Source organism: Microtus oregoni, unplaced genomic scaffold (assembly GCF_018167655.1).
Source record: "Microtus oregoni isolate MIOR12 unplaced genomic scaffold, Mior012 000062F_ref0000492, whole genome shotgun sequence".
In the NCBI taxonomy this organism is placed as follows: Eukaryota; Metazoa; Chordata; class Mammalia; order Rodentia; family Cricetidae; genus Microtus; species Microtus oregoni.
The window spans coordinates 132,842-376,634 of NW_024543872.1; the positions used below are offsets into that span (position 1 = coordinate 132,842).

A 243,793-nucleotide genomic window follows, 5' to 3' on the forward strand; every position below is an offset into this window, starting at 1 on the left:
AGCATCCTTCCTGTTCCCCATTCCTACCATGGTAGGGTTGTCCACGGCCGTGTGGTCACAGCATGGCTGCCACAGCTTCAAGCATTAGAGCCTGGTTTTTCAATGTTCAAAGACTAGAAGAATGAGTGCCCCCTCTACTCCCTATTTTGTGGCTCTGTGGAAGAGGAAGAAAACTTTCCAGAAGTCTCCCTGTCCGCCCTACTCTAAAATTTTCCCTCGCATGGCTCATTGACTAGAACCATGTAGTGTGTCTACTCTAAATCCTACGACTGGCAAGGGGCATGGAAGTACATACTTGGCTTGGAGCCGAGGGAGGCTTGACTGCCTTTGAAACCTAAGCCTTGCCACATTCCAAAGCAGATGTGAGTTCGATGGAGATGGGGAATTTTCGCTGTGTCGGCTGCCAGTGGAATCTGCTGTCCTCATTAAGGAAATGCTTTTAGAGTTTTCTTTACATAGCATATGGGGAAAGTTTCAATATTCGCATGGTATCCTGGGTAGATTGCAGAAGGTTGAGCAACTTCAATAAGGAACCCAGTATATTTTGTGTACTTCTGAGAAGTCCTTTTGTTGTCCTATGGCTCTAGCTAGGACCTCAAGAACTATGTTGAATAGATATGGAGAGAGTAGACAACCTTGTCTTGTTCCTGATTTCAGTAGGATTGCTGGGAGTTTCTCTCCATTTAGTTTGATGTTGGCTATTGGCTTGCTGTATATTGCCTTTATTATGCTTAGGTATGTTCCTTGTATCCCTGCTCTCTCCAAGACCTTTATCATGAAGGGATGTTGTATTTTGTTGAAAGCTTTTTCAGCATCTAATGAAATGATCATGTGGTTTTTATTTTTCAGTTTGTTTATATAGTTGATTATGTTGACAGATTTTCATATGTTGAACCATCCCTGCATCTCTGGAATGAAGCTGACTTGATCATGGTGGATGATGGTTCTGATGTGTTCTTGGATTGGATTTGCCAGTATTTTATTTAGTATTTTTGCATCAATGTTCCTGAGTGAGATTGGTCTGTAATTCTCTTTCTTAGTAATGTCTTTATGTGGTTTAGGTATCAGGGTAATTATATCCTCATAAAAAGAGATTGTCAATGTTCCTTCTATTTCTATTGTGTGGAACAATTTGAGGAGTATTGGTATTAGTTCTTCTTTGAAAACCTTGTAGAATTCTGAGCTGAAACCATCTGGTCTTGGGATTTTTTTGGTTGGGAAACTTTTGATGACTGTTTCTATTTCTTCAGCAGTCATAGGTCTGTTTAATTTGCTTATCTGGCCTTGATTAATTTTGGTAACTGATATTTATCCAGAAAGTTGTTCATTTCCTTTAAGTTTTCTAATTTTGTGGAGTACAGGTTTTCAAAATATGACCTGAGGATTCTCTTTATTTCCTCTGTGTCTGTTGTTATGTCCCCCTTTTCATTTCTGATTTTGTTAATTTGGATATTCTCTCTCTGCCTTTTGGTTAGTTTGTATAAAGGTTTGTCTATTTTCTTAGTTTTTACAAAGAACCAACTCTATGTCTCATTGATTCTTTGTATTGTTTTCTTTGTTTCTATTTTGTTGATTTCAACTCTCAATTTGATTTTTTCCTGCCATCTAGTTCTTTTGGGTGAATTTTCTTCTTTTTGTTCTAAAGTTTTCAAATGTTCTGTTAATTCACTAGTGTGGGATTTTCCAGCTTCTTTATGTAGGCATTTAGTGCTATGAACTTTCCTCTTTTTTTTTTTTTTTTTTTTTTTTTTTGGTTTTTCGAGACAGGGTTTCTCTGTGGTTTTGGAGCCTGTCCTGGAACTAGCTCTTGTAGACCAGGCTGGTCTCGAACTCACAGAGATCCGCCTGCCTCTGCCTCCCGAGTGCTGGGATTAAAGGCGTGCGCCACCACCGCCCGGCCCTGAACTTTCCTCTTAACACTGCTTTCAATGTGTCCTATAAATTTGAGTATGTTGTGTGGTCATTTTCATTGAATTTTAGGAAGTCTTTAATTTCTCCCTTTATTTCTTCCTTGACCCATTGATGATTCAGGTGAGCATTGTTTAATTTCCATGTGTTTGTGGGCTTTCTGGAATTAGTATTGCTGTTGAATTCTAGTTTTAAGTCATGGTGATCTGATAAAATTCATAGGGTTATTACAATTTTTTTGTATCCGTTGAGGTTTATTTTGTTACCAAGTATGTGGCCAATTTTTTATATTTATTTATTTATTATGTATATAGCATTCCTTCCACGTGTGCCTGCAAGCCAGAAGGGGGTGCCAGGTCTCATTACAGATGGCTGTAAGCCACCATGTGGTTGCTGGGAATTGAACTCAGGACCTCTGGAAGAGCAGTCAGTGCTCTTAACCTCTGAGCCATCTCTCCAGCCCATGTGGCCAATTTTTGAGAAGGTTTCGTGAGGTGCTGAGAAGAAGGTATATTCTTTTATGTTTGAATGGAATATTCTATAGATGTCTGTTAAGTCCATTTAGGTCATAACATCTGATAGTTCTCTTATTTTTCTGTTCATTTTTTGTCTGACTGACCTATCCAGTGGTGAGAGTGGAATGTTGAAGTCTCCTACTATTAGTGTGCAGGGTTTAAGTATGATTTAAGCTTCAGAAATATTTCTTTTATATATATGAGAGTGCCCTTGTATTTAGGGCATAAATGTTCAGTATTGAGATTTCCTCTTGATGGATTTTTTCCTGTGACTAATATGAAATGTCCTTCTTTGTCTGTTTTGATGGATTTTAGTTTGAAGTCTATTTTGTTAGATATTAGGATAGCTACACAAGCTTGTTTCTTAGGTTCATTTGATTGGAAATTTTTCCCAATCCTTACACTGAGGTGATGTCTGTTTTTGAGGTTGAGATGTGTTTCTTGTATGCAGAAGAAGAATGGATTCTGTTTTCATATCCAATCTGTTAGCCTGTTCTTTCTATAGGTGAGTTGAGTCCATTTATTTATTAAGGGATATTAATGAACAGTGATTATTATCTCCTGTTAATTTAGATTTTGTTGTTGGTGATGTTAATTTGTGTGTTATTTCCTTCTTTGGGATTTGCTGGTGTGAGATCATCAATTGTGTTTTTATTGATGTGACCATCTTCCTTGGGTTGGAGTTTTCCTTCTAGTACTTTGTGTAGGGCTGAATTTGTGGTTAGGTATTGGTTAAATCTGGTTTTGTCGTGGAATATCTTGTTTTGTCTTTCTTTGATGATTCAAAGTCTTGCTGGGTATTACTAGTAGTCTGGACTGGCATCTGTGGTCTCTTAATGTCTGCATAATGCTTAACCATGACCTTTTAGCTTTCATTTTCTCCAATGAGAAGTCAGATGTAATTTTGATAGGTCTGCCTTTATATGTTACTTGGCCTTTTTCCTTTGCAGTTCTTAATATTCTTTCTTTATTCTGTATGTTTAATATTTTGATTATTATGTGGCAAGGGGACTTTTATTTTTATTTATTTTTTTTTGATCCTGTCTATTTGGTGTTCTATACACTTCTTGTATCTTCATAGGCATATCTTTCTTTAGGTTGGGAAAGGTTTCTTCTATGATTTTGTTAAATATATTTTCTATACTTTTGAGTTGAACTTCTCCTTCTTCTACCCCTATTATTTCTAGGTTTTATCTTTTCATTGTGTCCCATAGTTTCTGAATATTTTGTATTAAGCTTTTGTTAGATTTAATGTTTTCTTTGACTGATGAGTCTGTTTTTTCTATTGTATCTTCAAGCACTTGACATTCTTTCTTGCATTCTGCTGTTTATATTTGCATTTGTGTTTCCTGGTTGTTTTCTTATGATTTCTGTTTCTATAATTCCCTCGGCTTGTGTTTTTCTTTATTGTCTCTATTTCAGTTTTCAAGTCTTAAATAGTTTCTTTTATATGTTTGATTGTTATTTCTTGGTTTTGTTTAAAGGATTTGCTGATGTCTTCTTCTTCTTCTTCTTCTTTTTTTTTTTTTTGTCTTTTCCTCCATTTCTTTGAGGGAACTTCTCATTTCCTCTTTAAGGGCCTCAAACATTCTCCTGAAGTTGTTTTTTTAGGTCATTTTTTTCCTGCTTCATCTATATTTTGTTGTTCAAGTCTTGCTGTTGTAGGATCTCTAGATTTTACTGGTGTTGTGTTGCTCTTTGTGGTGTTGCGTGTGTTTTTACCTTATCTACTCATCTTTTCCTCTAATTGCTGTGGTGTAATTTGGGCTGTCTGTGACTCTAGTGATTACTCTTCTAGGAGCCAGTGGATCCAAGGCTCAGATGGTTGTTCCTTGTGGTACAGTCAGTGTCACGGGTCTAGTTATCCCATTGGTCACTCAGTGTTCCTGGGGGTTGCTCAGCTCTCCTGGGTTTTGCTCCCCTCCCATGGAGTTTACTGTCTCAGACCTGCTCTGGTCTAGGTTTCCGACTCAGATCTGTTTTTATAAATGTCCCTGGTCTAGATTTGCTCTTGTAGAGGTCTTTGGCTTGGTGTTGGTCCTGCAAAAGTCTGGCACTGATCTTCTCCCTTGGAGGTCCCAGACTCATGCCTGGACCATCAGCAGTCTCTGACTCTGACTCACTCGCTCAGCAGTTGCTCCCTTGTACCTGCTCCTATGGAGTTTGCTGCCTTAGGTCTGTTCCAGCCCAGGTCACTGGCTCAGTCCTGCCTCTGCAAATGTCCCTGGTCTGTATCCACTTCTGCTCCTGTGGAGCTGGCTGTCTCAGGCCTGCTCCAGCCTAGATTGCTGACTCAGTCTCGCTCCTATGAAGTTCTCTGCCTCAGGCCTGTTCTGGCCTAGGTCGCTGGCCCTTGTCCTGCTTCTGCAAATGTCCCTGGTCTTGATCTGCTCCTGCTCCACGGAATTCACCATCCCAGGCCCACTCTGGCTCAGTTTGCAACATATTTTTTAAGTCTAATACTCACCCCAGCTATATGAGGTAAGAACTATATTGTCCCATCTTACAGATAAGGAAAACTGAGGCAGGAGTATTAAATAATTAGTCTAAGATAAAGTAATCAGTGAGTAGTTAAGTCACAGTTTGAAATCAGGTGGTTTGGTTCTAGACAGGAGGTCCCCATAACTTCCCCTCCCAGTCTCTTTTGTCTTGATGTTGTTTCATCTCTCTCCAAGTATGTCTGCCTAAAGCCAGGATGCTGTTTAGTTCCCTGATCTCACCAACAATCTGTTTTTCTTGTTCTTGGTCAAGGATACACATCCAAGTGTGTCTTTGTTCTTTTACTCCTAAGTGTTGATTTGCACAGATTCACTGATGTAAAAGGGTCATTTCAAAGTTTGGGGTCATTCTCCCTCAGGGTGTTTTTCCAGGTCTTCTCCAAGACCAGCAGGAACCCCCCCTTCCTACTCCCTCCAGGCAACACATTTTTACCAGAAAGTTCTTCTTAGGTTAAAAACTCATGCATCCTGCTCTAAAATTTCACAGTGTAACCAGCAGGCAAAACTTTGCTAATGGCTTTGTCTCTTTTCTGGGTTAATTTGCATGGACTACTCAAAATAAAATAAGTCAAACAAAAATCTACACAGTCAATGGAACTGGTCATAAAAGCTCGGTCTTCAAAGGCCCTGAGAGCATTGAGGTGATCCAACTAAGAAAAACATGCCCTTGCTGCTCTGCTAAAGACCCAGAGCAATTTGGGGCCTAAGACTGGGAAACAGAGACAGGAAGTCCCCACCAGACAGGACAACTGCCATCATTTCATCTCTTTTTGCTCAGAATGCTCCTATAGCCTACTTAGATGTCAACTCTGACATTTCTCCCTTTCCGGGAAGTGATGAATACCTGAGAGAAATAAGTTTGAAGGAATTAAATTTGTTTTGGCTCATGGTTTGAGAGGTTTCACCTTAAGCTTGGCTAGGTTCATTGCCTTTCTCATTGAGGGAGGCAGAACAGCATGACTGGAGCTGTAGACAGGAAGAAGAGAAAGTAACAGGAAAGAAAGAACCAGAGGAGGACCGCGACCCACGTCCAAAGCTTCCAGCATCCATCCAGTGTCTGGATCCATCAGTGGGTTAGATCACTGAATCAGAGCTCTTTGAGGCTAGCCCATCAGGAAAACCCCTCACAGACACATGCAGAAATGTTCTCGACTTGTCTGCTAGATTCTCAATGCAAGATAGAATCAATTGTCATGGATACCTTCTCTCTCTTCCACAGAGGTGTTCCGCCCTGGAGCTGTCCCAGAACTTCCTGCATTGCTCCCCTGGCTTGTTCTTCATTCTCTCCACGTCTGCAGACCTCATCCTCCTCTGGCTCCTAGTCCTCCCTCTCAAAAAATCCGGCTCATAGATATCTGATAAATATTTATTTAGTAAATGAGTGAATGGGGTCCTATGAGCGTAGACATCCCTCCACCCCCCTCCCCCCATTTGTGTACATCTTCATCTCAATAAAAGAGATGGCCTGGTTTCCCTTATTGATGAACCTAATTGGAACGTTTCCCTCTGCCTTCTCTCCCTTAATTAAGGGAATCCTGTGAAATCAGGAAGCCTTTTTAAAGAGAGCCCAGGGTACCCCTCCCAGTTCTTAGCAGCTCTGAGGATTCTGTGGGCATAACACCCCCACCCCCTTCCTCGTTGATGTTTCCAGAGCCTTCTGGCTAGGAAAGAGCTGAGGAGGAGAAGAGGTTGTGCTGCTCAGCCCACTTTCCCTACCAGGTTCCTGCCAGGCCTTTTTCTTCTACAATTTCCCAGAGATCAAGCCAGTGGCTGCTTCCTGCCCCCTGCTAAGCTGGGCCTGGGGGTTGATGGTTTTACTGTTCTCCAGTAAGCATGTAGATTAACAGCTGCCTGCTCGGTAGCTGGAGGCCTCCTTTAAATTGAGAGGGCTAGGGTAGCACATTCCTCAAGCGGTTGGAAATGTCTCTGCCCTTGCTTCGTTATTATGAGGTTACTGTGGCTCTGGGCTAGACAAGGAATATAGCAATGGTTTGGATGTCTTTTGTTTCATGCAGCCCATAAAAACGCAGCCTGGCCTCTCTGGCCACACTTGCTTTGTGCAGATGGACAGAGCTGCCGCTCTGACAACCCAACTCTACGCTCTCATTAAGTTACCTACCAGAGGAAATCTTGCCTGTCCTGTTTCATTTTATAGCCCACCACACCCTCAGGATGTGCTTCCCACCCACCGGCTTGGAGACTGTCCCTGGAAGCCCAAGTACGGGGTTTCCAGGGCAGCTCCCTGCAGCTCCCGGACCTGCTATGTGGCTCCCCTCCATAACAGCTGCAGTTGAACTGGGTGGCAGCCTTTCCTGTCTTCAAGATGATTTTTATGGAACAAGTGGGCATCTAAATCTTCCGCAAAAGCTGCGTACCAGAGGCTGAGCAGTTGATGGTGCCATGGAGTCTTTTTCATTCTGATTAAGTCCCTGGGGACTCAGCCCAAACTTGAAAGATTGTAAATGAGCTCTTAGGATCCTAGAACTCTGGCTGTACAAAGAGGCTGCTGGTCTCGGAGGCGTTTTCCGCTCGTGTCTGTTTTGCTGCAATGAGTCTTAATGAGAGCTCAGGACCAGGGATGCTCGAGAACTACTTGCAAATAGCAAAATGCTCAGGACTGCTTTGACTGTTCTCAACCAGTGAACAATTTGCCAAGGGGAGGGAGGGGTACACAGGCGAGGCCACTTCAGCCTGTGAAAGCGGCTGGGAAAAGTACCCAAGCCATCAGGGCAAGGGTCGTGCCTTCGTCCTCTCTGTTGTGTGGACCGCCCAGCAGGCCTGGCTCTGTTACTAGAAAACATTTCTGTTACTAGAAAACATTTTTTTTCTTATCTGTATATGATAACTGTGGTGGTTTGAAAAAAAAAAAAATGGCCCCCAAAGGCAGTGCCGCTGTTAGAAGATGTGATGGTGTTGGAGTACGTATGGTTGGGGGAAGTGCATAACTGTGGAGGTGGGCTTCCAAGGCTCATATATGCTCAATTCACACCCAGTGAGACAGTTCACTTCTGGTTGCTGGCAAGATGTAGAACTCTCAGCTCCTTCTCCAGTACCACGTCTGCCTGCATGCTAAGGTGTCCCACCATGTTGATAATGGATTAAACCTCTAAAAACGTAAGGCACCCAATTAAAAGTTTTCCTTTTTAAGAGTTGCTGTGGACGGGGCGGAGAGAGTGGTTAAGATCACTGATTGCTCTTTCAGAGGGCCTGGGTTCAATCCCAGGACCCACATGGTAGATCACAACTGTCTGTATTTCTAGTTCCAGGGGACCCAAGAAAAAAAGAGTTGCAGTGGTCATGGTGTCTCTTCACAGCACTAGAAACCCTAACTAAGACAAAAACCTATATCTGTTCCCCAAGTCATCAGGAGGCTAAGGCAGGAGGGTGTAGTGTTCAAGGCTAACCTGGACTACATAGCAAAGACTCTAAAAATAATTTTTAAAAAATTCTCCACTTGGAAATTATTAAGTGAGCAAAACATCTTTTTTGTAGATCTTTGTTTTATACACACTTTTCCATTCTGAATGAAACAAAGAAATAAAAGATGCATGACTGGGCCTGGTTTTTGGTACCAGGTGAACGAAAGAAAGAAAAAAAGGAAGACATAACTAAACCTGGGGAAGGTGGAGGGGAAGGAAGGTTCATTGCAGCCGGAGGCAGAGACATCTGAGAAGAGTCCAGAGTGAACATGGTCGACTGAGCTGAGCCATGTGAGGAGATTCGGGGAGGAAGACAGGAAAGGAGCCGCTGACCAAGATGGGTCACCTGGGCTAAGAGACTTGCCAAGAAACCAGGAGGGTAAAGTGTAGACAAAAAGAAATGACTAGGTTGATGGGGGAGTATCATATATCAATCTGTTGATTTCATTGGTTAAGCAATAAAGAAACTGCTAGGCCCATTTGATAGGCCCACCCTTAGGTGGGTGGAGTAAACAGAACGGAAGGCTGGAAGAAAGAAGCTGAGTCAGGGAGTCGCCATGATTCTCCCACTCCAGACAGACACAGGTTAAGATCATTCCTGGTAAGCCAGCTCATGGGCTACACAGATTATAAGAAATGGGCTAGTCCAGGTGCGAGAGCTAGCCTAGAAGAGGGTAGATAGAAATGGGCCAAGCGGTGTTTAAAAGAATACAGTTTCCGTGTAATTATTTCGGATAAAGCTAGCCGTGCGGAGCTGGGTGGGAACGCAGCCCACCGCAGCTCCTTCAACACTAGGTAACCAAAATTGATGGATTGTATGAAGAAAGGCATCTGGAGGAAGAGCATCCTGCCCGTGGGCTGGACAAGTTTGGGGAAGCAGGCAGGTACATCAGACAGAAGAAGCCTATAACAGGTAGGGACTGAGGGTTGCTGGGAGAACCTGATAGCCATGTCTGCTTTGGTAAGCTAAATAGGCACCTCAGTCATTTGTCTTAGGTTTGAGACCTAATACATTCAATATTCCAAATAATGGACAGTCAGACATAAACCAGCCTGAACTAACCATGTACATAAGGTAGGCACAGCTTCCCTAACGAGCAGGAAAGAGAGAGAAAGAGAGAGAGAGAGAGAGAGAGAGAGAGAGAGAGAGAGAACTTAGATAAAGAAGACAGATGACGACAGCAGAAGTTCTAATGTCTTTCGACTTGGATATTAGAACCAGTCCCTCAGCTCAAATGGGAGTTTGCACGCATCGCCGCCACAGGTATTTTCAGATTACAGAAGCAATTCTTCAAGAGCCTGGACGGAGTCTGCTGCGATCATCTGCCTTGGATGGCTCCTCTCACTGCCACAGGATTGCTGAGGGTGCATTGCTCGTGTTCGTGGCTGGGTGCTAGAAGGGCAGTGTGCTCCTATTTCTCCGGTGGGAGCAGAGCTGTTTGATGAGCTACCATAACCCCAAAGAAAGAGCCTATTTGGTTCCTCTGCACAAGGCACTTGGCATTTCCGTGGAGAGAGTCCTCTGCTTGGGCTGGGAACGGGAAGTGGTTTTTCCATTTCACGAAAGCTCAGGTAGCTGCTGTCCTGTTGCCGTCTTTCTCTGAGCTGTGGGCACAGCAGTGGACAAGAACCCTTTAGCTGGTGAAGGTTTTGGAGCAACACAGACTGAGGATTGTGTGGAAACACTTACCACGAAGCAGTGAGGTGTCTCCCGGTGTGGAGGATGAGGAGGAAGGGCTTCGATGGGGACATAAGGTACATTCTTCAAAGAAGCGTGTCCCTCAAGTCCCTGGGTGCTGCGGAGACTAGGAAGGTACATTTTGTTTTGTCTTACTTATTTAGATTTTTCAAGGCAGGGTTTCTCTGTGTAGCCTTGGCTGTCCTGGAACTCTTTCTGTAGACCAGGCTGGCCTTGAACTCAGAGATTTGCCTGCCTCTGCCTCCAAGGCGTACGCCACCATCACCCAGTTGATAGACTGATACCTTTAAATAGAAACACTTTTAAAGAGACAAGTAAGAAACATTATTTTTCATAGATATTTTGCCTTAGTGCTAAAAGCACATTGTATTTTTTATATTATCATTTTATTTTTCTATAATAATTGTTGACTCCCTCGTTGCTTTTTTTTTTCTTGTATTGTTTCTGGTCTTCTCAACTGGCTAACTTTAGAACTGTGGTACAAGCACGTTTGCCTGGGGCAAGTCCCACTCAGTTTGGGCTGCTGCCTTTCCTCTCTGCCTCCCACTCCCTGAGTCCAGGAAGCAACCTCAGTGACTTGCTTCCAGTGGCCTAGGGAGAACCTACACTTGGGCTTCTGTCATTTTTTACAAAATGACCAGATGCCTCAGCGTCTTCACATATGGAAGTGAGATAATCCTCACTTCATCAGTAGGGCGTTTTGATGGTACACACCATGGTCAAGTTGATCTAAACCATAAGGACTGATGCCCAGATCAGAAGTCCTGAGTTGGGTGGGTCCAGCCTTTCTTGGGCTCTGAAACCCTCTTCTGTCCTTTCTGATCCAGACACATCCCTGGGTTGGTAGGGGGATGGAGGGAACAGTTTGCAAACTGGCAAGGCGGGGGGCTTTACTTTCCAGGATTTTGTTTAAGGTAGAATTCCTCCTAACAGGAGGGTTTCCACCCAGAAAGTTCTAGTCTTCAGCTGTGAGCTTCAGTGCCCTACATATACTGGCACATGGAGTGGCAGGAATACTTCCAGTACCCAGATAGAGTGTGTGATCCTGGGTAGGGTAGCTGGGCAATGAACCTTCAGAGAGAGGACAAATATTATCAGGTTATGGCTCTTTGAGAAGAGGCAGGCTTTAGCAGGCAGAGCTGGGGTCACCCAGAGGCTGAGTAGCAGCATGCCCACAGATGTCTAATCACGCCATCTTGGGTTCTCTTTGAAGGCAGATTGCAGACACCAGTCAATATTTGCTCCTTTTTTGGTGACCATCTTCTGTAAATCTAAAGCAAAGGTTCTTAAACTCAAACATCTTGGAATGCCTTTCAGAGCATTCCTAGTCCACACCCCATGCTGCAGTGGGACCTGATCTCTCTCTCTCTCTCTCTCTCTCTCTCTCTCTCTCTCTCTCTCTCTGAATTTATTTTATTTTATGCATGTGAGTGTTCTGCTTACATGCACCGCATGCAAGCCTGGTACATTTGGAGGTCAGGATGGTTTAAACCAGAAGTTATGGATGGTTGTGAGTTGTCATGTGGGTGCTGAAAACCATACCTGAGTCCTCAGCAAGAACAAGTATTTTTTAACACTGACCCATTCCTTTGTTTCTAACCCCAGAACGTGCTCTCTTTGCATTGCTAATGAAATTCCAGGTGATGCTGGTGTTCCTGGCCCAGGGACCACACTCTGAGAAGCACTGACCTTGAGTTGAGTGATGGAGGCTGCTTTGCAGCAGAGGGAAGAGTAGTGATACAGACTCTGAAGCCTTGTTGCCTTCACTTGTTTACTTTCAATATGCTTCCCCAGAACTCAGTGTCCTGCGTCTCTCATCCATGGAAGGCATCCTACTCTATAGGATTTTTTTACTCTGTAGGTAGAGCATTGTATGAGAGAGTTATCAACTTTCAAGAACTCAAGACTTTGTTCATGTGCTTGTTTAAATTAATATTTTTCTTTTATTCTTTTTTCTTTTTCTTTTTGCTTTTCCTCTTTCTTTCTTTCTTTCTTTCTTTCTTTCTTTCTTTCTTTCTGAATCAGGGTCTCATGTCTCATGTACCTGAGGCTGGTCTCAAACTTACGATGCAGTTGAAGCTAGCCAAGTGTTGGATTTACAGGCATGCACTATCATACACAGCATTCATGTGGCTGTTTATTATGTACCGGGGAAGATGCAAAGTCCTGTAGGTTCCCCCTTGTCCTAAATATTCAACAGCAGAGCATAAGGAAGTTTCAAGGAGACATCATAGGGTCAAGGGTACAGCAGCTCTGAAGAACTTATAACAAATGGGCACTTACAAATTTAGCAGAATTTCCTACTGGCATGAATGCTTGGGTTAAATGCTGTTTCCTTTAGAAAAGATCTCTTTCATGGAAACTGAGGATGGCTAGTCCCTTTCCAGGAAGGATGCTAGCCACTGTCCAGGAAGGATGCTAGCCACTGTCCAGGAAGGATGCTAGCCACTCTCCAAGAAGGATGCTAGCCACTCTCCAAGAAGGATGCTAGCCACTCTCCAAGAAGGATGCTAGCCACTCTCCAAGAAGGATGCTAGCCACTGCCCAGGAAGAATGCTAGCCACTGTCCAGGAAACATGGCTAGCCACTGTCCAGGAAGGATGACTAACCACTGTTTGGTGAGGACAGATCTTCACACACTTTATCTCCTAGAGGAAAATTCCTCTTCATTTCAACATTTAAAAAATAACATGTAAAGTCAGGCATGAAGGCACATGCCTGGAATTCCAGCATTCTGAGGATGAGGCAAGAGGATCAATGTGAGTGACCTGGCCAATCAGTGACATATAGTAAGACCTTGTCACTCAAAAAAAAAAAAAAATACCATTTAAGGAGCTAGGATGTTGGTCAGTGGTGAACCTAGCATGTGGGTGCTGCCCCTAGCACCATATAACAAATAGAAAATGAATTTTAAAAATTTAGTAATCTTGAGATAATACTTGGAGCAAATATAGTAAAATACACATAGAGCACACACAGACAACCACACACATAAAACACACATATACACAGAGCACACAACAAAAAGAGAAAAACAAGTTTCTCTGGCATGAGAAGGCGCTGGGCTTCTCTCTTGTTATTAACCCAACAATGATGTTTATGTGTTTCTGGGAGATTTCCAAACATACTTGTATAGCACATATACTACACATGTGTCTGCTCATATACACACTTTAAAAAATAATTTTAGGGGCTGGAAAAATGATTCATTGGTTAAGAGCACTGGCTGCTCTTCTGAAAGACCTGGATTCAATTCCCAGCACCTACATGGCAGCTTATAACTGTCTGTAATCCAGCTCCAAGGTGGAAAGACCGGTCCATGGCCTGAAAAGATTTACAGAACTACAGGGGAAAGTTCAACCCCTAGCAGAGAAATGGTTTTTAAAGAATATAAACAAAACTTGGGAGCCCCTGAGACTACCTCTCGGCTTTGTAGATTCTCTCTCTCTCTCTCTCTCTCTCTCTCTCTCTCTCTCTCTCTCTCTCTCTGTGTGTGTGTGTGTGTGTGTTTCCTCATTCTTTTTTTTTAATAGTTAGTTATTTATTATGTATACAATATTCCGTCTGTGTGTATGCCTGCAGGCCAGAAGAGGGCACCAGACCTCATTACAGATAGTTGTGAGCCACCATGTGGTTGCTGGGAATTGAACTCAGGACCTTTGGAAGAGCAGGCAATGCTCTTAACCTCTGAGCCATCTCTCCAGCCCCGTGTTTTCTCATTCTTAATAAAAGCCTTTCTTCGGGGTAGGGAGATAATAAAAATGTTTCACAGAAATGCGAATGGTATTACACTGTTTAATGACACCCCTTAAGACAGAAGGATGAAGTATAGATCAAAAATTTGCAATGTTTTTCAGGTATTAGGCAAAGATTCAAAAGGCTGGCCACATGCTAAGGATGATGCACTGGGAAACATTGACACTCTGGGTTTTGTGTGGTTTGGGGTTGGGGCTAAGACAAGTTCTTACACAGTAACCCATAATGGTCTCAACCTCACGATCTTGTCACCTCAGCCACCTCCCAGGCTAGGATGGCAGGCATGGGCCACCAAACCCTGTTTAGCATTGGCATTCTTTTTTTTTTAATTTATTTATTATGTATACAATATTCTGTCTGTGTGTATGTCTGCAGGCCAGAAGAGGGCACCAGACCTCATTACAGATCGTTGTGAGCCACCATGTGGTTGCTGGGAATTGAACTCAGGACCTTTGGAAGAGCAGGCAATGCTCTTAACCACTGAGCCATCTCTCCAGCCCAGCATTGGCATTCTTGCACATTGCTGAATGCCTGAAAACTAGTTCCATCTCTATAACGCAATTTGCCAAAAACAATAGTACTCAAAATTTTGGCCCAGAAATTCCAATTTTATAAAATCTTAAGAAATTGCCAACATAATCAAGACACCGCCAATACTGTCTAGAAGTGCACAGCTCTCCAGTCAAGAGACTCCAGAGGCTTGGTGCAGCAATCTGTGGTATGTCCTGCCATCCATGTTGTAAAAGCTTTAAATAGTTTCTTATTTCATCACTTTTGTTTTTATTCAAAGTGTCTTATGCCATGACCATTTTTTTAGTTTAATTGCATTTATGTGTGTATGTATGCATGCTTGTATGTATATATGTATGTGTAATGTATGTGTATGGTGTGTGTGTGTGTGTGTGTGTGTGTGTGTGTGTGTGTGCATGTGTGCATATTCCACATGCTGTGACAGTCAGGAGACACATTAGGGGAGTTTGTTGCCACCTTTCACCTGTTCAAGCAGTGTCTCTTGTTTCTTCTGAGCAGTGTATTCCAGGCTAACTGGCCATGAATCTGTATTGTTCTCCTTTCCCCACCTCCCACCTTGAAGGGGGAGTATTGGGGTAGACAAGCTACTGCTCATCAGGTTTTGAGCTTTTTGTGTGGGTTCCAGATAGCCAACTTTGGCCATCAGACTTAGGTAGCAAACGCTTACTAATTGAGTCATTTCTCCGGTCCCCTCTTGGTGTCTTATGAGTATTTTTGCTTTGTTTTCCAACTTCTATCTATTTTTTTAAGTTTTATTTCCACACCCATTGATTTTCTGCATTGTCTCACTGACTCTAATAATTCTGTTATCGATTACCTTTTTGTACAATCTGCAAATAATTTTGCTCACTCTTCGTGTTTTCATGTCCTTTTCCTATTCTTTTGTAACTGTTAGAAATTCTAGAACATTACCAAAATGATTGGGAAGGTAGTGAACATTCGGTCTTGCTTCTGACTGAATAAGAGGTCTTCCACAGTTTCCTTCTTTTTGTATGATTCAGACTTGGCTTTATGATATTATTTTATTAGGTTTCTAGAATAACACTTTGTTAAAAGTTGTATAAAAATTTAAAGATAGTTGTTGAGTAATAAAGTGATTTCTCAGCATTTATGTGCAGTGCACGTGAGCACAGAAATGCACAGACACGACCGCACAGACACGACCCCACAGACACGACCCCACAGACACGACCGCACAGACACGACCCCACAGACACGACCGCACAGACACGACCCCACAGACACGACCCCACAGACACGACCCCACAGACACGACCCCACAGACACGACCGCACAGACACGACCCCACAGACACGACCCCACAGACACGACCCCACAGACACGACCCCACAGACACGACCGCACAGACACGACCCCACAGACACGACCCCACAGACACGACCGCACAGACACACCCGCACAGACACTACCGCACAGACACACCCGCACAGACACTACCGCACAGACACGACCCCACAGACACACCCGCACAGACACGACCGCACAGACACGACCGCACAGACACACCCGCACAGACACTACCGCACAGACACGACCCCACAGACACACCCGCACAGACACGACCGCACAGACACGACCCCACAGACACAACCCCACAGACACGACCGCACAGACACGACCCCACAGACACACCCGCACAGACACACCCGCACAGACACGACCGCACAGACACGACCCCACAGACACGACCCCACAGACACGACCCCACAGACACGACCGCACAGACACACCCGCACAGACACTACCGCACAGACACACCCGCACAGACACTACCGCACAGACACGACCCCACAGACACACCCGCACAGACACGACCGCACAGACACGACCCCACAGACACGACCGCACAGACACGACCCCACAGACACGACCCCACAGACACAACCCCACAGACACGACCGCACAGACACGACCCCACAGACACACCCGCACAGACACACCCGCACAGACACGACCGCACAGACACGACCCCACAGACACGACCCCACAGACACGACCCCACAGACACGACCCCACAGACACGACCGCACAGACACGACCCCACAGACACGACCGCACAGACACGACCCCACAGACACGACCGCACAGACACTATCATCTGAACTGGAGGACTGGCTCTGTCTGTGCTTGATCTGTCAAAGGCTGGAGGAAGTGATTGCAAATGTCTCACAACTGTCCTTTTGTCCATTTATCTTTGTAGTTTACTGTGTTTTAGAATGCATTTTGAAGCAAAGCATTTGCCAAATGAAAAGACACTAAATTGAATAGGTCATGGTGGTACACATTCAGCCAGTGAACACGCAGGAAGCTGAGGCAAGAAGATCTTGAGATGTAGGCTAGCCTGGACTACGTAGCCAGATTGTTTCAAAGAAGCAAACAAGCCAACCAGCAAGCAAAGTGGGTGGCATATGCATTGAATCCCTGCACTGAGGAGGCAGACCTCTGGACGCTAAGCTAGGCTGGTGTACATAGAGTTTTCTAGGCTATCTAGGCCTACTAGTGGGAATCAACCTAAAAAACCAAACAAACAAAAACCTTAACCAACCAACCAAAGATAAGAACAATAAACTTACTAAATCATGTATTTATTTTTAGTTAAATATTCATCATTGTTTTAGGTAATTTTAAGTTTTGACTTTTCTTCAACTAATATATGCATATCATTCAGATAGATAGATAGATAGATAGATAGATAGATAGATAGATAGATAGATAGATACAAGGTTTCTCTGTGTAGCCCAGGCTGTCTGGAGCTCGCTCTGTAGACCATGATGGCCTCTCTCTACTCCCCGAGTGCTGGGATCAAAGGCAGGCACTACCACACCCAGCCTGCATTTATGATTGATTACTTTTAGCCAACTGAATATTTTTCTTTGAAATAAAGAGTTTTCTCATTTGCATCTACTAATGAACTATTTTTCATCTTTGTTCTGATATCTCAGTTTATGTTATATATTTGATCCTTCGATTGTTTTATCTTTTGCTACACAGCTCAGCCTTTTCTTTCTTTACAGTTTGTGCTGAGGGAATACACTTTGATCCTGGTTTTTAAGATTGACATTCTGGTTTTTATTATTATAATGACACTCCCAATAACTTTTAATAATGTATTGAGTGTTCTTCTTGATTTGCCAACTTTAAACGATAAATTTTGACACCTTGCTGTTAAAAAAATCAAATTAACAGAACATCTTGCTTCCATAGTTTCCTGCTGTTTAGTATCCCCAACAACCCCCACCCTCCTTTCACCCTGCTCACACACCAACACAAACACCCTATCCGAATACTGCAATGCCACCAGTAGTTTGGCTCTTCAAGGCCCCTAGTGCCGCGCGTGAACCTGCTGTTTCTTTATTAGTGAACTTGCTCTCCAGTTTTTTTTGCTGGACTATTTGTAGGCTTTGGATAACCAGAAAGAAGTGACAATTACATTGTAAGAGCAAGAGTTGCAAAGACCTTTGAGATCTTCTCGGTAAGATTCCTACTTTGCTAGCTGGATAGATGGCTCAGAGGTTAAGAACATTGACTCCTCTTCCAGAGATCATGAGTTCAATTCCCAGCAACCACATAGTGGCTCACAACCATGTATAATGAGATCTGGTACTCTCTTCTGGTGTCCAAGCATACATGCAAACAGAACACCATACTTAATAAATAAAGATTTATTTTTAAAAAAAGATTCCTACTTTGCAAGCAAAGAAATTGATGTCAAGAGCACGTTGGCTCTCCATCACAGAACTAGCGCCCAAGCCTGTATCACTTCCTCCGAGCTTGTTTCCAGACTCCAGACCCCCCGGAAACACATCATAACAAGTTTCCTTCTAACACCAAGCGAGGGTTCACACAGAGAAGTACGAACAACGCTTCTTTAGGGAATTCACTTGCCATCGTTCAATACTTTCTGTATGATGTGATGATTCAATAGCTTTATTAAAATATGCAATGTAAAAGAATCACCACTTCATGTGCCCTCCACGCTCTACAGATGTATCCTGAATTTCTGGGCCTTAATTGAGGAAGAAGCCAGAGTGGGAGAACCCGTGTCACTGTTAAGTCAAGAACCATGATTCTAATAAAGTGACAAACTCGCTTAGGATGGCAAAGAATTGATTCCAGAAAGAAATCTGTTTCCTGGCAACCAGCTCAGTTCTCCCTGAAGGGCACTTTGAAGGAAAATTCAATCAATGGAAGGGTCAAATGTTTTCTTTTTCCAGCGTCCATTTTGCATGTACTGACTGTGTGGACACTGCCGGGTATTCTTCAATCGCTCATAAAATCTAAGGTTCCTCGGGACAAATGCATGTGCGGTGGGTGAGAAATTACTTCAACTGAGTTTATTGGCATTTCTTAGAGCATATGAGTTCAAAGAAAATTATTACAGGTAAGAGCTCTGTCCATTAAACAGCACTGTATGGATTACATAGTGATGTATATGTTTAGAGAGAAATCCGGGAAACCTCTGTGCAGATCGCATTGGCTCCAAGGACTGGCCGCCATCGGGGTCGGTAAATCTTTCTCCCGGCCCGACAGCCACCTGCTTGGCCCTGATTATCTTTTTCAACCTGACTGCATTGTCTCTAGTATAAATATGTGGGGCTGCGAGAGGCTGCTGAAGTGAGGGAGAGTCTGACTTTGAACCTGGACTTCATAGGCTGAGAAAGCGACTTAACACAGACAAACATCGCTTCGTTCCGAGTGTGGGTCCTGCGGTGTCAGAAAGTTGGTGCGGTACTTCTGTAGTATTGATTGCAGGGCTCTCTGTCAGTCCCCGCGGTCAGAGCACGTTACTGGTTACCAAAGAGTGGCCTGGGAGTCTGGAGCAAACTTAATGCGATTGTGTACAGTTGGAGACGTAGGTCAAGTTTGTGTCGCTCTCAAACTCTATGTTAAAAATAACCCACTAGGTCTCCAGAAACATGGGTGTCCAGTTGCCAGAAGCAAAAATGGGCCGTCAATATGCAAAGTGAAACCTCAAGGTATGTGGTGCGCTGGCCAGCTGTGTGGCTGAGCAGCTCCAATGAGCGGTACCTTGACTCTTGGTTCCACAACTTCCCACGCGGCTATCTTCTTTCTCTGTTCTTGCTGGTCCCTCCACCGCCTGAGTTACCTCAGTTTTATTTGAGCCTTGTGCTGCTCATCATGTTTTCATGTGTCCGTTAGCATATCATTGCTTCAGCAAGGGCTCCATGGCCAAACTTTCTGTACTGCGCTACTGCCCTTCCTTCCCCTCCTCACGGGATGCTAGCCGCCAGTGGGGACTCTAGCCTCCAGTGGGGACGCTAGCCTCCAGTGGGGACGCTAGCCGCCAGTGGGACGCTAGACACCAGTGGGTGGTATTAGCACTACAGGTTTCTTCATCCACCTCCTTCACCAAAACCAAATTCGACTTCCAGAACTGAACACGGTGACGGTGGATCAAAAACTGTCCTGCAAGGTTAAAAGGAGCAAGCAAGCAAATAAGCAAACCAGAGAGCTTGACTCGTGGGAAAAAAAAAAAAGGAGCCGAGACAAGAATATCATCCGTGTGACGAACGTTGTAAGTCCTTAACTAAGATACTTTTAAACGTTATTTTACAGAAAATGAGCAAATAGGATTAAAAATCGTAAGATTTGAAGTTTCTTTTTTTGTTGAGAATTTAACAAACATTGTGATGTCACGCAGTGACATCCTGAGGCAGGATGGCAGCCTGAGATTTGTTGTAATCAGCAGAAGAAATAAAGATTAAAAAGCCCAACCAAGAGGAAGGTACAATTGAAAATCTGTTCAAGTATTAATCCTAAATATTTCAATTTAAAATGTCAGTCTTTTTTTTATTAAAAGGGCAAGCACCCTGATGGAGGAAGGTCATTGGCCAATAAAGAAACTGCTTGGCCCTGTGGGTGGAGTAAACAGAACAAAATGCCGGGAGGAAGAGGAAGTGAGGTCAGACTCCACAGCTCTGCTCTCCTGAGCAGATGCCTCAGCAGAGACGCCATGCCACGCTCCCGGGCAGACGCACACGATGAAGCAAGCCGCCAGGTTAGACATGCTGAACCTTTCCCGGTAAGACCGGTGTTCACCGATTATTAGAGATGGGTTGATCGGGATAACAGAATTAGCCAGTAAGGGCTAGGGCTAAAGGGCCAAGCAGTGTTTAAAAGAATACAGTGTCCGTGTAATTATTTCGGGGCATAAGCTAGCCGAGCAGGCAGCCAGGGTGCTGGGCAGGCGGCCAGGGTGCTGGGAACACAGCCCCGCTGCCCTTATTACTACAGCACCCGAAATCAGAAATGGGATAAAAAAAAGAAAAAAAAAGATATTTCAGAACACTCAATTTAAGTTTATTAGCAAATATCTTCAAGTTTATTCAAAATCGTTTCCAGTCATTTGTAGATCTGCTGGTTCAATGACTGGACATTGGAGGGGCACAAAACCCCACAACATAGTAAGTAAATAAATGAACTCAGGAGGTTCAAACTGTGCCAAGTACCATGGTCAGTGGCGGTGAGTGGGGGATGGTGGGAAATGACTGGGAACACTGGTATATGGAAGCCTGGAAAGAAATCAAATGCCAGAGCTAATCTCATAGATAACTGAACAATGAACAAAAGAATACAGATAGTCTTTAAGCAGAAAGAGAACTCTGGGCACAGGAGCTTGCGATTGGCTGTTTAGAGAGCTTCATGAAGATGAGAAGACACCTTCTCTAGCTGCCTACTAAAATGTGAACACCTTGCTCACAATACGGATTTGCTTTTCTCCTACCAATGCTTTACTTGACGTTTGTGTTTTAGTTATCATTGTATTTATTGTGCGTCTTTCCCAACTCCAAGCATAAAAAGTGCTGTCATTTCTGACTAGTGTTTTTGGGACTAGTCCCGGACAATGAATGAAGCTGGTATAGTGTAGGTATTCTCATATATAATATACATTTATATATTTGTTATCTAAACAGAAGAATAACTAGTTGGGTTTCTTTACTAGACTAAATCCTGTATAAAAGAAACTTATACTTCAAACTAGAAACAGTCAACAGAATGTGTGTGTTTGTCTGTGTTCCCTTCAGAAATAATTTCTGAAAAGCTTGTTAGAGGACACCATGGCGTCCTCACCAAGACAAAGAGTCCAACACCGACATCCTGAAGCCGCAGCAATGGGCACACATTTTGGTGCATTTGAAATTGCTGGAAGGAGATCCTGTAGTTCTATCAGATGGTTTGAGTTCAACTAAATAAAACAAAGAGAAAACAAAGCCATTATTAACTCCAGGGAGTTAGGCCTGGTGAGACAGCCTGTAATCCCAGATCACAAGTTCAAAACCTGCTTGGGCTACAGAGTGAATTTGAGGTCATCCTGGCCAACTTAGTGAGACCTTGTCTCAAACAAACTAAAGTGAAGACCAGAGAGATAGATCAGTGGAAGAGTACTCACCTAACATGTGTGAGCCTCTAGATTAGTGCTTCTCAATCTCCACAGGATCACCTAAGACCATTGGAAAACTTGGGTATTTACACATGATTCATAACAGCAGCAAAATTATGAAGTAACAAAGGAAATAATTTTATGGTTGGGGGTCACCACCAACTACATGAGGAACTGTATTCAAGGGTCACAGCATTGGAAAGGTTGAGAACCACTGATCTAGGTCCAATCTCTATTAGTGTAGGTGGGGGAGCAGAAACATGTTTGCAATCATGGATGTAAAGACAAAAAGAAATGGCTAAAAGCTGACACTGAGGGCCTTTGGAAAGCAGAGCTAAAGGTGGGGAGTAGTCAGTGTGAAGGTTCCCATTGTAAGCTGTAACCTTGACTTTCTAATTTAAGTGTGAATGTTATATTTTGATATAATAAAGATGCAATGTGATGGTTTTATTTATGATAAAATTTTTTCAAATAATAATGTTTTTTTAAAAAAAGAAATTTTCGGGGGGAATTTATGCTTTCCTCATTAACCCCGAAGGAAGGCTCCAGGATCAGACACACTCATGTTTCTGTCTCTGTGCACAGGGTGTGCTGATAAATGATTGAATGTGTGAGCGAGTGAGGTGCATCACAGAGATGTATTTAGAGCTCAGAATGGATCGCTGGCATGCTGAGGGGACCTCTGCCCTGCACCAGAAAACAGTTATAGGAGCCCCCGAGAAGATGTGAGATTGTGTACCACACTACAATAGAAGACTGGGGTTTCTGCACAGTTGAGCCTATTACATAGTGTGAGGCTGGCAAAAATGGCTCATTTCCATAGCGCTGACTCCACGGATTTCAACAGTCCTGAATGGGGAATAAATGCGCTGCTCTTAATAAATGTCTAGTTAAGGTATAGTTAATACAGTTAAATGTGAAAGTGTATAAATGATATATTTTAATAGCATTCAGAGCACATTTTCAGGACTGAGATAAATGCAAGCTTGAAAAAAAAAAACCCAGCCTCTAAACACATTGCCTTAACATAGTAAATGATAAATTATGGGAGAAAACTGTTATTCCGCAGTGTTTTGAAGATTAAGTAGAATATGAGTGAAATTAACACTGTGTGTAAGTGAAGCTGTGACTGCCTCGTGTCAGGGTGGCAATAAAATCGCAAAGGAGGAGGGTGCGAGTTCTTTATGCTAGAGAAATGGAAGCCGTTTTCACTTTAATTGTTTTCCTTTAAATGGATTGCGTCTGTAATATACTATATTCTTTCCAGTTCACAGATGTTCAGGAGCGATGAACGAGTGATAAAATATTCTAATGTGAGCTTTTAGAACAGGACGAGAACGGCCCTTGGAATTCAGAATTTTTAGAGTACAATAAAGCATTCCCATTGCAATTGTAGTGACTCACATTTGGCGAGATGGAAAAACAAATGGCCTCCTAACAGTTACGCCGTGCTTGGCCTTTTAGCCAAATAAATCAGTTTCATTTATGATTCTCAGTTCCTGCTTTTCAGGTGAAGTATCTTTACCACTTCCTTCTCTCTTCCTCGTCTTCTCTCCCACGGGCAGCTCTTCATTCCTGGCACTAGGATCCCACCTTTCCTGAAACTATCGTCTAAGCCTGACTTTGGACTCTGTCTGAGCTGCCCTGGATGGATTTGCTGTGCCAAAGGATGGGGTTCCCACGGGTCCCTCTGATGCTGGTCAGCGTTCAGGGTCCTCTACCTGATCCGGTCCAGGGGCTCTGCAGAAGCTCAGCTTCAACACAGAACCAAGGATGCCGTGTTTCTCATCCATTCTGCAGCTGGTATTTTTTGTATCCTCCCCTTCATAGTTTTTCTCCCCCAAGCCGTTATCCTGTCCTTTCTAAAACTATTGGGTCCCCTGAAATATGCACTGTTGTTCCTATGAATCCTCACAACACTGTGCTCAGCTGTTGATGGTGGTGGTAGTGGCTTTTGTTGGTGGTGATGTGTTTCTTGTCTGTCGCATCTAAGGACAAGATGTCAGGGCCTAATAGAGGGCTGAGGGAGAGCAACTGCTGCTCCATGTGAGATGGAATTCCACTGAAGGGTGGCACTGATTAAATGCCATTTTATTCACCTGTTCCTTCAGTAACAATCGAACCATATTTACTGAGTACCTGCTACCTAATGCGCTAGGTTTACGTTGTTGGACCAGAGACTGGAATGTGTATGAACCTTACAACCTGGTGAGCAAAACATTCATGAAGCGAGTCACTGGGATGAATTCAACCATGTGATTAAAGTATCATAAACACCAAGAGAAAGAAGGTTAAGACAATGTGTGTGCACAGGATGGAGAGGTTTAATAGGATGTGTGTGCACAGAATGGAGAGGTTTAAGAGGGTGTGTGTGCAGAAGACGGAGAGGTTTAACATGATGTGTGTGCACATGACGGAGAGGTTTAACATGATGTGTGTGCACAGGATGGAGAGGTTTAATAGGATGTGTGTGCACAGAATGGAGAGGTTTAAGAGGGTGTGTGTGCAGAAGACGGAGAGGTTTAACATGATGTGTCAAGACGGAGAGGTTTAACATGATGTGTGTGCACAGGATGGAGAGGTTTAACATGATGTGTGTGCACAGGATGGAGAGGTTTAACATGATGTGTGTGCACAGGATGGAGAGGTTTAATAGGATGTGTGTGCACAGAATGGAGAGGTTTAAGAGGGTGTGTGTGCAGAAGACGGAGAGGTTTAATAGGATGTGTGTGCACAGGATGGAGAGGTTTAACATGATGTGTGTGCACAGGATGGAGAGATTTAACATGATGTGTGTGCACAGGATGGAGAGGTTTAACATGATGTGTGTGCACAGGACGGAGAGGTTTAACATGATGTGTGTGCACAGGATGGAGAGGTTTAACATGATGTGTGTGCACACGACGGAGAGGTTTAACATGATGTGTGTGCACACGACGGAGAGGTTTAACATGATGTGTCAAGACGGAGAGGTTTAACATGATGTGTGTGCACAGGATGGAGAGGTTTAACATGCACAGAACTGAGACGTCTGTGTTCCAGATTTCTTACTGCTGTGAAAAGTACCTGAGCAGCTTCAAGGAAGAAAGATTGATTTTGCTTTACCATTTCAGGTATTTCATGGTTGTTGGTCCCATTGCTTTTGACATGAAACTGAACTTCATAACGGGGGTCTTGGAAGAGACAGCTTACCTCACAGCAGCTAGGAAGCAAAGAGAAGGGACAGAAAGAGGCCGGAGAACAACAAACCATTCAAACCCCACTCTCCAGCCAGCCAGGCCCAATTTCCTGGTATTTCACTCAGCATGTGCTCATGAGTGGATCGATGAGGCTAACACCCTCATGTTTGATTCCTGCCTCAATGATTACACCCATCAGTGGGGACCAAAGCTTTAATATGTGTGCATTTACATCATAGATAAACCATGGCAGCAGTGGGCCCAACCTGGAGAATTAGGAGTTTTCTTGATGAAGTGATGTAGACACCAAGAGGAACAATAAGCTAGCCGTCCGAAGGAGGATTCTTTATAGGAGCCTTAGGAGGAGGCCTGAGAAAGGAGAGCAGAGTATCTAGGAAACGTCAGGGGCTGGAGAGAGGGCTCAGGGAAGAGTGTGTACTGTCTCATAACTGCCTGAGTTCGGTTCTCAGCACCCACTCTGGGTCTCTTACAACCTGTGGTTCCAATGCCAGGGGATCGAATACCTCTGTCCTCTGAGGACATGCATATTCACACATGCGCACACACACATACACACACATGTGCATGCATGCACACACACACGTAAAACTAAGTAAATCTTGAGGTGGGAAGGATGGAGGAAGGAAGAGAGACAGCAGGGTGGGGGTGGGTGGGATGGGTGGGGAACGGGAACACAGGAAAGAAGACAGACAGTTCAAGGACAAGACTGAATTGAGAGAGAGAGAGAGAGAGAGAGAGAGAGAGAGAGAGAGAGAGATAGTTTATGTAGGACTGGTACACAAAGACAGGGGACCTAAGTGGAAACATGATGGCCTGAGATTTGTATGTTGACAAGATTGCCATTTCAGAGTGGATTGGAGAAATCTATGCGCATGATAGAAGATGTCCCCCCAGTCATGTGTCTCCCCCCCTCCCCCCGTCCCTATCCCCTCTCCCCCGGTGAAGCTGGTTCTCCAGAGGGTTCTGCTCTATCCTGTGGTCCCACATTCCATTTTGTTGAGGGTCTCCTCTAAAATAAACACAGATGTTTAGAAAGCCCTCTCGATTTTTCTTTGGTTGTATCTTTTATTCCTCGGTACCCACTCACACTGTGTCCACCCGCTTTCCCGAAGATGCCGACCCTCCGGCCCCTCCACGGATGAGGAAGAAACCCTGAGAGCTGAGTCTTGTTTAGTGTGAAGAGGTCAAAGCCACATCTGAGGTTTGAAAATGTGTATATTTTTGAATGGAAAAAGAGCCGCTTATCAAGTGCATTTAAAAATGATCGCTGAGCCCGAGACCAGTGATAGAGCGTGGAACCGAGGGAAACGCAAGCCCAGGCTATGTTTTCCACACAGGAAAGTTGTCTTGTCTTTGCTTTGGAAATTCCATCAGCCAAGCCAGAAGGTTAGGATGACCCTGCCCCTCCTTCCCTCCCTTCCACAGCCCAATAAAAGCAGATTCTTTGTGGGGAAAAACATCGTTTGGTGATATTTTATTTTATACCAGCTATTCAGAGGAAAAAATAGACTTCTCATCATCCCATGCCGTTTTCAGCTTCAGAGAATTTTATAATTTTTTTCTTGCAATTTAGCACATGGTTTCACTGGGCAAAAATGAATGCTATGAGCCAGAGAAGTTTCCTCCCTCTCTTCTTCCTTCCCGTCTTTACTTTTCTAATCTCTTCCTTCTTTCCCTCCTTCTCAGAAACAGGTTTTGTTGCTGGTATTCGCAGTACTAACGCTACTTCAGTGTTAAATTTGTGTAAAATCAACAGTTGCTTACAATCCCAGCCCTGCCCTACAGTGGCTACTGACTGCTGACCCAGCTCTGCCTTGTAAGCCAGAAGACATCTTGGTCACACAGACCTTTATGGCCACAAATCCTATTCAGCCTATATGAATTCACCTAGGTCTTCCCAAATGTGCACCTTCTTTGACACTGTGTAAGGACAGATCAAATGTCACTTTGATTTCAAACTAAAACGAGAATCTCTTGCTTGGCCAGGTGACAAAATTATGAAATACGAAGCATGTAAGGTGTTGAACAACCATGTCAAACAGGTCTAATATATGAAGTTTTCATCTCAGAAAAACTGGGACTGCTAGGGGGATGGCTCAGGGGGTGAGATGTTTGCCCGTGCAAGCGTGAGAACGGAGAGCGGATCCCCAGGGGCCATGTTAAAGTTAGAGCATGTCTATAACCCCAGTGCTGGGGTGAAGTCAGTGGAGCAAGGCAGATCCTCTGAGCTCTTTAGCCAGGCAATCTATCCAATCAGTGAGTTCCCAATCTAGCGCAAGATCCTGTCTCGAAAAATAAGGTGGAGGACCAGTGTGGGGATGGCTTAGCAGGTAAAGGCAATTGCTACCAAGCCCAACAACCTGAGTTAGGGTCCCGGCTCCTACATGGAAAAAGGAGAAACCAACTCTGACCTCTGACCTCCACACACACACACCATGGCACGCCCACACGCACACATACATATACACAGAAAATACGTAAATGTAACAAAAAACAAAGTGGAAAACTATAGAGGAAGACACCTGCAGAACTCTGGACTACGTCTGTGGACACAGGTGCATGTGCACCTGACACTTTCATGCGTGCGTACTAACACAAACACACGTAAAACACCCACAAAAGAAAACTAGACAGGATTGTCACATTGCCTAAGTGCCTTGTCTGGTTACAGCGCTGCATACCTATAACCCCACCTGCTGGGGAGACAGAGACAGGACTGCAACTGTGAGGCCACCGTGGACAACGAAGCTAGAGACTTTCTCCAGATAAAACCTGAAAAAAGAGCTGGGGCGTCAGCTCACTCACAAAGCCCTGATTAGTGCAGCATGTGCAGGGCCCCAGGTTCAAAACTCAGATGTGCAACAAACAAGCAGGTGCTACCCAGAAAAGGTCTTCAAGTGGGTCTTATCCTAATGGGGCCTTAAAATGTCAATGGAGAGAGAATGCAGAAATTAATTTCCCCATGAGGAAATATGATTTAAGCAAGCTGCGAGTGTGTCACCGTATATTACCTTTCAAAACTCTTTCTTCTGCATAAACCAGACTGCCCCTGCCATTATGATCATGAATGCAAACCTGTCATTTGAATGTATCCAGCACACCGAAAACAGGTACATGAGCAGGAAGTGGAGCATGCATCCAACGGCCAAGAGGTACCCACTGCAGGCACTTGGCAAAAGGCCCTTGGCATGAGTTCACACTAAGTTCTTTCTCTTGTATGGCTTCCCATTACAATCAAATGGGGACTTTTAAGAAGCCCCAGCATCCAGGTCATCCCCCCTGAACCCCTAGGAATAAGACTCAAGCACTAGCATTTTTAAAGCTCGCTTGCTAGGTTTTTCCGACGTGAGACCAAGGTTGGACATCACCCTTCTGTCACAATGCTTCTCTAACTTTAGTGCACAGGGGCTCACTTGAGGGTCTACTTAAGCACAGTTTCTGATGTTCTAGGTCGATCCCAGGACTCTGCATTTCCTTCTTTTTTAAGATTTTGTTTCTAATTTTTAATTATGAGGATGCATGTGTCTGCATGTGGTGGGTATACATGAGCGCAGTTGCACGCTGAGGCCAGAGGAGGGTGTCGAACCCCTGAAATTGAAGTTACAGGTGGTTGTGAATCACTCTATGTGAGTGCTAGGAACTGAACCCAGGTCCTCTGGAAGAGCAGCAAACTCTCTTCACTGCTGAGCCATCTCTCCAGGCCCATAGACGGAGTTTCTACTAGGTTCCAGATGGTACTTGACGCAGGCGACCCATGGATTAAAGGCTGAGAATGACACCTGGGGAAGTTTTGGGCTTGGCAGATTGGGCTTGTGTCATGCAGTAGAAATGGAGTTATGTAATAATGACAGGCCGAGTGACACTGTTTCTTATTTAAGTAAATTCTCAGTTTCCACCCATGAGAAAAGATTCCCGTACATTGTACCATGTGTAAAAGGGACTTTGCTCAGTGGCCTTGGTAGTTCTTAGGGCATCTTACATGCAGCACTCAAAAAGTATATTTAGTTGATGCATGGCCACTTATCTCTCATTTGGGGGCTAGCTTTTTTGGTTTATAATGAGACCCACCATCTTCCCAGCCACAGGGCTCAGAGATTCCAATGGGAGCTCCATCTAGGAGACAATTCTAGGTAAAAGACACCTGTCTCCGAGGCACTGGGAAGTTGGGTGTTGTCTTCCTAGTGGGAGGGCCCTTCAGGCCATAGCAAAAAGGCATCCACGGATCACGGAGTGACAGTCCTGTCTGGGTTCCGACTCATTTTCAAGCAGGAACCACAGCCTAAAAGAACAGAAACAGTCTGAGAACATAAGGAGTGCATGGAATCAGGGAGAGTTGTAAGGAGGACCAGGCATGGCTCCCACGGCAGTGGGAGCACTCCAACAGTCTCTGACTCTGCTAGCCAGGGCTGGGATCCCGGGCTGCATGTGAGCTCAGAGACTGAGATCTTTGGTGGGCTCCCAGACTTAGTGGCCATCCTCCAGTGGCTCTCATGTCCAGGAAGCGTGGAGTAGAGATGGGTTTCTCATCAGCAGGACCCTATGTGTAGAAGTGCCTCATCCAGTACAAAATCTCTCCCTGACCCTTTCCCGTGTTTTTCCAGGCTCATTCTTTCTCCATTCACCCCCTTTATACATATGTGTGTATAATATATTTACCATGACATGCATGTATACACCCTGCTACTGTTAAATACAGTTATCCTTGCTTTGCCAAGATGCGTATTTATCGCTGTTATTTGAGGTGCTACCCGGCAATGATTTTAATATTTTTCAAGAAATACTGCCCAGGGTGTTCCAACTTACGGACAATAAAAAGTAAATAAGTTCTGGAAAAATTTAAATGAGGTCAGGATTTCCCGAGCACAATGCATACATACATACATACATGTATCACTCTTTGGGGTGTGCTTCTATTCTTGAACAAACATCATCTGCTTTCTAAGTTGGATGGGATACCACATTGTCCATATTCTCTGGAGTTTGGTCTGTGGGCCCAAACAGTGAACTAGAACTCTCAATTATGTAGTGATGTTTGGTCACAGAAAAGCAATGACATGCCTTACTGGGAATCACTGTGAATATATGGCAAACACTACTGATGTGGAATTCTCCTCTGTATGCTGTGAATATATTTTATTGGTAATAAATAAGCTGCATTTAGCTTATTTATTAGCAGAGTAAATCCAGGTGGAAAATCCAGATAGATAGATAGATAGATAGATAGATAGATAGATAAGGCAGAGTCAAAGAGACGCCACATAGCTGCCAAAAGATAAAGTTGCCACTGAAGCCTTTCCGGTAAGATTAATAGAAATGGGCTGATTTAAGATGTAAGAGCTAGCTAGGAATATGCCTAAGCTATTGGTCAAACAGTGTTGTAATTAATATAGTTTTGTGTGATTATTTGGGTCTGGGCAGCTGGGAAATGAGAAAGCAGTCTCTGTTTACACACTCCTAAACATACAAGCTAAATTAATTCTGGAATCTTTCATTAATAAGATTTCCATGAAATAATGAATTCCCATAATGTGTTCAGACAAGGGTAGCTCTTCCGAAGCTAAACTTTGTACAACGTGAAGCCCCTCATTCTGCAACCATTTTAAACCAGAAAATCTAAATTGAACTGCTATTTAAGACGTATTTTATCTTTATTTATGCATATGAATGGACTGTCTAGAGTATGCAAAGCAGCTCCCGATATGACAGCAGTCCTGGCTTCTGTTCAGGTCCAGCTGGGGCAGATTGACGACATAGACTCTGCTGCTGTCACTGAGTTCCCTATAGGATAAAGGTCCCCAGTCGAGGAGCCCAGTTACTCCCCTTGTGTGCAGACATCACTAGGCAGAGGTTCTCGGGTCACCGGACGCTATCTCCAGAACTCTTGGAGTTATCTAGCTGGCCTAGCTGGATTATTGACACAGCATTTCACTAAAGGTACCTTGAAAACACATTAACTGGCTCCTTCATTTATTACAAATAAAAAGGCAAATACGTGTGCCGAAGCCTTACACAAAGATAGGGTAGAGTTGAGACTTGGATGGCTCTCCGCTTGCCATCCAAGACTCAGCACCGACCCTCTTCAGCCCTCCCAAAATAGAGAAGAGTGCGTGCGTGCGTGTGTGCGTGCAACTTCGCGAATCTCTCTGGCAACCTATTAATTGCTAAAGGGTTACCCTTGTCCGCTCCAAGCACCGAGCTTTACTCCACCAGCAAGCTGGCATACAGGCTGTTAGGGTTTGAATCTGAACCGTCCCCATGCAGGTTCATGTTTTAGGTACTTATTCCCTGGCTTGCAGTACTGTTTTAAAGATCATGGAGGCTTAGGAGGTAGGGGCTGGCTGGTGAAATAGGTCTCCCTGGGTGAGTGTGGAGGTTATACTTATCTCGGGTTCTGGGCGCTGCTCCCTGTCACGTGACCGGGTCTCTGCACCTGAATGCTTCTGTTTCTTCCTGGCTGCATTGATGGGGGCTATCTGAAACCAGGAACCAAAATAAACCCTTTCTCCTCTAGGTTGTTTCTGACAGGTATTTTGACCACCACCATCACCACCACCACCACCACCACCACAACAACAACAACAATAATAATAAATAATAATAATATAACTAAAGCTCCCACCCACACCGCTACTTACTTTCTCATCTGCTCCTGCCCAGCTCGCGCTCAGCAGCTTCACTCTCCACAGCTCTTTCCAATCTATGTGGTAGAAAGTTCTCACGCAAGCATCGGGCACTTGCCGTACCTTGATTTCCTCCAGAAATTGCCTATTGAACATTTTCTATCAGCTCCACATGGCTCCAAATTACGGTCACGGCTACAGGAACTGCCAGCTCCCTCAACAAAGCTGGGGACTCTGTGGAACCCGTGAGAGGCCTTATTTATTACCTCTCCCAGAGAAAGCAGACCGGGGAAATAATCTTCACAGTAATATTTACCCCTTAATAACTGCCTATTTTTACACCAATGTTAGAGGTTAATAGGAGCGTTATTTACTCCTCTGCCAGAAGAACTGAAGGATGTGAAATGCTGAGCAGTCAGATAAATAACATATTCGTATTATTTCCTGACAAATCCTTCTGCAACCCCAGGATATAAATAAGCCCAAGAAGGCGGTTCCTGAATTACAAATTTACTGATGTGTAAAATGTAATTTTTAAAAGGACTTCAAGGCCCATAAGCATTGGATTCTATAAACACTGGCAGACTTGTGTATACAGATATACATATGGCATGATGCATACATGATGATATACATGTACATGTGATGCCGATGTGGAGGTACCACCCCTCATTCCCTCTCTACCTGTGCCATGACACCTCTCAGCTCCCCTCTTCTCCGATGACTCTTTCCCAATCGCCTCTCATATGCTTGTCTCAGAGCCTAGGAAGCCTCCCTCCCAAGCCAGCATTCCTGCCCTGGTACCTTTTTCTGTGACCCCACTTGTTCCCATGACTGACTTACAAACAAATTTCTCCCATCTCCCCTGAACTGAACCGTCTATTAACGGTCTCTTTGGCCTCTCTTTGACATCCTGTCTGGGTTTATGATGGCCACCTCAAGCGTGGTCTAGCTATGACATAGCTCTCAATTCCACCCCCTTCCTGCTTTCCACCCACTCACCCCTGCCTTCATCTCCAACCAGCAAATGGTGCCACCTTCCATACAGTTATTTAGTAAAACTAATCGTCTCCATGCCCGCAACATTCACTAGCCCCTGCTGCATATAAGCCACGAGCTTAGCAGCAAATGTCTCCTCAAAAACCTGATGCTCAGGACTGTCCCTATCCTCCTCCTTTCTGTGCCCGCCCCACTGAGCCCAGTTCAAGCTCATCGTCTTTCAGCCCATTCAGCTTGCCCTTCAGCCTCCTCAGTCTTCTCCAAAGAGAGTGACTACCACTCCAAATGACTTGGCACAGTTACCCGGCCTCCTCTCCTGTTCCTTTTCTCCTTCCTTCTTCTAGGGACAATCGCCCTCTCTCAGTCCCTTAATCACAATAAGACGTTCTTCTGAGCAGCACACAGAGGTGGTTACAACTACAGACTTCTTCTGCTCTCAAGACACCAGAGAAGCAGGAAGTCTAAAATCTTTTTATTAAGAAGAAAGCGCACTGGTTCCTCAAAGAAAAGCCTGGTCCCAGAACTAAGTTCTAAACACAGGTTAACACGAAGTGACAAAAGACAGTGTTCTGGGCAGTGACTCTTGTCAGACTCAGGAAAAGAGAAGCTGAGGGAAGCCAGACAGTGGGGGCACACACACGCTTTTTAATCCCAGCACTTGGGAAGCAGAGACAGGTGAATCCCTGTGAGTTTGAGGCAAGCCTGGTCTACAGAGCGAGTGCCAGCCAAAACAGGCTTCAAAGCTACAGAGAAACCTTGTCTTGGAAAACAAGAGGGGGAGGGGAGAGAGAGAGAGAGAGAGAGAGAGAGAGAGAGAGAGAGAGAGAGAGAGGGGAGAGGGAGAGGGAGAGGGAGAAAGAAAGAAAGAAAGAAAGCTGAAGCATCCTGAAAGGACCCCAAATCTTTTCTTTCCCCTTTCCCACTTGTCTCTGATGTTCTGGGGCTCTGCCCACTCTTGGTTTAGTCCATGCTGGGTCTGGTTCAGCAATCACACAGTGTCCTGGCTGAAACCCCATTTTCCTACCTATTAGGTGGAAGAGCTTGGCTGTTTCTCTCTGTCTCTGTGTTCATTGTTCCAGCAGAAAGCCACAGGGACCATTTACCCTGGTGCTAAAATGCTAACTACTATTTAAGATTCCCACATTTGTAAGAGGGAGGCTGGATGTGTGCAAGGGGCCATTTCATCCAGGTTTTTTTTTTTCTCTCATTAAAAAAAAAATGTTTATGGTAATGGGGAGTTTGGGAGCCCAGGATGACTAGTTCTCTTTAAAATAAAAACCACACAACTCAACAAGTAGCCCAGACCTTGGCATAGGGCCTGGAGGATGGTGGCACCCCACAGGGTCTGAAAAATGGTAACATTCAGACCTCTGCACAGAGCCTAGAGGATGGTGGCACTTAGGAAGTAGACTGAGAGAAGTGTTCTTTCCCTGTGGGGAGCTCTCATAAGGTCCCATGCTATCCCTCGGATTTTTATTTACTTTATTTTCTTTACTATTATTATTACTACTATTGTACATGTGTATGGGTACAGTGCACATGTAGTCAGAGGATAACTTTGCCCAACACGCATCCTCACCCACTAAGCCATCGTGCTGGTACTCCCCGGGAATTCTTAACAGTTTGGACCCAGAATAAGTGTTTGCTGAATTGTAGAAATTCTGTAAAAAAGATACATTAAAAAAAATATTTCCAGAAGACAAAAACGTAATTTATGTGAATAGACCAATGATAATAAGTCCAAGCATCGATGGGTTCCTTCTGAGGTAAAATGAGAAAGGCGCCCCAAAATGATGAAGAGTGTTGACTGCAGGATGATATCTAATAAAACAAGGGATGTTAAGCAGAGGTTGAATATAGGCAAGGATGCATTAACGATCAAAAAACTCTGAATAATTGAAATATTCATTGTTTGGTGAATTATGTTGATTGGTTGATTTAATCTGCCTCACTCGATTTCCATAGCATCATCTATAGATCTACTATATTCTCTTTCATTGCCGTACTTTCATCTTGAGATCTTTCCAAGAAACGGAAAAACGCAAGGGGTCGCACAGCAAGTGCAGTACGTTCACCTTTATTTCAGCACTGAACACGTTGTTTGTATATGGGCTGGAGCCAGTCCCTTTAAGGACATCTATTTACTCTTCTTTTAGTCATTGGTTTCCTACACGGGATCACTAATTGCCCTTTGTACAGACATGGTTACATGTATACAAATAGATACACACTATAAATTCTTGGAACTGCTGGGTCCAGCCATGTATTCATTCTAGAAGTTGCTGGCAGGAGTTTACCAAAACGAGTACAGCCAGAGGCCAGGAGAACCCTTACTCACATCTGCCAACCTTGAGGGTCATCAAACATTTTAAACAACTCTCAGTGTCACGCGTGAACATGCTGCGTTAGTGTGCTCTGGCTATCATAAAAAATACCACAGACGCGTCGGTTTAAGAACAAGAATGCATATTCCCACAGTTCTGGAGGCTGAAGGCTCAGGTCTAGGCTCCAGCATAGCCAGGTTCTGGTGGGAGCCTCTTCCTGGAATGCAGATGGGTCCTCCCCAGTGCACCCACTCATGGTTTCAGGGAGCGGTGGAAAGCAAGCTCTCTCTGCTGTCTCTTGTTGAAAGGATACGAATTGTGTTATAGGCCCCACCCTTACGACCTTATCTAACCCCAATCACCTCCCCAAAGCCCCAGGTCTAAATGACTTCACATGGGTGTGGGGTGGAACAGGAGCATGCAGCTCATCAACCCCAGGATTGCTTCCATACAGGGCTGGTCTCTTGCCACTGTTTACTGTTCCATCAACACCCCGGTTAGCTGCTGTCTGTTTTCCTACTCTGTTGATCAGCAGGGCTTTTCAGATTTTGGAGACATTAGCCCTTTGTCATGTACAGCTATACATACCTGTTCTGGGTTGTTCTCTTCTGATTGGGTTCGCATCGCTTTTTGTGTTGAACTTTAACTGCATATAATTAAACTCTTTTCATGACTTCCTCTCATATATAATACACTTTTCATATAATTATGTCTTTTTTTATGACTTCTTGTCTTACTAGAAAGGGCTTTGTTTCACCAACATTTACAAGTTGGGGAATCGTTTCTTTCTCTAATCTTGAGATAGGAGTTGCTACTTAAGCAATTGGTCATGGGGGCCCTTCTTTCCAGGGTGACTTTGCCAGTGTTGGTTTTTTGCTTGATTGCTTGCTTGTTTGTTTTTTAAACCAGAAAACTGGCGCTTTTGGTCTTGTCTGTGACAGCGATCGTGGAGACCTGAAAGACTGCCATGTCCAAACCTCTTTCTCAGGTTCCCCTGGACACTTACAAATGATATGAAACATTTGTATAAATCAAAGTCCCCAAATCCTTTCTTGGTGACAGTTTGTGTATGGTGAGGATCCAAGCCAGGACTCCACAAATGCTAGGCAAGCACCCTTCCACAGAGCTACACTCTGAGTCTTAACAGCTACTTCTGAGTTCTCAGAAGTCTTTAGAAAAGACAAAGGTAGGAGTGAGTGTGTGTGTGAGAGAGAGAGTTAGAGAGAGACAGAGAGAGACAGAGACAGAGAGACAGACAGGAGTTAGGGCACGTATCCAGGAGCATATGACTGCTCCCCTCTCCACTTGGAGTCCCTAAAAGTCATAGAAAAAGCTTTGTAGTGAACTAGTTTGGGAAAGAGAGGGACGAAAATAGAAAACCGCTTCAAGAAAATGATGTGACCTGGATGACTTGGAGGTTGACCTAGTAAAACTTGGAGCTCTGGTGTTTATAAATACCGGACTTTAAAGCCCCACATACTGCCAACATCATCTTGATATCGCGTGTGAGCAGGACCCTGCGGGCCATGCCAGGTTGTGTCATGTGCCAAACTATGCCTCTTCTGTGACGTTCTTCATGCATTCATGTATGGTGTGTGTGTGTGGTATGTGTGTGGTATGTGTGTATGGTGTGTGTGGGGGTGCAAGCGCATGGAGGTCAGAGGACAATTCCTTCTCCTCCACCGTGTGGATTATGGGACTAATCTCAAGTCATCAGGCTTGGTGGCAAGCACCATCACTTGCTCAGCCATCTCAGGCATCCTCTTCAGTGGATTTTTGAGAATAAGAAAAACTGGTAGAAAAAAAAAGTCACCAGCTTCCCCACCAGTTTGTAATCAGGGAACCCAGTACGAATGAAGAGTTGGTGGCTGTGGGCAGAGAACACTATTTTATACATCTTATGGGAGAGTTGAGAGGACCCTAGTTTAAAAGGCTGCCCCAATAAATGATTTACCAGGGCAACCAAAGATCAAAGAAATTGCATCTCGGGGCACCTGAAAGTCAATGTTTATGGAAGGCTCCAGAACCCCAAACCTTTTATGACTTTTATATTAGCTAACCACTAAATTTTCAAAGCAACCAGGCTGCCAAGGGGTTTTAATAAGAGCTGCATGGCCCAAACTCTCCTCTTAATAAACATAAGGGCGATGGCGCTGAGAGGCACCTTGAAATATGTCATATGTCATGGAAGATGCAGGCTTGGCTGCATGGTAGGAGTGCTAAACTCCAGCGATGAAACAATTGACACAGAACAAATTCCTAGTGCACTATAACAACACGAGAGGAACCGTGCATTGGAGAAGGTGCCCTAGCTGTCTTCCACACACAGGAGCTCTGGGGAAAGACTCACTAGCTGGAACTCAGAGTCCTCTTCAGGAGACAGGGTGCAGGCTTGCGCCTGATTTCCCAACAGTGATAAATGTTCTCTGGCAACTTCTCAGCTCTAGAGCTGTCCTAGAATCGTCTGGTGTCTCTGAGTCAGCCTGAAAATGTTCTCCAAGTATGTCCCAGAATACTTTGAGTGTGCACTGGTTGCAAAGCTCCTTTTGTAAGGTTCAGTCTATCTGTGTGAGCTGGGGTCTAGCTCAGTGATGGAACACTTTCCTAGACAGTTTAAGGCCCTGGAGCCCGTCTCTAGCGCACATGCACACACACCAAAAATCAAAACAAATAAAACTCCCCATTATCATACTACCAAGACATGCTTTCTTTTTTAAAAAATTCACTTGTGTGTGTGCAGGTGCGTGTGCGTGCGTGTGCATGGGTGTTTTTGCTTCTATGTTTTCTGTGCGCCACGTTCATACAGTGCCCAAGGAAGAGGGCATCAGGTATTCTAAGACTGAAGTTACAGATGGTTCTGAGTTACCCTGTGGGTTCTGAGAATTGAACTCTGGTTCTGAGCCACCTCTCCATCCCCAACACACACTTTTGTCCTCATGGTGACATGGAGCAATCACCACAGGGTGTCCCAGCTGAACACAACTCCAGCTCAAACGGCTGTTGTCATCTACTCCTGGGACTGGGTCGTTTGTTTGGCAGCAGAGATCCCTGGACTCAGTGAACTGATGCTCTGCTGATCTTCAGCCGTCTGGGCCCTTGAGCGCACAAGTGCTAAGTCTCTATCTCCGGTTCCCCTCATATTCAGAGGCGAAGATGGTCACTGCTCCTTGTAGATTTCTACAGCTGAGCTGAGCCAGCACTGGGAAGGTTTTCCTGTTGTTGGAATTTGTGGATGACTGAGGGAGGTTGCTTCATGTTTTTTGTCTGGGAGCCTGTAGGACATAATTGATGAGGGAAGGCTGTTCTAGTTCTTGACAAAGCAGGGACTGCTTGGCTTATGGCCTGGGGCAGTCCCCAGGTTTTTGTCTGTTGGTTGCAAGTAGTGAACTGGTGACAGGAATATTTTAACAACAATGATCGCGGCTGTGAAGACTTGTAGAAATAGAAAAATACCACACGACTAAGTAATCAGGGCAGGATATGTGACCTCACAGCCTCTGCTGCTGGAAGATCCCAGTGGACCGCCTCATGGACCACCTCACTCGTCTTCCTGTGTTGAGGTACCTTTTTATTTGCTTTTCTCTTCCTTTTTTTTTTTCAGTTCCAGGAATCAAATCCAGGGTCTTACACTGGCTGGGCAGAGGTTCTACCACTGAGACATGTCCTCAGCCTTCTTTTTGACATTTTTATTTTGAGAGGAGCTTGCCTAGGTGAGACCCCTTAAGTAGCTGGGATTATAGGCCACACTTCCAAGCTTGTCCCCCTCCCCGTGCCTCCTATGTGTGTAGGAAGATGGTGGTGAGGGGCCAAGTCTCGCTATGTGAGACTAGGGACTGGAACTCCATGCTCAGCACTGGGCCTTTCCAGAAGGATGTACCAACATGGCTGAAATCCAGTGGATGATCTGATAACTATCTTGAATTTCTCTCTCATTCTTACATTTCCTCCTAATGTTCTGCTGGCCCAACACTTAAACAGGAAGTCTAGAGTATAAAAACACTTAGTGTTTGTCTATCTCTTTGTAGCTTATCAAGTGGTTTCTCTTTTGTCCTTTTATCTTATCTTTGAACTTCCCACAGAATAATTGCTGTTGCTATTGTGATGACTATTGTTTTCATTTCTCAGAGGAGTAAACTGAGGCTCAGGTGCTAGGATCAAGACAATATTGGTCATTAGATAAGAAGCCTGTCATTGTCATCAAACCCCCAGTAACTTAATGGAAAAAGTCAACAATGCGCATTATGTCACTGCATCCTGTGTCTGAGGATGACCTTAATCTCTGACCTTCTGCCTCTGCATCCCAGGATTGCAGGTGTGTTCCACCAATCCTGTTTTATATGGTGCCGGGAACTAACCCCAGAGTTGCGTGTATGCTTGACACATGCTCTATCCACAGGGCACAGGGCTACACTCCCGGCCCTTAATAGCATCCACTTTTCTCCCCTTTCCTGTGCCTACTCGAACTCTTTCCTGGATGTTTTGTGTTCATACCCAGCTTTGGTCCCCTTCCCCCAAGCAGCCTGCTTGAGAGATTGAGAGAGAACCAAACTGCAGCAGGAACTGAAGCTTTTCTTCAGTTCCCCCCAACTTGAGCAACGACACCGAGATGGCTTCTGAGAATAAGAAGGTTGGGATTCTGTGTCAGAAACTGGATATGTTTTCAGGGTATACATTCCTGCCCTGTAACAACAGAGCGGCTGCTGAACGCCTCGGTACCGAATGAAAGAGCACATGCCCTAGCCTCCTCTGGATGTGCTCTTATGGTTAAGTTCTGGGCAGTGGGGCGTAAGCAGAAGTGAGAGGAGAAAGAGAACAGTCCCTGCTCTTTCCACTTCTGGTGGGATGGAACATGGGTGCAGTGACAGTCGTTACAACAATCATCTCATACTCCAAGACAGAAGCCGCATGCGGAGCCCAGCGCCCTGACCTGTCCAACTGTCCTGCTCTCCTATAAAACAGCAAAATGAATTCCTGCATTTTTTTTCTCCTTAGATTTGTGGGTCTCTTGTGCTAACAGCCCAGCGTTGTTCATAGTGGCAGCCACAAAGAGGAATTCTATGAGGTCTGTAGTGTGATACTCTCGGAGCTAGGGAAAGGCCACGTCCTCCTTAGATATTGATCCGAAATAACAAAAATTTCAGGTGTTTCTCTGTGCCTTTGTATGTGTGCAACCATTGCTACTGCTGCTAATAAGTCACAGGCTCTAAGGAAGGCAACGAGAGGACCAGGAGGGAAGTTGAGGTGCATCAGTGTTTAAAGTCACCGGTCTTCAAAGGATACATTATCAAGGAAGCAAAAAGAGAGTATCAGGAAAATTTGGACTCCCACTTCGGATAAGTGCCCAATGTCCAGAATAGACGTAAAAGACTCTCACAACTCAGCAAGAAGAGCCAAGTTAAAAAGTGGGCATCTGGGCATGGTGATACATATCACACTTGGGAGGTTGAGGTCAGGGTGTCACTGTGAGTTTAAGGGCAACCTGGGCTACATGATGACCAGCTGGCAGATGTGGCAAAATGCTACCTCAAACACAGCAGTAACAGCAGCAGGCAAGAGGACAGAGATGAGGCATGTGGCCTGTGTTTGTTTAGAGGGGATACACTAATGGCCAACAGACAGTGGAAGATGCCCAAAAGCTTAGACGTTAGTTAAACACAGACCAAAGCAAAGCAACACCTTATTTCATACCTGCTAAAGTAACCATAAGGGAGACAGGGTGTTTAAGAAAAAAATAGTGCGGGTGTGGAGGATGGTAAGCATTAGAGGATGTGGGGAAACTGAGATCTGAATACGTGGCTGGAATATAAATGCATTGTTTGTGGTGAACAGTTTGCCAGTTTCCCCAAAAGAGGTGACATATAGAGAAAGAAACCTCATATAAAGGGAAAACCTCAGTAATTCCACGGCTCTGTAGAGTCAAAAGAATCTAAAACAGGAATTTTGTTTTAGACAGGTGCACACACCTGCTCAAGGTGGCATTGCTCCTGATATGCAAGAGTTGGAGAGATTAAAATGTCCACTATACATGAATAAACATATCCAACAGAATATTATTTAGCAATGAAAAGAAACAAAGTATTGACACATGTTCCAACACACAGGACACTTGAAATCACTGTGCTAAGTAGAAGTCATCTTTGAAAAGGTCACATGTATGATTTTACTGATATGAAATGTCCAGAGTAGATCAATCCAGAGAGTAGCTTAGTTTTTGTCAAGAGATGGAGAGAGAGGAAAATGGAGAAGGCTTGTGATATATATGGGGTTTCCTTTTCAAACTGATGGAAATGTTTGAGAAACGCTTTGATTGTAGTAAATGTCATAGTATGATTAATTTTAAAATAAAAATGGTTGGCTTTATATTATATGAATTTTACCTCGGCTGAACATACCCCAACACATGTGCATGCATGTGCGTGTACACACACACACACACACACACACGAGAGAGAGAGAGAGAGAGAGAGAGAGAGAGAGAGAGAGAGAGAGAGAGAGAGATATCCCGGAGAAACAATAAGATGCGGTTTTGCTGGAGGGATGCTGTGAGCCATCTAAGCAGCAAGGCCACTAATGAGCTCCCTCCTCCCTGGAAGCCCACGTTCCTCCTCTCTGCTATTCATTAGGCTCCAACCTGCTACTTGTCAGGTAGCATTAGTTGTCAGGGCATCCAGGGGACTTGTATGCCCTTGTTCTTCCTGATGCCTTATTTATTATGCTAATGAGAACATGATCAAGTCTCCGAGCAGAAGTTCCAAGGTGGCTCCTGGGGCTGTGGTCCGTGGCAATTGTCCGCACGGTACTGTAGTGGTGCACCCGCTAAGAGGTTTGGTTTCAAACTCAACTTGGGCTGCACTTACTCGGGGTTCTTGAGAAAGCCAGTTATTCTGAGTTCTCTCCTCTTAAAATAGGACCGATAATTTTCTTCGTTACATTTAAATGTCCCCAAGCCAACAGCTGTGCGACCCCTCACTCGTCCCCCTTACCCATCATCTTTCCTCCTCAAAGGTGTCCCTGCCACTGCTTTTGTTCTCTGCCCAGCCCACTGACACACTGTCACACCGAATCACAAGGAGTCCCATCCTCCTCCGAGCTCACAGCTCAGTCAGGAGGAAAGTCAGGTCCTCCCAAACCTTGAGGAGTCTCTTCTTTCCGCGGCCCCCTCGCTGTCTCTCTCCACTTCCCTTCAGTGTTCTTTGTTCCTGCTGATGGCCTGCTTGTTTCCTGGCCTTTCCCTCTGAGTGGCTGTTCCTAACTTTTGCCCCCTTTTTACACAAACCCATCTTAGCAGCAAGACATTTTCACCCTGGCATCCTCTGCTTCCCTTTGAGGCAAGTTCCATGAGCTGTTTTTGGCTTGTTTGTTTGTTTGTTTTTGTTTTGCTTTCTCTCACAGACTAATCTTATCCGGAATAGTACCTGGCACACAGGACATGGTCCGTAAACCCTCCGTGATGAGCTATTTTGAGGATTAGGGCCAACGGATATGGAAGCAGGAGGAAAAAGACACAATGTTTAATTATTCCTGTCAAAGTCAAGTGTCTTACACCAGTAGAAAAGATGACATTTACAGAAAACAGTAACAAAAATTATTTCTTTTTCCACCGCACAGAAACTGCCAGGAGCACCATGAGGCGGAAGTGACAGACTGGCTTTCAACCCTCCAAAGGCAGCTGTGCAATCCTTGTCCCGGAACTGCCCCATCCTGAGCGCAGACTTCAGATGAGCAGACTGAGGGCGACCGGTGGGAGTCAAAGCAGCTTCATAGTTGGAGTGGGATTTTATGGATGTATCAAATTCGGATTTTATTTGCTACCAGAAGATTAATTTAGAAGATAATTTATTTCAACGAAAACATAAAGAACCTGAACTCAAAATGCGTGCATGTGCACGTGTGTGTGAGTGCACTGAGCAAATGTGTGTATTTGTGTGCGTGTGTTTGTGTGTGTATTGTGTGTGCATGTGAGTATTGTGTGTGTGTTGTGAGTATGCATGGATGTGCAAATGTATGTGTGCATGCGTGCACTCTGTGTGTGTGTGTGTGTGTGTCCATGTGTGTGTGTCTTGGGAGGAGATGGCGGAGGGAGACAAATCACACAGAGGTCAGGCTTGCCAGGAAGGTTCCTTCTTAAAGTCTTATAAATAGAAGGTAATTTCTAAAATGTCAAGGGTTTCTTGGCTCAATTAAAATTATTTGTAGCACAAATGGTTGAGATCAGGGAGTGCTTTAAGTCGGGGAAATGCAGTAACAAGAGTAATAAGAGCTGAGGGTTAGTGTTGTCCTGGAGAATTATTATTTAAATTCCGAGGACTTCTCATCATGTCAGATGCCAGTGACAAAGGAAGCGGAGCTGACTGCAGGTCCCTTTCTTCCTGCCTCTGCTCAGAAATAAGAAACAACCACCAGCCATTTTGCAATCAAAACAACTTCATTTCCCACGTCCATTTGGGAAGAAAGAGCCGTAACTCAGTGCATCCACACTCTGGGAGGCTGCGGAGGGCTCCATCGCTTCAGGCCTGAGCGAAACATCTAGCCTTTCTAAATATGGTTCGGACTCTGTGCCTGTCAACTACTAAAGGATGAATTTTGCAAATACTATGAACTTATCCATTCGGGAAACCAAAAAACAAATATCCTCTAGCCCCAGCTTTTGTCATAGACAAATAGTTCTTTACACAGCAAGCTCAGGAGTGTTCAGGCGCAGCCTCTCTAAGTCCAATGAAGTGTCAATTCAAGCCAGAGGCATTATTATTTATTGTCAACGCAGACTGTCATCACTTAAGGCCATAGTCAGAAAAATTGCTGATGATTGATACTGACGGCAATGATGATCACTCTTGCAATAAGCTTAATTAAAATAATGAACTGCTATTGTGTGTCGGTTTACTTGTGACGCTGGTGGAATAACATATATGTGCCACAAGGAAGTCACCAGCTAGCGCGACATTCTTACTTCAATCCTGACACACTGGGGAGCCTTGGAGGCTGCGAGTGTGACTCCAGTATTCCTTCTCTCTGTCGCTGGCCCGTGGTTCATTCCTCTCACAGACACAGCAGCTAGGATGAGGATAATCGCAGAGGATGCTGGTTACTGGGCCTGTTGCAAATGCAACCCAGCAGAGAGTCCCTGAATCAAAGCCACTATGTGATCGTATGGGTGTGAAATGTCCTTCAGATCATGTGTTTGGAAATACATTTGTTCCCCAGCTGGTGGCGCTGTTTGGAGAGGTTGTAGAACCTTCTAGACATGGGTTCTGGCTAGCAGACAGGCCATAGAGGGAGAACTTACAGAAGGGGCAGCTTCCAGTTTCAGCCCCAAATCTCTGCTTCCTGGCTCACATGTTGCAAGCTTCAACTTCCCACGTCAGGATGGTGTGTGCCCTCGAGAGCCGAAATCAAATCTTCCTGGATAGAGAGATGGCTCAGTAGTTAAGAGCATGTACTTCTCCTCCAGAGAACCCAAACTCAATCCCCAGCACCCATGTCGGGTGACCCACAACTGCATGTAACTCTAGCTCCAGGCCTAGAAGCTCTGTGGGCTCCTGCATTCGTGTGTCCACACAAACTTACATATAACTAAACATAATAGAAGATAGATTATTTTCAAAAATCAATTCTTCCTCCTTTAAGGTTCCTATCCTAGGTATTGTTTGTTTGTTTTTCACTCTGAGGAGAAAAGTGACTGAAGCATTGTAGGATGTCAAACTCTGTTGTTCCCCACACCTCCCTACAGGTGAAGCAATAAGTCCCCCAACAGAAAAATCTTCTACTCCCTCGGCACACTGATCTGAAGCTGGCCTAATACAACATCCCATCGTTTTTCCCCCATAGCATTTTCTTCTAGCTTTTCCTCTGTCCCTTCAGCACCTGGGGTGTAGACAGTAGGGAGGAGAAAGCATAAAAACCTCGGAGGTACTTTAGAACCACCCAGAAGGCCGGCTTCAGACAAGGCCCTGCATCCAGCTCACATAATTGGTAAGGGCCTTAAAAACACAAACAGCCCTTATCCACCGCGGGAAGATCAAAAGAACATTTACTCACTCAAACTCAGAAAGAATAAAACACCCACTGCAAATTGCGGGCTTTTAACTATCTTGTGGGACCAAAAACCTAATCAGAGTGCAGCGGACTATAAACATCTAGGAAGGGAAGCAGACAGTCATTAAAATTTGATTATGAGCCTAGCAGCTCTGATAGGGCTTTATGGGCTCATAGAAGCAAAACCTGGGACTAACCAGCCACCTTCCCTGCAGAGGGGTCCCAGGGAGAGAACAGAGAGCGGGCTAAATCCGCTGGGCGGATCTTGCCTTCTCATATGTGAGAATGTGGAGGGATACAGGCCACCTTGGCGTGCCTCCTGTGCAAATAGCCTCAACAGAGTGGGGGTTCCTTTCTCTCTTCTTCTTCTTCTCCCACTGTCAGCTAGCCATAGCAAAAAATGCCCATGTTCCGGTAGTATGCCACAGTAACTCCTTCTGGTTCCTGAGAACTGGGGTTTATCTCAGCCAATTAGTCACTCACTGGGCAAAACGTTTATTGAGCATCTGCTTTGCACCAGGGTCTCTTCCCAGCACGGAGGGTGTGGCAATGAACAGAACAGACAAAGCTGTCTGGATGGAGAGCGGCTGGCAAACTGCATGCCTGCTGAGGGCAGACAAACAATAGGAGAGGAGGAAGTAGGTGAGATGGGCCTCAATTTCAGATAGGAAGCTACCTCATTGCAAAGCAGCTGTTGAAGGAAGACCTGAGGAAATGCTTCTTAGAAAAACAACAGGACTGGAAAAAATAACAGGAAAAGTTAATAAAAGGACAGACCGACAGGAATGCCGCCCGGTGACTAGCCCAACGTGCCCACTTTTCCTGTGTCCCCTCCTTAATGTAATAGCTGAGAACTATCCTGTTGACAATCATTTGTTCGCAAACAAGATCACATTTACCCAGGTCAGTACATTAAGGTATCTGTCACTCCAAGTCCTCACTGAATCTAAATATGTAAAGGACTCAATGAAGTCACCTTTTTATTATAATGACTTCTTTTTTTTTTTTTTTTTTTTTTGGTTTTCTGAGACAGGGTTTCTCTGTGGCTTTGGAGCCTGTCCTGGAACTAGCTCTTGAAGACTAGGCTGGCCTTGAACTCACAGAGATCTGCCTGCCTCTGCCTCCCAAGTGCTGGGATTAAAGGCGTGCGCCACCACCGCCTGGCAATGATGACTTGTTTTTTATTTATTTATTTGGTGTTTGGAGTTAAACCTGGGGCTTTAGACATACTAAGTAAATGCTTAGTGAGATCCCTAGCTCTTATATTTTTCATTTTAAGACAATGAATGCATTGCTAAAGGACCCAGGCCAGCCTTGAACTTGCAACCCTGGTTACACATGTATAGCACTGTGTGTAGCTAAAGCCTTGCCATGAGCAAAGCAGAAACACATTTCTTGTGCGCATCCCCAGACTGATAGTCATTCTCTTAAAGACACTACTCTTGGCGTGGTTAGCACTTTGGGTTGAGTATTTCCCAGGGGTGGGGTTGCTTTTCTGTGCACATCCCTGGCCTGTACTCATAGACGTCTGGAGCATCTCCTCAGTGTGATGCCCAGAGATGAGACCTGTCTCCTACCACCTGGTCCATAGCAGGATTCTCATTTTCGTCCTCTTTGCTGCTAGTTGGTACCCTGCTGCCGTCTATGCATCCTCCACGGGTTCTCTGGGAGCGATCTTGATGCTCTATTCCTTAAAAGTCTTATAAGAGAATCCTAGCAACCATCACAGGATCTCAGACCCTTTGCCTTGCTTTAAGCCACCTGCCCAAACTCATTTCCCATGGTGCAGTCTCTAGTGAGACTGCCCCTTCCCTGTTCGTTGTGTTTTTCGCAGGCACGGCCCCACCCTCTTGCCCTGACCATCTGTCTCCCTCAGGCTCAGCTTCTTCACTGAGTTATCCTTGAGGGCCCAGCTTCAACTCCTCCTCTTCACTTCAGTCCCTGCCAGCAGCCTTCCCAACCCCTTCTAAATCAATGGCAATTGGAATGACATTCTCCCAGATCACTCTTCCTCTAGTGCCCAGTGACTCAACCTACTCATCCGTACATTCCCAACAAATGTCTGTGAAGTTCCTTCTGGGGGCCAGGTGCTCTTCTGGATTCTGGGGAGGGGGCTGAACTAACGGTGCCAGGTTGTGCACTGGCATTGGGGATAGAAATGAGCTTGACTCACTCTGCCCCTGTTCTCAAGGAGATTTTGGTTCTCTGGGGTCAGAGGCCATATAATAAGAGGGTACGAAGGTAAGGAAGAGCCGTTATACTGTGCCCAGTGTGCAGTTTCCATGCTCACAGAGAGGTCATCCAGTGTTGCTCAGGATGAGTTTTGGAGAAGGATGAGATTTTGGAAATTCTGAACTGAGTTTCAGAAGAACCCTCTAAGAGAGCTGGGACTTTTTCTGGGTACAAAGCAGTAGGGAGGCCTGGTCTCCGAAGGAAGAGAAGGATTGTTTGTGCAACACTAAGACAGAACCCTGTGCTAACTTACCTCAGGCCAGAAAAGCCCCTTTTACTTCAATGCCACGCTTGACACGCACAGCGATGATTGATGCCCTGCTGCTTCCTGAATCCCTGTGCTCCTCAAGTGGGACTTCCTGTTGGAGATGATGCCAAGGAAATGGGAAACGCTCCCGATTCTTCCTAGGATACAACTCAGCTGCCCCGGTAGGTCAGCCACACGCCCATCATTTCACCACTAATGACTGGATGTTTATGTTCCCACAAAATTTATGTTCCCCAAACTACCCTTATGTAATGGAGTTGAGGCTTTGGGGGTCATGAAGGTGGAGCTCCAACAAAGGAATCCTTGCCCTTAGAAGGGACTAAAGAGTTGGGCATTTTCTCCTTATAACAAGATGGGAGCCAGAAGGGGCCCCTGATGATCTATTATCAAGCCCTTACTGACCAAAAATCTTTTATTTTTTTTTAATTTCTTCCCTTTTATTGGAAATAGATTTTTTTCCTTCACATATATAACCTGATCACAGTCATCCCCCACCCCGGCCCTAGTTTTTCCTCCCTTCCCCTCCCATTCAGATCAATCCCTTTTCTGTCTCGCATTAGAAAACAAATAGGCTCCTAAGGGATAATCATAAAGTAAAATAAAACAAAAACTAAAGCAATGGAATTCGACAAGACAAACAAACAGAAGGAAAAGAGCCCAAGGGAAGGTACAAGAAACAGAGACACCCCCCCCCCCTTGTTTGCACACTCAGGAATCCTTTATGAAAACTAAACTGGGAGCCATAATATACACACAAAGTACCTGTAGAGTAAGAAGGAGAAGAAAAATATATAAATAAAATAAAAAATGTAGAAATTGATCATTTTTTAATGGAAAAAGTCATAGCGTGACGTCATGTAACAAGGACCCTCCAAAGATATCGCTAAATTCGTTTTCTGTTAGCGGTCTACTGCTAAGCATGCAGCCTGCCCTTATCCGCAGCTGAGGACCAATCTCTGACACTGGCTATTCCTCCCCTCCGGGCTTGAGAAATACACTCCCTCCTATTGTGAGCAGCCTGATTTGCAACAGTGTTTCCCAAGGGCTCTGTCTCTAACCTCGAGGGAGTATCCAGAGGTCACAAAGCTTGTCTCTCAGGCTTCCCCCAAGCAGCAGGTAGAGTAGAATATATAAAATAGACACCAAAGGCTCATTCTAGGAAATCAATGTCAAATCCACATAGCAACCCTATAGGTTCTCCCTGCCCATTGGTTTCCTGTGATCTGTCTGAGTTTTCATTCCTTTTCCCATACTGTGGAGATGTGTTGACTTTCATTTCCTAGGAATAGTTAATCTTTGCAAAACAAGGTTCCAAATGGGAGGTTTCAACTGGGGATCGGCTCAGCCCGTGTGCAGGTCATTTAAGAGCCAGGGATCAGCTTTGAAATATGGATTAACCAGAAGAGTATGGGTTCAGCATTTCTATGTAATGTTGTTTCATTGATCCTGCTGGCCAACTGGATGTGGCTTCAGACGGATACCTAAAAATTAGTTTTAAAACTTTCCCATCTTTTATTATTTTATAACCTGTCAGAAAAATCAATGCGGGACTCCAGCCCCCTTTCTACGGCCAGTCTCATAGGAGCCTCTGTTTCTTCTCTCCTTTTCAAGGGGCAGTGGTCAAGTTCAGAGTGAAGAATGCCATGCTGGAGAGCCTGGGCTTTGTAATGAGTTAGAGATGTGGCAACTCACTCTGACCTGCCACGGTACACCTTGGGTTTCTTTCTTCTCTGCACCAGCCAGAGAATGACGTCCTTAAAGCGCGGGGGAGATCAGGAATGGCAGGTGAGCAATGAAGGATTGCAGCCATCATTAGAATTTGTCAGCTATCTTGACGTAATCCCCCAGGTCCTCCCAGATCACACCCTTCTTCTGCACACACGTATGCACGTGTGGGGTGCATTCTTTCAGGCAAAAACAAACAAACAAAAAAAAAGCCTTTTTTTTTTCTGCTACTAGTTTTTTTAAGTAGACAAGTATTTAAAGAGAAGAAGAAATGATCAGGAAATACACCAAAGTGGTTTTTATTTTCTTCCTTGTCTTTATTTTGTAAAATTTCTTCTATGGACAGGTATTGAATATGAAAAAATAATTTTAAAAAACCAAGAACTTATACACCACTAGCATAGCACTGAGCACCCATGGTGAAAGAAAATAGAAACTTTAACTGCAGTAGCAGGTTAACAAGAAAAAGACCAACTTCCACAGTGTGAGCGACTCAGTTACCTTAGAAGGCCAGCTTCAGCCTTGACCTATACTTTGTCCCACGGGGAAGTAGCTTATTCATATTCAAGAAGCAGGAGAGGAGAAGTAAAGGAAGGTGGGAGAGAGAAAACAAGGGGAGTTCCTGGGTCAAGAACAAGGGAGATAAGGGGAGAGGAAGTGTCAGGAAAAGGAAAGTGGACAGAGCCAGTTGGCTGTTGAGCCTGGGCTCTATAGGGAAATTCCAGCTCAGCTCACGCCCAGGTTTATAGCAGTCAGCAGCAGCCCAGCCCAGCACCTTTCACCCCTAATACCTGTACCTTATTCTCTAAATGGAAGTAAAACACTTGTTATCTTTATTATGCTGCCCTTTAAGAATACCAGGAGGCCCGGAAAGACACCTACAAGTCCCTACCTTTGGCGTGTTAGCTGTGGCTCACAGGGCGGGGTAGCAATTGCTTGTCTGTCTTTCCACTTTCTGGTGAACTGTCGCCTGAGAACCACAGCTCTGTTGTCTTTACCTGCTAGGTTCCCTGACCTTCCAGAAGCCAAAAAGCCCAGGAGGGTCTTCCGGAAGAGGTGGTGTGTTTAGCCTGGGGCACAAGCAAAGTAAACTACTCTCCTGTGGCGGGGAGATCCATTAATGAGCCCTTGAACTTGAGTTTACCTGACAGATTAACAAAGAATACATTGACACTGAGTTTCTACTTCCCATCTGCCCCGTTGGGTCTGGAAAACCAGGTTAACTCTTCTTTATAGCAGTCCCCAGACTTGCCTCTACCCTGAAATGCGTCTCTAGGAGAACTCAACCTAGTTCTTTGTTTTTGTTTTCTTTTGTTTAGTTCTCTGAAAGGACGGAAGGTTTCTCTGTCTTTTTGTATTCCCATTGGCAAGGACATTCTCCTTCTGCTGGTTTTGTCTAGTTCTCCCTGCAGCTAGTTACAAAGGCAGCATAGTAGAGCCCAGAGTCACCTCTACTGTGGGATTGTGGGCAAGATAGTTCGCCTCCAGGTACTTAGGTCCCCTATCTTGAGAACGTAGAACACTGTGATCTTAGTCTGTCATAGAGGCCCCACAAGGATCCCCTACAGCGTGCCAGCAATGCCCAATGTGAATTTAGCACCCCGTGCACACTCTGATTATTTACACTCATCTATACTTTTCTCCTTTCTTACCACAGTATCTCACTACGTAGCTCTGACTAGCCTGGAACTCTCTATGTAGACCAGGCTGGCCTCGAACTCACAGAGATGTTTCTGCCTCTGCCTTTGAGTGACAGGATTAAAGACGGGCACCACCACACTCAGCTTATCTATACAGATATCTGAGTCTCTGTTTTGTATTGCACACCACACTGGACACCAGGAATAGGAAGGGAAGATGTCTTTGGAGCTTACGTTTCAGTAGGAAAATAATATCGTAACAATGCTAACGGCAGCTACCATTTATTGGGAATACGATCGGCATTGTCTTAACTGATGCTCACAATAATCCTAAGAGGTAAGGAAGACCATTATTTTCTAAGAGAGGGATCTGTAGTTGAAAGGGGCTAAAGAACTCGCTCACACAACACAGCAGCTGAAATGAGCCAACGGCCCCCAACTTCTCAGACCACGCCTTTACTTCAATGGAAAGTGAGCTGTCTTCAAATCACAACCGCGGTTCTAAAGGACCACTTACCTCTTCACACTATTGTTAAAAAGATTTATTTATTTATTTTTATTTCATGTGTACGAGTGTTTTCCCTGTATGTATGCAGGCGCATCAGGTGTGTCTGCTTGGTGTCCGGGGAGGTCAGAAATGGGCATCAGGCCACCCGGAGCTGGGGTGGTAAGATAGTCACGAGCCACCATGTGGCTGCCGGAAATCAAATCTTGGGCCTCTGAAGGAGCAACAGGTGCTTTTAACCACTGAACCATCTCTCCAGCCTCTTCCTCATTGTTAAAGGACCGCCTCGCTGTCTCTCGCTTCTTTTAAGCCAGGCACTAAGCTCTGTAGCCACTCCTTGAACTCGATGAACTTCACCCCCCCCCCCCCCATGAAAACCTTTTACCTGGTGGTCAGACAACCAAGTCAGCACAGAAAAGAGCACTCAGCATCATACAGGGTTAGCTGTCGTGCTGGGAGAAATGTGCGCATCTACCTACCAAGAGCCAGTTACTGGAGAACAGTTAATTGGTTAATCATATAAATTACAATCACTTAATCATTTTAAGCACCAACAGCCAATTAGCTCAGACTTCTGAGTTCTGGGGTAACAGTTATGCAAATGTTTGTCCCCCTACATGCTATTAAAAGCTGTATTTTCTCTATCAAGATGACAGAGACTGATTGGTGGGGGACGGAGAGGAAAGCGAGCATTTGTTTAGCTGAAACTTTTTTCCTGTTGGCTTATAATGAAGCGTTCAGCGGGAGAAGCACCAAGCATTGTGGCTTCTTTATCTTCCTCAGTGTGAGGAGCTCAGAGAGGTCCCAAGAAGAAGCCACTAAGAAAGTTAAGAAACGACTGAATCGTGACCACGAGATCTGAGTAGGAGTCGCTGGCTTTGCCGAGTGCCCCGTGTACTTCTCAGCTGTGTTACAGGTAAGGAAATGGAAAGCCAGGATGGAGATGTGACCTTTGCTGCCGCCTTCCTCTGCTAGGGCAGCTGAGTGTCCCCCAGGAATGCCGGAAGAATGGATGAGCAAGAACAATAGCTTTGTAATAGCAGTGAAGACCTTAGAGCTGCTCTGGAAAGTAGGGTGTGTCTCATCATCAGAGGAGATCACGTGCACAGTGGCAACCAAAGAGATGTATTCTGGATGCTCCATCTCTCCAATGCCCAGTGTAGGGCCTGGCATGGAACACATGATTGAAGGGATGATGAATGGCTAAGCGAGCATCTAAGAACCAGGGGTTTGGGAATTCTAACTCTGTTTATGCACCTGGGCCCTCGAAACACACATGCACAAGTGTGCATAGGACACTTGTCCCTGAAGTGCAGCCTTCCCCTTGCTGTGCCTCTCGTGGCCCGTGCTGTCATAGAGCTTTCTGAAGCTACTCAACAGCTTGCCTGGCTCACTCACTAATGCTGATTGTCGTATCAGCAAGGGCTGTGATGCTGAGCCCCAAGCAGGATCTCAGAGACAGAGCTGATGTTGTCAGCAGCGTGCAGGAAGGGACACAGCTTGGCGGGTCTCAGTCACTTTGTTACTATGGCCCTCTAGTATTTCTTCTAGGTATACTTTAACTCTTCCTGGACTTCATCTGCTTTGGCTGCTTAGTCAAACGCCCAGTTGAGGTTGAAGGTCATCCCTCTGTTTCCCAAGCAGAAGCCTGAAAATGTCACAAAATTTTGTTCATTTGTTAAATGCTACACATGGTCCTTTGTGCATGCTAGAGGTCAAGTACAGACGTAGGCACACAGCACTGGCCGGCACGGTACTGCAGAATGCAGCAAGGAGGAGGAGACTGTGGCAGGCTGGCACAGTCGTGGCAACTTCCTGATGGAAGAGGAGGTTGGTCTAAGGAGGAAATGGACAGACCCAGAGAAAAAGGGAGGGGTTCTGGAGGAGAAAACTGATTAAGCATTGTAACGTCTTAATAAGCTACGCTGTTAGTACATTTTTTATACATAAAGGATTTATTTTTTACAGCTCGGTAGGTTTAATTGCCTATAGGAAGCAACTGGCCCTGTGCTCTCTTGTGCAGTACACACGGCTCAGAGGTGCCTTGCCCACAGGCTGGAGGCAGTAAAGTACCCGCCCTCCCTGTGGGACCGGAGCCAATAGCATTGCCTATCCCTCTTTCCACCCTAACACTTCCTCAAACAAGGACAATGATATTGATCCAGCCTACTAGTGTTGTGAAGAAAGCTGTATCTAAAAAGGAAAGAAAAGAAATCCATGAGAACAGCTCAGAGAATGAGGGGCTGCTGGAAACCAGCCACTAAACGCCTGGCAATGGTAGGCTGAACTGCAGAGAACAATGGGCGGAAATAGAAAACCATGTGACCAGGTCTTAAAGATTTTCTCCCTCTGCGTTTACAATACTCTGTTATTGACTTCAGATTTTTCTCCCTTGCACTCAATTAGTCAAAAGCCAGCCTACACTCTTAACTTAGTTCACAGGCCAGATGCTAACCAGAGTCCGTATTCCTAAGGCAAGAGTTGCAGGCCAGTTCCCCCCTCCCCCCACACACACACATACACACCTCTTGGTTGCTTCTTCCAGCTTTTCCCAACTTGCCCAGCCTCTGCTACATTCATTTGCCTTCCCTAGGTGGAAGACATTTGTCTCTGGGGATCCTCCTACCTTCATCTCTCTTCCTGGGACCTTGCTTCTTCTTTTTTTATTTTTTTTCTTTCAGTTTTTCGAAGGGCCTTGCTTATTGGGAGACTCTTTGTTGACCAAGTTTTCTGCCCTGTGGCGAACCTCTCGACCGGCGAGAAAGAACAACCACCACATCAGGATTCCACTCAGATCATGCTTTACTGGAGTACCCTTGATTGATGGGGAGCATGAAACGAGAGGGGCAGGAAACGAGGGGCAGGAAGGGAAGGGTAGGGAGAGCAGGGGCAGGGAGCGAAGGGGCAGGGAGCTAAGGGGAGAGACAACATGAAGCGAAGGGGGGAAGGGCACTGAGGCAGCTGCTTAAATAGGGAATTGGCACACGGGTCGCCCGTGATTGGCTGCCACCAACAGCTGACACCAGACCGCATCGGGATAGGCTCAAGGATCCTCATCCACCGTGCATGCGGGAAGCGGGGACGCGCAGCTCTCAAAGGCATAGCCAAATATGGAGTTGTTTATTTCCAACAAGACAGGATGTTGGCGCCATCTTGTAATGGCTATCCTGTCCGGCTCACTACACTGCCCCACCTGGTCCTGTAGTTATTCAGTCCCAAAGAAACACACAGAGGTCTACATTAATTATAAATGGATTGGCCTATTAGCTCAGGCTTCTTATTAACTCTTATAACTTATGTTAGCCCATAATACTTGTCTAATGTGGGCGTGTCATATATCAATCTGTTGATTTCATTGGTTAATCAATAAAGAAACTGCTTGGCCTGATAGGTTAGAACATAGGTGGGTGGAGTAAACAGAACAGAATGCTGGGAGGAAGAGGAAGTGAGCGCAGATGCCATGCTGCTCCTCTTCAGGGCAGATGTGATGGAGCCAGCCGCCAGGTCAGACATGCTGAATCTTTCCCGGTAAGACACAGCTTATTAGAAATGGGTTAAAAGCAAGATATGAGAGTTATCCAGTAAGAGACTAGAGCTAATGGGCCAAGCAGTGTTTAAAAGAATACAGTTTCCGTGTAATTATTTCGGGGCATAAGCTAGCCAGGCGGCCAGGAGCCAGGTGGCAGGAAAGCAGCCCACAACTCCTTCAACATTTGTCTGTGTTAGCCACATGGCTTGGTACCTTTTTTGGTGAGGCCATCTCTTCTTGCTTCCTCTGCATCTGGATGATGACTGTAGACTGATCCTTTCCTCTTCCCAGAATTCACCTGTTCTGGTTGCCCTACCTCTACTTCCTGCCTGGTTGCCCTGCCTATGCTTCCTGCCTGGCTGCTGGCCAATCCGCATTTTATTAAAGTACAAATGACAGGATAAAAGATCATTGTCCCACGGCAACTCTTTTTTGAGATTATTTGGTGTCAAAATACCCAAGTCAGACCCTGAGCTCAGCCACCCCTGTGAGAGCCAGTCACAGGCTGACTGGTGCTCACCTTCCTCCTTCAGGGTTCAGAATGGCCTAGAGACTTGGCCTGACTTCTGTAAGTCTCTTTTGATTTATATAACATAGACTATTCTGTGTTCAGTTTGAGTTTCCCTAGAAGCAGGTGTGGTGGAAACAGTTCAGCTAGGGATAATTTCCTTGGGGGGAAGCAGGGAACACCAGCAGGGGAGAAGGGAATGGGGCAGGGAAGACAACCAGAGAAGGTATGAGTCACCAGCTGCCACAGAGCCACCAAGGCCAAGTCTGGAACCTGGTACAGGATGAGGGTCTGCACTTGTTTTGCTAAAAGGCTTTGGCTCCTCTCTCTCGAGCTCCTGGGTGACTAAGGACGAAAGCCTGATGTCTCCACTTTTGTTTGCTTACCTCCTTTGCCTGGGGTCAGACGCCTGCTTGGCTCTGTAGGCATCTAAATCAGCCCTTCAAGGAGTGCCCACCTAACATCTCATCCCACCAGGGATGGAAGTATACGGCTGTAGTTTTTGCAACCGTGTTGAACCCCCTTATTCCAGGAGTTTGTCTTATCACAGTTCTGAAGTCCGCAAGTTCTGGATCAAGGTGCCAGCAGGGTTGGTTTCTAGTGAGGCCTACCTTCGTGACCTCCCTTTGTCCTTGAATGGCCTTCCCAGGGTGCACACACTCCTGGCAAAGACAAGCGCTTGTGTGACTAAAGAGAGTGGCGACACTATCCTTTAATATTATACAAGAGAATGTTAAATGTATGTTTTCCAAATTGTCACTGCATGGCGTTTCAAAATCACGGGTGGGCACATGATCTAATCAGGGCAAGAGACACTTAGACATTTTAATATATGAGTACAAAAAGTTCATTGATAATTTTTGTCATGGTTTCCCACCCATTGCTGTGATAAAGACCATGACCAAAAGCAACTTGGGAGGTCTCAGGTCACACTCTATCACTGAGGGAAGTTGGAGCAGGAGCTCCAGCCAGAAAGAGAAGCAGATGTGATGGAGGGATGCTACTCACTGACTTGCTCACCGGCCTATGCTTAGCTAACATTTTTATACAGCTCAGACACATCTGCCTAAGGATGGTACCACCCACAGTGGGCTGGGTCCTCCCACACCAACTAGCAATCCACACATGTTCCACAGATGTGCTCAGAGGTCAGGGTGACCAATTAAGGGTTCCTCTTCCCAGGTGACTCTAGCTTGTGCCAAGGTGACGATAAACATTAACCAGTGCAATAAATAATAGTCATGGATTTCACATTGAAGTGAACATTTTAAAATGACTACTTTTCAATTAGTATATTAATCAAGGAAGACTATAATTATCTTTACAGCTATGAATACCGCTAAAAGACCAGATTATCTTTATATACCCAAACAAATTATTTCAATAGAGTAAATGACATAGAAGGTAGAAAAATTGAAGTGACTTGCATTTATTCTGATATTAGAGACATATAAAAATAAAAATTAATGTAATTCTCAACTTTTCATTGTAGAAACTAGCAATTTCTGTAAAATAGTTATGTCTGATGTGAAACTATGAATGAATACTTTTCAACTCTAAGCTATAATGTAGCAAATATTAAAGTCACCTGTAAACCAACTGAAGAGGGAGGATTGCCATGTGTTTGATTGAGGCCAGCTTCTGTAATATAACCAGTACTGGCCAGGAAGACCCTGTGATTATTGATCATTGATACACAAAACTTTGATGGTTCTCACAAATTTTTAGGCAGATTTTTAAAAAAAAAAAAAAAACCTTGAAATAAAAATGTTTGAGAATTACTAGCAGAAAGTCTTCCAAGCCGTCTGAGTAGATAGGCATAGGGGCCTGTGCCAGGGCTCTGCAAACGCCGGACACCTCTCTGGAAGGAGAGGGGGATTGCCCTTAAGGCTGGAGGCAGCTCTGAAGCCCGCCATCTTCCACAGCATCCTGTGAAAAGTGGTCCCTTCCTCTGACTGTGAAGTATACCACATCAGAGCCCACAGGGTGGGGAGGGAGTGCCTCTCGTGGGTGCAGAGGACACACTTGGAGCTCATAGCTACAACTTGGGTAAGATGAAAAACGGAAACATGATAGATACCTTGGGAGATGGGGTTCAGTGTTCCCACTCAGGGTGCTGGGCAAGCGAGTACTATAGACTGCCCTCGAGGCTCCTGACTGATCATTCTAGAAACTGGGGCTTTCTGAGACTTTAAGGTAGCCGGGAAGTTTGTGAAAGTGCAGATGCTGCCTTAGCAGGTCTGGAAGAGACAAGAGCCTGCATTTCTAGTGAGCTTCTGAGTGTGCAGAAACCGCAGGCCCGAAGCACACAGAAGAACAAAAAATTCTACTACATGTGATTGTAGCATGGCTACCAGGAAGACGTCATGGGACGATGGCAGAGGTCAACAAAATGTTTCATAACCTGACCCTCTTACCATGCAGAAACAGCTCTGATGCTACCCTCGCCAGAAGTGTCTGAGGCCCAAAGGGCCTAACTCCTGCGGCCAGTGACCTGTGACAGGCAGGAGGACTTACAGCTCCACCAAAGTGACCTGAGACATGGTAATGATGGGGTTGGTCAGGATGCTGAGAGGAGGCGGGGCATTTACACACCTTGACCAACTGCAGTCTTGGGACCCTTCTCTTTCTCCCTCCGGAAGACAATAGAACACGTTTTTGTTTTTGTTTTTTAATTGCCACATCCAGTTGAGATATTTCATAAACCTGCAGGGTAAATCATGTAAAATTAAAATTTTCCACTAAAAAAACTGTTCATGAAGGATGTGAAAGTTAACAAAATGCAGGGAATTTTTTTTTTTTTGCATCACAAATGTGCTTCCTCAGCAACTAACAACTTGAAAATGATCTGTCAGCCTTTGCATAATTGCGTCTCAGTCTCAACCACAGCAAATCATTGCAGAAACATTTAGACAGCACCAGCAGAGAGTCACGGAACACGAAGGGATGAACTTCTTCCTGTGAGGCCAGAGACTCCCCACAGAGCACCTGAAGGTGGGCGGGGATAAACTCTAAATTTGGCTCCACCGAAGGAACCTTTAACAGGCTCCAGCTGGGGTGCTTCCTGCCCACCAGGAGCTTACACTTTAATGAAGACTAAAAGGTCAAACAACGGATACAGCACTTACCAGTGTATTTCCAGAAAGTCATCCAGATAACCGTGCAGTCCTTGCCTCTTGGCTATGATAAAAGAATTGCATGGAGTCACGTTAAAGGAGAATTTTCAAAACTCTTGTTTTAATGTAGTCGTGGGATCAAATCTAGGGCCTTGTGCACACAAGTCAATGTTCTACCCTTTAACTACACCCCAATACATTCATCAGGTCCTTCTTAGCATTCATTTCAGTCCACCCATCAAAATGAACTCGTGTGTGTGTGTGTGTGTGTGTGTGTGTGTGTGTGTGTGTGTGTGTGGTACCTGTGGCCATGTGTTTCTCCTGAGATCAGAGAACATTGTGTGTTCTGTTCTGTCACTCTCTGCCTTATTCCCTTGAGACAGGATTTCTTAGCAAACCTGGAGCTAAGCTATGACTCAGCAGACCTCAGGACTCCTCTTTTCTCTGCTTCCATGACACTGGTGTTATGCACATGTGCATGACTATATCTGGCATTATACATAGAAACCAGGGATTTGAACTCTGGTCCTCGCGGTTAAGCAGGAAGTGTTTTTATCCACCATTGATTGTTATTCTTTAGAGCCATTGTCCAAGTTTTGAAGCTCAAATATAGTTGCCCATCCTATCTCTATACCAACATCCCATTCCCATTAAGCACCACCAGTGCCTATGACCTCTTCAACTAATGTGACAATTCAGAAGACATAGACCCAGACTCAGAAGCCTGGCTAGGTTCGTGTGACCTTGAACAAATCACCAATTCAGTTTCTTCATCTGAAAAAAATGAAGATCGTAACGATTTTGGCCCATGAGGCTGTTGCGTGAAATAAACACACTTGGTTCTGAAGGCAGAACGCTCAGATCAGCAAGTGGCTGCGTCAAAGCCCCGTGCTGGTGTTGGCCTTGGTGATAATCCTGCTCGTTCTCATGGCTCATCTTCGCAGATGGGTTCCTTGACCTCCTGACCAAGAGTCAGACTCAGTTCAGCCTTGCTTCCCTTCACAATGCACAGCCCTCAAGTTCCCAGGCACTGGCCTTCTCCACTCCCGCCGCCAGGATGTCAAGTGTTGTTAGAGACAGACACACCTGCTTGATGTGCTGGCCAGGCTTACAGGATCCCTGTTCTAGCACACAGAGACGAGCTATCAACATCTGGGAAACCTTTTCTTCTAGTTGCTCCTGATCATGTAGGAACACAGGCACTTGGTCCATTCTAGTCCCCATTCTCTCTCCTAGGAATTTGGCTCGTGCAATTGAGGGCTTGAAGTGAGCCTTGTTAGAGGGAGGGCTTTAGATATAGGCTCCCTGTCCTTCTGCTCTGAGCCCTCGAGCACTTCCCTGCTTCTCTGTCTTCTTTTGTCTTCTGCTGAGATATCCCATGCCTTTCCATCAAGTTTTCCCTTTCTCATATGCTGGCTGGACACAACCAACGGAACCACACCAGAAGTGGCAAAGAAAATGGCCACAATGAGGTCTTCCACCAAGCATTTCATTGCAAATGGTTCATCACTGTAACTAGACACCCTCAGTACACACTGGAGACGCCCCAGGAGCCCACACACTGACACCTGGGTCTTTATGTGTTGATGGGTCGGAAAGCAGCCAGGTTAAGGATTGTAACTGGTGAGGCCAACTCTGTTCTGACCAAGTTCCTTCAGGCTGCTTCCTGCCTCACTTCATTCTAGACCTTTTATTCCTTCCCTACAGGGGCCCTAGAGATGGCGTGTACCTGCCATTTGGTAAGGTTCAGGCCTCCACTGGTGTAGGAAGCCCGTCTCAACCCTACCACTAATGACCTCTCTCCTCCCTCCTACAGCCAGGTCTCACTGTCTTACCCCCCACCCAGTGTTCCTCCCACCACACTCTTCAGAGGGCCAATCTGCAGCCTGCAGCCTAAACATTCCCTCACGTACTAGGAGGCACCAATGGTTGTATTTAGCCTCCTGAGTTTCATATGGTCCAATTACCACAACTAAGAGTTTTTAATGAGTGAAAAACATATCATATTAGTAGCACACATATACTTGAATGCTTACTACAGGCCAGGCCCTGTCTTACGGTCATCTATAGCTTATCTGAGTCCCATAATCCCTTTCTGCCATAGGATCTACCATTGCCACCGTGTAGATGAAGAAAGCAAGCAATGGCAAAGCTGAAGAACCTGCCTGAAAACATACCACCAGGGCAGTTCTGTCCAGTCCCAGCTCTACCATGCCCTAGCAGTGTGCCACCAGGCAATGTCTTCAGGAGATCCACAGTGAGCACTTTGCAACGGGGCACTGGATTGTGATTAAGCAGCATGCAATTGTGTCCCATCTTAAATAGCTCTTTTTACACATGCTAGCTATGAGTTTGGTTTTTTTTAAATGTCAGTGTGATCAGAATTTTTAAATTAGAACAGCTGCTGCCCCTTAGCTTATAATCGCAGGCTTCTGGAGTAATAGCCTTTCCTTTTCATAAAAGAGAGAATGAGGGAGGGCAATTGGCAACATTTTACAGTCTGTGCGAGGGCCAGTGGCTGTCTAATCTAACCTAACCATGTCACATGCTAAAATTGATTAAATTTAATGCTCGGTTATTTTTCAGCAAATGAACAAACCTCAACCTTTTCATATCATCCTAAGAGGGAGCCTTCACGGCATATTGTGGGTAGAGCAGACGCTGTAACACAGCCAACCCTGTTCAGTGATGTTTTGCTTTCTTTGATAAATTGCAGGTTAAAGTTGTGCACCTAAGAGCTCCCGGAGTCCGCATGGGCAGAGAGCCGCATCACCAGGTAAGCAAAGCGACTGTAGGGATGTTGTATCACAGCATCATAACCACCAAGGCTACCAAAAAGAGTTGACTGCTGCTCAGTTCTGCGGAAATGAGACTGTCACTCACAGGGTAGGGACTGAGGGTTGCCTTATCTAGTTCTCAGTAGTAAGCTGGCGCAGGAAGTTATTTTACAGTTGTAAGTACAAGGGCAAATGAAGTCTGCTTTTGCAGTGCTATCCTGTGCTCATCTTCCACTATAACGGTGATGGCTCGTCCCCCAGAGCAAACACACAATTTAATTGAGACAACCTCTTAAGAATCTCAAGAGGTGGCTATCTTTCCCCTTGTTCCCAGGCAAACCTTTCGGCAAATAGTATAAAGTACTTTTATTAAGTCAACAAAATCCTTCTAAGCAAAGACTCATCCTTCTGATCTAGACTTCCTGTTCTAAAAATTAGATTTAGAGAACTAGAATCAGCATATTACTGCCAACTGATCTGCTCTGTTGACAAGTGTCTGAGTCACTGTTCTACTGCTGGGGAGCATTTCATTGGGGCCTTGCTTGCTGTTTCAGAGGTTGAGGTTTAGTCTATTATAATCATGGCATGGAGCATGGCGACACCCGTGGTGCCAGCACAGTAGCTGAGAGCTACATCCTGATCTGAAGGTTAAGAGAGACTGTGAACTGGGCCTCGCGTGGGTTTTTTGAAACCTTAAAGCCCATGGCCAGTGGCGCACTTACTCCACCAAGGTCACACCTACTCCAACAAGGCCACACCTCCTAATTATTCTCACTCCCTGATTCGACAAATATATGAGCCTATGGGAACCTTTCTTCTTCAGACCACCGCAAGTGTCACCAAATGTCAAGTTCCAGGTCCCAAGATGGTAAGGGGAGAACAGACCATTCCCCAGGCTCTGACTCTGGTCTAGGGACTATTGAGAGAGTTGACATAGAAAACCAGAGAGAATTCCAGGACAGTCAGGGCTACACAGTGAAACTGTGTCTCCAAAAACCAAATCAATCAATCAAACAACAACAACAAAAAGAAAAACAGAAAGGAAAGAAAGAGAGAGAAGGGAAGGAGAGAGGGGGGAAGAAGGGAGGGAGGAAGGAAGGAAGAAAGGAAGGAAAAAAGAAAGGAAGGAAGGAAAGAAGAAAAAGAAAACCAAAAATGAACAATAGATTCTCGGAAAGGTGGATAGGATTGTCCAGTCCCCCCTTTGATGATGGCAGAAGGATATAAAAACTAAAGATACAGGATGAGGATTCCAGGCCACAGAGTCACCTTGATGTATGGTCAGAGGAAGAAGCAGCTCTCTGTGCAGTCTTTTCAGGACATTCTTAAAGCTAGGCAAAATAAATATAAGCCCCATGACTCTCTCCTCAGCTGTGACACACAGAGAGCTCTGTGGCACTCAGCCTCTTTCCCAGGGGAACATTAACTACAGTAGATGGCTAGGGACATTTGCTTTTGAAATGGGCACTATCGCCTTATCTATGCTAAGTAGGACTCTAGGTCCACCTGAACACAGACCACCTGCTAGGCACCGCTCCCATCAGCAAGCTTACAAAGGGGATTCCCATTCCCTCCAGGTCAACCAAAAGAGTGGAATCTTTTCATTCTCTCCACCTGAAGCATTTCCTCTAAAGCTCAGACCGGGTGATGAAGTTAGCCAATGGACCTCCAGCTCCCACGTGTTTCAGCCCCTCGGCGTCTCTGGTGGCCCCCATTGGAACGCACTTGCAGAGAGTTGGCTTAGCATGCTGAAAGCTAACCTCCTGACCCTTACCATAAACAAACAGTAAAGTTGTCTGTGGCTAGTCAATATAAAACTCCCCTTTGCTGCTCTAAAAACCATTTGGAACTGGTCCAACTTACATATCTGTGGGTTGTTTAAGAAACGGATGAAGGGGTCAGCAGAGAAAATGAGGTTTCTCCGGATGGTTGTCTAAGTGGACAAAGGTATGAAGAAAGGCGTGGGTAGGAAAGCCAGTCAAGGTGAAACAAAAGGTGACAGAATCAAGACCATCACCAGAGTCACCAGAGGAGGGAGTCTGGGATAACCAGGATTTGTTTGATTGATGAAGAGGCACAGAAAACCCAAAATCCATGAGATTAAACAACAGTGGGTGGTGCTTCTTAATTTTCTGGGGACCTTGCTCAAATACACATTCGAGTTCTGTAAGTCTAGGCTGGCATCTGAGAGTTTGCTTTTCTGGTGAGTGCTCAGTAGTATTGCTAGAGTTTACGGTTGAGTTTGTCCCTGAGAGCACCTGTGTTGGGAGCTTGATCTTCAGTGTGGCGGCACTGGCAAGTGGTGGGTTCTTTAAGAGGTTGGGTTAAGTAAGGTCAGGAGATCACTCTGGACACTATCCTTGGAGGGAATTCATGCTGAGTGTGCACAGCCAGTTGGTTCTCAAGAGAGTGTCAAAGAGGAAGGCTCGTCCCTGATTTTCCAGCTCCCTGTCTTGCTGTGTAATTTCATCCATGTGCTCAACCATTTGATGCCATCCTCTCTGATAGCCCTATCAGACGCCATCTCCCTGCTCCTAAACTCCAAACCTTTCTAAGTACTCAGATTCAAGTTTTTTGTTATAGTAATGGAAACCAGATGAATCAAGGTATTTAAACAGTTCATTTCACTGACCAACTGTTGGGGAAGGAAGGCCTTAAGATTTTGGACCCAGTTTCTCAGCCTCCTCTGTAGAACTGGTGATGGTGTTGACCCCAGCAGGACAAACTTATTTAACAGCTTCTAGACACAGTGAGTATAACTTATATCTTCCTTCTCACCCAGTACACGGCAACATTCCAAGCAAAGCTCTGCAGACTTGCTCTGATCAGACCAGCAGAGGTCCCAAGCCCACCCGTGAGACCATGATTAGAGCTCATCAAGTTCCACCCTTGAGCAGGATTTCCTCAAGTAAAGGGCAAAAGTGTCCCCAGATTAAAGCGAGCAGTGTGTTCTTTAGAGGATATTATACCAGAACAAACAGTGGAGATAATCCTGGAATCTGCTACACGGCCATCAGATTTTCTTTCACGAATTCCTGTCTTTAATCTAGACCTTTGCTTGGTGCTTAGGAAATCATGGCAGCTCTGAAAGGTTCACAGACAAGAAAAAAAAAAAGCTGGGCTTGGACAGAACCGCTCTGAAGAGCTGGCAGTCTTTGCCGAGGTTGGCTTCATTTCTTTTCTTAGGCCTCCAGTCCCACCTCCTTCTGCTTCCAGATACCACATCCTATCAAGGCTTTCTTACCCCGACATGGAGGTCCTGGAATTGCTTCCTTCCTTGAACAGGGTGAGTAAAACATCAGCCGGCAATGTATAGACACCTTCTCATGTTACCCCAAAGCCATTTATCCTCACTCTCCACTAAGATTCTGAGTTTTATCTTTTACATCACTGTCGGAGCCCGTGAGGACACATCACTAAACCTGTGTTTCATCTCCATCAGCTCCTCCTCTTCCTCCACCTCCTCCTCCTTCTTTTTCATCAGCTTCAGAAAGGGTTTCAAAACTGGAGACTGCACCCCAACAACTGGAAGGAGGTTCTTCAGCCCTAGCCACCTGCTATTAGGGAAAGACTTGATCTCAAAACAGCTTATAACCACCACAACAGAAACAATCCACGTCGAACTATGGTTGGTCTGGTAAGTTGAAAGCTCTGCCCCACACTGACAGTTCCCACAATTCCCTTTGGTGAGGGTTCAAAATGAAAATTTTCTTCCTTTTCCATGGTGAACACGCAGACTTAACTTTTCTTATAGCGTAATGTAAAGGCAGCGAGAAATTAATAAACTCGATCCAGATGAAGGCCAACATCTTGCAAAAGCTGACCCTTCATAAAATTAACTCTTTGGTTTGGTTTTATTTTTCTTGTTTTTACGAAAGCAATATATGATTACAACAAATTATGAACTGTTAGAAAGGGTAAAAATGAAAAGCAACATTTCTTTTTCATTTAGGTGGTGTAAGAGGACCTTCAATTTTTGTGTTGCTTTCATTGATTAATAAAGGAACTGCTTTGGGCCTGTTGATAGGGCAGAACTTAGGTAGGTGGGGAGATGGAACAGAATTCTGGGAGAAAGAAAGGCAGAGTTGAGAGATATGCCATGGATCCACCAGAGACAGACACTGGGAATTTTACCCAGTAAGCCACTGCCACATGGCGATACACAGATTAATAGAAATGGGTTAAATATAGATGTAAGAATTAGCCAATAAAAAACTAAAGCTAATGGGCCAAGCAGTAATTTAATTAATACAGTTTCTATGTGGATATTTCAGGGCTAAGCTAGCTGGGCAGCTGGGACAAACAATCGGGCCCTTCTTGCAACATTTAGGTTTATTCCTCTGGTGTACAAGACAAGGTTTCTGCATGTTTTTCTAGAAGTGTCCTATTGAACCATACCCCAAGTGTCCCATTCCATCAAGGTCAAAAGACATTCACTTGTAGCCTCCCTTGCTAGAATGAAAATGACTTAGCATTTTAGTTACCTTGGAACACAATTCCACGGTGCCGGGGCCTTGTGACAACAAAGGCCACACACCATGGCATGATCTGGAGGACCAGAAAAATCAGTGAAACTCTCGGTGGCTGGAACTGTAAAAGAACTCGATTATTTCATTAGAAGAACAGAAGTGTGCCTTCGGTCCACACCAGAATGTCAGCTCATTCCTTGGAAGCAATGGTGTCTGCTTTTTATCCTTTTGAATCTGAGGAACTGTGTAAGTTGTTCACAAAGCATTGGATATTGATTTTTCTTTAAAAATTAGAAACAGCGATTTTAATAGCTTTATTGAAATGACATTCACACACAATATAAGTTATCCTTTCAAAGCGTGCTATTCAATATTTTCATACATTCACAGAGATGTGTACCCATCACCACCATCAACTTGAGAACATTTTATTATCCCCCAAAGAATCCCCACAATCCTTAGTTACAGTGTATAGGTAGGTGTTTGACTTACGACCTGAAGGTATATATCATGAGATATCCAGTTTTTAAAATAACCAAATATCTAGTAAATATTTTGACCTAACACATCCCTATTTTCTCTCTCTGGATTTGCCTGTACTCATCTTTCAGATAAGTGGAATCATATTGTAGTGGTTTGAATAGGAATGACCTGTTTGGATGCTTGGTTATCAGGGAGTGGGACTATTTTACAGAGATTAGGAGGTGTGGCCTTGTTGGAGGAATGTGTCATTGGGGGTGAACTTTGGGGTTTCAAATTCCCAAGCCAGGCCGAGTATCTCTCTCTCTTCCTGCTGTCTACTGATGTAGATGTAGAACTCTCAGCTCCTTCTCCAGCATCTTGTCTGCCTGTGTGCTGTTATGTTTCCTACCATGCTGATAATGGATTAAACACTGGAAACTGTGATTAAATGCTTTCCTTTCTAAAGAGTTGGCCATGCTGTCTCTTCACAGCAATAGACAACCTGACTAGACACATATGATACGTGTTTTTTGTGGCTTGCGTCTTTCCCATGATGTGCCTTGCAGGTTTATTCACCTGATGACCATGTATAGGTGCCGCTCTTACATTTGATAGCCGATGGTAGCTAATGATGCTGAGCATCTTTTCATGTGTCTGACGGTCATTTTGAGCATCCTCCTAGGAAGAATCTATAATCAATCCCATCACTTCCCAATTGGGTTGTCTGTTAACTTTGGACCTTTACATATTCTAGCTAGAAATTCCCTATCAGATATATGAGTTGCCAAATTCCCTGCCCCCTGTAGGTTGCCCATTTCGGCCTTTCTGTGGTCTTCTAAGCACAAAGGCCTTAAATCATGATAATGTCCTGTTTATTTTCCTCCTGTCACTTTGTGCTTTGATATCACTTGTGAGACTCCAGAATTAAGCCAAGCTTCCAAAGAATAAGATTTATGTCCACATTTTCTTCTATGAGTTTTATAGTTCTTTTGCTTTGATATTTATGTCTCTGACCCTTTTAGAGTTGATTTTGTATATGCTGAGAAGTAGGGGGTTCAAGTTCATTTTTGTGTGTGGTTGTCCCGGCACTATTTGCTTGATGGGGCTGTTCTGTACCCCAGGAATATGCTTTGTCACCCTTCTCAAAAGTCCACAGAAGCAAGAGAGCGTTCCTGGTTTCCCAGTTTCCATCCCAGGCGCACTTATCTACCCCTATGAGGATGCCCCCCTCTTCTGAGTTATCTGCCACGGTGAGTTCTAAAGTCAGGACGCATGAGCTTTCCAGCGTTTTGTTTTTCATTTTCAAAACTGTCACAGCTATTCTGGATCCTTCGCACTTTAGGATTCAAAACTTGAATCAGCTTTTCAATTTCTGCAAAGCAGTCAACCGAGACTGTAAAAAGGATTGTTTAGAATCTGTGGATCAATCTGGGGAATATTGTCTTCTTAACAATATTGTATCTTCTAATCTGTGAGCATGCGGTGTCCTTCCCTTTATGAAGGTCTCTGTAATTGTCTTCAAACATTTTGCTGTTTTCAGAGTATGAGCGTTGTGCCCCTCTTGTTACATACACTATTAACTTATTATTTTTTACTTTTATAATTGGGAATTTTTATCCTAAGACTATTTCTGTTTGTTCATTTATACTGTAAAGAACATAAATTGATATCTGTGCATTGACTTATATCTTGTAAATTTGTTGAATTCATTGATTACTTCTAATAGTTTTCCTAGTAGAATTTTCATATACAAGATTCAGTTATCTACAAATATAGATAAATTTGCTTCTTCATATCCTATCTTCATACTTTTTTCATTTTCTTGTCAAATTGCTGGTGTAGATAGTCCTGCATGCAGTGTTGCATGCAAGTAGTCTTATCTTTCTTCTGATTTTAGGGAAGCAGTATTCAATCTTTTACTATTAAGTATGATAATATCTGTGGGTTTCTCTAACTGGGTTCAGAATGTTATCATCTATTCCTAATTTACTGAGGATGTTTTGTACTGAGGCAGTATTGGATTTTGTCAAATGCCTTTTATTGTATATATTGAGATGATCCTGTGCCTTTTGTCAATATTCTAATGCATGTGCCACACTGTGCTGATTGATTCTCAAATGTTAAACCAGTCTGGCACACTCAAGAATAAACCCCACTTGACCATAGTACATAATCATTTTTCTATATTGCTAGTATTTTTTGTCAAAGACTTTCATGTCCATGTTTAAAGAGATAGCTTTGATTTTATTAACAGAATTGGTTGAAAAATTAGAATACAAATGTAATGGCATTTCATTTGCATTTTAATAAATAAAGCTTGCCTGAGGATCAGAAAAGGAAAACAGCCACACGGGCCAGCCTTACAGACCAGGCAGCAATGACCCACACCTTTAATCCCAATAGCCATACTAGTTTGCCATAGAAACCAGGCGGTAGTAGTGCACACCCTTAATCCCAGAACTAGAGAGGATTATAAAATGGGAGGGGACAGCTCTCAGTCTCATTCTGAAGTCTCCTGGAGGCAGGATCACCATTTTCAGACTGAGGTCAAAGTAAGAGCCATTGGCTGGCTCGTTTGCTTTTCTTACCTTCAGGTTGAACCCCAATATCTGTCTCTGAGCTTTTATTAACTAGTACATTATATAATATAGACTACTGCAATCTGCCAATAAACTATCTGCACACAATTATGTGGATAAATTCATGGGCATAAGGTTGAACAAAAGAATCCAACATAAATCGGGCCGTGGTGGCACATGCCTTTTATCCCGGCACTCAGGAGGAAGAGGCAGGTGGATCTCTGTGAGTTTGAGGCCAGCCTGGTCTACAGAGTGAGTTCCAGGACAACCAGGGTTACACAGTAAAACCCTGTCTTGGAAAAGCAAATCAACCAAACAAACAAATAAACAAACAATCCCCCCAACAACATAAAACAATACTGTAATTTTGTTTGCATCAAGTTCAAAGACCAGCAAAACGTATTTACTGTATAAGCCAAGAGAGTGGCTGTCTTCAGTATATTGAATAAAGTAGGAGAGATCTATGGGAACTGGGAGGATCTTGGTAACACTTTATTTTCCCAGATGTTCGTGAGTTATACAGATGGGTTGAATGCGTGTATTCACTGTACGGGTACATGTAGGGCCCAGGGGTCTAACCCTGTTCCTGGGGTTCATCTTGAGGACAGTTTCTAGCCATCCAGCTAAAACATCCTATTTGTTCCTGTGCTCCCTCTGCCCCACCTGGTGATTCATTGTTTACTTTACTTTGGGCATGGTAATTTCCCACCTGCCTGGGGGTATTCTATTGTGCAGCAGCTAGGTATTTAAGGTTTTACCTAAATTTGAATAAACGGCATTTGGAATTCGGCTGATCTCCTTTCGAATGACCCAGGACTCTTGTGGGTTCTTTCGATCTCCAGGCCCTTGCCTGGCTTGTTATGGTACTGTGGCACACGAATTGTACCGAGAGGGTAATGAAGGAGTTACAGGAACAGTGCAGTTTCATGTATTTTTCTTTTATGAACGATTCCGAAGAAGGAATGTTGAGCTTTTGAGGTGTTTTCTATGTAAGGTGTACCTCATCTTGCTCGCTGTGTTAAGGCGGTGCACTCCTTGGTACATGTGTATGCATTTCTGTGCGTGCGCATGCTGTATGAGTGTGGCGTATGAGCTAGAGAAGGGTGTCAAGTCTTACTCTCTCACTCTCTACCTTATTCCCTTGCAACAAGTCTCTCTCTGAAACTCGAGCTAGGCTGGCAGCCAGCAAGCTCAAGTGGCCCTTCTGTCTCCACCCCCACATAGCCCTGGGGCCACAGGCAAGCATACATTCCATGCCCCATCTCTTACTAGGTTCTGGGATTTGAACTCAGGCACTCATGCCTGTGTTGCCAGCACTCCTACCCAAAAGCCGTCTCCTCAAGCCTTGCATGGTTTTTTTTTTTTTTTACATCACAAGATTAGCAAAGTTTCTCTAGGATCATGAATTATAGGCTCAATGTCCTTTATTTATGGCTAGAAACCAAATATGAGTGAGTACATCCCATGTTCCTCTTTTGGGGTCTGGCTTACCTCACTCAGGATAGTATTTTCTATTTCCATCCATTTGCATGCAAAATTCAAGAAGTCCTTGTTTTTTACTGCTGAGTAATACTCTAATATGTATATATTCCATACGTTCTTCATCCATTTTTCCATTGAAGGGCATCTAGGTTGTTTCCAGGTTCTGGCTATTACAAACAATGCTGCTATGAACATGAATGTTCTATCAGGAACTCACCAAGGCCAGCTGGCCTGGGTCTGAAAAAGCCTGGGATAAAACAGGACTCGCTGAACATAGCAGACAATGAGGACTACTGAGAGCTCAAGAACAATGGCAATGGGTTTCTGATCCTACTGCACATACTGGCTTTGTGGGAGCCTAGGCAGTTTGGATGCTCACCTTACTAGACCTGGATGGAGGTGGGTGGTCCTTAGACTTCCCACAGGGCAGGGAACCCTGATCGCTCTGTGGGCTGATGAGGGAGGGGGACTTGATTGGGGGAGGGGGAGGGAAATGGGAGGTGGTGGTGGGGAAGAGACAGAAATCTTTAATAAATAAATAAATTTAAAAAAACAAATGCATCACACTGCTGGGGCTGGGGGGGGGGAACTGCTCTTGTAGCCTTATTTTTCTTTTTGTGATAAAAAAAAACTAAGTGAAAAAAAGAAAAGATTAGCAAAGTTTAACTTTTTCTTTGCTCCAAGCCATAGACATCTTGGCAGATAACACCTCCTGAGTTCCCAGGGGCTATCAGCTTTTACCGTCCAATCCTTCCCGCCAGTCCCATAACTTCCACAGCTTCCACTGCTGAAGCCGTCCCCTCAGGAATTCATTGTAAAAGGGCCTCACTGTACTTTGAAAGGCAATTTGAAATTCTTCATGACAAAAGGTTCTATATAAAGGAGGCTATATAATGGACTTGGCTTTCAACTTCTTTCATTTAAGCCTTAGCAGAAACATGAATCTACTATATTAGCATCATAAACCAATAGGTGCTGTATAAGTGCTGAATAGAAATAGTCTGGGTGAATTAAATTGCAAATATAGCCATGTATCAGCTAAGTGCTTTAGCGAGTATTATGCAAACATTGATTAATAAGGTAATTATGCTCAATTAAAATAATAATGCTATTTCTTCCATATTCTTCCAATTCTCCAGATACCCATTTTCTCTATTATGTGATATGACTCAACCATCTAAATTCCAAGCCTGAATGCAAATTTCCAGGAGATATGCTTTTGGAAGAGCACCATCTTTCTTTTAGTGTGGCACCAAACAAAATCCTTAGTATGTATGGGGTGTGTTTGGTGAAGTCCTCTAATGCATGGGAGTGATGGTTTTCAGGATGTATAACACACAAAAAAGTCCTCCAGACTCCTGTGCAGTACTTCCCAGGGCTACTTTTATGCTTCTTTGGGTTTTCTTGGAGACCAGATTCCCTTAGCTCTTCCCAGCATTATGATTGCCAGGTGCTGTCCACATCATAAGTGGTTGCTTCATTTTACCAAACGACAGTGATGACCTGGAACACCTAGAGTGATCCCTACACATGCTCTAAAAAGTTATAAGCATGCTCTCAGTGGAAAGAATGCGAATTTTAAACCTTGGCATTTCTTTCAAATAGCATCGTTGGGGGCTGAAGTGATTCCCACTTGAATAGGAGCTGCAAATGAAACAATTTTTGTGATTTTGAGATTTATAAAGAAAAGCACATTATAAAACATATTTAACATATGTAAAGTATATTTAAACTATGACTCTTTGATTTGCATGTCTGTCAGATAATGAACCTTGATGAGTGAGAAGGGCTTTTTGTTTGAACCCCTCACTGCTGTGCCCTGTGAACCCTCATTGTGATGACCCAGAGTGTGGTGAAGTTCTTCATGGAAGTCAGTGTTCCTGTAGCGCTAGTCCTCTGCACAAGACAACATCTAACCCTGCTGCTCAAAGTTGTAGAGCTCACATTGGATGGTGTCTTGGTTAGGATTACTATTGCTATGATGAAAGACCATGGCCAAAAGCAAGCTGGAAAGGAAAGGGTTCTGTGCTTTGGCTTGTACCTTCATACCATAGTCCAGTACTGGAGGAAGTCAGGACAGGAACTCAAACAAGACAGGAACCTGGAGGCAGGAGCTGATGCAGAGGCCATGGAGGAGTGCTGCTCACTGCCTTACTCATCATGGCTCCCTCAGCCTGCCTTCTTACAGAAGCCAGGACCATCTGTCCAGTGCTAACACCACCCATGGTGGGTGGGCCTTCCCATATCATTCATTCATCAAGAAAATAAGCTTGCCTACAGCCCAATTTTCTGAGGCATTTTCTCAGTTGCAATTCCCTCCTTTCCATTGACTTCAGCTTGTTTCAAGTTGACATAAAACTAGCCAGTACAGATACATACACAGCTTTCAAAGAAGGAAGGGAGGGTCTGCTAGCCTGGGAAAGATGGTAACAGCTGCCTGGCTGCTTTACAGAGCATGGGGCTGGGTCTATCTGAAACAGGAAGAATGTAGATTTTTGCTCTTGAGTGGATCCACAGGAAATATGCTGGATCCTGAAGGGTGTCTTACCACTCTTCCTTTTGGTTGTGAAATCATAGATCTCTCTCTCTCTCTCTCTCTCTCTCTCTCTCTCTCTCTCTCATTTCCTGGGGCTGGGAGATGGCTCAGTAGTTAAGAGTACTGATTGCTCTTGCAGAGGACTCAATTCCCAGCACCCACATAAGCTGTCATGTAGCTGACTGTAACTCCAGTTCCAGGGTATCTGACACCTTCTTCTCGCCTTTGTGGGCACCCTGGTGCACAGACATGCATGCAAACAAAACACTCATACACATAAAATTGAAATTAAAATAAAAGCTAGCATTTCCCACATAAAAAGACTCAAGTCTTAAGAGAAGCCCATTGGGATATGAAGCTCTTGCATCTTTAGAACCGTTCGAGGAGATGTTAGCGTGAGACCTTAAAAAGAAAAGAAATAAAGCCCCCAGGGCCCTCCCTGAGCAGCCTCTCCTTCTCTAACCTTCCACATTGGTCCTTTCCCACTCTCGCCACTGTTCTGCTCTAACAGAAGGAAGAAGCATGAGTGATGTCATTGTTAGATCTACAGACTCTTCAGAAAAGGTTCACTCTGTGTAGGGGGTGTATTTCCCAGGATGTTGTGGAGAGGGGAGGGCAAAGATACACTAGTTACTTTTCTCTTTGATGTGACAAAATGCCTGACAAAAGAATTTAAGGCGAGAAGGGTTTACTTTGGATCACTATTTAAGAAGAGCCACAGTTCAACAGGGTTGAGAAGGTAACAAGAAAGAGGCAGCTGGTTACATTGCACCTGCAGCCAGGAAGCAGAGAGAGATTATCCCTTGTGGTAGTTTGAAAGAAAGTGACTCAGAGAGTTATACTATTAGGAGTTTTTGGTCTTGCTGAAAGCTTTGAGGTCTCCTATGCTCAAGCTACACCCAATGTCACAGTTTACTTCCTGTTGACTGCAGGTCTAGATGTAGATATCTCAGTCCCTTCTCCAGCACTCTGTCTGCCTGCGTGCTGCCATGTGCCACCATGATGATAATGGACTAAACCTCTGAAATGAATTAAATGCTTTCCTTTATAAGAGTTGTCATGGTCATGTTGTCTCTTCACAGCAATAGTACACTGACTAAGATGGATGTTAATACGCAGTTTGTGATCTCTTCTTACTCAGTCTGGAACGCCAGGCCACAGTTATGGTGGGTCTTCACATCTCAATTCCTTGGTCTAGGAACTCCTCCACACATACACTCAGGGTCTTGTTTCTTAGGTGATTCTATCTATTCTATCTATTCATCAAGTTGGCAGTCATTATAAACCTTCACAGAAAGGAACTGCTTCAAGCACGCCAAACAGAAAAGGACACAGGCAGCCAGTCATTGGAAAGGCTGAAGGAATGTCAGCAGGGTCTCTAGGTTGGATGATTGTCTTTAAGGTCACATTACTAGCTGTGATACAGAGTTCAGGAAGTCACCAGAGGCTAGATTGCTACCATGCTAGTTATGCCCACACTCACCAAGCCAATGGAAAGCAGGTCTTGCAGGTAGCCACAATAGCAGTACCTGCTGGCCAGGCAGTGCCACTGCAGGAGGATAGCCTTTGCCTTTCTGTCCTCCCTAATCTCACTGCATGACCTAAATGGTATCCAAAACCACAGCCTCAAGGGGGTCAAAGACCACAGCTTTCAGCCTTGTAGCTGTGCAGCCAAGGAAGGAGCTAGGGTAGCCTGGCATGGTCAGCATAGCTGTGAAACCAGCACTTTGAGACTTCTACATTCCAGGGCACCCTGAGATACAGTGTGTGTGTGTGTGTGTGTGTGTGTGTGTGTGTGTGTACACTATGGTATCATTTTGAACTATTTTATTTAGAACAGCTTTTCACATTTGAAACATGCCCTTCCAATAACATTATCACAGCCCATAGTCATTGATAGAAGTCTATGGTAGAGATTTTTTCATGCTTTATTTAAATAACTCTTTATTCAAGGCTCTCCTTCATTGCACAAGCCAATGTTTTAGATGAACTTTTTTCCAGAGGAGATCTAAGTTGAGAGTTATTTAAAGCAGAAGTGGCAATGAGATAAGATGCTCTAGCAAACTTGACGTTAAGGCCTGAGGAACTCCGAGGTCTTCCTTGCTCTCCTCCCTCATTTAACAGATGAGGGCACCCAAGGCCAGCTTTCTAGTCTGTCATTCTTTATGCGGTCCTAAACCACATGTGTAATCCTTACTAAGACTCCGCTCTAGGTAGCTACTCATGGAGGGACAGTAAAAACCAGAGCCCAGCCCATCTCACCTCACTCTGTCCCTCCCTCCCCCACCCCACTGTACCTACCCCACTCCACTCCACTCAACTCCTCTCCACCCCATCCCACCCTATTCCCCCAGTATTTGCTGATAGGCTGTTCTAAGGCTTCCCATGGCTACAGGAAGGATTCAAATAGCCTAACAGAGATATTGCCCATACTCTGAGGTACCAGCTTGTCCTATATGTGGAGGATAGTCCTGGGTCCCAGACACTTTCTCCTACAATTTCTCACCTCCTGGGTTCTGTTGGAGGGAAAGAAGCAGGAAAAGATAAAAAAACAAAAAACAAAAAACAAAAAAAAAACCCTGTATACTTTAATATCTTGTAGCACAGTAACTTTGAAGACATGATCACCGATATTTATCTTGTCGTGATTTTCCATCTTTTAATTTTGTAATAAAACAAAGGAAAAGTTAGTTATACTTTGTGTTTTGTAAGAACGAATTCATCCTCCAAAGCACAGAAGTCCCCATCTCTTGTCACTTCCTAGTTAAGATTACCTCTTCCCTGTCCTCTCTCCCCGCATCTCACATTGTAAATAGTTGTATCCAATATGCCACAGGTTTCTCGTTAGTCTTCCTCTGCTTTATAATTATACTGGAAGAGCAAGTCCGCCGATAAAGAAACCAGCCAGGCTCCCCCCACCCCCCCAAAAAATGCGCAAATTCTTCTAAAATGAGCCAAACTGTAAGCCCGGAAGTGGCAGAAGCAGTGCCCCTTGTTGTCTGGGATCCTGGAGCCAGATATCAACAGAGTCAACTTGAAGGCAAACATAAACTCCGTCCACATCCCTCCATACTTGCCCCAGGCCTTCTGAGACTCCAGCTATCCCAGCCCAAAGCTGGTGCTCATAAGCCTTAAACATGGTTTAATGTCTGGTGATTGCGCTCTGCCATTCTTGTGGTCCTTGTGTGAACCAGTTGCATTTTAGTTGGTAGGGGAGAGGGGACAGCAAAGAATAACAGCTCTTAGCAGATGGTTGCAATTGAGCCCCAGGGACCAGCCTGGGAGAGGGTGAATGAGTCTAAGCAACATTCTAGGGTACTGTGACTCACCCAGCTTGTCTCCAGGCCAAGAACAAGAAGGCCTACCGCTTCCAACCTGTCCTTTGGTAAGTAATAAATGTCAGGTGATTTTCCCTCATATGGTAGGGACGGTTTCTATGGAAGAGAAGAGAAAAAATAGTATGTGCTGGAAATGTGTTCACAGCAGCCGGGCTTGTGCGTGCTTGGAGTGAAGCTGCGGCTTCCAGTCCATTTGTCATTTTTAGTGTTCAAGTTTTAGTAACAGGATGTTTTCAAATAGTTTACATTTCTCTTGGGACATCTTCCCTGACCAAATGTCATAGCGGCATTAGCCGGGAGTTATTTAGACTCCTTGTTTCCAACAACAAGAGCGAGGCCATTTCTGCAGGCTGAGTCCAGGATTGAAGACAATGGGCTTTTCTTGTCCATCCCTGAGGAGAGACATTATGACATCAGTGAGACTTTTAGAGAGTCCACTGTTAAATCCTTGGATGCTCAACCTTTCAGTTACTGGGAAAGCATGCTTGTTAGAAGCACAGTGCAAACTGACATTTAAATGCCGACTTGATGAAAACGTTAATGCTGATATTTATTTTCATGTTAATTTCATTTTATGTAATGCCCAATATTCTCTAATGTAATTATATTTTAAGGCACGTCATTCTCTAAATTCTTCTCTTGTGCTCAAAAAAAAAATTTTTTTTTCTTTTCTGGTTACAGAGCAACAGATTTTCATTGCAAAAAAAAATTTGGAAGATGTACAAATTTAAAAAAATTAAATTTTTCTAATGTCTTTAAACTCCAGGTCTTTTTGTAAGTAGTCAATAGTGAAGATTATTTGAAATCTCATAAAATTTTATATTATTTTTTTAAATCAATATCTCTATCTCCCCCATTTCAAGCTGACTCATTTTTCTGGCAGGGCTCTTACTCCAGCTCCCAGAGCCTGATGCCACGCTTCAAATGGAGCTTTGTATTCAAACGACTCAGATTCAGATAAGTGGATGAGAATCTATGGGAGAAGGATGGCTTAGTCTGATTTATCTCAGTGGGGCCACAGTTAAAGCACTATTTCCTCAGTAATGTAATGGTCTGTGTATAAAATGAAGATTAGAGCCATGTGTGTAGTTGAGGGGATTACCAGCAGCCATAAAAGGATGTATCCCACAAGTTAGGGCATGAAGTATCAGCCCCAGCTGCAAGGGAATTTGGGGGGCGGGGAAGATTTGAGTTGCACACTTTGCTACTCCGGGTAAAATGTTATTTCTGAAATAAACATCTAGAAGGGTGTGAATATACAGGCAGGCAGCTAAGGGAATTTTCCAGGGAAGTGTCCCTGAGTCTCCTCCCTCCCACCTCTGAGCAGATCTGGGATACCTCCTCCCTTGGATCTTGGGACTCTGGTGCCATGTCCCACAAGCTGTGATCTCCAGATCTGGTAAGGCCACATTATTTCACATAAACCTGGGAGGCAGAGGACGGTTCTGTTTTGTACTTCTTCAGCACAAGTACTGAAAGAAGAAGTGATTCTCTAAGAAGCCTCATGGAGTTTTCACGGACCAAGTCACCAAGATGTATTGATAGCGAATTCACCTCCTGTTTCCAGCAGACATGTCAGAGTCAAGTCTTTGGGAAGTAAAATCATTCCAGATGCACTAACCCTAAGCTCCAAGAAAAGTTTGCTCTGGAAGAGCAGATTTGCACACAGGGCAATGGCTAAACTGGAAATAGTCTTCCCAGTCCAACAACACTGGGCACAAAACAAAAGAAACGTATTGTTTTTACTTGAGTAGGAACCATCCCCCCTTCCAGGCTCCGGTTCTGAATTCTGGTTCTTCTATTATGGCGCTATTTGGAGAGGCTGGGGAGGTGTGGCCTCGCTGGTGGATCTTTGGAGGTTGTATCTGCACTCTGAATCCTCTCTTCTGCTTCTGGGTCTACCATGATGGAAGGGTCCTATGCCACATGTTCTTATTACTGTAACTTCAAGAGATGGAATCTGAAACTGTGAGCCCGGATAATTCCTTCTACAGTGTCTCTGTCAGATCTCATGGGCACCGTGGTGTTAAATTAGCCCGTATGCCCATGGACTAAGTGCAATATGTTTTTGTACTGGTGTCGCTTGGTTCCATATGCTTTTGTGCAGATTTGACTCTTCCAGGCCACCATTCATTTCATATGCTTCAAGTCTACTTTGATATTAAAAATCTTTTGAATGATAAATTTCAAACTTTTCCTTAGGGTTACACAAACCCATCAGCTAACATCAATAACCTCGAAGCAACTCTAAGATAAAAATCTGCTAATTCTTCATTACTTCCTTAGTCTTCACTTTCTCATATCCATCTTCTGCAGTCCCTTGCTCTAGTCGGTAGATTGAGTTTAAAGTGTGAAGGGAATATTATTTAGAACAACAGCTGTCACACAAGATTTTGCTTTGCGGCAGCCTGGCTCTTCCTTGCTCATTTCTGCAAGAGAGTGGCTAATTGCCCAGATTCTCTAAGATCTGGGTTTCAAACCCTGCTGTCTCTGGGCTGTGCCTATTATTGGATGAGATAACTACACTTGGCAGAGGTGGAGAGAGCTGTTGTGATGGCCGGGCCCATTAATTTGCAGCCGCTGCTGCACAGAACGAAAGAATTGCAACTGCTGCTCTCCTGGGAGATGCCACTTAGGCAAGAAAATAAATAAGGGGATTTTGATTACATTCAGAACTCTTAAGCTTGTGCCCGGGGATGTTCCGTCTTTAAACGCTTGTCATTTTATGTTTACACAAAAATTATACTGGAAGTGAAAAAGCTTGAGGCTCTTCATACAAGCCTTTCCCCTTTACGAAATGCATCATGTTCTTTTGGAGAAACGTAAGTCAAATTTTGTGCCCGTTCTTTATTACATCTTACTTAATGAGATAACAAATATCAAAGGCCACCACTGCACCTGGCACATAGTGGGTCACCTTGAAATGTCCCTCTCCTCCCCTTCTCCCTCCTTCACTTGTAGGGAATTGCCACTGATTCGTGCTCAAGGTTGTCATGCAGAGCATCAGAATCCCAGTGTGTCTGCACTAGAGTCCATAGGGCCAAGTGAATTCTCATCCCCGCCATTTTCATGAGATGGTGTCTCTCAGCGGGGTGCAAAGAATCTGTGTTCAAGCCATTGGTCTTTCCTCTTCTACCTGAATTAATTCAGAACACAGTGTTGGTTTAGCTGAGGAAAAGCCATGCACATGATTAACTTTTAATTTGTACCAGGGACTGGGTGGGAATACCAGATATAATAATATTAATAACCACTGTTGGCAGAGCTAATAGTTATGGAACACTTAAAATACATACTGTTAACTGTTTTTACATACTGTGTGTAACTATTTCATGAATGAATCCAGTGAAGTCACTACTGCTCCTGCTTTCTCTCCCTCTTCCCCCTTATCCTCTTCCCCTTCTCTGCCTCCTGCCCCTTCCTCTTCTTTTTCTTCTTCTTGTGTTTATGTTTACCTATATGGTATGCATACTTGTATACATATTCACATGTGTGCATTTATGGATGTTTGTGGAGGCCCAAAGTTGATACAGGGAATCTTATTACATGTCTCTTCTATCTCTTTTCTTTTGAGGTAATGTCTCTTAATTTAACCCAGAGCTCACCAACAGGCCTAGTCCTCATTGTCAGTTTGCTCCAGGAATCCCATGACTGCTGTGGAAAGTCCTTCTGTCTATGTGTTGCTTTTATTGGTTAATGAATAAAGCTGTTTCAGCCAGTAGCTTGGCAGAATAGAGCTATGCAGGAAAACTAAACTGAATGCTGGGAGAAAGAAGGCGGAGTCAGTAAGAAGCCATGTAGCTGCTGCTGGAGACAGATGTGCAGGAACCTTGCCAGTAGACTACAAGTCTCATGGTAAAATATAAAATAATGGAAATGGGTTAATTTAAGATATAAGAGCTAGCTAGCAATACTCTTAAGCTATTGGTCAAGAAGTGTTTTAAATAATATAGCTTCTGCATGATTATTTCAAGTCAGGGTGGTCGGGGAAACAAACTAGAAGCCTCCCCCAACACATGCCCATTTTCAAGGCTAGAATTGGGGACAGGTGCCACATTTGCATGGGTTTGGGGAGATGAACTCTTGTTTACAGAGAAAGCTCTCTAACCACTGAGTCATCCTCGGCTCTGAAGTCAGCTTCAATCTAGAAATGTCTTATTGCTTTCAAGTAGTCTGTCAGAAACTGGGGAAAAAATCAGATACCCATTTCTCTAGATCACTTTCAATCATTCAAACAGCCTACACAATAAAAAACTAACCCAGAATTTCAGGCTAAAGTCCAGCTTCAATCTGCCTGAATCAGTGGCTTCCCAGCTGCCATCTGCAGATCCCATGAAGACCAGCTGTGCCTAACTTCCAAGAGACATCCCTGGATTTGGTCAGTAGTCTCCTCTTTTTATTTGAGCAAGCTGGCAGCCTTACAGCCAACCTCCCCTGCCTGGAAGAAGGCAGGCAGTAAATCCTCAGCAGAGCTTTTGAGAAACAAGACACTTTGGCTGCTTCATCCTCCGCATTGGCCACCACCCAACTCTTCTGGCAATCATTAGCTGCCTTTATCTACCTTTCTGCACTGAAGGGCTCATATGGTGTGCTTTCGTGATTTTTAACATCTTCACTGGGATAAAGGATGCTAAGGCTGAAGCTCGACTAGACACCACGAGAGCAGAAGGGTACATTTGTGCAGGAGAGTGTTTGAGGGGTGCCCCCATTCCTCATTGAGGAAGTTCCTACCTTCTCATATCCAGGAGTGACCTTAGGGTTACTTGACAAATTTAAGGTGTAATTAAGGGAAATGCGTGCAAAAGTGGTGGGGAGCGAGGACCCTGCCAGAGGTAATAAGGAGGCTTTCAAGTTCTGTGCAGGGGGCTCGTTCTCTTGTGTCTCTGCTTCAGTGTATCCAGTTTGTAGTCTGGACCTGTGTGGAGCCAGAGGCCCACCTGGGCAGCCAGGCAGGGCTGTGGGGCTGGGGTAAAGGGGGTCTAGGGGTACCCCCTGGCTCTGCACACACCCATGAAACAGAAAACAAGCATGAGTACAGACAGCATGGTGCTGTCCATGGTGACCTAGGGAAGAGCAGGTCTAAGAAGTCACCAAGCCTGGCTGGCACAGGAGGATCGTGTGTCAGCGGTCCTTTTCCTGTCCCACCAGCCAGCTCCCAAACAATGACACGGAGACTTCTTATTAATTACAAAAACTCAACTTTTAGCTTCACCTTGTTCCTAACTAGCTCTTATAACTTAAATTAACCTACTTATATTAATCTATGTTCTATCATGTGACATAACCTCTTTTCCATTTTACACCGCCAGTTTCCTCTCTGTGTCTTCCTGGCATCTCTTGCATGCCTAGATTCCCCCTCCTCTTCCCTTCTCCCCCCAGAAATTCTGCCTAGGCTCCCCGCCTAGCTGTTGGCTGTTCAGCTTTTTATTACAGCAATCACCACAACAACACATCTTCACACAGTACACAAACATCCCACAACCACCATGGGCAGTACTGCACTCTGCAAAGGCAAGTTAAGTGCTCAGCAAAATTCATTCCTGCAGTCCTAGACAATGATCCTAGACACATGTTTTTAATGGATCCTCAGGCTGCTAACTGCTAATGTTATTAATGACCTGTGGAGAGTTCAGATCCCTGGATAAGGGCTACCTGTTAATCTTGGTTATTACTTTTAACTTTGCAAAGCAAGACTGGGCTGATTCCTTGTTTTTATTCTTTTTTTAAATTTATGTTTTCTACAGTTGAGAGAGAGAGAGAGAGAATGTTGTGTGTGTGTGTGATGTGTGTTGTGTGTTCATACCTATATCATTTCTATATCACTACTCTGACCTTCCTAAAGCCAGGGAACACTTTCGTCAAGCATGGCAGTTTTCATTCTAAATCAGATTTTGCTTAGTTCCATTAATCAATACCACTTAATCAGGAGCCTGTTTCAGCTGAAATGGGATGGCATGATATGCAAGGACCTGACAGGCTTCCAGACAAAGTCTCCCTTTTTATCCTCTTGAAGCCCTTCACTACCACCCTCTTCTTTGGCGTACAAACTTATTTTTGACCATTCAGGAACTCCTGAATTTGACGTTCACCAGACAGGCTTTGTTCTACCTCCAGTCACTAGCCGTTCTGTTCTTTCTGCTTGGAATAACCCTCAAGTGCAGCCCCTGGCACTTCCCTTCCCAAGCCCACCCCAGCGGGCCTGTGATGCTCTATACAGGTGATACTGAACACAGACGATGCCCCGCACAGCTGATGCCATGTGCAGCCGATGCCGGGCACAGGTGATGCCCTACATGGACGATGTCCCTCCCAGGTGATGCTGCCTCCAGAGAGCTCTCCCTTACCTGCTGCTGTCTTTATCCTGCACAACCCTTAGTCACAACCCTTTTCACGGTGCATTTCCTCCAGATTATGTAAATCAGTCAAACTTGGGAGAGAATTTGAAAAAGCCGTAAGGTCTTTAAAATGTGCACGAATAACTTGGGGTTCAAAGCAGTTTTAACATCCATCCCAGTAGTATCTTTTCTCTGTCTATATTTATATACTTTGATATGCTCTGAAAATCAAAATAACAAAATGTCATAAAAGAGGAGAAAATTGATAGAAATTTTTTTTTATCACATTTGTGTTATTAAGTGACTGGTAACTTTTAAAAATGTAGCTTAGAATATTTAAAAATCAAATAGCAGGGGAGTACTTTGGTGTTAGTTTAACAGAGAGATGTGCTAGAAAATGAAGGTTTAAATAAACATGTTTAAACAGTGTGGATTCTGTCTTTAATGGGCATTTATCATGTCCTAAAACACTTTTTTTGTTTGTTTGTTTTTGAGACAAGGTTTTTCTGTGTAGTCCTGGCTGTCCTGGAACTAGCTCTGTAGACCAGGCTGGCCTCGAACTCACAGAGCTCCGCCTGCCTCTGCCTTCCAAGTGCTGGATTAAAGGCGTGCGCCACCACTGCCCTGCTGCCGTACAACTTCTTTAAACATGCATTTTTACTCTATAATTCTGTTTATGATTTCCATTCTATTGCAGCATCTGCTAACTTTTTTGGTAATCCCATCAGACAAAACTTGCTTCAGACAAGCCTATGATTTTATTTTATATCCAATTTAACACAGTCTGAGCCCGAGGTAAGCAAGTAATAAACCGAATAAATGAAAGATCATTTTACTCTCTCTGGATTCACTGCTTCCTCTTTACTTAGTCAACCAGTAACTGAAGCTTTGTCATCTACTGTTATGGTCCAGAATTATTGTCAGCATCCACAGGTCTAGGATGCTGACTGCAGTACCCACAGGCCCACAGTGGTAAAGGCTTTTAATCCTCCAACTCTGGGGACCACTACTGACAGGTAGCCCTGAGGAACTGACTCACCTAAAGAGAGCTGCTTCAGCCAAACTCACCTTCTTTCCTTGGGTGACCTATAGTGGCTGAGTGGTCCATGAAAACCTGGTCTGATAGCCAACTGGGGAACAACTCTGAAACCTTGCTTCCCACTCTCTTTAGCATCTCTCAAGGTTGCCACAGAGACAGCATCCCACTAGAGCTCCTCTCTCTGAGGACCTGCTTCCATTTCCTGGCTTTCTGAGGTGGAAATTCATGTCTGTCTAATTCTTGAGGATCCTCAGACACAGTCCCAACTTGAGGTGACAAAATCCAGCTGTCTGGTATGCTTCCAGACAGCAGATTGTGAGCACTGTGAACATTGATGGTGTTATATATGCTTCATAACTTGCCCTATGACAGTCTCTACAGCATAATTATCTCGTGGAAGTCCCTCGATGAGAAGACAATATGAATGAGAAGGAACAATCAGAACATTTCCAACAGTTCTGACAGCAAGAATAGCAACAGGTGACTCCCAAGTTCTAAGTCTAAGAGAATGAGGCAGGGGAATGCTGCCTAGAGAAGAAATTGGCATTGTGATGGTTGGGTGGCAGAGAGGGGACATTTGAAGTGTCACAATCTACCCAGAGGCAGTGGTTGCAGTAGACCCAGATTTTATGTATGGAACAGTTTGGAAATGCTGAGCCATTATGGACCCAGACAGCAGTAATACCAGGAGCTTCAGACTTTTTTTCTTCTTAAAGACCAGGTCTGGTGTATCCCAAGCTTTGAACTCGTTATGTAGTTGAAAATGGACTTCTGAACCCCCTGTCCTCACCTGCTGAGTGCTGGATGTGCACTGACACACTCAGTTTATGCAATGCTGGGATCTCGTTCATGCTAAGCAAGCACTCTACCCACTGAGTCACATTTTCAACTGATTTTTTTTGTCTTGTAAAATTAAACACAGACGAGCCATCCAGTGTTGGCCATCCGACCTGAAGAACAGCATCAACTCTTCTGTGGTCTCCAGGTGGCCGGCTTTATTGGCAAAGTAGAGGCTTGCCAACTTTCATAAGCAAGTTATTTAAGATCTCTTGAGAGGTAAAAAGGTGACTGATTGGCTGCTGTCTCTCTGTCTCTCCAGCTATGTTTATAATACTCCAAAAGCAAGTCCATTGCATACTATGTTGACTAATACCCATTTTTATTAAAATATGACCAACACAAATACATAATTAAGGAAAGAAGACAAAAATAATTGAAGGGAAGAAGTCTGGGCTGGAGAGAGGACTCAGCTGTTAATAGGTAGGCTCACAACCAAAAGAGAAGAAGTCAAATGGACTGTGCAAAGAGTCCGTGTGATGTGGCCTCTCCCAAGCTCAACAGAAGAAAGTTTCAACGGCAATTTCCTGCTCAGGCTATGCATGGGATTCTTGTTTCCATGATGCAAATCTTCGCAGAAGACACAGAAACAATGCATGAAGCAGGACAAAACCTCAAGGAATAGAAATTGATACACTCAGGGAGTTAAGAACAATAAAATAGAAGAAAGAAAGAACATCCAGAGAACAAGAAGACAAAGTAAGTGAAACACAGAGCAACAGGTATTTTGAATGCAACAGATTAATTAGACAGTAATTGTCTCACATGATGTAAAACAGGCACACAAAAAAAAAAAACAGAGGAAAGAAAATTACTGAATCAATTCAGGGGTGGATACTGAAAGTAAAACAGACAAAATTAACCAGAGAATTTCAAAGAAATTATACAAAATGAGTTTTTTGCTTGAAAAGGTTTTCCTGTTGAATGGGATTAATGTTTATTATAATTAATAAAATTGGTCATTAATAAAGAACAGCATCATTATAACTCAAAGTTGTAGGGACAGGAAAAGATCAAAAAGGAAAGGGGAGGGGACAGAAGGAGAGGGGGGACAGGAGAGAGGAGGGGACAGGAGAGGGGAGGAGACAGAAGAGAGAAGGGGACAGGAGAGGGGAGGCAACAGGAGAGGGGAGGGGGCAGAGGAGGGGAGGGGGCAGGAGAGGGGAAGGGACAGAAGGAGAGAGGGGACAGGGGAGGGGAGGGGACAGGAGAGTGGAGGGGGCAGGGGAGGGGAGGGGGCAGGAGAGGGGAGGGGACAGGAGAGGGGGGGAAAGAAGGAGAGAGGGGACAGGAGAGGGGAAGGGACAGGAGAAGGGAGGGGACAGGAGAGGGGAGGAGGCAGGAGAGGGGGAGAGGGGAAGAGGTAGGAAGGGGAGAGAGGAGAGGTGAGGTAAAGAGACAGAAGGGGAGAGGAGAGAGGGAGAGGGAAATGAGGAGGGAAGAGGAGAGGGGAAGAGAAGAGAAGAGAAGAGAAGAGAAGAGAAGAGAAGAGAAGAGAAAGAAAGGCAGAGAATGAATTAGTATGACATAAAGCCTTCCTATAGACAAGTCCTTTGAAATCGTATGGGGAAAATAAGTTCCAAAGTAGAATCTTTTCCTGTATGATGGATAGGCAACAAATTTTCAGCTATCATTATTCAAGAAGTTACTAGAGAATATGGTCCACCATAGCAAGCTTTTTAATTTAACAAACAACAACAAAAAGAATCTTGAGAATCTTATAAAGAAGAGAGGACAAAGAATTCCAAAGTCGATGGTGCAAAAATCTTGTCTTCCACAGCAGGAAGTCTGGTCTTCCACATCTGTAACTGAAAACTCAACTAACAAAGCAGTGTAGCATTGTTAGAAAAGGGGATTAAATTACAGGGGGGGAGAGTGTGATGGACGAAGTTCCTGAGGGGAGAAGGAAGGGGTAGGGGGACTTAGAGGGAAGGAGGGAGGACTAAGGGGGAAGGAGGGGGGACTAAAGGGGAAGGAGGGAGGACTAAGGGGGAAGGAGGGAGGACTAAGGGGGAAGGAGGGAGGACTAAGGGGAAAGGAGGGAGGACTAAGGGGGAAGGAGGGAGGACTAAGGGAGAAAAGGGAGGACTAATGGAGAAGGAGGGAGTACTAAGGGGAAAGGAGGGAGGACTAAGGGGGAAGGAGGGAGCATCAAGGAGGAAGGAGGGAGGACTAAGGGGGATGGAGGGAGGGACTGAGGGGAAAGATTGCTGGTTTTCTTTACAAGTCTTTTGAAAGTACTTGACTTTTAAGTTAAGCACATTTATTGCCTTTTTACAAACTAAATCTAAGTAGGCAAAAAGTCTATTAATATGCCAGAAATAATTTGCAAATTGTAGATAAATGCAGTCCCTTTCCCTCCGCTATTAGAATTGGCCTTTCTGGAGAACAAGCTGCCCCTCTGGTTTTCCCTGTTCCCTCTGCGAACCGTTTTAAGCAAATTCTTTGGAGCCCATCAATCTGTCAATTAGAAGAAAATGCAAAGGGAACAGCAGGAATCATGACTGCAAGGAAACTGTTGCCATCCCATGAAATTATTGCCTTGACCAAATTAGAATAAACCTGTCAAGACGTTGTTTTACCATCTTTATGTAAAAATCAAAATGGTCTGACTTCAGCTGTCAGCCAGGCTCTTCTAATCTGTCTGTAGCTTAGTCCTGGAGTCTACTGCCAGTGGTACTTAGAGTCTGGGGAGATATCCTCTCTAGATGGTGAGAACAGAGCCCCTGCCTTTCCTCTGGTGGCCTCCAGAACTCTGGCTGCCTCATTCTTAAGCAAAATATCCCAGGCGACAATAAAGTGAGCGGGCAGGCTTGACTGAGGGAGTCTGGAAGTGGAGGCAGGCTGACTCTCCAGCAAGCCACACTTGCTGTTCTGCTCCCATCCTCTCACAAAGAGAGAACTGAGCAAGGATCACACCTCCCACCTTTGCAATTAGTCCATCAGGATCTGGAAATAGGGGAGCACTCACGTGCGGATGTGCTCTAGACCTCTTCACTGGGAATTTCTGTCTTACAACAGCTATGTTGAGAGATCATCAGATACTATACAATTTACTCCCTTGCAATGCAAAAACCAAAGGTTTTTGCTATATTTTCAGAGTTTTACAGTCACTACCGCAATCTCTTTTGGATTTTCATTCCTCCCAAATCCTACACCCCTTAGAAGGCACCTCCCTTCTCTCTTCCAAACAATTTGCTAAACACATGTAAACCTTCCCTCAACAGAGATAGAGACATAGAAAAACACAGAGACAGAGAGACAGTGACAGAGAAAGGGACAGACAGAGACTACAGAAGAGAGAGACAGAGAAAGGGAGAGACACAGAGATGTGGGCAGGCAACCATTATTCTTCCTTTTGTCTCTAAAGATTTGCTTTCTCTGAACAGTTCATAGAGATAAAAATCAAGCAATCTATTGTCTCCATGACTAGTTTCTTTCATGCAGAGTAATGTTTTCTATGTTTATCACACCGAGTGTGTCAGTATGTGTTTATGGTAGAATAATGTTCCAGTATCTGGACATTCTGTATTTTGTTAATGTATTTCTCAGTTGATGGACATTTGAGTTATTTCCACTTTTAGGCTATTATCAAAGTAGTTTTTGTTTTCGTGTGTGTGGGTGTATGTGTGTCTTTTGAATCCTGAGCCTCTCACATGTTAAGCAAGTAAGTGCTTTACCACGGGACTATTTTCCCAAACAAGTTCCCAGCTTCAATGCCTGATTTTATTCTCTTGTCCATGGTTAACGGAACTGTTTGGGAAGGATTAGGAAGTATGATCTTGTTGGAGTAGATGTATCATTGTTGAAGGAAGTGTGTCACTGGGAGTGGGCTTTGAGATTTCCAAAGCCCACACCAGGCTCAGTCTCTCTCTTTCTCTGCTGCCTGTAGATCAGAATGTAAAGCTCTCAGCTGCTGCTCCTGTACCATGCCTGCCTGCTTCCTGCCATGATGAGCATGTACTAACTCTTTAAACTGCATACAAGTCCCCAGTAAGATTCTTTTCCTTTCTAGTTGCCTTGGTCCTGGTGTTTCTCCCCAGCGCTAGCACAGTGACTATGGCACTTGCCTATACACCCAGGAAAGGAATTACAAAGTGCTATGGTAATGCTATTCTAATATTTTAAATTTTTATTTTTATTCATCTTTATAGGTGTGAGTGTACATCCAATGTGTGCAGTGCCTAGAAAGGCAGAAGAGAAGGTGACATTGGATCCCCTGGAACTGGAATTACATGTATCTGGGAACCAAACTTGGATCCTGCAGAAAAAAACATAAAGGACCCCGAGCCATCTCTCAGGCTGCTCCTAACCTTCTGAGCATTGGCTGGCTGTTTGCTGAAAGTGTTTCTCGTTCTAAGTTTCCAGCAACAGATTAGCGTTTTTACTTTGCTGCACCCCTGGTCAGCGCTTGCTGGCAAGTGTCTTTTCCGTTATCCTAACTGCTATGGCCTTATTTCCCATCCTTTCAATAAGGTCTCATCTTTGATTTTACCTCTGTGTTTCATAACACATAGGCTTAAAATAGAAACTGTTTTATTAAAATTCCAAAATAGGATACAAAAGGCCAACAAAGACCACTTGAACTTCTGTGGTCCATTTAGAGGACCGTCTTGTACTTGGAAGAAAAGTGATGCGGGAATTAACACAGATATGAAAAACCAAGCCTTTTTGCTAGTCTGTGGCAGCTGCCGAGGACACACTCCACCTAACATCTGTTTCAAGCTCCCTTACAGGAGATTAAGACCATTTGGGTTGGAGCAGTGAGAGGCTGCAGGGAAAGGGGTTTGCTGCCAGCCTTGATGACCTGGGTTCGCTCCTAGGACCCTATATGGCAGAAGGATGGAACTGACTCCTGAAAGTCATCCTCTGACCTCAGCACACACACAGCAAAGTGGAATAAAAAGAAATTAAAAGCACTCTTCCTTCATCTTTGTGTCAACAGTTCCAGAGTGAGTGACCCAAATCAACATGACCATAGGGCAATAAGTAAATTATTTCCACCAGTTAGTGGCAAACACAATGGCAAACATACATGGGCAACTAAGGCAGGAAGATTACGGGTTCCAGACACCTGCTGATAAGACCGGCAGAGAGAAGAAACTCAGAACATACGGCTTTGGTCAAAGAGGCTTCTGTTTGTAGGAAGTGATTTAATAGAGAGACTCACAACTGATCAAAGTAGCAACGAGTAAGTGACTGTTGTATGCTTAGCCCGAAATAGGACATTAATATCACTCTCTCTGAGGATCAGGGAACATCAACAAGAGGAGGAGGAAGAATATAAGAGCTGGGAGAATGTATGGAGGATGGAGAGGAGTGCCATGAAATGCTGTCTCCTGGACACGTTACGGCCACTGCACTCATGAACTAACTAACTACCTATGCAAGACTGGGTCCTTTGGCGTCCATCGTGGAAGCAGAAAGGGCTCCTGGTGCTCTACCTCTCTTGCAGAACCGTTTAACCACTAATGATCACAGAGGAGGGGGACTCAGTGTTGTCCGTGGTGCAGCCTTTGGTAACTTGCCCCTGCTTACCCTTCAAGCAACCTCAGTTAAACTCAATGGGTCACCAAAAGAGCATCAAGAAGACATGAAAGTAGTTGGAGGACATTATGGGAAGAAGGGGTGTAGCACTAGCGAGAGAAAGATGAGGAAGGGCGATGTGGAAGAGAAAGTGATCAAGATAGACATGTATGAAAATATCAAATAATAAACAGAAAAGATAGTCTTGGGTAAGTGTCCTGGTTAATATATACATATACATATATGTGCATTTATGTGTATATATATAAGTGATAAAAAGCCTTCCCAGGATGTATATGGTCCTGGGTTCAATCCCAGCATCACAAAAATAAATAAACTGATAAATAAAATAGATTCTCAGATTTTAAAGGCAATCTCAACATCAGATAAGAATAACTAGCATATCATTTTTATACTCAGGCCTTGCTCTCAAAAATAAACTGTTTAAATATGTGATCCTTCCTTAGAGTTCATTTTCAAAATTAGAGTATACAGGGATATAGTACTGTTCTGCCCCAAATGACCAAACAGAAGTGCAAGCTGAACACTTTCACCTACCAATCCTCATCACACCGAGGCGCAGTTCCTGAGCCTAATTGCTCTCTGTCGGCATGAGAGCCATGAAGGGGAGGGGCAGGTCTGTGAGGCACTGAGACACTCAGGGAGCTAGGACACCTGTGAAATAATTAGGCCATGTCAGAGATACGCCTTGTGGCACGTATGTCCTCAGAAAGGACATAGATATACACACATATACATATGTATGTACAACGGAAAACGTCCCTAGTGAACAAAGGGTGGCGGAATTCTTTGCCATTCCTTTTCTCTTGTCTGGGCTGGCCCTGTAGCTTGTTTCATCTAATAAAATATAGCAGAGGTGACACTGTATGACTTCTGAGGCTGAGCCTTAAGAATCCGTAGTTTCTAATTCCATGCTCTGGGAACACTTAGTCTTAGAGTCTGGACCCTGTACTGTGACAACCTGGGTGCTGGAGACAGCCAGCGCCAGCTGCTAGCAATGCTTCCAAGTCTCCTAGAGACTGTAGTCCAGAGGGGTCTCCAGGTGCTACAGCCCTAGCCAACACCACCCGGAACAGAGGAACCCCTCCGCTGAGCCACCCAACCCACAGAATGGCCAGATGGGAAAAATGGCTGTAATCTTAAGCCACTGTGTTTGGGCTCAGTTCATTATGTAACAATAAATAATTGAAATAATTCCTGATTTGTATTTATTGGGAAGTGACACCAGTTCACGATTCTACGCATGTTCAGTGAAGCCGAGTGGGGCAGTAATAAGGCTTTCTGCCTCTCAGGCGGGTCCCGGGAGAAACGGCTTCGTTGGCGGTGGTAGAATTAATAAGAACAATGCAGCAAAGTGAGACAGACTGTGCTAAGTCAGCAGCATCGGTGGCAGAGTGCAGGAGCCTTATTGTCCCGTTAAGGTAAGCAATTCAATTACCGCAGGATGTACAAAGTGAAACAGCAAAACCTTGGTGTGGTGAGAAGGCACATAACGTGGTGGCTATGAGGAGCCTGGTGGAATCAATAAAGTTTATGAAAATGAAATTAGTTGTGCATGAACGTGGGGAACAAATATAGAACATGTTCTGCATTTAGGAAATGAGCATAGGGCCTTTTACGGTTGGCAGGCTTGTCTGGAGTTTAAAAAGGGCTAACTATACCCACGTGTGGCTGGGTGTGTAGCTCTGGGGTGGAGTACATGGCTAGCATACATGAAAACGGCCCTGGCTTGGTCCTCGGCACCACAAAATAAATAAGCAACAAGAAGCCACATGCTTCCTAAGTTGTTTTTATTATGCCCAGAACTGTTTGGTCTATTGTGAAGGCTCTATTTTTGTCCGTGTGTCTGTTACCTGTCCCTCTGCCTCCTAATGGGTCCCATTAACACCACCTAGGAAGCTTTCTGTTATAGCTTCATCAGTAATTAATTGATTTCCTCGTTGCATTCTGATGACAATTTTCGTGTTCTCAGAACAGCGGCTCACCCTTTCATAGGTCATGTGATATACAATTAGGCAGCAACTACATCTTTTTTCTATTTGCTGTGCTCTCTGAGGGGTAAAACACTATTTTAGATAAGAAGAAAAAGTTACACAGTGGGTACTTGGTACTTAAATGGACAGAAAACTCAATAGATGGGTGGGTGCTCCTTAAACTCAAAATCAATAGAATACACAAGACAGGAGGGGAAGAGTTAAAACAGGAAGGGTCAGAGCATGGCAGTACTGTTGAAAACCTGCCCTCCAGCAACATTTTTTTAGATTCCATGTTTGTCTGGGGGTAGATTTACTATTCTAGATTATGAAAAAGATGCTGCTGCCCCTTGGTATAGTCAATGGAAAGGTTACAACATTAAGTTTTTCTGATTCTTCAAAGCCCTCTACCTGATATGTTCAAAAGAGGCAAACGTAACTGGGACCATGATGCTGGTTTGAAAACTCTACCACCGGGCAACAGCAGGAAAGCATCGTGGCGTCACATGGCACTAGACAGAGATGTCTAAATTTCTCCACATTCTTGGACTCCGTTCCTTGTAGACAGATTTGACGGGTTTGAAGGCAGACGCTCCTGCCGCTCTGAAATCTCCCTAGGCATTTCTAATGGGCAGTCAGGGCTAGCCTCCAATCAGTGCCCTAGAAGCTTGTGCTCTGATCCAGACACAATGATAAGGACCACAGTGTATACAGGACACTGGCAACAGAACACAAACACTGTCTGCCTATGAAGAGAGTCATGTTGTATAGGCATTAAACCCACTGACGTTTACGGGGTGCCTATGATGTGCTAGGCCCATGCCTGCAGGGTCTGGGCCAGAGGGATAGGCAGTTCTCACCGAACTTATAAGTGTACGCAGGATCTCAGGCATTAAATAATAAACATATGTATAATTACAAATTACGACACATTCTGTAGAGGAAAGGACTTGCTATAGACACGCCCAACTGAGACACAGCAGGGCCAGAAAAAGAAAAATAAGAATAAAAGAAGTACTATTTGAGTTGAGAGTGAAGAATGAAATGTATAGGAATTGGAGGTTAATATTTAGGTCAAACCTCATGAACTTGCTGATATTTAACCATTTATGGCCATCACAGTGGCAGCATGAATGGTTTAGACTAAACGGCACGAGCAGAGGCAAGGGCTTCAGTATTCTACTACACCAGAGCAGGGAGGAGCAGCTGTCAATGAGAAGTATTTGTTGATCCAGCAAGATGGTATGGTAGGTAAATATGCTTCCCACACAAGCCTGATGAATTGATGCCCAGATCCCCACATGAACCATGGCGTGCGCATGCCCACACTCTCACTACTCTCTCTCTTCCTCTCCTGACTGCCTCGCTCTCTTTCTCCAAGGAAAATTAAAACTAGAAAAAAGAAAGAGGGAGGGGGGAATGAGGGAGGGGGGAAGGAGGGAGGGAGGGAGGGAGCGAGGGAGCAAGGGAGCAAGGAGGGAGTAAGGAAGGGAGAGGGAGGGAGCGAGGGAGGGAGGAAAGGAGAAAAGAAAGAAAGAAAGAAAGAAAGAAAGGGAAAGGAAAGGAAAGGAAAGGAAAGCAAAGGAAAGCAAAGGAAAGGAAAGGAAAGAAAAACTGTAAGAAGGGGAATAAGCCCGTGCTACTGAAGTCACGCTGGGATTTGGAGCTGTACTTTCTGTCTCAATTATCCTTCAGGTTCCAAACACGCATGCTCTCTAATCACTGAGTGAATGATATACCCTTGCTGCTCTGAACGTTTAGACTAAAGGTGGGACAGGATGCTGTGGCGTGGGTCTTGGAGGGGGTGTGATCTCGCGAGAGTCAGTGGGCTCCACTGCTGGGTGACTGCACCTGCTGGGCATGGAACACACTCAGGAAGCAGGAGTTAGGACAGGCCGCAAACCACCCCAAGAGCAGAGGTGCAAACCAGCACCCATTTGTGCTCCCACGGCCAAAGGTCAATATTAGAAAAAGCATGCCACGTTACTCTTCTCTGTCCTACTCTGGGACCTAAGCTGGGACGCTCTGGGCTGTTAAAGGCAAGAAGAATTGGAGCTGGAAGTTCTGCTTCCGAGGTGGGGGGTTCACTAGGTTTCTGGTGCCTGCACTGGGATTCGTAGAAGGCTGGTATACTGTTTGGGCTTTTTATTGCTCTGACAGAATCCCTGATGGGAAAAATGGACGGTGGATTTGTTCTGGGTCAAGGTTCAGAGAAAGGCACTGTGGTAGGGTGGGTGGCTGGTGGTTCCGTGGCAGTGAGAACATAAGTAGTTTGATATATTGCAGTAGCAACCAGAAAGCAAAGAATTCAGATAGAAATGAAGAAAGCGACCTATAAGTCCCAAGCCCCATCCTTGCAGACCTAAGTCAGCCAGCTTGTCCAGAAGACCCCACTCCCCAAATCAGCACCCAATGTACAGACATAAGAGCCTGGGGTGAGGATGTTTCACAATTAAACCACAATAGGTGATTCAACTGGGACCAGGGCCTGGAGCACTCCCCATGGTCTGGTCATCTCACTGTCTGACAGCTGAATTCTACGAAGGGCCCCAAGAGGGAGCTTGTAAAGAGTGTGTCTCAAGAACAGCTCAAACTATGTGGCCTTTGCACACTTAATTCCAGAAGTCACATAACTTCTTTGCTGTACTTTATGGGTAGAAACTATCAGGGGAAAATGTGTGAATGAAGGCCACCCTTCAGTGGGCGGAGTGTCAAGGTGACACTGTAGAAGACCATGAAGGGTGGGGTCTGTTAATTCATCCAATCTTTGAGAATGCAGTCCACCACGGACTGATGAGAGAGAGAGAGAGAGAGAGAGAGAGAGAGAGAGAGAGAGAGAGAGAGAGGAAGCCCAGCAGAGAAACTCCCCTGAGGCAGCAAGTAAGAGACTTGCCTAGAATGTCAACACAAAGGGAAGTGACGATAGCCCTGTTCTAAGGAGGCAGCGACTTCGGGGAAACACCAGCCCTTTTCCTGTCAGACATGCAACAAAATGTCTGGCTCTTCCTGGAAAGATGGGCACACCAGTTTGGAAAGACAGAGACCTTGATGGGCAGAGCACAGGAGAGGGACAAAGTACTCTAAAGCAATCAAAGGTTCTGTTTGGAAAGGCTGTTCTCCAAGCGAGTTGTATGAGCAGTTCTGCATGTAGTGACCCCAAGCAAGAAGCAGATGTCCACACTTGGTAACTGAGAGAACACAGTTTGGAAGGAGGGAAAAGTAGATTACATACTTGGATCTTTCTCAGGTCTTGGCAGCCAGTCTTCCCCTGGCCAAACAAAACCAGAGCTAAGGATCAGGAAGCCAGTGATGCAATACGCTGGGTGCTGCACATTCGTAGACATGGCAAATAAATAATGATGAGTAGCCATCAGTATCATATTACACAAAATCATTTCACTGCCTGAAAATCAAATGTCACCTTTCAGCCCCGGTCACCCAACACCAATCCCTGATAATTACAGACCTTTTATTCTCTGTAGATAAAGTTTTGTTTTGTCAAGAATGTCAGATAGTTAGAATCATATAGAACATGGCCTTTTCAAATCGGCTTCTTCCACTCACTAATATGCTTCCTCCACTTTTTTAAAAACAGGGCATGCCTAGGCATGGTGGTGTATACCTTTAATTCCAGCAGCTGGGAGACACAGACAGGCATACCTCTATGAGGTTGAGGCCAGGCTGGTCTATGTAGAGAATTCGAGGACAAACCCCTGCTGTGGACCAATCTTTGCACACTGTAAATATGTATTACTCTCATTGTTAATAAAGAGCTGACAGAGCAACAGCTGCACAGAATTAAGCTTAGGGAGGAGAGCCAAACTGAGAATGCTGGGAGGGAGAAGGGTGGAGTCCGTAGTCACCAGCAGACTGAGTTTGAGGCCAGCCTGGTCTACAGAGTGAGTTCTAGATTAGGCTCCAAAGCTACAGAGAAACTGAGATATTGATTGAGCATTTATAATTAATATTTAAGCCTCTGTATTGGTTATTTGGCTTGGTGGGCAAGAAAAAAGAGTCTACCAACAACCTACAACAAACCAACAAGGTTTTAAATTTTATTCTCTCTCTCTCTCTCTCTGTGTGTGTGTGTGTGTGTGTGTACCTGCATGTGTGCACTTGCACCACACATATGTGGAGGTCAGAGGACAACTCTTAGGAATCAGTTTTCCCTTTCTCTCTTGGATTCCCAGCACCGAACCCAGGCTGTTGGGCTTGAATCCCAAGTGCTTTACATGCCGAGCATCTAACAGCCCCTTCTATTTCTTTTCTTAACTTAGTAGCCCATTCATCCATTGCTGGTGGGAATGCAAACTTGTGCAACCACTCTGGAAAGCAGTGCGGCGGCTTCTCAGGAAATTCGAGATCAACCTACCCCTGGACCCAGCAATACCACTCTTGGGAATATACCCAAGAGATGCCCTATCATACAACAAAAGTATATGCTCAACTATGTTCATAGCAGCATTGTTTGTAATAGCCAGAACCTGGAAACAACCTAGATGCCCTTCAGTGGAAGAATGGATGAAGAAAGTATGGAATATATACACATTAGAGTACTACTCAGCAGTAAAAAACAAGGACTTCTTGAATTTTGCATGCAAATGGATGGAAATAGAAAACACTATCCTGAGTGAGGTAAGCCAGACCCAAAAAGAGGAACATGGGATGTACTCATTCATATTTGGTTTCTAGCCATAAATAAAGGACATTGAGCCTATAATTCGTGATCCTAGAGAAGCTAAATAAGAAGGTGAACCCAAAGAAAAACATGTAGGCATCCTCCTGAATATTAACCTTCATCAGGAGATGAAAGGAGACAGAGACAGAGACCCACATTGGAGCACCGGACTGAAATCTCAAGGAATCAGGAACAGAAGGAGAGAGAGCACGAGCAAGGAACTCAGGGCCGTGAGGGGTGCACCCACACACTGAGACAATGGGGATGTTCTATGGGGAACCCACTAAGGCCAGCTGGCCCGGGTCTGAAAAAGCAGGGGATAAAACCGGACTCGCTGAACATAGCGGACAATGAGGACTGCTGAGAACTCAAGAACAATGGCAATGGGTTTTTGATCCTACTGCACATACTGGTTTTGTGGGAGCCTAGGCAGTTTGGATGCTCACCTTACTAGACCTGGATGGAGGTGGGTGGTCCTTGGACTTCCCACAGGTCAGGGAACCCTGATTGCTCTTCGAGCTGATGAGGGAGGGGGACTTGATCGGGGAAGGGGGAGGGAAATGGGAGGCGGTGGCGGGGAGGAGGCAGAAATCTTTAATAAATAAATAAATTAAATAAAAAAAAACTTAGTAGCCCATTTCCTTTCCGTAAGAAGAACTCACATTGCCTGCTGTAGATGGAGGCTTATTTCTCACATTACTTGCTGGAAAATATCTGTGTTGCTTCCAGGCTTTGGCACTTGTGAACAGAGCTGCTCCACACGATTGTGTACACATTTTTGTATGGGCCACAGTTCTCAGTTCATTTGGCTAAATACCAAGGAACACAATGGCGGAGTGACATGGTCAGAAAATATTTTGTTTTGTAAGAAACTGCTAAATTGTCTTCCAAAGTGGCTGTGCCATTTTGCACCGCTACCAGCAGCGAGTGGACACTCCTGTTGCTCCACATCTGGGCAGCGTTTGGTGCTGTCAGTGCTCTGGATTTTGAGCATCCTAAGCAATGACTCCTTGGTTTAATGATGATAGATAGTGTGAACCACGTTTTCACATGCGTGTGTGTCATCTGTACATCTTTTTTAGGCAAGCATCTCTGGAGGTATTTGGCACATTTTCTGATCAGGTTGTATAACGTCTCACGGTTGAGTTTGAAGTGTTCTCTGCACATTCAGGGGTAATAACACCTTATCAGACAGGTATTTCACAAGTACTTTCTCAGCCATGGCTTGGCTTTCATTCTCTTGACAGCATCTTTTGCAGAGAAGAAACTTTTAATTTTACTGAAGAGCATTAAAATTCTTCTTTCCATGGCCCCCGTGTTCGGTATTGTATCTAAAAGTCATTGCCATACCCAAGGTCATTGAGGTTTTCTCCTAATATCCTTGAAGAGTTTTACTGCTTCATGGTTTATAATGCTGTGATTTTTAACAGAGATAAAATATGCACAAATACGTTCTCTGAAAGTTGATTTATAATTCCAAAAGATAAGGAACAATCCAACTATCCAAAAATAGGGGACGGTTAAATTACAGTACAGAGAAGAAAGCAGGTTTATACAGTCTCTAATGGGTTTAGAAAAACAATAAAGCCTAAAGTTAAAAATGCAGAGCCCACTACTTGCCCCCCATTCCTGTTTTTAAGTACAGTGACACATTCTCACAGTCCAACTAAGCGAAGGAAACTGGGTTAAAATCTCCTGCCAGTGCTTCACTCAGCTAGAGTCGCCACTGCCCGCTGCTGGCCTCCGCCACCATCTATTCTGGCGTTGCCTACAGAGGAGATTTGTCAGGAGTGAATGTGACTTCGTGAGAGGCAGCTCCTCCTGGGCAGACCGGCAGTGTGTGCAGGGAGTGTGACCAGCAGTGTGTACAGGGAGTGTGACCGGCAGTGTGTGCAGGGAGTGTGACCGGCAGTGTGTTCAGGGAGTGTGACCAGCAGTGTGTGCAGGGAGTGTGACCGGCAGTGTGTACAGGGAGTGTGACCGGCAGTGTGTGCAGGGAGTGTGACCGGCAGTGTGTGCAGGGAGTGTGACCGGCAGTGTGTACAGGGAGTGTGACCGGCAGTGTGTGCAGGGAGTGTGACTGGAAGTGTGTACAGGGAGTGTGACCGCAGGGAGTGTGACTGGCAGTGTGTACAGGGAGTGTGACTGCATGGAGTGTGACCAGAAGTGTGTGTAGGGAGTGTGACCACCAGTGTGTGCAGGGAGTGTGACTGGAAGTGTGTACAGGGAGTGTGACCACCAGTGTGTGCAGGGAGTGTGACCACCAGTGTGTGCAGGGAGTGTGACCACCAGTGTGTGCAGGGAGTGTGACCACCAGTGTGTGCAGGGAGTGTGACTGGCAGTGTGTGCAGGGAGTGTGACTGCATGGAGTGTGACCAGCAGTGTGTGTAGGGAGTGTGACTGGAAGTGTGTACAGGGACTGTGACATACTTCTGGATGTGGGGATACTCTGATGACCACACCTACTGTCCACCCTGGCTCAGCCCACCAGCTCCTCCCTAAGTAGGTCTTCTGTGGGACTAGCTCTTTGAGCACAGCTCTGCTCAGCATCTCCCAGCAGGGAGACCACCTGCTTTCCTCCATCTCTAATGAGGTCCCTACCTGACTTAACAAGACACCAGCGCTCTCCCCGTGATTCCTGGAGTCTTTACAAATCTTTGCTTTGCAATCCCTGGAGAGAAAGGAAGGTGCCTCTTTTTTGTGTTTGATGGGGTGCCTGGCCAGCATCCTCTCCGCTCCCCTCCTTTCCCACAGAAAGGAGAGGCGAGCTTTACAATTCCTCTAATTAACAGTTTGTTTTTATTCTCAATATCTGGTGGTTGATTTTGCTTAAGGTCCATGGGGATTTACGCTACCTGGATTAAAGGGGAGCAGCTGGAAGTGGCGAGGTTTCTGCAGTTTCTCCTCTTCCTCTAATTGGTTGCAGCGCATGCTCTAACAAGGTGAGTCTAATTCCATTCTGCTGAGGGAGGAGGAAAGTGAGTTTTATTATCTGTCCAAGACTATCTAGCACATTGGTTTTTTTTTTTTTAAATTGTTAACAATCAGAAAAGTTCTAGTTTCTTCCCATTTCTGAGATAGAATCAAGTGTGCAGGGGGCTACCCACTGAGGAAACAGACAGGTCCCTTTGGTCAAGGCTTTGCCTTGTTCCAGAGTCCACTTTGGCCTGTTTTATCTGGAACAGCATAGGTTAGACACCCTATCTTCCAACATCCACAAGCTAACAGCTGTCTAACTGCTCACATGTACTGGACCAGGCGAGCAGGTCTCTGCTTCACACAGATGTTTCCTCCACCTCTGGACTAGTCAGCCACCTGCCCACCTAGTAAGCCACCTGCCCACCTAGTAAGCCACCTGCCCACCTAGTCAGCCACCTGCCCACCTAGTCAGCCACCTGCCCACCTAGTCAGCCACCTGCCCACCTAGTCAGCCACCTGCCCACCTAGTCAGCCACCTGCCCACCTAGTAAGCCACCTGCCCACCTAGTCAGCCACCTGCCCACCTAGTCAGCCACCTGCCCACCTAGTAAGCCACCTGCCCACCTAGTCAGCCACCTGCCCACCTAGTAAGCCACCTGCCCACCTAGTCAGCCACCTGCCCACCTAGTCAGCCACCTGCCCACCTTCGAGATCTTTGAGCGTCACCTCTCCGCAAAGCCTCAGCAGCTGAGCCCAGGTCATCGGGCTTCTCATTTGCTATGAATCCCTTCCACGCAGCAGCATGACATTACGCTGCTGGGACTAATTCTGCAGGTGTGGTCACTGCTGCACGGATGACATGCTTTGCACTGTCACAGGCGCACGCTCCACACTGTTAATCCAGCCCTGAGGTATCCCGGACACTCCTAACCTGCCAGTTAAAAGGCAGCTAGTTCTAACCTCCATGGAGGGCAATTTGGTAGCACGAATCCTAAAACTTCATATTTTGTGGGCTCTTTTACCCTCCCTCCGTGCCACACCACACCCCTAGAAGTACTCGAGGAAAAATGCATGCAGGAATGTTCACTGGGAGATTTAATTCCTTCTAAGTGTTGGAAGTAATTCAAATGCCCAACAATAAGAAAATGGCTAAACAAATTATAATGCAACCATACAACAGGCTATTCTACAAGCATTAAAATATTATAAAATTGTATTTGATGACAGAAAAGATATTTGGGTTACATTAAGTAAAAGAAAAAACCTTCACATTAATGGCAAATTTTACTTTTAATCATCTATCTCCAGCTTATAAGAGCTAAAAATGGAAACAGACAAGTCATAAAATTAGAAGGCAGAGTTCCTTTGATGGCAATGGCCCCTTTCCCACATGTTAGATGGGGAAAATTAAATATAGATAATGTTCTGGGTAGTTTTATGTCGACTTGACATAAGCTAAAGTCATCTGAGAGGAGGGAACCTCAATTAAGGAAAATAAGATAGGGCTGTAGGGCATTTTCTTAATTAGCAGTGGATGGGGGAGGGCCAATCCCTGGTGAGTGATACCATCTCTGGGCTGGTGGTTCTGGGTTCTCTAGGAAAGCAGGCCAAGTGAGTTAGTAAGTAGCACTCCCTATGGCCTCTGCATCAACTCCTGCCTTCAGGATCCTGCCCTGCTCAAGTTCCTGCACCAGCTTCCTTCAATGATGGACTAAGATGTGGAAGTGTAAGCCAAATAAACCTTTTCCTCCCCAGTTTGCTCTCGGTCATGGTGTGTCAGTAGATCCATAGTCACCCTAACTAAGACAGATAAAGGAGAGGAAAAACTGTCCGGATGCTTCTGTCCACTATAAACACAGTGAACATTCTCACAGTCCTCCCTGTTCTTGTCATCTCCCTTGCTGTGACAAATAACCCTGACACAAAGCAAAACATGGGAAGAAAGGGTTTTTGGATGGATTAAAATTTCAAGTCCATCAATAGGGGTGTCAAGATGGGAACCCAGGCAGCTATTCAAATCAGACCCACAGTTAAAAGCACAGGAGAGAATCAGTCTACCCTTTGCTTGTTGCTCCTGCTCAGCTAGCTTTCTTTTCTCTTTTCGGTTTTAACTAACTTGATGTGGGATTCCCCTCTGTATGCCATGAATATATTTTATTACCATTGGTTATTAAAGAAGTTGTTTCGGCCAGTGGCTGAGTAGAGTAAAGCCAGGTAGGAAATCTGGACAGAGATATAGAGAGGAAGTAGGCAAAGTCAGAGAGATGCCATGTAGCTGCCAAAGGAGAAAGATGCCAGCCAGAACCTTACCAGTAGGCCACAGCCTTGGTGGCGATACACAGATGAACAGAAATGGATTAATTTAAGATGTAAGAGTTATCTAGAAATATGCCTAAACTATTGGTCAAACAGTGTTGTAAATAATATAGTTTCTGTGTTATTTAGGTCTGGGCAGCTGGGAAACAAATAAGCAGTCTCTGCCTACAAAATAGCACCCAACATGGGACAATTACATCCACATAAAACCTGAGAGAGCTTGGGAAGGAATTCTAGACACACACACACACACACACACACACACATACATACACAAACACACACACACACACACACACACACACACACCAAAAAAAAAAAAAACAGAGTTAAGCATGGCTTCATGGTAGCAACATTTTCTCAGGTGTTCTCTGCTGGCAAGAAGCACATAGAGGCACAATTCCTTTAAGAAAAGGCTTCTTGACTCAGCAGTAGCAGCAAAAACTGTGCGGCTCCTTTAAAAAGGCTTTCTGGTTCATACTAGTTGCACAGACAGCTCTGGCTCTTTCAGGAGGCCAAGCACTTGAGTAGGACGTGTGGGAAGTGAGCTGCAAGTTACTTGGTGGCAGCATGGACCAACTGCTTCGCAGAGTTGAGGTGGTGGGCATGACTCCCACCCCACAGTCCCAGAGCTGGCGGTAAATGTACCGCAACAGCTTCAGAACTGATGGCTCAGATGGACTAACCACACAGGATACCCAATAAAAGGCCCAATTAACAGTACCCCCAATCAGCAGGAATTAGCCTAAAAACCTTGCCCAAATTCTCAAATATTGTTTATAAAAGATTGTTTTCACTTAAAGGGAGTTGGTTTTAAGTGATTAATAGTTGCAGTCAATTTCTGTTAAAAAAATAAGTATGATATAATATAGAGATAAATACATTACATTGGTATGAATCTTGGTCTATTAATATAAATTTAAGGTCAATATGTATATGAATTTCTGCTCTTATTTAAGGTATTGTCTTTGTGCAGCTCATTTAAAAATGCAATGTTAAGAAATACAGATTAATAGGTAGTCATCTATAATAGTCAAACTTACAGTCATATTAGTTAGGTTTTCTAGATGTACAGAGATATATTTCAGATAGATAGGTATATTCAACACTTTCAAAGACCTACAGAATATGGCATTTAAATATTTTAAAAACTTAGACTTGGCCTATCCTCCTGCAACCTTGGGGGAACTCTGAAACACACCTTGCTACAATACTGAGGGGACTAAGAAGTGGGTGGCTAGCCATGTAGTGGGACACCCTACTCTCTAGGACCTCCACAGTAGGACAAAACGCTGGGCCCCTACCCCAATGGCCTAGGCTTCTCTAGCCAGCCAGCAGGAGAGTTTCCTGCAGGTAGGCTGCCCTGATACTCACCTCCATCCACCAGACCCTACAAGCTACTAGCCCCATCCCTCCCCCAAACTGTCCTATCCTTCTGCAACCTCAGTGGAACTCTGAAAGACAGCTTGCTACAATATTGAGGGACCAAGAGCTTGCTACAACACTGAGGGGACTAAGAGAGAGGACCAAGAGAGTGAACCAGGAGCAGCCTTAAGAAGACATCAGTGGCTGCCTGAGACACAGACATTGACAGTACAGAGCAGACGAAGAACAATTCCCAAAGACTCAGACAGCCACTACAAGGATTGGACCAAGACATAAAGACACTGCCAGCCTCATTTGAAGAAAGAGATAGGTGCCCATACAAGAATCCATCTAATAACCTAAAAAGCAACATGGTAACATCAGAACTCAGTGGTCACACAACAGGAAGACTTGATCATCCTCACCCAGAAGAAGCAGAAGAAAATGACATTAAATGTAACTTTATGAAGATGATGGAAACCTTTAAAGAGGAAATGAAAAACTCCCTTAAAGAAATGGAGGAAAAGATAAACAAAAAATTAGAAGAAATTAATAAATCCCTCAAAGAAACCAAGAAAACTAAGAAAAACAATCAAACAGGAGAAACAAACAGTTCAAGACTTAAAGACTGAAATAGAGGCAATAAAGACAACACAAACTGAGGGAATTCTGGGTATGGAAAATCTGGGTAAACAAACAGGAACTACAGAGGCAAGTATAACCAACAGAATATAAGAGATAAAAGAAAGAATCTCAGGTGTTGAAGATACTATAGAGGAAATAGATTCATTGATCAAAGAAAACATTAAACCAACAAATTCTTAACACAAAACATCTAGAAAATCTGGGACACCATGAAAACCTAGGAATAATAGGGGTAGAAGAGGGAGAAGAACTCCAGCTCACTGGCACAGAAAATATATTCAACAAAATCATAGAAGAAAACTTTCCCAACCTAAAGAAGGATATTCCTATGGAGGTATGAAAAGCTTACAGAACACCAAATAGACTGGAACAAAAAAAGTCACTTTGCCATATAATAAAAAGCAAAACATACAGAATAAAGAAAGACTATTAAGAGCTGCAAAGGAAAAAGGTCAAGTAACATATGAAGGTAGACCTATCTGAATTACACTTGACTTCTCAGTGGAAACCATGAAAGCCAGAAGGTCTTGGGCAGGGGTGCTGCAGACACTAAGAGACCATGGTTGTAAGACTACTATACCCAGCAAAGCTTTCAATCACCACTGACTAAGAGACCATGGTTGCAAGCCCAGACTACTATACCCAGCAAAGCTTTCAATCACCATTGATGGAGAAAACAAGATATTTTATGATACAACCACATTTAAACAATACGTATCCACAAACCCCACCTACGGAAAGTTCTAAAAGGAAAACCCCAACCCAAGGAAACTAACTGCACCCATAAAAGCCAGCAAAAACCAAAGAAGGGAAACAAATAAACACTACTACCAAAAAATAGCAGGAATTAACAACCACTGGTCATTAATATTTCTTAATATCAATGGACTCAATTCACTTATAAAAAGACACATCAATGGCTTAGTAGAGTAAAGCCAGGAAGGAAATCCAAGCAAAGATATAGAGAGCAAGTAGGCGGAGTCAAAGAGATGTCATGTAGCTGCCAAAGGAGAAAGACGCCAGCTGCTAACCAGAACCTTACTGGTAGGCCACACCCTTATGGAAATATACAAATTAATAGAAATGGGTTAATTTAAGATGCAAGAATTAGCTAGAAATATGCCTAAACTATTGGCCAAACAGTGTTGTAATTAATATTGTTTCTGTATTATTACTTGGGTCTGGGCAGCCAGGAAATGAACATGCAGTCTCCACCTTCATTAACTCAATGATAATTTACTGGAATGTGCAGTGGAGATCAGGCTGGGCTCAAACTCACCAAGATCAGAACTGCCTCTGCCTCCCGCGTACTGGGATTAAAGGTATGCACCCTCAAATTTGGGGTCCAGCCCACAAAATGGTGCCACCTACATTCAGGGTACATCTTCAACAGTTAAGACCATCTCCCACAGATATACTCACAGAACAACCTGACCTGGACAATCCCCCATCTAGACTTTCCCCAGGTGATTCTGGGCTGTATCAAGCCAGCAGTCAACACCAGCATAGTCTCCATGTTTTTCCTGGTATGTTCTGAATAAAAGCCTGATAGTGTGTTTACTGTGTTTTCAACCCTCTCCCAATAATGTGTTTAATTTACTTAATCTGCCCTTCTTCTTACATGATATGATTGCTGTACATTTTAATTGTAGAGATGCTAAAAATGCCACAAGTCAAATCCCATTTGGTGTTCTTTGCATCCCCTACATTCTGTCCACTGTTCACCATTCTTTTTCCATTTCCCATTGGGTTGATGTGGGATTTCCCTGTGTATGCTGTGATTACTGCTTTGAGCCTACAGCAGAGCAGGGCGGGGTAGAGCAGAGCTAGGTAGGGAGGACTGGACTGGATTCTGGGAGAAAGAAGGGCTGAGTCAGAGAGAGAAGCCATGTATCCCCACCAGATGGAACTTTACCTGGTAAGCCACAGCCACATGGCAATACACAGATTACTGGAAATGGGTTAAATTAAAATGTAAGAGCTAGTCAATAAGAAGTTAGAGCCAATAGGCCAAGCAGTGATTTTAATTAGTACAGTTTCTGTGTGATTATTTTGGGGCTGAGCAGCCGGGACTAACTAGTGGCTTCCTTTCTACATGGGGTTTTTAACCATTTTCCTTCTATGTAAAGAACATGCTTTACTATTTTCTTTAATGATGGTCCACTGGTGATACACATCATTTTGGAGTTAAAATGTGCATATCTACCTTTCATGGGTGCAGTATTTTATCGAGTGTATGATTTTTGAACAGTTCTCTTCTGATATTCAAGGTCTGGGGTCTCTTTAGTCCTTGGCATTTGTAGCCTATCTTGACTTTGTAGCTCAATATCTTTTTGGTTTTTGAAAACTCTTATCTACTCTCTCTTTGATATTGATTCTTCCCAGTCTTTCTCTTCTACTTTTGGGACTCTAGTTGTACATTATGTTAGACCTCTGCCACGGATTGGAGATTTAGCTCGTGGGTAGAGCCCTGGGTTCACTCCTTAGCTCTGGGGTGGGTGTGGGGAAGAGCCCATCAATCTCCATTTCTCCTTCTTCCGTCTTTTCCATCATTCAGGTTCACTGATCTTCTAATTAGTTAAGTCTAACCTTCTATTAGACCCACGCAATGAGGTGTTTTATTGTGTTTTTTGGAGACAAGGTCTAACTATGAGGAACTCTATGAAGGCCAGGTTAACTTCAAGTTCATAGAGACACACCTGCCTCTACCTCCCAGTGATAAGATCTGATCTGCAATTCCACGCACCAAAGCCCCAGGAAGCTCTGGAAAGCAAAACTGTTAATATTAATAATTAATGCCAGCATTTATTCACTAGCTTAAAATACAGCTATTAATATTTAACATAAATAATTGAGATAGCTATTTTAATCTGCCTCTTGCTCTCCCCTCACTCCCTGTGGCAAGCGCTGTAGCTACCAGCCCTTCTGTCAGGGACTCACAGAATCTTACTGCCAGCACTGAATTTCTCAGCTACAAAGAGGACCTAATGTTTCTTTTTCAAAGGTCAAGCCTATCACAGTTATTATTTTTCTATTTCAGCCGTTTTTAAGAACAGCCTTTGGAGGAGAGAGGCTGGGATGGCATTCTCAAACAGTGTTTCCCTCTGCAGGGCTCTGATGAACAGAACGGGGTCCTGGCAGGAGGTTAAGACAGCTTGTCAATGCTTTTGTGTCTGTCCTGCTTCTTGGAGGGTAGGGCACTGTGGACTCTTGGTGCATAGAGCGCTGTAGGCTCTTGCTTTCTAATGGAGTATCAGATGCACTGGGTTTTCTGCATCATGAAGCCTGTGTGAGTTAGTGACATTTGGGCACCTGCCTGACTCATGGGTACCTAAAAGCTTTCCCAGAACCCAGAGTTTCTAGGTCTGACAGCAGGCTGGGACTCTGAACAGTGCCTCACTCAGCCCTCATCAGAGAAGTTTCCTTTTGCAGTAGATAAGAACTAACACATAAGCCAGGCGGTGGTGGCACACGCCTTTAATCCCAGCACTTGGGAGGCAGAGGCAGGCGGATCTCTGTGAGTTCAAGACCAGCCTGGTCTACAAGAGCTAGTTCCAGGGCAGGCTCCAAAACCACAGAGAAACCCTGTCTCGAAAAACCAAAAAAATAAAAAAATAAATAAAATAAAAATAAATTAAGAACTAACACAGATACCCACAACTAGATAACATGCAGAGAGAGACCTTGGAGCTTCAGTCCTAAATGGACATCTTCATTAAACCCCTCCCCTCAGGGCTCAGGGAACTATGTGGAAGAGGGGTCAGAAAGATTGTAAGAGCCAGAGGGGATGGATGATTCCAAGAAAACGGTGCCTTCCTGACCCAACAGGACTGACACAGGTATGAACTCACAGAGACGGCCGCAGCACGCACAGGGCCTGCACAGGTTCAACCCACTCTCAGAATTCACCAGCATGTTAGCATTGTTTCCTGTCCATGCTGTGTAGACCTCTGTAACCGCCGAAATCTGTATATCCTGTTTTTCTTCATGTTAAAGTCGCGCGGGACCCAGACCCGCAGCATCACCCTCACCTGAGAATTAGAGACATTTTCAGTCTCTGCTCAGACCTCCTGAATGGAGGTCACAGTGGGACCTGGCTGCTCCCATAGCCTGCAGGTGGTGACTGTTGCTTACTTAAGCTCAGCACCATTGCATTAGGGCACATTGGTCTGGCTTTTCAGCCCTTAAGTAAGTTCTGTCTCACAGCCTGAACTCACGATCATCTTCCAGAAAAGCAATAGTATCGGGGTCTCTGAGGAACTAGTGCCTTTTGGGTGAAATACTCTTTCCTATGTGAGCCCCATTGGCGCACTCTGCGCACAACATCAAGAAACAAGCTTCAAAGTCAAGAGCTTCTGCAAGACGACAGTACAATCAAACTTGGGCATTTGTACAAACTTCTAAGCACACACGTTTCTCCCACCTGAAAGATCACGACTACCCTTTTCCTACTTGATCCTTCGGTAAACAATACAATCTTAATTTTTCTTTCAATTTTGTATTATAAACATCCTGGACTTAAATCAACATACTGCTTCTTTTTTTAAGAAGAATTTTTTCACTTGATATTAATATCGTCTTCTTCTGAGCTTGCAGCATGTGGGCCCAAGCTCTCCACCTCAGGCAACCTGGCAGCTAGAGTCGGCTGAAGCTCTTTTGGCATCAGGCTCAGCTCATGGCTTTCCCAAAGCAGATCATGTCCTCTTCTGCCCTCCTCGATGCCCTCTCAAGCAAGCATCCTTTCCTCCCGAAGGACACTCTCTGGTTTTATCACAGCAAAGTAAAGACAGAGGCATGGCGTAATTTAGATTGTCACTTCAGCTTATATTGAATTTTTATTAGGCCTATATTAATTTGATACACCACTCTTCGCAAACTGTGAGGCTCTAAGTACTGAGAAAGGACTCCTTCAAATATCACACAACCACCTTATAAGGATGGCAGCAGGTGCTTCTCAAATGCGTCCAGGCTGGAGGGCCACTGATCACTCTGTGCCAGGGGACAGGTTGCTGGCCAGTGTTCTGTGGGGCTCATCAGGAAGCACGGTATTGGTGAAGGACAAGCAAGGCAGTTTCTGCAGCATCCCAGGGGTCTGGGTAGCAGTCGGCATCCTGAGCCTGCCCATCCCGGATCAGTCAGGTCTGGCTACTGGCTTAGAATGGAAGGCTTTGAGCCTATCCATGGCTGATGACACTCCCAGGCTGTCGTTCACCAGGAGCGTTCTGTGGCTTAGTATTGTCAAGAAGGTACTCGGCAAAACCCTCTCAAGAGCGAGAGCAGCTAGTAGAACAGGTGAGAACAGGTGTTGGCAAAGGCTGTGGGCTACAAACTCCTGTCCATAGCCTCCCTGGAGCCAGATACAAGGCTGCCGACTCCCGCAAAGACTTTCCCTCCTTCCTGGCACCAAATGGGGCAGGCTCTGGGTGCAGTACTCCCCACCCATTAAGCCTCCTCTTCCAGAGCCCACAGCCTAGTTTGGGCTGACCAAGTTCCCTTCACCTCCCCTGTTGATCACCTTTTGGCCTTTCCCTGCTCATTGGTACTTCCTCCAGAAGGTGACTTGAGGAAGGCATGCTGCAAAAGTCGTTCCCAGCCATCTTGCTCATAGCAGCTCTTATTAAAGCCTTGTTGGATGGGGACAGGTAATACAGTGGGCTGAGTCTGGAGCCTCCAGTCCCGTCCTGTGGTCTTCTAGCAAGAACTGACAGGAATCACCAGAATAGTTACTGGGTCACCAAGAACTTTAGGTCTTTGGACATGGTTGAGCTGCCTCACAAGCCCCTGAGGTCTATAGGATCCCTTTCTCACTTTATAGCTCTAGAAACCAAGGCTGAGAGAGGCAAGTGACTTTGACCCAATGGCCATATGGACTTTAGCAAAAATCTGGGTCCAGGTATTTAGCTTCACCCTTCTTTCTTGCTACCATTTTCGTTCACAAGTGACACCGACCTAGTGGTGGATGAATGGCATCATGGGAAGGAAATAACACAAGAGCTGCAGTCACACTAAGGATCAGTCAGTACCCAGATCCAAGCTACTTCCGGGAAGCCAGAGATGTGTCGGGATGGGGGAAGGCTGGTGAGGTAGAAAAACTGGGCAGATAGCAAAGGAAGCTCTCAGAAAGAAAAGCAAGAGGAGGAGCACAGCCAGTCACGGGCAGCCTGGGAGTGCAGGTGCAGAGTTGGGGACCCAGCCTCTCCAGGACAGGCCAGAGGGGACCAGGTCACCAGGGAATGGTGGAGGAAACAAGGCACCAAGGAGCATAGCTGTGTTCCCCCACTTTCAGCTGCGCAGCAACCTGTAGGAAGGGCTGGAAACTCAGGCCCAGGTTTCCATGATTTTATGTCCCAGACGAGTGATGTATTCATCCTGGGATTTATAATCTTCTAGAAATGCTCGAATCCCTGGAATTCTTGAGAACTTAAAATCTTTCAGTAATCTTTAAACACTTATTTATGTATGTGTGTATGTTTGTGTATATATGTGTAAGTACATATGTGTATGTATGTATGTATGTGTGTATATATGTGTATGTATGTGTGTGTACATATGTGTATGCATGTGTATGTATGTGTATATGTGTGTATGTGTATATATGTTTGTGTGTGTGTGTATATGTTTGTGTGTGTGTGTGTGTGTGTAGTCAGTTCTCTCATTCTCCCAGCGGGAGCCCAGGAGATCAAGCTCAGGCTGTCAGACTTGGCCTCAGGCGCCTTTGCTCACTGAGCCATCCAGCTGACCTTCAGTATTAACTCTGAAGTGGTTTCTTACAGGCTTCACAAACCCAGCTGTGCTACACAGTGCGGTAAGGAGCTATAACAGAGGTCCAGTGTCTTATAGATAGGAATGCAGACAATTTTACCAGTTAGACTTTCTCTCCACAGGCTCCCGCATAGTTATGTCTGTGTCTTAAAAAAAAATCCTGAAATTAACTGACTGTTCAGGGGCTGGGCGTGGTGACATGTCTAAGTCTAAATCTTGGGGAGGCTGAGGCAGGAGGAATGTGAGTTCAACTCTATCCTGGGCTATGTAGCAAGACAGTTTTTCAAAATAATAATAGTAATAGCAACAAAAACAATAATAAACGTTTCATTCACCTTATTCTCTTTCCTGCCCTAGAACAGATCTGGCAGTAAACAAATCTACAAACCTCTCAACTTCCTTGGCCCAGACAGGAGCTTTCTTCCGAGTGGTGCTGGAATATCATCTGTGGTAATAAAGCATGCTTAGATTTAGGGGTGCTTGCCCTCCCCTTGGAGTCCTCTGCCTCCTTCTTGAGAGGTGATAGTCCTTGTGCAGCTCATTTGCATATCACTCAGCACATCTGAGTCTGGTCCTGAGCTGGCCTGTGGTAGGATGGGAGGATGTGGATTATGTGATGCAGATTCCAGCTCTTGAGAATTTGGTTTGAAAAAGAGCCAGGAAGTCAGGCATTGATGTGAGCTGAAGCCAAAAGGAAGTTATGATGGAGAAAGTGTAGGAGGGGTCATAGCTATAGCTACAAGGCAGCAGGAGCCAATGTGCTGGTCGTTGGTTTGTTTTCATTATATTGACACAAGCTGGGTCACCTGGGAAAGAGCGACCATTATCTGAGGAATTGCCTTCATCAGACCAGACTATGGGAATTTCTATGGGAGCATTTTCTTGATTTATGATTAATGTATGAAGATCCAGCACACTATGAGTGGTGCAATACCTGGGAAGATGATATTGGGTTGTCTAAGAAAGGGGCAAGCCAGGGGGAACAAGCCAGTAAGCAGTTTCTCCATGGTCTCTGCTCCGGTTCCTGCCTCCAGGTTCCTGCCTTGAGTTCCTGTTTGGACTTCCCCTGGTGATGGATTGTAACCTGTAAACCAAATAAACTCTTTCCTCCTTGAGTTGCTCCATGGTGTTTTATCACAGCAATAAAACATAACTAAGACAGGAGAAGAGTGGGGCAGACCAGGAAGAAAAGATAGGTACAGAAGACAGTCAGTCCCTAGAGCTGCCTAAAGTCTTGCTCTCTGAATCCTTGTATATAGCCCATCAGCAAATCTATGCATCTTTAAGTTTCTGGTTTTCGTTTGGTTCTGTTTACCAGATTTCTGAGAAGGGACAGAGTTGGGAGAGGGAGGAGGGGAGCTGAGGTGTAGCTTCCAAGAGAACAGGGACCATTTAGGGACTGGGCTGTATTGAAGACAGAGCCAGCACGCTCGCAGGTGAGGCCACTCCACTCGACCCAGATTAAAGGGCGAGATGTTTGCTGCCACAGAAGCAACCCTGATGCTCACTGGAAAAGGAAAAAAACAAAACCTAGTGCAGTGAGGGCAAAGTTAACAATCTCTCCAAAAAGGAGGCAGCAAAGAATAAAATAAAGTGGTATAGCCAAGTGTTTTCCTTCCCTGTGGCATTTAGGAAGACAATAGAGGCAGGTGCTCTGAATGACTTGATCAGACTTCTGAACCTTGAGGAGTCTGTAGAATCTTAAGGCAAATCTTTTCTGTTTTTCTCTTCCCTAGAGCTGAACTCTTGGGTGTTTAAATAAACATATTCTCAGATATCAACAAAGGTTTTAAAAAATGGCACACACACACACACACACACACCTTATAAAGTTTGGTTTAGGCTCATTTCTATGGCTCTCAGAAGAAAGAGTTAGATTTCAGTAGCTGGTGAAGGAATTGGTGGAACTTGGCAATCATTCTAGATTTGGGAGTGGGCTTCCTGATAATGGAGTTTCCAAACAGGTGCTTTCCATTGCGGCTGAAGCCTCTCCTTGAAGTCCCTAGTGCAGACATTGCTGTTCAGAGGAGGGGGTTGACTCTTGATGAATGACTGGGTGCAAAGGGTAACGTCCGCTTTCCTTGCAAAGATTTTCCCATTCTAACTGTAAGACAACAGCACACCCCAGGAAGAGCCCCAGAGCATCTGTGGGGTAGAGGTGACAGCGAGGAGGGAAATAAAAATCAAAGGGCGCACTACTGCAGACAGAAGGACCAACTCTAGGTCTGACCTGAAAAAAATCCAAGGTAGCGTATACAAATAAAAGTTCTAAAGCCAAACCCTTGGTCATCCTGACGGAGAAATGATAACACATGTTTTGTGTCCATGGTATCTTCTAAGTTAAGCTCTTAGCGATGGCTTTCTAACTGTAGTATAATTTGCTAGTATTTATTGCCCATGATAAATTAGGAGTCATGCCCCCCTCACCCCCATGCTTTTTACTGCTTCAAGTAGGCTGATCGCAGCTTTCCCAACTGTAAGTGACTTTGGCAAGTACTTGGAACAGAAGGAAGTGAATTGGAAGACCCCCTCCTGCAGCCCCCTCCCCACATCTCCCACACCCCTGGCCTAGAGGGTCAGTTTTTACTCTCCCCTTCCCCTGGCGCTTATCTGCATAGGACTCTTGGCAGGAAAGCAGGTTTTACCACACCCTGGTTAACAAGGACTCATAATAAAAGCTTCCCTCCCCCCTAGAGCAGTCACTACGTGGCAGACCTGTGCCACGCAATGCAAGTTTTCTTCCAGGTGCCCTATGGGCCACAACCTGCCATCACTTTTTTGTTTCTCTGCCTTTAGTAGGATGTAGGCTGCAGGTCTGTTGTATAAAGCCTTTATTATGTCGAGACACGTTCCTTCTCTTCAAAGTTTCTTCAAGATTTTTTTTATCATGGAAGGGATGTTGGATTTTGTCAAAAGTTCCTGTGTTTGTGGAGGTCACTATGAGATCCCTGCCTTTGAGTCCATTTATACGGCTGATACAGTACAGTCTTGATTGGGTTCATTTTCTTTGCCAGTGCAATAATTAAAGGCAGATATCTGAATTGCAACAGGTAGCAGCAACAGAATCTCAGACAGAATCAGCAGGTAAGAAAGGTTTGCTGGGGATGGGGAAACACATATAATCAGCAGACAGAAAATAATACACTCTGGGAAGCAGAGGGGGCCTTTGAAAAGCTGAAAAATCCAGTCTCTTCTCACTGGATGAGTGACTTTAAGGCCTTAAACAGTCTTCTCTCCTACATTAGGGCCTATCAGGTTGAAGACAGATAGAAGTTGATTGGCCCAGAACTGTTGAGTGACATGCCCTGATCCGGCCTCAAATTTGTTGAGCCGGTCCAACAGAAGTTGGTTTGCTGATGGAAGACAAATGCTGCCAGACTTTTATTTCAAGTCAGGAAGCTGAGGAAGAAACTGGCCATCTTTATTACCTAGCCAAGGCCCTCTCCCTATCCATCTGCCCACCAAGGAGTCTAACACCTAGTCCAGTGGTTCTCAGCCTTTCTAATGCTGCGGCCCTTTAATACAGTTCCTCACACCGTGGTGACCTCAACCACGAAGTTATTTTCACTGATACCTCATAACTGTGACTTTTCTACTGTTATGAACCATCATATAAATATCGGTGTTTTCCAACAGGGCCATTCAACTCCTAGGTTGAGAACCACTGACCTAGTCTCTCATAATTATTCATATATAATAACTTCAAAAGACAAAATGAAGCAAAACCTCTTTGTCCTGTCACTGTGGGACTTTGTTCTCGAGCTGTGCCAGCGCAGTGAATGCTGGCATTATGCATAGGCAGAGTCCAACTGCCAGCATTCAGATGTCACACTGACAGTGGGACACTTACCAAATTTACCCTTTACAGGTCAGAGGCCACACCAGCAGCCTTGCCCAGGAACTCGATATTTGGAGGGAGGGGATTATCTGGTGCCTTAGGCCTTTAACAGCAGCAGCCTTATTTCTAACTCAAACCCTGGGATAAGGCTTCCTTAGAGCTGGTAAGCCTCATACTTCTGAAGACTGGGTCAAGCTGCCTCGGCATAAATAGTTCCCTTTTCATCTTGCCACTTCTCCAGAGCCATTAACTCATGGCCACTTTGACTCTGGTTCTTTTTTCTAGCAAGACAAAAGAAGGGGAATACAACAAAACAAAACAAAACAACAACAACAAAACCAAAAACCAGAAACAAGAAAGAAAGGAAGGAAGGAAGGAAGAAAGAAAGAAAGAAAGAAAGAAAGGAAACATTCCAAATAAAAATTGGAGGTAATAAGAACGTTGTCCCTGCACTATTGGAACTCCTATGTGCCTGTGGTGAAGTTGCAGGTGATGGTAAGTTGCAGCTTTTTTGGACATGTTCATCTAGAGAATTTGTTCCAGGCAAGGGCAATTTATCTGTAATAGAGAGAATAGGCCTACAACAAGCAGAGAGATCTGGAAAGGTGAGCTATTAAGAAAAGGTGGCATCCTTTTGGGAATATGTCCAAAGGATGCTCAATCATACCACAAGGACATGTGCTCAACTATGTTCAGAGCAGCATTGCTTATCATAGCCAGAACCTGCAAACAACCTAAACGCCCCTCGACCAAAGAATGGATAAGGAAAATGTGGTACATTTACACAATGGAGTACTACACAGCAGAGAAAAATAACGACATCTTTAAATTTGCAAGCAAATGTATTGGAGCTAGAAAACACCATTTTGAGTGAGGTAACCCAGACCCAGGAAGACAATTATCATATGTACTCATTGATAAGTGATTTTTAAACATAAAGCAAAGAAAACCAGCCTACACATCACAACCCCAGAGAACCTAGACAACAATGAGGACCCTAAGAGAAACATACCTGGATCTAATCTACATGAGAAGTATTAAAAGACAAGATCTCCTGAGTAAATTGGGAGCATGAGGACCATAGGAGAGGATTAAAGGGGAGGGGAGAGGCAGAGAGGGGAGCAGAGAAAAATGTAGAGCTCAATAAATATCAATAAAAGAAAATGTGGTGTCAGAGAAGGCATCAGCATTGAGCTGCAAAACTTTTCTCCAGCCCAGGACTTCATTCATGTTCCTGTGACAGAGGATTCTCATGGCCCATTTTTCTTACAGGTGATTACTGGATCTCAGGTGAATGTTACTATTAGTGGAACACTGTCACCAGTCTTCTTTTAAATTTCAAAACCCAAGGGGAGACTTTTTTCTTAGTTCCTGATGGGAAGATTATCAATTATCCTAAAATTCAAGAATACAAACAGGTGCGCGTTTTGCCACACACCCACAATCCCAGCACTTGGAATCCCCCTACCAGGCAGGAAGATTTTTGAGTTCAAGGCTAGCCTGTGATGAACCAGCCTGGCTTCATTTTAGGCTCCAAAGCTATCTTATAACCAAGACAAACTGGATTCATTCCTGTTTATGATTAAGCCTCTGTTCTGGAAATCCAGGCCTTGCCACCTCACGCAAATTGCTGCTACTTGTCAGGGCCTTCAGAACCTGGGTTTAAATGGGTTAGATTCCCTCTTCTACCAGCCCACTTTCTGCTGTGCAGGCCTGGAGGTATGCAGGGAGAGGGCAGAGGCTTGTCTGCATTTAGCACCACGGGGTTCCTGGCCTTCTGAACACAGCACGACTCCAAGGACAAGCATTTGTGTATAAATATTTGTGGTCGGAGTTGAGGCCATTTGCCTTTTCCATTACAGTTCAGATTAATCCCCCTTTCCCTCTCAAACAATGAAAATGGAAGAAAACCCTTGTGTGTAACCAGGTAACCCGTGCGGAAAACCTGTTCCGCTCGCTGTTTACCGCGAGCCAAATGAGTTTTCTGTCATCATTTTCCCATTAACGGGGGACAACAAGGGATTTATTTCATATACATATTCTTTTCCCTTTCCACGAGGTAATTATGTAAGATTTCTAGCTAAAATAAAAATAAATAAATGGCACTCTTTCTGATCTGAAACGGGCATTGGTCATTAAGGTTGAAAAAGTGGCCGGGGCTCATGGACTCCTATGCAAATCAGTCCTGATGAGCCCTTAACTAATCTGTTTACAAACCAGGCCTGCTAGACAGGCCTCAGTGATTTCCTATCAAAGCAGAGCGGGGCTCTTTATGGGCATCTGGCTGTCCCTGAATGGGCAGTTTAAACAGAGACTCTTTCCTTCCAGGTAGGATCAAAGGCTTTATTACCCCTAAACGGGTGCATTGTTCCCCTCACTACCGTCTTGTTTGCAATTTGTGTTTATTAACAGCACTGTCTCAGGTTTACTTTGTGAATTACTGGTTTCTGACAACAGTATGGCAGTTTTATGGACCACAGTATGCATTCATGGAGATTATGTAGCATATAATACACGGAATGGCCCATCAGACAGGACATTAGGCAAAGAAAATCCTCTGCGAAGATGGCAATACCTGACCATGCAGAATTCACTTAAAAAGGAAACCATCTGGCCTAACAGAGCTAATGCGAGATCCTCAAACTGAAGGGCTGGGGTTTGATAATGCTTTGGCTTCCCTCGGAAAACTCTTCTTTGATGTTGTGACTTGATTTCTCCTCGAGAGTCAGAACGTAAAGCTGACCAGTAGATGAGGGATGTTAAAAAGACAGACAGTTCAAAAAGCAGAAACAGGTATTCCCAGGCAGAGACAGTCGGAGGACCAGGAAAGGCAAAATTCTTGTGGTCCTTTGGCTGCAGCTTTATTCTCTCTCTTTTTTTTTTTTTTTTTTTTTTTTTCGAGACAGGGTTTCTCTGAGTAGCCTTGGCTGTCCTGGGCTTATAGCTTTCTTCTGTGAAACACAGGCCTCCGTCTCCCACAGCCCCAACACTGAGATTAGAACCATGTCCTTCACACACACCTTCCAATTCATCTCAGAAGGATGGAGCTGCCAAGAAAATTGCATCTTTTAAGATTTGTGGTGACACAGGTAGCCAAGCTTCAGGATGTCACTGACCTATAAAAGGAGCCAGGCCAGACTGCTGTGAGCAGGGGACCCAGCCTCCAAAGGGGCAGCTTTCAATGCTGCTGGATGGAAATGCGACAGCCAGGGAAGGCCATCATCAGGGACCATGCCACTGTTCGGGAGCCATCACTTCTTCATGCCTTCTCTTTTGACAGGGAAGCAGGCATAAATTCATGAGGATAGAGACACATTCTTCAGACCCCACGGACAGACTCATCGCAATCCAAAGTGAACGGGGCTGAAAGTGGCAGATCCCACCCTGGGGAGGGCAAACTCACCATCAATGTTGGTCTCTTACTGCTTATCACTCTCTAAGTGTCCTTGATGGCCCCAGTGCCATCTTCACAACGTGGGGGGAAAAGCCAGACTGAGTTCAAATTATAAAGGTTATAAATAAATAAATAAACAAACAAAGCAAGCATTTCTGCCTCCTCCAGACAGGATTTGAACTCATGCTTCTGAAGTAGAAGGGATAAGACATCCAGACCTCAAGGCACAAACAGCAGCCATCAGCCTAGAGATGAGAGGATTCCTAGAAACCACGAGAGGAGGATGACTGGAAAGGTGAGCCTGTCAGGCCAGTGCAGCCCCGCAGCCCACAGTGGTCAGTGTCCCCTCACCCAGCAGGGGCTCTCCCCTTTATTCCACCTGAGTCGCCTCTCTCCTGTTTACCTGAGTTGTTCCCATGGCTTTGTCTAAAACACGGACATTTCATCTCAGAGACAGGTCAATGCCAGGTAAAAATCAAAGCCCAAATAAAATGCATTAGGAGTGAACTCAGCAGAACGTGCTTTCGTTAGCGCAAATAAGCCGCCGGGTCTCCCTGGTCATCTCGGTTCATTAAAGGAACTAAACTAAACCAAGCAAGGAGAATGAATCATGTTTGGCACTTATGGAGAGCAGGCCTGGGGTCAGGGTTAGGGTCATTAGGAGAAGACAGAGCGAGGGGGACACAAGATGAAAGGGTCCATTTGCTCTTAGCATCTCCGAGATTGGAACTCTAAGGGGAAATTTCTAGATAGTCAAATAGTCTAAAATGACCCAAGGATGCTTCAAATTCTATCCCTCGGTGGGCTGCAGTGAAGTTTAAGAGGCATGCGGGCGGCAGGCACCACGAAGATGGACATTAACTCTTCCAGGGCATGCGGCTATTGCTAATGAAGTTAGGGAAGTCTTCCACTTCCCCAAAGCCAGACTAGTCTTTTTTTTTTTAACAAGGAGCAACAATTATGTCCCATTTCATCTGATTAAACGGAAACTAGTGAAAGATTTTTAATTTTCCGACTTGACAATTTTAATTTGAAGTTCTCTGCTCTGAAATACCGCTTCGGACTGAAACAATATTTGTTCTAAACCTCCAACAACCCAAATGCTAAAGTATTTTAGGCATTTATCATTTTTAATAACCATGGCAAATGCCAAATTTTGTCCTTTTGAAGATAAAACGCTATACTCAAAAAGTCACAGGATTTGCATATACAGCCAAGGCTGAGAAACTGGCCCCAGACCTGCCCTTTGGTTTTATGAGCCTGGCTGTGAGGAAGGTTTCCATAGCCTTCCCTCTGCCAATGTCATTACTTCACAGAGCAGAGAGAGCACAGCTCGGAGCTTAGCTCTGTCAGGTTTATTCAAGTGGCCCCTTCTAGATGAGTTCTCCTGCCACCTCTGTACCAGGCATGACAGAGTATCATTAATAAAAATCTATTGATCTGGGAATCTATTCCTGGCTATAAAAAAACTTCTAATAAATGAGATGGCTATATGAGCCATAAATAATAGGTAACAAGAGAGAGGCCAAGAACTGTCAAGAAACACGCCTCATGTTTTCTTGAATTCTCAAGTAAGAGGACTCAGAAATTAAAAGCTAAAGCAAACCTTTGTGAGCGGCACAGTACTTCCCTGGGAAAAGCGAGAACGAGATTCCCAACCTACAGGGCTCAGTCGTGACCTTGTGACCTCGGACCAGACTTCAAGTCTCTGGTCCTCTGGTCCGGGGATGGCTCTTGTATCCCCTACAGGCTGGCTGCAAAGGGCTTCTGTTTTGTTCTGGTTTCCTCTGAACGTTTTGAAGAAATCTAATTCCAGTCCGAAGAAGTCTGTTTTCCTTTTGAGGTACTCTTGAATTATTAAATGATGAATACAATTACATACTAAAAGGTCATCTTCCATCTGTCTGCTGCCAACAAGAGACAATTCCACGTGCGTCCAGTACGACAGACAAGCTAGTTTATGGGTCTGACACCTTGCATGGAATGTTACAAATCCCTATGATGTCCTTAAGCTCCTTCTTCAATTGAACTGAAAGATGGCTAAAAACCCTACTCAGGCTGATGACTCCCCACTGGCTAGCCATTTGAGAATGCTCCCGGGTGCAGTTTCTGCAGCTGAGGCGGGCGGTACCCGTGGCCATTTTCCCGAGCACAGGCAGCCTTCTGACAGTAGCCTGAATCCAGCAACTTTATCCGTGTTCACCTCTCCTTGCTCAGCGTGGACAGATCCTACACACTTCTGACCGCTTAGGAAGTGAGTGAAGGCAACACGCACACAGTGAGAGCAGCCAGAGAGGCAGCTTGTCTGCAGGGCAGCCATTCCAATCGGGACTCCTCTATGTCGGATTCTACGGTGTTAGATCCATAGGACAGGGTGTCTCAGACACAATGCTGTAGAGTCCCTTAGTGAGCGAGCCTCTGCTAGCATGAGATTACCTGTGCACAGATCAATGGTTAAAGCGCACGTAGGAGGGACTGGCTACCAGAAATGCCTATCTTTCACTGTAAAAACTTGATCCGGTTTTTATAAAAGTCAAAGGTTTACAAACTTTGGATGAAAAAGAAAAACTCTGTGAGAGATCCAAATTCTGTAAGATTTTTTATTTGGAAGTTGCGTGCTAGGAGGTGTAATCATTAATAAAATAAATGTGGACCCAGGCAGTTGCGGCACACATAGTAAAAACCTAGCAATAGAATTTAGGGTTCTAGCTAAGATCCTAAGCAACAGAGGAAAGAGTGCTCGAAATGGCCTTGCCCTGTAGTCAGACTAATGAACATCTTAAATGTTATCATAGAACCTTCATCCAGCAACTGTTGGAAACAGAGGCAGAGACCTGCAGCAGAGCACTGGGCTGAGCTCCCAAAGACCAGCTGAGGAGTAGGAGGCGTGAGAATATGAGCAAAGAGGTAAAATCCATGATGGGGATACCACTGAAACAGCTTACCTGAGCTAATGGGAGCTCACCAACTCCAGCTGGACAGGTAAAGAACCAGCATGGGTCCAAATTAGTCCCTCTGAATGTGGGTGACAGTTGTAAGACTGCAGCAGACAGTGGGGCCACTGGCAGTGGCACCGGATTTATCCCTACTGTTTGTACTGGATCTTTGGGAACCTATTCTCTTTGGATGGATACCTTTCTCAGCCTAGATATAAGGGAGGGCCTTGGACCTTCCCCAAAGCAATGTGCCTTACCCTCTCTGATGAGTGGACAGGGCTTGGGGTGGGGTGGGGTGGGGAATGCAGAGGAAATGGGAAGAGGGGAGGGAATAGGAACTGGGATTGGTATGTAAAATGAAAAAAAGATAGCTTGTTTTCTCTTTAAAAATAAAATAAATTATAAAAAAAGAAAAAAGAAATTAGGGTTCAACTTGAAAAGCAGAAAAGGGAAGCAACCAAGCCACTAGTCCTACCTCTGCCAAGGTTGGGCAACTGCAGACTAAGCAGACTACACAGGCTTAAGCAGAGTAAACAGACTAAGCAGCCAGAGCCTCTCTCCCTCCCATTTTATATTCCCTCTAGTGCTGGGATTAAAGGTATAAGGCACTACCACCTGGGTTTGTTTCTGCTTTGAGCTTGTGTAGCCCAGGGTGGCCTTGAACTCACAGAGAATCCGTCTGCCTCTGTCTCCCAAATCCTGGGATTAAAGGTATGTGCCACCACTGCCTGACCTCTAGTGGCTTAGCTTTTCCCTTCTGATATTCAGACAATCTTTATTTAATAAAACATAAATAAAATATCACTATAGGCAGTGATGGTGCATTCTTTTAATCCCAGCATTCGGGAGGCAGAGGCAGGTGGATCTCTGTGAATTCAAGGCCAGCCTGGTCTACACAGCTAGTTCCAGGACAGCCAAGGCTATATACATAGAAAAAAAAACAAAACAAATATAAAATAAGATAAATTTAACACGAAGCAAAAGTCTTTAAGGAAAACTGTACAGTTAGTGGTTCGCTCAACATACGCGCAATGCCCAGTCTCTGCTCGCATATACGCAAACCCTCACCTCAACTCCTCATGATGCCAAGTGCTAAAGTGATGCTCAAAGCTGACAGGACGCATTCTGCTTCTTCAAAGAGCTCCCATCCTAGTGTGAATGAGAGCAAGGCAGCAGCCATAATTAAACAAGTAGCTCTCCTGATGGGGAAATGACTATCTGAGGTAGCTGTGGAAAGCTATTTAACAACACCTGAGCTGGTTACCCAGGAGGGGAAGGAGGGGTACTGGGCAGGCAAGGTGGGGGAGAAGAGCTTCTGCAAAGGCACTGACTTCTGATTAGAATGTGAGGAACATGGAAGATTTGGGAAATGGCAAATTCCTAAATCTGGGGAAGCGGTGCTGGTGGAGTTACATGGAAGCCAGGGCACCGACGGGCTTGAACACCACTTAGGAGTTCTCCGGCAGTATCCCAAGCTAAAGGAGTTGAAGTAGGCAAGCTGCATTAGACCGCCATCTTGGAAGGACCTCTTGCAAAGCAGTGTGAAGAAGAAACTGAGGAAAAACTAGACCAGCGGGCAAGAAGCAGCTGGGACTCTCAAATTAGTGGCTTCCAGTGGCCGCAGAGAAAGGGACAGTTGGACCCAAGGGACTTCAGTCAAGGATGGAAGTGTTCTAAGCCAGGACTGTGGCGGTGGCTCTGAGTCTGTGACAAGCACTGGGGATTTAGAATCAGAACGGATGGAGAGGGATGAGATGCTCAGAGATCTGGATGGAACAAGGCGCAGGAGAACCAGGTCTGTCAGGAGAGGTGGGGATTCTAGGCGTTGGTGTGTGGTCTGAGACCCTGCGGCCCCCTAGAGCAAGGTTCTCTGAAGTTTGCATTATGGACATCTTGGGTAAGCTAATTCTTAGGTACTGTCCTGTGTTGCGGGATGCTTAGCAGCTTCCTTGGCCTCTCTCCACTAAATTCTAGGAACATGACAACCAAAAATATCTCCAGATATTACCTTATAATCTTAAGAGAATGGGTGTGTGTTTTCCACTTGAGAACTAATTATCAAGAGAAAGAGATCTGCCTTCTTACACACACACACACACACACACACACACACACACACACACACACCACTATATTAGCAGTTAACTCCCCAGTTCCCTTCTCCTCAGTCCTTGGCAATCACTAATCTACCACCCATCCATCTCTACGGATTTGCTTTCCTGACATCACATATACTTGGCAGCACAGATCACGTGGCCCTTTCTTTGCATCTAGCCTTTCCGGGGGCCCACTCTCGAGGTTGGTTTCCGCACTTTGCTCCTTTGATGAACATCTCTCCTTATGCGGAGACCATACAGGGTGCGTGTTACGTGCAGTCCCAAGATTCTTCAAAATGTCACTAATGACTTCTAATTTGCCAAATCCAAATGGTTAATATCCAGCTCCTGTATCACACCACTTCTCAGCAGCTTCTTAAACGGACAACTCTTACCTCAAAAACAATTTTCATGCAACTTCCAGGCCCCTGCTCCTTTTCTCCTCAATGGAGAGAAATGTCTCCCTTTCTGCCACCGTGAATGATGCTGCCAGGGGCACGGCCACGAGGCTGTTCCCTGCACACTTTTCCATCTGGGGAGCACGGAGACCAGAACAGCCAACAAGGTGATGACTCGTAGTGTAACTTCAGAGGGACTTCCAAGAACTATCTCTCCAAGTGTGGGTTCCTGCTGACGTCCCAGCAGCAGGGCTGGAGTTTCCGGAAGCACATAGCCACTCTTGCTATGGTTCTTAACTCCTATTCCTTTATTTCTAATCGAGCAGGTGCAAGCCCTTCACAGACGAGACTGACGGTAGGAGGAGCTGTTCCCAGGGTCATGCTAGAGGCCAGTAAAGGGTATCCTTGATTAACACTTATCATTCACGTTGAAAACCACGTAAGTAAAATTCCATTCTCAGCTCCATGGAGGACCACTGGCACACGGACACTCTCCTCCCAACTCTCAAGAGCCACTGAGTGAGTGTCCCCTCTCCTACCATCACTTCCCCACTCCCATCCATATTTGCAATCTTAGAAATATGTCTAGCCGTCCCATCTTGCCACTGAATAAACTTCCCATTCCACATTCTCTGCCAGGACCCATCCTGTCTCGCCTCCTCACCTCCAATTCCTCTCCTCTCCCTCCTTCATTATCACCTTGAACTCTAAGACTTTTCAAAGCCACCAGTGACCTCTTGCCAAATCCCAACGACTCATTTCTACTCCCTGCTCACTCAAGTTATGAGCAGGTTTTGACAGGCAACCCTCACTCCCTTAAAAACCCCCTGCCCTTGGCTTGCAGGATCCCGTTCCCACCTTTCTCCCTGCTTTCCTCGTCCTCCAGCCTCACCTTCCCACCCACACAGGGCTCAGTCTTGACACCTTTCATTCTTTTCTGACATCACTAAGCACCTCAAACGAGCTACCTTTTTCCTCCTAAACATCCAACTTTTGTCAGACCCCCTTTCCCGAAGACACAATTCCGTCCTTCCACTTCTCAAAGTTATTAATTTCAGTCGCCCTTGATGCTTTGACCCCACCCTCTTGTCAGTGACTCCATCTCTATGTTCCTTGTCTCTGACCTCACTGTCACAACCCAGCCCATCTTCCACCATCAATTGTCTGCATTATCACAACTGTCTCCTAACTGGCTCCCTTACACTTCATACCCCATACCCATGGTCTGCAACCTATTCCCCATGCAGCATCCACCATGAACCCTTTAAGAGAGGTCAGGTCATGTCACTCCTATGAATAAAATCCTTCACAGACTCACCTTTATGAAAGCCGTTTGCCAAATGGCTACCATGATGCCCTTCTTTGTATCCACATGGTCACGTGCTCCCTTCCCAAGGAGACTCTGGTCTTCTGCCAACCTGTCAGATGACTGAAAAAATGCCTGTTCGTGGTCTGGTTCTCCGTTGCTTCAGGGAACACTTCTGTTACCAGGTGAAAAGGTTCAAGCCAGCTTCCTGAAGAATGAGGGTCTTCTTTGAGAGAAGCCACTATCATTTCAAATGTCCCAGCTGAGTGACCCTTCAGCCCCATTTGGGTAAGCCCCAGGCAGAGGAAAAAGTCACACTAGACAATCTTGAAAAATGGTTAACTTTATTGTATTAAGGCACTAAATATTGGGGTGGTTTGTTACCCAGCAAAAGCAAACTGATACACCATCATCTCACTCAGAAGGAAAGTCCATGTCCTGCCACAGGCCCTCTTCTGGACCAATTCACTTAGAGCCTTCCTGTCTGTATTCCTCGCTGTCCCCTAGGGGCAACATACTTTATTTCCTATGCTTTCTTCAAATATCCTTGGGGCTTGCTCCCTAGCTTTTACTTTTTATCTGTATCAGTGTATCATCCAAGAGAATGCTTATGCTAACAAGTACCTCTGACACACCCCTCGTCAACTTCTTCATAGATCTCATGATCTGACATGTTACCCTTTGTCACACCAGCTCCCAAGAAAATGCTAGAATCTCTAAGGGCAAGGACTTGGTCTCATTTATTAGTGTATCTTTAGCACTTTCAATAGGGCCAGAAAAATGATAAACACAATAATATCTCTACCAACTCGGTGTCTAGATTTATCACGATGATGTTTCTTAAGGACTGCACTCCACACTGGGGTAAGTTACATTTGATGCTGAATTCTGTATCACTTACAACCTAGAAACATCCAAGCACATATCTGTCAAAGTCTTCAGAAGGTCAGCTAGAGGCTGGCCTCTCAATGGCCAACTTTAAGTTCTGTACCTTTTGACCTCCCCTCTTCCTTTGTTCTTTTCCCCTTTCCTACATTAACTTGTAAAAAAAAAAAAAAAAGAAGGTAGAGACAGAATAAAAAGCTCCAAGAAAATGTTATCAGCATAGAAATTTATTTAAATTCAAAATAATATGACTATAGTTAGAATAATGTAATAATTATCTAAAGGAAATATCATCATTGGCTCTGAAACAGTCTAAAGATGTAATTCTTCTGGAGTCAAAAATATGTAGTAAGAATATACAGGAAGCAGAAATACAGAAGCAAGTGGGTTGAGCGTGGGAAGTTGTAACAGGAGGGGCACACAGACACTGTAACAATTCAAACAGGAAGACACTGTCAACAAACTGTCTTACCCGTCAATCCCAGATAGTCAGCAACCCGGAATGAAGGAATAAACCCATCTGGTTAACAGGAAAAACTTCCCTCTAATTTGTCTTTGCAACCAATTTCTTTCCTTTTTACCATGGGCTCTATCTGGTTTTAATTGCAAAGTGAAGTAAACAAAATATCCTGATCAGTGTTCAATTTTGCTGAAGGTGCTCAGAGATCAAACTTTTAAAAAAGGTCAACCGAGCTAGTTAGCGGAAACCATCAGGTATGTTTGCTAAACAGAAAAAAGCAGCATCATTTAAAACTGGGTGAGAAATCCCACGGATTACTGTAATGTAGACAATCAAAGCAGACAGATGATCTTTGATTAAACCCATCACTTAGAATGAGCTAGAAGGAGGCTCAGGACAGAGTCTGGTTCTCAAGTGTCCATGTACAGAGGGCACATCAGAAGGTCTCCTCCTCCCGCAGATACTGGAACACAGACGAGAAGTCTTTCTTTGAGTAGCCCTTGGCACACATCATCCTGTATATCTGGTGGGCCAGACTTCCTAGAAGAATTGGGCTCTTGGTGCTTGTGGCAGAGTCTTGAGCTAATCCCAGATCCTAAATCAAACAGGCAGGAGAAAGCATGCTGAGACACAGTTTAAAACCAGGCTGCTTGCTGCTAAGAGGAGGCAAGGAGGAGGAAGAATAGAATCTGGAAAAAAAAAAATCTTACATGCATTAAGTGTATGAGTGTGTGTATGTTTTCTCTCTTTTGATGCTGAGGATCAAACCAAGTGCTTCATACAATGGTAGGCATGCATGCTGCCACTGGGCCACGCTCTACTCTGTATTATTTTATTAAGTGCTTTCACATAGCTGGAAAAGTGCTACCAACAGAAATCTTGACTTCTAAATATCCACACTCCTGTCCTTCAGGAAATCCATTCACTGTGTCTTTAGATAGAAATACTGTGCAGGCAGGATTACGTAAAGATGATTTCTTCAAGCCAGGTTGTGCTGGCACATACCCTTAATCCCAGCATTCAGGAGACAGAAGCAGGTGGATCTCTGAGTTTAAGGCCAGTCTGGTCTACAGAGTGACAACCAGGGCTACAGAGAAATCCTGCCTCAGAAAACTAAACAGAGAGAGAGAGGTTATCAAATCTGTAGAGGTCTACATGACTGCCATAAGAAGTGCTTTCTAGCATGACGGGAAACACATGGAGACAGTCTCAAATAGAATTCTATCCGCAGGCAGAGTGCTGAGGATGAACAGCTGCAGCCTACACAGACTTAGTCTGGAGACCGACAATGAAGAGGGACTAGGATTCTTTGGGAGAAACAGTACCAGAATGGGAGCCCAGGAGGTAGAGTCCAGATCCTGGGTAAAACCTTCCAGAACAAACAGATGGTTAAGCACCTAAAAGATAGGTGCTAGTTAGGTAAAAATGCATCTGGGGTTGAGGGAACAGTGGCGGGGAGAACAAGCCTAACAGAGAATAGTCAGTGGAAAGGTCAGGAGCAAGGGAAAAAGAACAGTGCGTTCAGCACAGCTAAAGCACAGAGAGGAGCAGAACAGGGAAGGGAAGCAAAGGCCACATCATCAAGGCCTTGTTAGACTAACTGAAGAAAGAGATATTAACCTACAAGGAGCTGCGGGCTATTAAAGGCAGTACCAGAAGTGACACACTTGGGCTTTACATTCTAGCCTACTCCGATATCATGCGGAAAGCAATATGGAGACGATCAGAAGGATCAGTGGGGACATCTGGGGGTGGATGCAGATGAGACACTGCCACAGTTTTGGTGGAGGGAGAAAAGGAATCTGAATGAATTCAAGACACACTGAGGAAGAAGAATGGACATGTGTCCTGGGGAATTCACGAGAGCAGAACAAGCACAGCATTTGGGTGAATGTGTTACCACAATTGAATGGGGTTGAAGGAAGCGCTATGAGAGGCAGGAAAAATCTGACGGCTTAAGTGATTTTTATAGTTGAGATGACAAATGAAATGAGGGCAGTGAGTTGCCTTTTAAATGAGCAATTTGCACATAAATCCCTATGTACACTTAAAGCAGAAAGATGCGCTTGAAACCCATGCATACTTTAACACAAGTGCATTAACAACCAGGGAATCCCACTACTCCCCTCTAAGGAGTCAGTAAGTTAATGCAAGTTTATAACGAAGGACAAAATTTCACTAGCTTACATTATAAACAAACCCAAGCTCCAGAGAAAAATCTTAGTCCATCCTGGCCCAGAAATAAAATGAACAAGGTAAGTTTTTTCTTTTTTTAATCAAAGCCAAATTTACACTAATTTTCATGGGAAACTGACTCACTGTTATAACAATTTTGCCTTCTAGGATGGGTGCGTATTTTGTTGAAAGGGGGTGTGTGTGCCTCTGTGTGTGATGGTAGGGATTAGACTATTCAATACTGCTTTTCTCCCCCTCAGTTAGTCTTTGCATTTAACATACCTTAGCCATGAGTGTTGTTCCAAATCCACCTTGGTAGTTATTAGATGAGGGGACTCCATCCATCACCCCAGGTACAGGATTGTAAGTGTCACTGGACCAACATCGTCCCGAGCTCATATTCAGGATTTTAGCCAACAATTTTGGGTCAAGCCCTGACCTTTCAAAGGTTAAGGGAAAACATTAAATATCAGAATGTACAAGTCACACCCGACTTACTAACAAGTAAAGGCATTCCACCTATTTGTTTATCACTATAAATCTAAAGACCACACAGAACTGGGGGGCAGAAGAGTCACTGCAAGTGGGCGCCAGCTTGGGATATAAAGTGACAGAACAACCTAGGCTACAGAGTAGCAGCCCACCTCAAAAAAACCCCAAAATAAAGGCCAGGAGTGGTGGCTTACACCTTTAATCCCAGCACTCTGAAGAGAGAAGCAGGCAGATCTCTATGAGTTCAAGGCCAGCCTGGTCTACACAGTGAGTACCAGGATGACATAGAGAGACCTCTCTTTCAAGCCCCCAGTAAAAATAAAGAAAACCAACAAAACATCATCCATAAAACTCAAAACCAAGTGAAGAAGCTATCTTCAGTTACGTGCTATTAAGAGCTGCTGATTAAAGCCAGGTGGTGGCGCACACCTTTAATCCCAACACTCAGCAGGCAGAGGCAGGAGGATCTCTGTGAGTTTGAGGCCAGCCTGGTCTACAGAGTGAGTTGCAGGACAGCCAGGACTACACAGAAAAACCCTGTCTCAAAAACAAAACAAAATAAATCCCCCCCCCCCAAAAAAAACAACAACAAAAGAGCTACCGATTAATAAGGTCACTCCTGAGAGAACCTGCGCATCTCCTCTAAAGAGGAGGAATGCATCACCTCATCACAGTGTGCGCAGCTTCTCACACTTGCAGGTTCTGTTGCCTTCCAGACAATACTGTTTCATAAGTTGAAAGACTTATGAACTTTCAACCAGTCTGATAGTCTAAATTCTATATCACATATAAGTGATGTATGTCAGAAAGAAATATCGACAACTCTGGAAAGCCACAGGCGTCTGGGTGGAAGCACTTACATGTATGTTTATTCCTTTGGTTTTTAAGAGATGAATGATGAGCTGTAAAATGTGCTTAGGAACAGTTATCATTACAAGAGACAGTATTTCCTGCTGCACACTTTTCCTTATTTATTAAGCCTTCATTAGATAATCTTGCTTATGAAGCAAGTCTGCCCAGAGTGTGACATATGCTATCTATTCAGAGACACGCGTTAGAGTTCTGGGTCACCTGCTGATAAGGTTACTGATCCTGATAAAACAAAGCTTGCCCGAGCGGAAACATCATTTGTTCTCTCACTGGGCTGATGGCATAAACGGCTGCTCGGTGCAACCCTAGGAAGAGCAGCAAACGCTCATCAGCTCGAGCCTAAGGACTTTCACACAGTTTGGGAAGCTCAGTTTGTTAAGTATCACCGAATCAAGTTTCAAATAAAACTTCCTACTCAGCCATTTATTGGCTTCTTTCCTACAAAGGACCATTATAAAACAACTGTCATAAAGCTTTCTACTTTGTCTTAAAATCAATCTCTTCTAGAAAAAAAATTGAAAAGAAACACTTAGATAAATGATAAACAAACTGCACCTCAGCATGCTTAAATTGATTACTGTATAGTCTGTTTGCTGCAAAATCTGAATACCCAAACAGCAAGGCATTTTTACTGATGCTAAAGCAGGGAAGAGAGCTAAGAGCCAGGAGTCACACAGAACCAGTGTGATACAAGATGCGATCAGGCTTCCGAGGTGGTGGTAATAAACAGCACACTAAGTGCCACACAGGTTGAGTTTGTAAGCTGGCCCATGTTATGATGATGGGTCTTTTATTAAGGATTCTATCAAACATAAAGATTCCAAATCAGCTATTACACATTCTGTCCAACAACAGACAGAAGCACAACAGTTTCAGTCTTTTGAAAAGACCTGAGTTTGGCAGAGCATGGTAGTGTATACCTAATCTTAGCAAGTGGGAGGCAGAAGCAGGAAGATCAGGAGTTCAAGGCCAGCCTGGGCTACGTAGCAATTTCCAGGCCAACCTCAGCCACATTAGTCAGTTAAAATGCCAAGGGGAAGAAAAAGACCCAAGTTTGCTGTGTGTGTACTTGCAACAGACACTTTCTTCCCAGTGTAAATAAAATCAAGCTATCAGTATGACAGTGAGACACAAAGTGAGAAGACAAGACAGCATTCTTAAGGAATAATTGTGAAAAGAAAAATCACAGATTAGACATTAGCTAACTGCTGTAACCACAAATGGATTCTCTAGGCAAAACATACACCCATAAAGACAGCACATTTCCAAACATTTTAGGTGCATCCTATTGTCTTAGATTCCAAGATGCCAACACATCTAAAGCAGTGGACTTCCTTCTTTAGAACCTTCTGGGTTATGCTGGCTAGAACTTCACAAGACTCTTGACTGCAAAGGAGGTCCACACTCTGCAGCATTTGTTCAAATGGCGAGTTAAGCCTATTTCCCTAACTTTGGAACACCCTCTGCTTCCCCTGAATAGAACAAGCCAGGGAAAACACTGGCACTGGCTTAGGAACATGCCACTATCTAGAGGCATCGAAAGGGTACATGCACACATACAAAATCAGGTGGGAGCTGTTTCTCCGCTCACTTTCCAAACCTGATGCTGCCTGTCGGGCAGACTCCCTTCAGCAGCCTCCTGCTCCCTCCCTGCCCCCACTCTGCAGCAAAGTGTATCATTAAAAAGAGCAAGTGAGGAGTGTTTTGCATTTCCTTTTTCTGAGGCTTCTTCAGCTGGCACGTACAGAACTGACAGCTAGAATTAGACAGGATATTAAAATCAGTTACTGAAGTCCTCTGTCTTCCACTGTGCCTAAGGCTTGTAATGGTCTGAAACCAGCTAGAATACACAGTAATTGTCATTCAGAGAGTCTACCCTAGAACGTCATGCTTCACTGGAGAAGACTGAGTTTCCATTTGAAATCAACAAATTAATCCAAGACAGGTATCTGAAAGGGCAAGTTTAATAGGAAGCAGCTACTGGGCTCTCAACCATGATAAAATGTTATTGCTGCTTCCCTGTAAATTGGCTGGGAACATATGATACTTCTGCATAAGAGCCCCATCGCTGCTCAGGAGATATACAGCTCAAGCCATCAAAAGGATGACAGTCTGTCAGTCCCCATAATAACTTGCCACTGGAGGTGGTTCGAGAGTGTGTGCATGCATGCTTGTGGCTTTACAATTGCTGGCATGTTCTCTGATATAAACAGAATGAATTCATTGCTCTGACTGCATATATAATGCAACTCAAATAAACGTCACGATGTCAAACCCACTCACCTCTAAAACACAAGAACATTAAATGAACTTTTGGAAGTAAAACCAATGCATGATCAACTTTAAAAAAAGGAAAAAGTATAAAAATTCTTTGCCTTCACCATGACCAAAATCTTAGAGGCCAAAAGTTTGTTCACGTTCTACCTTTTAAGTATCTCCTACACTGGTATTCGGTAAGAATAACTGGGGGCTGCTATAACAGAAACAGATCTGGAAAGAAAACATCTAAAACCGTGCTCATTTTAATCAACTAATCACTAACTCACTCACACATACTCAGACCTGCCATGTGTCAGTTCCAGGCAGGAGCCAATGAGACAACAAAGAAGCACAGGCTGTACCCTGCCTACCAGAGCCAGGGGAAAGGGTATCCACACCCAAGCGCCATGCGGCCACCGCCCATCCTCTCTCTCATTCCCTCCCGCCTCTCCTCTCCACTTAGTCAAGTCTTCACTCTGAGTGACTGCTATGTTTTCTTTTCTAAAAATTATTTATTTTAATTTTATGTGCCTTGGTATTCTGCCATTGAATGTATGTCTGTGTGAGGGGGTCAGGTCCTCTGGAACCGGAGTTACAGACAGTTGTGAGCTGCCATGTGGGTGCTGAGAATTGAACCCAGGACCTGTGGAAGAGCAGTCAGCGCTCTTAACTGCTGAGGCATCTCTCCAGCTCCATAAAACACACACACACACACACACACGCACACACACACACGCACGCACGCAGCTCGTAAGAAAGGTTATGAAGGAAAACTGTCCAAATACGAGTCAAATCCTAACCTTGGATATCATTAAGTACTGTGTGCCAGGAACTTCTTTTAAAAAGCTAACAGAAGTTGGGCGGTGGTGGCACACGCCTTTAATCTCAGCACTCAAGATGCAGAGGCAGGCGGGTCTCTGTGAGTACAAGGCTGTGCTGGTCTACAAGAGCTAGTTCCAAAGCAACTGTCTCAAATAAATAAATAAATAAATCCATCCCCCCAAAAAATGTTAAAAAATTTATCAGCCATCTCAATAACCCACTGGGGGGTTGGTAGCAGCATTATCACTTTAAAATGAGAAAGGCAGACATCTGTATATAGCTGGATGCAAGTTAGACAGACTCTAATCAGCCTGAAACTCGCTGTGTCAAGTGGTGACATGTGCCAGTCAATCAATGTGTGGCACTTTATCAGTTAAGAAATCCTATCAACACTTTGATTATTAACCTCCTGCAATTGTTCCATTGATTAGGATATAAAAATAAGAGTTTTACCAGGCAGTGGTCGCACATGCCTTTAATCTCAGCACTCGGGAGGCTGAGACAGGTGGATCTCTGAGTTTGAGGCCAGCCTGGTCTGCAACGTTCATTCCAGAATACACAGGGCTATACAGAGAAACCCTCTCTTGAAAATCAAAATAGTAAATAAAAGTAAAAAATAAAAGCTTTAATCCTCACATAAAAGAAAAGGCAAAACTGAGGTGCAATAATCAGGAAACTGAAAGTGTACCTGTGGGAAAAGCTCCCTTTGTGAAGAGCTTTCAAACGCACCAGAAGCAGCAGTGTTTATGATGCAAAACAACAGGAGGGGAGTGGGCTTGATTGACCAGCAAATCACTTGTTACATCACCAGTGTTTCTTAAGAATCAGTTCTCAGTGGAGCACAATTAAAAATGAAACAACAAAATGTACATTAACAATGTTGTTTGTGTGTGATCACAAACCTCTCTCATGCTACAGAATGACTTCGAAGTCTTAACTAGGAATCTAGCTAGAAAAGAAAAAGATCTAATAAAAAGGACTCTCAAAGTCTATTATGCACCAATATTTTTTGCACTTTATTTTTTTAACAAAATTTTAAAATTTCACTAACATCTAAAAAGGCTCACTGTAAAAGAGCAAAGGGTCAATTTTAACCTGTATGGTTTTATTCTTCTATTAAAGAGAAACCATATTACAGAAAAAAACGAAAACACTGACTTATGAGAATGAAATTAATCAGAAATGATCATGTCACTGGAACAGGCGACTCAATCTGTAAATGTTGACATTAATACTCTAGAAAATTCTACTTGTGAGTGATCAGAATATAAATGCAGCTGCACCACTCTGATGCTGTACTACTCCATGGGAATTTACTACTTGGGAATTTATACTTGCCGATGCCAATTTTCCCTTTCACCTTGCAAAGCGCAATAAATCGTGGCCGCTCTCTATACTCTATTAGAGAACAATCCTGTCACTTTAAACCGTGTCTGTAAACCACAAAGACAGACAACAGCAGAAGCTCTCATCCCAGGCTGTCAGAACACTAAGACAGACTCTTGTTAGGCAATGTGGGAAATAACTTAGTACAATCTAAAACATTAGAAAATTATATATTATTTTAATAGTTAAATAAAACAATCAAGTTTCTGCCTTGTTTTTTGACTTCTTATGCACATTTTGTTTATATGTATAGGTCTCTCTCCTCTCATATAATACACACACACACACACATACACATCTGTATATATTTAGAGTTTTGATAAAACTAAACATTTAAAAGTTTCACATTTTTCAGAGTCAGGAGTGCTAGGTTCTATTATACCATGGAACCATAGAAATGCTTCCTATTCTCAAATATCATTTTACCACACTGGGTCATGGCCAAAATAAGATAAACCATTTTTCTGTTATTCATGTCCCTATGTGGATTTATGCCACTTTCAATGTTTTTCTTGAGAACCAACCCAGTGCAGTAGCCAAGGGCTTTCCCTTCATCATACATTTTGGTCAGTGGATATTCCTGCTGTTCTTTATTAACTGGCATCTGGAGAATTTCCACAAGGACTTAACCTAGATGTAAGTTTCACTTTGATTTTTTAAATTACATTTGTGTGTGTGTGTGTGTCTGTGTGTGCGCGCATGCGCATGTGTGTGCACTCACTTGTCATGGCATGTATGTGCTCAGAGGACAACCTGCAGGAGTCAGTGCTTACCTCCCACCATGTGGATCCTGGGGATCAAGCTCAGAGTGTCAGGCCTGGCAGCGGGTGCTCTCGTTTTACCTGTTAAGCCATCTTTCTGTCCTCAAAGCTTCATATTTTATTTATTTTATTCATTTGTTTGTTTGTTTACTTATTTGGAGACAGGATCTCATCATGTAACTCTGGCTGGCCTGGAACTCACTCTATAGAGCAAGCTGGTCTCAAAGACACAGAGAGATCTGCCCACCTCTGCCTTCCAAGGTTTGGGATTAAATAAAGGCACGTGCCACCACATCCAATCCAAGGGTTTGCTTCAGAAGAGAAATAATCACAGTTTCGACAGAAAAGTATTCAAGAAATGCCAGAAGACACAATGCCTAAGGAGTATCCTGAGCCACGGATGCTCAGTGAGGAGTAGAAGCAAACTTGTGAGAAAGGGGCACGTCAGGAATCTAGGAGAACCTAGGTTTACCCAGACTTTTACTTTTTATAGTTTAGTCCCTTATTTCCAGAAAAATAAGAATAAAATCATACATATAAATGGATGGATATTAATTATGTTGTTAGCAACAATTAACTTTATAAGCATTTCAAAATCCAGAAAGTTTTGTTTTCCTCTTCTATGAAACTGGTCTAGAGAACAGATGTGAAAATAAATATGCCAGTAACAAGTTTTTCCATAGCCTGAAACTGGCCATAGCACAGATATGACGCTCTAAAGGGCTCCCACACACAACGGTTTTATTAAGGCTTTGTACAGACATGCCTTACCATCTTATAGACATGGTTCTAAAATGTAAATGGTATGGGATATTGATAAACCAATTAGCGCTGATGCAAAGCAAATTCCTCTTTTATCTCAATTACAACATGACAACTTAATAGGTCAAGATAGTTTAACATCTGAGACGGGCAATTCAATAAAACAACAGCATCTTGATATGGTAATTAAGAGGAAATGTGAATCCATTACCATGTTTTAAAAAATATCTCAAGCACTTTGGCTCTTTTTATTGCTTTTATCAAGAGCTGTGGTCCAAGTCACTCCTCTACTTTGTGCTGTATCTATCTGATAAGCAGCCCGGGGATATAAAGAAAAGCTATGGAAAAAGTGGCCTGCACACATTAAAGACGTTCTCTAAAATAAAAAAAAAATGTGTATTTATTATATTCATGAAATACAGAACATTAAAAATATTAATTAGTCGATTAATCATATAAAGCATTCCCAAACCAAAAGATTAAAGGCTAAAATTAAGACATTAACCTTAAGCATTCTAGAGAATTATCACTGAAAAGAAAAAGAGAATTTCTGACTCAATTTGAATAAATAATTAGTGAACACTGTATTTTAAAGATCCATCCTAAAGTAGAGTAACCAAGCAAGTTAAAATGAAAGCTTCGTATGTGAATCGTACCTTTAGGAACGGAAGCCTGGTTATTCTGACAACAGACCACCAAGAACCCTGCTAGTGCAGATTCTGAGAAATACATTTAAAACAAGTATATAAAACTAGTAACACGGCAAAACACTTGAATTCACTACACATTAAAAACATGTTTCATTCAAATTTGTCCTAACATTTCCAAAATATGTTTGAATTTTATAGTTTTTGCATTTCAGTATAATAGAAAATATGAGGCTTCCATATAAAAAGCATAATATAACTTCAGTGTAGAGTGTAATATATTTTATGGCTGTGGCAAAGAGTGTTGACATTCCCTAGGGTCCTATTGCTTGTCCAATAAGCAAAGTCTATTAAAATTCAATAATGAAGCACTTTCAATGTGCTCCTGAACTAACTCATTTATCTCTCATGAACATCATCTTTTAACATCCAAAATCAAAGAGGGAAGACAATGAAAACTGTTAGTATATGAAAATGTTCTCTTCCACAAACCTGATTCCAAGATTCATAGCTTCAGCGGTTCCGATCATACTTATAGCCAACAGCATGTTGTTGCAGATCTTTGCAGCCTGAAAATAGAGTGCATATTAAGTATCTTTATTTTCAAGTTATAATTTCTAAAAGACTTCTTTTTACCTGATTCCATAAGGTTCTCTCTTGAAACAAACAAACAAACATTCAGTGGTGGATTCTCTCTAAATGGGTAAGGAAATGTGATTCAGTGTATCTCCCTCTGAGCCTAACCCACTGGCCTCAACAGAACCTGGGTGTCTCTTCCACTCGGTTAAAAAAAAAAAATGACACTCCTACTGTGGCCTCAACACTAAGGACGACTGATCCACATGACACCATTGCTCTCAAAGGGATCGATTTACATTTTAATTGGGAAATGGGAACGATATGCTATATGTACAGGGACAGATGAGCACACAAGAACACTAAACGGTGAAGTCCATGGAGGAGACAGCAGGGTTCAGGAGGAATGGAGCGAACGTGTGTGTGTTAGGAGTAGGGCAGGGACAATTCAGTCTCTGAGTTCAGTACTAGTTATCTCATCACTGAAAACAGGGTCATGGAGGACAAGGAACCAGAAATCATCTCTCTGAAGGTCAGGACAGGATGTAAATAGGCAAGAAAAAGAAGGGTATCAAGGTAAATGCTAAGTATATAAAAGGACTAGGTACACAGAAGCATGGGATGAGCCTGGGATTATAAGAATAAAATTAGCCTGGGGTTATAAGAACATTACTCATATATATGACTTAGGGAACATGGAGATATTTGATAGTTAAGACTGCCAAGTGGGGCAGAAAGTTAAACTCTGACATGGTAGAAGTAGGGATCTACTGGCCCTCTGAGCAGCAAACTTGGTTCAAGATAATGGAAGGCTACACCCAGTAATGTGTGGAATGAGCAAGATGATCAACAAAGGTAAAACTCAACACAGATTACAGAATGGTGAGTTTAAACTCAACAAGGAGTCCTAACGTGAAAGCCCTGAGCTTTAGTGACTGGGCAAAGCATTGCAAGGAAGAATGGAATATGAGCATGAGTTCAGAGTTTAGTGCTACCAGTCATCTATTTCTAAAGGAAATGCTTGCTTTTCAAGAAGATTAAGGTGCACAGGTTACTTCTTCCTCATCGAACTGACATCTGCCCAAGCCTACCAACAATGATGAAAAACCAGCTCATCCCAATTGAACTTAAATCTAAGCAGGGAATCCACAGCATGAGCCAAGGGGGAAAAGGTGTAAGAATGTGGTCAGAAAAACATTTTACATTGAGTCATGTCAATCATGCGACAACATTACCTGCCCAGTTCCAACAGCACCACAGTACATCACATTGGAGCCCATGCACGCCAGCAACTCTTGGGCAGCAGCAAATTCATCTTCAACTCCTCCCACCATAAATGTAAGGTTTCCAGACCGAGCAGCTCCTACACCTGAGTTATTTAGGAAAAAGAGATTGAAGCAAAACTGCTCAGGCAAAATACCAAAATGAGAGAAAAACCTAAAAACCAAAGGGATTTATTTAACCCTTGTCTCAAAAATTTTATTTCTGCCAGGCATGGGAAGATTCTCAAATCTGCATTTTCCAGCATCAGCAGAGTGTTCTCATCTTTCTCTCCTCCTGCCACATCTCTGAGCAACTCTTTTCTAGTGACACGAGCATGAACAAGAAATAAACTTCAGCATACTCTGGCTACTTCTTAGCTTTGAACCGACTTGATGAGTTACCAGTCTCTGGTTAAAAGGATCAGTGAAACGACTTCTAATTTAGGCTTGTCTTCATAGAGAGAAAGGGGCCGCTTTACTACAACTTTCTTATTAACTATGAAATAAAATTTAAAAACTATGCTTTTAACATTGACAAGTCTTTGTTCATAATTTTCAAGTTACTGTTAAAAACAGTAAATATGTGCATAAACCATATAAGCGTAACTTCTGTTTTGTAACTACTTTACAGCTCATTTGCAACCTAGAAATAGGAAACCATAGCTGTACCACGATTAGACCTGGCCATTAGAACAGACAGCTACAAGTGATGCCTGCTTTTCAGTTTAACTTACTCAAGACAAGGTTTCTCTGTGTTGCCCTGACTGTCCTCGAACAGAGATCTGAGTGCCTCTGCCTCCCAAGTTTGGGATTAAAGGAATGAACCACAATTGCCTAGCTTAAATTGTCAATATTTTGCTATTGTCAAATCAAGTAGCTTTCTCCTTCCTGGATTATATTATTTTTAACCATTTACTAAAAGCAAAAGTCAGTGTGATGTAAGTCAAATGATCTTGGGAGTGCATTCCCTGTGCATGGAAGCCTACAATGGTCAAAGGAAGTTAAGTTACATCATTCCATAATAGCATTAGACACACTTTGGAAAGAATTATGTACAAACACCTAATTATCTTAACATTTGATAATGACATGTGAGTGACTACCATTTTGCTAGCTTCTAATTTACTCTACCAAGATGGTAAAGTGTTAATACTTTACAATTATTTTGCTCAATTTCCTTATTCATTCTTATTCAAAACACATAACCACCCTGTCTCCTAATCCTGTAGCTCTAACCTGGAGAAATTAAGTAGACAATTTGAGTCAAAGCTTACAAACAAATCCAGCATTATCCATCATAGGTCAGCAGCTCTGTACCCTAGATTACAGACTGCTAAATAGCTTCAGAGAGTCATTTATTGAAGAAAAAATTAATGCTGACAATGGTTCTCAGCTGGTTAATCTTTTGACAGGTGCACTTTCTCACTCACTCAAACACATATTTCAAAAAGAAATAAGTTACTTAAGCAGGAAAAACTCTCAAGAAAAGCATTGTTTACCCTTGATTCAGAAGTCCATGGCAGTCTTCCCTTCCTCTCTCAATGTGACAGTGTGTTCATTTCTAACCTTATCGCAGCCTACATCCCAACATAGGTCTGATTACACTTAGCAATTCTTGGGACCAAATTCTTTCCTCCCACACACATTCCTTTCACATTATCAGGCGTACTCTCAAATGCAGGGGCAGAAGTAATGCCTACGCTATCCTAAAAGAAATGTGACCAATGTGGACAGATGAGAAGGACATCTGAAAAGCTGGAACTCAAAAGCTTCCCAAGACCTCTTCCAGACTTCAGAAGACACCCCGTGGGGTTTTAAGTCTATCGATAGTAAGTAATAAATGTACTGCCTTGCCATGCTATTTTAATTCATCTCTTTTCTAAAATAGGATAACAAAGAACTAATGCATGCTCAGGTAGCTAGCACTGGGAGAAATAGTTACAAGTTGACCATTGTTTTTGTTTTGTTTTGTTTTACTAGACAGGGTTTCTCTGTGTAGACTTGGCTGTCCTGGAACTCTGTAGGCCAGGATGGCCTTGAACTCAGAGATCTAACTACCTCTGGCCTCCTCCATCCCCCAGTGCTGGAATTAAAGCTGTGTACCACCACTGCTCGGCAGCTGAGCATTCTTAATTGAACAATCTAAAATCTGTTATCATCCTTTTAAAATCCAACCTTTTTTGAGCACCAACATGAAGCCACAGCAGAAAATTTGAACATCTATTTTTAGGTGATAGGATGCAGTAAAAATGCAGATACACTAAAAATTCTATGTAAAATTACCTTCAGCTATGAGTATAAGGTACACATAAAACAGAAACAAATCCTGTGTTTAGATTTTGGTTTCAACCCCAAGATATTTCCTTATGTACACTCAAATATTCCAACATCCAAAAGTCCTAAATCTGAAACACTGGCCTCTACCACTTCAAATATTAAACCTGTATTTTAGTTTATATTTTAATAATAATTTACATAAAACCAAACACAGTTTTAGTTCTATTATAAAATTTATCATACTTTATTAAAATTTTTGATTTTCTTTATCTGATTTTTCCTACAAGGTCAGCATGGGGTCTTGCTTATGTCAGTATTCCTATTATGTAACACCCTACATGGCATTCAATAGACGATTGTTTGGAAAATGAATCAATAAGCATGGATGAAAGAATAAAAGCTCTAGAGATGTATAACTGGTTTTGAGAGAGATACTTGCTGGCTGTGTGATTATAAAGAAATAACTCTGAGCCAGTGAATAAAATGAGAAAGTAGCCGTGCACACCATCTAAATAGAAGGCTTATAATCCGAGTTTGTGAAGTAGGCATTTCATAATCTGGTTCTCTAAGTCACTGTCTCTTCTAGGGTAGTTTTAGCCTTGCTTGCTAAATATTAGTTGCTGAGGGCTGACCCCATAAACAAGAGAAGCAGGCTGGCCCAGGCAGTTCTAGAGCGGTCCATGTCTGGTTGATGCTAAGATTACATCACTGTGAGCTGGCTATGGTGCCACATGCTTGCCATCCCAGAACTTGGGAGGTTAAGGCAGCAAGACCATGAATTATGACCAATTTAAGGGGCATAATAAGACCCTGTCTCAAAAAAGAAAAAGAGAGGAGAAAGGAGAAAAATCACTGTCAAGAACTCTTGGGGGAAAAAAAATCAATGACAGCTTAGTTTATCTTTTAGATAGAGTTGAAAAATCTGCATTTGTTTGTCCATTCAACACAAGCTGAAGGGTAAAGGCTAAATTACATACACCCTTGCTTCTACTAAGTTATGCACCTGTGGCCCGGCCACTCTTCCTATAACCCTGGTCTGAGTGTGGACTATGGCAACAGCACTTCCCTCCCACTCCATCTCCCTTCTGCCCTGGTCTCTAACATCGATTTTCCACACAGCAGCCTGAGGAACCCTCCTAAAACATAAATCCAGTTCACAGTTTTTCTTTACTCTCAATCATCCCAAAGATTCCCACCATGCCTAGTATAAAATCCAAAAGTCCTACAAAGCCCTAAAGGGCCCTCTAATAAACCATGGCTTCCTCTCCTGTCACTCATTCTTCCTAGCCACTTTGGCCTCTGGCTAACCCTGAAACATATCAAGCATGCTCTCCTCTCATCCCAAAGCCTTGAATGTCTTACTCTTTTCAGTTTGATAGATTCTTCTACAAACTATTCACAACTAATTTTTCAATAACTGAGAACTCTGCTCAAAATGTGCCTCTTCAGAGAAGTCAGACCACACTTCTTTATCACTTGTTAACTTTCCTGCCTTAACTCTATATCACTTCCTGCCCCGATTTGTTTCAACGTTTATTTCTGATCTGGATTCCCCACAGGAACATTATTTCTAATCTCCTGACTTATGAGGCACATACCCACAGAACCTGGTACAAAAGAGATGTTCAGTTTACCTAGAGAAATTCAGAAAGAGACGCTATGGCTTCAATCTGTCCTCTACAAAGCAAATCATCCCCAAGACAACAGTGCTAAATAGTGAGACCCAATGAGAGGTAAGTCTTCGTCAAGTATGTATTCAAATTCAAGGACATGGGTTTCTTACAAAAAGGCAAGGGTGGCCCCTCTCATACTCACCCCTTAACCTGTTGCTCTAAGTCATGAAGGATTCTGCCAGATGGCAGCCCTTTATTTTGAACTCCCAACATTCAGAATCATAAGTTATTCCTTACAAATTAGCAAGTCTCTCTCTTTCTCTTCGGGTGGTGGTGGTTGTAGTTGCTAGGGAGATCAGAAACTTGAGCAGACTACTCAAGTACTCTACCTACTGAACTACATCCCCAGCTTCCAGTCTCTCAAGTACGGTTACAGTATCACAAAGGGGACTAAGACAGGAGACAACAGGTTAGAAACACTGAGATGCAGTAATGGGTGAGACCTGTTATCATGGAAATAATCAATGATGGTGAGGGTTACCCACCTTTTTCATCATTCCAGTATGCCATTAAATGCTGCCTGTTTTATCTACTTCCAATCTATGAAGGCAGTCAAACAACCTTCAGTAAAATAACCACAAAGATACTACAAAGTTTTGAAATTCTATGATCATCTGGGGTTTTCCAATTCACAGGCATCCACATTCAAACAGGTATAACATTAATACTCAAAATGGAGGTACACCTGACTCTGCACAATAGTTCCATATTAGAAGAAAGGCAGATCTTGACAAAATACAAATGACAAAAATAGTATAGTACTTATCATGTATGATGTAATACTTGAAGATGTATACACTTTGTAGAACGGCTAAGTCAAACTGATGAGCATTTTACTGTGCACATCTCTAATCCTAGCACTTGGGAGGCAGAAGCAGGAGGATCTCTTGAGTTCAAAGCCAGCCTGGTCTTCATAGTTTGTTCCAGGACAGCTAGGGTTACACAGAGAAATCCTGCCTCAAAAGTAAATAAATAAATAAAAATAAAATAAATGTCTCCTAGCTCATTAAGTTCAGACACACCCTTCAGTCTCCTTTATTGCTTCTTATCCTTTGGCTAAGAACAAGTACAGAAAAAGTAATTATTTTTTCTTATATAACTATGCTTAACTAAAGCTAATAAGCCCAAATCCTATGGCTCCCTTTAGAGCTCATCTAGCCCTGTTGTGTGATAATGTCTTTAGAGATTCTCTTCCATAACCCTAGAATAAAAACAATGAATTCAATTGTACAAGCAAATGAAAATGCAGATGCCCACATCATCCAAAATAGACACAAATACTCTGTTCTTAAAGGTCACAGACATCTATCATATGTCCTGGCAGTATGGAGAGACACATTCTTTTTAAATTATTTTTACTTTATGTGCAATGGTGTTTTTCTGCATGCACGTATGTGTGAGGATTGTCAAGTCCCCTGGAACTGGGGTTACAGACAGCTGTGAGCTAACATGTGGGTGCGGGGAATTGAACCCAGGTCCCCTGGAAGAACAGCCAGTGGTCTTAAACTCCCCCAGATCCCTAATCAAAGTCTAAGTTATCAACTCTTCCCTGTTTTAAAAATTGAGACTTAGAGTTGACACAAAGAACTGACAATTGGAGACCAGTCATTCAGTGGTCTTCAACCTGGCAATAAGAAACAGCTCCGACGGATCAAGGAGTATGAGATCTATTGTGTGTGTGTGTGGGGGGGGGAATGACAAGAAAATCCATACAAGAAACAAAAAACAGATACAAGTTGGAGAGTATAAATACAGATGTTCACAAATTCCACCAGCAAGTTACCTCTTCAGTACAAAGATTCAATGGTAAATAGGTTCCCCGAAGCAAAAATCAAGGCCTGTTTTCTGGCATATTAGGAGAACATTTAAAACATGAATATTCCAGGAAATCCAAAATGTGAGGTTCATGGGAGACACGGAACTCTGTCTTTACCCTCCAGTACCCAAGGATAACATATATACAACTTACTCACTTAAGGTTCAGGGACCAAAGTAGAAGAGGGGTAGAAGGATTCCTGGAGACAGAGGAACAGGGAGTTTGCTCTGAGATTGTGTATCCTAGGTGTATCTGAAGCTATAACCATAGACTCACCAACATGGCTGCCTAAACATGAGCTGAACAGGATGACACCAACAGACATGCTAGAAGTACAAGGGGAAGCTCAGCAGGTCTCAGCCCTCCACGGAGAACAACAGGGAGCAGAGAGATACAGAGAGTGCGAGAAATAGTCTTTCCCAGGGAAAAGCACACCAACTGGTTATCCCATACCAAATGGTCAACCATGAAAAGATACACACAAGCAACATTATACACACTGAGCGGGCTTTATTTATGTATTTAAGAAAATGTATGTATGTATCTATGTAACAATCAATGAAAAAGGAGGCCATGAATTGGAAAGAGAGCAAGGCTGGGTACTTGGGAGGGTTTGGAGAGAAAAAAGAAAATGGGAAATAATACAATTATATTATAATCTCAAAAAATTAAAGGTCTAAATCATAACTACAGAGAAGAGATGTGCACCAGTAGTATGCTAACAAATAGCATTCATTATATGATACCTGAATCAGATAATGGATGGCAATCACAACTAAATCCTGGTTCCTTCTTTCCTTCAATTTTTTTCACTTCTACTGTTGAAAAGGCAAAAAAAGGGAACAAGAAATTTCTAGACAAGTACACGGGATCTGGTGACATAGTGTCCTGTGTTCCAAATGCACTTGCAAACCTAGTTCAAGCAGTTAAAGCAATCGTGAACTGAGCAGTGTGGGATGCTCCTGAGTGCTCATCAACTCCCCTTCTTCTCCAACCACGCAGAGCTTTAGATCTGCTTATCGGAACAATAAGTTTAGAAAGCAGAAAGGCAGGAATAAGAAGGGGAATGTTCAGGAGCCCATTGTATAATATGATGTCTATTGTTAGCAATAATGAGCTGTGTTTCTGCCGACTGCTGAGAGTAGATTTTAAGTGCTCTCATGACTAAAATCAAGTATGTATAGTATAATACTTTAGACAGTTTGACTTAGCCATTCTACAAAGTATATGTATCTTAAACTAGCACGCCATATATGACAAGTAGTAGACATTTTTGTCATTTAAAAGTCAACTAAAAAGTTAGGGATATGGCTAAGTAGATAAAGCTATTGCTATGTAAGCAACAGGATCAATGTTCAGATCCCCAAGACCCATGTAAAAGTCAGGCAGGTGTGGCCAGGCACCTGTAATCCTAGCACTCCAGAGGGAAAGGCAGGGATTTCAGGGGCAAGCTGGCTAAGCTAGCCAAGTCTATTCAATGGAGATCCCGCCTCAATAAACAAAGTGGAGAGCCGTAAGAGGATGCCCGATGCCAATAACAGTGCTCTGCATACACGCCTGTACACATACTTTGGAGTCCATACACATTCACATATGAACACACACACACAGATCAAAAGGAGAGAAAAAAAGAGAAACTCAGAATTAACAAATACAATGCAAAACACTAAGATTTCACACACTCACACACCACACTCACACACACACCACACACACACATACACACACACACACACACACACACACACACACACACAGGTTATCCTCAAAGTAAGAGCAAACTTCATTTGGAGAGGAATAAAGCAACCTCAAAAAATGAGTTTTTCTTTGAAATGAGTTATATAGTGTAAGTTTACGTATTTTTCAATGCTTATTTGGTACTTTACATAAAATATAAAAAAAATGATATAAGGAATACCGTTCTTTATATTTTTATGTTAAAAGATTGTTTGCTCCAAGTGAACTAAGGTAACAGTTTGTCCCTTCTTCTGGCTTAACTTGGCCTCCTACCTGTAAAACAGTAAACATCAACCTAAACCATCTTGCTCTAATGGTTATGCTGCTCTGTCTCCCAGTCTTGGGGTAGCACAGGCTGGTGTCTCAGACACCATTCACTATTACCAAGCCAGCCTTGCCCCCCCCCCCCACTTTTTCTGAAGAACTTGTACATTGTCCTCAGCAAACGACAGACAACAGAACTCTTGCTCTTATCTTCCTTCGGTCTTAAGAGTTGTAGGAAGCAGAGATGTTTTTCTTCTCTCACCTTAAATCTTTTATCTTCATCTTTCTTGTCAATGAATGCTAAGTATTTCTACCCCCACAACAAAAACTACCTCACTGTGTACATTGAGAACTATGGGTTTTTGTGCATTCATGCTGTTTCCTCACGTGAAATTCCCTTCCTGTCCCCCCTTGTCTGAGCAGCTCATCTCCAAGACGGTACTCACGCTGAGCCCCTCATAGCCCTGGCTTTCCGCCACTCCTCCTGTGGGATTCTGAAGGGTGCTGGTAAAAAGTACTCCTACCTACGCAAACCCATGTTTTTCTTCTGATGTGTGTTAAGATCTTTATGTGCATGCACTCTTTGAATCTTAGTGAGTAAAGTTCCACCTAGCTGTCCACAACATATGCACACTACTGAAACACGTTATAATAATAAATATCATTTTTATTTATCAATTATATACAAAAAGAAAACCTCAATTTTGGAGCAGTGCGATTCTCTGTATGTGGCACTAGCATTTTCACTTATTGCCATACAAACAAACTTAAGTGTGTGTGTACAGGGATATTATATGAAGAGTTAAAAATGAAAAACACGTGATTCAAATTAAGAGGCCTAGATGAAATCACCACTCAAGTCACACCATTTGGACAAATCCCAGTTGTGTTAAATCTCAGTTTCTTCTGTCTAAAAGGTGCCACACTTACATGGAAGCAACAAAGACCATAAAGGAAAAGTATTTTATATAGTAATATACAAATGCCATGAAACTTAAATGTAGTAAGTAAATCTACTCAGCCTAGGAGCCTCAAAGTCTTTGGCCTAAGAATCTCAAAGAGCTGAAATTTGGAAATTAGCATTACTAAATAAAGCTGAACCAAGTGGGGGTAACCTAAAATAACCTCTTAAGAATCACAAATGAGCTCATTTCACCCACGCCTATCGGAAAGAGGCCTTCAAACCCAGAGACTGAGAGACAGAAAGCTAAAATGTACACTGGCTCCAGCTAGATCCTCCTTTAACACTGCAAAAGCCAAGCTGCCAAAGCACCCCCAGGAAAAGCGCAGTAAATCACCTAATTTACTCAAAAGAACTTAAATGTTTTAACCAGTCTGCCATCAAAAGAGATCAAGAAGAGGGCCAATGGGACTTGGGCTGCAATGTGAGCTGTCTTTAAAATGCAATTGTTCTAATCATTTTCTACAGATGCAGCCTCACAAGGGGCTGCTGTCACAGGGACCATTTACGACTTGTTATGGTGTCTCTATTGTTTACCAGCGTCATTCGCTGAAAAAGGGCGACAGCTGGGACAGAAAGCTGCTACTCAACGAACAATATAATCCCGTGAAAGTAATCAACAAATTTAAGGGTGTTAATTAACTTTACACTTTATCATGTTCAATTAGTTGTCCTTTCTAGAAAAGATTGCCGTGCACAATCAGTTTAGAGCGTGCCATGTTTGATTTGTAAGTGATCACTGTTTCTGTTTCAGAGCCCATGTCAGATGTTCTCCTGGGTTTTGGTGACACAGATGAATGGCTCTGCACATGTTAGGGGTGATCTGGTTTAACATAAGCCAGCATAACATAACCCCTTGTTAACACTACTTCTGGCATAATCCAAGCTGGAAATAAGAAAGCCAAAACATTCACAGCACTATTCTGAAGTCTGATAAACAAAGTTTGGTTAGCCTTTCCTGAAATAAACACAGACAAATGCATGGCAAAATAAGCAATTTTTCATCATTATTTTTCAAAGTAAGATTTCTCTTTCAGGGGCATGTTTGGGATCATTTCCTCCCAGCAAGACCACGAAGCTCGGCCACATTAGGCACAAAGCCCTGCTGGAGACTCAGACTTTACATAATGCAGATAGGCTTTCCATAGCAATTGACTGAGTAGTGGGAGTGTGTTTAGAACTGGCCTATATTAAATTCTAGATTGCAATTATTAGATCCAGAAGCTGCATTCTGTAAGTGTAGGAAATCTGCAGGGAAGTACATTAATCTATGAATGCAATTTGTTCTTGTGCCTACCTTTAATGTACCTGTTCCTACTTACTAATAGGACAAGGAGACGCTCATGATGGAGCGACAATATATTCACTATTGCATTTTAATGAAAGCAACAGCAGCTATTCCGAATTGATAAATGCAGCATGTATCAAATATTTCAGAGTCAATGAAGGGGTGAACAAAACCTAAATTTGAGGTCTGGCAAGAGGTGTCCATCTTTATGAAAACAAAAGCAATGGGCATGCGCCGGTCTCTTAATAGCAACAAAAAAGCTCTTGATGAAGGATTTTTGAAAGGCTGTACTAAGTTGGACCTTGCTGTTCTAGACTATTTCTTGCATAATGTACAAATTAAACAAATCCATACAAAGAGCTACAGCTGGTTAGCTGGTTATAGCATTCACAAGGACAAAGCCCAACTTCTTTAAAACAGAAAAGTTGTTAACTCTGAAAGCTAATAATGTGCTAAGTTAAATATTAAAGAAGGAAATTATAGGCTATATCTGAAACAGCTGAAACCACAATACACAGCAGCAGAACACATTTGTTTCCTACAGAAGATCTGCAGGGAGAAGAGAAGCGGTCGATAGATCCTTAAATTGGAAGCAATAGCCGTTCTTCTAGCCCAAGTTGGCAGCTGCTACATTTGCAGACCTGGTTCATTATTTACCCATAATGACCATCAAGCTGCAGTCAAAGTCAGATCACAACAACTGTCAGCAGCTCTTTTAATTAGCCTTGTTTGAATTCAGATAAATATCACAATAGCCCTGCTTATGCTTAAAGAGCAACAGAATGTTCTGTGTGGAGCTAGCTTGGCTTGAGAAGGACCACTGTGTTACAGAAAACAAGACAAATGCAGAGTGGGGTCTAACCGGTGGGGAATCAAAGCACAGAATGGTTTACCTTCATTTTGAAATCACTTTAAAAAACAGCTTCCTGACATTTGCCCAGACCGGGACGGTTGCTCAGTGCTGAACTGCAATGAATCTCTAGGCATCTGAAAGCTACATATTCAGAGCCTACAGAGAACCAGGGTGATGACTTTGGAAAGCAGAGTTTTAAAATTCTGTCTTGGGGGCAGAGAGTGGTAGAGCATATTCTAATACCATACAAATGAAAACTCATCTTGTAACTGTCATACCTTTGAACTTTAAAAACAATTTAAAAAATGAAACATCTTTTATTAAGTAGCTTGTAACTTTAATGCACTTTTATTTTACCTTTTAAAATTTTTTAGGAATTTATCCTTCTGTGATAGGAATTGGCGATTTTCCTATGAATTTCATGTCTTCTTCTCAGCATTAATAATCAAAATTTAAAAGGCTAATAATCAAATTCGAGGTAATCCAGTTACTGCCATTTTCCACATCTGTCTGGACCCCCACCCAGCCCATCTTGCTATAAAAGAGAACATGATGATTACTTTCCTTTTACTTTATAAAGAATGCGTTGTAGCTTTAAAGGACGGGGAAAGGAAATGACTGCTGACAAGTAGGAGAGGATGAGGAGGAAAAACAAGCCAAGGGCGAGGCGACCTAATGGTAACGGGAGTAATGGGATCACAAGCAACTGCGCTGGCTAACCAGGAGCCCGTCCCACTTGCAAAGCCTTGGAGAATCTGAACTCTGGATTTCAAGGTGGAAGGTCAAGCTGAAGAAGTCACCTCTTATATTATGAGATGCTTTCCCGCCATTTTGCTAACTCCTCAGCCACTATGTCTCATTCCACAATCACTCCTAGTGGCACACGACAACCTCAAGGAAAGACAGCCACCATCTTTGCATGAGGGTAAAGGACACATCACTGTTTACAGTTTGCATGCACTTGGCAATCTCTTCATTGAACAAAAAAAGCACTCCTATGGAAGTAATAAAGAAAAAAAGACTGCATTTATAGTCAGCTTCAAGTACTAACATCCATGAGACAAAGGCGACTGTTTCCTTGAGGGCTGCTGTCCAGTGAGCAAGGAGAACTCCATCTGGTTTTGTGAGAATTACAGCAGAGCTCTATTCCTTGTCTCGCTTTCTTTAAAGTGAAGCCATAGGTAACAACCTGCCATGGAAAATGGCCTTTCAGCTCTTCACCCTTTAATACACCATACCTCTTGACTACACACACAGCCAAGAGCTACAAAAACGTGTCTGTCTCGTGTCGGCCCTCACAGGCACAACTCAGCATGTTCTAACACTGACCCTCCATCTTCTCCTTCGGCCACACCCACACTGGCGCTTCTTCAGGCCTGTCCACTCACAGTGGACACCACCAGGGCCTACAAGCACTAGACACTGTAGAGCAGTATATATCCACATGACAATAGAAGGGCAACTTCTATTGTCTCAACTAAGCTCTTTTATAAGGTCAGCAAATCCCAAGCACAAATGGGAAGAGAGCCCTCATGACCCAGTTACTACGCTTTTCTTTGTGAAAAGAGATTGAACTCCTCTTTGCATAAGCTAGGCAAGCACTCCTATACACAGCCTCCCACACAGCTCTTTAAGATATAATCTCTTATTACCACATCTTAGCCACTAAGTTTCTGCTCCTGTATTCTGGAGGACAAACACACAAACCATAGCACCTGTATACAAGAATTCTGTTACTTGAGTATTATATACAATTTGCCTCCCCTAAACTTTCTTCCCTGGGTGTCATGGCATATGCCTGTAATTCGAGAACTCAGAAAATGGTTGCAGGAGGGTTACAGGTTTTGAAGTCAGCCTGGGATAGATAGAAAACCCCTGCCTCAGAAAAACAGTGCCAAACCAAATTAAATTCTTTTTGTTAAAAAATAAGTGTGGTGGACACTGAACACTGTGAGCACTGCAAGCAGGTACTTTACCACTGAGTTATGATCTCTGCCCCTTTGTTCTTCATTTTGATTAGTATTAAGTAAGTACAGTGTCTTCCTTTTGATTTTAATCCATCTATATGGTTTTTAAAGTGGACCTCTCATAAACCACAAACAGTTGGACCTCCTCTAATCCAATTAGAAGGGCTGGAGAGATGGTTCAGCAAGCAGTTAAGAACATCTGTTTGTTCTAGTTTTCTTTTTAGTGCTGTGAGGAGGAAAGGTTTATTTGACTTATTTATCTCAATCACAGTCTGCTGCTGAGGGAAGTCAGGACAGGAACCTGGAGGCAGGACCTGAAGCAGAGACACTAGAGTAATGCTGTTTATTAAGACAAAAGTTGGTACCAAGGACTGGTATTGCCTATGTCCAACCATGTTTTTTATTTTTAGGGGGGGGGAGAAATTTGGACTTTGGGAGTTTGGGTTAGGAAAGAAGTAGAGTACTTTAAGCACTGACTAATGGGCCATACTAGTAGGAGCATGGAAGACAATGGTACTGAGAGTGATTTGAACTGTGGGTGTCTGGTTCAAGAGGTTTCAGAGAAGAATTTTAGTATATAGTCCAGAGACTATTCTTATGGTATTTTGGTGAAGAATTTGGCTGCTTTTTGCCCTTCTCCAAAAAGTCTGACTGAGGCTAAAGTGAAGAGTTTTGGATTAATTGCATGTTGCAAAAGGAGCGGCAGGCTGCGTTCCTGCTGGGATCCTGGCTCCCCGGCTAGTTTACATCCGAAATAATTACATGGAAACTGTATTCATTTAAACACTGCCTGGCGCATTATATCTAGCCTCTTATCGACTAATTCTCACATCTTGATTAACCCATTTCTAATAATTTGTGTAGCACCTCGAGGTGCTGGATTATCGGGAAAGATTCAGCATATCTGACCTGGTGGCTGGCTCTATGGCATCTGCCTGACTCTGCTTCTTTCTCCCAGCATTCTGTTCAGTCTACTCCACCTATCTAAATCCTGCCCTATCAAAAAGCCAAGGCAGTTTCTTTATTAACCAATGAAAATAACACATAGACAGATGACCCTCCTCCATCAATTGCACTAGGAAAGGAAATCACAAAACAGCCTAGTGTAGACACTGTCCTATGGTTACTAGTGTTCACTCTTATGAACATTATAATAATGAAAAGGAGCAAACTGAACAAGTAAAAATACAAAATGTACAGATTGAGGGGAAAAAAAGGAACCAGGAAGTGGAATGGAGCTAAATCCTGTGTTCAAGGAGATAAACAGATTAAAGAAAAGTCTGGCTGGGTGGTGGTGGCGCATGCCTTTAATTCCACCACTCGAGAGGCAGAGGTAGGTGGATCTCTATGAGTTCGAAGCCAGCCTGGTCTACAAGAGCTAGTTCCAGGACAGGCACCAAAAACTACAGAGAAACCCTGTCTTGAAAATATATATATGAAAGTCTGATGTTAAATGGAACAAAGGGAATGGTGACCTCTGGGTAAGACCTCACCCAGTTAAGCTTATGGTAAAAAGGAATTAAAGAAAACCTTGGGTCCAGCAATGGTGCTACACATCTTTAATCCCAGCACTCAGGAAATGGAGACATGCAGAATACAAGGCCTACCTGATCTACAGAGCAAGTTCCAGGATAGTCAAGTTTAGAGAGTGAAGGAAACCATGGGAAACAGAAAGTAGTAAAGATGTAATTGAATGAGGGGACCATGTTCCAATACCAGCAAGCAGCAGCACTTGGCAGCTTCAGCTACATAGTTCTGGCTTTAGAGTCAAGGATACAAGAAGGGGATTATGGAACATCCCTGTGCGACTAAGGAAAGCTGCTAAGGCCAGGTGTGTGTCGGGGTGTCCCTGCATGGAGGCCCAGATAGGCCATTGTGTGAAACTGTGAAAGTGAAGCAGGGATTGCCTTGGAGACCCTAAGCTGTTAGAGATGCCAGAGCTGTAGGATACCTGCAAAGAGAAGCTGTTAACAGAGAGTGGAACCATCCCGAGAGAAAGAAACGTGTTGCAATCAACAAGGCTGGAAGGACCTTGTTGATCTGAAGAGCACTTTGACATGGAAATGCATAATTTGGAGTTTGCCCAGCTGGTTTTCGGTCTTGCTTTGGTCCAGTATTTCCTTACTATGCTCCCTGTCATCCATTTTGGAACAGTAATGTTGGAGGCATGTGATCTTTTTTGATTTTACAGGGGATTACAGTTAAGAGATTGCATGAGTCTCAGAAGAGACTTTGAACTTCGGTTGAGACTTTTGAAGTTGGGCTGAAAGCATTTCTGCATTATATTATGGCTACATGCCTTTGGGAACCAGAGTTGAATGTAGTGGTCTGAATAGGAATGGCCCCCATAGACACATGTATTTGACTGGCTGGCCCATAAGGAGTGCACTATTAGGAGGTGTGGCTTTGTTGGAGTAGGTGTGACCTTGATGGAGGAAGGGAGTCACTGACGAGGTGGACTTTGATGTCTTATATGCTCAAGCTATCCAGTGAGACAGTCTCCTTCTGTTGCTTGCAGATCAAGCCAGAATTCTTCAGCTCTTTCTCCAGCACCAATCGTGTCTGCCTGCATGCTACCATGCTTCTTGACATAATAATGAACTGAATGTCTAAAACTGTAGGACAGCCCATTGAAATGTTTTCCTTTTTAAGAGTTGCTGTGGTCACAGTGTTTCTTCATAGCAATAGAACCCTCACTAAGTTGCTCTCCCTAGCTTGCTTTCCTACACTACCAGGGACCACCCTTCTAGGGATGGTGGCACTATCTACTGTGGGCTGGGTCTCCTAAATCTATTTTTATTTAAGAAAATGCCCCACAGATATGCCTACAATGCCAATCTAATAAAGTCATTTTTTCAACTGAGGTTCCCTCTCCCCAGCTGACCCCAATCTGTTATCAAGCTGATAAAAAACTAATCAGCATATAGCTGTTCCAGAGGACTGCATTTGGTTCTCAGCACCCATACCAGGCAGCTGTCCCAGAGGACTGTGCTCGGTTCTCAGCATCCACACCAGGCAACTTACTATGAACAGCCCATAACTCACGCTCCAGAGAAAGAGAAAAAGAACGGGAGGGGAACAGAGTGGTGAGTATTAGAAGGGGAGGAATCAGGAATGGTAGTCCAAGCCTGTGGTCCCAGTATTTGAGAAGAGTTGAAGTTCAAGGCCAGCCTGAGTTACATAGAAGTTATTTCTGTCAGAAAAAGCCAAAACTTTAAATAATATTTAAAATAAAAAAATTCATTTTAAAAGTTTCTATATTCTTAGTACTGAGACTTTCTACTCATTTTTTTGAAGCATGGTTACAACAGCTGTTTCAAAGCCTCTGCCTGATGGAAAACATCTGTGCGATCTTGTGGTTGGCATCTTGATTTTCCCTTGGGAATTTATCAGCCTTTTCTGGTCTTTCTGTGTCAAGTAACTCTTTAAAGCAACATAGACATTTGGAACATAACATGTTATGAAACCCTCAAACTTGCTCAGATTCTACTAGAAATAGTGCACCTTGGATATGTGGGGTATATGTTTTACCCGACACCAACCAGGTCAGAGGCAGGCTGCAACATTCCAATCTGCTTTCACAATCTTCCAAAGCACTATTTGCATCTGCTCCACATGCAAGTCCCCCAGAAGACAGTTTGCCATTCAAGACACAAGTCTGTGGTGTGCTGTTGGGGATCAGAGCCCTGCTATACAGCACAGGAGTAGACCCAGATATCCATACACATTATTATTATTATTATTATTATTACTATTATTTCCTCTTGGACCCCCTAACACTCCAATACCTACCCCCAACTAACCCTTTGACTAGAAAATTTTGTGCTTCGGTAACTAAGGCTGACCCTGGGGCCAAGCAGGAGGAAAAGAAGAAAGAAAACCACAATATATTTCCTCAATCTGGAACACAGTTCCTCTGAAGAAAAAGAACTCCCCTTGCAGGTCTTCATGATCTGCTTGGCCATTACCCAACTTACACTTCAGGAGTGAGACTCTAATGGAAGAGCTGTGAGGGGGGAAATAGAGAAATAATTTAGTCCCCCCCAGCCCACCCCCACCTCCTTCTCTTTTATAGGAACCTCCTTCCTGCTCTTGGCTAAACTTTTTCTTCTGGGGGCGTCTTCCTGTGTACAGCTGGAGTCTGTGCTGTGGCAGTTAGGACAAGCTGGGGTGCTCGCTGCTGGAGTGTTTGATTTGCAGTCCCGTTTCTCCTCCCAGGCATTACTGTTCAGAGTCCTCAGAAAAGTGCTGCACACATTCTGGCCAAGATCTTTAGTCACATGCAACAGGAGGAAAAAGGAGGAGCACAGTTTTTACTCCATTGTTCCAGAACTGGAACCTCACCATCATCTTGAAGGGAACTTTTGTTAAATTGTATTCTAAAATGACAGTTAACTCAGTCTTTTGACAATAGTGTTCTACTGTCTTCTGGCTTCAATTATTCTTATCAAGTTTATTACAGAACAAAAGACCACGTACTATATGAACCCTGCACTCACACATACATATTCATAAAATATTTATATTATAGTGCAGGAAATGCAGAATTAAAGCCACAGCCAATAAATCAGTGTTTAGCTAGGGCTGGATAAGTGGTTAAGGAAAGAAAGAAAAGCAAACTTGCTGGAGAACAGAAAGAGTTTGTGTAACTATGACTACAGTTACATAACCATATCAACTGTCCACACTCATCATCTCCACATTTAAAACGGCTGAATCTCATTATCTACCACTCAGATGACGCACACATAAGACAGATGCACGGGGCAAGGCTGACAGGCTCTTGCTACCTGCTTGCCGTCCTTTGTAGATGATGCTGTCTTTTCTTACTGCTTTAAGTACTGTATTGGTGACTTTTCTATTGTTGAGATAAAACACTTTGACCAAGGCAACTCACAAAAGGATTTCCTTGGGCTTTGGTTCTAGAGTGTTAGAGACCAGCCCCAGGTGATCTTTTTCTACCCGAGCACTTACATTTACTACATTAATATCTATAAATTCTGACAGTCCTAGATTGAAGGATTTTCTGCGAAGAGGATGTTCACTCTTTCTATGAGTGATAGTTCACACTAACTCTACTCAGAAGCCCATAAAGTCAATGGTTATTTTCCCAATTGGGTGAATAATTTCCATTTAAACTCTATATCCGTTAAATCAGGGCTGCTGTTATAAAGTTTCAAAAGAGTCTAATACATTTTTCTCAAACTTTGGCTGGTGTACACAGACAGATTCCCTTGGTAGTCTCCTTGACCAGCAGGTAAATTATCTCCGGATGATTCTCCTTGAGGGTATGGCCTGTGTGGGGCTGTTTAGGCTTCTACATTTTTGTTTAAAAGGGGCACAGTGGTTAGCTTTCCCAGTTTGTGTAAGCACGCAGTTTAGGTTCCCATTACCCTGTGATCTTTATCCAGGAGTATTAATTCCCAAAGTCTCTGACTCCCAGAACTAGCAACGGTTCCAGTGCAGCTAAACTTCCTGTGTTTATCCACAGTTTTGATTTCACATTACTACTCAATGACTTGATCTTTGACTATTTCCCTTATCTTTCAAGGAATGTGAAATGCATTTAAAAGCATGTTTAGGAAATGAAGTGTGGTGGTCCATGCCTGTAATCCCAGTACTAGGGAGATAGAGGAAGGATTAGGAGACCAAATACGGCCCAAGTCACAGGAGTTCCTGTATCAAAATCCCCACAGAATTTGTAGGGCTGAGGATACAGATCAGTGGTAGAATCCATGTATGGAATGGATGAGGCTCTGGGTTTGCCTGTACTGACCCCCACCCAACAAAGTTTATGGTGATTTATACTGAGTATGGGTTCTTTATCAAAACAAGGTAACTGAATATATCTTTTCTTTTTAAAATTTATTTCATTTTATTTTATGTGCTTTGATGTGAAGGTGTCACAACTCCTACAACTGGAGTTAGAGAGTTGTGAACTGCCATGTGGGTGCTAGAAAGTGAGCCCAGGTTCTCTGGAAAAGCAACCAGTATTCTTAACCTCTGAGCTGTCTCTCCATCCCATATTTGAATATATGTAGGTAAAGCTCTCTCACATTCCTATATATAACTCCCCACCCATGTTCTTGTAACAATCCTAATTAAATTCATTATATCACCAACACATGAGTGTGCACATGCAAGCAAATGTACACGCATGAATGCACGCAGAAGCAAGAAGATGGACTAGTTTAGAAAACAAAGTCGATAGAATGGTAAAGAGAACAAGAGGGTAATCAGGATATGATCAAAACACATTATATACATGCACAAAAATATCGTAATTGGCTAAACAAGATATCTCAGCTGAGCAAGTCTCATGATCTGGTTGGACCTACACAGTGGGCTGAAGAGACTCCTACAAGTTGTTTCTCTGAGTGGCACATGCACACTCATGAACATACACACACAATATAAATACATGCGATAAAATTATTTTAAAGTCATTAAAACCATTAGGTATAAATAATATATACTAATAAAGTTTAAAAGAAGATTTATTTGGGGACTGGCGAGAATGATCACCAGTTAAATAACCTGAATTAATCCCCCAAACCCAGATAGAGAATAATGTTGTCCTCTGACCGCCACATGCATGCCATGACATGCAAGTAAACTATAAACATCATGTATACATACAATAATAAATAGATAAACATTAAATGTTTTTGTCTGTTTTGTTTTAAGATGGGGTCTCAACTGTGTAGCCCTGGCTGGCCCGAGACTCTCTATATAGATTAGTTTGGCTTCAAACTTGAAGACCCCTCTGTTTTTATGCCAATACCACACTGTTTTCATTACTGTAGCTCTGTAATAGAGTTTGAAGTCAGGGATGGTAATGCCTTCAGAAGTTCCTTTATTATATAAGATTGTTTTGGCTATCCTGGGTTTTTTGTTTTTCCATATAAAGTTGATTATTGTCCTCTCAAGATCTGTGAAGAATTTTGATGGGACCTTGATGGGGATTGCATTGAATCTATAAATTGCCTTTGGTAGAATTGCCATTTTTACTATGTTGATCCTCCCAATCCAAGAGCAAGGGAGATCCTTCCATTTTCTGGTGTCCTCTTCAATTTCTTTCTTCAATGCCTTAAAGTTCTTGTCAAATAGATCTTTCACTTCCTTGGTTAGAGTTACGCCAAGATATTTTATGCTATTTGTGGCTATCGTGAAAGGTGATGCTTCTCTGATTTCCCTCTCTGCTTCCATATCCTTTGTGTATAGGAGGGTGACTGATTTTTTGGAGTTGATCTTGTATCCTGCCACATTACTAAAGGTGTTTATCAGCTGCAGGAACCTTCATCTGGCGATGGATGGAGATAGAGACAGAGACCCACACTGGAGCATCGGACTGAGCTCCCAAGGTCCCAATGAGGAGCAGAAGGAGGGAGAACATGAGCAAGGAAGTCAGGACCACGAGGGGTGCACCCACCCACTGAGACAGTGGGGCTGATCTATTGGGAGCTCACCAAGGCCAGCTGGACTGTGACTGAAAAAGCATGGGATAAAACCGGACTCTTTGAACATGGCGGACAATGAGGGCTGATGAGAAGCCAAAGACAATGGCACTGTTTTTTTTTTTTTTTTTTTTTTGATTTTTTGAGACAGGGTTTCTCCGTAGCTTTTGGTTCCTGTCCTGGAACTAGCTCTTGTAGACCAGGCTGGCCTCGAACTCACAGAGATCCGCCTGCCTCTGCCTCCCGAGTGCTGGGATTAAAGGCGTGCGCCACCACCACCCGGCTGGCACTGGGTTTTGATCCTACTTCATGTTCTGGCTTTGTGGGAGCCTAGCCAGTAAGGATGTTCACCTTCCTAGACCTGGATGGAGGGGGGAGGACCTTGGACTTTCCACAGGGCAGGGAACCCTGACTGCTCTTCGGACTGGAGAGGGAGGGGGAGAGGAGTGGGGTAAGGAGAAGAGTGGGAGGAGGGGGAGGGAAATGGGAGGCTGGGAGGAGGCGGGAATTTCTTTTTTTTCTTTCAATAAAATTATTTTTTAATACTTTTGATATATTTTTAATAAAAACATTGCAGAAATAGCCCCCCCAAAAAACTTGAAGACCCATCTGCCTCTTACTCCCAAAGATGTGTACTACCACATCCAGTCTTTTTATGAATTTTTGTTGTTGCTAAACACTAAAGTTTTTGATCTAGTCCTCTATAATGCCAAAAGCAGTACATAGCCATGTGAAGAAACAAGTCGTGGCTTTGGTATCAGAAGAAAAGACTGGCTTCCCCTACTTTTATACTAGAATATCTCTCTGTTTTGATAGTAAAATAAGTTTCATCTTTACCATTAGGACCAGCATCAAACTAAAACTTTACAAATGAATGCTTCTTTTATGGCCTCTACTTCATACGAAATCAAGACATAGAAGTCAATCTAGCTGATGAATTTCTATGAATCAAAAAGAAAAAAAATTAGATACTTAAAATTGCAAGATCACTTCAAGTTAAGTATATGTTCTTTTGGAGTCTGTTTTTAAAATCTCATGTAAAATATTTATTTTCTACAAATCAAGTATTTACCAGATATCTTCTGTATATACACAATACACTTTGGGTTTTCAGATCATACAAAAAAATAATTAAGTCCTGATTTTGGTTCAAGTTGGGTTTGTGATCCAGACAAGAGTTACTGCACTATAAAATAAACCTGAATGCAAAGAAAACTAACTGTCATTAAAAAGTTAAGATGGTCAGAATTCAAATAAGTGAAATGTCACATCAGATTATAAAACTAAAAAAAAATCAGATTAATGAAGCCATCAAAAACGATCTAGTATTTCATTGTGTTGACGAGATTGACTTGGGCAGAGAAGGAAATTCCAGGTGAAATAAAACTGGGTGCTTTTTTTCCCCCATTTTTTAGAATATAGGAAGTCCTAGGCTCACTCTGCAGCAATGCAGTAAAATCTGGATTAGGTGGCTCATGAAGCAAAGGGGAAGTAGAAGCAAGGAAGAAGCAGAATCACAAGTTCAAGACCATTCTCTACTACAGAATGAGTTAAGCAGCTGCTACATGAGATCTCGTCTCAAAAACCCACAGAGCATGGAAGAGGGGCAGAAAGAATGTAGCAGTCAAAGGCGAGGAGTGGTAAGAAATGCTATCTGCTGGGCATGCTGACTCACAGACACAGCAGCTGGTCACCCACACAAGGGCAGTCACCACTGTAAGAGGAAGCACTAACAGGACCCAGGTGCTCATGAAAGACTGGAAGGTGAGAGATATGTTGGGGGCTATGCAGGAGTGAGTGAGATGGAGGAGGTGGGGTTACATAAGATCGAGATACATTGTACACATGTATAAAATTGTCAAAGGATAAACATTCTAAAACAAAACAATAAAAACCTGTTATGATGAAATAAAGTAAACTACAGACCCAAATTAACAACAGGAAACTGGGAAAATGGCTCAGGGGTAAACCGCTTGTGCGAGCACAGGATTTGAGTTTGGATCCCCAGCACCTACATAAAAGCCCAATGTAAGGGTGCATCGGTCGGCACGCAGACCAGGAGCTCCCGGGAGACAGTCTAACCAAAATGCTCTAGACAAGTGATGGTATGAGACTCTCTAAAAACAGAGTAGAGAAAATGGTCAATGTCAAACTACACACACACACCACACACACACACACACACACACACCACACCACACACCACACCACACACACACACACCACACCACACGCACACCACACACACACACACACACACACCACACACACACACATACACACTGAGGTGGGGGTTGGGAATGGTAACAAGGACACCACTGAGACCAAAACATAAAACATAAAGACATAAATATAAGAGATTTCTTTCTCCTTGGCCTGCTTTCCCCCAATGGATCTCAGAAATCGCTTTATACAGAAACAAAGATATGTTGGAAAACAATGTTTACAAGGAAAGGTGTATCCCAAATACCTACCTGTTTAAGTTATAAACAAACAAAAAAAATCTTACAAGTCAGTTTCTATGATAACAAAGTATGTATGTTCTTCAAGGAGGAAAAAATGTGTTATGCATGTCTGTTTCTAATAACAGGAATCTATATTCTCTTTACTCACAGGAAATAATACTTGAAAAGAATTAAAAATACAAATTTGAGTTCAAAATCCACAAATCTTCCATATTTTAATTTTTACCAAGTTATAAGAAATTTGGAGCATTATAAGCCAATAGCTATTTTTAACTAAGCTCTCAGTTTCTTCAAAATAAACTATACAAATGCTTGCATTTCCAGTGATCTTAGAGAGCAGATAGTTAAGGAGGACAGAGTTGTAGATTAACCATTATTCTCATGTGATCAAACTAGCAAAGGTCTATCTCTTTTGGAAATGAGACCTACCCTACAACTTTCACTAATAACACAACTACAACATTACTTAGATGTTTTCAGAACAGAACCACGTACTATCAAGCAGGTTTTCATAAAAACTGTTAGTGCTTTTCTTTTCCAAGACTTTCTGGACTTGACAGGTTCACAGTGTAGCTGAAGCACAAGAGCACAGGCTTAGGATGGTGGAGAAGGGTAAGTGGCTCACAGTGGGTCACCTCTGCCTAAGGGCAGGAATAGGCAGACAGGGCTTTGTTAGGCTTTTAAGTTTAATAGCTAAATAAGGAAAAATGAAAGTGTCAATTTAAAAATGCATAAGGAACGCTGTTCTTAAGCAAGGTATACTTTAAGGAATAGTGTCTGGTCCTCTTAGACTAGAACTTAAGATTTAAGTAAATATCAATAGAAAAGAAGTTGGATCCAGTGGCTCACAGTGGGTCACCTCTGCCTAAGGGCAGGAATAGGCAGACAGGGCTTTGTTAGGCTTTTAAGTTTAATAGCTAAATAAGGAAAAATGAAAGTGTCAATTTAAAAATGCATAAGGAACGCTGTTCTTAAGCAAGGTATACTTTAAGGAATAGTGTCTGGTCCTCTTAGACTAGAACTTAAGATTTAAGTAAATATCAATAGAAAAGAAGTTGGATCCAGAGGGGAGGCCTGGAGTGGCAGATTGGAAAGATTGGCTTGGACTGCACAACCATCAAGAACCAGGTTTCTGAAGAGGGCATCGAGGTGACTGTAAGCAAAAAGTAACCCTCCTGAAGGTGAGGTAGCAGGTGTAAGTGCAGAATTGCAGGAGCAGTGAAAGCAGCAGCAGCAAGGCCAGCCAGTCTGTGCAGCAACATGTGATGTGCCTAATATCTAAGCAAGATTTCTATAACAGAACTGTGCATACGTTTGGTTCTTCCCTTTAACTGAGAAGCCTTCTATTGGAAAACCTGTCTACCATTTTTTTTAACCTCCTAAGTGTGGAAATCTGCTTCTTCCTTCTCTTCTCTTAAGCTGAACAAGCATAAGAGAGCTATTGTCTCTCAGCAGCAAGAGCTGCTCCAAGCTTGCTGACAAGCATACCCATCCTTCTGCAGGCTGGCTCAGCTCAAGTTGCCCATCCTGAGATTCCTTTAACATATTCAGTGAAATTCATTCTCCTAGGCATTCAGTCACGGTTGGAAAGATTGAGAAAACAGTCACTGACTAACTGAAGCACATTTAAGTGAAAAGGGAATTCAAAGGAGGGAAAAAAGAAACCAGGTGAGAAAGAAGAAAGAACAGAGCGGGGGCAAAAGAAAACGAGAGTGAAGCCTGAAGACACAGGAGAAGGGACCCATCGACTGCTACACTAGGCCACTGCCACACAAATAGAATGCATATTTACACTTAAGCTTTTGTTTTAATTGATTTTTATTGAGCTCTACATTTTTCTCTGCTCTCCTCCCTGCCTCTCCCCTCCTCTTCAGCCCTCTTCCAAGGTCCCCATGCTCCCAATTTACTCAGGAGATCTTGTCTTTTTCTACTTCCCATGTAGATTAGATCCATGTATGTCTCTCTTAGGGTCCTCATTGTTGTCTAAGTTCTGTGGGATTGTGATTTGTAGGATGGTTTTCTTTGCTTTATGTTTAAAAACCACCTATGAGTGAGTACATATGATAATTGTCTTTCTGGGTCTGGGTTACCTCACTCAAAATGATGTTTTCTAGCTCCATCCATTTGCCTGCGAATTTTAAGATGTCGTTATTTTTTTCCTGCTTACACTTAGGCTTTATATTTAAAAGAATAAATGTTTGGCCCATGAAAGGTGTGGAAGTGGTAACAAAGTTAATTATGGTTTACAATTGGTAATTAAGATTAGAAAACAAAGCCTTCTGTGATATGCTACTCTAATGACGAAGGACCAACATCTGAAAAACGTAATAGTGTATTAGCATAACCACATATGCAAAGTACACAGAACCATTTCCAGTTACCTTGTCATTGAATGATTAAATATGAATTCATAATTAGAAAAACCCACACTGTAATTTACTGGCTCCTGATTGTTCTGGTTCATCAGCAGTTGATTACTAAACAGTGACCTCTAGTGGCCCAAGACTTTCTAATGCTGTATTACTTCTCAAGAGCAAGATCTAAAGAACCTATTTACCCTAAATAAAGCAATTACCTTTCCCAGTAAGGGGAAATATTTTTCTTTCCTGCTTAAAATAATTCTATATGACAATATAAAGTCCCCTAAAAACTATGGATTCTGCTCAAGTGACACCACGATTTACTAAATTATAAATGAGTATCTGCCTGAGACACTGGGCAGAGTGTTCAAAGTAGTTTATTAAAATGTAAGAGCTGACTTCACTAATTCTTTTTAACCCCAAACTAAAGCAACAAGAATAGTACTGTCACAGTACTATCTATTCACTGTGCATATACACAAACATGCAAAACGTGCACTTTAATTTTAAAAGATACTAGGAATTTCTGATTCACTACATTCTGAACTGCTATTTACCTTACATGGCAAATGACTAGCAACTATGAAACAAATCTAACAAGCTAAGGGCAGAACTCAGTGGCAGAGAAAACGTGCATATACATGACCCTGGGTTTAATTCCCAGCATTAAAAAAAAAAATACTGCTCTGTCTCAACTTTTAGAGAGGTTTTCTTACCTTGGACAAGGGTGTTGTTCAAGAAGTCTATCATATGTGTGAGCTTTCTTAAAGTGAATACAGAACCCATATGTTCACATCAATAGTTTAAGTTACAATGCAATTTACAAATCTGTTTAGTGTGCTTGCTTTTATTACTTGCAACTCAGGTACATTCATTCATTAAGATAAGGTTTCAGAAAGACTACCAACATAAAGAGAAGACTGAAACTGTTACAAGAAGCACTATATATTCTTTCATTCTCTCAGGTCAGCCCAGCTATTGATTCTGGTTTTCTAAAATAATGGCAAGGCTGGAGCATCCTTTAAGATATGACTCAGCTTATAATAGATCTAAGACACAAACAAAAGAAACTTACATGTTTCCCTTATGTACCACTGCTACAGAATACATTGGTGTGGGCGCCGGTGGTTTTCCCTGATGATTTAATGTGCTAGCTGGATAATGAGTTGACCCTTCCGTAACAACTGAATCACTATTTAATACTACTATCAACAGTTCATGACCCACCAACAAGACATGTCAACCTGATTAATCTAAATACTATGACCTTATAGAAAACCAAAAACTGCCTTACAGCAGCACAGCACTACAAACATCTACTGTTCTTGAGTATGAAGATCTAGCAGCAAAACTGCTGCGCCGAGACAACACCTAAGAACTACGAAGACACTTAACTAACAGAACTTATAGGGTTTGAAAAGAAACGTTACCAAGTGTCAAGTTTTGTTACAACTAAAAGAAACATATTTTTGAAATTGCACATTCTCTAAGTTCAGCACATTATTTAAAATATTTATTTTCTCAGCATATAAATTAGTATTACAGTAAGATAACATTTAATTATTAAATTCTTCTTATATATAAATTTCAAAAACAACCAGACTAATCAGATCTACTTCTTCGTATAGCATTTCATTTTCACACATACTGGAGAACACTCTATTGCAGTTCATCCTGTGTTTTTTGAACAGTGGCCACTTTTGAAAGGCTGTAGACCTTAAGGTGGCACATCAGAGGGAATCATTTAACACCGCCACGTCCAGATTCTACCAGGGACAGAAAACCACTAATGCCACCATTAGGTTTCAGAAAGGTTTCTGCAGCACAAAATTGGACAGCTGACTTTTACTAAAAGCACAACCAAAATTTCTTATCACAGTAGCTAGGTTTCTTTACCTGCAAAAAGTTAACTCAATCTCAGCTTCCCTATCCTTGAGTGAGGCACTGAGACGCCTAAGAAAAACCTTTGAGATCATGAAGATCAAGTCAAAAGTTTCTACAGCTGAATGCCACTCTTTTTAAAACATAAAGCAGGTTCTATATGATTACTAAAAGATCTAACCTGAAGCTAATAATAAGGAAACAGACAATTCCAGATTGAAGAGCAACCGACAGGGCTCTAAAGATTTTATTATCATAAAAATTTTAAATGGATGGGGCATTCGAACTGTTCTAGATTACAGACAAATTACAAAGCAACACCAAATGCAATTCACTAACTGCTCCTGTCAGACTCTGGATTAAACTGTGGGGCCACATGAGCAAAGTCTGAACTCTACCCAATTGTTGTGGGATATTTGTGGACACTCCAAGACTACCAATAAAGTTTACTTTGAATCAGAGGGCAGAATTAGCTATAGAGGTTTGGGAGAACTGACTATACATATAGAGAGGCAGGAAGTAGTAGGGAGGGACTTAGAAAGATTTACGGCCTTTTGGATGGGGGAGACAGGTCACTGGTTGCTTCTCTGATAAATCAGGTTCTTACCCCATATCTGACTCCTGAGTTTTATTAATAATAGAATGATATAAGCAAGTGATTCACCCAATGACACCAATTAACCAGTGTTGCAGGATATTTGATCGCACTATGAAACTCTGTAACTGTGTTAATAAAATTAACCTTGGATTAGGGTGTAGAGCCCTAGTTGACAGGAATTAGCCAAAGAGAATACAGAGGATCCAGGAATACAGAGAGAGAGAGAGAGACAGGAAGAGTAGGGGACTCAAGAGATTTGCAGTCTTTCGGTTTGCGATGAGAGGAGAGACACTTTTCTTGTTGGGTCTCTGGCCCAAGACGACCCCCCCCCCCAAAAAAGGAAGGTCAGCTGGCTGCTTCTTGGCTTTTCTGATCTAACAAGTTTTACCCCAACATCTGACTCCCAGTCTTTATTGGTAAATAGAACAATAGAGACTTAGTTAAGACCTCATTTGGTGGCCTCGCAGACCGGAAGTCCCAGGGCGCGACAGTAGTTTAAGTATCAGTGGATTCAGATGCAGCTGCTAAGCTGACAGACAAACAAACCAGCAAATTTCTTGGGTTTGATATTAGTCTTGGAGTTACACAGAAGAACCTCTTTTGAGGAAAAATAGGCTGAAAGTATTTCTTGTTTTGTTTTGTTTTTTTGAGACAGGGTTTCTCTATGTAACAGCCCTCCTTGTCCTAGAACTAGCTCTGTAGACCAGGCTGGCCTTGAACTCACAGAGATCTGCCTGCCTCTGCCTCCCAAGTGCTGGGATTACGGGTATACTCCAGGCAGAAAGTACGTAAATGTGGCGGTCAAGTATGGAGTGCACATAAACTGAACAAATGACTAGACAGCAGGAGGCTCTATCATAACTGTTCCATAATGATGTATTATCAACTCATAATTCATGAAATCGGAGTATAAATGGTTTTATGCTCATTTAGATCCTGAATTCTGTTTTTACTGTGACTTCTAGAAGAGCAAGAATGTGGAGAAAATTGTGACCCAAAGATGAACAAAAGTAAATTAAGTATCTCTTGATTTACACATCACTTTTCTGAAACATCAGAGACAATTTTTTTTTTTTTATTTTTGATGTACCTTGGGGTGGTCTCAAGTCTGGATCCTGCTGTTTCAGCCTCTGAGATGCTGGAACTTCTGGTGTGTATCAACACGTCTGGCAAATAAGGTTGCCATTAGTTTACTTTTTTGTTTTTTTCAATGCTAGGAACTGGACCTAGGAATTTCTGTACAGCGCCAGGCACACCACGGAGCTGCGTCTTCAGTCTACTCTGAGTCAAATTTCTAAAAACAGAGTTAAGTACTCATCAATGCACCGTACCTCACAACGTTGCTCTAGATATCTACACAAAGAACACCCTCTTGAGCTCCATTTGAAGGTGGTTCAGCAAATAAACCTCAGCTACCAAGTAAGAAGCTGGTATTAGCTGATATAGTGAGAAACAAGATTCTAGACAGATTCTACAGCACACTGTCGTGCTGAGTTAAAGCTCATGAAAACCCAGGGCTTCCCCTTCTATCCAAACTGCACCACATGAATGCTTGTGCACGTATATCCTCAAGTAGCAAAGAAACAGGATTGCATAACCGTACTTCCACAAATGAGGACTTGTGGGAGAGAGAGATAAGGCTACATTTAAATATACTTGAATACTTTTTACAATGATTTTCCCCCCATGAAACAGAAGGGTCAAAGAAACAAACATACTTTCTGTGACTTTTGTTTTGTTTTGTTTCTTTGAGACTGGGTCTTGCTATGTAGCCCAAGTCAAATTTGATTTCAAAATCCTGCCTCTAATTCACACGTTAGGATTACATGTGTGCGGAAATATTCCTGGCTTCCTGTGATTTTAATTAAGGAAAAGCAATCCATTACAATGTGATCATAATAAATCTCTCAGTACAAAAATCATCATGCCCTATCTCTTTCATAGATGAGAAACAGTTAACCAGGACTTCTAACAGGTGACAGGAAGGTAAAAGGACAGAAGTTTGGGTTTGTACAGATCCAGAGCTTAATGGCTTAGAAATCAGAAGAGTCAATTCCCAGGAGCCAAAATGTGTCCCTGAAACTAGAGCTGATGTTCAAAACTTTCTGACAGTGATCTCTATAGCAACAAGGTAGTGGGCTCTTCAAGCCAATAGTTAAGAGAAATGTGTTTTTCTGTTTCCAACTTGAGTACAGAACACAGGGAGAGACAATTTACTAGGTATGCTTTGTGCTCTTCAAGGCAGATACTATAAGTCTTTTCTGTCTAGAAAGATTCACCCATGTACTTATTCATTTATCTGCCCATTCTACACAAGTAGGTGCCTACTATGAGTGGATATTGTTACAGGAACAGATAATACAGCAATCAGCATAAATAGAAACAAATTCTGGCTTTACTGGAATTTACAATCTAGTAGTGTTGGCATCAATCCCAAATATGTATCAAGAACAACTCCTAGAGATTCTGATTTAAACAGGGAGACAGCAAGAGAGGTGACAATCTGAAATAGAGGCTGACCTTAGAGATTACTGACGCCAACCTGTGACAGAGGAAGGCAGAGGATATGCACACAAAAGCATGGTATTAGTAGTCTTGGTGGTGGGTTGTGTGGAGTGTCTTTCACAAATGTGAGTATTCTCTAATGAAAGGAGGAAGGCCGCCAGCTGACACTGAGAAACAGTACCAGACATCTGGAGACAGAAGAAAGTACGAGACAATAGTGCAGACAATAGAATGAGGGAGAACTTGTCCAGCAGCCCTATGGTCCCACTTGCAATCAGGGATCATGAGTTTAAAAGTGAAACCAAGATGACTAACTCTTCCTCGCAACACATTCACCCACTCAAGGGCAAACAGCAGCTGGATTTGACTAAGAGAGAGTTAAATTCAAGAGGCAAAGAACACAGAGCTGAGGCTATGTAGTCATGCAGAGTGGAATGTGTGAGCAGAGTAGAGGAGGAGAGGCGCACATGAGGAAGGGTAAGAAAGAGGGTGTCTCACGTCCCTGCGACCACTTTAGTCAGTGATTAACTGTAACTGTTTACTATCCTAACTCTGAGGTTCTTTTTCTTTGAACCCATTCATTTTCCTTTGCAGAGGGTAGGATGTCTTTCTCCTTAACTTTATCATAGTTTAATTATCAAATAAGAATTGTGTATTTACAGTACATGTTATTGTGGTGAACGAGCACCTTTGACATCACATACACATCATTTTCCTTGATTGCTCTGGCTCAGGAGTGACCAACCACTATGTTCTTAGTGTCTATCACGGATCAGGAGAACTTTGTATTTGTGTATCTTTAGTGCTACAAAGACCACAATACCAAATAGCATTTTTTCCTTTACTCATTTGGCAACCAAACTGCTTAGGATTAATATTCATATATTATATTTCAATGCAGAAATAGTGTATTGATTACAGAGGGTTGCCTTGGACTCTGCTGGAATTAACGTGTAACATAGAACACAAATGCTGCCTATAATTTAAGAACAGCTTACAGGACTCCACAGTGTTAGGTAAGGGAATGTTGTCCTATAGAGGCTCTTTTCTCTTTTCCTATTTTATAAACAAGAATTTAAACCTCTGACTTAGTGTTTGCTTCTGACTACTGGCTGCTTATGATATACCAGGTACTCACTTTTGTCCACATTATCTCAATTGAATTGAATATTGTGAATGAATCTTTATAGCCTAGATATCTGGAAGTATGTCAACGTTAAGACGGGCCATTTCTCCCCCAAAACCACTAGGTTTCGTAGGGTTAGGAGCTGAGTTAGCTTGTTCCTTGTGCCTTTCTTACTCAGGTCATGCATTAAGTGGGTTAGAATGGCAAAGCTAATTAGCTGCACCTCACAAGGCCTAGGACAAGTACCCCAGCCTCTTCACAGACCATTTTCACTTCAGTGAAATGAATGGTATTTAACTCAAAAGCAGTTATGAGGATCACATGGGATACAGTCTGTAAAACACTCAGCAATTAAACACTTTTTATTAGCTCTTTCAGAATTTAATACATGTATTTTTACAATCATATTTACCTCCTTCCCTCATTTCTCCAAGATCTACCTTATTTTCCTACTTTGTATTCTCTTAAAAAAAAAAAAACAAGTACAGTTTGTGCCGCTCATACACTCTTGGATATGTGGCCTTCCACTGGGGAATTCCACCTGCCAGGGGCCACACCCTTAAAGAACACCGACTCTTCTTCTCCCAGTATCTATCAATTGCCAAGAGCTCCTTAGCTAGGCACTCAGTCTAAGACTTTTACTGTGTAACTGCAGCCTATTAAATATTAGTTTACTTTACCTTTATTTATAAGAAGAGGTATTTACATAGTAACATTTCCTTTCTCTATTACAGCACACAACTCTTTCATCCCTGTAGTAAAATGAAATTCATACGCCATAATCCTTTTGTTGTCAGAGGTAGGCTTGTGAGGTGCTGAGTGTTACAAATTCTAACTTTCATACAGAATTTTACAACTAAGAGACGACAGGGAAATATATATACTAAATGGTATCAGAGGCCTCACTAATCCAGTCAACAAGTCCAAACAGTGGTTATCATTGTCCTGGTTTATAAAACAGTAGAAAAAGGGCTCAGGCTGAGTAGCCTAGCCAGTGTCACAAAACTAATACAGAACACTGTCTTTGTCAAAAGTCAGGAGGAAGGACACAGTATCTCATGATGCACCATAACACTTTTCTTTCATTCATTTTCCTTTGACAGTGCTGGGGATCAAGCCAGGGCTTTGTGCAACATAGGCAAGCACTTAAACACACGCACTCTTAGACACACAAATTTATTTGACCCTTAAGAAAAAATGGTCCTTTTTTTTGAGATAGGATCTTACTAGGTACCCCCGCCTGGCTGGGAACTTTGCTCTGTATACTAGGCTGGCCCTGAACTTGTAGCAACCCTCCTGCTTCCATTTCTCGAGTGCTGGAATTATAGGCATGTGCCACTAATCTTGGTTTACAATGCCTTTTACAAAATGTTTTCTAGCTTCCTCTCCAGAGAAAACTATTTAAATCTTACAATAATTATGCATATCAATTATGTACAAAACACTTAATATTACTATAATCCTATTATATATTTACAATAATTTAAAAAATTGAGTAACAAATTCTTATAACCCCTTTTCACAATGTAACAAAAATACAGTAAAGTTGGAGACCAGTCTGGGCCAATGAGACCTATCTCACAAAACTATTTTTTTCATATCAAGTATTTATTTACTTAAATTAAATCATAATGCAGATTAATTAATGCAAAAACAAATTAAATCATAATGCAGATTAATTAATTCATTCTTATTGGACACGAGCTATTTCTAAGTCATCACCAAGTTACATCAACGGTTCCTAAATCTTCTGGGTCTTGGGATCCCTACATTTTATTACTTATCAGTGAGAACCCAAAGCTTTTGCTCATATGGGTCACATATAGCCCATCGGAACTTACAATGTTAGAAATTAAAACTAAGAAAAATATAAAATATTTCTCTTTAGTTACTTAAAGTAAGCTAACACATTTTTATTTTGCTGTGTAAAACATTACAACTGCACTGTCTTTATCTCTGGTATAAGGGAAGGCAGCTGAATTCTTAAGGCAGGCAGGTTAAATGTGGATATACGATGTTCTCAGTTGAGTAGGTAAGGAACACAGATAACACTAGCAGAAGTGCAGTTCTTAAATAGTCTTTCCAGAAAACGGGCTCGTCTTCCATGACAGCAAACCAAAATCTGTCGCATGTTCTCTGCAGGTCTAGTTACAACATGAGATCTGAAAGTGCTACTGGGGACTTTCTGTACGGGCGCATTAAAATCAACAGTCTATTTTACAACTCCAAATAATGATCATTTGGAATATATTAAGTTAGTAATTATGCAAAGCTTCAAAAATTCCCAGTACAAGCACACAGCATGAAGAACTTGTGAGGTTTTTATTTGTTTGATTTTTTGAGATAGGGTTTCTCTGTGTAACAACAGCCCTAGCTGTCCTGGAACTTGCTCTGTAGACCAGGCTGGCCTCGTACACTAGGTGATCTGCCTGCCTCTGCCTCCTGAGTACTGGGATTAAAGACCGGGTTAAGACTTTGGGCTCTTTAATAGCACTTGCAGGCAGATCAAAAACATCTTAGATCTCTCTCAAAATCGTAGTCAGATATGACAGTTCTAAAAGTCTAATTTTTTTCACTTGAACGAGCTGGTTTTACAATTGATAACGAATATATCAACATTTTTTCCTTGAAATTAAAGACTCTGTTAGGTCTTTTTCTAAGACCTCATTAGTCATTTTTACAAGTAAAATAATGTTCTACAAAAAACCCAGCCAGTTTAGTTTGCAATTATACGTTGTATCAAGTGCAGCAGATCTTAGTGCACACGTGCCATTCCATCAGAGAGAACAATGAAAAGACGCAGAGTCAAAATCTGATGAAATAATTATTATTTCTTCGTCGAGGATATTCTTAACTGAAACTGTATCTGAATGGTCAGCAAGAATACAGTGTGGGGTTGAGAATGTAGCTCAGCTCATCGAGTGCCTGTCCAGCAGGCATGAAGTTCTGGGTTTGATCCCTTGGGTCACATAAACCGGACATGATGGTGCAAATCCCAGCACTTGAGAGAAACACGAGGGAGGATCAGAAGTTCAAGATCACCTAAGGCGATGGAGCAATCCTGGAATACATGTAATTCTGTCTCAAACAACACCAAAACCTACATAGTAGCCATCCTGCTTCATGCTTTCATGAGGGTTAGTGTCTCATTAGGAGAATGGTCTTGACTTTATGGTCCATCTGGAGTGAAGGCTGTGGGTGGCACATCAGGAACCAGTGTTCTCAGAGACAGAGACAGCAGCTCAGCAGTCAAGAACTTTTCTAGCATGTGTGTGGTCTAGGGTCTTAATGCTAGAAAACACATGCTTATCGATAAATATTTATACACATTCCTAATGTAGTGATAATTTCTTAGAAACACATTACTAGGTATATTATGTGCACAATTTTTGTTTTTGGTTTCAAGACAAGGTTTCTATTTGTGTGGCTCTGGCTGTCCTGAAACTCACTCTGTAGACCAGGCTGGCCTTGAACTGAGAAATTCACCTGCCTCTGCCTCCCAAGTGCTGGAATTAAAGGCATGTGTCTGTATAATTTTTAAAAGCATTTGATGTATACTATGAAACTGTTTTCTGATTTGTCTAAAATATTTTTTTATTCCCAAAGTTGCCTATAAATTTACATATTTCCTCAGCCCTTCCTAAGGAAAAAAATGCCTTCTTCAATTTAAAGGTTTAAAAGTTGTGGCTTTTTGTTTGGACCATCCTTGCTGTTATCTGTGCAAACTGTCCCACAACTGCCAGGCAACTCTGCATATTTGCTTCTTTATGAAAACAGAGATTTTACTCTACCTTGTCTAATTCACTAGGCTATCATACAGACTAAATAAAATACAAGAAAAAACTGAACACACGCAGACAGACAGACAGACAGACAGAATTGTTAGATGACCGAAGGGCAGATGAAATGTTGACTGCACTCTAAGGAAGTATATAAACTTTTTTTGTCTCACAAAATTTTGCTACATCAAAAGGAAATAAGTTTGGTGGCTTAGATTAACAAACTTTTCACTTTTAAGAAAAATCTAAGTTGTTTCCGTCCCTTAAAATAAGTTATAGTATCCTGTCACATGACATTTTAGAGGGAAAATGATATAAGGCAAAATTTCCAACTGAAGCACACATGTAGTTTATTAATGGCAGACCCAAGGCCAGCCTTCTTCTAAGCCAATTCTAATCTGCGAAGATGGGTGGGTTAATTCCTCCACACAAATGCAAACCACCCAGACACAGAGGTGGGGAAAGTCACCCAAATGAACTGACGACCCCAATTCACTGTGTAGTTAGACTCTTTAAACATGTCTTTTTTCCCCCATGGACACTAGGCCTTTGTTTCAAATATACAAAAGCCCAGAGTGACCAAGTGGAAAGCAACTGTCCTCTTTGGAAAGGAAGGCTGTCCCTCCAGGAGGTGCTAGCCTGTGGCTCACCAGTGGCCATCTCTACTTCCCTGAGACTTCAGCTTAACAGCCCTTACTGGTACTTGTGACATTATCCTGCCAGTCCCTGCAGGTCCAGTACCCTGACAGGCCATTATGAAAAAGCTCTCTAACAGGGCCACTTGGCTGTCAGAAGCCACCAGCTGGCCTGCCACAGCCCTGCAGTCGCCAGAGTCCAGCTGCCAGTCTGGGCGGTGCTGTCCATGCTGAGCAACGTGCCACCCAGCTGCTGCGTGGTCACATCCATCTGGAGCTCTCAGGCTAGACAAATCTCTATGCTGTCAGATCTCCTCGGCAAGCCTTGTTATGCAAATCCAATTACTCAAGTGTGCCCTGTAACTGCTGGCTAAGTGCGCCTAGAACCCATCTCACACTGACTGTCAATTCATTTTTTTTTTCTCACCAAAAAGTACCTCATTTATTCTTCCTCTGCTAGGCCCATGTATCACTAAAGCAGAACAGCTAAACTCCATGGTATTCTAACCTCTCTGTAGTGGGTTCCTGTTTTCTACACGGAGCTCAGAGGAAAATTAATTACAAAACAAAACCTTCTAATCAGACACAGCTGCAGATTCCCTACATTTGATGGAGGTGATTTTACTACTAGAAATATGAGACATTTCAGTGATTTGGACAAAAGTGGAATTATTACATAAGGCTGTAGTAGTACTTTTTACTAATAACCAATTTTATATTATAAAAAGACGACAGATTTTATCATATTGGGCTTATGTTGCCCTTTCTGAATTCCTTTCTTCCCTGCACCATCTCCTGGACATGAACTCCTATATGAATCCCAACTCACCTCTTACTTTTTCAATAACTCATTCTAAGCAACCACTGATTTGAAGATTAGTTGGGAATTAAATTTTTAAAGTCTAACTGTTTCTACTCCAGTCAACTGAGGAAAGATACCACAATGGTATAGCTGTAATTTAAAAAGTCTCACCCAAGAAATACCATTATAAAATTAGACACTTGAATAAATTGAGAAGGGGGAAAGATAAGTGTATCAGCAGCTGTCCTTTCAAACTTGTAGTTTCCAGGGTTCGAGTCCAGCAGTTAGGAAGAAAAGGCCCTCCATAAACACCTGTTTGTCAATTGCAGAATTGTATGAACGATGTATAACCAGCATTTGAAAAAGTGTTGATATCTAAACCTCAGTCTCTCGAAGCATGTAACTGGAGCAGGAATGTTCAGGATCTTTACTCTGAAGGTCACAATTCACTGCTGGCTGCAGACATGAGCCAGATTTGCACACTCACACACTCACACTTCAACTAAAGATTCAGGGACTAGTCTGCTTGCTACATGCTGCTTCATGGTTTAGGTTTCATTGTCTATAATTTGATTTGGAAAATGGCAAGAATTATGATCTATGAGAATATAGCATCTTAAAATATACCAGGAGACCACTTAGTTATTTGCTAAGACATTTAGTTTCACTAATTTATAACTCTCTAATTTAATTTCTAAAAATAACTAAAATTTCTTCAAATTATCTGATACTAAAAAACACAAGAGCTTATATTCTTTATTTTACCCTGACCCTGGTCAAATGATAGAAATGCACGGTGGCTATAAAATCAATCTTAAGCCCAAACAAGCTATTCAACAACTACTTTTCAAGTGTTCAGCTTTAAGTAATTTTAAAGACACCATCTTTTAACTCTTCAGAAACTAAAGTTTAGTAAGAATTATCTAAGTTGAAATTGAAAGCAAAATTTTCAAATGTATTTAAAAGCATAAGTGTATTAATTCTCATTTGCATTATAGGAATAAATACCTGCAGTGCAGGAGTGACATTTTAAATGTGGGAATGTGACCATATGAAGTAATGTGGGTAAACTGAAAAGGCGTGTTTTTAATCTAATGAACTGGTTATACCAGCATGTGACATTTCTACCTACATACTCCTATTCACAAAAAGGACAAAGTATATTTCCATTGAGGTAAAGTATATTTCTATTATTATCCTTATTTTTTCTTTTAAAGATTTATTTTTGTGTTCCTACACGACAGAAGGCATCAGATCCCACTATAGATGGTTGTGAGCCATCATGTGGTTGCTGAAAATTGAGAACTCAGGTACCTCTGGAAGATAAGCTAGTACTCTTAACCACTGAGCCCTCTCTCCAGCCCCCTCTATTATTATCTTTAAAATCACAAAAATACTTCAGTTTAGAATAATTTAGGATTTTTCTGTAAACATTTCTTCCCAAACTTAATGCAGAGAGGGGTAAATTGGTCTCGGGAACTAACTAGAGTCTCTGTCTCTCTACTCCAGTCCACGCAGGTCTGACCTAGCTAATGATGCTCCTGCCTCACCCTCCGGAATCCTAGAATTACAGGTGTGAGTCACCACACCAGGCTCTAGGGTCTCAGCGTAAGCAACCACTCACTATGTCCAATTCCCTTTCCGACTGGAATGAAATCCTTTGCTGTCTGTAATCGGGATTTATTGCCTAGGCAAATTTCCTAGTTTCCAAACCATCTCAACAGCTTCTTCTTGATTCCTTCAGAAGCAGTCAAAAACAAAAATTTCCCATACAGAACCAATCAGCGAAAAACATGCACTATGCACAACAAACCCATCTTTGTAGATTTTAAAGCATCTGCCCTTTGCTAGCTCCCAACGACCCTCCTCAGCACTCTTATTCTATCTAGCTCTACCTCGGCTGTAGCCTTCTGGAGGCGCCACTAATCCTTCACAAGCCCACATACAGGCCTCATTTTGCTCTGTAAACTAGATATGCCCCTTTCTTCAAGTCCAGTCATCATAGCAGCAACTGATATTAGAAGAGCAATCACTGGGGCTGGGGGGTGCCCAGCGGTTACTTACTGTTCCTGTGGGGGCCCTGGACTGGTTCCTAGCACCCACACTAGGTACCATGCAACTGCCAGTTACTCCAGTCTCAAGGGATTCAACATCCTCTTCTGACCTCCTAGCTCTTGCAGGCATACAGTCAGAGATGTAAAAATATTAATAAACAAAACTTTAAAAATGGAAAGTAATCACACTTAAGAAAATGCCATAATGTATGGTTAAGTAAAATTTTACTTCCAGCCTTTCAATAAGGTACTCTTCAGTTTCAATCCTTGAATGCAAGTAACCTCAAAGAAAATTCAATGAGAGGAAAACACAGTGTATATATACAGATATATATGTGTGTGTGTGTGTGTGTGTGTGTGTGTGTATGCCAACATTGCAAAAGATCCATTGTAAGTTTTCATTTTATAAATACATTCCTTCATATTATGATATAATATGGTCTTATTAAGGTCTTAAATTTAAATTTTTAAGCTTAGCATTAAGTTTTTCTTAAATGGAGAGGCCATATAAAATAAATCACAACACAATACAAAACAACAACAACAACAACAAATCTCACACAAGCAAGGTGTGGTGGCACACGCCTTTAATCTCTGTACTTGGGAGGCAGAGACAGAAGGATCTCTGAGTTCGAGGCCAGTCTGACCCACACAGTGAGTTCCAGAAGCTGGGGCTACATAGAGAGACCCTGGTTCAAAATCCAAGACAAAACTCTTACAATACAATGAAGAGTGGCATATAAGCAAATATACACAGATTAAAAATAAAACAAGTCTTCAAAAAGGAATAAAGAACAGAAATCCAATGAGAAAAGAGGAATCCGATACTTCCTTGGATCAAGAAACAAAAAGAAGAGAATTCTAAGTCAGCATAAAAGCAAAGACAGGTGGCACTAACCCACAGTACCTGCCTATTTAACCTGCAATAGCCTTGTTGCATTTTTAGGCTACCTAATACCTAAAATACTTCTAGGAAAACAAACGAAAAATCATGTTATCACTTCCCATGACTAGCATGCTTGGGCTGTTACAAGAGAGTCCCCAGGCACCCCAGATTTACTCTTCCCCTCTATCAGAGGCGTTTCCCACACCATAGCTGCTATCATCTTTTAGAGATTCTAATGTGATCACACTGCTTACAAGTTTACAGCTTCTCGCTACTCTGGGCATGAAGAATAAAATGAGTAGCATGTCTAACAGGGCTTAGGCCAGTCTCTCCTCCCCTTCTGACGCTAAGGTAGACTTAGTTTTGTAAATATGCCAATTTTCTATAAAGTCCGTGAAATCCCAACAAAATTGTTAAGAGGATGCTTTTAGAAGAACATAATAAAATCACTCCCACATTGCTTTGGAACAAGAACCAAGTAAAAGTTGTTTGGAAAACTTAGAGAATTTCAGGGGGAAAAAAAAAAGACTATCCCTTCCAGATAATAAAACACAGCAATATAAAATAAAACTGTCCTCTAGGAGAAGAATCAGCCGTGACCTAGCAACAGGATCCTATAGAGAGCCAAAGAACACCACCAAATATATATGGGAAATGAGAGCATGAAATTAACAGAGTATTTGAAATTAATGAAGGAAAGATTTTTATTTCATTAAGTGGATTTTTTAAAAAACAAAATGTTTGTTTTATGTATACAATTATTTTGCCTCTGTACCACATGCATGCCTGGTTCCCCAAGGAAGGCAGGAGAAGGTGTTGTGCCCTTTAGAACTGGAGTTACAGACAGTTGTGAGCCACCACATCTGTGGTGAAAATTGAACCTGGGTCTTCTAGGAGATCAGCTGGTGTTCTTGACTGCTAAGCCACCTCTCCAGTCCTCATTAAGTGGGTTTTTAAAAGAAAAAAGTAATCTAGATCTCTATTAGCTTCCCTCCATCAAAATAAACCACATACAGACCAAAGAGTTAAAGCCTAAAATATAAAGTCCTAACATAACTAAAATAAAATTTGCATGAATTTTAAAGTCTTATAAAATGAAGAGGGCAAGGTCTTTTTAAATAGGTCATAAAACTACAAAGCCATAAAGGTAAGACAAAACAAAACAAAACAAAAATCCAACTATATATGTGATTCAAAATGTCTGTGCTTTGAAAGGTACCATAAAAGACAGACTAACAGAGACTAATTTTAACATTTATATTTTCGCTTACATATTCATACCCACTACAATACAACTTCCATAGAGAAAGTGGTGTGTGTGTGTGTGTGTGTGTATGTATGAGTATGTGTATATATCTATGTGTATGTGTGTTCACTGCTATATTCCTAGGCTTCTAGGCCTAGAATAACACTAAGTATATGACATATACTCTGTAAGTAATTGCTGAATGAATGAATGAATGAATGAGCACTTGATATTCTGATCTCAGTTAGAAAGGGTCAATGCTTAAAATACTTCCTTGCACATTGAAAATTGAACCTAACAACAACAACCAAAAAAAAAAATAGAAAAGGAAAAAGAAAAAATAACTGAAAAAATAATAAAAACAAACAACTTCACAACTAATAATAAACATTCTCTCCTATCTATGTATTTTGTTTTTGTGTTTATGTGCAAGTAAGTGCACAGACATGCAGAGCTGAGAAGAGGACGTTACAGAGCTGCTCTCAACCTTACTGCCTTGGGACAAGTCTCAGGGTGAAAATGAAAATGTTTTGGCCAGGCTGGCTGGCTTCCTGCTAGTTCCCAGGACCCACCTGTCCCTACCTGCTAATGCTGAGGTTACAGAAACATACAGCCACACAGAGCTTCTTAAAATGTATGTGCTGGAGAGTCAAACTCACGTCTTCATTCTTGCAGACTCTTACCTACTGAGCCACTGCCTACCCTCATTGATAAACATTCTTAAAATGCCAATTACCTAACTTTTTAACCTCTCAGACTAGAAATGTGGAGATAGTTTCCAACAGGGAATAAATCCTCTCTACTACTTGGTGCTGCTACAATGAATTATCTGAGATGGGGTCATTTATAAAGGACAGAAAACTTTCTGAGATTATTTGGAGGACAGAAAATTTAAGATGGAAGCACCAACAGGTTTATGGTTAGTAATGGACAGATCGCTGCATCCTATAGAGGGAAAAAATGCTATGCCATCCTCAACAAGGCAGAAAGTGGGAAGGCAAAAGGAGGCTAAGAGACCAAACTCTTAGCCAATGATTTCCCAGCACAAGAAATCTGAGGAGCACATTCAGATCAGATCACTCCCCTACACCATGAGTGTGTAAACTGTTGAAACAGCTGGCAATCTCTACCAAATCCAAAACACAGGCACTCTGCTAGCTGTGGCAGTGAATGCCACAGCATCTCTACTCAGGAGGACAGTCAGGAGGACCCCAAGTTCAGAGTCAGACTGATCTATACAGGCAGCTCCAGGCCACTCTGACTATAGAACAAGATCCTATTTCAAAAAACACCAAAACGTTAATTAATTAAATAAAATCCATATATTCTTTGAGCTGGCAATTCCATTTTTAAGGAAAAACACATGGAAGGATGTATGCTTGTGAATATTTGGAGTTGCCTCTTTCACAACAGTAAGACTGTCCGTATCATAAAATACTTCGTAGTATTGAAAGCGGTAAAACAAACCTACTACACAGTACAAGATACATTAAATAGAAAGTTTTAAAACAGAATCTAATTTTCTTTTTAAAAAAGTGTACATAAGGCAATCTTTCTTCAACTACAACACACAGAAACATTTGGGTTTTTGGTAACTCGGGTTGGCCTCAAGCTTGGTGTTGGTGGAGGATGAACTACTGATCCTTGTCTCTACTTCCTGGGAATGCCTGGTTTACATGATGCTGAGTTTGAATCCAAGGCTTCCCACCTGCTAAGGACTGTTCCTAACGATCCAGAAGCTTTCAGAATAGAGGTAGGGATTCTTCATTTCATTTTAAAAAGAAAAGAAAAACATAAGAAAAGAGGAAAAATTAAAAGATAAGCATTAAGAAAATCCGATGGCTATGAAGCCATGTTTATAATAATGTATACCATTACTTCCAAACAGGATTTTAAGTTATTTTCAAAGATGGCATAAACATGTGGACTACAGCACTAAAGAGAGAACACAGATCTCTTAAATTTACCAGTACTGAACCAAGACCTGGCAGACAGTGAAAATGAAGTATTTTTTTTTAAAGTAAAACATACAAGCGAAATGGAAATCATACAGAAAAGGAAAGGATTGGAAAATGATTGTTACTGAATATTAAAAATGCAGCAGGCCTCCTGACAGCCTATAGAAAGCTACATGTTGCTGGAAGTCACTAGTCTTCAACAGCTTAAGGAGCTACCGCACTATGAAGCAAACTGCCAAAGTCTAACAACTTCTGTGTGCTGCATCTCTAGTGCTATAACCCCAGTCAAAGAACTGAGTGCACTCCAGGTACCACCAAGACAATCTACTATTCTCTCTCTCTTCTCTATGATTCAGACTGACTAAACCCAGGGCTTTGGGCATGGTAAGCATATCTACCAATAAATTTAACTTCCAGCTCCCTCATCTGCTATTTTAAGCACAAATTATTATGTCCCCTCAATACAGGTTTAAAGACGATTCCAAGGTCAAGGGTATCTTGGGATATATAAGCTTCCCCATCTGAAAAAGCCAAGGGAAGGAGATTTAGCTCAGGGCTATGAGCTTGTCCAGCATGTGCAAGGGCTCTAGGGTTACGTCATCAGTACTGGGAAAACCATCTAGCCAAAACAACAAAAAGATTATAAATATTGCTATTGGGTGGGGAGGGGTTCTCTATGTAGTCCTGGCTGTCCTGGAACTCGCTCTGTAGACCAGGCTGGCCTCAAACTCAGAGATCCATCTGCCTCTGCCTTCCAAACACTGGGACTAAAGGCAGGCACCAAGCCACTCAGGGAGTTATTATCTTTTCTTTGTTGCTATTCGTTGGTAGGAATATAAAGCTAGAACATAAAATATAAAGAAGCTCGAATAAAGAGTTTCAGAGCCATGAACATCAATTGTTGATTGCCTCTGTAAAGAAAGGAAATACTAAGACACATAAATGAAATGTGAGAATAATAATTTACAAATCACCTTACATACTCAACTGGAGCTATATACTTGCCTTCACCTGTATCAAAGCATCTGAAGTATGAACTACCCAAGAAAGAAGAAAAACTGTCTTCAGATACCACGTCATTTGATGACACCTCTTACCTGTTTTTACGAACATATTTACTTGTTAGAAGCATTTAATCAGACATGTATATCAATCCAATAGCTAGGTAGGAGCTAACACCTACAACCAACGCTGATAAACCAGGACTGCATAAAAGCTACTGAAGTGTACAGTTACCTTAAAACACCACTAGTCAGGCTAAGCAGAACTAAACAACAAAGACAGACAGGGAAGCATATCATAGAACATAAGAAATGGTCACAAAGAAATATTTTGGAGGAATAAAACTAAGAAGAGCTATGCTGAGTGAATCAAAGACCTCAACATTTTGTCCCTGGACCATTCATTCTATAATATAAAAGATCCCCGTAACTCGCTGGTTTCTTCCTTCTTTGATAAAAGACATTTCTCCCTAGAAGTTCTGGTGGAAAAGGTTTGACTATCTCTACTACTAATACTGTCTCAGACAAAACTGACCCGTCATTTGTGGTTTGCATCCCTACACCGTTCTAAAGGAAATTAGAAGTATACGTGCTTGCTGATCTGACAAAGGGCTTGTTGGATAATTTGAATACAGTGATTCCATTTTCAGGAAACAGAAACTAATCCTTTTGGATTGAACTTCCACCTTAGGGGTTTTAGTACTACGTTTATCATACCCAGCAAAACCGCCAGAGAACAGTTCATCTGCTACAGCAAAACAGAGGAAGATAAAGGTCTCCAAAGCCCTAATAGCACTTTCCCAAAAAGGGGCCATAAACTTAACACCACTGACAGCCAAATGCAATCTGCTCTTTGCAGACCTAGACAGGAATTGCTTCAATACTATCTTTCCCTTCTTCCTCACCATAAAAACTACTCATTCCTGATTGAGATGCAGAGATCTCCATCCCAAGACGCTTAGGAGATTAGGAACCCACAAATACCAACAAAGACGGGAAACGAGGACTTTGTTCCCACAGCTTTACCACCATTTCCCTTCAGAAATGACGCATCCACTGAATACTGAAAAGCAAAGCACAAAGTCTGCACCAGCACAGCCAAAACAAAGCAGATGTAACAGCATCATCTCTGCCAGATAAAGGTTTAGTGCAGAACACCTTAAAGGGACATTGACTTGATCTTACGCATCCCTTTAGATCATCACTGAGAAGGAATAATTGAAGAGTCCTTCAGAAAGCAAGTACTGTACAAAGACATGTTCATATACCAACTCCAGGCCAGTCGGAGTTGTGGTCCTGGCATCCAAACAAAAAAAGCATCTTAAATGCCTTCTTCATGTATAATTTAATGTAATTTAAAGAAGGGTTGAAAAGGAAAGAATATTTACAGAAAAACTGTTCTACAAAAAGAGAAAAAAACTACATGCAATTAGATACATTTCCCGTCTTAAACTTTATTTTGGATCTTTTATACTTAAATTCTTTATTAATTTTAAAACTTCATCAGGAGAAATTAATATAAACAAAACAATACAAATAAAGTTAAATAGTATTTACTCAAAATTAGTTTTTTTTTTAAGAATCTTCTCTCTAAAAGAATTTGCAAGGAAGGTTATATGTAAATGTCTGGTGGCTCTTTATTAATAGTGTGTATATTTTAATTGCATCATATAAAAACTCAAGAGCATTTAAAACAGATAAATAAAAGGTAATCCATTCACTTTTTAATTGCTAATGAAAATTAAGTTCAGAGTTACTATGGTATGTGGAAGAAATAATAACAAAACCAATTTATTTCTCAGACAATAAAATGTTTTGGTAGAGTAATGGAAGAGGCAAATCAAGAGGTACAGTCACAACAGTGGAGAGCATAGAAATGGAAGGCCATGACCTCACAAACAGCTCATTTCCTACTCTCCCCAAACTTCTAATTCCCAGAGTCACGTGACAGGCATATACTACAGATTAAAAGGTAAGTGCCAACAATTTATTTTGGTGTAGTACCAAAATTATCATTCAGAAGAACAAGTGTAATACCTGTAGTCCCAGAACTCAGGAGACAAAGGCAGAATTCCAAATTGAGACCAGCTTAAGCTACACGATGAATTCTAGTCTAATCTCTAATAGAAAGATACCATCATAAAATAATAACAAGAAAGACAGCATTAAACAGTTGAGTGGCAGTGTGCACCCCAGTCCCAGAGCTCAGAAGGCTGAAGCAGGAAGACAAGCTGAAGAACAGTTTACACTATGTAATGAGGCAAGTACAGTCTATTTGGTGAGCACTCTTTCATGGGGTTACTGTGGTTTAATACGGTGAGGAGCTATGTAACAGGATTAGTGTGGTCTCTATGGTGAGGGACTATATAATGATGTAAACTAGTCTACATGGGAGGCACTATCTGAAAAAGCATAAGCCACTACAAGCAGTGTCTTCCTTCCAATTACATTTTCACTCAAATATAGTACTCCAGAACTCCCCAACTTTCTCCTTTACTCAATAAAACCAGAATTCCACGGCACCCCTCACTTTGCTCATCTTTATTACCAGTTTTCCCACATCATCTTCCCTTCCTGGCAACTCTGTCTCAGGTTCACACTCACACACCTTCAGGAAAATCACAGTCAACCTTCTTAAAGTTGTACCCTCTATCTTAAAAAATAATAACAATCACTGTAGTAATATGGGGCGGCAGGGCTGCGTTCCCCACACCCGGCCGCCCACATGGCTAGCTTATGCCCCAAAATAATTACACAGACACTGTATTCTTTTAAGCACTGCTTGGCCCTTTAGCTCTAGCACTTACAGGCTAACTCTCACATCCCGATCAACCCATCTCTAATAATCTGTGAGAACCGGTCTTACCGGGAAGATTCTAGCCTAGTCCATCCTGGGTTGGAGCTTCATGCCTTGAGCGGGGCATCGCATCTCTCCCAGGCATCTGCTCCAGAGAGGAGAGCTGTCGAGTCTGAGCTCACTTCCTCTTCCTCCCAGCGTCCTGTTCTGTTTACTCCTCCCACCTATCCTCTAACCAATAAAATGGGCCAGGGCAGTGCCTTTATTAGCCAATGACCTTCCTCCATCAAATCACATTTAAAAAGATGCACCTATTCTTTTTATTTATGTGTGTGCCATGGGGATTTCCATTTACCACATGTGTGTAGTGTCCTGAGAAGGCCAGAAAGCACTGAGTCCCTTGGAATTGGAGTTGTAGGTGCTACTGATGCATGGGAAGATCAAGAACTGCCCTCCCCCGCCTCATGAATTTGCTTGCATTCTGGCAAGAAAAGATAATATATATCACTGATACAAACTTGGTCTTCCCATAATCACAGAACCTACTAAATCAGAGGTTCTCAACCTTCCTAATGCTGCAACCCTTACATATAGTACCCCATATTGTGGTGACCCCAACTATAACACTACTTTTGTTGCTATTTTATAACTGTAATTTTGCTATTGTTTTAAATTGTAATGTAAATATCTGATATGCAGACAGTCTTAGATGACCCCTGTGACAGGGTCATTTGACTCCCCCCCCCAAAAAAAACAGGATTGGGACCCACAGGTTGAGAACCATCACACTAAAGCATCCTTACAATCCAACCAACAAGAAAGAGCAAAACCATACAAAAGTAGTCTTGACTGAATTTCAGATCTCATCACTACTGAGTGAGTAACTTTCTATTCAGTAATAATCACTATTTCCTTGGGCTATCACCCTAGGAATCAGAATCTATTTATCTCAAAGGATTTAGGGGCTGGCAAGATAACTTCATAGTAAAAACACTTGCCCTGCAACTGTGTAGATCAGAGTTTGGATCCTCATACCCTATATAAATGATGAGTAGGCTTGGCAGCCTGCCTGTAATTCAAGCCCTGGAAGACGGAGACAGGTGACCCCCAGACAATTTGGTAAGCCAGGCTCACCACATCAGTGAGCTCTTATGTTTGAGGAAGAGAGCCAGCTTCAAGGAATAAGACAAACAGCAATGGATTCCTGACATCAATCGTGGGCTTCCACATGCATGCACACACCAGCAAGCACTCAGCATACACATACATGTGCACACACAAAGGAAAGTTTTTCCTCCAGAAATTTTTTGCCGATTTTCTCTTATCCTTTCCTTTCACAGCAATTTATATAATAAGCATTTCTGAAAATAACTTGATATATTGTAAACAGAAAACTTTGGAATGAAAAGCCTGTATATATTATTTCCAAAACAACCTGGGGACTCGTGGCAGGCTCTTTAGTGTTCCATGCTGCAGGAATATTACTGGTTTGTTTCCCTTTTGAATACACAACACAAGAGGAAGAAGAGCCTTCTTGTTCTTTCCTGCAAGCTGCTGCTGAGTTTTAAGAAAAATGTCTGCATCACAAAATCCGGCACATTAGGGTAATTAAGCACCTGAAATAAATCTTAGACTATGCTAAATTAGAGTTAAGCAGCTGTGTGCCTCCCCTAACCCCAATCGGAGGAAATAGGACAATCTTGGAATAAAGTAAAATGTACACAGTGGTAAGTATACTTAAAACACTTTCCATCACCTTAAAAAGTTTGATAGAAGAAGAAAAGTATAATGGGAAGAGTTTTGGGGTGGGGAAGTTGTGTACTTTTAAAATGGGGTCTGTTTATACTCTTGGCAAGCCTCTTGCCTCAGTGGTAAGACTCAGCTGTGAACTACTACTACATGACACCTGGATTCTCGGGTTTGAGTGAGGAAGCCGAAGGGCTGATACAACATGCACAGTCACTATGACAGTTAGCTTGATTCTGTGGAGAGACATAGCAAGCAGAGGATCTTCAAAGATCAAAGCAGGGCTAGCACAATTATTTCCCTTTGAGACGATGTCAGTCCAGGCTGGCCTCAATCTTTTGGCAGCTTCCTATGTTGTGGATCTGGAATTCCAGATGGAAGCCACCACACCCATTTTAGAACTTGTTTGGTTCCTAGAAAAAGGAAAAGGCGCTGTGGTGCTTCAGTTACAAACAAAATTAGCAGAAATACTTTGTCATGCTCCACTGAAATTGCCATTCTGTAATACCTTCTCTCACAGTTACCCTATCAAAACATGGAAAGAATTATTTCCCAACTAAAAACCCCATGTAAGTAACTTAAAACATTTTTATTTTAAGTGTTTGAATCTGTTCAACTTGGTGGGGGAGAGTAAGAGTTAAAATGATAAAAAGATCCCCAACGTGTTTTATTTAGAAAACTTTTAAAACTAGCCTGTGAGTCAACGAGAATTTTAGTGCGTGTGATTACAAAGATATACTTCAGTATTCAGCAATAAGACTCACCATTGACAGTACACACAACTTACGACTCAGTAAAAAAAAGTACACCACTAGTTCTAATTTAATATTACAACTATTATCTTGTGGTTTACTGAACAGAAACAATGAGAAATTTTGATGTCTTCATCTCATCGATATATTTAACCCTCACTGATACACACAATCTTCTGTGACATTACAAAGTCTATCCTAACAGCTTTAACAGGACCTTATCAAGAATCACTCTTTCTGTACTTACTTTAGTTGAAACCAACCTACTCGCCCACCCACACTCACCAGGGTATAATGGGAAAGAGATTTCTTGGAAGGTTTTAAGAGAATCTGATGTGTGAAACCTGCTTTGCCATTGTTCTGAATTTCGGAGATCAAGTGTGCCGAAGTTGGAAATGCTAGCCCACAGCTGGAAAACACTGGAACCCCGCCCACTTCCATTTTACAAATTCCAAAATTTCAGAGAAGTTCTTACTTTCATTTTCTTGGCTATTTTTATTTTTAAAGACTTGATATTTCATTAATCTTATTACTTATTTTGCCAAAAATGCAATTTAGATTAACCTTTCATTACTCTGAAGCTAAGTCTAGGGCTAACAAGATAGCTTAGTGGCTAATGATGCTTACCACCAAGTCCAAAGATCCTAAGAATCCACATGGTCTTCTGACCATCATTTGTACACCAGGGAACACACAACCCTGACCCACCTCATAAACAAACAAACAAATAAATGAGAGAAGCCATGCCTAGAATTAAGTGGATGTGCACACCAAAAGTATATTTAAAAATGGGTATCAGGGCAGTGGTGGTGCACGCCCTTAATTCCATCACTCAGGAGGCAGAGGCAGCCAGGGATCTCTTGAGTTCAAGGCCAGCCTGGTCTACAAAGTGAGTTCCAGGGTAGCCAGAGCTATTATGCAGAGACACCCTGTGTTGCGGAGAGGGGGGGAGGGATATGAAAGATAGATAGATAGATAGATAGATAGAAACATGCGTTAGGTGCTGTGATTGTACATCTTTGATCTCAGTACTCAGGAGATACAGGCAGGCTGATCTCTTTTGATACACTGTCAAAAATAGAAATAAAACATAAAAATAAAAGTGAGGTATCTTAGTTGCAGAATTTGGCCAACTTTATTTATAAACATTCTCATTCTTTACTCTTATTCCCAATGATTTACATGCCACAAAAGTCCCCTGGTTAACTTTCTGCATTCCAATTCACTTCTCAAAGACCCATCCCAACAGCCTACAGCACAAAGATGCCAGCACTGTTTATGCAGTCTTGCAAACAATGCACTTCCCACTGCTGGCTAACTGACATCAGGAAGTTTTTGTCCTTCTCCCAAGCCAGAGCACCCTCAGACATTTTTAAATTATTCGTTTTCATTTTGAAAACTTCTGCATGTTTATTATCTTGGCAGCTTTACTTTTTCTCTGGAAGGATTAAAAGGTAAATTTAAACAATTTCTGTCTTTCTTTTCCTCTAATGTATTTGTGAAAACCAAAATCCAGTGTTACAAGTCCAGTGATAATGCTCTTTTTACTCTGCTAAGTCACCACACTGGCACAGCTGCCTTGCTATCTGTAACTTAACTGTCTACTAAAATGTGACTCTGTACAGTGAAAGCCGGTTGATCTCTAATCATCTTTCCTAGCAGTGACACCTAATTATCTTACGTATTTCTAAAGAATCTAAAATCTATTCAGTATTTGATTTTACTGTCACCATTTCTTGTTTTATTTTTGCTTTTACTATTATTAAACATTCAGATCCAGTATGTCATTATTTTCTTGCCTAATATTTAAAAAATTACAAAAAACGCCTAATTTTAGAAATCAAATGTTAAAAAAAAACTTTATAAAGCTCAATGCCAGTGGGTTTTCTTTCAAAGCCACGATGACTACCTCCTAACCAGTTAGTTCATTATTTCAGCTATCAGAAAAACAATGACAGGCATCTTCAATAACTAAAGCCATTTCAAAGGCCAAAATGCTAACTTTTAAACTAATAAATGTAACTGAGTTAAACATTTTTTGATCTTAAATCAAATGAATATACTTCTCATCAATGCAGTTTTATTGTGCAAAAACTCCCAAACAAATACAAATGAAAAATACATCAATACATTTCAAATCCCAAAATGTTTCCTTCCATCCTCAATGGCTCTAACACTCAACAGTTGATACAGCTTTCTTCCCGTCTCATCTGAACTAACCACCCCCAACCCATACCCACCAACACACATGGAACGCAGATCATCTAGGCCAGTAGTATTTACTGTGCCCCTCCTCCAACCTTAGGCAGTCTTATCTTTATATCTATATGGATGTTCCCATGGCAACATTCGTTCAGGCCAATACTATTTCCAAGTGAAATGAGAGCAGCCAAAACTCAAAATGTTTCATTACAAAATGGCACACATGCTAATGAGTAAGGATTTTCTACCCATCGCTATTATTAATGAAGATAATTAATTTCTAGAATTTCAACAAAACAATTAATGCTACAGAAATAATCAAGCACAGTCACTGTAGACAATTATTTTTTTATTACACAAGATTTGCATTTACTTACTCTTAATACATAAATCTGACATACTGGGCCAAGAAGCTTGCTTCAATTATAATTATGTATACTAAGTACAATTTTTGTAAAACCAGATTACTGTATCAAATTTGATTTTTTTTAAATGTTGGCTACAAAGCTCACAAAACCTGGATGAGAAAAACTGACACACCAAGAAGCAATTCATGGACAGCAAAGGCGATTCCAGACATAGGACACAGAAGCTACAGAGAAATTACAGCAGCATTTTGATGTGAAATAAGTAGAAATATTAGCATACAACAAAGTTAAGAAGCAGACTGTTATATCAAGTTTAAAAGTAAAATACGCAGGGTCAAATGTCACGAATATCCCTGCGTAGACCACTTTCAAGTGTGAAATTATAATTTTAACACAAAGAAAGTCTCTAGTAATAAAGAATATATTTTAGTACAACACACATGTTAACCAATAATTCACAATATAAGAGAGACAGTAAGAGAGGGAAGAATTTTACTAATTCACCCTGTGAAAGTGAAGTGTTTTATTTTGTTGCTAAACGAGAACATCAAGGTGGGAGGTCCGGCCTTTACTTTGAAAACATATATGTTTCTTATAGGCTTTGCACATTAAGAAGCCCCAGAGAAGAGGCAAGGGTATACAGTGAGTAAATTTCATAATGCATGCTAATAAATGATCAAAGCCAAGTATTAGTCACCTCTCTGCACGGTAAATACACACTGTTACAGAATAAAAATCAAGGGATTATACAGGGAACTGCATTTATTCCAACTAGTCATCTGTATTAAATAATTTAATTGTTTGGGTACTGTTTATTAACTTATATTTATAATGGCTCATAAAGATACAACATGAATATGCATTTTAATGAAAAGATCTCACTTTTATAAAATTTATAATGAAGCGCTTTTTGTTTTATATTATCACTTTTTTAAAATGAGCTGATTAAAAAAGCTATGAAGATTCGTTAAAAACCAGTATAGAAAATTCAAGAACTTACTTACCTCAAAACAACTTTTAAGACGTGAACATGAACTGCCTAATGAGTTTCATAGGTAAGCTTGTGAAAAAGACCAACCTGAACCTTTTAAAGGTCTCGCCATCTTTTCAAAAATTCCTGTCTGTGCAGCCTGCTAACATATTTTTATCAGGCATGTGCATGAGCAGCATGTGTGCACAAGGCACTAAGGGATTTTGAAATATCTGTGGGCATGTTTACAAGAAGGATCCCTCATCTATTGTCCAGACCAGTGCAACAAATAAATAAGTAGCCAAACATTGTATTCATTTTATTTTTTAAAAAGATAGTCTCTGTAAATGTTCATTTTGGTTCACTTTCCGATCAACCTAAAATACAGTATCTGTAAAACTCAAAAGTCTCCTCAGCTCTCTATGGACACTTTATTATCAGATGTATTTTTAAGCCAACATCAAAAGCAAAGATCTAGGAAATGTCTTACAGTCTTTCAAACAAAGACTAATGCATCTTAAAATCTTTCCTTCATCACAAGCAGGTTTGGATGCAATGCCCCCTGGTGGCACAGATGAACTCTGACCAAGACTTAGGTTTCCACAAGTTGAGCATTCCTTAGAACACCAACTACCTCTTTTCAACTACTCTACCATCTTCCCAAAAGATGGTAAAATGGTTGAAAAATAATTTGTATTCAGAAATTTTAAGGTCTTTAAGCAATGATCTGCATGAATGCACAGGACAATTTCCTTGAGGTCTAAACCATAAAAGGAGGCAAAACATGTTTTCACAAAGCAATTTTGTACTAAAGTTTTCATTTCAAATAACAAAATGTTTAGGGAGGAGGGTGAGGCTGGAGTAACCAAGTTGCTTTGTAAAATTACACTGTATAATTAATTCCATGGTAAGAATGTTTTTATGGTGTGTTTTGGTGACCTTTTATTACCATCAAGTTCACAATGCTGGTGGGCTGCCTTTTAATCCCTCCGCAGACAAAAGCCCTAAATAAACACAGATCCCTTCCTGGGAAAAAGTCCACTCGGTTAAATGGTAAGGAAATGAGTAAATCATTAGTAATCTTTAAAGCCAAAGCTATAAACTCAAGTTACCTTCAGCTGAAATGAAAGTGTCCTGCAAGAGTTTCAAAGTTCTGTCCCAGATAGAAATCTCCAGCTCTTGACTCCAGACTAGGCGCCAGCTGATAAACAAACAATTTAAGTCAAGAGCTGGAGAATTCCCAGCTTTTTCATTTAATGGCCCTGGCCAAGAATATTTATTGCCTCCAGTTTTATTCTCACTTAGCTCTAAGAGGGAATTTAAACTCATCATTATCTTAAAGCTCATACAGGCAGCAGGCAGCTCACCTGAGGCAGCTCCTCTTACCGGGTACTAGTTTGAGCCTCTACTAGAAGTGATGTAATATTATAAACTAATTAACCACAGTTTTATGTTGACTTTTTAACAAGCTAAATAAATTTTGTTCAATATAGTTTATATTCCCACTTGGGATAGTAACAATTCCAAAAAGTTTAACTTTATAGTTTTCAGAACAAACCCAGCAGCTGAAATGGAGGGGGACAAAGTCTGTCTTCACCTCCCCGCAAGCTTGTGCTCCTGCTCTCTCGCCACCCTACTCAGCCATCCACCGAGTGCACTCTGCATCACATGTGGACTCCTTCCTGTCAATGTCAATGGCCCACCAAAGACAGTCTGTTTCTGAATGGAGCTGAGTCCAAGGTCTAAAATGTAAATGTTGGATTATGAAAACATGATTTTATATGAGTACTAATAAGAATATAAATAAGAATATCAAAATTCAGCCCAATTAAAGGCCATGAGATATCATCAAATATTTTTAAGTGCTGATTTAAAGTTGCTATTACAGACTCCAAGTCTTGAAGTCAGTTACATGGTTGTTCTTATGTCTTTCTTAAAATTATCTCTGAGTTTTAGAAAACTCTCATCTCTACCCAGGATTGTAAATAAAAACAATTCTTTCAACAAACTGAATGCTGACAGACATTTAACAATTACAGTAATAAACTACTTTCTTCAGATGCTCTCCTAACAAAAGAATGTGAAATGAGAAAGTTCTGCAGCCTAGCATAAAAGGGTTCATATGTCATTAGTGAAAAAAAATATGATTTTCCTCCCATTCCTTCATTTTCAGAAAATTTTACAAAAACCTATCTTGGCTAGAAAAGCCAATTACCTATTTCAGTGTCTGCCAAGACTTTTTTGTATATGGGAATTGCACATTAAAAATATTGGTTGCTTGAAAACAAGTATTACTCTCACACATAAAAAGAATTACAAGCAATGAAATTAATTAATGATAAAATTACTTGGATGCCAGGCCTCACACTGTAAGAACAATGCCCTCTGAAGGGCAGCAAGGGACAAACGGCTGTGATGACAGCAAAACAACATCCACTGCCGTGTTTAAGTTTCCCAATGAACACAAGGAAAAAAACCCTCTGGCTTTCATACCCTTCATAAGTGGAGCTAAATACAAAACAACAGTCCACCATCAGGTCAGGTTAAATCCCTGTAAGGCAAGAAAGAGAAGGTAAGGCCACTGCTCCTGTTCCAACAGGAAAGAAAGGAACCGTCATGAAATCTTCAGCAAATTTAAAATGTTCCCAACTAGAACACCCAAAGGAATGCAGGAAAAAATATAACTGCATGGCAAATACAAAGAGACTAATTAAACTTAACTTCATGTAATTTTTATCTATCACCATTATCAAATTATGAAAATCAGACATCTGGAGAAAATAACTATTTTCATAGGACTTACAAGGCTCTAACTCTAATTAATCAAATTCTCAATTCCATCTTTTCTCTCACCCCTCCCCAAATGCTACACCCATATCAAACAAAATAAAAATATGCAAAGCATAACAAGACTGTTTCATGCTGCTTAGAAATCAATAATGCTAAGTAATAATAAATTACACACAAGCAGCAGCTTCAGGTTTATTTACTGAGTGTACTTCAGTTTTACATAAACAGAGGTAGACACTCCTAACCGTGTGACCCAGACCCAACTGTGTCTGGTCTCACTTACATCCTGAATGGCAATTAAAAGACATTAAAAATACACTAGGATTACTGCAGGCAGGACCCCTGCCTCACTGATGTGCTTTCCTGCCTAGCAGTGTGAAGAGAACACAGTGCCCCCCCCCCAAGCACAGGCAAGGGCCTGCCAGGAACAACCATTGTAGAGAGTGAGTTTCAACTGAAAATTACAAGGCAATTAAAATGTAGCCCTTAGAGGCAGAGATGAAGGAATCCCAAAAGAGAGAATATGTGAATAGAAAGAAAGTAGACCATTAGTAGCAGTGCCTATTATAACAATGGATAGTGACAGCAATACTGGAAACCCTTTTTCTGTCTATACCTCATTCTCCCATTGTTTCCTTGGGATATAAACTACCAGAGCTTTATCATTACACTATCTCCCGCACTGAGTCAGGAAACCTCTTTCACTGCATTAAGAACTGACTGACAACAGCTGCTGCAAGGGAGTCTTAGCATGCCAAAGAAGATACAGAGAGTTTTATGGACGCCACTTCAGAGCTCATTTCAAATAAACTCTTGAAATGTATTTACAAACATTTCTGAACTACCTGTGTGAACTGTAGAAAACCACGAGGCAAGATCCTCTAGACACAAAAAGGATACTTAATAGATACAGGATGACAATAAGAATCTCAGGGAATGAACTGACTAAAATAATTAACTCAACTGAGTGTATTCTACTAATGAATCTTAAGTAATTCCTAAGGAAATAGATAGAGTAGGCTACCAAAGCTTAAGTACACTTTAACTATTTAAGCTACTAAAACAATCAAAATCTGACCAAGGAGAGTACAAACTTCATTAATATTTTTAAAGAGAGTAACTCAAGTCTCTCATTCTAAAGTCAATGCTACAACATATTTTTACATTTCAGTTTGTAAATGATGAGAGCTTCCAATTAGAGAGTAACTAAAAATACACTACAACAGTGATGTAACTCTTGGAGAAGTGAAGCCTAGTACGGTGTGGTACCTCAAGCTGTAATTCTGGCCCATAGGATGAAGCAGGATGAAACAAATTCAAGGTCAACCTGGACAATACAGCAAAATACAGTCTCAAAGGAGAGTTTAAAAAAAAAAGAAAAGAAAAGAAAAGATCTATGAAAATTTAACCAATTTATTTCAAAATAAAAATTACAGTAACTTTATTGAATGATAACTGATACACCAAACTTCATAAATATTTAATGAATAAAATGTGATCAGTTTGGAAATAAGCATACGCTGTGGAGTAATCATTTTGTACATTGTGAAAATATGTCTTTGCCAATGCGTCTTCTGATTGGTTTAATAAAGAGCTGAATGGCCAATAGCTAGGCAGGAAGAAGTTAGGTGGGACTTCCAGGCAGAGAGAGAGGAAGAGGAGGATCTAGGTGTGAGAGAGAGGCCAAACAGATGACATGGGGAGGAAACAGGAAGTACAAGATGGATAAGAGGTAGGAAGTCACAGGACAGAATGTAGATTAAATATACATATGGGTTAATTTAAGTTATAAGAGCTAATGGAACAAGCCTAAGCCATAGGCTGAGCTTTCATAATTAATAATAAGCCTTCACGTCATTTTTGTGAGCTGGCAGCCCAAAGAAAAACGTCTACACAAGCATATACCCATAAGCCTACCACTGTTGGGCCAAAATTATCTCAGGGCCTATACCTCAGGCATGTAGGACAGAGAAAAGCCTGGCTTGAGTTTGAATGAGGACGAGACAGAAAAAACTAAGTAAACAAGGGAATAAGGAGGCTCGGGAAGCCTAGCATACCACCATTATCAAGGTAAAGGACATTTATCTTCCAAAGTTTCCTCATCCTATCCTGTCTTATTGCTGCTGTTTTGCAGAAGTAACACTGAAAAAGAGATCTGCCTTCCAATCATTTTTGTTTTCTTTTGTTTTTTGGTTTTGAGATGAGCTCTCCCCTCTGCCACCAGAATGTTAGAATTCTAGGCCTGTGCCCCCATGTCTTCCTTAAAAAGCTCTTCTTTCACTCGGTTACCTCTGTGTGTAGTGTATGCACACGTGGGAAGGCAGGAGGTCACAGACCAGGGCTGAGTGGTGGGTGTCCGCCTCTGTCTCGTTGTACTTTGTTTTCCTGAGACAGAGTCTCTTACTGAACCCGGAGCTCACATTTTTCTTGTAGCTAGCAAGCCCCAATAATCATGTGCCCCCCTCAGCCCGCAGGCCTGTTCAGGACCACAACCAGCTGGTGGGAGCCACGATCTGAACTACAGTCCTCAGGCTTTCACAGCAAACTCTCTTAACAGCTAACCTGACTCCCTGAGCCCCACTTTGAGAAATCCTCAAGTAGAGAAGGCAGAATCGCTAACAGTGAGCACCGTGGTGTAACAGCATCTCTAGAACTCACTTAACTTGCATAACAAAAATTCTTACTGAGCTAAGAACAGAATGTAAGGATGAGCTCAACAATGGTAGCTGAGACAGCACAGAGGTCAGAGCACTCACTTCCAAGCCTGACAGCCTGAGCTTCATGCCCAGGAGCACAGAATGGAAGGAGAGTAGCAACTCTCCCAAGTTGCTCTGACCTCCACAAGCAGGCTGTGACAGTCATACCCAAGGACTCACACAAAATGAATAAATAAATGTCAAAACATTTCTAAAGAATGAACAACACCATATACAACATTACCATGTAAGCAAACCATTTGTGAGGGCATCAGGAAAAGAAGTACTATAATCGTCCTTCTCCCTCAGTGCATCAGACACATGAAATTTGATAAAAAGAATTTGCTTTGGAACAGAAATAGCAACATTTCAGCCTAAAGCCAAGTAAGACTGCCAAGTTGTAAACTTTTCTAGGAAAACGCTGTAACCGAAATGCCAACAGACCCTTAACTATAATAGCACTAGGTGCCAAAACAGAAATGGTTTTTGGTTTTGTGGTCCTTTTACTATAAATTAGATACAGATCTAGTGGAAAAACAGTAGGTATCAAGTTCAGTAAGAGTAAAAGCCAAGATTGCATACTTGATTTTTAAATAAGAATGGAGACTATATGAAACTTTCATTGAGATATAACCTGTAAGTCTGGTAGTTTAAGGGCAACTCCTTAATAGGTTTCTGTGCTTACTGCTTCATAGTCTAAGAACACCTCAAATTACTAAAACATAATCCAGGCAAGTAGAATATAAAATCAGGTTTCCTAGTAGGAAAGTGTTATTCAAGCACACAAGTTCATTTATTTAATTCTGACAATTAATTTCTAAGAGAAACAATACAGCTTAGCGTGTCAATCATGCTTGGCAGCACAGGAAGCTGGAGCTAATTGCAAGTGCCACCTCAAGACTGCTTCGACTCAAGTGTCTGCGGAAACCTACAGACATATTAGGCAACAAGTGAGTCTATTTTCAGTTATTCAAGCACAGTTAAGTATTGTAATGATGGTGGTGGAGCAGCTTATGAACCTGGTCATTAGTCACAATGATTTTAAATTTGCTTCATGTCAGAAATGAGTCATTAACCACCACTGTGGAGGCAAATATAGTCCCCCCAAAAGATATGCATATAACCAAAGTAGTGTGATGACTCCAAGTCTCACAAAGATGTGATTTGCCCAGAATAAAGAGATTATGACAGCATGCTCGAGGTGGGTATCAGGGTTTAATTAATAGAAGGCCTGGTTAACGTTACTTTAATAACCACAAGGTATTAAATAAAGACTGGTATAAGAAATGGTAATCAAGTAAAGGCTACTACTCAACCTATCAACCAAGTACCAGTGACATCTTAGTGATGAGAGTCCACAAACAGGAGACTGTACAGAGCAGTTCCTCCATGCCTCTACACTCACATCTCTGACTAAATGTCCCTTTCTCAGGAAGGTTAGCCATCACTCTATAGAATAGGGCCCCCCCATTAGTCTCTATCTCCCTAATCAGTACCTTTATTTCCAAGTACTAATTACTGAAATTCCTGTTATTTGCTTACTCCTTCTACTCCCACTACACATATGCTCCAAGAAGAAAAATCCAAGTCCTAGTAGCTGAAGTATACCAAAATGTAACAAGTACTAAACAGACATTTACTGCATAGCCGTGTCCCTTGTGGTCAAAGTATTACAGTATAATGAAGAGTAAGCGTATGCAAGCAGTAAGCAATATAATATATATCATAAAAATTATATGAACACAGTATTTTTAATTGCAAGACATTTTGTTGAAGGAAATGTATACGTACCTTTTCTTCTCTTTATGTGTCTGTGTCAGAGAGGTATAGATTTCACGTGTGCATGTGAGTGTGCATGTGCAGGTCAGCTGACACTGGAGGGCCTCAAGCACTCTCGCCTTACTTTCAGATTTAATCTTGTATATGACGTGTGTGTATGAGTGCCTGCGAGCCATGGCATACATACAGAAGCCAAGAAGACGATGCCGTGTGTCAATCTTCTACTCCCACCTTGTTTGAGGCAGACTCTCCAGTCTCCGCCTTCCTCGTGCTGCAGCTATGCTGGGACTGCATACGTGTGCTACTGCACACAAGCTCTATATGGGCTCTGGAAATTCAGACTCTGGCCCTCAGGCCTTTGTGGCGAGTGTTTTACCCTGGTGCTTAGTTACTCTTTCAACTACAAGCTCCAGGCTTCTAACATCTTCACTAACAGAGCTAACGATGTGAACTAAACAACTTCCTTCCTTTGTTTAAAGAATATTTCCCAAAGAACTGTTAAATCTAAACTTAAATTCCAGTGGTTCCCATGGGATATTACAGGAATTCATCTGAGGTTTCCAGAGTGTATCTTTAACATATATTTTCAATTTCCAAACTCAAAAACTCTTTCAGCTGCTGTAGAATCAGCTCTGTATGTTAAACCCAGTGTTGGTTTCTCTTTAAATATCCATATCATGGTATGAAAGAAAAGTCAGAACAGGAATAGCCAGCCAGCTCAGGGTGACCTGCTTCTCATGGCAAGTGGCCACCGATAGAAAGTGCTGCAGAGGAGCTCCAGTTCTGCACAGGGTCTGGGAATGCTGCTCTTCTGCATTTGTTAGCACTGAGCAACTGTTTACAAATTATTAGTGTGTTTTTCTACATTCTAAACTTTCATGTGAAGACTTTCTCTTGTTCAGAATACTATGCAGTTCAAAAATGAGGAATGACTGCAGGAAAACACAAAATATTTAACATTAATCTTAATATTTGTTTATTTATTTATCTACTTATTGCAGTCCTGGGGATTGAACTTGGGGCCCTGTGCATGCTAGGCAAGTGCCCTATCATCAGCTTAAAAAGGGCTGGTGATGTGATTCAGTGGTAGAAAAAGTCATGTTTGATTGTTGTGAAACACTATTCTAACTATGTAAAGAGGTGTTATATTTGTTTAACTATGTAAAGAGGTGTTGTTGTTTCACCTTGTCTGCCTAAGACACCCGTCTGGTCTAATAAAAACTGAATGACCAATAGCTAGGCAGCAGAGAGACAGGTGGAGCTGGTGGGCAGAGAGAATAAGTATGAGGAGAAAACTAGGCTTGAGAAAGAAGAGAACAAGGGTGAAAGAGAGGGATATGCCCAGGGTCAGAAGCAAGCCAGACAGACACAAGAGGCAGGAAAATAGGACATACAGAAAGAAAGGCAAAATGTCGATAAAGAAAAACAGATTTGACTAAGAACTAAGATGAGGCCAAGCATTCCTAACTAACGCTAACTCTCCCGCTTCATGATTTGGGAGCTGGCTGGTGGTCTACAAGAAAGCCTGCTACACTTGATCCCCAGCACCACAGATAGGAATGAACAAGTAGCCTGGTCAAGCAGGAATAAAAGAAAGGAAGAACTGATTGACTCCTGATTCAATTTTATTAAATGTTCACAGAACTATACAATGGAGATATAAAATAAAAAACATTAAAGTCTACCCACTTCGAGTCTAGCAGAAGAAACAAGCGCATAACCATAACACGGTCGTCAAGTTCTGGCACAGATGTGATGTGATGGCACGGAAGACAGACATAATAAGTTCACTGCTGCACAATAAAACAGCATGTCCTGTCCTGTTTCTTTCAGGCACAATCCGGTTTAACTCCCAAGGGCTTACATTTTGGAGGAGATCATGTCCCAGGAACAGCCAATCCTGGTAGAGATACAGGGAAGACAGCACTTACTTCTTCCTCTGCAGCTTATTTGACTAAGCAGCAGCTAGGGAATCCCAATCAGGAAGGACTCCCAAAACAGGCTCTAATCCACTCTGCTTGCAGAACAGAGGTCACACACAGCAAAATACGAAGCAGTATCACACTCCTATCAGCTTTACCACCAACCATGTATGAGTTTGAGCTTAACTAACATCTCTGTGAATTCTTTTCACCTTCATAAAAGGGTGTCTCACCACTACCCTGTCTATTTTTCATAGTTGTTTTTCCAGCTAAGTTCAACTTAATATTTTAAACATTTATTGAAGACTGGCAATGTTCCAAGTATTATACTAGACAGACTGAAAGGGCAGGCTCCCATGATGTATAAAAATGAATGTAATTTTTTAAAGCCCTGGAAGTAATCCAAACATCCATCATAGCAAAAAGGCTGAAGTGTGATTATTTATATAGACTATCACACAGAAGTTAAAATTAATGAAGTACATTTAATAACTATGTAATGACAAGACATCCATGTACTTTATGTGGTCCTGTAGCCAAACAGGTAAGTAGAGGCTGACATTCAATCACACTTGTTGGCAGGCCATAAACCCCGCTAAAGAATGGCTTTTTCTTTGAGAAGAAGTCCCTTTGGAACAGAGTATGGTGGGACATGCTGCAGTTCCAGTACTATGTGGCAGAGGCTGGAAGGTGCCAAGTTTGAGGCCAGCCTAGATTTTGTAGCAATATCTTATTTCAAAGACAAATCAGAGGCTGTTGGCTTACCTAGGAGTTATTTCAATACTGAGAAGGCAGTTCTTTCTAATCCTCACAAAAGACTGGAAAAGCTAATGCCTCTTCTAACACCATGGACGATACAGGAACAGAACAGAAAGCGACAAAGCAAGTCACAGAAGATGCCCATGATTCCACTTCTAGAATGTTCCAAACTATGAAAAAATAAAACTACTGTTTGGAAGTTAAAAATACATAGTCAAAGGCTGGAGAGATGGCTCAGAGGGTAACAGCACTGGCTGCTCTTCCAGAGGTCCTGAGTTCAATTCCCAGCATCAACATGGTGACTCACAACCATCTATAATGAGATCTGGTGCCCTCTTCTGGTGAACAGGCATACATGCAGGCAGAACACTGTATGCATAATAAGTAAAGAAAATACATAGTCAACTATAAAGAAAAGCAGGAGAACAGGATGTAAAAATCCAGTATACTATAGACATCTGTATCTCAAGCACTGGGGAAGCAGAGACAGGAGGCTGCTCAGAACTTGCTGGCCCAGTAGGCAGGCTGAAATGGAAATCTCCAGGTTTAGTGAAAGGATCCTATCTCAAAAAATAAGAGGGGCCAGCTAGATTGCTTAGTGAGTAAAGGCACCTGCCATCAAGCCTGATGACCCGGATTTTCACAAACTCCCAAAGTTATCTTCTGATCTTCAAATGCATGCAGGCTAAGGCATGCGAGCACACCAAACAAACAAATAAATAAAAGCAATAAAGAGCAATAGAAGAAAAACACACACTCCAAACAAACAAATAAATAAAAACAATAAAGACAATAGAAGAAAAACACTCTCCAAACAAACAAATAAATAAAAACAATAAAGAGTAATAAAGGAAAATATCCAAAGTTACTCTCCAGCTCTGAGACAGATACAAAGAAAGGAATACAATGGGAGAAAAAAATTAAAGGTTTTGTTCGATTGATCCAAAATACTCCGTATGCCAAAACTGACGAATACAAAGCTTCCATGCCAGGCAGTGGTGGCACATGCCTTTAATCCCAGCACTTGGGAGGCAGAGGCAGAAGGATCTCTATGAGTTCAAGGCAGCCTGGTCTACAGAGCAAGTTCCAAATAAAATGAGGGAGGAGGAATGTGGGGGAAAGTACAGTTAGTAATCTAGAATTTACCCTCCTCCCTCATTTTATTTGGGTAAAACAATGATTTCTGTGGGGAGGGGTTTGAGACAGGGTTACTTTGTATAGCATCGAAGCCTCTCCTGGAACTAGCTCTTATAGACCAAGCTGGCCTCAAACTCACAGAGATCTGCCTGCCTTTGTCTCCCCAAGTGCTGGGAGTAAAGGCGTGCGCCATGACGGCCTGACTAAAACATAAAGATTTTTAAAGTTGCCTATCTGACACACAGGTAATCCTTTATTTAACTGAGAGAACACAATCTTGTTTTTGAGACAGGGTCTCTTTCACCATGTGACCCATTCTGGCCCGGATCTCAGAGTAATCTGCCTGCTGCAGGTTCCCTGCTAATGAGATTACAGGTGTGCTCAGTTTAGAGTCCTTTTCAACAAACCATATTTACACATAGAATAACATGAGAATAATCCATCATATTAAGTACCTAAAAAATAACTGAGAGGACCATATAAATGTAAATAGGCTGCTATTATCTACTAATTAATCTCATAATGATCAAGTGTCAAACCAATTATTTATCACAAACTATCCACTATCCCTATGCAAAGCTTTTCATCAATAACAGTACAAATCCAGTTCTTTCGCTGTCATATTAGGACTTAAACATTGCTTCGTGAAAAGAAAAGGATAACTTCAAGTGTTTTTGGCTCTTTCAGGTTGAGGAGACAGCTCAACCAGCAAAGTGTTTCCTGCATAAGCATAAGGACCTGGGCTGGATCCAGGTAAGAACAGGCACCTATCTATAGCCCCAACCCTGAAAAGGCAGAAACAAGCACATTCCTCAAGTTTGTTGGCCAGCACAGCCAATAAGTCAATTAGCTCCAGGTTCAGTGAAAGACTATCTGAAAAAAATAAGGCTGGATGGGCTGGCAAGATGTTTTGTGGGTAAAGTGGCCTGCTGCCAAACCTGACCACCTGAGTTCAGTTCCCAGGATCCACTTGGTGGAAGAGAATTGACTCCCACAAGGTGTCCTCTGCTTCTATACATGTGGTGTAGCATAAATGAAAGTGCACACACACACACAAACATACAAAATAACAGGGTAAAAATATTAAGTGGAGTCCTGCAGGATGTCTCAATGGATAAAGGACTTGCCACCAAGCCTAGTGACCCAAGTTCAATTCCCAGAGGCCACACAGTAGATGGCAAGAGCAGATGTTGCCAAGTTGTCCCTTTAACTTCCATATGCATATTCTCGCTAAATAAATAAATACAGAAATACCAAAAGCTTTTGAAGTTAAGGCAGAGAGCAACAGAAGAAAATACAAACATCAACCTCTGGCCTCCACATGCACATGCACGCGAGCACATACAAACATGTACGTGTGTATCCCACACACACCACTACCACACACAAACCCTGAGTTCTGAGGGCGTGCACTCAGGCCCTCATGCTTTAACTCCACGTTTTACCCACCTAGCTTCCCTAAGCCCTTGAATAATTTTTACGCATTGTTGAGTGCTCTTATAAGAAATGCTGTATAGGGTCATTGCTCACTTTTCAATTAGGTTGCGTTTTCAGTAGTGGCTCAGATAATGTGCAGCTCCTTTCTCCCTTCTTGTAGGTTACCCTGTTGACTGTTTCCTTCAGCATGTGATTTTGCTGTTGACTGGTCCAGAAAAAGCCACACAAGGTAGCGGGCATTCCTAATCCCAGTGTTACTGTGACATCATGGGAAGAAGAAAGAGGAGACTCCTCAGCAAGAACTGTGTATCATCCCACTTAAAGAAAGAATTGCTCAGCTCATTGATTTCATTCACAGCCCCAATAGTATTAGTATTTTACCATCAAAGTGCCTGAATCAGGCCAGGGATATAGTACAGTGTGTAAGGCACTTGCTGTGCAAGCATGAGGACCAGAGTGCAGATCCTCAGCATCCACACAGACACCAGGTGACCATGGCAGCTCACCTGTAATCCTAGCACTTAGAAACAGGGTATCCTGACTAGCTAGAGCAACTGTGTCGGTGAGCTCTGGGTTCAACAGACTTACCTTAGTGGATAAGGTTGTGAGCTCCTGACGAAGACTCCCCAAATCAGCCAGGATCTCCACATGTGCACATACTCATGTACCCACATTTACTAACATGCACACACCATATATAGACACACTCTTTAAAGGTATTAGGCCCTAGAGATGGCTCAGCGAGTAAAGCATTTGTCGCACAGTCTGACAAGTGTGATCCCTGAAGATGGAAGGGGAGAACCAACTCCACACATCTCATACACACATACTAATAATCAATTTTAATTAAGTGTCTAAGTACCACTACAAATATTTATGCTTAAATTTTATGTAACTAATTCATCATAACAAGAAGAGCTAACAATTATTTATTCCTCAACTACACTCAAAAATCACTTGAAGCCAGGCAGCGGTGGCACACGCCTTTAAACCCAGCAGTGCGAGGAAGAGGCAGGCAGATCTCTGTGAGTTAGAAGTCAGCCTGATCTACAAAGGGAGTTCCAGGACAGCCAAAGCTAAACAGTGAAACCCAGTCTCGGAAAACCAAAAAAAAATTAAAAAAAAATAAAAAATGATTTGAACATGATAGTGGATATCTGATCCCAGCTCAGGAGATAGGAACAGGAAAATCAAGGCCACCCTGGGCTAATACATAAGACCTATCACAAATAAACAAGCAAAATAACAACAAAAATAATAATAAGGGAATATAATGTTTTACTGCAAAACCATTTTATTTATAAAAAATAAAAACTGATTTAAATTATATTTCACTTATTTTTTAAAAATCCAAAGTCAAGTATAATATAATTGGAATAAAAGAGCTATTGTTGCCTACTGCTACAAATGTATACTTATCTTTCCATATGTATAGGCACAAACATACACAGAGTTTTTCTATTACATAGCAATTTTGGAAATGAAAGAAAATCACACCCAAAATCCTACCATACCCATGATCCTGACAAACCAGCAACCTGCTATTTCTACATGCCCGCCATCCCCACACATCTGCCATCCCCACACACTCAGTCCTGCTATTATCTGACAGAAAATTAAATTTTAAGAATTTCATTAGTGGGGCTGGAGAGATGGCTCAGAGGTTAAGAGCATTGCCTGCTCTTCCGAAGGTCCTGAGTTCAATTCCCAGCAACCACATGTTGGCTCACAACCATCTGTAATGGGGGTTTGATGCCCTCTTCTGGCCTGCAGGCATACACACAGACAGAATATTGTATACATAATAAATAAATAAATAAATATTTTTAAAAAATAAGCAAAATAAAAAAAAAGAATTTCATTAGTGAGTCCTTCGCTTTTCACAAAGATTCTCATGTAACTTTTAGGCATGTTACACAGTGGATTACAATTATAGATTTTCTAATATTAAGCCATCTCTACATATAGGTAACAAAGAACTTGTAATACTTGATTTCTCTTATTTATGGCTGAATCTAGTCTGCTAATTATGTTCTTAAAGGCTGAACATCTATAGTGTTGACTGAAATTCACCTATCATTCTCCCTGATGATTCTTACTGATTGAGTAAGAGAGTTACAAGGTCTTTTTGTAGAATGAGTTGGAAGTATTTCCTTACTCTCTACTGTCTGGAAACATTCACATGAAACTTTGATGATCTCTGCCTTATATTTTAATAATAGTCACCTGAAAATCCACCTGGACCTCATGTTTACCTTGAGGGTCAGATGGTTTGATTTTGTTCTTCTTTTTTAAATCTCTTCTTCAATTTTTTTGAACAGTAGAGTCAGTCAAGCTGGACATCAGATATTCTAGGTTGGCCTCAAACCCCCTATGTAGTGAAGGATGACCTTCAACTCCTGATTCTCCTGCTTCTGCCAACCAAGTGTTTGGATTACAAGCATGCACCAGGACATGTAGTTGCAGGGTGCTGGGGATCAAACCCAGGGCTTCCTGCATGCTGGGCAAGCACTCAATCAACTGAACTGCAGCCTGAGATCCCAACTAATTATTCCCTGAACCAGTTCTTAAGCTTCCAGGAAGTGATCTATCTTTATCGTGCAATAACTCAACCCAAAAAATGTGTGACTTTTACACAAACTTACAGGCAACTTACCAGTTTTGTTTTGTTCTTATTTTATTGAGTGATTAAGAATCTTTCCTGATCTAAAAATAACTGTGAATACCTTGGAAGGCACTAAACCAAGACTACTACTTGTGACAAGCAGAAGTAGGTGCACGTGTATTTTAGACAGCACTTACCACCAGAAACAGGGGCATCCATGAAAACAGCTCCCATTTTCTCAACTTCTTTTGCCAATTCTTTTGAAACTGAAGGATCAATAGTGCTGGAATCTATTAATAATGATCCTTTCTTCACTTTTCTAAGTATAAATAAAAATATTCAAGTTTACAACTCTGCATGAGTACTCCATACAACTATTTATACAACCAGAATCAGCTAAAAACTGGCAGACTATCAAAGAAGCCTCTGGCTTGGTATTGAAATAGTTGAAAATCTCGTATTTACTCATTCATGTTGTAGATCAATTTCAGTTCAAAGTAAACCCATATTCATTCAGAAAAACAATAACAAAATAAAAATCTAATAAAGTAATTGCTAAAGTCTGGTATTAGGAGAAGTACACCAGCCTTGCTAACAAGTGAGGCTAATATATAAAAAATTTTTAAAACCTATGAACTTTAAAGGAGTATTTGACTGCATTTAAATTTTTATTTGTAGAGTCACTGGGTCTTAAAAAGCTTAAGTCTTTAGTAAGCTACACTGCAAACTTCCCATAACCATATCATTTCTGCTAAGAATAAACACAAGCAACTGAAATGTAGCTATTTGCTTCAAGAGAGCATATTCTTTTAATAATGGAAACATTTTTAAAATATTATTTTTATTAATTGTTTGAGAATTTCAAATGTATTTTGATCATATTCACCCCCTCCTCCAGCTCTGCCCAGATCCACTCACAGCTATCTAATAGAAACTTTTTAAAAAGCAAAATATTAAACAGGCAGAAACAGAAATAAAGAGAACTTTCAAAGATGTTTTTGTAGCATTGATAAAGATAGAAACAGGAGCACAGATATTTTATATAAATCTTTATCATTCTTACAGTAAAAGACTTCTATTTATAATATGAGTTCAGGACATGTCCCTGAAACAGTTCCCTTACATCTATCTACAAGGCAGTGCTTACTCTAGAGGCTAAGAAACTCTGACCTATATTATAATTTAGCTCCCTGGTCTTAGTGGTCCAAGCCAACAATCTTAACTACTGGTGAGGCTGAAGTAGAAGTTCAATATCTGTCTGGGTTACAATGTTACAAGGCCAACCTAAGCAATTCAGCGAGATCCTGTTTCAAGAGTAAATAAAGAAAACTCATAAGTCAAGGATAATAGTTAACAATTATATGCAAATTCCCCAAAGTTCTTATTTATTATTAGTGCAGGTATATGATGTGTGTGTGGCTGTGCACACGGAGGTTGGAGAACAACTCTGTGGAGTCCATGTACACAAGGGCCCCACCCAGAGCCATCTCACTAGCCATAAGTTCCCTAAATTTCTCCCTGCAGGTCTACTCACCCAGGGATGCACAACCGAGACTGGAAAATCAGAACTCAGTATGAGGAAACATTAAAAAAGAAAATGAAGAAAATCGCTGTTTTAGAAAGAAAAAAAAGATCCTAGAGCCAGGCACGGTGATGCACACCTTTGATCCCAGCACTTGGGAGGCGGAGGCAGTCAGATCTCAGAGTTCATGGCCAGCCTGGTCTACAGAGCTAGTTCCAGGTTAGCTAGGGCTACACAAAGAAACCGTGTCTTGAAAACAAAAACAATGTAGACAGATCCAACAGAGTATTTGGGTGCACTCCACACAAGAGACACGCCAAGTGCTGCTAGAAATCACCTCAGTACAAAAGCTTTCCTTCATATAACAGAGACAATAGGAATAAAATCTACCAGTCTTCTATGGTAGTATTTTTAACAATCTTAAAAACAAGTAGGAAATCATCTCAAAATTACTTGGGCACTGGGTGTGGATAAAGAATCCTGACAGGAAGGAGGCCCGGCACATCGCTGAGGGCAATTATAGTTTAATATGAAACCAAACTCTTCCTAAGCACTCCCTGGACAAAACACGTCTGGTAGCTGGCACCTCCTCCAAAGTAAAGTAAAGGATATTAATAAATGTTGTGTCACTCCACATGTTTTAGTAACTTCCTTGAGAGGTGAAGCAGGCCATAACTGAAGCACTAGTAAGGAGCAGCCGGGATGTCTCAGGACCACACACACTCTGCGTCTGTCCGCTGGATCCATCCAAAATGAGTGCCACTCAACCACCCCTACAATCTAAACATTTATCTTATCAGTTTTCTGTCTAATATCCAAATGTCTTTTCCTTCCAAGTCTGTTAGTTTTCCAAAGTAACTCAATTTCCCCAAACCTCAAATTTCACACATTACGGTTTTCTGAAAGTAAACCTTACTTTCTTTTAGACAGCGCTCAGAAATCAGCGTGTAGGTGACTCAAGTGTCTACATGGCATATGACTTTGTCCTCCCTCTCTGCTGAGTTCAACAACAAAGTAAGTTAGAAATAGGAACGAGAAAGCCTAGAAAATGAAATCCAACCACTGTCTTTCTGACATACCACAAGGGTTTGGCAGTAAGCAGTAACTCACCAACAGGTTTACAGCGCCAGGGAAGACAGACACTGGTAGGAAACACTGACTTAAATTATACTTTACTCAGAGAGCTACTGCTAATACTGAATTCCAGCTTCCCAAAGTCCTCACTACAGATGGACTAACCCAGAGGACATACAATAACTTTTTATTATATAATAAAATCTTAAATTAAGGTGTTTTTTCCAATGTTTGGTTTTATTTTTCACAGAACCCCTTTTCTGGATTTCTGTACACCATAAGAAAATTACGCTTTTAAGAGCAGTACAATTTAAAATGCAAGCTTTAAAAGTCTCTTAAACACGCTACCAATGAAAGCAAGTTTAATGCAAGAGTTAAAGGAAAGACACAAAGTGGGGGGTCTTCATTCCCAAAAGTCACACACTGGACTCTAGAGCAAAATTAATCCCTTACGGTGAGCAGGAAATCACCCTGTTCACTTTGTAAAGTAAAAAATACACAGGAAGATTTTTTAACCAACAGAGCTGCAATGCCTTAGTAGTTCTAAAACATGTGAAACAGGAACTACAGCAAGAAATATGAGTCCTTGAGAAATACATACTTTAGAATCCCATTTGCTCCAGAATAAACTTCTATCGAATTCATACTGGTGGGCAGCATTGTGATAATCCTGTCAGCCTTTTCGGCTACATCTGCTGGGGAAGACGCTACCTTTAAAGAAATCATAAAGGAGAATCGTTTAATTCAAACATAAAGTTTCCAGACCTTAGATAGGACTAGCAACTATTTACTGACAAACAGTTCAAGACCATACACAAATAACAAAGCTCAGTGAAATGAAATAACAAATGGAAGCTGCTAAGAGTCTTCATCCCCCACTGAACTATCTGGAGAACATGGGTTTCACAGAAAGTCCCCCATAAATGCCTATCCCCACATCACTGAAGTAAATACAAAGCAAAATAATGGCATGTCTTCTTCCTATTGAAGATTCATCTCTAGATCATTCCAAGAGAGAAGCCTGGAAGTCTATGTCAGAAAACTTTAGACATTCCCTTAGAAATTGAGAGTTCTCTTCCACTGAAAGAAATTTAGTTCCATCTAGATAACTCCTTTAAAAGTTCCCTACAGGGTACTAAAAACTAATAATTCACAGATCTTAGAGTGCTACATATCTCAAAGCTTTTTCATGCCCATAAACTGGCAGTGCCAATTCATCCGACTGCCAAGTGCATGGGTGGTCCATCGACCCCCTGCGTCCCTAGCATCTGCTTATTGGGATGTTCTGGGTTGTCAGAGCACTGCTAACCCTTCAATTATATCAAGTAGTGTCAAAGTGCACAGGTCTGGAAAACACACACTGATGGTGATAGCAGGAATGTCACCACTCTACTGGACACAACTGCTCACTATCTAATGACTGCATATATCTGATATGTTATAACAACAATGTCTGATTTGTACAACAAAGGCATTCAAATAATCTTACCACTGATGTGATGGCTTTAAACTCTGAAATAATAACTGACAAAATTTGGCCACAACTCCAAAGTTGAAAGAAACTAACCTCATTTCCAATCTGACAGTAGCCACAAAGCCTTTATTTAGCAGCCAACTAATTAGAATCCCTCAATTACATTTGCTAATTAAGTAGGTAAAAAAGACAGCATGGAAGGAACAAATGAACACTTATTTAGGGAACCAGGGATGCAGCTCAGCCAAGCAGTCAGGTATGATTTTGTGTAAATCCTTTAACTCCACTGGCTTCAGTTTCCCAAACTATAATAAAGAACAGTGCATTGATTCCTGTAATCCCAGGACTCAGGAGGACTTGTGTTAACAAGAGAACTGCACATCTGAAACCAGTCTGGGATGAAGAGGAGACTGCGGCTCTGCTTTTTAAAGAAATGACTCATTGTCCTCATTCTTAACCTAAATAAATCTTCTGCCCTCTGCCCCCACAGAGAACCCTATGTGCCCTCATTACCAAACAAAACAACAGCAAGACATCTAATTTAGCTTCTACCCGCAATGTAGAATGTGTTAATATCTAGGAACCTTCAGCTCCAGGAAGGCTGGCCACTGTAAAATGACAGTGGGGGTCATCTTCCTTCTATCTGTTTACTTCTCACAAGGAAGCAGAAGGAAACCTGTCACTGAGTCTGTGCTGGAACTCTCTAAGTCCTCTGAGACCTTGTCCTCAAAATATTCATTTCAGATGACATTACCTCTGTTGGTAGGTAAGTAAAGATTATACACAATATTTTTCTGTAGTTCTCTATCAGAAATGAACTGTTAAGAGCTACCTGTCTTTTTCTTCTCAAAAATTGGCTTGGCATTTTATTTAGTCACATTACAGTTTAAATAGCATGTCACATGAGACATCTTGTCACTTTCAGGTCAAAGCCAACACATAAAACAGATATTCAAGCTTTAGCTGTTGGCCAAAAGCAGAAAATTAACAAATGGAGACTGCAACTCTGCCTTTTGAAGAAAGGATTCCTGTGCCCCCATTCTTAACCAGAAATTTATTCCCATAGAACTGGAAAGCAGCAGTCTGGGCCTGAAAGCAAGGTGTCAGCAGGACCACTTTCCCTCCAAAGGCTCTAGGAGAGGCTCTTCTTCAGCTTGAGCAGAAGCTGGCACTCCTTGGCTGGCCGGAGCCTCCATGGGATGGTTGGTCCTGGCTGGCTGCTGCCACCAGCTACACCCTGGTTCTCATTTTAAATGTCTTTACTGACCACACCACACAATTTTCCCACTTAAAGTGGATAACTGGTTAGCTTTTATAAATTCCCACATAGAGTAACCATTACCACAGTCAGGTTTTCAGTCTCTCCAAAAAGAAACTGGATATCCATGAGCTGTCACCCTGTGTGCCCAAAGCTGCCTATCTTCTGAGCACTAGGCAACTAATGTGCTTTCTTATCTCCATAGCTTTCTTTTTCTAAGGTTTTTCAGGTAATAGGAGAGCATAGTGTGTGGTTCTCTGTAACTGGCTCTTTAGTTTAGGGCGTTTTCTTAGTTCAGCCGTTACACAGCAAGTATCAGCGCTTCCTCCCCTTAATTCCTAAACAGCCCATCAGAGATGCAACACTTTATTTATCCATTCATCCGCTGATATTGCATGAGAGTTGTTTCCACTTAGCTATTATAAAGTTCTATGTGGCTATGATTCATTTCTCCTGGGTATGGACGCAGGTTTGGTTTTTGTTGTTGTTGAGTTTTTGTTTTGTTTTGAGACAGGGTCTCATTATGTAGCTCTGGCTGTCCTGGAACTCATTATGAAGATAAGGCTGGCCTTGTAGTCACAGAGATCTACCTGCTGCCTCCCGAGTGCAGGGATTAAAGGCATGTGCCACCAATGTCCAGGTTAGATGCAGGTTTTCTTTGATTACTAGTTCAGAAACTGGAAGATAAATGGCTCAGTGAATAAAGTGTTTGCCATGCAACCATAAGCCCCTGAGTTTGGATCTCCAGCACCCAAATAAAAGCCGAGTATTACGGCATGTGTCTGAAACCCCAGGACTGGGAAGCATACAAATTGTCACTCTCTGAGGATAGCACCTGACTTTTCCAGGCATCGGCTTTGACCTCTCCTGGTCGCTAAGGGCACTGAACCTTTCCTTTCACAGCCATACTTAAAACTGAACAGAACCAAAACAAAGAAACAAAATGTGAGAGCCCGCACTCCTTTTTGCTGTGACACAAACCCATAATAATCTAAACTTTTAGGAAGCTGAGGCAGGAAGACTGAGATTTAGGGGCTAGCCTGGGCTACACAATGAGCGCTGTACCCTGAAACAAATAAATAAGATACACAAAAAACTATCAAATGACCTGAGACACAGTAGTTTCTCACTAAATATCAGGTTTCTTTTTCTTCCTTTTAAAATGTAAATGTCTCCTTCATTCTAGTCTTTCTTCGAGCCTACCTCAAGTAGGCAAAGAACAGAAATGTTACTGGGGAATAGAGGTCACAGGGGTAACTTCAGAGAATACAATAATTTAAGCAGAACTCTGGAAAGTTCTGGGGAAAACTGGTGTAGGATGTTCCTGCCCAGGCCACCAAAGAAGCAGGATGTGTTTTTGTGACCTGTCCCACTGAAAGAGATACCAAGCCTTGTAGCTAACACAGGTAAGAATTATGGGTTAATATAAGCTACAAGAGCTAATAAGAAGCCTGAGCTAATGGGCCAATCAGTTTATAATCTTATGGAGACCTCTGTGTGATTTTCTTTGGGACTTTGCCAGCTGTGGGGTACTGGGCGGGACAGAAACCCCAACAAGCCGGCCTTCATGTTACAACATGGTACAACAGAGTGGCAATCCAAAATGGACTAAATCCACTCAAAAACCTGAAAGGACTTAAAAAGGAGAGAGAGTTTAACATAGCTTTTTGCTATTTGTTGGCAGCGCACCGCAGAGAGAATTTCCTGACTCAGTAGCCATAACATCAAAAAAAACTGCGCCATTTTAAAACGCGGCTTCCTGGGCCCTGCCGCGGTGCAATCTCCAGCTATGGAGCATTTCTGGGTCTGGACGTTTGTGTGACCACTCGGGGTCAGGAACAAAGTAGCTGAGACCATGCCCGTGGCTCAGCTCTTCCTGCCTGGGTAGGCAGCAGGATCAGGTCTACTAGAAAATGGCGGTTTTGAAATACCAGTTTGTGGGCTGTACCACCATCGTGATCTCTGTCTAGCTCCTGTGGGAGACAGAGCTTTTGATGGCAATGTGGACTTGCTGCTGTGTGCCTGGAACTGTGCGCGGCTCAGGGGCACCAAATGCCTCTGATGCCATGCTGAACTGTGCTGATCTCAGGCGGGAACTATCCTAATTCTCATAATAACAGCGCAGTTAAGGTTTAGACTGGGCAGGACAGGTGGTACTGTATTACCTCTACGTGGTGCAAGCTAAAGTTTTTAAGAAGCGCTTAGCATTTTAAGAAGTGCTCCTGGATAGTAAAGAAATACAGATTCACAATAGGCCAGGCTGCACAGTGCTCTGAATGGCAGATTTGGCTGTAACTCAGATAAAAAGACGCTCAGCTCAGTCTCAGAGTTAAAGTGCTGAGTGTGGCTCCTACATGGAAGCCCCAGAGCTAGCAGAAATGGTATATACACCATTTTGAAATTGGAGAGATGGGAAGCCAACATCCACTCTGCAGCTCAGAGGCACAACTGACTAAGAGGCACAAGCGGCTCCGCCATGTTGGACTGGACGAGGCAAGCAGGCAGTACCTGTATTTGACCTGGGATTGTTGCAGCTTAGATTCTTAAGAGCTTAGCATTTTAAAAACTCTTCAAGACAGTAGAGAATTAAAGACAATGCAATAGGACAGATTCAGATATAAAAGATCTCTAAATGGGTCATAGTGTTAGACAGACATACATAGGCTTGGGAGAGAAAAGAAAAAGAGTATTAAAAAGTCATAAAGTAAAATTAATGCTTTTTAAAAAAGGGTAAAATCTTTAAAGAGACAGAGTACAGATAGTCATAGATTAAAAGAAGTAAAGAGAAATAAGCCACGTAAACATGGAAAATTCAGAGAGTCTGTATTATATGTATTATTGTGTTTTCTTTAATTTTTTGACTGTGAAAAAGCTAAGTACAGAGAGACATCTCATTATATGGGCTGCCAAGCTAAACCAGCATGGATATTATAAAGGTATTATGACTTCAGAATTTGGGTTTAAGGATATGATGCTTTGGAAAAGAGGTTCTTCTTTTGTTTTCACAGAGGATGAGACCCTGTGGATTCCTTCTAGACCAATATGGTATGATAGACCACACCCTGCTGAAAAGTTGCTGTGAACACCTTCAAAAAATTAATTCACTAAACCGCTGACTGAGATAAACCTATTCTGCAGGATACTGAAGAAAGTGACTGAACCGTCTTTAAAATTTCCTGCTTTGTGAAAAAGTTTGCTGGATACTATTGGCCTGTAGTATAACAAACAGGATACACCATAAAAGACCTGTCTAACAGTGCCCCCATACAGTATGAAGCAGTTTGGAGAGAAATAACTGTGCCCATATTCCCAAATATTGTTTATAAATGTTCTTTTACATTTAAAGGGGGATAGGATATAGATATGAATAATTTATATTGGTATAAATTTTGCTCTGTTGATATAAATTTAAGGTCAATTTTGTTATATATATGTATATTTCTGCTCTTGATTAAGGTATTGTGATTGTGTAGATCATTTAAAAATGTAATGTATAATTAGGAAATATATGTTGTTAATGGATAATCATCAACAATAGTCAAGCTTGTAGTCATGTCAGTAAGATTTTCTAGATGTACATAGATATATTTCAGTTAGATAGGCATTCTTCGTCTCTTTCAAAGACTACAGAATTTGGCATTTAAAATGTTTTAATAACTTAGGACTTTTCATGACAATGAGACACGTCTGCTCCTGGCAGCACTGGCTACTTCAAGAGGAAGATGGGCATCGAACAGGCTCCTTATGGAGTTTGCTAGCCATTGGGACAAGAAACTGCTCTTGCCTGGACTGTTGCATAAACTGGACATAAGGAACCCGCAGAGAGAGGACTGCTGAACTTGCCTAAAGGCGAGCTGATTCTTCAGGGTTCCTGATTCATGAAAGAGTCTGAGAGACATTCTGCAGGATACAGAAGAAAGTGACTGAACCGTCTTTAAAATTTCCTGCTTTATGAAAAAGTTTGCTGGATACTATTGGCCTGTAGGCTGAAGATGGATACCCCAACGGTACAGAAAAACTTTGGGTGACTGTCCAGGCAGCGAGATGTCTCTGTCATTTCTAGAGTTTTAAAAGTTGCTTACAATGCACTTCCTGTTTACTTAGGTAATATTATATCCTTCTGGAGTCTTTGATGGAGTTGAAGAATGGACAGTTATTATAGTTTTCCTTTGTTATAATAAAAGATAAAGTAGATATAAATATTGTAACTGTAATTCTTGCTTGATAACTTTTGTTATATGTAATTTTACTATGTTAAAGTAAAAGCCTTTCTTTTTTGTTTAAACAGAAAAAGGGGAAATGGTGTAGGAGGTTCTTCTGTATTTATGTTGCTTTCATTGGTTGAATAAAAATATGCCTTGGCCTTTTGATAGGGCAGCCCTCAGGTAGGCGGGGAAGACAGAACAGAATGCTGGGAAGAAGAGCAGAGTCAGGCAGATGCCATGATTCTCCTGTCCAAGACGGATGCTGGTTAGACTCATGCCGGTAAGCCACAGTCAAGTGGCAATACAGATTATTAGAAATGGGTTAAACTAATATGTGAGAGTTAGCCAATAAGGGGCTGGAGATAATGGGCCAGACAGTGTTTAATACAATTTCCGTGTGGTTATTTTGGGGGGTTAAGCTAGCCGAGTGCCAGGAACGCAGCCCACTTCTCCTTACTACAGAAAACTGAAAAAATATACAATGCTGTGACAAGCATTTCAGTTATTCCGAAAGAAAGCTATCACTTCCACAGGCATGGAAGCAGGAATAACTGTGGGCATTAAAAGCCCCCAAGTTTCTGCTCTGAAGGATCTCCAATCAACCTCTACCTTGTTTTCTAGCTAAATTCAGTATTTAACTAACACATCCCCGCAGTTTAGAGATGAAGTAGCATTGTCATATACATGTCACCATAGAGTGACAAATGTCAAGTATCAGGATTATCCCCAAAATTAGTATCTATCTCCTTAAATCCATTGGCTACTGACTGATTAACCCCAGACAGAAAGCCAGCTTTGAATGCTTACTGATAATAAAAGGTCACCTTCTTCACTTTTTCTAGTAGAGTGAGTCATCACATCTTTCCTACAAAGTTACTAAGAGCCCCAAGGAATGCAATGTCAGTCTCACATGCGCAATAGCAGCCTCAGATGCGAATCTGAAAAGCCCCAAGATCATGGTCACATTCTCAGGCAGTACCGCCAGGGCTACGAAGCACAGAAAGCATGGACAGGAAAGACACAGGGTGTTCTGCTCCCAAATGGCTTCTAAAGTCACTAAACCTATTTCTATCTCAGGACTGCATTTCTCAGGATTTGCATTCAATAATAATCTGGAAATTGATTATTCTGTTTTATTTAGTTTTCTCCTTTTTCTGTTTCTTAGGAAGCTTTTGGTATTCTTCCAGTTCCAGGATCGTACCTTGCCTTTAGTTACCCTTCTACAACTTATGCAAAGTTTCCCTCACATTGTAGAAAGAGCAAATCTACTAAATTCAAAGACTAAAACATGATCTCTCATCATTTGAATTACTAACTAATAAAGTTTGACAAATCCAAACGGAATAGGGCCTGCCTGGCAGATACTATTATCAAACACGGTAACTCTAGTACCACAATTCTTGAAATGTGAATGGCAGCCTAAAGCAACACATTACAGTCTGGTCATAACTCAGCTCCATAGTACAGCCCACAATGTTTTTAGGTTGTCTCCTAGTTTATGGCCAATAACTAATTACGGACTCACAAAGTGCTGTCATGCAACATCTATAAAGTACATTCACATATATTTTCTCATCTGAGCTTCACAGTCTAATGACACAAGTAGTCAGTCATCATTTACATTTTACAGATGTGAAAGTCAGCTGAGGGGATAACTTCCCCCATTAAAACAAAATATAAGTGTTTGATCTGGAACTTGGACTCAGCTCTAAGTCCCAGAGAAGATTCCTGTGCTAAGACAATCATCCTTGACTTCCTCTAACAAGGTGGCTATTTCCACCAAACAAATGCATCATCAGTATAATCAGCGAAGATATTAGCTAAGGAAATGACCAAACAGGACACCTAGCAGGAAACAGACCCCCTTTTCACACTAAGTGCTCTTTTGATTTGCACCCAAATATTGAATTAATTTTAAATTCAAAATGAAAGAGAATTAACAATTGGGTTTTACAACTTTGTTAAATATACTTTAAGAAGTGCTTAGTTCTTTGAAAAAGGAAAATAAAATTTATTTTTAATAACCAAAATCTAAAGCAAATCCAAAGATAAGCCTTACCTGTTCACCAGCTTCTTGAAACTCTTTGCACGCGTCAGGGAACACGTCATAAAGAATGAGTGGATAGCCATGTTTCATGAGATTTTTCGCCATTGGATTTCCCATGTTTCCCAGTCCAATGAATCCAACTGGAGTCTTAGAAGCCATTGACCTAGAACACACTGATTTCAATACATTTATAAATAAAATAAATTTGTAATACTTTTTGAAATCCCGTTGGGGGCCTATAATTCAAAGCAATGGCTTAGTCAGGCACAGGAGTGCATGGCTGTAACATCAGCACTCTAGAAATAAAAGCAAGAGGATCCAAAGTTTGAGATTACCTTCACAATACTTAGAAACAAGCAGGGCCGGCAAAAAAAAAAAAAAAAAAAAAAACAACTCAGGAAATAAAGGCACTGACAACCTGAATTACATACCTAGAATTCTGTTGTAGAAGAGACTGTCCACTGATTGTCACACTTACGCGGTGGCCTGCTCATGAGCGCGCTCTCTCTCTCTCTCTCTCACACACACACACACACACACACACGAGTTTAATAATTAAAACAAAAAACAGGGGCTCAAGAGATGGTTTATAGTTAAGAGTCCTTTGCTCTTGCCAAGGATCCTGGTTTAGTTCCAGCACCCACATGGGGGCTCACAATCATCTGTAACTCCAGTTCTATGGGCTCCATCACTCTCCTCTGAATTCCACGGGCACCAGGAATTCACATGGTACACATACAAGGGAAAACCCGCATACGCATACAACAAAATAATCAAAAAATTGCTATAATCCCAAAAAATAATGCTTTAGAAAGCAAGGACTTTGTCTCACCTTGGAAATAACATTAGATACAATTTCTCCATTTCACAATGGCTCTCAACAAATATCACTCAGTAAATGTGCACTGCATGAAATAATGGCAGGGTTTAGAGAGACACAGATACAGTACTTGCCCTTGAAAAGTCTACAATCTACTGAGAGAAGGAAGAGAAACAACTCTACTTGCCCTTGTACTTGCAGGCTTTATTCCTCCTTTCAAAGGCTGAGTCTTGGAGACTGTGGTGTGACAACTGATCACAGCCATTTTCAGTTTGCAAATCCTCTCAAACAACTGCTTCTACTCACCATGAACATATGTGAGCCTGATAAAATCCCAAAGGCAAATTATTTGACAATCTCGGCTTGACAAACAGAGCTCATACTAGGTTAAAGTATACTTAGTTCCTTTTCAGGACTGACGCTACCACTTCCATTAAAGGTGTTGCTCCTGTGCAGCTCACATTGCTGCTGCTGTTTTACTACATACTCAGGAACCCTTGTCTTTATAGTCCACAAAGGTTCGATGACAGAGAAATCACACTAATTGAAATTGTATTTTAAAATTAAATAGATTAAGAAGTACATTTTATAAAAGAGCCCTAATGCCCATAAGTGAATTAACAAAAAGAGAAAATGACGCACAATGAGATCAGACCACTGTGTTGAGGTTGGGAAGGTACAATCTAACAATCCAAAAGCATAACAAGGAACACTGCATTTTTTTTTTTTTTTTTTTTGGTTTTTCGAGACAGGGTTTCTCTGTGGTTTTGGAGCCTGTCCTGGAACTAGCTCTTGTAGACCAGGTTGGTCTCGAACTCACAGAGATCCGCCTGCCTCTGCCTCCCAAGTGCTGGGATTAAAGGCGTGCGCCACCACCGCCCGGCAGAACACTGCATTTTTAAAGCAGTTAATTTAACAGCAACTACTGTAACTCACACAGGTAACAGGCATGACAAGGAGGAGGAAGGATGCAGTCACACAGTCCACAATCATTAAGTAGTCACCTCAATGTACTGTGTGCAAAGGTTGACATCAAACTGATCCTCCCATCTCTGTCTCCCAAGTGCTGGCATTATAGGTTATAGGTATGCACCACTACAACACCTAGCCCCTGAACATTCAAATGAGATACAGTCCTTGGCTTCCAACGACCTTAAAATCCATGAAGACATAAACTAAACACACAAAATAAATTAACACAAGACAGGTAAGGATAATAGGTTAAAAAAAACGCTGGCACAGAATTCATGGTTTGGAAATTTGAAGAAAGTACATTTAACTTGTGTATTCTACAACAGATCAGGTTTCCAACAGAGCAGGAAGAAGGGAATTACATCAATAAAAGAAAGCATGAGTACATTCAAGATCAGGAAAGCCAGAAGACGTGAACAGTAAGTTAACGTGGCAGCTTCACCACATGACAGACATTGTTACCCAAGCACTTCACTCATAACTGCCATCATGTAATATCTTTCCTAAGGATCTAGGAAAAATATTGTACGCTTAGGGAGCTAAAGTCAAATGATCACGGACATAGTCAGGCTTTGAAATTTGTTTGATCTGGTTCTGGTCTTGCAGTGCTGGAAGCTGAATTCATGCTAGGTATGACTTCTGAACATACTCTGCCTTTGGGCTTCATAGAAGTTCAATCTTGGGAATTCAAGCTTTTTATGATAATTTGGCCTAGTTATATATATAGGAATGTTCTTAGTCTTCGGAGATGCATACTGTAATAGTAGGATATATTATGGTGGCTGCTATTGTTTTTCAAATGACACACACTGGTTATGTATTTATGTGGAGAGAAATAAAGGAAATGGCAAAAATTAACAAACTGTGGGCTCTACACAAAAAACTACTCAGAATTCCCTGTAGTATTCATACTACTTCCCATCTTAATTTTTCACACAGGAGGAAACTAACATATTTATCCTTCAAAACATTATAAATAAAAGTAACTAAGAAGAATCCTGCTAGCACTGGATATAAACAGGACTGTTTGATCCCCAAGTAACTTGAAAATCATGAAGAATGACTCTGATAGAAAAAAAAAATCAAAGAATGACAACAGAAAATGTTAATTCTCTTCAGGAAAAAAAAAATGAAAATATTTTCACCTTGTCATTAGCAGAGAAACACAAAACAAAGAAATATGGGGCTACTCTTCAAGTACTGAATGGACCAACTTTTGTGTCTTGAACAAAGATTATCAGCAGCATGTAAGGACGGATGCAGATGAGCGTTCTCACACGCTATCAAATACATCAGATCAGCCTTTTTGGAAATCTATCTACATTTTAATTTAAAACAACTGACTCAGCAATCTAACTTCCTAGAAATTTACTATTTACAAGGAGCTATAAACTTTGTCTTTAGAGGGTCTGTAGTAAATGACTTTCAGTTTTGTAAGCCATAAGGCCTTTTATAACAAACCTATTCATCTGCTCTAGTTTGAAAATCATGACAGATAATAAACAGAAGTGCATGCCTTATTCTAATACAACATTGTTTAAGTATGATGTATATGTGCATGTTCACACATGTACGGATACATATAAAGGCCAGAGGTTGGCACTGGATGTCTTCCTAGATCCCTCTCCACATTATTTACTGAAGCAGATCTCCTGAACTATGAGCTTATTGATTAGCTAATCTAGACAGACAGCTTGGGGTGGGGGGCAGAGGGCTTGTTATAACCACACCCACACAGGTTTTATTTGTTTGCTTGGAATCCAAACTTGGGTCCTCAGCGTTGAATGGCAAGTGGTTTATCTACTGAGCCATGTCTTGAGCCCTCAAATACAATTTTATTTGTAAAAACAGATACATGAATATGAGCCATCATTTGCCAGGTCCTATACACTAAACTCTGAACCACACAGTTTATTATAGCACCAATTGTTACAGCAGAAAAATGTAAATAACTAATAACTTATCAGTAGAGTACTTAATTCACAATTCACAGCAATTCATATTAGCCCAATGCAATGAAATATTACTCCCACATTTAACTGAAAAGAATGGGAACAGTGGAGTGGGTAAGAAACAGCTCGACGCTCCCACATGCAGCAGCGGGGGCTCCTTTCAGAATCCTCAATAGAGGAGAAGCTTGATTAGGATTCCTGACTGATTAAGAGAATTTAACACAGATCCAAGCTCAGTGGTCATCAGAGAGGCACTCACAGAAAGGAAAAAAAACACATCAAGCTGCAGTTGCCATGTCTATGACTTTGGTGGCTCTCAAGTTACATCTGAAAGTTGTTAACATCCCTTCCCCCTTTTCCCTCTTTTTCATAAATGAAATTATAGGATGTTCCAAAGGTGTCTTGAATAGAACTGAACTCTATGAGGTAAAAACAGGGTCACAAAGAGTACACAAGGGGTCAAGGCATGTCTTTCACTGTACACAGGAATGCTCTGAGAGTCCTTGGAAAATCGTAGGGTTACAACTGAAAAAAGAAGAAAGATCACACCGAGGTGATTAATGTGTTTAGGTCTTGAGCATGACTGTCATTTAAGTCTTATCTGAAACATTTCTATATAAAAGGAACATTGTCTCTTATAGGTAACTAACTCACTAAAAATGTTGATTATGCTAGATTTATTCTTTTTTAAGAAAAGCAACATTTTCCATTTTTGAGAATTTCATGCATGAAGATGATATTCACAACATTTCTACCCTTCCTTCTCCCCATCTCCAGTTCCTCGTGTGTCCCCTCCACTCACTCAAGTTCATGACTTCCTTTACTTATTGTTGCATGTATGAGCAGTCAGCTGAGTCCATTTAGTGTTACTCAGGTGTGTATTTGTTACAACCAGCCTATCCGAGGGCTCGTCCCTGAGGAAGCCTGGCTCTCCCTCTTAGCAGACATGAACTGCCTACAGCTCTTCATGTAGGACTGGGGCCTTCCAAGATTTCCCACATCAACTCAACTGTCAAGAGGTTTTAGCCAATCCAGAGTGAGGAGAGTCTTTTCCCTCCCGCGTATCTTTAACTGTCTTTCTATCCTGCCCTACCATGGTATACCTGTTTAAGTCAGAGGGAAAACCTTCAGGATAAATTACCAAATAAAACACAGGAAGATGCAGTGCATTAATACATGAATATGCATCTCTATCTACCCTGTTCTACTGCAGCCTACCTGTCTAAGGCAGAGAGAGGAAAAGCCTCCAAGAGAAAAACCAATAAAAAATAGCAAGATGTAGAGTATTAATAGGAGAATATGCAGAGAAAAAATATACATGAAGTTATTTTCTGGGGTTTTGTATGGGTATGTTAAAAAAAAACAGTAGTTACAGCTCAAATGTCGAGTCAAGGGTCTGATTTAAAGAAAAAATCTTTTAGTAAAAATCTTTCGTTTTTACCATATGCATTTAATTTTCATAACTACATTTGTGAGAAAGGGAAATAAATGAATTGGCACAGTGAATGTTAAGTGCTGTGTGAATTAATTCTAACTAGAGAGGTTTCACTAAATGGGCACATGGGGATACAAGCCAGTTCTGAAGCAATTACAGAGTAACAGTGGTGATGAAGTGGACCCAGCAAATGTGAGCTGTGTTGCTACAACCATTACACAGGTTAACCCTCCAGCATTCGTCATCCCAGATTCAGATCCCACCTGTCTAAACAATACTAGTAATGCCCTATTGCCAAATGTCTGCTCCAGGGACTGCAAACCCTGCCAACGACCCAGAAATGTTGTGGGAAATGTTATAAGGAATGAACAAGGAGTAAGAAAAGCATTGTGAATAGTTAGCAAACTTCTATAACTCTCAGTATCACTACCTAAGTGGCAGCCAGGGGAAGGGACCGACCACAGATAAAACTCAGAATTTAAGCAGATTAAGAAAAATACTAAGATACAATCAAAGACATCAGTGAAATCCCTGTTTGTAAGTAAATTTCAGACTGGATACAATCAAAGCTAGAAAGGTACTTAACAAATGAACAAAATAACATGTCTGTTTATTGGGGAGAAAAAGTAAGTGTCAATGGGCCAGGCATGAAACAGCGAAGCAGGATGGATACGAGCAGAACAAGAGTTACAGAGGTCATGCTAGCCACCAACAGTTCCAAGTGATAGGATGCAAGAATGGCTCGGAGGACGGTGCTGACCTTGGAACAAGAAGGTCTATATTAACCAGGCCAACTACGTGTTTATCAGTCAAGACAGGTTGTCAATGATGGGCTCAGTTCTCTTCATTTCATCACTGGGGCAAAATGAGAAAACGATGGTATTAAGTAAGTATAAGTGCTATACAAAGAGAAGTAACTCACTGTTATGATCAAATTTAACTCTAAGTTTACGAGATCCTTGTGAAGTCACCTTTCAGATGTATGCCCTTGAAGGGACAAGTTACTTAACTTCTACATGTTTTTATCAACAACAGTACCTACAACAATAGGTTACTGTAAAGATTACTTGAAAAAAGATATGTAAAGCATTAAACAATGCCTAGCACCTGACACTCAGTACACAGTAGCTACTTTTATTAACAAGGCCAAGAGGCACCACTGCCAAACAAGTTCTACACCAAAGGGCCCTTTTGGCCTAGAGGGTTAAAAGGAAGAGAAAGACTAAAGGTGGCAGAGATCATTTAGGGGACTACAAGCCTCCAGTGGAGCTTCTGAAGGAGTACCGACATATAGAACTGGCTCCCGAGGCTACAGGGATTCAAAGGAGTTTAGTGGAACTCTAAAAAAAAAAAAAAACAAAAACATTCTAACCTACAAGAGAAATGCTTCCTTAAACCAAGTTTTGACAGAATGTGTGGAGACAGCAAAGTGACAGATAAAAATCAAACTGAAAAAAAAATTCAGCCAGCATAAAGGTGATACTGGTTGATTGGTGAAGAAACTAATTGGAAAACTTGACAACACTAGTTTCTAAACTTACAGATTATGATCTCTCAGATGTAATATGAGCAAGGTTATATATAGCTTGGTAACTGGACCTGCTACCAGAACTCAGTATACTATCTGTTAAAAGATTATTTTACATTTTCCAAAATCTTCCTAGTCAAAGGAACATATTTATTGTAGAGTATCGAAGAAAACATGCAAAGCCTCTGAACGGACTTTTTACTGTGTCATAAGATATTAGAGTATTCTTCCCTTACCTGAAGGAGATACAGTTCAAGACTGGTTGTCTGAAGTTACAGACAATGTCAAACTCTATGCATATTTTCCTGCATATATGTTTGTGTATGTACCCACGATAAAGCTTAATTCATAAAGTTGGCACAGTAAGAGACCAATAGACAACAATTATAACAATACACTTTTTGAAGTTATAAAAATGTGGTCACTCCAAAAATACCTTTCCATGTAGTATTTTCGGTCTAAGAGGTATCATTTCCAGAATGGTATAGCCTCTGGGGACTAGCTGGAAGGAAGGGGTCGGGGGAATGGAAAAGGTGTGACAGAGGGCAATGGAGGTAAATATTATCACAATATACTGTTATCTATGCATGAAACTGAAAAATTTTACATTTAAACATACAAAAAGTACAACCCAAATATACAAAAAGAACCAGTGATTTGTTTTAAACTTAGTATTGCAATTAAAATACAATACTATTTCATTTTTCCATCCCACCTTTGGTCAGGCGGTCTTTAAAAATGTCCTGATACAATTCTTCCATGTACATGTTAAGGAGTCCCAAAAAGTGAGTAGAAGAGCCTATATCTGTATACTTTTTAACCTCTCTACGAAAATAGGTCTAAAGCTAAATATAATTACCTTTTAAAATAAAATATAAAATTTTCTTATTAAATGAGTTATAAGACAGGAAAGTAATTATTTTTTTCCCATTTCTTCTGGGATGCATTTGTAAGTCTCATTTTTAAAGGTATATAGATCTTTATAACATTACCATCTACAAGCTATATGTAGATGGAAAACATATGGCATATATGTTTTATGCCATAAACAGCTCAAATACATGGTGGAGGCAATACACCCAGAGAATTCAGAACATTAAATGTTAGTAATTGAACATGATTCCTTTTCTTCATTTCCCTAGACTTTCAAATTGCATGGAGATGGGTTCCCCCCCTTTTTTTTTAAAGATTCAAATCTCAAAAAAGTTAACATTTTCGGAGTTAGTTTACTATTTGCAGTGGTTAATACTAGTTTATGTTAACACCGGCTTTTAAAACAACTCCAGAGTAAAACAGGATGGCTCAACGGTTTCAAACACTTCACTGAAGAACTACTACTTAAAACTGTTCATATATACATACCTTTGGGCCAAAGCACCCCAAGTACAATGTGGTTTGCTAAAGCAGTGTAACCAGCCTTGAGAAATAGGTCCTTCCAGCTGTCAGAGCACAGCATTATAGTCTTTGGCCTCAGAGTCTCCTATCATGAGTTATAAGAACGTGCATAACTCTTAAAACATACATGAAGAGCTTGTAAATAAACTACTGAACAGCAACACATAGTCCCAGGCTGATCTGAAAGACCAGTGCATTCCCGTAAAAACTGCTGCTCCCTTTAGTACTCTGGGAAAGTGATGCTTAAGAAACTGTATCCAAAATCACGTGTTTGCATCCTGCTGCCATGATTCCTTTTCTGTCTGTCATCCAAGTCACCTGTTATCTATCACACAGACAATCTTCCAAAGCAGGAAGGAAATTCACAGGTTTTCCTGAAGGGAAAGGCTGGCGACAGCTCAGAAACCAATTCCCAGCCTATTTCTTACACAAAAATAGCAGGCATTCTGCATCCAGAGCCCCTGGCATGCTAGGCAAACACAAGGGGGCTGTTGATTTGTTCATCCATAAACGTTTACATTTAAAAAATCTTTCCGTGTCCCCCACAATTCAACCAATTCTTAATTAAAGAGGTGTCTTGGTGTCCTAGAAAATCCAAGAACTGGGAAGAACCAAGGGCTACTTCCTAGACCTTGTTGGAGATGTTCGAATTTACTTATTCAAGGGTCTCGGGAGTTCCTCGTGTGAAAAACGAAATGACTGAATGAGTTCTCGGGCATTCATGTGGCTCTAAACACGGCCTCTTCCTAAACTTTTCCCAAACAGTTTCCACAACTTCCAGCAAAGCGTAGTCAGTCAGATAGGTTCTGGCTACAATTTTGAGGACGTTCAAAGAGTTGTGGTTAATAATTTGACAAAAGTCCACCACTTTCAGGCAGCACATAATGGAGTGAGCCCGGTTTGCTGGTCAAGGGTGACAAACTTTGCCAGATGCTAGGATACCGCCATGCTACGGATAAGGGTGATTAAACACAACTCGGGCCTTGAAGTTGCAGGTAGCGCCCGCTTAGGGTGAAGCCGGGAAGCTGGAAGGCTAGGGGTCGCCGAGGTGGATGAGGCGGGGTCACCCCTGGAGCTGAGCCCTCCAAATGTTCTAGGAGCCCCAACTCCAAAGCGCACGCCCCAGACCCAAACACTCCTCCCCTTCAAGAACCCAAGCTGTTCCTGGGTCCCGCCGAGGACACTGAACAATCTGGAGTCCGGCAAAGGGCAGGAAGGGAAGACTGACCCCTCAGGAGGCAGTTGCAGAGGGGCCCCGGGCCTTGAAGACCGCCACAATTGTCGCTTTTACCCTCAAACCAACCGCAGCCCTTGGAGCGACAAGCCCTCTTCCGATGACCCGAGGAAAACGCGCAGAAGGGGCGCTAGGTCCTTACCCGCTGCAAGGCTGGCCGCGGGCCGCCGCCGGCCGCTCCAGTACCACAGACGGGAGGCTGCTCCTCGGAGCCCCAAGGAGGCTGCCATGCTGCCCCCGCCCCGCCTCCGAGCCGTGACCTCGTCCGCCTCACACACGGCCTGCGGACTGAGTGTGCGCAGCCGGACTAGCCGGCTCCAAGCAGAGGACAACTCGCGCACGCGCCCTTGCTGCTCTGGGTGGGCTCCGCCCAACGAGGGGCGGAGCACGATGTCGAGAGGCGTGGCCGGAGAGGCGAAACGGACCAATCAGGACTCCCAGATCCTCAGACGCCCTGCCTGTGGCCCGCTGCAGCAAAGTTTACCACCTTCGGGGTAGAACACTTCTTTACCCCAAGCCGAGGGGTGTGTAGGAGGCGGTGGCTGTCACTACCGCCTCCTCGGAGCACCTGCCCTGGGGAACTGCCTCTTCCTAGGGCTGGTAACTGTTTTTCTTCCTAGAATGCAGCTATTTCAGTATTTAAAGAAAGAGCAGAAATTCCATGTTTCCTAGTATAGGGACTCAGTTTTAGCTTTAGTAATAAATACATGGATGTCCCAATGTTAGCATATATATTTTTAGTTTCTGTTGAAAAACAATAGAATCTACCATGTGTAATTACTGAAATCCATGTGATATAGGACTGAACGGTTTTTCCAATCATATTGAAAAAATAGTAAGAAAGTAATTGAATAACGTTGTTCTCTTTGAAGAGTAGACTTTCCAGGAATTTGCTGAGTTCCAAACGTTGTTTGTTTATTTGATTGATTGATTAATTGATTAATTGTTTCGAGACAGGATTGCTCTTTGTAACAGTCCTGACTGTCCTGGAACTCTTTGTTTTGTAGACCAGACTGACCTCGAACTCAGTTCCTCCTGCCTTTGCCTCTCAAGCGCTGGGATTAAAGGTGTGTGTCACCATCGCCCAGCTAAAGACACATGTCTTTAATGATTGAAAATTCTACAACCTGCATACATTTTGAAACCAGAATCTAATGGTATGTTAAAATCCATCAGGGAATATATAAGTGTATCATACAAATAGATGCATTGCTGCTTTGTCCTTATTTGAACGGTTGGTATACATATCTGAATTTCTGTTCGTTGGGGATAATTGCAACACTTTCTGTTTCCACTGAAGGATTTTCATCTTCGGTACCCCCAAAACAAGACTTCGAAGAAAAGTAAATCAGGAGGAAAGAATGAGGTTTGGGGGCCATAGCGATCCCTGGATGTCCACCTCCCACCCTCCAAGTCTGTTTGTTTTTTTTTTGTTTTTTTTTTTATTTATTATGTATACAATATTCTGTCTGTATGCCTGAAGGCCAGAAGAGGGCGCCAGACCTCTTTACAGATGGTTGTGAGCCACCATGTGGTTGCTGGGAATTGAACTCAGGACCTTTGGAAGAGCAGGCAATGCTCTTAACCACTGAGCCATCTCTCTGTTTTTATCTTGTTTAATTCATTTCCCTTGTATTGTATTCATCCAACCTAAAAAGCAGAATCAAGGGGTTGAGTTTGACCTTCAAAAAGCAAAACCAAAAACCTCTTCCTAGTTATCTGTGGAGTTGGTTGGTAAAGAGGAAGTAAGGTTTTGCCATTGTGTTATTGCTCCCAGGAAGCCACACTTAGTGCAAACACCCATTTGTAAATAGTAGGAAAATAATTCCCCTCATTGGTTGTCTTTCTCAACAGTCCTCTGTCCTGCCATAATAGAAAAGAACAAAGACAGAGGTAAAGGAAAAGTTAAAAAAAAAAAAAGTTCTAGCTATTAGACAATCTCTCCGATTTGGTGCTTCCATCCTAATAGAACTAATTGGTTTCTGGAGCATTTCATGTCTCTCTATTAGGTTTTAACTGGAATGGATTTTCTGCAACCAATAAATGTGTCCCTCCAGGTTTCTATACTTAACTGCTGAAGAGCAGTCTGCTTTCCAACTGTGTCGACCCCCACAGCAGAGCTGTTTACGACACAGGACAATACATCAATTCATCTCTGCGACTCCTTGAGTTAATATCCCGGTCCTCTTGAGATTTTACACCCAATCAGATTGCTTTTGTCATTTTTATTGTGGGCTACTGTTTTTGTTTCTCTGAGTTGTTTATGGGGCTCCTTTCTTGAAAATGAGTTATTTCTTTGCAAAAGCCTGACTCCTGTGAACACCATCCTCCTGAGGGTGGAAAGGAAAGGAGCCTGTGGGTGAGCAAGCAGAGTTCTACTTTGTTTTGCTTTGGTTTCGTTTGGTTTGATTTTGTTTAGACTTTGGAACCCACACTATTGCAAGTTTGATTCTTTTTGTTTCAATGCCACAAAGGAGGAAGTCATAATGTTCAGCTTATTCCCACGTGGTGTGGATTGTTGTCTCCTCCCAGAAGTCCTGCATTGTTTCAAGGACTGTCACAGGAGGGTTTCATAAGTGTGACTTTGTTACCAATCCTCACTATCTATTAAGCAGTTACTGCCTGGGGTTAGCTTTGTGGATGGGGGCTAGGATTTAAGACTGGCCTGCAACTTGCTATATAAACTAGAATGGCCTCAAATTCCTGGGGATTCACCTGCCTCTACCCCCTGAGTGCTGGGATTCAAGATATGCATCACCACACCCAGCCCATTCTGGACTCTTTAAGAACATGATCTATCCCTGATTGAGAGCTGGAAAAATGGGATTGTGGGGAACACAGGAAGCCCTCCTTAGGTCTCAAAGGGACAAAGACTCACTGGGGTGTCAACATATCAAAGCGAACTCTGACCACCTATTTCTCCAGCTTCTGTCAGTACCAGGGACTGGGCTGCCCTTTCCCCAGCTGTTCTTCCCTATATAAACCAATCATTTTGGGTAATCCTTTACCTCTTTGGTCTCCTGGCTCTCCCCTCTCCCTTTCTCCTCTCTTTAAGATGGTACGCTATTGCAGGAATTTTGATCACGCCGTGACACTCCAGAGACTGTTCAATAAAGTTTACCTTGAATCAGGGGGTGGAGCCAGTGACTAGCTAACCAGAATTGGTCATAGAGAAGCCAGCAATTTGAATAGAGAAGATGCACAGGAAGAAAAGGGCGGGGCCTTGAATTTAGTGCTTCCTTTTGGTTTTGGAACAAACCCCCCCCCCAAAAAAAAGTGAAGAGACTCATCTCTTGCTGGGTCTCTAGCCAAAAAGCAAGGTCAGTGGGTTGTGTCTCAGCTTCCGAGATGGTTTTCACCCCCACATCTGATTTATGAATCTTTGTTGGTAAATGGAACGGTAGAGACTTAGTCTAAACCTTCAGATCTGCCAAGGCTGCAGGACCAGAAGGCCCTCAGCGCAGAGGCCTGAGTGACCAGTGGGGCTGCAGAGGATAATAGAAATATCAGTAGATTCATGTGCAGCCACTAAGCTGACAGAAAAACACTGGTGTCCTTAGTTACCTCCATGATAACATGACACCATTTCCCTTGCTCCATCACTTGAGTTCCCCAATTCTCTAATTTTTCTTCCTTTCCTCCTTTCCTTTGTTCCTGCAACAGTTTTACTTCTCAACTCTCAAGACTTCCTTGGAAGTGACCGTTTCAAAGTCTTTTGCTTGGATGACAAATAAGTATCATGAAAATAGTCGAGTTTAGAAGCTGGATCCAGATGTTCATATAGCTCAGTGGTGGAGCCCTTGTTCAGTTTGTGTGAGGTTGTGTTGAAAACTCAGCACTGAGCTGGGAGACAAGGAGAAGAAAGGATACTTACAGTCACTTGACCCTTTCAAAAACTTATAAACTTTGCATCAGGTTTGGCTGGTTGAAACCCAAAAGTCCGAAGGATAGCAATTCTTTTTTTTCCATGCACGAATGAAGCCAGGTCTGGAAGTGTAACTCCATAGTACAATATATATGAATGTGTGCATACATGTAGCATGTGCAAGGACCTGCACTCATTGCCACCACCAAAAAAGAAAAGAAAGAAACTTAAAAAAAATAAAGCTTTTCAGTAGACACATTTCCAGTGTGACAGTTCCAGGTTATTAAACTCCAAGGTCAGCTCTCATTTGTTTCTGGACTGTTCTGGTTTGACTACCTGGCTGCTGCACAAATTCTAATTGGTCCTAATAATAAAAACCCGGAGTCAGATGTTAAGGGGTGAAAGCTGAGCGATCAAAGAAGCAGTACAGCCAGCCACTAGAGGCTGTATTCCCAGGCTAAATCCTAAGACTGCATCCTCAGACTGAATCTAAGCTCCTGGCTCCTCCCGCCTTATATTCTTCTGTCTACCCAGCCGTATCACTCCTGTCTCCACCTCCCAAATACTGGGTTTAAAGGTATGAGCCACCACCGACTGTATCTGTTTCTCTTTGAGACTGGATCAATCTAGTGTAACCCAGGGTGGCCTTGAACTCAAGTAGTTCCGTCTGCCTCTGGGAGTAAAGAGTGTGCCATCACTGCCTGGCCTCTCTGGCTAACTGGTGGCAGCTATATACTCTGATCATCAGGCAAGCTTTATTTGCTGGATCACCTGGCACAGTTTTCCAGCTTTTCATCTTGTTGGAGTCCCAGGCAAAGGGAAAGATGAAAGAAGTCAAGGAGCCCACTGACTGTCCTCATCAGCGTGCGAAAACTCCCACACTACAACGGCTCTTTCCACGCTAGAACTTAGTGACTTAGCAACACCTAGCTCTGAAGAAATATTAAAAATATAGTGGAGAGAACTTCTTTTCACTTTTTTTTTAAAGAGTAGATCTGGATAGGCATGACCACCAGTCATTCCCATAATCAATTTTAAAAAATGTTTTGCAACACAAAACATTGATAAGATAATCGAACTGTAGCTCAAATAGAAAGTTTATCTGAGTTCATATTATTGTGTTTATTTAAGAGGATTAAAATTTTTATAGCAGAAATTCGTGTTTAACAGGTATATATATACACACACAGATCTCCTGCTCTGTCATCAAAGGGAGCCTAGCAATGAGGATTAAGTGTTGTCTAGTTCCATTTTCCAATCTTTGACGATGGTGGTTAACAGTTATCTACCCTTGTAAATACGAATTACAAAGGTTATTGAATGAAATTGGACATCATGTATTACAGTTCGAACATAAAATATCCCCCTCAGGTGCATGTTTTGAACATCTGTTCCCCAGCTGGAGGTTGTATTTTGAGGCACTGGAGAGTCTTTAAGAGGCTGGTCTCCCTGGTGGGTGGAGGCTTAATTTGTATTGTCATTCTTTGTGTTCCTTGTAAATACCCATTACTTTGACAATGGCACAGTGTATCTAAGACATGGGTCCCTTGAAGACTGGCTGGCTATTTTCATTATCTAGAAATGTCACTTTATTGGCTCCGCACTCCTACCCTATGCAGCTCAGAAACCACTTGATGATCTTTGAGAAAGAAAAAGAAAGAAAACTGAGAAAGAGAGAAAAAATGAGGTCATGAGCAGCTCTCAAGCCACCAGAATTCAATATGCAGCTACTGCTGAGACAAATGTCACTGCCTGTGCAGAAGGCCACACCCACACGTGGATATGCACTGTCCTTTTCCTAAGGGTTCGGTCTCTCCATAAATGCCTGTGTTCAAACTTAGGTGAAAATCTCTTTTCAATGAACTCCAAATTACTTTAAAAAGCGCAAGAAACTATAATAACCTGCCAAGGAGAATTAATTAATATATTAGGGAAATAAAATAATGATTTCCACTTGGGGATGTAATCAGCACATTCTGTGTGCTCTAATAAAGCTACCCGGAAAGCCAAGCTATACTCAGAAACCATTTCACTGATCCACCAGGCTTAAGTTCACTTGCCAGTCCATTCTCTCCCTATACACAGACGCTTACTGGAATTCAAGGGTTGCTTTATAGGCACGGAATTGAAAGAGGGGGAAGCAAATCAGATGTCCAGCAGATTTGTTCTCCCTGTTGTGATCATGGTAACTGGAAGTGCTCACAATCGATGCCTACACCTCCCGTGTTTCTTTTCAAGCTAGACATGGTGCTGCAACTGGACATATGAGGTCCAGATAGAGGATAGGGCTTCCTCTTGCCTGGATAATGGGCATCATCAAGGGTTACTTTTGCCTTTACTTATCCCAAGGTATAGACCAGAGAGTTTTGCTTCTTTTTAAGGAGATTACATCCCTGTTGTTAAAAAAATATTTCCCTGGATCAATAAACTTTGGGGGAAGGACCGTCTTCATTCCAAGATGCTGCTGCTTCTTTCTTTTCTTCTTTTTTTTTTTTTTCGTGTGTGGAAAATATCTTTTCCTTTAAGGTTTGATGGTGACTATAGTTTGACCTATCTTTTCATGCCAAATTTTGTCATTTGGAAGATTAACATGACTTCCCTGGGTCTTGTAACATTTTGAGGTGGTCAAAAAACTAAAAGTTCTAGAAGTACTACTTGATCCTGATAAAGCTGAATAGCAGCAGCTTTTTTTAAAAAAAAAAAATTATCAGCATTCTGAAAAGATAGCAACTTCAAACTGTTCACACTGACATTTGAAGGCCTTGGAGCTGTCCTTTCTCTTTTTTCCTTTGTCACCAGCATTTATTAATTGTACAATTAATGGATTTCATTTTGACATTTCACACATGTATATAACACACTCTGATCATCCTCAACCCCCTATATTTATATCCTGCCCCCTTCCCACCATTCCCCTTTTTCCAAGCCATCTTTTCTACTTTCAAATATTATGTCTATTGTTTTCTTTTCTCTTTATTATTGTTACATATAAATAAAGCCTGCTAGTCCATTTAGTATCCATATAGTGTTGCTCATATGTATATTTTTTAAAGGATGATGCGTGGTATCAGTTACCAGTGAGGGGCTAGTCCCTGTGGAAGACTGACTTTCCCTTTTCAGCAGTCATTAACTGCCTTCAGCTCTTCTCAAAAGATTTCTTTTTTGTTAGTCATGTCACAAAACTCTTAGAGAACATTGTATTTTATCTCATTTACAAATTTTAAGGGCACATTATCCTGGCCCTCAGGTTTTCACACTGTCGTGAGGCTTCATTTGCTGGCAACTCAACTATCAATGTCTCATACCAACATAGTGATGGTTTGAATGAGAATGGTCCCCATAGGCCCATATGTTTGAATGCTTAGATTAGGAGGTGTGGCTTTATTGGCATGGGCATGGTCTTGGCCAGAGAAGATTGGTCACTGGGGGTGGGCTTTGAGATTTCAAAGCTCATGCATGGCCCAGTGTCCTTTCTTTCTGATTGCTGCCTGTAGATCAGAATGTAAAGCCCTCAGCTGCTGCTCCAGAGCCTGCCTGCCTGCTTCCTGCCATGATAGCCATGGGCTAATCCTCTGCAACTGTAAGCAACTCCCAATTAAGTACTCTTTTTTTTTATAAGAGTTGCCTTGGTTGCGGTGTCTCCTGACAGAAATAGAACATTAAGACAAACACCAACAATGTCTCTTATTTCTTGAGCACATTTTTATGGCAGGAACCAGGAACCAAATAAGTTATTTATATGTATGAATTCAGATTATCTTTTAACAACTGTATAAAGTGATCAAAATTATATTTTAAAATGAGACATGTATAGCCTAAGGTGTTATTAACTTATCCAGGATCACATAGCTAGGAACTAGTGCTGGAGCTTGTAATCAAGCATGCTTTGCATAGAGTCTCACACCTAAATCTTAGCATCCGTAAAGCTGAGGCAGGAGGATGAAGAGTTTAAAGCTAGCCTGGGCTACATACAGAGGCTCTATCTCAAAAACAAGCAAAGGGGGAGTCAGCAAGATGGCACAGTGGGTAAAAGTGCTTGCTGTACATGTCTGATGTTTTGAGTTTGAACCCTGGAACTCATGGTGAAAGTTGACAATCAACTTCTGAAAGTTGTTCTCTGATCCTCATATGCATACAGTGATCGCAAATAAATTAAAATAACAACAGAAAACACTCCAAAACAATGAGCCCAACCTGGCACTGTTATCAGGACCAAGAACTTGGGTCATAGGCCCAAGGGGAGAACATACTTCTTTTATTCTTCTAAAATGAGCATAGTATTAAAATGACTCCTGATACTTACTGCCATACCCATAGATCAGTGTATCTCTCAGCCCTCACCAGAGAAGCTTCTTCTTGCAGTAAATGACAATTGGTCAACATGCACACAACAGGAGACCACAGAATGCTCAGGCCTAAATGGGATGTCTGTATCACACCCTTCTCCCAGTGCTCAGAGACCTAAGGGCCTGAAGTGGCAGATAACTGCAAGGAGAGAGTGTTTGCAGACACAGCGGGGCAGCTGTACATGGGAACTCGTAGCGATTGAGATCACACACACAGGAGTTTTGCCTGCTTAAGCCAGACAAAAATCCCAGCATGGAGTGGAAAAGATAGGCATGAAGTGGCACCTGTAGCTGAGGAGCTGTTGGCGTGTGATGGCTGCTGGGAGAGCGAGAGTATGTTGCTGCTGTTGTTGTTTAATGATGTCACTCCTTGTGGGTTGACTGTACTCTGGGACAGGCCCCATGCTTGAGAGTATTTGAGCAGCACACATTGGACTCAATGAGTTTAAATAAAAGGAGAGAACATGAAGTTGGGTGGATAAGGAGGTGGGTGTGGATCTGGGAGGAGGGGGAGGAAGAGGGTGAATGTGACCAAAATATATTGTATGAAATTCTCAAATAATTAATTGAAATATTATTTTAAACAATTTAGACAAAAAAAATTAAGCCAAAACCAGGCGTTTTATTCTGCCATCCATGTTAATAAGCACTATATAAAGTGGCGGAAGCTACCCTCTTACTGGGAATTTGGTCCTTAGTCTTATGTGCTTTAACAGAAGTAGTGACACGTAGCAGGGCTTTGGTTAGTACTCTTACTATTTAGCGCATGAAAAATATTCAGTGCTAAACCCAATCTACCTCACGTACATACAAACAGCATTTTTACTTTTTGTTTGTGAATTCTTTGCCTCTAAACTAACTCCTCACTATACCTTTCTCAAAATAATCCATTTATCAAGTGTATGCATGTGTGTGTGTGTGTGCACATGCAGAGGTGTACATGTGTGAACATTTTTGTGGAGGCCAGAGGTGGATACTGGATGTCCTTTGCAATAACTCTCTACCTTATGTTTTATGAACAAGTCTCTCACTGAATCTCGAACTCACCAATATGACTAGACAAGTTGGTCCCAGGGATCTTCCTGTCTCTGCCTCCCTAGCATTGGGATTATAGTCGTGAGCTGTACATTACTTTATCATGTGGGTTCTTGTAGGTGGAGTTTCTCTGTGTCAATGCAATCATTCCCAAATAACCACACAGAGACTTATTATTAACTACAAATGCTTGACCAATAGCTCTCAGGCTGGTTATTAGCCAACTCTTACATTTTAAATTAACCCATATTTTTTATCTACCCTCTGCCACATGGTGGCACCTTGGTTTTTGGCAAGGAGGGTTTTGAGATAGGGTTTCTTTGTAGCTTTGGGTCCTGTCCTGGAACTTGCACTGTAAACAAGGGTGACCTCAAACTCATAGAGATCCACCTGTCTCTGCCTCCTGAGTGCTGGGATTAAAGGTGTGCACCACCACCTGGCCCACATTCTTTTAACATGGCACATTTATCTTGCTTCTCTGCCTCTCCTCACAACTCCCCAGACTCTGCCCTTCTTCCTCCCAGGGTCATCTGGCTGGCTTTCTCTGCCTGTACCTCCTGCCTAGCCAGTCAGCTCTTTTATTAAACCAATCAGAAGGTGCCTTGACAAAGACACATCTTCACAGTGTATGAAAAGATGATTCCATAACAGGTTCTAGGAATTAAAGTCAGGTCCTTTGGCTTATGAGACCAGCACTTTACTGAATGAACCATCTCTAGAGTCCCCAAACTAGTATTCTTTCTTATTATATTTATTTTGTGGGGTTTGGGGAGCATGCTCATGGCACAGTGAGTTTGTGGAAGCCAGAGAACAATTTAGGAGAGTCAGTTCTCCCCTTCTACCCTGTGGGTCCTGGAGTCAAACCCAAAATTGTTGGGCTTGGTGATAAGTGCCTTTGCCCGCTGAGTTCTCTGGCCAGTCATAATATGCCTGAAAGAAGAAATTTGACCTGTAGTAAAGTTCTGGCTCCTTTGTTTATTTGTCAACAAACATTCTGGTTTAGCTTAGAGAACAGCAGACTATAAGGCCAGCCTCCTTTATTTGTGTAGGGATAAGTCCCACCCCTTAGGGGGCGTGTTCGCCTCGGGCTAATGTCTGCCTATAAATTTGGCTAGTGTGCTCCGAGCTGTCGCTTCTGCTTTCCTGGTCTCCTCAGGAACGGTGGTTCTGTAAGTCTATTTCTACATTAAAACTATATATATTTTTACAATCTGTCTGCATTCGTTTACGCTGCTACACCTTTAATCCCAGCACTTGGGAGGCAAAGACAGACGGATCTTTGTGAGTTTAAGGCCAGCCTGGTCTACAGAGCGAGTTCTAGGATAGCCAAGGCTTCACAAAGAAACCCTGTCTTAGAGAGAGGGGAGAGGAGGAGAGGAGGAGGAGAGGAGAGGAGAAAAGGAGAGGAGGAGGAGAGGAGGAGAGGAGAGGAGAGGAGAGGAGAGAGAGAGAGAGAGAGAGAGAGAGAGAGAGAGATCTGGAGCATGGGGAGAGAGGGGGAACAGAATCTATGATGTCATTATCTGACCTCTGTGACATAGGCTTTTGATACCAGAGAAAGCCGCTTCCAGGGAATGAGCCCCTCAGCTCCCACTGGGGGCAGCAATGCCGCCCCTTAGGCAAAGCTTTAGTCTCTGGGAGCCATTTACCTGCTGACCCTACTGTTGCTGCCACAGGGACTGACAATCACCTCTGTCAAGGCCAGGTTGAGTGAGAGGGACACCACTGTGAAAGGTGACAAGTGGCCAGGGGAGCCAGCATGCCAGGAAGTCAAAATGCTTACAAAATCTGTGTGTCAGGGATAGAGGGACAAAACCCTGCACCACAGAAGAGCTCTGCCTGACAGAGGCCTTGAGGCACCACTAGGAGTGGAATTCAGGGTAAGAGTCTGTGTAGGGGTCAGAGGCTGGAGGCAGAGGAGACTGTTTTGTGACTCTGCTTTCTCTTCCCTTTTTGAGGAAGTGTCTTGGAAACAGCAGAAGGAATCCACATTGGTAAAACTGCCTATTATCTCCATTCCTTTCCCATCTCCATCCTTTCCTCTATCCTTCTGATCTGCTCCGCTGTTTTACGGTTCTCTAAAGCATCCACCAGGTTTTCTGACCTCAAAGGTGACAAACAGCTAGTGTCTTTGCTGTTATGTTGAGACAGATGCCTGTAACCCAGGTTGGTCTTGATCTCCTTGTGTCCCTGCTGGGGATACAAGCTTTAGCCAGCATGCCATGTTTATGTGCTCTTGGAGATCAACCCCAGGACTTCTACCAGCTGAACTACACCCGAAGACCTCACATTTAGGGTTGTGATAAGTTCACACTGGAACTGAGTGCCTGGAGCAGAGTCCAGAAGTGGACCGATCGTTCCAACATCCTGATCTCTGTCTTTTTCTTTGCAGGTCTTCCAGACTGGGTCGTCTTCTCGGTTCTACCCAGAGTTAGGGTTGCCCCTCGGCTCCCAAGGGACAACTCTCATTCCCATTTCCGTACATCTCTAGCGAATGGCTAAGAAAAAGTGAAGAGCCAAGCTTAGATGCAGGCTCCGGACTGAGCACCCGAGAGACAAGCAGAAGAGGCTTCGTGTTCCCTTGGCCTGCTGCTGACATCTGCAGTGAAACTAGGCAGCGGCCACACTGCTGTGGCAGAAGGCAGTCACCAACTGGAAGGTCTCTAATTAGTCTTGTGGCCCCTCCCACTTTTTTTCCTGGATTCAAGGCAATGTTGCCTCAAAACAAGGACCAGGTGCTGCTACAGAACACAGTACCCCCAGGGTGTCCCCCTCAGGTCCTCTCACAGTTTGCTGACTCCCCTCCATCCAACTTAGCATCTCTGTCCCCCCATCAGTCCCTCCCTCCTCCCCACCTACCTTTGCCATCTCACAGGCCAGCCTATTTTTCCTTCTCTTCTCCGCCACAGCCCCACTCTCCTGGGCCTCACTTCAACTCTTCCAACTCATATTCTGACTGTGTTTCCTTCCCATTCTCTTCCTCCCTCCCGAGTTCCCCCACTTTCTTTCACCAGAACTACCCTTGTCTTCCTTCACGACACTCATCCCCTCCCCTCAACTACCAGCTGGGCGCCTCCCCTCCTCTTTCCCATCACTCTTCTCTTTCCCAGGTACAAAATTCCTCTCCTCACTCTTGCCAGTCTCCTCCCCACCTCCAGGGCATCCATAGTTCCACAGCCACGTCCCCCAGCCCCAGCCCCCCTTCTGGAGGGATTTCCAGTAACAAACAAACACGGCAGTGTCCTCAATCCAAAAACACCAGGTCCCTTGGGGTGGCAGGGGGATGCAAGGCAAGCAAGGTGGACCCTGCAGAGTTCAAGGACCCAATGGCCCTCGCCCAAGCCCTAGCCGACCGTGTGGGGCGCCGCAGAATTGCAACAGATCTCCAGCTACTGTTTCTGCGGCTCATGTGTCTCGGCACATCCACACCCGGCCAGGCCCCAGTCGTGGAGTATCCCATTTGTCTACAGTGCCTCCGGCCCCACACCCGGTCTTGCCCCACCCCCAAGGACAAGATGGGGGCAAGGCTTCTTGCCTTCCCTCAACTACTGCCCTGTGCTCAGGGCCAGGAGTCTGGGCCTCTCCGCATAGGTATTGGCTTCGGCCTCCACTTGTCTTGGGGCCAGGCCAAAGCCTTGCATTTGCTACCACCAAAAAAACGGCAAGAAACAAGTCCTCAAGGAGAGCTCGTCCTGAGGCAACCGCCTACAACCCAGACCCCAGAAGCTCAAGTTATGGACACACTCTCCCAGGCCGGGCCCCTCAAGTTTGCAGGCCTCCAATCACCAAAATCCAGCCAATGTTCCGTGCCTCCAGCTCAGGCACCAAGATGGGTCACTGCCTCCCTAAGGCCCAGATTGTCTACAGCCCCAAAGAGGTTGGCGACTCCAGAAACTATTCTCCAAAAGTTACCACCTTCATTCCAGAGCAGCGGAGACCCTATGGAACACCCTCTCCAAACCCCACCCTCCCTACCAGGACTTCTCAGACCTTAGGAAGCCACAGCAACACCTTGAAGGGCTGGCTGGCCGGAGGCCAAGTGTGTTCTCCTGCCCTGAACCCTGGAAACCCCTTGTGGAGTCTGCTCTCCCCTGGTTGAAGACCAGAAGCACCCAAGGCCCCATTCAGCCTTCACTGTATCCAATAAAGTCTAACCCTGAGACTTGTGTCTGAGTCCTACTGTGCCCACAGGGTGGATTCAAAGGCTATAGGATAAGGTCTCTCAACAAGGTTGGAGGGAAAGGAAGGTCAAGGACAGAAAGTGCCACACATCCCAGTATCTGAGCTGCTTAGAGACCTCTGCAAGGCCCTTTTCTGGTTTAATTCTAGTCTGTGGACACATAATTGGAATCAAAGAAGAGGTCACTGGGCCCATTTCTCAGGGCATGCCTGGGTGGACACACAGCAGCCCATTTTCCTCATTGGGAAAGACATGACGAACAACTCATTCACAGGCAAACAAAGAAATGCCATGTACAGACCAGAAGGCTCCAGGACTGGAGAGATGGCTGAGTGGTTCGCTAGCTGCTGCTCCTGTGAGTTCAGGTTCAATTCTCAGCACCCATATGGCAGCTCAAAACTGCAACCCTAGTTCCAGGAGACCTAACACCCTCCTCTGGCTTCTGTGGGCACACTACACACGCCAGAGAGAGAGAGAGAGAGAGAGAGAGAGAGAGAGAGGGGAGGGAAGGAGGGAGGGAAGGAAGGGGAGAAAGAGAGAAGAGAGAGAACAACTTTAAAAGGGGTAGCAGTAGCCCCGCAGTGGTGGTGCATGCCTTTATGTAGGGATAGGTCCCGCCCTTAGGAGGCGTGTTCGCCTCGGGCTAATGTCTGCCTATAAATTTGGCTAGTGTGCTCCGAGCTGTCGCTTCTGCTTTCCTGGTCTCCTCAGGAACGGTGGTTCTGTAAGTCTATTTCTACATTAAAACTATATATATTTTTACAATCTGTCTGCATTCGTTTACGCCGCTACATTTTGGCGTCCAACGTCGGGCTATTTTGCCCCCGACTCAAGCGGGTGGCCCGCTAGCTAACACAGCACCCTCCCGGGTGCTGTTTTTCAGTTCGTAACTCGGGCCCCAGTGCCAAGTCCGAGACATACTCGGCCACACAGGCCCATTCTGCCTGCCTTGGCTAAGTTTTGCAGCGGAACCCCACTGCCTGAATTAGCAGAAGCTCCAGTACCTGCGGTTTTGCAACAAAAGCTGCCACAGTAACAGATTTGGTCTGATACAAAGTGACTTGAACGGGCTGTGGTGGCGCAAGCTTTTGATAACAGCACTTGGGAGGCAAGGGCAGGCAGATCTCTGTGAGTTTGAGGCCGGCCAGGCAGTGGTAGCGCATGCCTTTAATCCTAGCACTTGGGAGGCAGAGACAGGCGGATCTCTGTGAGTTCGAGGCCAGCCTGGTCTACAAGAGCTAGTTCTAGGACAGGCTCCAAAAACACAGAGACCACCACTGGCAGGAACCGATCATTTCAGGTAAAAAATTTTTCTTTTATAAATAAAATGTCTGAACACATTACTGTTCAAGAATTTAACAGTTTTTTTAATTGTACCATGTGGGAGATTTTACAAGAGGCATCTATCACCCCACATCTATGGATCCTTCTGGGATTCGTAGTTTTCATTGGCACCAAATGGTTTGATAATAGAAATATGATAAAGTCTTTACGAGGCAAATCCAGGATTCTTAAGGCAGAGATTGAATGCTTAAAAACAATTGAGAATGACAACAATCTTCTCAAGAATCAGTTTGAAGTTCTCCAGGCTGATAACAATCTTCTCAAGAATCAGTTTGAAGTTCTCCAGGCTGATAACAATCTTCTCAAGAATCAGTTTGAAGTTCTCCAGGCTGATGTTAAGGAGAAATTCATTACTATGGAAGAGGGAACAGCTGATCTGGATCGTAAGGTTCAGTCCCTTTCTGTAGGAACTGAAACATTAGTGGCTGATATTAAGGAGAAATTCATTACTATGGAAGAGGGAACAGCTGATTTGGACAATAAGATTCAGTCCCTTTCTGTAGGAAATGAAACATTAACTGAGAGAATCAAAACTGCTGAATGTGACAATCGGATTTTGTCTAAAGCTTATGACAGATTGACGGAAAGATTATCAATACAAGAAGGCACGGTTTATGCCATAAAAATTATGTCCAAAGATGAGATGTTATCTCTAACAGACAAACTTCATACTTTAGAATCCTCAATGAAGGCTTTGGAACATAATTCTGGACAGGAGATTCAGACATTGCAGAAGGCAATGGTGAATAGGATTGAAAAGATTGAGGAATTTCTAAATTCTGATGAAGAAGAGCAAAGGGTAGAAAGGCAAATTTTAACTACATCTGTGGATAAATCGCTCTGGGACAATTTCCACAAAGCTCTACCTACAGCTCTACCTGCCTTTCCAGTAATAACAACAGAGAAGGTGATTGGTTCCAGAAACCCTAGGGTCATCAAGGAGGATACATGGGAGCCTGTCCGTATGAATGACCTCAATGAAATTAAACAGGCTGTCATGACTTTTGGGATGCAAGCCTCTTTTGTTAAAGAGATGCTAAGATCTTGGGCCACGACAAGCAGAGCAACCCCCTTGGACTGGCTCCAGCTGAGCTCTGCAGTACTTGAGAGTGGACCGCAATTGAAATGGCAATGCTTATTCAGGCAAGAGGCTAGACTCTTAGAACAGCATGAAAAAGCAAAGGGAATTGACATTTTCCTAGATAAAATTCTAGGTGAAGGGCTCCTTTCCGACCCTCAGGAACAAGCTAATTTGGATGAAAACACACTCTCCATGTGTACTACAGCAGCCTTAAGGGCTTGGGACAGGGTACAAGACCCAGGACAGAGAATGGAATCATTTGTCAGAGTTAAACAGGGTCAGAGAGAACCCTTTAGTGACTTTTTACAAAGATTAACTAAGGCTGTACAAATAGGGATATCTGACCCAGAAGCAAGACGTATAATGATTGAGTCTTTGGCTTATGAAAATGCAAATGTGGAATGCAAAAGGATTTTGGGGCCTTTAAAGCTCAGATCAGCGCCTTTGGAAGAATGGGTCTTGCATACACTCAATGTTGATACATTTGATTATGGCACTGAAGCATGGGTAGAAGAAGCAATTTCCAATGGTAAAAGGAGACACCAGAATACCAAATGTTTTAATTGTGGCAAAATGGGTCATATGAAAAGGAATTGTAGACAACGGATTTTCAGAAATAATAATAATAATAATAATAATAATGCATCTTTCAGAAATAATAATAATATGCATCTTCTAGAAATAACAGAAATAGGAGGACTCAGCCTTCAGGATTATGTAGAAGATGTGGAAAAGGCAGACATTGGACGAATGAATGCAGGTCTACAAGAGATAGACAAGGCAACCTGATACAGTCGGGAAACGTGAGAGGGGGGGCCTCACAGGCCCCCATGGCAAACATGGTTCAGTCATATCCAGTTTCTGCAGAGAACGTGCCTCATCAGGACAATTAGAAAGCCCCATGCCTACTGTTACAAGCAATAATGATCAGAAAGATAAGTTACGTGTGTTTTGGCAAACTTCTATAAATGATCAAAGACCTAAACTGAGAGTGTGTGTAAATGGCATTTTTATTACTGGCCTGCTGGACACAGGTGCTGATGTAAGTATCATTACCCCAGAATCTTGGCATCCGTATTGGCCTCTTCAGAATGTAAATGTTCAGCTCCTGGGAATTGGAACCCTATCTCAAGTAAGGCAGAGCACGAGATGGTTTGAATGTATAGGGCTAGAGGGACAAATAGGAAAATTAAAGCCATATGTAGCCAATATCACAATGAATTTATGGGGTCGTGACCTATTACAACAATGGAATACCAAAATTAACATTCCTGCTAAATCTAGAGCCTATATTTCTGAGAATAATATTAAAAGATATTACAAACGGAGAAAACCGGCCATTCGGGCTGTACAAGAACAAGCAATTGATGTCCCTTCAGAGATACCAACAGCCTTGCCTCTAAAATGGTTGACTGAGAAACCAATATGGACAAAGCAATGGCCTTTAGCTGAGGAAAAGTTACAGGCTTTAGAACAGCTGGTACAAGTACAATTAGATGCTGGACATATAGAAGAATCTACCAGCCCTTGGAATTCTCCTGTATTTGTGGTTAAGAAAAAATCAGGTAAATGGAGAATGGTGACAGATCTCAGGGCCATCAACAAGGTTATTCAACCTATGGGCCCTCTGCAATCTGGAATTC

The 243,793-nt window shown here is 42.6% G+C and overlaps 2 protein-coding genes across 3 annotated transcripts; one reads left to right on the top strand and one right to left on the bottom strand.

The window, feature by feature from the left end:
* Positions 1-125,571: 125,571 nt before the first annotated feature.
* Hibadh (3-hydroxyisobutyrate dehydrogenase) lies at positions 125,572-226,605 on the bottom strand. Of its 2 annotated transcripts, none has more exons than XM_041640345.1 (8): positions 226,442-226,605; positions 216,976-217,136; positions 208,581-208,690; positions 205,581-205,702; positions 137,808-137,941; positions 136,489-136,565; positions 128,280-128,436; positions 125,572-126,417 (listed from the first exon to the last, which is right to left on the bottom strand). In XM_041640345.1, the coding sequence occupies exons 1-8, from the start codon at positions 226,527-226,529 to the stop codon at positions 126,259-126,261; spliced, it is 1,008 nt and encodes a 335-aa protein (XP_041496279.1). In that variant the 5' UTR covers positions 226,530-226,605; the 3' UTR covers positions 125,572-126,258. The 2 variants fall into 2 exon arrangements, with proteins under 2 accessions (XP_041496279.1, XP_041496280.1); XM_041640346.1 differs by lacking the exon at positions 226,442-226,605 and adding an exon at positions 222,903-222,919.
* An 11,505-nt stretch (positions 226,606-238,110) lies between these two features.
* Positions 238,111-239,540, top strand: LOC121439601 (proline-rich protein 30-like). Its single transcript, XM_041640144.1, has one exon. It carries the CDS (start codon positions 238,257-238,259, stop codon positions 239,538-239,540), a length of 1,284 nt encoding a protein of 427 aa, XP_041496078.1. The 5' UTR covers positions 238,111-238,256.
* Positions 239,541-243,793: the final 4,253 nt, after the last annotated feature.

Coding starts and splice junctions, on each gene's coding strand:
- Hibadh (XM_041640345.1), bottom strand. CDS start 226,529: ATGGCAGCCTCCTTGGGGCTCCGAGGAGCAGCCTCCCGTCTGTGGTAC. Junction 205,703..208,580: donor GGAGCAAATGGGATTCTAAA/GTATGTATTTCT, acceptor ATTTATACTTAG/AAAAGTGAAGAAAGGATCAT. Junction 136,566..137,807: donor GTGCTGTTGGAACTGGGCAG/GTAATGTTGTCG, acceptor CTCTATTTTCAG/GCTGCAAAGATCTGCAACAA.
- LOC121439601 (XM_041640144.1), top strand. CDS start 238,257: ATGTTGCCTCAAAACAAGGACCAGGTGCTGCTACAGAACACAGTACCC.